General features: G+C 44.1%; 4 protein-coding genes and 1 non-coding gene across 13 annotated transcripts; 4 read left to right on the top strand and 1 right to left on the bottom strand.

Annotated features, from left to right (window-relative positions):
* Positions 1-46,338: 46,338 nt before the first annotated feature.
* Positions 46,339-57,473, top strand: HEY2 (hes related family bHLH transcription factor with YRPW motif 2). The gene is made up of 5 exons (XM_075446842.1): positions 46,339-46,501; positions 47,305-47,383; positions 47,492-47,575; positions 50,283-50,364; positions 55,305-57,473. Exons 1-5 carry the CDS (start codon positions 46,419-46,421, stop codon positions 55,985-55,987), a joined length of 1,011 nt encoding a protein of 336 aa, XP_075302957.1. The 5' UTR covers positions 46,339-46,418; the 3' UTR covers positions 55,988-57,473.
* Positions 57,474-70,242: 12,769 nt separating this feature from the next.
* On the bottom strand, positions 70,243-70,314 carry TRNAE-CUC (transfer RNA glutamic acid (anticodon CUC)). The gene has a single exon. It is a non-coding gene; the product is annotated as a tRNA-Glu (tRNA).
* Positions 70,315-70,581: 267 nt separating this feature from the next.
* NCOA7 (nuclear receptor coactivator 7) lies at positions 70,582-169,718 on the top strand. 8 transcript variants are annotated; one of them, XM_075414112.1, is made up of 17 exons: positions 70,582-70,688; positions 71,843-72,028; positions 95,124-95,257; positions 116,897-117,150; positions 139,316-139,395; positions 140,273-140,380; positions 141,788-141,889; positions 142,923-143,048; positions 145,396-145,580; positions 147,041-148,074; positions 149,535-149,703; positions 158,809-158,956; positions 164,387-164,512; positions 164,979-165,131; positions 165,688-165,783; positions 166,458-166,531; positions 167,445-169,718. In XM_075414112.1, exons 3-17 carry the CDS (start codon positions 95,208-95,210, stop codon positions 167,578-167,580), a joined length of 2,841 nt encoding a protein of 946 aa, XP_075270227.1. In that variant the 5' UTR covers positions 70,582-70,688; positions 71,843-72,028; positions 95,124-95,207; the 3' UTR covers positions 167,581-169,718. The 8 variants fall into 8 exon arrangements, with proteins under 8 accessions (XP_075270227.1, XP_075270228.1, XP_075270221.1 ...); XM_075414113.1 differs by having other exon boundaries at positions 147,008-147,660; XM_075414106.1 differs by having other exon boundaries at positions 147,008-148,074.
* A 1,702-nt stretch (positions 169,719-171,420) lies between these two features.
* HINT3 (histidine triad nucleotide binding protein 3) lies at positions 171,421-176,895 on the top strand. Its single transcript, XM_075414105.1, has 5 exons — positions 171,421-171,599; positions 171,972-172,089; positions 173,449-173,518; positions 174,368-174,494; positions 176,422-176,895. The coding sequence occupies exons 1-5, from the start codon at positions 171,462-171,464 to the stop codon at positions 176,467-176,469; spliced, it is 501 nt and encodes a 166-aa protein (XP_075270220.1). The 5' UTR covers positions 171,421-171,461; the 3' UTR covers positions 176,470-176,895.
* A 9,703-nt stretch (positions 176,896-186,598) lies between these two features.
* Positions 186,599-214,900, top strand: TRMT11 (tRNA methyltransferase 11). 2 transcript variants are annotated; one of them, XM_075414103.1, is made up of 13 exons: positions 186,599-186,711; positions 189,991-190,056; positions 190,753-190,826; positions 193,137-193,218; positions 193,313-193,405; positions 194,464-194,598; positions 196,245-196,401; positions 200,485-200,565; positions 201,245-201,409; positions 202,803-202,875; positions 203,597-203,728; positions 206,822-206,942; positions 214,316-214,900. In XM_075414103.1, exons 1-13 carry the CDS (start codon positions 186,637-186,639, stop codon positions 214,445-214,447), a joined length of 1,386 nt encoding a protein of 461 aa, XP_075270218.1. In that variant the 5' UTR covers positions 186,599-186,636; the 3' UTR covers positions 214,448-214,900. The 2 variants fall into 2 exon arrangements, with proteins under 2 accessions (XP_075270218.1, XP_075270219.1); XM_075414104.1 differs by lacking the exon at positions 214,316-214,900 and having other exon boundaries at positions 203,597-203,748; positions 206,822-206,937.
* Positions 214,901-287,106: the final 72,206 nt, after the last annotated feature.

Here is a 287,106-nt window from a genome sequence, read left to right as displayed (position 1 = left end):
ACTATTGCTTGCATGTCTTTCTGCACATACAGCCATGATCCCTCATGGATTTTTTTAAAATCTGTTGATAATGTTGTTTACGCTCCTGTGGTGAAGGGACTGAGTATTTTGCGCCTAGTTCAGGAAAGGAACTGCACTGGGTAAGGGCTGCTTTCCTTGCCAAACATCAGTTTGAACGTGCAGGTCTGTAGCTGTTCCATTGGAGTCCTGAGTTGCCTGCGTAGATTGCTTCCTCTTCCTGATACCTCAGTGAAACCTGTTGCTGTTGCTGCCACTATTCCTTTCCTCACAAGTAAATGTACAAAAAGTACTAACTGCAAACATTAATGAATGTACCTTTATGTTCAAGGGAAAAGCAAGAACAATGTGGGCTGACCAGACCAGCCGGCTGCTCGCAGTCAGCTGCTGCCAAACGAGGTGCAAGAGGGGAAAAACGAAGTGCCCGCCAAATGCGTCACTCTGGGTGCCAACTCAAAGGGCATGTGGTTTCCCACAGACTTGTGTTTCAAAGCTGGTGTCCAGAGAGGAGTAAAGTTTCCTCTTTGGAAAACTCTGTCTCCAGTGGATTCTCAGGTGTCTACTAGGGTTGCACTCCCTCAACAGCGTTTATCTCAGCTGGGGTGATACAATAGGCTTATGTGATTTCATGAAGCTGGCAAGAATATCATTAATAACTTGGTGATCTCTATCAACTCTAGCTGAAATTAGACAGCCAGTTTGAAAGATATCGAGAGATGTGAATGTGAACATACCATACCACACTGAGTGGTGTTTTGGGAGCCTTATTTCCTAGAAAACCCATCTACTACGTAAAACAAAGCCACAAGAACTGTCATTGACAGTAGTGTCAGCCGTCCCCTTACCTGCCATGGTGCTGAGGGCACCCAAGGCTTTCCTGTCCCCAGCCAGCCTCCCCTGAGGTACCCTACTCTGCCCACAGCTCAGGACCCCAATTCAACTCAACCAGAGGTAGTCAGCTGCTTCCCCAGTGTCACTGTAGCAGTGCTGGTCTTCAGCCCTTTCTCCAGGATGGACTGGACCTATGCCATAGATAGCTTGTCTCCTGGATGTACACCATAGCTTGCCTCTAGTCCTGTCTCTGGCCCTGGATGGACTTTGGACTCATGCTGTAGCCTTGCTCCACCTCCTTTTTCTTCTGGCGGCAGCTCCTGGATGGTCCCTGGCCCTGGTTTTTTTTTTTCCCATGTCAGGGGCTGTTGATAGATGCTGTTACAACCCCCAGATATTCCCACAGTGATCAGACCCTGTGAGACAGCATCCAGGTGAGAGTATGACCTGTGCTGGGATCCCCCTCTGCTCTCTGCTCATCTGCCTTTGGAAGCAGACTCATTGCACCCTGATGTTACCTACCAAACAACTAAGCACATGGTGGAGCTGTGAAAGTTGCTGGAAGACTTGCACTAAAATAAGCACTATAAACCCCATCCAGTTGTACAGGAGTCTCCTTTCAGGTCAAATAAACCATCAAGATCATAAAATCACTGTAAGTGTTTTCATAACAGATAAGGAAACCTGATTGTCTCTGGCCAGCAGAAAGGACTCCATCCATTCTTGTCAAAGCAGGCTTCTAAGAGCCAGATGGCACCCTGACACATCAAATATGGGGGATTTAGCCAGTTAGTGCTAGGTCTGTAAATATCACCTCTTAGAAGTGTAAAACCATATTAAGTACATTTACACAACATTTCAGTAGATAATTTGGGGCTCACAGATGGGGACTAGTGTCTTAGGGGAGAAGGAAGAGGGCAAAAATGAGCAATGATATCTCTGCTTGTCAAAGATGTATCACCTCATGTTCAAAAGATACAAATACTTGAGATGACCTTAGCCAATAAGCTGATATTCTTTGGGGCATCTTTCCCAGTGAGGAACCACTGAAAAAATGTATTTTTGTGGTGGGTGGGAGCCTTTAACAGTAGGAATTGTTTTTTTTAAAAAAGGCTAAACAGTTCACATGCAAAGTCACAACTCTGCATTTATACAAGTCCTATCAAACTAATTCATGAACAATGGCTTTTTAGCAGAAAATCTTTAAGTAGTAAGTACAGAATTGTGGCATGTGTTAGTAAAGAAAATATACTATTAAATAACTCCCACAAGGCTTAAGGCCATGTAATAATCAATGGAAGCTGAAAAAGCTTCTCTGAAATGTGAAGGCAACTCTGAAATGAAAAGGCGTAACAAATGTGTTCCTCCTGCTGCAAACAAGATGACAAACACTGGAGTAGTCCCAAGAGTTTGTTTAGCTGTCTATGCAATGTTTTAGCTTGGCTATCTGGAGCCATGGAGAAAAGGAAGAGGATCTGAAGTCTACAGCTGGTAGCAAAGAAAATGAGAGGTTAAAAGCACAGAACCAGTCTCCAAGGAGCTGAGGATGGAGAGTGAAAGGTGCTAAAGGGTGGCATGAGGAAGTGTCAAGTGCCAGTGAGGGCGTGTTCATTATCTCAGCCCTGTTAGGTGAAAACATGCAAATGGACAAGTTGGAGCTCTGGCAGGGGTGTGCCTGGAACAGAGCAGATAAATAAGTAAGGCTGTTACCACCTCAATAAACCAGCAGAAGGGATTTCACAAGGACAGTGTGGTAGTGTTTGGGTGATCAGAAGTCAAAATGCATTGGGATACTGCAGTGACTCATGCTCCAACATTAAAGCTGAGAAGCATCAGACTCTATTTTGTTGAGTCAAAATGAGTTAGTGTTTGATTTTCTCAGTCACTGTGCAAATATTTGGCTGAATGTCCTCTGTAGTGTTATTAGCACATTTCATAGTCTGTTGTTTGATGCTTTATAGGCACATCCTTCAACATCCCATAGGTTTTGTCCTCCATGTCAAAATCCTCCATAAAACCTGTCAAAGTTACCTGTGGGCCAAGCCTAGAGGACAAGGGCTTCCAATGACAGCTTCATTGTTGGGGACAATGGAGCTGCCAAGACCCAAGAGTCCAAGCCTTGTGCCAGGCTGGCAGGGGCTCTGCAGCAGCCAGCCTTCAGCTGCAGCACGAGCTTGTCAAAGGCAGCAGGAAGACACAGATATCAGCATTCACAGCCTTTGAAAAGAAAATGTATAAACACAGCGTACCATTAATTCTCCATCCACTTCGAGCTCAGAATTAAAAACACACGAGGAAATTTCTCTCAAAAAAGGGAGTTGGAGAAAGATGCAGAAATCTTCTGTTCTTGTTTTATTTACAAGTTGATGAGCTATTCAAATGTGGCATGATGAGCACAGTAAAACAAGCCAGCAAATGACTGTCAGGTTATTTTCATAAAATCACAGCCAGATCCTGCCTTTTTTTAAAAAGAATTGCTGCTGTCATTATCTATAGATGCTGAAATGAATCTACTCATTTGTGTTTTAACCGCAGTGCAAACCTAGGAAGAAACGTTCAAAAAGTCTCATGTTCCTGACTCAACATAATGCAGAAAATAATGAAAGGTAATTAACTTTTACCATAAAGGAAACAGGCATGCAGGTTGCACTTACAAACTTCTGTATCCAACCAGGTAGATACTTTGTAGTATATAGCTTTACGGACCTAGTGCTCCATTCATATTTTTGTTCTTTCAGAGATCTCAAGCTTTATAAGTCCAGATATCTCCTTCATGCAACAGGACTGTAATGGAGTCCCACTGCTCCAGCAAACAGACAGCTGAAACCAGTGCCTAAAGTGTGAGCACACTGCTCTGCTCTTTTCTAGTGTAGCACTGAATCATTAGCTTAAAGCGCCTGCGTTTTATGGTGCAAAAACATGATCACCATTGCTCATCCCAAATCAGCTCCTTACTGTGAAATTTTTCTCTCTTTTTCCAGCCAGAGCAAACCAGTAACGGCTTAAGCCAGGCTCTCTGTCCTGAAGAGGGCTGGAGTGCAGTGTGTCATTTCAAACCACCGCGTCAGGAAGATAAATTAATGTGTGAAACCTTCATCTTCAGTGCTTCTTTAGTTACGTTTATTATCCGCGTGGTTGACTGTTCTTTGTGTAACGTATAAGCACCATACCTTCCAGTACTGCTTTAAGCACCCCGTAGCCTTGAGGCTGGGACAACTGCAGTTCCCAGTTCAGGCTTGAGACACAGCACTGAGGAAGGAGGGAGCATGATGATTGCTTTCAAAAGTACGTACTCAAACAAGCACCCAGAGTAGTTGAAAATGAATGCTTCAGCTTCTGCGCTTTCACAGGCTTGAAGACCTCTGATCAGGAAAGCACTTATGGATGCGTTTAATTAGAAACACATGCTAAAAATACAGACTTCAATTATACTAACTTCAATGCAACTTAATTGAAAATGTGCTTAAATAGTTCCTGTTTGAGGCCTAAAAGAACAAGAACACAATTCTTCAAAATATAGGATGTTTCTTTGTGTGGAATCTTAAAGGACTTTATATGCTGCATATGCTGGCATTATTTAGCCCTGAAAAGCGGTTGCTTCTAAGGTGGAACATTTTGTGTGCTATGAGAACAAACAGTGACACTGCAACAGCTACAGACAATGAATATATCATGCCCAAATAAAACCATTGTAGGAAAACAGACAACCAGAACATAATTTCTCAGCTTGAAATTTAGAGGAGACATTAACTGTTACAAAAAGCCTTACTGGAGCTCTGACAATGAGCATGGAGGTCTGGAGCCCTTTGCTTCATGCCAGGACACTGATTCAGTCCTTACTCCCAGGAAAGAATGACCTCTTCCTTAACAAACTACCGGGACAACGTTATTTCTTCTACAGCTCTTCTTTAGTTTTCCTGCAAAGTGTCCTGTCCCAAAGCCATGCTGAGCTTGCAGAAGTATTGCTGCCTGGCTGTCGTGGCTGTAGGGAAAAGGCTGCCCAGCAGTTCAGAAAACATCAGACAAAGTTTCGTCACTGTTTTCTGCTGCTGTTGTTGCCTCCCACTTAAGACACTTAATCCTTTGCTTTTATTTCTGAAAACCACTCTGTGCCATCACTTCTTTAACAGTGCTTAAAAATTGATAGTGCGATGTGTTTCACAGCTATGCGCTCTGCCTTACACGCAGCATCTGAGCCGCCCGCTTTCAGCAGCACCCACGGCAGCTGCACGGCCCGGGAGGGCTTCGTGGGGACGCGAGGGGCTCTGGCAGGGCTCAGGGCCTCCACGGCCCTTCCCGCACACACAGGCTGACATGCTCTGGCTGTCGTAGCATGGTAAAGCCTCCAGACGTAGCTCTATTAGCCAGAGAAGCATTTTTGACAGTGTGTCTCTTTTCCACATGGCTAGGACATAACAATGTCAACTGCCTTTGTACAGTTTTACTTCATTTACAGTAGATCCTGTACCAGGATTTCTTTAAATTCACTTTGTTAGCTACTACCATATTACAGTCAAAAAAATCATGTGTCTTAGATCTTTGGCTCAAAACAACCTGCTTACATGGTCATGGCAGAACTTTGTTCTGGAACATGTACTCCAAATAGTGCTAGTCTAGAAATACAAAAAAAAATTAAAATCTGCTAACCCTATTTAAAGTCAAATAAAATCTCATTTCTTCTCAGTTTTGTCTCAGTTGTTTTTCTTTTTCTGTTGCTTGATGCCCTCTTTGAGGAGTGATATAAAAGGCTTTTTAAAAGGACATTTGCAGCAGATTAGTCTATGATGTGAATTAATCCCAGTCTGTGTTCTTAAAACACTCGACATGTCAGAATTTACAAGGCAGCTATGCAGTAATCATTCAAAGCAGATTACTGCATGGCTGAAATTATATTTCTACAATGTACAGAAATCAATGGACATGAAGGGCAACAAAGAAGCATACTCCGTTTACAGTAGTAGTAAGAGGAGGATGGGAAAAGAGTTGGACCACCATGTAGAAGGAATGACACCACTTCATCACACAGGCAAGGGCAAAATGTTAAGTCTTTGCGTCAGCCTTCAATATGAAGATTGTGTGCAATCACACAATCAACACAACCTACATCAGAACTCAGCCATCAGGCTCAAAGGAATATTTAGAGAAGTTAGTTGTTGAGTTGTGCTGTTTCCCAAATCAGCTTCCTGATTAATTTTTTCTTGGGCTGTTTAAAGAACTAGCTGAAACCACCCTGGAGGCTCACAGGACTCAGGCGGGCAAATGCAGGACAGATATTCATGCCACCCAGTGTGGATCATCTGAAAGTCAGGCATCATTAATAACCCACATTGCACAGTCATTGGAGACAAGCGTCTTCTCCAGAAGGCAATTTTCTCATCCTAAAATGGTTCCTAAAATGACTCTCTTGAGGCACCCATCTTTCTCCCATAATTACAGAGGGAACCTTGATAGCTATTTTAAATTGGACATCTAATGTTCCAACATCTCCTGTCATGTAAGCTGAATTGCACTTTGATCTTCAGAAAAAGGAGTCACTGTGGGATTGTAGGGCAGTCATGTTATCGTTAATGTAGGAAAAATACCAGAATGAAGAATCAAATAAACTCTTTGTGAGTCACTGCAAGGTAATGAGGAAAGGAAGCATAGTCAACACAGGTTTGTGAAAGTCTCTGTATTTCAAATCTTCAAGGAGAGCACCTTTGCCTACTGGGTACAGACTGCTGTGGGGCGGGTTTTCTCAGTCATCCTGGTATTTCATATTACATCTGTATTTTATACATATATAGATACACACACACAGAGTATACTCCGCACGTGCTCTAAACAAGAAGCAATCTGTAAATGGCTGGCAAGGGCAGCTGGATGTGCAGGGAGCCCTTTTCGTACCTGGGAACTCCCTGGTGCCTGCTCGGGCATCTCCTCTGTCAGCGCAGTGCCACACGCCAGAGGTGAGGGGCAGGGAACCAGCTGGAGGGAGGACAGTGCCTGTGCTGTTGGGGGAACGGTCCTCTCAAACAGCCACACGGACGAGTCAGCCAGCTCCATTTCACTCCCACCGTCGGCTTTGGCTGCAGGAATGTAACTCGCTGTTTGGCCGCCGTGAGGAACAGCCCAGGCACAGCAGTGGATGAGGCGAGGCCTCTGAGAGCTGCAGTGGGATGGGAGATGGAGATGGCAGAAGGGGAGAGAAAAGAGTGATCCTTCTGCCAGGAAGGGTATGAAAGTGGTGTCAGAGGAAAAACGTTTCTTATACAGCAAGCATATTAACTCTTATCCAGGCCTTCCCTGAGGAACAGCTTACAAGGAATGCCCACAGTCGTTCTCTTCTTCTTAGTCCTTTGATGTGGTACCTCTTGAAGTCATCTCTGAGCAACTGTTCCTCTGGTCCTGACCCACCATCACATCTTCCAGCTGGTTGGGTGTGTGGTGTGCAGACCACCATGTACGTCTGCGGGGGGAAGCACCCACCAGGGCAGGCCCCACAGTGGGTACCAGGCAGCAAGGTCACACAGGGCTCTCCACACTCCGGGGCCATGCAGAATTGCAGGCACTCAGGGAATTTTGCAGGTGGGAATGCAGATTCCTCAGGAATTTAGGTTCTTTTGGCCTCCAGAAGCCTCTGCATGAGAGTCCTATGCAGCTACCTTACAGCATATGTCTTTACTTAGCTATCCCACGCACAATAAAAAACAGATAATAGTGCAAGTGTTTCAAAGGCATGTATAAAATTACCTATAAAGAGATGTGGTTGAAATAAAATATGTATGGACAAATGCTTATGTTTTAACATACCATCACATCGCTACTGATCCTACTTAGAATAATGTATTACCAAAGTAAATTTAAATATAGAGTCAGATCCTTGGCTGGTTGAGGTCAAAAGGTTGTCTGATCCCTGATGTCTTTTCAGGACACTTACTGTAACTGACATTTTCTCAGGCTGCCTGACTTTTCTTTCTGTTCCTTTGCGTCCCTGTGCCACCACCCTCACTGTGAGGAGCGAGGAGCATCTCTCTGCTGTGCAGCAGAGCACAACACTCAAAACCCAGTGCAAGGGTCCACCAGCATGGTGTGCTCTAGAAACAGTAAGGTAACCCATGCCATCCTCTCTGAATAGATGTGGAAGCAGTAATTTATAGAACTACATTATTACTGGAATTGTGAAAATAATTATTTTCATATACATCTTACTGATACTGAATGAGCATATGGGCACTGGTGCTGGACCCATCGACTTCCATGGGTTGGGGTCTCTGCACTTGGGGTCTCTGCAAGCAGGGTCTCTGTAACTAAAATGCTTCAGACCTGCCACTGGCTCAGCCAATCCAGCTTGGGTGTTTCCATACCCACAGGGTGGATGTTCCCTGAGCCTCTGGATTTAGTAGTAGTGATGAGTAAAGAAAGTAGAAGAGTGTGCTGGCTAACTTACATGCAGCACTAGCACAAACAACCCTAGTTAAATAAGGTGAAATCTCCTAGACTCAGCTGTTCCGCAGGCTCCCAGTGCGGCAGCCATCAAGCACCAGAAGGCAATTCAGAAAAAAGCGTGTTCTGAAAATCTTTTTGTGCTGTGCCTGCACAGCACCTTGCATTGCAGGGTGCCGGTCCATGCTCAGAGGCACTAGTGCAGTGATAATAGAGGATCAGTTATCTTAGATAGGGGGGCAACGCTGCCATTTTCTGAAGCAAATGGTGTCATCCTCACTGACTCTGCATGCCTTCCACAGAGGCAAAATACAGCTGATCGGATGCTTTTTAGGTTTTGCGGGGGTTTCCAGCTCCACTCTCCCATACTTCTTTTTCTCTTCTTCTAGCTGTCTCAGTAATAACCATGAAAGCAAAACCAAAGTAGTAACAGGAATGACACAAATGGCAACATGCAGAACTCTTATTTGTTCTTTAACAAGCAGTTCAGCTATATTGGGCTGAACATAGGACTTGCCCACAGACAAAGTGTGATGGACCATGTTACCAGGTCTTACAGTGTACCATCTGCAGAGAACAGCACCGGCTTTTTTTTGCCTTCATAGCTCTCAGGTGGGGTAGAATGCATGAACACCTCTCTAACTGTAGGTTAGGGTTTTCCTTAATGATCCTGAGGATGAAATAGAAATGACTAGTTTTACAGAAATACCTAAACACAAATATATGCAGAAGTACTATGCTACGTAGGGTCTTTGGTGTTCTCACCAAGGAGACATATAATGACTACATACGCTGTCATGGCTGTGTTAAAATTGCACTGATGACAGATTAAATCTGTGTCTGGCTTTGTTTTTATTTCCAGCACTAACTTTTGAGTTAAGTTACCCTTCTGTTCCTTTTGCGTGTGCTTTCCAGTTTCTTGTATTTTCAGTCACAGGCTTATATTTCAGCCAGTCATGCTGCTGTGCAGTTTGCAATGTGCAAGAAGAAAACATCCCAGAAGCAGAAGTGACCTGCTTCCAGGATGCTGTGCATTTTAATTTCATTTTTTATATTTTCTGTAAACCAAATAATTTTCCCACAAGGTGAAACAGATGTAATATATTTTCAGCACTTGCCTTTGTGAAGTGAGTTCACTCTCATAAATTCAGCACAGTGTCAGGTCAAACATCCCCTGGAGAAACCAGGACATAGATTACAGTTAAAGCCATGAACAGCACACGCCAACCTATGGCTATACCTGCAGCATTTATTTTGAATGTATGACACCTTGAACTTCAAAGAATAGTTCATTACAATAGCTACAGGATCGAACAGGGAAGAGGGCAGTGAAATACAACATTCACTTCTGCAGTTCTTAGGTACAGAGCCAGCAGTGTTTTCCCACATGATTATAGAAACAAGGAAGCTTTTATAAACTTAGTGGTGATGGAGAAGCATAGTTACATCTCATTATACACTAAAGAATGGGAAGGATAACTTTTTCTATTAGCTGTGAGTTTTTACTACCAGGAACCGAGCTTTTCCTCTTCTTTTCTTTCCAGAAAGTGGTCAAGTTAAAAAATAAATATATAAACAAACACAGATGTGTGTATAATTTTGTATATATTTTTATGTATTTTTGGAGTTCTACTTTAGCATCTTGCCATCATTGGGGAAGTACTCTGTGCTTGTACATTCCAGACAAGTCCTCCCAATAGCCTCTCCTGTACTTTGATGAAGAAATCCAGTGCTTATAGAGATAATGCATGTTTGCATCCCAAGAGTTGTGCTTCCTGCCCACTCCGATGAAAGCTGCAGGTTCTCCAAAATGACTAGATCTTCCCCGTTCACTACTTTCTCCCATTCTTGAAAGTACTGCAGAAACTCATGGGTTTAAACAGAGATCAATAATAGTTTCCCAGCTCTGACAGGGAGGCAGCAGTGCAACTGGATTGCTGACAGAGGACTTTGAAATAAAATGCTGTAAAGATAGCCAAAAAGTGGCAAGTCAGACCAACAGAATGTGATCAGCACCAGAGATACAGGACTTTGCGCCAGTCAGACAAAAGGGCCATTAGAAGTGTATTTAAGCCTCTAGGGTTGATTTAACAGAGACAAAGTTTACTGTGGCGCAGCAAGCACTCTCGCTCCATGGAGGCGGGAGCAAGCAGTCGGTAGGTCCTGTCCGAGCTGCTGGGGGGAAGGAAGGGAGAGAAAAAAAACAGAATCAGTGTATTTATCTTCTGAAATGCTGTCACTTTCCACCTCTGGTCCTCAGCTAGTTTGTGAAGTTTCACCCCAAAAGAAGACAATGATTTAGAAGGGGAAAAGGCTGCCCTGCGGCTGGTGTCGCCAGTCCCTGAGACAAGTCCTGAGAAGCTGTCCTGGGAATGCACCACACTGAACAGCCTGTGAAGGAAAAAGGCTGTCTGAGCGTTGCCCAGCTGCACCGCCACCAGTCTGCGGCTGGCCACCCTCCGGGTCCCATGTGTCTTCTAGACGTTAGCATCTGTGGGATTGTCTTGTGATAAATGCCGAGATTGGTTCAAGACTAATACAGAAATCAGGGGAAATTCAGTGTTCCTTCGCTAGGAGTATTCCCCACATTACTGCTGACATTCAAGTACACCGAGACTGTAGAAACAAAGCTTTTAGAAGAGGATGGGGAATGCAATCATGAACTTCAGAAAAAAAAAAAAAAAAAAGAAACACTGAAATACAGTGGATAAGGTAAATAGAGTACCTGTGTCACATCTTTCTAATGCCCTTGGTAGCCTTAGTAGGTGTCTCTCTCTAACTGTCTTTTCCCTAGTGATGAAGACTGTCCCACAGCTCCACCACCTCTCACAGACCACATTAATGCAGAGCAGTAGCCCAAGTTTCTCTTGCCAGGTCTGTCTCTAGTCCTTGGGGGCCCAACTCGCTTAGACTACCGTGGGAGCATCACTCTCTTAGTGGTGTGGCAGGGTCCCTGAGGGGCAGAAGAGGCAAGGAAGATACTGCTGTCCTGTGTGCCACCTCCCACTGCAAGGGACGCCGTATCATCACCCACACTAGCGTTCAGTCCATTGCAACAGAGACCCCAGAAAGGGGACCTCTGCAGCAACCTTGAGCAGACAGTCTTGAAGCATGGAAATGAAGTCTTTGCTACAAGATAACACTTCTGTTAAACTCCCAAAGCACAAGTGCAACTACCATAAACCACCCCTTGAGTATCTCTTTTTCAGGTGAAGCTCTGCATCACAGCACTTTACCATTTTCGTCAATAGAGGAAGTAGACAGCTTTTTCCTCCCTAAAGCTTCTGGCCATGGGGCTGCAGGTACTTTACTGACAGTAACGTTATAGCAATCCCTAACACTGCAATCCAAGGACAGATGCTGAAGTCTCGATCAAACCTGAAATTATTATCTTACATTGTGCATCTTGGCAATCCTTTCATTCCTGGCTTGGTTGTAAGCCATACCTTTATAGTGATCACAAGGATCACAAAGCCAGGACCAAAACCTGTGGAGGGAACCCAGCATTCACAAAAGCAGTCAGGTTTGCTCAGCCCTTCGCAGTGCAGCTAATGGAACACGACCCAAGTTCTCCACCACTGCAGCAGTGCCATTTAAAACATTTGGTAGCTATATTGTCAGCCTTTAGAAAGAAGTACCACTTTAACTTCCAGCAACTCCTTCTGCTTCCAGAGAAAAGCAGAACTTCATCCTTGCCTTTATCCAGTAGAAATGTGTAGCAGCCTGCATGCAGCCCTACTAAGATGGAGCACTGGAAAAGAAGAATGGGAGAAAGAATGAGCCACATGTTCCAGCTGTATAGCCATGCTTAAGGCATCGCTAGAAGACACTTGGGTGTCTCTCACCATGAGTGGTATGTAATAATCTATGATGTCGAACCAATGAGTGGATTCTGAATCCAGGCAGCCATGGATCACTGCCAGCCTGCAGACCATCAGGAACCCTTGTCATGCAGTTCTTAATTCAAAACATCATACTGGTGAGATAGTTCCATAGGCCCGGTCCAGATGACAAGTAGCCCATACTTGGTTTGTAACATATGAAAAATGTTAGCTTCCTCAGTATTCATAGCTTTCGCATTCTTTATTTCTTCATCCCAGAATTTTGAAGACAGAAACTCTGCGGGGCTATCCTCATTAAATGAAGCCACCAGCAGGTCTCCCTGGGCAGCCAGAAGAGTGGAGTTCAGAAGATATTCCATCCTTAATTGCGCCTGAGTGTTTGGCACACACTTATTTGTGAGACAGAGAAACACATCTGCATGTCTTGAAAAAAAAACGTATTTCAACACCTTGCAGCTCATGTACAAATGCAACTATAACCTTATGCTTTTATACTGCTTCTTATCTATTGTATCTTTTTTAGATTCCTAAGCATTGAATATACAATGCTTTGGCCACAATTCGTTGTCTTTATTGCAGCCAAGTACTGTTTGAAATACGAGAGATCTGAAGGCCATCCAAACTTCTTCTGACATTGTTTTTTCCAAGCACGGCCCAAATTTTGCCATGACTCAAGTGAAGTTTAAGGCATAGTGGTGCCGAACAAAAAGAAAGCATCATCCAACAGTTTGCATAATGTAACTATACATGAGATAGATAGAGATGAAATTAGATACTGCAGGCATCGGTGAGGAAGATGCATCCATAGCCAAAGTTTCAAGCAACTGACAAAGATCATCAGGATTTTGCAACAGAGAATAGCCATGTGTTTTTCAGTGATGTCAAAGATGAAAGAGATTATTATAATTTTCAGCTGTTACTAGTGCAAGCCATTTCACAAACTCATTTCAGCCAAGAAAAGAATCCAAGTATGTGCCAAACAATCCCATACAAAGCTTCCCATGTAGCCTGTACATTTATACGTCTATCAGAAGCACAACATCAGATTATCAGACAGAGAATAATTGCACTTGCTGCAGGATATCAGACTCTGCAAATATGCTGTGTGTTCGGCCCAGCCAACCAAAGTAAGGCTTTATTCTGAAGATTATTCCATCATAGACAGTAAGCAAATCTGATGACCTGTAGTCTGGAGATGGGAATGGGAGGGGTCAACTCAAACCAAACGAAAAGTTTGTGTTAAACTTCAAAGAGTAAAAAAAGAAAATAAAAGAGTTCTTCAACTATAGGAGGGGAGAATACTGAAGTTACAACATGTCAAGTCAACTCTTTGCACACTAATATTGCCAATTCTTTTTAAAATCTGTTGTTAATGTTTTCTTCATCTTCATTAAATATGTCCTTGTTTTCTCCCATAAAGTCTCAGTAGCATTGTTATATATTGGTGGCTGTTGTGAAGTTGTCTTTGTCTTGATATTCCCAAGATGACTCCATCTCTGTAGCAAGCCTCTCTCACTCTACATTATCCACTGTTAATAGCAATCCAAACAACTCCTAGACTTAAAATATTTCTGAAAAATTGGAAGAGCATCCATGGCTCCATTCTGCAGTGGGAAGAACTGCAGCACAGAGAGATAAAATCATCTGGCCTTGGCAGGAAGCCACTTACAGAATACTTGCTTTTTGTTTATTTTTTTTTTCTCCTGCTTTTATATCCCAGATACTTCTTAGATATTGTTTTCTTTCTCTCTCTTGCTCATATTCTGTTTGATTTTTTTTAATCTTTGCCTTGTATATTGAGGTTTCTGTATTCTTAATTTTTTCTCCCTATTGGCTATTTCATAGGAGAAAACCTCCCCTTTGTTGCATAAAGTCCCTAGTGAAACAACCAGCAGGACTAGGACTAAGCATACCTTGCTCTAATTTTGTCCCATATTTCTCCGTCCTTTGGATCCGCTTATCCCTAGTTCTACCCATTTTGCGCTAAACTTCTAACCCTCCCCCCCATTCCCTGCCGCCGCCTTCCTATTTTCTTTCTGCCTCTCTCTCCTCTTTTCCCACCAGCTGGACATAAAGGGACCAGGATTTGAAATACCAAACAATAGCTTTTCAGATCTTGGTATGTTTCCTAAGGACTTCACAGGACTCAAGTCTATGGGAGGGGGAGTAGCCTTTAAAAAAATAAGTAGATGTTCCTAATCATTGCCAGGAGATGCACTAAGGGGAGCCTAAAAGGACTCAGTCACAAAAAGGGAGTGCTATTTTCCTTGCCATGAGCCCAGTAGTGCACTAGCCAGCACTCTGAGTCACTGGGGGGAGCTTTGCTGGGAGAAGTCATGCAGGATGTTCAGTCCAAGAAATCAATCTCAGAACAGCCATTGCCCTGTTTTGGAGAACATCAAGTATCAACAAAGAGTTTCAAGAAGGTTGTTCAACGTAACCTTCTCATTACCAGGAAGAACCGTCAGCTACGCCTAGGCAGAACAGTCCTCCTTAACAGTTTCTCCCTGGTATCCCTTATTACTCTGATGTTAGCATGGTCACTGTGACCCAGGGTCATCTGCTGCGTACAGATTGGTGGCGTATGTTCAGAATGTCCCTACATTCCTTTAAATAGTTCAAGAAATATTTCCCTGATCTCACTGCATTTCGGAGATACCATATGATAACTTCAGCCAGTCCCTGTCCACATACTCCTTTCCCAGCTCCCCGCAGTTGTTCTTATTCATAATATTAGCATTATTTATCAATCTTCACAAAAATTACCAACAAAGGTCAGTAAAACTGAAACACCTCAAGGTGTCCCTCTGTGTCCTGCAGCCTGTCACATAGTCAGAAGCTCGGAGGAAAAAACCTTGCTCTCAGAATGATCCCTTCAATAAAGATATAGAAGAAGAAGAAAGAGACGATTATAGAAAATGTTGGGAGGCCTTTTAGAAAACTGGTATATAAAGTAAGAAATAAATGATTGACATGCTCTTGTCTTAGATGTCTGTGATAAATTTCAAATCAAGCATTAATTGTGTAGTATTTGTATTGGAGTAGATGTCCCACAGACATTTGAGACAGGTCCTTTGTTGCAAGAAAATCAGAAAATAAGAACTAGCTTCCCAAAGACCACTTTGGTTTGTATTTGTGTATCTTGCATGGAAAATGGAATAAATTGGTAGAGACACCATTTGTCACTTTGTCATTTTGAGTGTGATGTGCAAAGTCACAGAAGGGTGACATGGACCAGCTTGTCATCTATTGCTTTACGTACCTACCCTTCATCACTTGCACTGCTGAGACATCAAGTTAGCCAATGTATGTGATGCAATGAGAAACAGCACTGTAACCCAGGGCATCTCTTCATATGCCTCTAATCGTGGTATGCTTTTCTGTTTCTGAAATGCACGAGAGGGTTTTCATCTTGTCATATGCAACGCACACAAATGAAGAGCGGGGAGACTACAAGCTTGGTCACATAAAAGGAAAAATACGGAAAAAAATCCCAATATCGAACATGAAGTTGGTGAGTTCATTGTTTATCTGACTCTGTTTTCTGGGTCTGGAGATAATATTTTCTAAAGTCTGTCACAAGACCTGTCACAGCTTTGGGCAAAACAGGTGTTTTCTCCATGCTTCTGATGCTCCTCCCTTAAAACAAACTTCACAAACCTAAACTACCACAAGGTGAACTGATAATGCTCACAGGTGAAAGCCTAGAGAGCAGCAGGGTATGAGTATGCTGTGGGACCAGTTCCTCAGTCCAGGTCCATGCCTGAGTCATGTCAAAACTCCTCACTCCGACAGTGGGGGAAGTCAGAACTAGACCCAGACATACAGCCTCGCTCCCTCCCTCCCTCCCTCCCTCCCTCCCTCATACACGAGGTCCCAAGGGAAGGAAAGCTAGATCCATTTGCTGGAGACAGCTCCAGCATTTTTCAGCAGATCCCAGGTCTGATGAACTAACAGACCAGGACGGTGAGGGGAGGGAAAGGACACTGTACTCAAGCTTCACTCTCTTCAACAGTAACGTAAAAGAAACCACAAAACCAGCCCTACGATCACATGCAAATAAAGACTCTGTGATCTCTTGGAATTTAGGCTCACTGGGAGCAATGCTTTACAAGCAGTCAATACAGATCTTCCCAGGTGAGTCTTACACTATAATGCAGCTTTCTCAGGATCTTTATAGGACAACCAGACGTACCAGACAGTCTGGCCCTGGATAGGAAAGAGGAAGACATTTGAAAACCTTCTGGTTAGGAAGCATTGTGTCCTTTTGAAATATCTCAAAGACAGCCTTGTGCAGGCATTACAATTAGCGAGGGAAAGAGAGGATTGTGAAAAAAAAGAAATGAAGGAAATGGAAGGAGAACATGAAGAGCATTTTAAGTGGTTGGAGGCAAATGCCCCACTACGGGGAGTGGGCAAAAAGGAAGCTAAAAATAGGCAGCATGAGACAGGGCTCTCCAAAAGGAGTGGGAAGGACACTGTGTTCTGGAAACTGGTGCAACCAACCACAGACAAACGTGCCAAGACTCTTGTACATTCTGTTGGCAGTTGCTCAAGGCTGGCACGTAACCCGTACCAGGAAAGGTATCACCAAGTAGGAAGTGCCCTTCGCTGGTGCATGCATTGCCAGTACAAACTCCTGAGGGGACAGAGGCAAATGGCTCATCAGTCAGTGGCAGAAAATGATAAAATGAAGATCTTCCTGGACTCTCCCTTATCACCAGAGGTACTGATAGAAGTGAAGTTTTATGTACTTATCTAACTCCATCAAGAGAAAAAAAATTTCTACCTATTCACAGTCAGATTATAGCCATTTGTTCTTGTGCTTACATTGGCATTTAGTTTCTTTCTAAATTAGCTTTAGTTAGCTTATCTTCTCCCCCCATGTGTTTGTAGAGAGTAATCATATTCCCCCCACTAAGCTAACATGCCGACCTCTGCTATTTTCTCATTGTAACTCATATCTTTGATTCCGTGATCATTCTCCTTTTCCACTCCTGCATCTACTCTGGTCCAAACTAGTTTCTCTTGAAATGAGGTAAACAGAGCCAAAATGAAATTTCAAATATAAGCTCACAAGCACCTTGCAAAATAGTACCTCTCTGCCTCCTTCTAAGATGCCAGACCTGACAAAACATCTGAGGATAAATAAGTCTTTTTCACTCCCAAATTACACTTGTATTTCTAAGTCCCTATTGCCTCTTACAGAGACCAAGTTTACACCACGTGTTCTGATCACCTCCTAAATGCAATGATTTGCTATTTCTATCGTTCAATTCTATACCTTTTCTGCTGCAGTCATCTTCAAGTTAATCTTCAGATCTTCTGATCTTCATCTGTATTGGCGGGCTTCTCTTTTTATTTATCATTGGCGGTTTCCATCAGCTTATTCCTGTTTTCTATGCCAAGCCCATGAAACAAACATATTAAGTGGCACCAGCGCCAAGTGTCTCAAGGCACCTCCTTGCAACCTGACAGGTTTCTTTTCTGCACAGCATATTGTCCCTTCTCTTTCATGTGCAACTTGGGTATCTCATATTAATCTCTGTCTTCTCCAATATGACAGTTTCTCAGGCAGCACAGTATCAAATACTCCATTAGAGACCAGGAATATTGGACTTACTATATTTCCTTTAGCTAGAAAATAACTTTTTTTTCTCAAAGAGTAATTTTATGTCAATATGGAACGCTCTATGCAATCAAGGCAATTTTTTGCCCTGTTTTCTATTTACTTGTGTTTCCTTAATTGTTCTGTATGTCAGCAGTAAGCTGTGCTAAAAATCTTTGCTGTTAGAACTACACCTCTCTGACTGGTCTCACAGGTGAATGTTGTCCAGTGCCTTGACTTGAGTACATGGAGAGAGCATGGAGACCACATGTTCCTCACCATCTCTTCCAAGTCAAGAAGTAGGAGATACATTCAAAGAAAACACAAGGAAGTTGTTCTTCAGTCAAGCTGCAGGTAAATTCTGGAATTTCTTGTCCTGAGATGTTGTGGATGATTGAAGTTAAAAACAATGAGGGGGCGCATGAATGAGACAATGAAAGAGGAAGCAAGTGAAGGTTAATAACTACCACCCTTCCCTTGCTTACTCTGGGTATGAAAGTCCATGGGACACAAACTGCTGGAGGCTTGGAGAGTAGTGCTGAGTTGGGAAGCATGGTGAGATGGATTTTCAGTCTAATCCACTGAATTAACTCTTACATATTTATGTAATATACCATAACTTATTTGAGCAGCTTATCAGAGTCTTACTTCCACGACACTCCTTCTAACATACCTACTCCCATTCATTTTTCACCTCATGGCAAACATCATCATCATTGAAAGCTGAGACAAAGTATTTGTTTAGCTTTTACACAATACTTAGATTATCTTCAAACCCTGTAATATCTTTATGGCACAGCAGATGCACTTCTTTTTCTTTTTTTCTTTACATTTCTTGCTTTACCTGCTGTTATTTACTGTAATTTCTTTTTTTAAGTTAAGAGTTTGACTTCTGGAAATTCTTACTTTGTCCCTACATTTCCTAAGATCCAGGAAATGGTTTATTTCTTGATAAGTCCTTTTTCGATTCCTTGTAGCCTGCAAGTTTCATTCGTAAGTTCCTATTTGACACAACAAATCATTAGGCCACAACTGGACCCCTTTCTACAAGTACTTCCTTGCCAAAATAGATGTTACACCTTTGAGGTAGATTCTACACCTTTGATTTGAGGAATTCTAGCCCTCTGCTGCCTCTCATTTCTTTGTGATATTTCAGTAATGAAAGTAAGGACAACAGGAGAGCATGGAAAGTAGATTTTGTCATCTGAAGCCCCTTCCAAGTGTCTAAGGTACTTACCTTCAACAATTGCAGCCATCTAGTGGGCAAATACCAGAAAATGTCACTAGTCAGTAAAAATGTGGTCTCCTGTTGCTTGCAATTGTTCACTTTCTGAGTGGACTGATATTTCATGGCTAAACTACACAATATGAAAGAAAACCATGTGCCTAAATATCTTCATCATAAGCTTGTATTACAGTGTAGTTGCCCTGGCCACCCCCTAAGACCTCAGGAATGAGCACACCTTGCTACCACAGAACATTATGCCACAAGGAGTCACTTGGGCATATAGATTTATTCCCTTGCATCTTCAACGCCACAAAAAAAGGTATGCGTTTACTAACCGTGCCATGCACTGAGATTGATAGTAAATTCATAACCAGAATGGTTTCTACAGTTGGTCACACAACTGACTCACTTGGATGCCTGGCAAATGAATGTGGAGTCAGATTTGCACCCATCAAGGCCTTACCCTACATCTGTGATTCCCAACCCGTGCTACACCTACCTTGTTGATGCACCAAATACTCTATCGAGGGGAATGTCAGCAGCTGCTGATTATCCCTGGTGTAAATGTTTGTCATTGCAGTAGGTGGCTCTACATAGACAATTACTACTTTTGCATGTTAATTAACTTAGACAGCTAAGTAATGGCAATCCAATAGCAACTGCCTTTTGGGGTATGGGAGGTATGGAAGGAAAATGTATCAGCTGGTATGCGTTTGGTGGAAAAGAAGGTGCAAAGCTGCAGGAAAAGGAAGAAAGGAATGTAGATATATCTTGACCTGTAAAGAGCCACCTATGGAGCAAAGTTGTTGCTTTTGCTGCTGTCAGTGGCAATTACCTCTTTTAGCATCAGTTGTGATTGTATCCATGCACTCTCTGACCACAAACTGCTTTGCTAAAGTCTTTTTTATGCAGATATATCAGTCACATTTTGAACATCATATAAAACAAGGTACTTCCTGAAGACCAACCTTCAATATTTTTTTAAATGACCACATTATCATGGAGTACACAACACCCGAAATGCTCTTGTGTCAAAAAAACATGCACTTGGCAACATCATTATGATGACGTCCTTCTTTCCTTACCAAAAGTCATCTTTAAAAATGCTGCGACTTGAGTACAAGGCATGACTGTTCCATTTTGTCAGCTAGGAACTCACCACAATTTCCATGCTGTATCTCTGATAAATGCTTCTAAATACACTGAAGGAATGACTTATTGGAAGCCTAGTCATTTCAGTTCTGTTTTAAATAATACCACAAAACTTAGTTGAACTCTAGAGTTATTTCCAAGTTGAAAGATATATGCCCATGAAAGCATTTGCCAAACAGTGAACCCTGAGAACGTAACTGATACACTAAGTAGGTACAGTGCAAAAGTCTAGCTTTTCCACACCCTGCACCCATGCTATGGGTGCTTTCAGGTGTCTTATCATTGCTAGCATTTGCCTACATCATTTCTGTCTATTTGGAATAAAAAATTTATATAGCAGTTTTCTAGGGAGATTCAGTCCTTTGTGCTTCCTTAAGATCACTGTTGTGAAGCTGGGTATGAAGGAATAGACACGGTAGGAGAGGATCAGATCAATGTAGGTAAGAAAGTCAGAAACATTCAGCAACTGAAGTTCCCCTCTCTACGCCTACAGCATTTTCCCTCCCTTTTCTCTTCATTCAGCTCCCATTTTCGCTTGTCTGAGTGTCTGAACTAATGCACAGAATTTTGTCCGTTTCCTGCTCCTCCATCTCCCAGGAAAGCGTCACTGCCAGACACTCACAGCTGCCTCTGCTTTTTCTGGAGCAGCAGGTATTTGTCTCCAGACCATGAAGCATCACTGCTCACAAGGATATCTCCAGTGTTTCATATTTTACGGGCAGGGCAGTTTCTGTCAAAAAAGCAGAAGGCGCTCTGTGTCCCTAAGTCCCAGGGCAAAGCTGCGAGCATGCAGCAGCACACAACAGCGCCCAGGGAGGGGGGAGGTACGTGCCAGAGGAGATGTCATGCTCCACGCAGACCTCCACTGCGTTCAGCACAGCCTCTGCAGCTCCTGGAGCCAGATGCTTTTTGGACCCTAGTGTAACTATCTGGCTGATTCAGCGTCGCAGCTAAGTAAACCGTTTCCAGCCAAAAACATACCAAATCCACCCCTTTTTCCCATTGATAGATTATTTTTGAGCTCTGAATTTCATCAGTTTGTTGTAATTGTCAGAACTTCACCATAGCTCTTTATCGAAGTGTATGCTACTCGTGTTTTACCAAACTGACATGATATCATTTCTATCGCTGGATCAACTCCCTGAAAGCTTTCATCAATAGACAGTGGAACTGAAACAGTCCTTTATAGTCGGATCCCTAAGCAAAGGCAGACTTACACACACATACATAAAACAGCAGCCAACGTTTGCTTGTGTGCATGGCCTGGCAGCAGTTTTTAGTACTGAAACCCAATGGTACACAAGAGGTAGGAAAGCAGATGTGCCGTGACGTTCCCAGCACCAGCAGAACATCCTCAGCTACATATTCTAGCGATCAGTCCGCCTCAGGGGAGCTGACATTAAACAATGCTGGATTTATTTCACATTCCAGAATAGCAGCAATAATCCTAAATTACACAGGTCTACACTGGACTTTAGCGCCTGACAGTCGTTTGTTAGCTGCAGTCTTGCTCCGCATGTACTCAGTCCCTGCAATACTTTAGCATGTTGCCTTCTGGCAGGATTAGTGTACCGGACATCCCCTGAGAAAGCCGTAGGAAATACATACTGGTCTTGTGGTTAATTTAGCAAAGCTCTCGATGTCATTATTATTTAGTGGAAATGTAGTCAAACACTTACTGGGCAGCCAAAATTTAAATAAATTCCCATGTTCTTAAGTGGTCATTTTGATTGTTTGACATAAAACGCACATCTCTGTTTAAGACACAAGGCATACACAGATGAACTTACACACCACTGCGGGTTTAAACATGCTGAAATTATTTGCAACTCTGCTTTAAAGCTGCTGGCTTCCAAAACCAATTGTGATAAGTAAAGTGAGATCTGGAACAAATTAATATATTTCCCAATAACCTGTGGGTTTCTTCGGGACTGCTCATAGTACTTACTGGGCAGACAGAGATTCCCATAAAAACAACAAAATGTGAAAGAAGGAAAAAACTATATGAATATTGATAAGGTGCAAAGTCAAGCACTTAAAATTTAGGAAGTGTAAAAATGTTCCTTGTGTGATGTTAATTTGAGACCCTCATATACATTTCTGCTGATACAAACCTGATACTCAACTTTTTTCCACAGGATTCTTCCGCGGCCGGAACAGACTGGGAAGCCAGGAGGCAGAAGCAAAATGCTGGTTTCCAAGTAGGACACAGCTGGCTGTCAGCAAATGCCACACCAATGCCAGCTTCTCTGCTGCAGAATCAGAGAGGAGCCCGGAGGAGTTATCAGAGGCACAACTGACCAAGGTGCACGTGTTTGTGCAGAGATACTGACTGTGCAGAAAACAAGTTAACCCCTCCATCTCCTACCTTTCCCAGTGGGCCCTTAAGAGCAGATGTAACCCAGCTGGGCTGCCCAGGAGGGGCTGCCTGATCCTGCTGCCTCCTTCCCTGCCCTGCAGCCCCACAGATGGGTTCCTCACCCAAGCTGGGGGACAGATAGACCCCGTGTCCGCGGTCAGCAGGCTCTTGGAGAGAGATGGCAATCAGGAACGGGCAGCCGGAGCTGTTCCAGGAGCGCATTCATGTTCTCAGCCATCATCTCCCCTACCGCAGGGATCTGTGGTGAAGGGCCAGGTTGTGCCCTCGGCTGCAGACCTGTAGTGGGAGAGGAGCTGCCCCGGCCAGGCACCTCCTGGGAGCAGATGTGCATCCATGGGAAACAAGTACCCCCAAGGCACGGCACAGACAACACCTTGCAGAGATCCTCAAACCACTTCTAAATGGCCTACTGCAGGGAGAGGGGATCAATCCTGCATTAATGCAACTCTATGCCCAGCCTAATGAGCTCTGTTTCTTAATCTGTAAGGCCGCCTTATCATTCCTTTCCCTCTCTGTGTTATTCACTGTGTGGCTGTTATATATTGGCCCTTTTTATTACAGCAATTTAAAATGGAGAGAAAAGACTTTACAGTTTGCACCCATTTCGTCCTCCACAACAAAAACAAAGACCAACTCTGCCATTCAGCTTGTCCGGTTTTGTACTTGGGCACTACAATGGTCCATGTTAACAGCTGTAATATTTTTTATAGGAGGTAACTGGAAGTTCAGAGACACTGAGTGACCTCTCCATGCAAAGAAACAAAAGCCTTTATTTCCAGCTTCCTCTTCTAACAGCAAAGCTGCTCTCCCACCCTCCCTACAGTTTATTGAAAACTGTTCCTTCTCTTTAAAATGTTTGCACCAAAATACTACAATCGTGTCTCAGATTCCCGCAAAGCTCAGAGCAGCGATACATCAGACCCCCAAATCTGTCCACATTAGCTTCACCTCAGTGCTGCTGCCATAGCCAAGGTGTGGATCAATGCACTTCAGACTGCTGTGCCGCCCGTACATACAGCCCAGCCACTTGTAAAGGAGGCAGCCATGAGCCGTGGGGGACAAACCAGCATACGGACTTGGGTAGGTGCAGGGACTGAGCTTTAAAATTGCAGCCTAAGGAGCAAAGGGTAAAAACACAACCAAAACTTCAAAAAGTATCCCAGACCTAAAATCTCAGAGTATTTCTTTCAAGGCTAGGCAAAGTTTCTCACTCAAATAATACAGTTACCTATGACTCAAATTTTCCTTAGCCTCCACACTCCTAAGTACTCATCTGACTTCAGTATTTTTTCATGTAAAGCCAGCTCAACGCTTCTCAGCAGTGTAGGCAAAATGCAGTTTTGGAAACGTTAGCAGAAGGGGTCCAGGATAGGGAGGACAAAAAAAGAGGGGTTTTGGTATACGCTGAAGAACAGAACAGCCTTTCTTGGGCTACGAAAAGTGTGGTTCAAGCAATTTGAGTCTGCTCAAACCCTGATTCCAGGAAAGCATTTTTTTGAATCTTTCAGTTGCTAAAGAGGAGAGAGAAGAGATTTCTGCCTCTTGGGTGGGAATGCTTAAAAAGGCACACACAGAGTAGTTCCCCAACCGGAAGATGCTCTTCATCCAAGAGGGATGGCAGGACACAGGTTTTCACTGCTCCCTGGATTGAATTTCTTGGCCTTTGGCTAAGAGTGGCAGCAAAGCAGCTGTGCCACTCTCTGTCCCAGCGCAGGGGTGGTGCTGCCAGTGCCCGGGCTCCCCAAGAGTGACACAGGGGACACCAGTCACTCCAGCTTCTCATGGGGCGGGTGCTGGGAGGCTCTGCCTCATGAGGGAATAGCTTACCATGACCAAATCTGCAAGACCGGCGATGCCATAGAGTGCTCCTGAGCACTGCATTTTAGTCAGATTTTTGGGTTGGGGTATTTTTGGTCTTTTGCAACCTAAGGAACCTGTTGTGCCCTCCCTCTCGGTGCACCAACATGCTGGTTTTGAGCACCAGCCTGTGTATGGTGCTAGATTTTTCCTCCACAAATGGATTTGCCCGCTCTCACCTTTACATGATCCTCAGAGGGACGTGTAAGTGGCACTCGGTACTCAGCTGGGGCAGCCTGCTGAGCCCAAATCAAACTCCTGACTTGTTATGGGAATGCTTCGTAAAAGGGTCATTCATGGCAGTCTGTTTGCAGAGGAGGAGAGATGTACTGGCTGATCTCCTTTTCACAGCCCTTTACTTGTTACCACTTACAGCAAAGTGTTCAACGACAGCCCCAGGTAAGCTCAGTGACTTCACTAAGGACTGGTGATGTCCATGACATCTGCTGAGCACCTACCTGGAGCCCAAGCCCTATTTTCTGAAAGCCATTCATGGATAACTGTAAATGCATGGCGTCACAGCTTAGAGGGACTCACGGTATGAAGGTGTATGTGGCCCCAAAGACAGGAACAACAGCAATGGGAATGTTTCACGATGCGTGGTCTGAATGTATGTTACACTCCTTTCCCTCTCCATCGGAGGCTTTTGAATCTGCCTCTTTGGGGACATAGTGATCAATATGGTGATATGTTCACGTGCATTGGCAAGCCTGGGGAGATGGAGGGAGGCTCAGATATGAACCTGTGCATCTACTTTCACCCACTGAGTCTTTGTACATAGGGACTGCCTATTTCAGAGTGCTGGTTACTGGCAATCTGTCTGTTGCCTTTTCTCCTTGCTTCATTCTGTGTAATGTTCAGATTAAAAATGTCTTAAGAGCTCTGGGCTGGTTTAGCCACCTCTTTCAGTGAATCTGCAAACTATATTGTTTTAGCATGTCTCAACTTTTTGTTACAACTTAGGATGAAAGTAGTTGATTCACTTAATGAAAACTGCAAACTCAACTAACTTTTGCTTGTTGTGGATGTGACTTGCCTCAGTGCCCCGTTACTTCTGTACTGCAAACCATCATGTGGGAAAGCAGGAAGAAATTTACACTCAAAGGTTGACTGTTAGTCCCTTTCTTGACAACCTGAGGGAGAATGTGATGTCCCCTGGCTGGCAGAAAAAGCAAAGTTAATCTGTTTCCTTTGTCAAACGTGTTAGTACTCCTGCTGCTGCCCAAGGAAACTCGGGTTTCCAGGATCACCAGAAATTGCTCCGTGAATCATCACAGATCTACAGATCCACAGCTGCTCCTGAATAAAGGTGCCTTTCATGTACTGTGTACATGGGGAACTTCTCCTCGAGAAGCTTATGCAAGACTCCAAGTCCTTTGCTTATGTCACAGAGTTTTCATGAGGTTAAAGATTAAGTTTTGCATAGCACTAATAGAAGCAAATATTTATCATTCTGAGCTGAACTAACACGTAACTGTGCCTACCACAGTCCAACAAGGATTTTAAGCTGCTGCCTGCTTAAAGCAAGTCATAGGCTTAAGCAGCATGCTGAATAAAAGCCAAAGGGAAGAGACAGTTAAAGAAAAGGTTAGGCAGTCATAAATGTTTGCACGTAGTTTTCAAACAAACTTTAAAGTCACTTTCCCTTTAATTCTGATGCCTTACCTTTCCTTAATTGGTATTGCTTTCCCAGTAGCATCTCAGTGCAGCTCTCCTCTTTGCAATAGAAAAGAAAGAAAACTTAAACAAAATTACAGTTTCCCATTTAACTTAGTACCAATTTTTAATGGGTGGAGTCAGGCACAAAAACAGAATTTCTCAGACAGACTCTGAGATCTTTATTTGCATCTTCCAAAACCCTTGAGCTGTTCTGCAAATATTTTATCTTATATTAATTAAATGAGAATCAATCATTTCAGTGTAATTTCAAATGACACATGGAGCACACGGGGGTCTTGTAAACATAGCAAAACATTACAACATCTGTTATTATTAATGGTCTTTACTTTCTGCCAAGTTTAGCCATGGTCCTGTCGAGTGAGGAAATCCTTCCTCACTGGTACAGGAATCAGATGATCAGAGCTGGGCTCACCAGGGAAGAGGAGCCACTAGGATTCTGACACATTTCAGGACAGTGTAAAGGACCCGTTCATACTCTTCTGACTGAGGAGTGAAGGAGCTGCCACCTGTGCATATGACGGGAAGGACAGAGTGCCATATGAATCTTCTCACTAATGTGTTGTGATCTCCTGGGTAACCTTAATTTTGGTGGATTAATGGGCTGCAATGAAGGTTCATTATTCATTTTCAATGGCTTGTAAAGAGACGCACCGTGTCCTGCATCACCTAGGTTCTGTTTGTCCAACTTGCTGCAATTACTTATATTTAGCCCAGAGATAGCAGTGTTCGAGTATCCCCTCAGTGAGGATCTTTCAGGCAAGAAAAATATTTTTTCTGCGTTGAATATCAAAGAATTATAAACATCAAGTAGAGAATAATAGCAGTAGTGCAAAATGCTGTGGGCGAGGTGAGATTGGCAAGCTATTTACATGTCAACATACAGAAAGCTGGGCTGTAGCATGCCATGCTAACATCTGGAGGAATGAACTGCAAGGTTTGAGCCTCATGTTTCTGAAGGTTCAAAAAAGGTTTTCTGTGACATTGATAAAAATTAGGAGGAAAAAAAAATCTTCTCACTGAAATCTCCAGGAAAAAGTACATTCAACTCAAAAAAATGATTTCTCACAATCTAAATCAGTTCAGACTTATCCCAAAGGGAGCTGCTCTTCCTTTCCGCCTGTTTCCACCCCATTTGTTTTATGCCATCTCTCTCTAACACAGCTGAGGAACTGATCAAACACATTCTATACATACCACCCAGCCCACAGTCTCAGCATCCCAGCTGTACTCCTAACCTCACAAATTCACAGTGAAACCATCTCCAGGGTTTCAAAAGCATAGCAGCTTTCATGAAGGGGGGCAATGGGGAGCTCTCTTAATTAGCCCAGCTTCTTTGTGCATTTCTAGACACGTCTCCCTCTTTGTTCACCTTCAGGAGTTTAATGCCAGGGTAGAAAGAGAACATTGCTCCTTCATAAAGTAGCATCACATTCTTCTGGGCCTTCTTTTTTTTCCTAGCAAAGTTTTTGGTCCTCAGAAAAGCAGCTGGGGCCAAGCATCTGAATGGAAAGAGGTGAATTTTAACCAGTCTACAAATTTACTGAGCACTAACAGTGGAAAATTTGGAAGCCCAGCCAGTTAGGTGAGCATTTCATTCCCAGGAAGTCCTTCACATGTTGTCCCTGCAGCTCTGGCAGGGGAAATTCAAACATGAAACCATCATTAATGTAACTCCATCCTTTCTGGAAGTACAGTAACATGAATTTCAGTCTTGATGGCTTAATTCTTTTAATTTTTCCTCTTGAGACATAACTTACTGACCTGACAGTCATTTTCTAGGAGAGGCTGAATGCAGGGAAGGCAGCAGGACTGTGAATTTTCTCAACAGTTCTTTAAAGCACAGATTTATACAGAGAAAAGAGTTGAGGATAAAGTCATGGAAAGGCGGGTTCCAACCTTGTTGTGTTCCTGATTTCACTATCAAAGTTTGCAACAAGGAAATGACATGATCCCCTAGCACATTCAGCCTGGGCTGAGAGGTCCTGAGACAACAAATCACTCAAGGATGTGCCTAATTTACACACAGTCGGTTTTTCTAAGGAGATCCCATGCGAATCAAGTTAGGGAATAATTTAATATGTCATTACAGTTCCTCTATGGCTACTAATAATAAAGTTTGAAAACTGAGATTCTCCATCAAAATTTGCATGGTTTCCAAAATTTGAAGAGGCATCAGTCAATTTAAGTTTGTAGCTTCTGAGAATTAGTTTGTCTTATAGGCTGCAATATTTCTATTACTGGAGAACTGAAACAAAAAGGTTACATTCTGGGCATTGTCCAGTTTTTAATATTATGCATTATCATGATGGCTTAAAAGCAAGCAGAAAACATGAAAGAAATACAGAATTTTAAAAAGCTCCAAAAGAGGATCTCCTCCTGAAAGCAAGGCAGCTACAAACACCAATCTATCTCTAGATGTTTCCTCATCACTATGAAGATGTTGTCTTCCCTACTAAGTAATCTATATTTAAAGAATTTCAGACTAAGCCACTGCAATATAAAGGAACATACACTAATTCTGGTCTCTACCTCAGCTCTGCCTCCCTTTGAAACTTCCCTGGACTGGTACTGGCAGAGTATTCTGTTCCACCTCACCAATGTCTTCACCAATTTCCCCTCCGAAACCCGTACAGATCTCTCTTGATGATTTAAAACACACCGTTCCTGCAAGAACAGAAGCAATGATCAAATTAAAGGCTGCTTACCTTCTCAGTACATGCATATGTGTACGTTTTACATCTTACTGCATGTGTATTCCTCTGCTTTTCATTGTATTCTATCACCTTCCTCAGAAACAGCAAAGTTTAAGGGGGTGGGTATTACCTAGAAATACCTCAGCATTGCTTTACAAACCTATGGTAATAAACTACACTAATGTCTGAAACAACTGTAAAACTCTCTCTGTGGGACATTTTGTGTTTTATTTTTCCCATGTGAAATAAGGTCTTATTTTTACTTAAAAGATCTGAACAAGACTTACATGCTTTAAATTCGGCACACTACGCACAATCCTACTAGTTTATAAGGTACCGTTCCAAAAGTGATGTTTTGACCATTTTGGAGTTTTAATAGCAGTGAACCCGTATAACGACCACAAATCCACACCGTTACTGCACAGAGTGAAGCAGGTATAACATATGCACACTCATGGAGCCCAAGGGGTAAGGGGTCTCCTCATCCTCAAGCTATTAATTTTTGCAAATCAGCATCTTAATCTACATTTTAATTTAGTTGTAGGTAATATTTAGCTATTAGGCTGTGTGCTGCAGGGAAGGGGCTGAGAAAATATCTACAGAAATATATCCACAGTCAAGTTCAGACAACGAATCACATCTGTTCCCTCTGGATTCTGCTGTTCATGGTAACTTAACGTAGTCCCAAGCTTCATCTCTCAACCATTCTGTTGAACAAAGGTCATAAACTTTACATTCAGTATGGAAAAAAGAGGCTCATTTGACTATTTTAGCCAGCTATTCATCCTTGTTTCTTTTCAATGTAATATCTAACATGTTGATGCTATTTAACAAAAATTGAATTCATTAACACATTAGTCAATATACAAATATTGTTTGATGATTAACTTCTTGTTCTTTTTCCCAGGCACAAAGTGATCAAACTAAGTCTCAGGTGTTTTTTCTTGTTGTTTTACTTTCTCAGCTGCTTTTTTAACTATCATTTTCTGTAGATAATTGGGTAAAAGGAGATGCCTCTGTAATTATTGTCTTTTTGGATGGTGTCTTTTATGTACTCTTTCTAGAGCATTTCTTCTGTTTCAACAGACTGTGGCCATCCCCCACTACTGAAGAGTTATACTCGAAGAAAACAATGGAAAACACAGTTCTACAACTGCCATGCATGGACTTCACTTTATTTGTCCGGACAAGGTTTGGGCTGCAAGATCCCGGAGGATAATTTTACCACTTTTTGGATATAGCCTCACTGTGCTGCCTAAGCACAGCAGACTGCGGGGCACAGCTCAGCTACATCTGTGCTAGCAGACAATGGCTCTGCTCCTGCTTCTGATGTAGTCACTGAGAGTTTTACCATGAACTCATATTACTGTAATTCAGATGTGCTACTGAAATAAATGTGATGTATATTTTCCATGATATGATTACTGGATTCAGTTCTGGTCAATTAAAGCAGCCTGCCCAGAGCTATCAACAGGGTAATGATTAATGTCAATAAGCAACCCTTCCTGGCATCTGTTGGCTGCCTGTATTAACAACAAAAAAGGCAGTCTCATCAATTTGCTGCCTTTGGCCACATTTAGACAAGAACCCACAACTGCATGCAGCTGAAGCCGTGCATTGTGCCCAACGAGAAGCTGGCAGAGGGAACATGTGTTACTACGAGTGTGTTGGACCTGCCATGGATGCGACCCTGGCTCGAGGCGAAGAGTTTGGCTGCGGCGCTGTGCACATCACCTGAGCAAAACCATCCGGCAGCACTCTGCCAGCACCCCACGAGACAGCCGAACTAGACCCAAGCCTCGCAGCACAGAAAGGCACAAAACATGACAGACATAAAATTATGTGTGTGTGTGTGTGTGTGTGTGAGCGCTTGAATTGGCACGAGTATATAAAAAAGCCCAAGGTCCAGGGCTTCAATGTGCAGTGGGCAGCCCGAGTGCCAGCCCTGAGGAGGAAGGCACGAGAGCAGCCCTGGTCTGGGACCTTGCCATGGAGGGAGAGCTTCGGAGCACAGGAGCCCCTGGTGAACTTCACGTAGGTCCCTGGCTTCCCCCACTCTCCAACCAGCTCCTGGCACACCCACAAGACCCTCATTGTTTCAGCAAGTGTGAGACCTCTTCTTTTTATCTGTCCTTGCTGGGCCTTCCTAGTCAAGCGAGAGGTTGCATCTCCAAAATCAAGATGCTCTCTCACACTCCAGCTCCTCTCTTAGCTCCTTCTCCCCCAGTTTTGATGCCACCCTAGAGATTGTGCTAAACAGATCCCTGCACCCCAGGAATGAAGATGGGCATCTCTCATTCTCCATTGTTTTGAAGCAGGAAACGGCTGCAGAAAAGCCTCTTCTCTGTGCGCCTGGGCTGATGACATGGGACTGGTGGGATCCCTTCTGGTCAGAACGTAACCCTCACTGGAACAATCAGCAATTTGGACATCTGAAAATTATTTTATTAAACAGCAGTTGTTAATCAGTAGGAGGTCTTTTTCCACAGCCATTCTTTAGAGCCCAAACATTTCCACGTTTCCTGTAATACTTGTGCTTAGTCACACATTGACAAATACAAGGAAAAAACTGAGATCTGTATGACAGAGTTTTGGAACCACCAAAGTATTCTTTTTGAATTTTGTAGTCATGCAACAGCAGGAGTCCAGGAGGAGAGTGTTGAAAACAAAAACTTGTATTTATTCACTGGAGTTTTTATTGCATTTTTCTCTCAGAAAAGGATACCTATCATATCCCGCTAAAAATTCATTGTCAAATAAACAGGCCACAGACCCTGTTAAAGCTTAAAAGTTGCCAGGTCCACTTCTTGCTACCCAGCCTGTAAGTTTGACAGAGAGAGAAGGGATGGTTCTTTGCAGTTTAGCCAGAATTTAACACACTCAGGTATGGGCACCAAAGGCTCTGTCAGAGGACATCTTCTGCAGAGCATCCTGCCATCTTGCAATGTGCACACGCATATGAGCAAAAGGGCTCCAGTTGGGTCTTGTCTTCCCTGCTGTAATACATCACGAGAAAAGAGATCCCTAGCCTAAAATGCCCAAAAATCTAAACACTTGAGAAGTATGAAGTACTGTAATTAAGAGTTATTAGTATTACTCTCTAAACACTTAGAGAAGAACGATTGTGCTGGTTGGGCATGAGGCCATGTGTCACTAATCCATAAAAGTTTCTCCTCCACATCAGGCTGTCAGGAGGCTGCTCTTGTTCAGAGTACTGTCAGTGCAAAGAGCAGGTCCCCTCATTCACTTTTTTTATGCTTACCCTGAAAGGCCATGACTTCAGCAGAAGCAAAGGCAAATATCCCCTCCCACATCCTCAATTCTGAGGCATGGAAGGAACAAGCACTGCATCCCTAAGTAGATTTTGAAAGAAACATAAGCTTGGCTGTTCTTCGAAGGCCTGGCTTAGCACAGAGCTGGGACTGAGCATTGGCAGCTGAGGACAGCCATAGCCTGCTGAGGGTAGCAGCCCTGTGGTCTGCTCTGTTGGTGGCACAGGCCTGAGAAACTGGGTTTGCTGCTTGACCTTGCATGACCAGCTCCTGCTGGTGGGATCCTCCCTCCTTCTTTAACCAGGATGCACCCATGAGCAGGAGCAGCAGGCTGGGCTGTCCCTCAGCTCTCTGCCTCAGATTTGCCCTTTCCTTTTCCCCCTTTGCTTTCCAGGGCAAATCCAGTCTCTCCATCCCTTACCACTGGCTGTGATGATGAGAACCTCGAGCATGGGATGCTTCAGGGTTTACCTCCAGGGGAGAGCTTCAGGCTGTGTCCCACAGCAGCCTTCCATCAGTATCACAGATCCAGAAAGGCCTGGGGCTTAGACATACCCACAGTGTGTCCTGCTAGCTTGCTAAGCAACATGTAAACATCATTTACGTCTACTACACATGCCACTACACATCCCAGAGTGACACTGCTGTTCAGAGATGCTTCACTCTGCCCACGAGAAACTTGCATGTCCTTGGGAGCCCAGCTCAAAGGCATGGGTTTCGCCAGCCAATGCTAAGGGTCCAAACTTCAGTGTCCCGTTGTGCCCACCCCATGTCCATTTGAATAATACAAACAATATTTTTCACCAGATGATAAAACATCTCTGCAGCTTGGAGGAGTACTGTGAATATAAAGCACATTAAAGTCCATGAAGTGCATAATTCTTTGTGTCTTTGGGATCATTTTGCTATGATGGAGTTATAGGCGCTACATGGAAATGAACACCCCTGCTCATCACCTTCACAGCATACTCTGAGGTGGCCTTTGTAAATGAAATGAAAAATAAGACTCTCCAACAAATATGGACTGAGAATTGAGACTTTATAAAATCACAAATATTCCCTCACAATAAAGACAGTATTTGTGCTAGAGACTGTGTTTCAAATTAATTTTGGCCAGGTGAGCATGGTGCTGCACACGATGGAGTAAAGCCATGGGAACAAGTCTCCTGGAGAAGCAAACCACAGTAGCTGGGTGTGCATGATGGGTGCAGCTGGGCACCACCAAGCCTTCGCGGTGACCTCAGCAGGATGAGTAAGTACACCCAGCATTTCCTATGCAACACAGAACAATTTTTTTCACTTTGCAGCTCTCTCCTGAGACTCCCAAGACAGCAATTCTTTTTTCCAGACTTTCCAACTGCCATAGAGCTTCCTCACAAATCCCTGTAACTCCTGCCTTATCAATACAAGAAAGGAAGGAAACATAAAATGTTCAGAGTGACAGGTTCCACTGTTTTTCTTCTTAACTAAAAATGTGGGAAATCTGTGGTCGTAGGAGAAAGAGGTGAAAACACGTCAGCGCAGCAAGGTGACGTATCTTTGAAAGCCTCCTGCCTCTCCCTCCCTTTCAACCGGCGCAACCAGCCATGAACACGGAGGCAACAGAAGCGGCTATCACAGATCCCCCGGTTTGCCCCATTACGTTTTCTAGCAGCTCCTCTTGGCGCAGACCTCTTTGATCAGCAGTACAGGGAAGATCAGGTCTGAGCTGCTACAATGGCTCGTTGCACGACTAGGCGCTTGTGGCTCCCAGCTGTCCGTGCGATGTGTCATGTCCACGGGGCTACTGTGTCTGCGTAAGAGCAGCCACACTGAGCTCCCATGATGCACAAAACTCACGTACTGAATTTTCCCTCCTTGCCTCCAGCCATCGCGGTTCTGCTTATTGCCAAGTCAATTAATATCTACCACACTAGGAGTAAAGGGCCCTTGGGAAAAAGGAAACCAGGGAGTAGGCTGGTTGTTCCCGATCTCGGCTTGCCCTGTGCCAGTACAGCATATTTTCTAGAGTGTTTTTTACAATTCAGTTTAAATGACTCAGCTGAGGGGTTTTGTATAACTTCTGACCACAGCCTAACAGTTCTCACAGGAGGTAATATTTCCTAGTGTTTGGCATGAGCTTTCCTCCTTTTCATCTTAGCACTTGTGCTCCTTCAGCAATCCTTACCCACTTCTTTCCTTTCTTCATGCTTACAGCCTACAACTTTGTAAGTGGTTACTGGATCCCTCAGCTTCCACCAAGCCCTTCACCATGCAGCATAATATATCACATTCATTACTGTTATGCAAGTACCTAGACAGACAGGCTTTATCTAGCTGTGTTAACCTTTCCCATAAACCAGTCCTTAAAGTCCAATAGCAGTTTGGGTTCTTTTATGTGCATTCCCTCCAGTTTGTCAACATCAATCTGCAGTGCTCTGATCTTTGAATAACTGCATTGTCGCAGTGCTGGTGAGGTACGACCACGGTGAGCAATCAACTACTCATTTGTTGCCTTTTTCTAATTGCACTTCATTTTACCTCTGTTTTTTCCCAGTTCCTTTATACTCTTTGTATTATACATTTTGTGCTAGGCAGCAGCAGACACAACCGGATTCCTTAGTCTGTCAGTAGCAAAGGTAATCGCCATAAATATTTAAAACATAATAAACTCTGATATACAAAAGAATTAAAACCCTTTCAAAAGCATCCTTTCTCTAAACCTGTCTCCTTGTAAACTGAATTTAAGTGGCAGCAAAGCAGCCAAATCAAAACTTTGTCTTTCATTTCTGCTGACATGAAATACTTCCCCTCTCTGCTCTATGTTCTTCCTCCTCACAGAGTGAGTAGATGTTTGATTAGGTACAGATTTAAACACAAAAAAGATTTTCCAAGTCTCAGTTCCAAGTTCCAAGCAACTGCCCATTTGCTGGGTGTAACTCACTGCAGGGTCGCCCAACTGGGGAGCAGAACAGAGGAGGCTCTTTACAAAGGAAAAGAAAAAATATTGCAAGTGTTTCACCTCACAAGGAATTCTTGAAAAAATGTGCTTCCCTCCAGAGACCTGGAGTTGTTTGTCTCATTCGAGGGCTGAGTATTTTCCTCTCGATAGCAGGCTGGCAAAGAGGTGGAAGTCTCATGCTGCAGAGCGAGTGAAGAGCTGTCCTCAGCTGACACCAGATTTGCATGGGAGCTCCCGAGGGCTCCACTTGTGTCACCTACTGGTGCTGTCTGCTGCACACCGGACCCTTGCACTTGATCTCAGGTACAGCAAGCAGGATGTACTCACCTTGTCTGCTCTCCAACAGCACTGGCAGCAAAATAACTTTGCAACCAGGGCAAAAAGTCTCAGCTGCATGCCCAGGTCTGCCCCCCAAAACGGCCTTTCTAAAGGGGAATACAGTTTTTGAAGCTGGTGGTCTTCCAGTGACTGTGCCACGCTATCCCTGAGAAGCTCACCTGGAGAGAATAAGAGCTAGTATTGGTCCCCCGTGCCTCAGATAGATAATCAAGATTAAATGTGATTTTTTTTAACACTAAAACCAAGTCTAGAACAAGAAGCTAACTAACTAGCTCTGACCAGATGACACCAAGTGGTCATAGCAAAATTTACATTTATTATTACTGGAACACTTTGCAAAACTTTCACCCTTTGAACTGAAGTTTTGCAGCTTTGCCATTTGAACAATTTAATTTTTTATGTGGGAGCCACTAAGTCTGCGTATTTTGAGTCTAGGAAGAACGCTCAAACTGTTAAAAAATACAGGGGAATACTCAACACAAATTGCTACCATACTCAAAAGCTGACTAACTGTATATTAACAAGACACAGATTTTTAAGCACTAGTTATTAATTCAGCTAACTAATGGTTACTGAAGTGACTAATAACTAGGCTATGCAGTGGTGCTAATACGGAAGTCAATGTAAAAGTTCCTATTACTAAAACACCAGAGGTTTTTGGATAAGGCATCGCACGGACCAAGCAAACCTACTGAAGCATAAAATAGCAGCAGATCAGTTAAACCGCTATTTCAGAGCAAGCGTTTATCAGTCCCTGTGCTCTTAGGTTCATAGTATCTCACACAGAGATATTTGAACACGTCTTCACTGGACAAGATAATGATGTAGGAAGAGAGACGCCAGTGGCGCATTTCCTCATCCATCGAAATTTTGTGTGTGATGTAGAGTTATATGAGCAAATATCAAAATGTATTTTTAAAAGTTAGTCATCTGCTGGAATGTGTTCTGTTAGGATGTTTTCTTTTCTTCCTTAGATGATTCTGTGAAGCACTTCCCTAGTCACTTTGCCAGCAACCATGAAAGCCCAGCAAAACATCAGACTCCCCGCTAACCCAAGACTGCAAAAGTGGCTACACTGAAAATTAACTCAACAGGTTCTTCCGTTGTTTTTAAAGGGCTTAAATTCTCGCCCGCTGAAGAGTCTGAACCCGTGCAGGCACATGTGAAAAAGGGGAGGGGTGGTGATGTGAAAGCAAATGCTTTCGGTGCCCAAGGGGAAGGGGAAGGTGAGAAGCAGGTGTGTGGACAAAGGTGTGTGGACAAAGGTGTGTGGACATGTGGTCTCTGTACTACCTCTGTCCCCAGCGATGAAACTCTGCTCTCTGTCTACACAGAGTAACCAACCTCTCCAAATGCTTCCCGTTTTGACTTTGGTCCCTGTACAAGGCACATCCTGAATCAAAAAACTGTGACTTGAGGAGCAGGTGGGAACGGCATGAAACACACAACAGAAGGCAACCCGCGCTGTCCACTTTCTTCCTGAGCTTTCAGTGGGCTACATGTCCTGCTTCTGTCACTGCGTGACAGTGCCTGCCTGTACCGTGGGGATTGACTCCCCCGGTACCTGTGCTGGCCTGCCCCACAGCCACACAGCCGTTTGACCAACTGAGCTATGTGGGACGCTTTATAGACTTGCTACATTAGACATACTCTGTGCCACTCGGTTTGCTGGAACGCACTCCCGTTTCTCATGGTCCACCTTGCGCCTTGGGCTGTGTTTCCTGAGCTCTGCAGGTTGCTTTCCGTCATGCCCGTGTCCTCACTACTGTTGGCAGATCTCTAAATTTTAAATAATCTTACATGCTGTCTTTAGCATCTCTCCTGTTGCCCACTTACTTCCCATTTAAGATCAATACAGAAGAAATCAATGGCCCAAACACCGGTTCCCTCCGGCACTTCTCTCCAGACTGTAAAGCATCGCTGGTGCCTTCTCTGCATCTGGTCTGTTAGCTGTCTTCCTCTCTTTATAGCAGTGGTTTTATTTGAGATAAATTAGCAGAAATTTAAGATTCCTGGAGAAACTGTACTAGTCCTGAAAATGTAAATATTTATTACTTCTGTGCCATTTTATGTTTTGCTGCACAGTACAAACGAAATACCAGTTCGATAATAACACAAGTGACAGACTTCAGATGGACTACTCAGGCACGCCGTGGACTCATAGAGCACGAGGGCTCTGGCCTTGCTGAACCCACGGCAAAAGCCTCCCTCCAGGCGAAACAGTGCCCTGAGCCCTGCAGGGTGCCTGGCTTTGGAAGCAGAGCACATGAGTGACGCGTACCCGTTGCGTGGGTACTAACCTCCTTCAGACAGGCGGGTACTTGGCAACTGCCTCCAGCACGCGACTTGCTCTGCGCGATGACCCCGTCTCCTTAACCGGTACGGGCACAGCGGTTTTCCTTTGTTCTCCTTACTGTCAGACTCCTCTCTCTCAGAGCGGGAAGGGTTGCCCAGCACAGACTCGGCCCCTTCGGAGGAAACATCCTCAGTCCCTTCACCCTTGCCCTCCCCAGCCCCATGCGCCCGCAGGGTCTCCCCTCCCCGCCGGCAGCTGCGGAAGGGCAGCAGCAGGGAGGTTTCTGGAGCTCGTCCCTCTCGCCTCCCTCCTCCCTGACAGAGCCAGCGGGCTGCAGCTCTGGCTTGGAATTCCCCTATCAGGGAAGAAAAATCCCCCCCTGATTGCAGGAACCCAAATGGCCCACAGAGGTCCAAGTGCCGCTGCTCTGACATGTCACATCACACAAGAAGTCATGGGCGTCAAAGTACCTCGGTGCGGGGTTCCCAGCCAGCAGGTAGTCTGGCGAACATTGTGGCCGCTTAGGGACATAGACACACCTAGCAGCCCTGGGGGGACCCGGGTTTTACAGCACCTATGCTTAGGCCCAGAAAGAATACAAAGATAATACAGGAGATACATTAGCAGTGCCACTGTAAGATAACCTGGAAAACAGTGGAGCCAGTCCGCTCTGGGGAGCATCTGCTGGGCCTGGAAAATCAGTATGGCGAGTATGAGAGGACGACATAGACGACTGTCACAGCCCTCACGTTTGGGAGGCCTGTGCAACCACCAGTAACCCTGAGCATGTCTGGAAAATCCACCAAAACGCTTCGGAGACTCTTCACGTGCATGGAAATGGGGAAGCCAAGTAAGTCTGGACTAGTGGAAGACGGCAGAGAGAACACGGTAAGAGAAAAGGCAGGGTTGACAGAGGGTTGGGGAAGGGCCAAGATGGTGAAGGCAGGGTATTTCAGGCAGAGTAGCAGTGAGTGAGGCAGAGGGAGTGACAGGAGCAATGTGGCCAGAGCTATTAACCAGAAGGATGAACTGAACAGCTTTTCTAGCAGTCCAGAAGCAGAGAGAAGAGATATGTTTGGGAAGCCAGGCAGAAGCCTGAACAACGTTTAGTCTATCTAGCAGAAAAGTCAGATTATTCTCTGTTTCTGTAGGAAGACCTGATAGCTACACTTGAGGACAACCTTCGTGTCTAAGCAAACAAGAGGGCAGAGAAGGCACCAGGATTATAAACCGTTCTCACCAACACTGGAAGAACTGATGCCCTCAGCCATGTCCAAGGAAGCGGAGACAACGAGCATTTTAGAAAGGAAGAGGAGAAGTTCTGCGCTGGCTGTGTAAAGGCCAAAGGTAGGACAAAAGCGTAGGAAGAGGGAGAGCCTATCAAAAAAAGGAAGAACATAGAAGCCACCTCTGTGGCTGGGGAGAAGTTGCTGCTAGAAATCAAGCACTGTGAGCTGCAGTCCCTAAGACACCCTCAGCCTGTTCCCAGAGATGGATTTGGGAAAAGAAGGGGAAAAAGGTGGAGACCTGAGCACACCTCACAAAGAGCAACAGAAAATAAAGGGACAGCCAGAAGCAGGGAGAGAAGCTAAGGAGCAGGGCTTGCAGAGGGCCAGGGAGGGCAGCTTTCCAAGCAGGAGTGATGTCCTGAAAGAAGAGAAAGTTTCAGAAACTTGAGATTTGGCTCGAAAAGGAAGCTAGTATCTTCAGTTACAAAAGCATTCTGTGGTCAAAAACAACGCCGCGGTGACTAATGTGGAGACTGGAGAGAAGAAACAAGAAATAACAGTGTCTGTTCAATCCTTAACACCAGGAGAAAAGCACCCAGGGACCTCACGGTGTTTCGGCAGGGCAAGCATTCGTTTGCTGCGGCCCCAGAAGGGTCGCAGTCCCGAGGGAGTGGTGCCGGCCACCTCGGGCCCTCCGATGGAGCCCAAAATGGGAACAGCACGCGTCTGAAAATGAAACCTCCGCTCCTTGCAAAGGTAAGCACCAACACCCGCGCGGAACTGGCAAGCATCGAAAGTGAAGCGCTCTCTCACAGTAATTGTAAATGTTCTTTGGTTAACATCTGCCAAAAAAAATTAAACACAAGAAAACAACTTACCAAGCAAAAGAAAGCATTTAGCATTTTGGAAAGCCTTCAGTCTGCACAGATTTTTTCATCTCTTGCACCACAAACAACAGCAAACACTTTGTAAGTCACTGACAATTAGTCTGACACATCCTCAGAGCTTTCCTCTCGAAGAGAAAGTCTTATCTCTTTTTCCTGTGACATATTTATTTTCAACCATGTATAAACAAACAAGATACACACAATAAAATTAATCAGAAGCATATTAAATTAAAATACTACCAAAGTAATTTTATTTTGAAGGAGAGAAAAATGTGTATCACCATGAATCAAAAATACCTTGACAGTGTCCTTTTCTTTTAGAAGTGAGAAGAAAATTGGAAGTAGGCCCAGCTCCTACAGAGAGCTCTTCAATTTCTTTATTGAAACAAAAGTCATATTCAGTCAACACAGGTTTTCCTGATTAAGCTCAGCAGGATCAAATGCTATATTAACTGAAGAATCACAAAAATACTCGTTTAAGCACAGACAGGCGTAAGACAAAAGGCTGAGCTCAACTAAGAGAGAGGCAGTTTCTCCTCCCCAGAAAATGGGTACAAATTTTACCAGCTGAGTATTCATTTTGACCCTACGTGTTTTATCACAGAGATTTGGAAGATGTTTTCATCAATAATTTTCTTTTTCCAGAGATCATAGCTTCTTCTGCTGACAAGCAGATGTTTAGTGTGTCTTTCTCTTTAGTTAGCTTTGTGAGATCCGTAGTTCCACAGTCGCTTCCAGGTGCCAACAATGACTCCTGTTACTGAGGAAGTTCATTAAAACACCACGGATCTAGCCAGAATACATGGGGTTGCTTATTTTTAATGACATGCATCATCTATACACAGGAGTATTTTTAGACCAGTGGGTGATGTGCTTTATTATTAACAGCTAGGTTTGAAGCCTGAAGATGATACATTATTGTCTCTCATAGAGAAAACTCGGCTAACGCCACTGCTGTTTCTTTAGCACTCCCTGCAAATTGGTTCCTTTCTAACGCTCTGGAAAGCATCTTGTTTTTTATTTTAAAAGAACAACCAACAAGAAAAGTCAAATTATGACAATTCTCCAGTTTTTGGCAACCAAAAAGCACAAAAGAAGCCCCATTTGGAGTGAAAATATTCAAGAAAGAAAGGAAAATGCTGGGGAGAGCTGACTAGGAAGGAATCAAAAAAGAAAGCATTCCTTTAGTCCAAAGCCCACCAAGTTTTGATTAAAAAAAAAAAAATCAAGATGGTCCCCGTTTTTGACACAGGATGTGTTTATCTAGCCTTGCCGTAGTTACGAGCAACATGAGCTAGTCAAACCATGCTTCACCACTGTGCAAATTTATTTAAACAGAAATGAGTTTCAACAAGAAAGCAGTGCTTATGTGCCCATTTTTACGAGTAAGTACTCTATTTCCATTATAATAGGATAATTTTATTCTTGCTACGGCTCTATGGATTTTGATAGAGCTATCTCTAAAATAGATTAAAGTTCATAATTAGTGTTGTGCAGAAAACCGTGAGACTAGGTTCTGTATATTTTTGGGAGGTAACTAAGTGGCCTGATTTCCATTGATAAAGAAAGTGCCCTAGTTCCCATTAGCACCATTGAAGCCGTTCATTAAGATGACTAAAGTTAGAGAGTTCTTAAATCTTGGCCCGTAGTCTTTGAAGAAAACACAGAGCCAAAGCCAAGGAGATGTTCAGGGAAAGTTTAAAATATACAATGAGGCCCTAATTCTGCACTGCTGCATGTCTCCTGTGGTCATGTACAGCTGGGTACAGTCCTCAAACCACTACCAGGCAAGAATTTTGCACATGTGCAGAAAATCAAGACCTGGCTTTTGCAGAACACATACGCTGAGTATCAGGCAAAACGCTGCAGTTATCAAGAGCCTTCCACACAATGACGTAAAAATCTTAGCAGGCAATTACTATTTCCATTTTACTGATAGAGAACTAAAACAGAGAGAGACAAAGCAAGCTAGGCTACATGGAAATGCCCAGGAAAATAATAGAGTTAATTTTTAAAGCGGATTAGTTAAACCACAAACAATTCCATGTAGACACCCATTCAAAACTAAAGCTGCTTTTATTCTATTCAGTGTTATTTTATTCTGAAAGGGAATTAATTTAAATCAAACTGCAGCCACTTCTGTTGTGAGGAAGAGCATGCAAATTGAGGTTCAATGCAGTTCACAGGCATTTTTAATTTACAGCTTTTGTTAATTTAGTTAATCGTCCTGAGTGCCTGAGCTCACATAGGAAGTGTGCCAAGGTGCAAAGAGTTAAGGATGAGGCTCTTCAACTGCGGGGTTTGTCCCCTGCAGCAGACAGTCTTCCTCGGAGAGCTGCTCAACCTTCCTCATTATCACCAGACTGGACAGCCTTGAGTCCTTGACTCAGTGGGAGCCAGCGGAGGTATTCCTGTCTTTCCCTGTCACCTATGAAGCAGTGACAGCTCTCAGGGAGAGCATTTCATGCATTTAATGGGAGGACCGGACAAACAGGCAGCACCTATTCACCAGGGGCCAGGAGGAAGCACTCGACCCAGGAGGGTGCATTCATTGACCTCTGTAGGCACCAAAAGCAGAGAAGCAGTGTGACACATCACAGGGGACATAGAGTCATGTTTTCATGGTCAGCTTAAAAACCTGATAGTCCACTACTTCACCAGATCAGATTTGTGGAGGTGTAACTCAATGATAAACATTTAAAGATGTCACTGAGAAAGACCTATAAATACCTACCACATCTTCCTTCCACCCTACTTCTTTTTTTAAATCATCTTCAGCTTGAAATTGCAGTTACTTATAGCAAGTCTCTGCACAGTTTTTATATTTCCCAAAACTGCAGCAAGCTGAAGGATCTACTGAAGTGATCACCTCCACCTCAGGGCAGCGCGATTCTATCGCTGTCTACGTGGTTACTGCAGTACCACAGCCACCACCTATGGACCAGCCCCTACTCTGACCCACTGGCAAGAGTCCTATAGCCCAGCTGACAGTCACATGCTCCTCCACCACGCAAAAATACGTGGAACACCACGCATCCACTGCCACCCGTGTGCAGCCCCTGTCCAGGTGAAGCCACGTGTTTTAAGGTCTCTCCACCTTTTTTGAGCGTTATTTCCTTCGCAACGCATCATTTCCTCAGTTCTCTCCTTGCTCTTCAGTCTGTCCATCCCGCCTTGGAATGAATTTAGCCATTGATCATCTCGACATTTTAGTTACAATCACATCACAGAAAAAATCAAGATTTTCTCCCCTTTTTCAGCTTTTCCTGGCAGTTAATGAAGAGTCCATCAAGAAAAAAACACAGCACCGTCATCTGCAGCCCGTGAATGCGGACTGTCTTTCTCTACTGGTCTTAGAGCTCCCTAAGAGGAGAAAGTAACTTAAAAGTAGCAGAACAGTTGTCCCCGAGAGGCTGCTTACTGGGCGAAGGAAACGGGATGCGAACGCTTGTTTAAGAAGCAGAGGGTAAAGCATAAAAACCAGCTCCACGACTAAAATTTTGAGCCCCTTCTGTGTCCAGTGAAGAAACTCGGGACGATCTTGAGTCTCCTTGAGGAGAGCTGCCGGGTACGACTGCAGCTCCTTCAGGAGGCCACACTCGTTTTTAAACTGTTCTTGAAAACTCCGAACTATTTAATGCTAAACGTCTCACAGCTACGTAAAAGGGGCGACCCTGAAATCTGTGAGAAACGGGGGATTTTTTTTTTTGGGGGGGGGGGGGGGGGCGGACAAGCGTCGCTTCTCTGCGGGAGCCGGCCCTGCAGCTGCGGAGGGACTCGAAAAGCCCCCGCCGTCCAGCCACCCGCGGGGGGCACCGGGGGCTCCGACCCCCGCCAGCCCCGGCGCCGCCCGCCCGGGCTCGACCCCGTCTGACCAGCTCCCTCCGCCGCCTCCGGGCCCCGCAGCCACACCGAGCTTTTATTCACGTTTCTCAAAAGGGAAAGAAACCCACCCAAAGCCGAGGGAGGGAAGAGGGCAGGGAGGGGGGAGCGGCCTGCCCGCCCCCCCTCATCCTCCCCGGGACAGGGTGTCTGCGGGCCGGGGAGCCTCCGCGGAGCCGCGGGCCGGGGGGCTCCGGGGAGCGAGGGGCCCCGCCCGGCTCCCTCCGCGCCGGCGGTGGGCGAGGGCTGCCCAGGCCCCCCCCTCGGGCTCCCGGGCGGGCGGCACGGAGCGGCGGCGGGGGGCGACGGGTCCGGCTCCTGCCCCTCGGAGGGAGCGGAGAAAGGTGCGTTTCTCTCGCCTTCGGCTGCGCGCCTCTCCGCGCCGCGGGGACGCGGTGCTGGGCCGTGGGACCCCCAGGGAACCCCCCCGACCGCCGCAGAGCACCTGCCCTGGCCGGCGGGCCCGGGACCCGGCGGGGGTGCTGGCAGGGGGGTGGGGGGGCCTTGCCTCCTCAGCAGCGTCCCGGGAAAGCCCGCGATTCCTCCCCCGAGAAGCAGGTAGACCTGGGAAAATAAATAAGTAAATAAATAAATAGCATTTAATCTGGGCAGGAGGAGCCCGGTAATTGCCTGCTAACGCCGGGAGCTTCCCGGAGGAGGGACTTCAGCCAGGCTGCCGGGAGGATTTAGTAGCCGGATCCGCGACCAACAGCGCTGACACAAGCTCTGCCCGGGGAGGTAAACACAGGGCAGCTCGGGTTTCTGTCGTAGGGCTGTGCCCCGGAGGGGGGGAGAAAAAAAAATATACCGTAAGGCGGCAGGAACTATTTCCAGAGTGAGCAGAAATTACAAGTCCAGCGGCACCGACGCGTGGCATGAAAGATTTTTCTGTGCGAAACCCCGAGACAGCTCGGAAACGCACCGGTGTCTCCGGGCGACTGAAATATTTTCGCGGGGATTCAAAAACCCGCCCCGGGGCCTGCTGCCCCGTCCCGGCAGCGTTTGCAGGCGCAGCTGGAGCAGCTGCAGCCCAGGCGGGGTGACGCGGGCTTCACCTCGCACCTCCCCAACATCATCATCCTCCCCTCCCCCCCGAAAGGTGATTTCTGCGGCGGGGCATCTTTTCCCGGCCGCTCCCGGCCCTCGCAGGTCCTCCCCCCCCCGTGTCCTTACAGCACAGACAATGAAGGGAAGTTCTTGTGTTTTATAACATTATTATTTTTTTCAGCTAGAAAACTGCTGAGTCTATTTCTAAAGAAATTGAAGCCGGGCGCCGCAGGCTGCTCCTGCGATTCCATTTCTCCCGCAAGGTCCCGATCCTTTGTGGGGTTTTGTTCTGGGTGGGTTTTTTTGTTGTTGTTGTTGTTGTTATTGCTGTTTTTAACGCCAGATCCCATCAAAGGGGCCGTTGTGGGGGACACACCCCAAGCCCCCGGGACCCGCCTCTGCCTTGCCCGCGGGCGCTCGCTCCCGTGGTCCCCGGGCAGCAGCGGGGCTCCCAGCGACTCCGGCAGCCCGGGATGAAAAGGACGTCCCGGCCGGGCAACGAGGCGTGAAATCCCGCTGCTGCTCCTCTGTGGACCGACTGGCAACGTCCACACGAAAGGGCGAACACCCGGCGTGCCACCAAACCGAACTGCACAGATTTAGGGGGGGGGGGGGGGGGGAGAAAGAAAAAAAGCGCTGGCGCGGGTTTCTCTTTCTCGCACGCACACCCGCAAACGAACCAAAGCCACCTGTACCTTCTGCGGGTTGTAACCCAGCGCAAGCCCGAGGCGTTGCTAAATGTAAGGCAGCCGGGGCAAACTGCCACCCGCCCCCCTCCCCCCCGGACAGCACGGTGAGGGGCGGGGGGCCCAGGCCGCTCCGACGGGGAGGCTGCTGGCCACGCCAGCGTTTTGCGGCCATCCCGGCGACTGCCTCCCGCTTTCCTCCCCGGGGTTGGTCATCGGAGGCGAAAGATTAAGCTTCTGCCGAGAATATACCGGCCCGAATGCATTTTGTCAGGAATTCGGAGTTAGAAAACACAGAACAAGCAACGGGACGGGGGGGGGGGGGGGGGAATTGGGGGGGAATCCCGAACGAAAGCGAAATGAAACCCCCCTGTTGCGGATCCCGAGCCGCTCCGCTCCCTCCCGGTCCCTTCCAGCCGGGATTACCGTCGTGCTCGGCTCCCTCCCGGCCCCGCGGATGCCCGCTACCCCTCGGCGCGCCCGCGGGACCGGATTCACGCGTTTCCCGGGATTTATACATCTTTTAGCGGGATTCACACAAGCCCCGAACCTGCGCTCCTGTGCCCCGCAATGCACCCCGCGGCACCCCAGCAGCGGCGGCCCGGCACCGACGGGGGCTTGGCGGGACGAGGCGGGGGGGCTGATCCGGCTGCGGGCCAGGGGCAGCAAAGCCCCCCCCCCCCCCCCAACGCCGGGCGGGATAGCGGGGCCGCCCCCTGTGCCCCCCTCCGGCGGTGCGGAAGGGCTCGGAGCCGGATCCCGCTCCTTCCCCCCCCCCGGAGGGCGAGCCCCGGGACTGCCCCGGCACCCCCCCCCACGCCGGGTCCATCCGCCCCGCTCCGCTCCCCGCTGGCCGGGGGCGGCCGGGCCCCCCGCGGAGCTGCCCCAGGCCGCGGGGCGGTGGGCGGCCCCCGGGGGGGCGGGCCGGGCCGGGCCGGGGGCGGGCCGTCGGGCTTCAGGCCGTGCCGCGGCGTGGGAACGCGCCGCACAGAGGGTTCGCTCTGCGGGCCGTGCGGAGCCGAGCCGGGCCGGGCCGGGCCGGGCCGAAGCCCCCCCCCCCCCCCCGGATTTATTTATCTCTGCCCCCCACCCCCGCCGTGAGCTGCGCCGCGTCCTGCGCCCACCATGAAGCGACCTTGCGAGGAAACTACCTCAGACAGCGACATGGACGAGACCATCGACGTGGGGAGTGAGAACAACTACTCGGGGTGAGCGGGGCGGCGGGGGCCGGGGTGCGCCCCGCGATGGGGCAGAGCCGGGGGGGAGCCCGGCCGCCCCGTCGGGGGGGGAGGGGGCGACGCGGCCCCCCCAGTGCCAAGCGGGGTGCGGTTTTGTCCCCCTCCAGAACAACTGGCAGCTTGCTGATCCCCCCTCCCCCCAAAAAACAGTTTTCCCCGCGGTCTGTCTGCCCGAGCCCCCGGAGCGGTGCGGGGCACGGAAGGAGCTTTCGAGCCGCCAGGCTGCGGTTCATTAACGCCGCTTCGTTTGCCGTTTTCAATCGGGTCTGCTCCAAACCGGCTCCCGAGCGGGCCCGGACAGCCCAAGGGAACCGGGCAGCGAGCCGCGGTGCGGGCCGGTCCCTCCGGCAGAGCCGGCGGGGGCGAGAGGCCGGAGGAGGGGGGGGGGCGGCCCAGGGCTTCGGGGTCCGCGGATTTACCGCTGCCGTCAGCGTCGGGGGGGGGGGGTGTTCACCTGGCTTTGGACTCGGCTCCTCAGCCCGTGTTGGGTGGGGAGGGCGTTATGGGCGATAGAAACGGAATCAGCTGGCCGAGCTGGGCGGTGAGGTGTCTGCAGAAAGGGACTTTATTTCCCTGTCGATGCAAAACGGGCGCTGGAGCGATCGAAAATGCAGCCTCTATCTCTCCAAGGCCACCGCGCAGCGCGGAGCGCGTCTGCTGAGCGCGGGGAGTGGGCTGAGAGGGGCTGTGCCAGCTCCGGACGGTGACCCGAGGTGTCCGCAAAGAGCGGTGCCAAGCTGCGCAACCCCTGACCTTCTTCTGTTGTTTCACAGGCAGAGTAATAGTTCTGTCATTCGATCCAATTCCCCAACAACGACATCTCAGATTATGGCCCGAAAGAAAAGAAGAGGGGTACGTTGCCTTTCATTCTCTTTCCCATGTGACGGTTTGTGCGTGTGCTGTGATTTCGCCCTTCAACAGTTTTTGTAAACTTAACGTGTTTTGGTTTTTTGGGAATAGATTATAGAGAAGAGGCGCCGTGATCGTATAAATAACAGTTTATCAGAGCTGAGGCGGCTTGTGCCAACTGCTTTTGAAAAACAAGTAAGCCCTTTTTTTTTTTTTTAATTCTGTATCTCGTCTGGCAATGTTAGTTCTCTTGTAAAGCTCATTAAAATAATATTGTGTGTGTCCTGATCTGGCACAAAGCAGGCATTTCAATAAAATGCTTTCTTGTGGCGAAACTATTAGAAACATAATTCATTATAAGGCTGAAAAACATTTCCATTCTTTGGCTTGTTTTTCCCTTAAGGGTAACTGTGTTCATGTTGCCTCTGTTCTTTCGATGAATTGCAGTAGTGGTTTTGTTAAAAATGTGCTTTACTCCATATTTAAAAAAAAAATCCCCAAACCCAACACAACTCCCCCAAACCTGTGTATCAGTTAGCCTTCTGTCTAAATCTTTAAATGTAACCTTCTTCGCCCCTACTTTAAGAAACCTATTTTTTTTGATCTGTGATTTCAGCTGCAAACTAATCAATCCAGTTTCCTGAAAAGGGATCAGTCAGTCTGGATTATTCGTGTTTTAAAGTGACTCTTTAGAACCAGGGCGTTAGGAGGGGTAATAGGCCTGTGTCGTGTCAGCTAGTGAAGTCAGCGACGTTTCAAAGACCTTAGGTGAGAAAGTACTCAATGGGAAGGATCCAGCTAACCTTGGTGAACTTTGATTCATCTCCTTGGTCACGAAATTACAGACCAAAAGCTCAGAATATAACCTGTGCTGAAAGAAGGGCATTCTGTTTATGATGTTCAAATTAGATTACTTACTTTCCTTTCCATGTCTTGATTTTTATTTTTGGGGCTTTGATTCAATATTTAGCCTTGCTCCTGTTTTACTGGAGGTATCTGAAGATCTATGGGTATGTGCAATTGACACTACGTTTCAATAAAAAGGAACCAAATGAAAATAAAGAACCCGACTTCCTTGTGACGGTAAAATAAAATTAAAAAAAAAAAAAAAACAGAAAGTAAAGTTTGGGAGCAGGATCGCAAGGTGCTGAATGTCAGCGGTAACTCCGTGGCAAGCACCACACCATCTTAGGCCTGTTACATCCCTGGCCTGAACAAAAGCTAAAAAGGGATTTTAAATATTGTAATCATGGTGAGGGCATCACTTGTGTCACCTGCAATACGCTTTTAATAACTAGTAGTTGTAACTGTGCCCTTCCGTAGGTTCTGGCAAAACGAAGTGACGGAGGTATTTTCAGCTAGATAAACAGGGGCAGGAGACAACAGTTGTTTGTCCCATTTTATTGTTTACTTCTTGAAAACCACAAACATTATAAGACAAGTCCTGCAGAGCCTTTGGAAATTACCCAGCGCCATGCAGTTTTTAGCTATTAGTCACTCTCACTGAGACGGCTTGTGCTGTGTCTATGGAAAAGATGAAGCCTGAGAAAAGTACAGGATGGAGTCCTGTGTAAAACGGGGAATTCTGACCAAAAACTCACACACGCACCAACCTTTGTACGGGGGAAGCGCTGAAAGAAATAAGCGGATTGAAAAGGTGCGTTGGTGTGAAAACGAGCACGCGCGCGCGCTGTATTTTGTTCGGAAAGCCCCACCGTTCTTCTGGAATACGCCAAGGACAGAGTCATCCGTCCCTTTCCAGCTCCTTGACAGTCAGCTCACTGAGGTTTCCAAGTCAGAGGTTCAGTTTCGCTTCCGCCTCCCTCCCTCCCTCCCTGCCCAAATCCCAGCTCCGCTCTCCGGAGTCCCTCACCACGGTCGGCGCTGGCGGGATGAAGCCGGGCTGCGCAGCGGGGTGCAAGCCTCACTGAACTTGCACCGTGCCAGTCGAAGGCGAAGCCGGCTGAGGCGGCAGTGAGGCAGCCCGGGTGATAAGCGGGAGGAAAACGTGGCTTGCAGGATGCAATCCACCGGTGGCTGAAGGTTGTGCAGCCCTGGTTTTAGCTGATTCCAAGGGGTCATCTCCTGCACTGGAATAACGTTTGCCTGGTAAACTCAGTCGTCTGGGCGTGCTCCAGTTTTTCCAGGGAATGCTACCATGCAAAATAGTTTTATTTCTAGATTAACATTCTCATGCTACCTTTTGAGTTATGTTTTATGTTTTCCCAGGGCCTGTTGCAGCTCTGTGAGCCGCCCTCAGTAACGGGAAAGATTTTTACTGGCAGAGAAGCTGAACTCTTTTTCACAGTGTTTAGCTTCAAGTCCCTGCAAACTAGGCCTCTCGCTGACTTAAAATACAGCGGACTGGGCGGCTGTTTTTTCAGTCGAGAACGAGAATAGAATATTCAGCAGCCAAATGACATGTCGAAAATTAACAGGCGGTTAAAAAAAGAGGGATACTTCTGGGTGTGTGTCCACAGGGACACCTACTGGTAAAAGCAGAAGAAAAAATGTTGCAGCGGGGTCTTCATCGAGCACTGTGCAGACCTGTCCTGCCAGCTCTCCGTCTGTGTCTGCTGTTAAAAAGAAAGTCCCCGGAAAGTTATGTATTTCTCTCATTTCATGAAGATGTCACTTCTACACTAGCTTCAAGGCCAGAGCTGCACTGAGCCTGAATAAAGCAAAATTCTGCTGCAGCTGCTGCTGCTTGTATCGCTAGAGAGGAGACGGCACTAGTCCTCAGACAGAGTCTGGGGGGCAGATGCTCACAAAAGATTTAAGCCGAGAATGTCCTAATGATAGGGGAAATTGAAACCATAAGGCTGAGCTCAGTGGAAAGTATATCAAATTAAAGTTTCTGGTACTTGCGAGCCTTTATTTATACGAGCCTCTTATCTCAAAGGGATCTGCCAAATTAGAAAAAGCGGAAATACTGCAAATGACAGTGGATCATCTGAAGATGCTGCAGGCGACGGGAGGTAAAGGTAAGGAGCCAACGGTTTCTTTTCTAATATTTGGGGAGATCTCAGCAAAGAAAGTGCTTTGAGGAGCTGTGATAGGCGTTTCCAGATTAAAGGAGTGGAAATCAATGCTAATGGCAGGATTGAACTCGTGGGAAAGAACTACTGGGACAAAAGAAGCACTTGACCCTGGGCTTGTGTTTGCTTTCATAACACTGTGGGAGTAAAGGCTTCATTCACAGGCAGCCCAGTCAGAGATTTGTTTGGGGTTTCCAAAGAGCACTGAGATCTGCACAGGGAGACAAAACAAATACACAAACACCAAACATAAACAGGAGGTTTGTGGCAACAATTGTGTAGCACAAAACCGATGCTGAACCTCGTTACCCAGCAGCTATACCGAAGGAAGTGGATGGAGAGGAACTTTCATTATTGTTTGTGCATTTTCTTTGTTCTGGGAAGACTTTTAAATGCCCGCTTAGACTGTCTCATTCACCAGAACAAAACCAGGTCTTGCTCTGTGCAGCTCCAGGTATCGGGTGAAGCGGACAGGCGGACGGCTAGCAGCGCTCTCCGCACTCCTATTTGCGAGCAATGTTCGTGGTGCTCATGCTCACGTGCGGTATCCGTGTGTCAGAGGCCCGGGTAGCTCCCTGTCGGGGGGTGCTGGCGTGAGGCGGGGGCTGCGCTGGCTGACCCGCTGGGTCGGCCGGCTGCTGGGAGCCGAGAGTACCTCGCTTCTGCAAGCTGACAGTCCCCAGGCTGGAGGCCAAATGATTTCAGCCACCCACGAGGTGTTCTGTGTAGTCACGATTTTGGAACTTGTTTGGAGTGACAAACTTGGTGGCCTCCTGCAAGCACGGTCCCACGTCCCGTGCCGTCGGCTGCCGTTACGGTTCACATTGTGGCAACGGACACCAGCCGTGTAGGTGGAGGCTAGGAGAGGCGCGGCTGCTGCTCTCCCTCTTCCTGCTTTGACTAAACTCAAAAAGTTTCTAGCCCATGACTGAATTACTGCTCCACTCCGTACCTTGCAGCGATTACAGAATTCAGCAGATGATCAGTGCATGCGTAACAACAGGTGGTTATAGGAAAAGCGTGCCGGAGGCTGGTGTTCTGTTATTTGTGAAAACTAACACCGAGCTGACATACGTATTTCCTAGGTGTTAAGAGGCTTTTGATAGGAGTCCATCTAAGCTTAAAATTTGTGGGTAGCTTGTTCTATAGGAGGTGAAATGGATTTTATTGCCCTTCATGTAACAGACACACCTCTTGATCCCTCGGAAAATGTGCAATATTAAATCTAAAAAAAAAAGTTAACTTTTATATCTAAAAACATCCTTTAGAAAGCACTGTTTAGTTGGTACAGCTATGCTTTTGAAACTTACGAAACAGCAGAATTGATCATGCTTGTGCAATCTGAATTCAGATCCCCTGCGTGCGCGTGACGGTGCCGTCTTTAATTGCGTGGTTGCGTGCTGGCTTCCCACAGGCTCTGTTGCACTTGGTGCGCGGGGCGATCGGCGCCCGGCTGCTGAGGGAAGCCGTGGTGGTTTCGCTCCATCCTCCCTGTGCAACGTGCAGCCCAGCTATCCCAAGCTGACCCCTGCTTCACGCCGCACGTCGTTTCTCTGAAAAGCTGCAGCAGCTCCCACCCCTCTGAAGTCCGCACCAAGGGCCAGAAGGTGCACCCTCCATCCCCTGCCTCCCCACCCAATACGTATGTGGGGGATTATTTTATGGCTGGGCCAGGTCGGGTGGCCCAGCTAGCGGGGCAGGGGACGAAGTGCCTGGGATGGGAGCTGCTGAGCAAAAAGAGGTGTTGGCAGAGCCCCGGCCTCCGGCTGCAGCCGGACAAGCTGGATTTTGTTAGCAGTGCCAGGTCCTGCGGTCCCTTCCTGGGGCCACTGCCGTGCCTGTCCCTGCCCTGGCTGGCACCGGTGTGCCCGTGGCTGCCGGAGGGCCGTGCGGCGAGGGATGAAGCGCCAGGGCGTGGGGCGAGGCAACCGTAGCCGCCTTCACGCCATGCGCAGCCCCGTTCGCTGCTCGCAGTCCATAGCTGGTGGCAGATGTAACACCCAACTACTTCACAAATGCTGCAACTTCATCGTCTCCTTCTGAGCCAGAGATAGGAGTAATCTCACTGCACGGATTAAGAAACTTGAAGAAAAAGAGATTTGCGAGTTAGCACTGGGCAAAGTTTAAGCCTGCATTTCCTACTTGCTTAGTGTTTTACTTTGCAACCTAACTAACAGCTTTAAGTATAATTTCTTAGGGTGTTTTTAAGGCAGATGTTTGTTTTATTTGCAAGTGTCATTACTCCCACTTTGTAACTCGTCTTCCGAGCCAGAAACTTTTTTGGATCAGCAAAAAAATGAATTCCATCATTTTTCCTATGGACAAAAGCTATTACCGCAGCAGGGAGAAGTGAGTCCTGATGCCCTTACGCTCCCCTGCGTTGAGGGCTGGGGAGAGCTTGTCCTCTTCCTCCTCACACAGAAGTGGCGGACACCCACGACGGGGAATGCCCAGGGCTAGGAAAGCTGGGGTGGAGTTGGCTGCTGCTCAGCGTGCTGAGCCCGCGGTGGTCACGGCGGAAGAAAACCCGACGTGGCTCCCGTCCCTCCTCTGCTCTTCAGAGCTGCCCGGGCAGGCGGGCTGCCCCCTCTGAGGTCCTCTTCGGACTCCGTGTTTCTGCCGCCCTGACACAGGGGCGGGCAATGGTCTCCTGTTTGTGTTGAGCTATTATTTTCGCCTGGGGCTGGGGCTTTTTACTGACCGTGCAAGCAAGCACAGGGGACGAGTAACTTGTCAACAGCGAGTCGCTTGCTGGGACCTCGGTGTGGTTTTATTGCGGCTTCACTGGAAATTTAGGCTGGGTGACTGACACCTGGGTCAGCAACATGGGTGAATATAGCTCAGGTGACTTAGCCAGTGTCCTGTGTGCAGAGCAGGTGGGTTACCGAAATAGCTGAAGGAAAACCCGGACTTCCCATTCGCCACAAAATGCCAGCGTGTATGCATGTGGGTGGTGGTGGAGGTTGTTCTTGGGTTTTGGAAAGAAACGAGAAACAACATTTTTTAAGTCTCTCTCGGAAGGGGGGAAGCCAGCAAAGGGGAAACCTGGAAAAGATAACCATCAAAATCCAAACATAATGGAGCCTGGGAGTTCCAGCTCTCATCTCCCCTCTGTTTTCGTGTCTCGGCCACCATAGGAGACTGAGAGGGAGCCAGGATCGCCAGGGCTTTGGGACGGCTCGTCACAGAGCCAGAAGCTCAGACTCAGGGGAAGCTGGTGACAACCGCATCCCCCACGTCTCTGCCGGCCCGGAGGGAGGGAGACCAGGAAGCCCCGGCTGGAGCCGCACGCTCTCAGGACTCCCAGGCTGTCTGACTCGCGGCCAGAGCCGGGCTTTGGCTGGGCGTCAGCCCCTCTGAAGCCGCCGGAGGTCCTGGAGCCTCCAGCTCCGAGGCAGTCGCCACACTGGGCTGGCTGGCACCCGAGCAGGTATGCTGCTCGCTCGTCGCCGATGGTCTGCCCAGCATTTGTTCCTCAGGAGTTCTCTCAGGCTGCGGCGTTTCCACAAGTCGCTTGGTCGTAGGGGACCTGGCAGGAAAAAAGCTGCTAGGAACCAGTGCTTGCTGAGATGAGTCCCCGATCCCTCGCGCACACCAGTCTGCTGGCTGAGCTGGTGTGTCTCTCGGGCTTTGTACAGCCTCGGACGAGCAAGGCAGCCTGCGTCAAAATTGCCGTCGTGATTTGGCGAGAAAGGATATGTAGCAGGCAGAGGATTTGGGGCAGCATCTGTAAATGTGCCCAAGTTAATTCCACAGTGTGGGCATGCAGGGGCAGAAAGGCTCTTTTCTTGCTTGGAAGTTGATAAAAGTGAAAACGACTGTCTGAAGGTGCTAGCATGTTTCAGAAAGATGAAAATTATTTCATGCCAGAGGGCGTGAGGCCTAATGCAAGTGCTGCTGCCACGTTCCTCCATAATAAGGGCATTTGATCTTTACTAACACACATCACAGTCACACATACCTGAAAATTTTCACTGAAAGCAAGAGGAAAAAACCACCATGCAAGCTTGGGAGTGGATAGGACATTATTCCCCCAAGGAGACTAGTTTTAAACTGAAATAGGAAAATTCCAAAAATTTGAATAGGTTTTTGTAGTTGACAGGCTGCAACTTAAGCAGTAGATTTGATGCTAGAGCCTTTTAGAAAGGGAATATCTTTTCATGTGCATTTAATAAGGATTTTTTTTTTTTTTCAAATGCTTTTTTGTCCCAAGCCTGTGGACAAGTTGCTGTTTGTTGAAATACTTCATGGACCATATGACTGTCAGTCTTCCATCTCCAAATTAGCAATGGCATTGCATAAAACGTTTTCTCAGTAAAGCTTTTTATTGTGTGTGTGCAGAGTCATGACAAGATGTTTCTGGTTTGTAGCTAAGTAACACCATATGTCATATTGTCTTAATGACTGTGAAGTAGATGGGACCCCGGCAGCAGTTACGACGGCTGTCTCACAGTGTCACAGCGGTTGGAGAGCGTTGCTAGGAGTGCCAGTGTCGGGGAGGGAAGGCAGGGCAGTCCACGCGAGCTCTCTGATCTCCGGCCCGTTGCTGTCTGTGGGTACGCGTCTGGCTCACGCGCGCGCGCAGGGTCAGTGCTGCGCCGCAGCAGCGTGCCGAGGAATTCCGGGAGAGGCATCGCATGTCTTTTTAAGTATCACCAGTACTTACGGGCTTAATTCTTTTCATTTGTATATAGTCTGCGAAAACAACCGCGGCCTATTGCGTTACAGGGATGGTCACGCAGATCGTTTACAGAGCAGAGAACAGACTTTTCGCGTTTCAAACCTTAACCCGTGGACGGGAGATCTGGCGGCGGCGCGAGGACCGGATTGACCGTGTCGCCTAACGTCCCTCGGCGCTCAACGCACCTTTTGCCCTCCCCTTGCAGGTTATTTTGACGCTCATTCCCTGGCCATGGATTTCATGAGCATCGGCTTCCGGGAGTGCCTGACAGAGGTGGCGAGGTACCTGACTTCGGTGGAAGGTCTCGACACATCTGACCCCCTGCGCGTGAGACTGGTGTCCCACCTGAGCACCTGCGCCTCTCAGAGGGAAGCCGCCGCCATGACCTCCTCCATGGCCCACCACCACCACCACCACCCTTTGCACCCTCACCACTGGGCAGCCGCCTTCCACCACCTCCCGGCCGCTTTGCTGCAGCCGGGCGGCCTGCACGCCTCCGACGCCGCCCCGTGCAGACTCTCCTCGGACGTGCCGCCCCACGGGTCCGCCCTGCTCACGGCCACCTTCGCCCACGCCGACGCCGCCCTCAGAGTCCCCTCCGCCGGCAGCGTCGCTCCCTGCGTCCCCCCTCTCTCTACCTCTCTCTTGTCCCTCTCCGCTACCGTCCACGCCGCCGCCGCCGCGGCCACGGCTGCTGCCCAGAGCTTCCCCCTCTCCTTCACCGGCGCCTTCCCCATGCTCCCCCCCAGCGCGGCCGCCGCCGTGGCCGCGGCGACGGCCATCACCCCTCCGCTGGCCGTGTCGGCCACGGCCAGCCCTCAGCAGGCCGGCGGCGGGGGCAGCACCAAGCCGTACCGACCCTGGGGGACGGAGGTCGGAGCCTTTTAAGCCCCCCGGCTCCCCTCCCGGTCCGGCTCCCTGCTGTCCCTCGGCACAGGAGTGCGTGCCCACCCACCGCCCCCCATGCCCACCCACGCCCACGCCGGCGGGACTCGGCGTGTCCTTCCCGCTCGGCCAGCCGAGGGGCCGCCTGCTCCCGAAGGGCCCGGGAGGTGCTGGCAGCCCGCCGGGGAACGGCACGGCTACCTGCATTGCGGGTGTCGGAGAGGGCGCGGGATGACGCCTTCCTCTTCTTCGTCTGGGTTTGTTCCGCTGGAGGCACCTTGCAGGAGCAGCAGTGGCTTTCAGAAACACCGTGACCGTATCGGCATGTAGAGGTTTCCTGGGAAATACATAGACACTAGAACTAATGATTCTCCGGCTATGCATCCTTGTTTGGCAGAGAGGTGAGGGATCGCACCTACCGGGTCTCCGCAGGCCAGAAAAAGAGTATGAGTTTCATAAGTGCCTGACATTGAAAAAAAAATAGTAAAAAAATTATATACATGTGTGTTCTGCTAAAACAAGTAACATTGCACAGGTATGGAACTGGCGTGGGAGAGGGGGGAAATCCTGCATTCGACTTCAGGACTTGGATACCTTTCCAGGGACGAGCGTGCTCTCGAAGGGGAGAGGGTTTTTTAGCCAAAAGATTGCCGAGGAAGAATGTTCAGTTTGACAGGCCTAGTTCTCGCTTCCTGAGTTCGCTTTCTTTGTACAGACTTGCCAAATTGTGACATCTAGCATAGCATTGGTAAAAGCAATTATCTTATCAGTGCTGGGATTAATGAACATTTCAGCACCGCCTGTGAGCCTTGAGGCACCCTTTTTTATGGCTTAAATATGGTGCTAGCGCGTTTCTGCACAAACAGTGAGTTTGTCATGCACCCAGAAGTAACCGGCTATTTAAAGCATGCACACTTGGATACAGTTGATTCATGCCAATACAAGAGACTCAGTGTTGCAAGAGTTCGAATTAACTTATTTCGCTGTGTTTGGACATTTACTTTTAGCCTATTCTGTGCAAGATCCCTCTTCCCTATCAGCTACAGGGAGAACGATCACTCTGGGTATGAATGAAGTTACGGTAGGGACAATTTTTAAATTGGCTATTAACACGCCAACATTGTAATGTGGGTTTGATTCCAAACCAAAATGAATGTATTAAAGGGTATGTCAGTAAATTATTTTGTCAATACCCAGACAACTAGTGCTGCATAAAATGGTTTGCTTTCATTTTTTTATTACAGTGACTTAAAATAACCTAAGTATTTTAATACATCCAGTCAAGAACTAGAGATTTTATGTAAAAAAAAATTAAAAGATAAAACACAGCATGTATTATTATGCACTTGATTTCTCTGCTGTGTGGAGAAAGCAATAAGCATTGAGAATGTTAAACATTATGCAAAATATACTTTAAAATATTTGTTTTAAAAATACTGTAGTCAGTCTTTTATGCATTACTTTGTTAACCTTTTTTCTATGCAAAAGTCTTTACATATCACTAATTAAACGAAGTCCTTTTTGACTGCGTTTTGTGGATCATTTGTTGCAGTTTTTCTTTGCTCTTGAGGAATACTTGTGGACTCAAAGTTAGTTTCTGCCACTGGTAACAAGCCTGGTGGCTGCGCTGTCGTCTTCTGCTCCCTTTGCTCAGCCAGGGAGCCCATCTCATACAGCGTGCTCTGAAACAGGCAGAAAAAAGCAATCAGTAAAGCAGCACTGGTTTTCAGGCTTGTAAACTGGTTCTGCATTGACGGTACACTTAGTGATGCAAACCCATCTGTCCATCCTGGAGGGCCCCAAAAATCATTGGGATGTCTAGGTTCAGCTTTCCTTCAGATCCTCGTTAAGGGCCTGTGTTTAGAAGGGGAAAATTTTAGCCCAATGACATCATTAAATACCTGAATTGAGAGAGGGTGGGTTTTCCCTCCAGTTCTGGCCGAATTTGCCAGTTCTCACCAAGGCAAGGGTTTGTTGTTGTTTCATCTGAGATCTGCAAAGCCCATCTGTAGAAGGCATGTAAAGCTCTGACCGTACAGATGAGCACCAAGTCTTCGATGTCCGAAAGACCCTAGAAGATTATGATGCCCAAATGACAGCTGACAAGACTGAGGCACAGAAACGGGGTGACCACCCTTCAGCTGGACAGAGGCTTCATCCAGCGCCGAAATGCAGCCTCAGCTCAGCAGCTCGCTCCCCATCATCCCTTTCTCCCAAATGTCAAACCCGTAACCCATCCTCGCCGGCATCCACTGGTCTCCAGGCCCCGCGCGAGGAGGAATTCTCATTCGCCTGAACAGCGTGCTGTCCCGTGGAGAAAACGAACAGAGGAAGGGGACGAAGGCTCCCTACCCCTGCACTGCAAATCATCCTTGATCTTCTTTCAAGTTTTCTTGTTTGTGAAGGAACCAGGCTTTTTTTTTTTCAGGACACAAATGCTGTAGTGCTGTACTGGCATGCTTAGCAGCACCGGGTTCAGGTACAATTCACTCTCCATGTGAGCAGTTTCATCAATAAAGATTACATTAGTGAACTGGCAAGCAGATAAAAAGTGGGCTTTATTTATGTGAAAAAGAGCAGGTTGCAACCCTACTCGACTTTAAGCTGTGAACTGTTAACCTGCCCTCTAAGAGCCGGGTAGGAGGTCTCCCATGGATCCTATGGTGTTAAAAACGGGCGGCCGCTGACTTGGTTCTTCCTAAGGGCTTCAGTCTAATTGATGTGCCCCAAAACATTACAGTTTGTTGCCCCAAATGTGACGTTTTGCCTCATTCTACAGAAAAGGGAGTTTGAAAAAATATTGCTAAGAGACTGATGAGATGAAAGCGTAGTTCTTTTAGCATCCTGAAACAATGCACCGTGGGTGGATTTGTGCGGCTTGTGTGTTTGGGCTTACCCATTTTCACTCTCACACATTTGTGGACACCAAGTTGCTGATGTCTTCTCTCTTTTCTTGTTTCGTTTTGTTGTCTTTTCTTTTGTTCTTTTAATCTGAATCACTCGAAGGGAGCAGCACATGAGTCACGAGCTCAGCCTCCATGCCCGCTTACTCCTGAGCTGCAGTTGGGAATGTTGCCTCTGTGATAGCAGATGAAGATTTCCCAAGTGAGAAATTGATGGAGAAGCAGCATATTTCGCGCATGCTGTTGGGAAGACACCAGAGGGTGACAGCTTCTGAGGGCTTTGGCTGTAGCTGTGCTAACAGGTGGGAGCTGAAGGAGTCCACGCAGTTTTTAAAATAGAGCAAGGGAAAACTGTTTCCTTTGCATAACTGAGATGCAAAAAGTAGGACTCATGGCTGTGCACGCAGCCTTACTTTGGCCCTTTTCTGAAGGATGATGATGGACCTGGAGGAAGAAGAAAGTTTTTAATTCATATGGTTTAGGACTAGATCATAGCACATAGCACAAGAAAGCAAACCAGGCTGCTTACTCAACAGTAAGCAGTTGGCTTTGACTAACTTTTTCGAGGGGTGGGTTTGCAACCTTAAATTCCAGTAATCAAGAGGATCAAAGGAGGTTATGCAATTTCCTAGAATGTTTTTCTGAAGAGGAAAAAGCTAAAAACCAATTCTGTCACTCAGCATTAGCAGGCTCGAAACCTTAGCCCTCAGCAGTGCAAATAAAAAGCACCGAGGCTGCCGTAGCTGTGGGACGAGCTGTGCCACACAGCCCTGACATGAGATTGTCACCCTAGAGAGGGGACGGGCTGTGGAGAGGTGGTGCTGCCTGTCCTCCCTTTGCTGTGACTGCAGTGGAGGAAATCCGGCGTTAGGTACTGCCCCAGAAGAAGACCCATCTACTGTGGCCGAGGGACGGTTGCATATATCCGAAGCGGAATAATCGTATCCTGGCTGTGACTACATCTGCGTGAACAACTGCCAGGAGGTGCCAGTTCATGCTGTGGCCTCCTTAGTGTAAGCCTCCACAATGTTTGTTTTCAGCTACTCTGAAAGATGATACTTCAATCGGGATGTCATAAGATACGTAAAGGGCATTTACTGAGGCCTGGGACATGGATATTGGCAAACTTTTAAAGCTCTTGTAAATGAGAAATTTCTTCTTCAGAAGAGAAAAATGTCACAAGCGTCTTTTTATCTGAAGATACTACATCAGAAAATACTGCTGAAGTGTGAAGTGGATTGCTACCAGTCTCATTAGTCATCTGCTTCTATAGGCACAGATAGCCTGAGATCACACAAACGAGAACTGGAGTGATTTAGTACTCACAGGTAGTTTTGTCCAGCTTCGAGAACAGATGAAGAAATTGGCATAGCTTTGCTGGCAAGCTTCATGTGCCCAGCCTCATTTGTGTGAGGCTACTGCTTGAACTTGAGTGTAATTTTACTCAACGCTTAAATTTTCACTTGTGCTCTATTCCTCTGCTTCACCATTTCACACAGCAACACATCTGACCATGACCAGAAATGATAAGGAGTGGAGCACCAGGCAGGTGCTCGAAATGCTGGGATCTCAAGGCTAAACCCAAGCTTTCCTGATTTACAAATGAAACAAAATTTTGACAGATAATTATCTGAAAAGAAGTGTTTTGTTTTGTTTTGTTTTGTTTATTTGTTTGTTTTTTTCTGGTAATTGCTACTTGGAATTTGTAAAGTTGCATTCAGTTCCCTCAGTATTTGCCCTGTCCTAAGCTGGGCTCCAACTATCACTCTGGAAGGTGCAGGTCTCCCTTGTGTCCTGTGTCACCTCTGCCAGCCCTGTGCAGAGGCCTGGGAAACCCAAAGTTGCCTAAGTGGCACTAAACACGTATGGCCAGGCAACTGAATTTCTCCTTCTCTATCATCTCACATCATCTGTAGAGAGATAGGATTTGAAGCTTAATAATAGTTTCGTATATCAAAGAATCAGCCTCCTTCTTACCTGAAGAAACAACAGAACGGTATCAAAGCCATGTGATGGTAATGTGTCGTTATCGTCTATCCATCTTGTAAAACTAAGGCCAGTCAACGCCTGCAATGGGCTCAGCACCACTAACTTCAGAATTTCTCTTCATGCTCTGGCTGCAGCAGCGGCAATGATTGTAAGATGATGTCAATATAATTTCTTTTTAAAGGGATATTTTTCTGCATTCATGGTGGCAGTGCAAATCTGGGACACATGAATTGGTGCTGCACCCTAGAAATTAAAAAATCAGAAGCAAAAGCAAATGAATATGGGAAATAAAAGGAAATGTGTCTAGCTGAATTACTTTCACGGTCTGGAGAGGCAGACTCCTTTTTTTAACAGCTACAGCTGCCGGTATTGAGTTAAAGAAAAGCTAAATGTTTGAGACGATGTTTATCTGAACAGTGCTATTGCTTCTTCCACAGGAAAGTTCTTCTGAGGTGATGACTTAATTTTGCTTTCCACACAGTCCCTATTCCGCATTTTTCTCTTCTACAAAGGAAAGTCTTCAGGATGAAAAACGTACCTTGATGCAATGCTGAAATTGTGATTGCAGTCACCTAACAGCTGGGAAATCGCTTACTCTGCCCACATCTTCACGTATGTTACATTGCAAGACCACCTTCTGTGGAATCAAGACACTGCTCCAGAAAATGGTATATTACTGGAAGACGTAAAGAAAAGTGCTTTACCTGTAAAGAATACCCATAGATAGTATTCTGTATTACTGTGTGGTAGGTGAAAAAATCTAACAAAAGATTACAAGGCAATCCGTAAACCTAAGGAGACAAAATTACGATTACTTAAAGGCCGACACCTTTTTTTCCCCCCTAGTTTTGATTTAACTTTGAATCACGGGGCTTTTCTTCATATATCAGAGAGCCAAGACACTTTATTTTTCTTTAGGAGAAGGACTCTCCCTCGGGGAGTTTAAAACAAAGTGCTGTGCATTTAAGGTACACTTGCAGCTAGATGAGCGTGATGAGATCTGTGGTGTGTGGATAGCTGACATAGTTTTTCATGGCTCTTCCCAGCACAACACTTGGGTTTAGTATACACGCCTTCAAGTAAAATAACATTGTTTCTCCCCCCACCCCCTCTCCCTCTGTTTCTTTCTAAATGTATTTTGGTGGAGGAGAGGGGAGTTTGTTTTGTTTGGGTTTTCTCAAGTTTGTTTTTCTGAAGAGGCACCAGGGTGGTAAGGGGGAGCGGTGGTGGGGCACGCCAGCTCCTCGGGCATGAGGAGCATCTCCTCTCGCCTGGGTAGGCAAAGCTGCCTCCTCGCCTTTTCCCTCCCCTGCCCTCTTTTTGGGCAGCCATCCCACCCGGCAGCCCCCTCCTTGCTTTCCCAACAGAAAAGAAAGGCAAACGGGTTGCAGCCACAGCAGAAGACTGTGGTTTCAGCAGGCTGTCTCGGTCTCTCTCGATGTGCTTTTTTCATTTCGTCGATCAGAAAGGCTGAAGTGTGTGTTTTTTGATAGTTACCTCAGGTCTTCAGTCGTGGTCTGCCACCACATCACCGGTGTCTGCTTCCTTCCCTCCCCCTGTTACCGCAGAATCCGATACCTGCCCAGCTACCACTTTGTCCCTTCAATTTATTATTGCAGTTAGTGGATTAAAATGCTACAAACAAGAATCGCAAGACAAAACAAAACAAATAAAAACTTTTCTCGATACTGCTGAAAGCTGACCTTCATGTGCCACCCTGTCCTCCTGCAAGGCCTGCTAAACCCACAAGAAAGATTCCCATTAGTAAATCACTGTTGGATCATTAAACCTTTTTAAGGCAGTGTGTGCCCTACCAAGAGAATGAGGATTACGACACAGCAGTGGCTGCTGCCCACTGACAATCATGGGAACAGACCTCAGTAATAAATCCATGAATTATCTGGCTCACTTTGACCGGTTCTCACGCCAGAGCAGCTCCTTTGATGTGACCGTCAAAACCCAAGGATGCCCAATAGCAATAGCCACGAACAAAACAATGAAGAGGTAATAATTCAATATAAATATGTAAAACCTGCTTGCCCGATGCCCAGCTTTTGCAGTGGGGTATTTCTGTGCCTGTGGTTGAAGCTGGAGACAAAAAAAGAGAAATAGAGATCTTTTTTTTCCCTGTGTATTACCCTTTAAGGGAAGAAATGCTGGGCATGTCAGAGGGATATTTTTTAGCTACCATTGATGTGCATGACGTTTTTTGGCTAAGCGAGGGCTCCTTGTTGCTTCTCAAAATCAGTCTGATAGTTCAGAAACAACATGCGCTTGAGGACTGATCCTGCAGAGGGACTAAGAACGTTAGGCATACCCAGAGGAACTATTCCGCTGCAGTGGGACTATTCACATAAACAGAGTTATTCATGCTTTTAAGCCCCGGCAGGACCAAAACTTCAGAGGATGCGTTCTGATTTGTCTGATTTGTAAAAATATTAAGTGTCGAGCCCCTGATTGCTTAAACATGTCAGAAATACAACTGTTCATTACTCTGCTTCTTGGCTGCTCACCTGTAAAGTGGGAATAGTGTTCTTTAGTTTCTTGCCCTTGATCTTGTCTATTTAGACCTCAGACTCCAGGGACAAGATTGTCTCCAAACTCATGGTCATCTTGTGAGCACCCCTAACTAGAGTCTCCGGTCCCTACCATAGCCTCCGTTCACAGAAGATAGTAGCAGTCCTGGAGCCCAGATGCTAGGGAGGGAGGCAAATTTCTGATGACATAAGGGATGACATAGAAGAAAAATCCCCTTCAAACTGTATGAACAGAGGAGAAGAAGAATTTACTAAATCACTTTTAACCATTCGGGTTTTTACTCTTAAAGCAGGATCAACAAACTGTAATAGACGGTAGGCACAAAAAATTTAAAGACACCTGGTTTTCAGAAGCGCTGGAGTACCTGTGAGTACCCCAGCCTGACGGGAATGAGTAAGCAGAGGACACTACTGCTGGGCGTTGCTGCGCTGAGCTCCGACGGGGGAATCGCTGCCGTGCTTGGGGTGTGGTGGCTGTCGCCTGCCTGCGGGCAGCCAGCTGCCCGCTCCTGCTGCCCACAGCATGCTCACCTTGCGCTGCCCGCAACGGAGCGCAGCCTTCACGAAAGCAGGCAGGCGGAGGGTAACGGGAGCCTCTTCTGACCTTCAGAAGAAGCGTGGCAGCACGGCGTATGGCAGTGAGCTGTTGCATGCTGCCCGCATCCACAGCCAGCGCCGCCAGCATCTCCCGTCACCACTTTCTCGCCAAACACAAACCTGGATGGGTGGTAGTGGGGAGCCCGAAGGTGGGCCCTGCAGAACGGGGTTTGGCACGTACCCGAGGGCTCCCTGTGAGCCTCACAGCAGACAGGGGAGTCACGGGGGCAGGAGCCTCGCTCGTCGCCCCATGTGCTTCACACTCATCTGCAGCCTGTTTGCTTAAGGGGAGATGAGTGCGGAATGGTTGGAGGGATGGAAGCCACCTAGCAGGCTACAGCACGATTGACCCAAGGCCATAGTCCAAACAAATCTGAAGCCGAGACTTTCTACTCAGCCTGGGGCAGAAAACGAACAAACTGAAGCTTATATACTGCAAAACTTCATCCTGATAGGATTAGACAGGCAGTCTCTCATCTGAACAGACATGAAGATCATTCCGGTTTCTTTCATTTATTTTGCCAGATCTCTTGTGCAGAACTGCGGCTTACACGATACCAGTTGTGCCATTTATGGAATACAGAGTTGCCATTTATGTCAAAAAAATCCCTTGCAGAGGACGCGGGGCCCGTTGGAGTGCATAGCCGCTCGGCGGCAGAGCTGCAGAAGGCACCCTGCCGCGGCCACGCTCCATCAGCCGCCTTGGCCTCGCCTGGGTCACCGCTCTTCCCTGTCACACGCAGCGGGCAGCACCACCAGCCAGAGCATGTGTTGTAACACCAATTTATTCCTTGTTATTATTTTCCTACTTTTGCGGGAAGCTGGCACCTCCCAGCTCTGTTTTCCTGCCAGCAAGACAAAGATTAGGCACGGCATAATAACATTGTCAACATAGTTTACTAAAATGTGATTAATCAGAAGAGCACAAGGGAAACAAAGCATGGAAAAGCAGAAGGTAATGATTGACTGTAGCCACAAGGCAGTAATAAAAGGGGTCAAGAAAGCAGATTTTCAGCATGTAAGTGAAAAAGTTCAGGCATTTAAAAGGATCAGATCTTTCATAATTTCATGATCAGAGCACTGCTTAATAGGACACGGCAATTGCTCCTGAAAAAGGACTTTTTGGAAAATGGTCCTTGGATAGTATTATCTAGACCTTTGTGTGGTAATTAAATCTGCACTGCACTTTTGTTACCATCACCTTAAATAAAACACCTCAGTATGGATAAAATAGTTTCTCTTAAAACACATTTCAAAGTAAATTTTCCATCTGTAGTTCTGAAGTAACAGGCCTAGCAGATTTGAAATAAGGTTGTTATGTTTTTTTTAGTTTACCTTACTGTCCAGGAGGTGTTCCTTAACAAATCTGTACCTAGGAAAGAGATTTACCATTATGTTTTAAGACTGCAGTATTTTACAGAAAGAATCTTGGGAGAGATAATGGGGGAGAGGGGAGGGGGAAGTCTGGAGAATGGATTGTGTGCCTGAAAGCATCTTTTTTTTTTTTTCCATCTCCAGCAGTTTAATAAACACTTCGCCTAGTTTGTGTGGTGTAACTGCCATGGTGACAGCAGTGCTAATCTTGCAGCTCAGACTGCTTGCATGGTCACCAGCCTTGTGAATCAGTGCAGAAGTGAACGAAACCAGAACCTTCTCGTCTCCCCGGCCAGCGGATCACAATGGCCTGCAATCCTGACCAGGGATGCAGAAATTCTGGTTCCCTCCTTTGCCTTGGCACAGACTTGCTGCATGATCTTCAGTTCAAAATCTACATGTGAAAAGCAGATGCTGCTGGCTGTGAGGATGAACACATCCAGGGCCACGTGGTTCTTTGTCACTCTGGTAATGGCATATATCATTGATGCATAAATGCCACAGATAGACTGAGGTCATACTCCTGATAATCCTTTGTAACTTCTCTTTTTTAAAAGCTACATTAAAGCTGTTTCAAAGACAGCTTGTAAAGCTTCCATGTACAGCCTTAGACTCAAGGAAACATTTTGCATATGATTTGGTGTAATAACAGCTTCATCTGTACATGAAGTTGGCTTTATCAGCAAATACAAAGCCTTCCTTACTCTATAGCTCGTTGGAATCAAAGGAGCACGATGTTAACCTCTGGAATCAAATCTGAAACCCTCTGAGCAGGGACGATGCTGGGAGGCACGAGTGGGTGGTAGCAGACGTGGGACCGGGGTGCCACCTCGTGGCATGTTCAAACTATATTTTTATCAATAAGTAGAGGCTCGTTGCCCTGTAGAGCACAGCGTGAAGTTGTACTTGTCTATGTCCACAATAAAACAAAAGATAAGGGGCTAAGCAGCAACCAGAATGTCCTGGGAACAGAATAAATCCAATGACTGCATGACTGTGTGTCCTTCAGATAGAAGTGAAATATGAGGGCAAATAGAAAACATGCCTTTAGAAAAAAACTGGGAGCTTTCGTTTTCTAAAGAGTCTATAGGTTGTAAAAGTTGTGCAAAATTCTGTGTTTGCTCACAGGTAAGGTATTTCATACAGGATTGGAAAAAAAATAAGAAGTGGAATTAATGTAGGGCTGTAACGTAAAGGAGATAGCCAGAAAGAAAAGTTAACACCAGAGATTAAAGATCAAGTTTACATGTGAAAGCTCCTGTTCCCAAATTTCCCAATAAAGCATAAAAAGTAAGAGTTAACAGTCTTAATCAGAAACTCAGCTGCTGGTTTAAACTGAGCTATAGTCAAGGCGTTGTTTTCCTTACTTTCCTTCTTTCTACTGCAGTGCACTCCCATCAGCCTTTGCTGGGAGATGGAAGGCGGTCGGTCAAGCTTCTGAGGAAGTACAGAAATGAAAGTAAAAATACTTGTGATCCAGTACCTCAGAATATATCACAGTTAGAAGCAGATTCAACTACACTTGGAGAATGTGATGCTTCAAAAAAAAACCCCAAAAACAACAAACCCAAACCATATTGATCTTGTATTTGTTTAAAATACCTCTGTTCCAGCCTGTGCAGGAACGTGCCAGGTGGCTTTTGTAATGTGCCTTTGATTGTACTGCCAGTCCTCTGCAAAACAGACCACCTTTTCTGGGGCTTCAGCATGCCAGTGTCAGGAGTTACTTATTATTTAAAACAAAAATATTGACAAAGAATCTAGGAAAGACGCTTCTTCCACCTATTGAAAACAAGTACCCTGGTCCTTCCCACCATCACATTCATCTAAGGCCCAGGAAACAGGGAGCCAGGAACTGCCGTAACTGTTCAATCCATGCTGAAGGTGAGCACTGATCCTGGAGTCTTTTCATGCTAGACCAGGACACCTTTAATCACAGTGGGACCTGAAGCAGTAGGACACCAGCAAGAGGACTGGTTCCCCCTCCGTGCCAGGTGGATATTTGTTCTCTGTGCGAGGGCAAGTTTCAGGCCTGGCATCAGACTGAGAAGGGCTTGGGAAGGCTGTTAGGTAGCCTCTTCAGAGACTGTGCTTCCATTCCTAGCAAAATACTGGAAACTGTACTCCTTCTTTGTGTACAAGAGCTATTCTGGGGATTTTCTCTAGATTTCTAAAATCTTACATATGATTATCCTTTCTCAGATGACTCTAAAACTGGACTCATGATGCTAAGAGCGTGCAAATACACTACTACAAAATGAGTTAAAACCAAAGGAAATGCTTTTTTTGTTTCTATTCTGTCAAACCACACCTATACCTTTTCTGGGAAAGTAGCCAACACCTGAAATTCACTTCAGCTGCTTCTAAAATGATCCATCATTTTCTGAGATAGAAAACAGCAACTTCTTCCACCAACTTGGTAATGCATTTCACTGAGAGCGAAGAGACAGGGGGGAATCTGAGAGCCCTGCACAGCTAGCTCAGTGCAACTCATATAAACTGGTAATTATAGGGGAAAGTCCAAGACAAAATAACAAAATCAGGATTTCCAGGACCTTAGGAGACCCACTGAGCTGTTGCCCTGGCCCAGTCGGAAACCCTTGATGAGATGCTTGCCCAGTCCATTCTTAACGACCTCCAACCACAGGAGTGCAATAATTCCTTAGCTCCCAGTGCTTGGCTATTATTGAGCAGCTTTTCTTAATATCTAAAGGGTAATTACAGCCCTTTTGAGTGTTTGCTTTCAGCTTTAAAGCAAAGGTGATCCCATACTTTTTCACCCCCTTGAGGCTTCCTTGTCATAAAAAATGCAGTGAAGGACCTTGGGATTTCTCACAAGACGCTCCTAGCTGCATTGGAGGGCAGCCCAGACCGCAGTACGCCTCTGGCACACCCTGGGAAAGGCAGCCAAAGCCATTATTTCCAGTGGTGCTTTCACATCAGTGCGGAGTACTCCAGCATAAAGCATGGCCTGAGAGCATTAAGGAGCTACATGGGCGACGCGAGGGCCATGGCTCTCTCCTGGCAGCAGGAAGGATCGCTGCTAAAGCATAATCTGCCAGCTATGCTAGAGTCTGTTTTGCAGTCTGTCTAAAGGTAACTATTATATTCATTTATTGTGAATATTTCTTGTTCTACCTGCATTTTGAGTCTTCCTGGGATGGAGTTAACTTTCCCCATAGCAGCCCTCATTGTGCTATGCTTCGTATTTGTAGCTAGAATGGTGCTGATAACATGCCAATGTTGTGGCCACTGCTGGGCTGTGTTCCTACAGCATGAAGGCTGTCTCTTCAACACTCCCCCCTCCCAAGGCCAGTAGGGTGGGGAGGGGCAAGAGTTTGGGAGGGGACACAGCCAGGACAGCTGATCCAAACTGACTAAAGGGGATATTCCCTACCATATGACGGTCGTGCTCAGCAATAAAAGCTAGGAGAAGGGAGCAGAGATGCATGATGAAGTTAATTACTAAGGCATTTGTCTTCCAAAGCAACTACTACATGGGGCCCTGATTCCAAGGAAGTGGCTGGACATCACTTGCTGATGCAAAGAAAAGAACAAATCTTTTTTTTGCTTTGCTTCCGTGCACAGCCTTTGCTTTCTTGCATTAAACTGCCTTCATCTCAACCCACAAATTTTTCATCTTATTTTCTCCCCCTGCCCTGCTGAGGAGGGGGAGTGAGAGCACGGCTGGGTAGGCAACTGGTGGTCAGTCCACCACAGGCAAGGCATCGCTCCAACATCAAAGAAGAGGTTCTCCCACTGCCGACCCTCTCGCCCCACAAATCACAGGCAGAGGGGAGAGGTGGGGGACTATGGGGACAAGAAGAGCAGCTCTTGCTGGAGCCCTGGCTGTGAGGTTGGGCGCGCAGCTGATGTGCTCTGCTATGGGACAGACCTGCTTGCTGCCAGGGAGCTCTGGGCGGAGGAGGAGGAGGGGAGGCACCCCGCTGCCACAGGACTGGAAGAGGCTTTACCCTGTTCTCATCGCCTCTCTCCTCCTCACCTCACCTTCCAAGTCACCTGCACCATTGCTAGGAGCTGAGAAAGTGTGCTGAGGGCTTCCTTGCAGGAGGGAGCGAGACAGATGCTAATGACAGGGAGGTATTAAAACTCCTTTTGTCCTCTCTGTTTCTTTCCTTCCGGCTCCCAAAGAATATCTAGGCTCTCTCTTGTCCCCCTGACCAGATACCAAACAACCCTGCGTGACGAGGGCTGTGCAAACACTGCAAAGAGACAGTCTGCTCCACAGGTGAGGAGACACCACGGGGAACTGCAGCTCTTCTCCTGCTAGGAGACAGGTGCAGGGGACAAACCCTCCCCACCTTCTCTGGGGGACACGACGCTGGTTTGGAGAGGCACACACAGCAGGGACAGTGAAGGGGGTCCCTGCTGCCATGGGCCAAGGATGCATGATGGCAACAAGTGACCCTTTATCTGTTGGGGGAAAGGTATGGGAACACCCTTAGCTGTCAGAGCAGACAAAAAAAAGGAAAATACGGTATTTCTAAGTGCTGGCCAACAGCCCTGCCTGTGTCCCTCTCGGCAGCCCTCTGCTGACTCCTAGAAACCCTGTGGGCGGGCACGGGGTGTCCATAGGCAGTTTTGTGAAGGGAAAACTTCCAGACAGATGCTACACCTGGGCAGGCTCCCCGTGCCTGCACGGGCCAGTGGGACTTCGCACGCTGCCTTCGTGCGCGACTCCTCCAGACTGCCAAGCGCCTCTTAAACTCGCTGCTGCGCAGCGACGCCGACGCCTCGGACTCGCACAGCAGCCGGCCGGGTGCTCCCTGAGTTGTAAAAGCACAAGGAGAGGCTCGGAGAGAAACCGAACAGGCGAGAGATAAGACCAAAAGGCTTTTTCCCTGACCGGGAATCGAACCCGGGCCGCGGCGGTGAGAGCGCCGAATCCTAACCACTAGACCACCAGGGAACCTGCAATACGTTTTCAACTCCTTCCTCAAGAGCAGAAGCCCATACCCACACCACCCGCTTTTTACCGTCGTCTCGGTTTCTTGTCTTTGTGCCCCCCCCACCCCGGGCAGTACCAAGTCCCGGAGACAGCTGTGTGTAGGGAGGGACGTTCCATTCCAACCCACGGAAGAGGGGGGAGGCGGCGGGGGATGAGAGGAGAGGGGGCGCCTCAGGCGAGGCGGTTGAGGGGCTTTCGCCGTGGGCGGGAGGCGGGATGGCGGCGGGAGGCCGGGCGGGACAGAGCCGCGGGCGCGGCGGTGCAGCAGCGGGAGGAGGTGCGCCCCGCACAGCGCGACAGGCAGGAGCTGCGCGGCCGGGGACGGCGGGCGCTCGGTAGGAGGAAGGCGCCGGGGCGCGGGGAGGGCTGCGGACCGGGCCGGGCCCACTTCCTCCGCCGGGGCCCTCCGCGATTTTTCCTCACGTCGTGTTGGCTGTTCCCGCTGTTCCTCACCTGACGGTCTCCCTGCGGGGTGCCGCTGTAGCGGCTCCAGGCGAGGCCTGGCCCGCCGAGCGCCTGCGCTGCCCGGCCCTGGTGGCTCTGCGGGCGGGCTGTGGAAGCGGGGAGAGTGCTTGGGGCTGCGGGGGGGAGCCGATCCGAGGGCCTCCCTCAGCTGGGAGCCCGTGGCTTCCACGTAGGGAAACCAGGCTGGCGGTTTGGTTGTCGTATGCTGCCGGGGCCTCCTGACACGGCAGATGAGAATCTGTGGCTTCGCTTTTTTCGGGTGAGGTGTCTGCGAGAGGAGTAGAAACTCTGCCATCGATGCAGACGATGTCTGCATGAGCGCTTTTTCCTCTGGCCTGCTGCCTTCATGAGCAAAGCAGATCTGCAAGCAGTACTAGCAAAATTAATTTTCCCTATTTAAGCAGTGTCCATAATAGAAGATAGTTTGCGCTACACAAGCAAATTTCTCGTTCTCAACCCCTCTGCCTCTGAAATGCATTACATAAGAAACCCTTTCTGTGTTTAGATAAGCTTCAGACGTAATGCTTGTGAATTTTGCAGATATGCCTTAGCTTATCTGTAAAAGCTTCAGAGAGTCTGAAAGCAAACGTAAAGAGCCCTGGCTTCCTCAGGGATGTACTCATGGCCGATGGCAGGGCGGGCGAATGTGTTTTGCCCGTGTCTTAGGAAACGCTTAGATGTAGAAACAAATTGTTCTTGCTCTGTTATGCTTGACAATTAGTAAGTTTTTTTCAAGATGTGTAATATACTAAATTTCTATTGACCAGTGAAAGGGTCATTGATTACAGCTATGAGAGTAGTGAAAACTAATGTATGTAGTAGAGAAGTTTTACTGAAATAGGAGATCTTTTCCTGGGTGTGAACCCAGGCTGTGAGGGGTGGGGGCTGACCACTAGACCACCAGGGAAGTGGCATTGAGACTCTCATGCTGTGTAGTTATTTTTAGAAGTAGCTTTCTTTTCTGTACAAGTCATGTGCACTGACAAAAGATTATGCCTCTTCTCTGGCTTCCTATAACCGACAGAGAAATGCATCAGTGAAACTGTCAGCGATTCAGCCTCCTGCCAGCGCAGAAGCAGCCTGTACCTGCATCCCTACGATGCTAGCTGGAGAAGAATGATCTTCCCGAAAGCGCCAGGGAAGGAATGTCAGAGGGCTGGTGTTTCTTTCCACTTAACACGACAGAACGGCGCTGTGTCAGTAAAACCAAGTGAGTAACATTCGCTGTTAGAGGTACCGTACCCCAGCTTTCAGAGTTTGGTATGCAAAGCTGAATTTTGGAACCTGAAAAATCAGAGTGGTTACTTTAAATGCAAGCTGTAAAGCAGCATGCAATTAACTTGTCTGTTCCATATGAGTATGTTACATATTATTGTTACTTTAATTTGCTATGGTAATTGATGTGTGACAGTAGGCTTTCTATGCAAAAATGAGTAACATCAAAGTAATGTGCTAATTTACTGGAAGTATATTGTTGGGTATGTTTCCACTACATAATGGTAAGTACAAATTGTCTTTAGTGCCTGGGGTACGTGCTTCAGCAGTAGTGAACACCCTTGATTTGCGCAGAACCTGTAAATGATATTTATAACTGTGCGTCATGTGTGCATTTATCACTCATCTTTCCTCAGCTGTGTATTTGATCTGGAAAGTCTTGGCATCAGCTTTTCTTCTTCAAGTTAGCCTAATTTAAAATGTACATCATCCCACTTTCAGGGAGGTGGGAGAGGAGAGGGAAGGAAAAGATGATGCACAGTCTTCTGCTATTTTATGTTTAATTTCCATGTGTAGTCAGAATGGTTACCTAGCTGTTAGATTATAATGATTTTCTGGGGGAAAAAATACTATTGTAGTTTATATTTCTTATATCTATGTTCACCATAAAAGTGTTTTTATGGGGAGAATCTAAGGAAAATCTCAGAAGGGCTGTCTAAATGTAACTGCAGTTCTGATACTCCTCGCTCCAAAATCATCTTCCAAGCTGTACAGTGACTTGCTCTTTCTTCTTGTAGTTTGACTTAAACAGGGCTAGGGGGCAGTCTGTTTTGCAGTGTCATGTCTTAATACTGAGCGAAATAGTCAGTTACCTTTCACAGAAAATATTTTAAAGATCCTGAAGAAAAACAGGAGTAACTCACCAGCAATATTTTTATAAATATTTTTACAAGTTTTTGTATTGTTTTCCTTAACCTTCCGTTCTTCCCCTGACACTGTATTTGATTTGGGAAGACGTGTCAGCTTTTTTCCCCCTTAGCCTGTGTTACAATGCACGTGATTCCGGGGTTCGGGATAAAGTACGGCAGTGGGGTGCTTCATCCAGTGTCCACTGAGCTTAACAAAATACCTTAATTGAAACAAATACAACTTTTTTCATCATCTCCTCATGCATCTGAGCAAATCCCTTTTTTTTTTTGGTCTTTTTTTCTGCAGAGCGCTTTGGAAGCAGCTTCTGGTTTCCTCTACTAGACAGAAGAAATGGGTGCACAGGGTCAGTTATTAGGGGAGAACGTTTTATAAAAGCTTCAAGCCATGGTCTCTTTCTCTTTCATTTTTACTGAAAATTTCTACAAGTTTCACACCTCTGTCAGATCGAGTTATATCTAGACAATCAATTCAAAGTTACAGGGTTAGTTTGGGACACTCAGAGAATTCATCATTGCATAAACCGAAGAAACCAGGCTAAAAATAGCAATGTATTGTTACAGAAGTCAGCCCCCAGTGCATGGTAGGATCAAGCAGAGCCTCAATTATACATACAAGTCTGCCTGTATGAAACCTATTTTGTGACTACTTCATGGTGAATAATTGTAACAGTATTTGGGAAAACCAGGATGACTGCTAATGGAAAAAGGAAAAATTGGTGTCACCTTTATTTTTGTACCTTTTCAAAATTGGATGGTTATGGTATTCAGGCTCATCAGTATAATTCTTTATGGCAGGTTCTCTTTCTTAAATAAATAAGCCATAAGCTAACAACTACAGATGTTAAAAAAAACATTAATTACATGAACCACACATGAGCAATACAATATTTTTTGTGATATTAGCATAAGCTGATCTGAGTGCAGGCCATAAACATTGTCAGCACCTCTGACAATTTTTTTCCTGTAACGCGTGCAGCTCTATTAATATACACTGTAGTCTATATTCTGGGAGATCAAACCCGATTCAAACATTGTACTTAAGAATCCCATGTCTATTCTGTCTTCCATGTGTTATTATGCATATGAGTTTGTGTGAGAAATCTTTTTCTAGGGTAAAAATGCACAATCTGGAAGTGATTAAAAAAGCAAACTTGCATCTTGTCTCCGTCAAAATAGTGCAGTCGGTGACAAAACAAATTTGCCCAATCCTGAAATGGATGAGAGACATGAATTTAAGATTTTCTCAGATATTCTAAGTGTTGATATGACAAAGACAATGAATGAAATGATGTTAGATCATTTGTGTTCATATCAATTGCCGTGGAACGTATTGCCACGGGAAAGAGCAAACCATTCAGACTGCTGTCTATCCTCTATGCCACAGAGAGACCAAAACAAAATGTTATTTCAAAGGTGATGTGTGTGTGTGTGTATATCTCATGTTAATCGCTTTAACTGATAGTCGGGCATTACCTCTTACTTCCAGACTCAGCAGAATAGAAGAGTGGTATATTAGGTCCCACTCACGCAGTTTCTTCCAACAACGTGAACTCTGTGGGTTGAGCTCCAGGCAGTAACTCACCATGCCGTAACCAGAACTTGTACGATGCGTCTGTTCCAGCCCTGGCCTGCTTGTTCTGCTGCTCTGACAGGAGCTGGAGTAATTTATTCCCCACACCCGTAGGCTAGAACATGTATTTGAAACGCTTGGGGCAATGTAAATATTGTGTGGTTTCTTTGTCTGCTGGATGGAATCTATGCATTGTCCTCATAGAGCTTTCTACACCACACAGCGGAGGCGTTTGGAATGGTGGTGGACAGGGAACTGGTACGTTAGGACAGAGACAACTTTTGCTGCAGCTAGATGCGGTGTTGGTCACTGTCACTGCTGCGCAAGCTCAGCTGAGAGGGAAGCAGGGTTTGCACCGCTCTGATGGATGGGGCTGCGTATCTTCTGTTGCAGTTCGGCAAATCCAGAAGAAGTCAGGTGAGTGGAACTGTTTTAAGTTTGCAGTTTTCTTCCTCTTTTTCCCCAATCTTGTTACCTCAGCAGTGCCGGAGGAGTAACCGAGAGCAGGGCCCCGTTCTGCTGTGCTGTGCTGGAGAACCCTTGTGCCAGTCAGGTCTTTGAGTTTTTAACCAATGTAGCTTTGGGTTTGCCCGTCTTTTGCCTGGGTAATAACGTAGATGTGAGATGTAGTAACTGCAGTGTGCCATCAGAATGTATCCTCTAAGCAGGAGACTATGTACAAAGAAAATCTGTGTCTTGTGAAATAAACTGTTTTGGAAAAAAATTATATCAGATGCAAACTTCCATTTTAGCTGGAAGTACGGCAGCAAGTTCAGTGGAGGAGTGGAGGCAGTTACTGTCCCGTGGGGTGCTGGCTCTGGGCGGTAGAAAGCACGTGCTACCCGTAGGGCAGTGGCGGTGGTGGGAGGGGGCTGTGTGCCCGCACTGGAGTTGCATTCGGTCCTGAAGTCCACAGGTGTGATTTTGAAACGGGTCTTTAAGCAGCTGTTAGGTTAAAAAAATAGGCTGTTGACAGATTTGTCTCTTAGTTAAAATTAAAACTCATTGGATTTGTAACATTGTAACTACTAAGAAAAATGATTCTTCTCTGGAGACAGGGCACACAGCTTGCTAGTTTATTTTTGCACATTCTTTTAGCATCTGTATGCGTACGTATATGCTTTGTGTTTTTATTTATGCGGGTAGCTGCCTGTCTTCAGGCTTTTGAGCTGCAGAATGGGGGATTTAATGGTGTTAACAAGGTCGTGGGCCTTTTTCTAAGCTTCCCAGTCCTTCTATGCTTTTCCAGTGCTTTCAGACTGGAGAAGGTTTGGGCTGGTTGCGGACCGCAGGAGGGAGTGGGAAGCCAGATGTTGCTGAGGCTGGCCACAGCCGCATGCCTGGAAGGGTCACCTGGCATTGTCCCCAGTACGGGACTGGAGGTGCTGGTAACTGCGGCGGGTTTTGGTGCGTCGGGGCTGGTGGAGAAGCCGGCGCGCTGGCGGCGTGGGAGCGGCGGGCAGAGGCTGCTGGCTCTGCAGTTCCCGGGGGCCGAGCGGCGGTGGTTCGCCTCCGTTCCAGAACCGGCTTCGGGTCAGCGCTGGCCTTGACAGAACCCCTCTCCCGGGGCAGCGCCCGGTGAAGGCACAGCCCGTGCTCGGCGTGGTTTCGGCCCCGCAGGCAGGCAGGCCGACCGGGCGGCACCGTGCCGGGCGGGCGCAGAGGCCCCTGGAATGGCTCGGGAGACGCGCGCCCCCCCCTCCGTTACGGGCCCGCTCCCGGAGCGCTGCGCCCGCCGACCCCCGGCCCGGGGCGGCCGCTACCCACCGGGGGGGCCGGGGCGGGGCGGGAGGCGGGATCGCCGGGGCAGGGCGGAGCCGCGGGCCGGGCCGTGCCGTGCGGTGCCCGGGGGATCGGCGGGGCCGGCGCTGCTGCGGCTGAGCGGGGAGCGCTGCGGCCGGCGCTCCCGCAGCGACCTGCTGCCGCCGCCGGGCAGCGGGGCCCGGGCGCGGGGCCGCCATGCTGCCCGCCCGCCCGCTCTGCAGGTGCGCGCCGCGGGGAGGGGGAGCGGGGCGCGTTGTGTTCTTGTTTACGCTGTGTGTGGGGCGGGCGCGTCTGGTCGGCCACAGCCTTGTCCGCGGCGGGGCCGCGGGGTTGGAGGAGGAAGAGGAGGAGGAGGAGGTGTTCGCCTGCTGGCTGGCCCCGCGGGGCGGGAGGGGAGGAGGGGCGGCCCCCGGCCGCGGTGGGCTCCCCCGGGGCGGCGGCGGCGGCGGCTCCGCTCGGCCCGCCCCCGCCTTCGCCGCCGCCCGTGCTGGCTGCCGCGGCTTCGAGCCTCGGTTGTTCCTTGCCTCCCTCCCTCCCTGCGCGGATCCCGGGTGGTTTGCTGGAATGTTCCGGGCGCGCTCTCCGGGTAAATGTGTGGCCTCGGGCTGTCGCCGTTGAGAGGTGCCGACTCGCGTCCGTCTCGGTGTGCGCAGCGGCCTGCCCTCGCTGCGGCTCGTCACCCGGTGCTGCGGGGCTGGCCTGTGGCGGGTGGTGCGGCGTGGTGTGCTTGCCGGTGCGGAGCCAGGTGGTGAACGCTTAGGCGCAGTAACGGGCTCTTACTGTGCCTTGGCTTCGCACGCCGCAGTTGTTGTTCTGCCATGAAGTACCTTTCTTGTATTAATGCACAGCGATGGGCTTTTAAGGTGGGTGGGTGCCCGGTAATCGATTATGGTTTGCCTCAAATCCTGTGACCCAGACCAAGGGCCTGTGTTTGGACAGCGCTTAAAATGTGTATTGATTAACTCTCCCAGCGTGTTGTATCAGCAAGTGTTTATGTAGTGTGAATGTCACGTTTTGCTGGTGTTGTTCTTTTGGGTGTGTATGTATACACACACAGACTTCAGAAAATTAATGGAAAATGACAAGAAAAGTATGTGTGTGTATATACTTTCTGAATGTAGACTATTTTATCAGGAGTATATGTCTTGAAGTCACGGTTAGTCCTAGTGCATTTTAGGCTGCATTCTCTTTCATCATTTTACCTGGAAAATGTCTGTGAATATACACAAAATATATTAAGGATCTAAACATGCAAGTAGTACTGATCTTGTGAAGATTGTAGTGAAGCTGGTGGGACTGCTTGTAGACAAAATGCTGTCTGATGGCTTTCCCTTCTGTTTTTTTTTCTTTTTTTTTTTAAACAAAGGATCAAAATCTTGTGCTTGGAGGGAAATTCTGTCCTCCAGTTAAATTCACTACCTTTTTTTCTTGTTTTGTGTCACGTTATGAAAGAGAAACACTTGTAGAAAACCTGATTTGTCTAAGTCAGTTGTGAGGCACAGTCTCTGAGTCGCTCCTCACCTTTGCCCAGTGTCCTGTTGTCCTGTTCTCACTGCACCAGCAGCCACACTCGCGTTTGAATTCATCACATTTATTGCCAAAATGATTAGTGACTCCCTTTGGAGCTGAGGTGACTTAGGGTTGGATTGGAACAGTCCTTATTTGTTTCATAGGAATAGAGCTTCGTTGCTTTATGTATCCATGATTTTGAAAGAGAAGGGTAATATTGGCTGGGGATTGGCTCTAGTAAATGTTTGGCTAGCTTATGGTCCTGACTTCAGTGGAGAGCATGCAAATCCCTTACAGTGTCAGGGAATAAGTCCCCCTATTCAAATAGAGGTGAATTCGTTGGAGAGTGATTTTTGTTTGGAGAATAACATTTCTTCAAATAAGTTAGTGACAGAATTGTGAGAATCCTATAGATGGGCACTGCAGCCAGAGTGGCTCCCTGCAGTCACCCATCTGGGTGAGTGTTTCAAAGGTGGGGAATTAGTGTGAGCCTCTGGAGCATGATCTGACACAAGAAATTGCTGCCTCAGGCAGCTGGAGATTGTTCACAAACATTGTGATGGAAATGAGGGACGAAGGGACTCGGTTTGCCTTTGCTTTCCAGTAGGCATTGAAGGAAAGCTGGATCATACCCAATGTCGAGAAAAATGTTAGAACTCCCTGTCTGGCCCCTGGCTTGTGCCTTCTGTGTCTCGGCAGGTGCCCGATGCAGCAGCAGGCAGTCGTGGTCCTCGGCGCTGCTGGCGGGGTGCGTCTAGTGTCATCACCCAGGAAGCAGCAGACTGACAAATCTCTTCCCCCTCATGATCAATAAGCCAAGCAAGTCTAAGGCTTTCATGGGCGCAGCTCTTGTTTTAGTGATGTGTCCACTTGCTGCTGTAGCTATTGATGGGTGGGATGGCCACCTGCCACAGAGTTGGTAGTTTCTTGCTCCCTGCTCCCAGGATCTGCGCCCTCGAGGAGGAACATGCATGCTGCTGTGGGTTTGTCATGAGGGTTAAAATCTTTTTCCCAAAAAGAGGAAACATAATGCTACAGTTGAGGAGTAAAGTCGGCATGAAGAGTGCTCACTTAGGTGGCCTCCTTTGTCCGGGAAGAAAAGCAGGGCGCAAACAAGTACCTTGAAAAGAAGTTATCTGATTTTATTTAGTTATATATTTGTAAAATCTGGCTGGTTTATGTGTTCCCATGTCATTTGTCCATAGCTTGATTCGTGAAACTGAAGCAGTGACAAAATTCACTGCAAGCTACAGGGATTATATTCCCTCTGCAAACGTACTGTTTCAGATTGACACAATTAAACACCTACGCGGGAGTACCTACACATACAAACGCATACACTGTGTGAGCGGCTGCTGGAAAGTGTCTGTTACGAGCTGTTTGTTCAGTTTTGGGGTGGGCAGCGTGGTGCAGCGGGGCAGGAGGCTGTGGTTGTGCATCTGTAGACTTAATAACTTGTCATGGAACTGCAGCTTATCCTTTAGGAACGCTTCTGTCTTAGGTTTGGAGCTCTCAGTGTGGAGAGTACTCATCATAATCTTAATAAACCTTTCTGGTTGTTATTTATCTTGTTTTTAAGATGTGAGCTGTGCTTTCAGTTGCATGCCTCAAATTCCATGTGCTGTGTGGTCCTACGGCCTTGATGGCCAGATGAAGCTGTTCCCTGCTCTCAGTTATTCTGTCCCCTGTAGTACTCATGCATTGTAATTAAGCATCAGGCCTCCTGTTTGATAAGCTACATGTAGAGCCCACTGAGGTGCCATTTTTTTTTCTTCTGTTGCCTTTGTTATGGCTAATTATGTTTTACAGGTTTTTTTTTCAACATCCTTTCTGAAATGTAGACTCTGTGACTACACGTCATATTTAAGTAATGGTAAGATCAGCCTGGTTTACAGGAACAGAAAACATCCGAGCTGAGCAGGGAAGTTATAGCTGTTTATACAGGCAAGATTTGCGTTTACCTTTTGGTTACAGTGTCAAATTAGGATTGTTTATGTTTCATTCTCTATCCACTTAGCAGGATTTAAAAGCCTTTTATTAATAGCTACCAATTTCTAGAAAAGAATTTTTCTTGCAGTGGTCTCGCCCACTAGTGACTCATTTTGGGACCTTCCCATGGTGTTTCCATAGATATCTGATAATTCCCCAGGATCTAAGACTGCCCGGGCAGACAAAGAGCTGTCCCAGTGCACCATTTAGAGGAAGTTCACAGTGAGAGCGCCTGCTTCCTTGAACTCGACCGTATCTTAAGAAAAGGTAATTTTGTTTCCTGACTCATTTTTCGAAAAAATTTAAGCTTTTCTGACAGTGCGCTTTGTATCTGCTGCTAGTCCTGTCTGATTTTTCAGCTTTCTGTCCCACATGCCATCTGTCTTTTTCTGCTTTGTTTTCTTTTTAAATACTCTAAGCTAATGCAGCCGATAGAAAAGAAGTATGAATATTTATGAACCATTGCTGCCACCTTCATTCTGAGGGAAGAGGTGTGGATGGCTGCCTGCCAGGTCAGGTGGTGCTGTGATTGCAGAAACTATTTGGGACCTGCCTAGATTGTTACTTGGACGGGATGCTGCAAGGAGTAACTCGGTATCGCCGGTGGCTCGGCAGTGCTTGCGCGGTGTGCCAGTAGTCACTGTGCACAAAGAACGTAGTAGGTAGCACTAGGCTGTTGCTGCAGTTAGCTGTCTCGAGGTCAGGTAATGCCCCAGTGTGGTGACAAGGGCTTTATTTTACCATCAGCTTAAGCAGTGACGTTTCTGTGATGCTTTTTAAGTAGCTGTACTAATACCAAAGAGCTGGGCCCTTCTGGTAAAGCTGGGTATAATACGGTGTGCGGGTTTTGGTAGCTGTACAAAGCTTGGCAAAGGTTTGTAGGCCAGAGAGGTGCTTCAGTTTTTCCTTAATGCTTCCTTACAAGGGTTCAGCTAATTCAGATAAGCATTGAAGAGTATAGTAATTTTAGACATTAAGATGATTTGCGTGGTATTTAGAATATATGTATATAAAAATTATTTCCTTGTGATATATAAGCAACATTTGACTTTTCATACTCCCTTTTTTTTTCATCCTATTTGCTAATCAAGTCTTTTGCAGTGAAGCTGCTGGAGATTTAGGACTAAAGGTATCAGCTGTGATAACCTATGGCATAAAATCCAGGCTGTTCCTGCAGCTCTAAAAGCTCCTGAACTGCAGGTGTTGTCCAGTAGATACGTGGTGTGAGTGGTGACATCCTGGTGACAGCGGGTGAAGAACCAAGGGGATAAAACTTCAACTCGTACTTTGTTACAGAATGGTGTGCTGAAACGTGTCCAGCAATGTGGTGAAAGATTGACTTTGCCTGCTGCACGCCAGTCACTTGCGCAGATATGGGCCAAATGATTGGCAGCTATGGAACAGTTGATGAACGTGAAAGCCTCCTTGCCACCCAGATGTGCTGGGTCAAGTAGGAAGCAATCTGAGTAATCATCGCAGTAGTCAGGAGATGAATTGAGAACCCCAAAGGAATGACAGGGGTGGCTTTCTGCCAGTGTGGCAAGTTGTTCCCCAGCCCTTGTGTTTAGGTATCAGCTGAAGAAATTTTGTTTGATCTACACGTTATTTGGTTTGGTTGTGAGTTTGTTTGGTGTTTGGGTTTTTTTTGTGTGTGTTTTTTTTTTTTTAGTGTATGATGCTGAGCTGTGTTGGTTAGAGGGTGAGTAGATGGTGGGATGTGGCTGGCGTCATCACATCGCTCTAGAGAGGCTAGGCAGGAGCTTGCAGTGACATGTACATTTGTGTCTTGCTACGGTCGTGCTTACAGTATGAAAAGTAAAATCTCCTGTGTTGGGCTAGTGTTGATGTGGTTGCTCACTGGGGCACTTTGGTTTCCTTATATACAGGAATTCTGGATTCCTTAAAATTGAGCCCTGCTGCTAACCGATCGCTCAGTGGATGCATTTTTAAGTGGGTTATTTGTTTTGAAAATTGGATTTCCCTTTGTAATGCAGAATTTCTGTTAGTACAAGTAAAATATTGGTTGTCATGAAAAGAGATCAAGGAGCTGGAAATCAGTTTTCTTCTGCTCTGTTGACACTGTGCATTTGATGCTATTGTGTGATCTTAAGTTTCAGTGTTTTGTCAACTAATTGTGTCCTGCCCTGGTAGTTTGCTGTCCCAGGCTGAGCCTGGCAGGTAGCAGGCAGGTTTTACGGGAAGGGGACTAGAGACTGATCTTGAGGCCAAAATGGTAAAGCAAGTAAAGAAATCCGGAACCTTCTGCAGGCAGGGTGGGAAGTGGCAAGTGAGACAAACCCATGGAAAGAACCAGACCTTATTTAATGGCGTGTGTTGGCGAGTCCTCCTAGGCCTCACGGATGGCGAGCTGCGGGAAAATCGCTGCACCCAGCAGAGTGGTTCCTAGCCCTTCTGCTCAGCTCTCAGCGCTCTTCAGGTCAAGTTTGTGAGAGGAGCAAGGAAGGTGCGTTCCCTTCTGTGTTCTTCTCCTGGGAAGGAAATGCAGACCCAGACCTGACAGAGCAGAATGGGGCCCCGCTGCGCTGGGAGTGAGCTGCACTTGGAGAGAGGCCTGGGCAGTCTGTGCAAATGGCAGTGGGATGCTGAGGAGGTTTGCAGACGGAGAGCTGGTGGAGCTGAAGGTGAAGCCACCTGTAGCACCAAACCTGATTTTAAGGTGTTTCTGAGGAAGCGTGTATTTCTTTGCACTTGGTAACTGTAGTGTGTTCATTTTGTCACGTGGACCAGTGTAGGATTTGGGATGCAAGGGCTTGAAGTTAGAAAACTGATTTCTTGGGCAAAACTATTGTCATCCCCCAGCAGATGGTAACAAACCTGTAAAAGCCTCTCTTCTGGCTGTGGATGTTCTGCTTTTTTCTTTTTAATATCTAGAAACTTTGTAAACAATCAAACTTCCATGGATGTCACTGGAATCAGGACTTCACCTTCAGCACTGAGTACAGTTTTCAACTCTTGACTGCTTTGTAGTCAGGATTGTGTTGCATTTAAAATATAAGTTTTCCTTGGTACTGTGTTTTGTTTTCTTCTTCATCCTGCATACTGTTTGTTGTGAATTCTGTGATGAAAGAGCTGTGGATGATTATTTTCTCACTGAAAGACTCTAGGATGACAGCATACCATGTTATAAATCGGAATTTACTTTATCTGGCCTTAAAAATTATCTTTCTTCCTGCTTCTTTTCACTTTTGTGGGTTGTTTGTTGTGTTTTGTTTTGTTTTGTTTTTTTACTTCACCGAGTCTAGCAAGCAGATAGCTCAGAAAAGCAATTTTGACCTGTGGAACCTGGTGCCAGGTATTTCCTATTCATTAGGTTAGCCCAGCTGTATGTTCGAGATCGGAAGTGTGCATTTTAGTCCTAGGTCTTGTAGTAGTTATTGATAAGAACATGAATCTAGCTCTGGGGTAATACACTTCCCGCATGTAATGCGTCACTCCTTTTTAACTACAAATCACTAATGCACCCAGATGAGGTAGGTGTCAGCTGCTTTTCCTATTTTTTTTAAAGGTATAGGTCTTACCCAGTTTGGACAGATTTTCAGAGCAACTGTGAAAAGGTCTGAATTGCTTTCTGGCGAATTTTAAGTTTTAACACCAAAACTGGAAGCACTACAGCCCCTCAAAAAAAGAGGCTTTAACATGGACCGAAAAAAAACCCAACCAGCCCAACCCTCATTAACTGTTTTGGCTGACTTCAAGGGCAAGCAAGTACTTTGTAGCTGTAACAAGTGAAGACCAGGTTGTGTTTGAAACGTGCTGGGCAATCTGAAGCACTCACCGTTACCGGCTGCGTCAGGCATAACTTGTGGTGAATGGCACGTTAGCAGCTTTCATCTTTGGGCCCCAGTTCTGCCAAGGTGTGCTTAGGTATCACAAGCGTAACTTGTGTGAGTGAGTCGTCCCTCAGAATGCACTTGGTACGTGAGTAGACAACTTGGTGACGTGGCGGTACCTGGTGATGTGGCTGAGATGGCTTCCATGAAAATCCAGCGCTGGAGGAATTGAAGCTATTTGTAAAATCAGGCCAATTTTTGTGAAGTTTGTTTGTTTGTTTGTTTCCCCCAGCAAAAAGAAATGTCTAGCTTCAGAAATGCTGAGTTACTGTGATACTTTCAGTGTAAGATGTTTGAATTTTAGTTTCAAAATCGGCCTGTGTTGTTCAACAAGAGCATCTTGGTTCAATAATAATGTTTAAACACTTGAGTAATCAGAAAGTAAATATATACTGCTGTTGTTTTATCAGAAAATTTCTACACCTCTGATTTTTATGCAACAGTACTCAAGCATAATTCAAGTGTATTTTTAACTTTTTGTTGGGTTCTTTTTGGTTGACTAAGCTCTGAACCATCTCACTGACTGAACACATCCAGAGTAAAGCAAATAAAGTCCAAATTAGATATGCTGAAAAAAGGATAACATATAGCTGTTTTGTATGAACCATTCTGTTGTTCTGTCTTTTCTGGAATCGTAGAAGTAGGTTGCTAACTTTATTTACCTGAATATTTTTGAGCAGACACTTAGCTGTGTACAAATGGTTAGAACACAGATAAGTAGAGAAAACTTACTTTTCTTTTTCTGGAGAGAAGCAAGCAGCTATTCAGAGAGGCTGTCTAGGTAGGTAAATGTAACTGTGTTGTGTTAGATAGCAAGGGGAATTCAGTCCGAGAGGGGAGTTTTTGCTTTGTGAATAGTGCAAGGTGACTCTCGGTATAAGGCCAGAAACTGTGTGTGGTGCTGTACAGGAATCCGGAGATAGAGGAAGGGAAAATCGTAGGAGAATAAAGGTTTTAAGGATGTTTCCGAAGAGCAAGACAACTAAATCATTTTCAGTTACACAATACCTAAAGGAATTTTGCAAGGAGGAAGGAAATAATTAGAAACATTGCTGCTTTAAAACGGGCTTCAGAATATGCAGTGGATAGAGGATAGGATTTACCATCATCGATCATTGCAATTTTAATGCACCTAACCCTGCCCACATCTGAGCACCTGTGAAGCTGTGTGTGCTGTGTGTGTAATACAATGTCTCACTCAACAGACTGTAAGGCAATAAATGTTTCAAGCTAAGGAATTGAAAAATAAACAGTGAAGGATTCCAGTGTTAGTTTTGTACATTACAAGTGCCCAGGACTTTCTGTTACAATTAAACTGTTCAATGTGTTACTTAACTGTGTCATATTGCATACGCTGTACGGTAAGGTTGCCATGGAGACCTGGCATTTTGCTTCTGTTAACTGTGTTTCGGATAGGAAAACATTTGCATTGCGTTATTGCGAGACTCCTTTCTCCCCCCAGTCTTCAGCTCCTTTGCTTCTCATTTGGGAGGTAGGTGACAGAGAAAAAGCCATGGCCTGGGATTTGTGTGGGTCAGGGTCAGTTGAAAAGAGGGATGTTGAGCTGGAATTTAAAAATTAAAATTTTCTCTTTAAGTAGCTCTTGTGTCTTGAGTTTTTGAAATGAGGAGGTATTTAAATGTTAATCTTTCATGGGGTAGTGTCAGTGGGCTGTTAATTGGAGGGTCTGTTTCAAAAAACTTGAAGATGATGGGTGCCATGTAAAGAAAAGTTTCCAACAATTTCCACAGCATGATTGTGAATGTTGTTGGAAGTGCACTGGACCTAAAAAAAAGTGACCAATTCTGATACTTCCTGTTAGATTGATGAGATTATTCATATTTTAACTCTTTCTCATTTCTTGGCCTTACTCTGTAAAGCATTAAGAACGTGTTAACCAAGTCTTATTGAGTACAATGCGAATATTTACAAACATAAAGCCACCTTTATGCTTAAGTATTTTTGGACCTGAACTAATTGTAAATAGAAGGTGATTTATGATATCTGTGATTTGCGGTACAGGTATTTGTGCCAAGCATCAAGCAGGATCTTTGTGGTTTAAGTGATTCTTCAGACACCTGTCTCTTTCTGCTCTACCTCTGCTTTATTTGCCGTTGGTACAAATGCCGTTGTCGGCTTGGTGAGGAGAGAGCTGAGAAGCGAGAGAGCGAGTTTGCCATGAAGCTGAGAACACGCATTTGTCTTCCGTAGTCTGTTTCACGTCTCATGCATGCCGGCTGTGGGTCTCGGCAGCACTCCTCCCTCAAAGCGTGGGCTTGCCGAGGCCCACCAGATGACGTGGCTGCTTGAGGAGCTGGGTCAGTGATTATCTGCGCAGGCTTTCTGCTGCTGGTCCACCCTGGGTGGCAGAAGAGCGGGTCTGCTTGCAGTACGGCGAGGGCTGCTGGCCGTGGGTGTGAGCTGGTGTGGCGGGCCGTACGCTGAACGACAGGCACGGAGCTGCGTCTGCTGACTCTGCCACAGGTAACTCATGTGGTAATTTTGGGTGGGGGAGTGGTGGCAAACAGCTGAAGTAGGTGAAAGGGAGGAAGGTGAAGGGCAGTAACATCTCAAACTGGCAGCTGCTTGCTGCAGGGATGTATTTTAACAGCCTGAGGGAGGCAAGCGGAAGCCCGGTTTCCCTGGCTTGGTGCTTCGGCTGGCCACGGTGCCCTGGATCACCCAAGGGTGTTTGCTGTGCATCTGTCTGCGGTGGTGCTGCTCTTCACCAGCACGCATCCCGTTCAAGCCCTGTGTAAGCTGATTCATGGAAGCAGCTCTGATGGGTGGCCAGGCCTGGGATATGTGGCACTGTGGATCCAGTGACCCTTAACAGCACTCTGTGTGTGGGACATAGGACGGTTCTCTGAGTTGCTCACCTGGCATGGAGGCGGCACCAGGCAGTCAGCCCATTCTGTTCTGTCCGTGACTTGCTCTTGTAACACACTGCTGTGTAGGAGTGGTGAGGATGGAGTGACTTTCTCTTCTCTGCTTCTGTCCCCTTGCTTGGTTCAGAGAGGGGAATGTAAGGAGGACTTGGTCATGCCCCTTAAAAACCTGATAGAGAACCTGTAACTGATTGGCTTTGGGAGTGATGCGGTTATCTGCATGCATATGTTTTGACTTTGTCAAAACAGATGCGGAGGCTTTCTTTGAAATGTTTCTAAACAGATCGTGAAGCTAGCAGTTGTTGCGACCAAGGAACATGCTAATGTCAACTGCCAAATCAGCAAGGTAGTCCTAAAGGGGATTGTCTAAATGCTAGTTGATGTGTTTAATGTTCATCAATTTTTAGTTTTTAGAAAACTGCCAAGTACTTGGCGTTTTAGTTCAATGCTGCTAAGCACATATGTAAAGCTCTTTGTGCGTGTGCCTGTGTGCTCCAGGAGGTAAGAGAACAGTGGCATCTGTCTTGTCCTCTCTGGATACGGTGAGGTGCATCTGCCTCTTGTTCGGTGGGAGTGGAACTACGATGCCGTACATCAGTTTGTGATCTGACTAGAAATGCAACATAAATGGTGATAGAAATGCCTTAGTATGTGGCATAAGCACAGACTTGACTTCGTTCAGCAGGTGTCCCAGGAAAGAAAGGCATGAAGGGTAAGCCGTTTGCCTTGCAGTTACAAGATCTGTGGTTTTGTAGTAACTTTACAGAATGACCACAAGGTCCTGCTGGGTCTCAATCTCTCATCTATAGAATGAAAGCAATGCTGTTGACGAGGAATGTTTGAAAAGCTTAGCTTGTTAAGCAAAAGTAGCTAAAATGTACTGTAATCTCAATTAACTGGAACCAGCACCCTGCAAATTCTTGGGTGTTTCTGTTGTTTACATGGATGAGGTTTTCTTTATTTCAGTGGCTACAGAATTCATTCTGTTTATCCAAATACTAATTTTTTCTGCTGCCTTGCATCTTTTGTTACAGTATTCGGTAGGAAGAGACCAGTGTTTTTGTCAACAGTCCATAAAGATGCCGGATTTGGCATTTAGACTCTGCATACTGCGTATACCTGTACAATGGGAGCTTGAAAGGCTGCAGGGTTCAGGAGGCTTGGGCTTGATGCTTATTTGTACTATGGTGAGTTAAAACAGGGACTACAAGAAAATGAAGGTGTTACTCCTTTTAAAACTTCTCCAGCAATGTTCTCGGCTTGAAAATCCTCCCCAGTGGCCCGATTTCAAACACCACTACACTTCTACATTTGGTATGGCATCGCACTCTACCTGTTAATAGTTTATGCTGTGTTTTGTAGCTGGTTTCTGTCTAGCAACTGCAGCTGAGTAAAACACAGTAAAATACATTGTTCTGTATGGAAAATGCATCTGGTGATGTTTGGCTGCCAGTGAAGGAAGATTAAATCTGGATTTTTTTATCTCATGACAACCGTCATTGGTGATGTGGAATTTCTGTTAGCTCTCTTGCTTCTGCTTACTCTGTGTGAAACATGACAGCCAAAGTTAGTGGGTAAAAGTCTCCTCCCAAGCAAGAAATAATTTGGCACGGGAGTCCACTGGAGCTGAATCAAATTTTGTTATTGTTGTTCTGTTTCTGAATCAGAAATGTTTCTGTAACATTGTTTATTTTATTTGAACTTGCTTTGTGTGGACAGGCTGCTGCAGATCCAGTTGAGTTGAAGGTGATCTAGGCTTAGCCTGTTCCTGTTGCATTAGTGGAGAATGAAAATGCTTGGACTGTTAGCTTACTAAACCTCTGTAGTGGGGATAATAACCTCCTACACATTGCAGCCAGTTCCTCAAGAGCAAGGGTGTTTGTTTCCTTTGCCTGTTTTATCTCCAGATCTTGTCTTCACTGTCCTTAAAGGGTCCACAGGGTGCAGTAGCTATATGGAATCTCTCTCTCCATTTGAAGATAGAGAATTTTTGGTACTATTCTGTGTTTAATCTGAACAAGAAGTCCAGAAATCACTTCTCCACACTAATTTATTTTCAGTCTCTTAATTTTGGCATTTTAATAATCTGGGAATTTTAAGAGTGTTACAAGAAACATGACAGGCATAATACTTTAAAGGTCAGTAGAGTTGTGTGCATAACTAAGGGTTCTTCACCTAAGCAAGGGTTGAGTCGTCAGCCTCAACGTCAGTGCGGTGGAGAAGCTCTCCTAGGTTAGTTAGCACCCGTCAGTTGTGTATAATAGACTGGAACTTCTTTATAGAGCTTATTAATGTTTTAGAAATAACATTACACTTTACGTGGTAATTATAATGTAACTATATAGTTGTATTAATAATTCCATATTTATCTTAAGATAGCTTTAGAATAAACTATTTGTTGTCCATTCTACTAAATCTCACTTAACGTGATTAGTCTGTGCTGTGTTTTATTGGCTTATGCTGGTGCTTTCCTGAAAGCTTCCAGTCTCACTTTTAGCTAGGTCATTCTGCCTGAAGAAAAGATAAAGGAAGTTGTGGCTTATTCTTCTCTTTGCTGCCTCTGCATTTCTGTTACCTTTTGTCTTGAGATGCTGTAGTGTTTCTTCTGAAACTTTTATCTTTACTGTTACACCGAGTGAAACACAGTAGCAGAATACGAAAGCAATAAAGCTCAACCTGGTTAGTCCAGTCAGTGAGGCATTAATGAAATACTGCAAAGTTTAGCATTTCTCATGAGGTGCCAGTGTGCTCTCATGTTCCTGTTTCTGAAAGTGGGAAGTCTGTTGAAGTGAATGCTAGAGTTGATACTAGTGCTTTGGCTTGTGAAGCTTAATTATACCCATTTGTATGACCCAGTAGCAAATTATAGTGCGTCTTCTCTTCCATGTTAACCTCTTTCTGTTGCCTTGTGCTTGAAGGTGTTGTGTGTGACCCTGTGCTACACCCTTGTTGGTGTGTGTTTGTATCTGTTTGCATCTGCACAGTGCCCTGGAAACTGCTTTGGGCTCGCCAGAGGCGCAGGTAGCAACCCCAAGGGTTCAGTTTCAGAACTAGTACACTGAAAATACTTCCCCTCTCTGTGATTTCTTCTACAGTTTCTTATTCTGCCAGCTTGATAGACATGTTTAATATTGGTCTTGAAGTACCACATCCCTATCTATCTTTTTTGTTGGTCTTAATACTGACTTTTTTGTGTAACCTTGTCATCTCTCATGATGCCCTTTTCTAGGGGTCAGAATTGGCAGATGTACCTAGAAGACTTGTTAGTTGTGAGAAGACACTCTGCTGCAGAGTTGCAGATCTAAGCAGCGTTGTTAGTAATGCTTCCTGTCCAAAAATGACCCGTGGCGGTGTTTGAATGTTTATATTGCAGCAGATGATGGTAAGGAAGCGTGCCGTGGCATGAGTAGATGCGTGCGGTGTTTGCCTGTAGTCTCAGGGGCAGAGGTAAAATAGAGAAGCAAAAATAAAGAAACTGATGTTGTGTGGGACGCAGCACTAGAGAGCAGGTGCAAGCTGCGTGGTGTGTCTGGGCAGCATCCTGCTCCCACAGCACAGCGGGGTCTCTCTGTCGCGTCCTTGGTGTGACCGTGTCCACTTGGCTGTCTTGCTGGGACTCTTCTGCCTTACTCTGCTCCATCTTCCTAATGGTGGAATGGCTGTGCTTGGGCCTCTCACCTCCCCTGCTTGCTTTTCACAGTATGATTGCTGCCACTATTGCTCGCCTTGTGGGACCTCAGTTAAGGTGCAGGATACTGCCCTTGACTTGGTTTCCCTAAATGCAGTTCATTGCTGTTTTACGTATTTCCTGAAGGAGCTGAGAGCGCCCTTTAAACCTGGATCCTCAGAGGAGTTAGGCTTTTTTATTTCCTTTTGCGGATCTGCGCTTTAATTTCCGTGCATATGCCTGCAGAGCCAAAGAAAGGCGAGACTGTGCTATGGGTTTCCAAAGTTTGTCAGTTTAAATTTTGCGCAGAAAATAATAAGTGGCTCCTTGTCAAACTAGTCTCCTTCCTTGTTCTCATTGCTGCTGTTTATTTGGGCTGATTGGATTAAAGCTGGTGGGAGGATACTTGTACATGTTGCTTTTCCACTCTCATTTGAGTGTGTGGAGGTACTTCTTGCAGTTCAGTTCCCCATTTGCAAAGTAGGGATTTACAGCATTTTCCAGTCTCGTTGGTTGAGAGTTATTGACTCTACAGGATTGTGAAAATATATAGAGAGAATTGCACCATCTTTTAACTTGGTTTTTTTTTAATCTCTATGTCTTCCCAGCACTTGCAGTGGGCACAGATGACCAGATACAAGCTATCAAGTCCATTGAATGTTCTAAAAATAATCAGACACTTCATTGGCTTCTTCATTGCTAGTGCTGTTGGATGTGCTGTTGTTCATGTGCATGGTTTTGGAAAGTAATGCTCACAACTGGAGGATTGATCGTTGATGCTGTAGAGCCAGCAAACAGGATTTCTGGGTGCTTACCCTTGAGCACAGCAGGCAGGTCCTTTGTTGCCTCATGAAAATGCAGAGTATTTAAACTGCAAGTAGCAAGGTGTATTATTATTCATTCCTGAGAAGGGAGGGAGGAAAGAGGAAAAATAATTTTAAAAAATTATAAATGTTTATCAAAGTCTTTTGGACAGTTTAGGATGCTGTATTCACATATGTACTGTACCTTCCCCTTTGTTTATCCTCACACTTAAAGCATCTTCCTCTTCTGTTGCTTTGAATGTACGGTGCTGGGGGGCTGCTGTCCTGCAGTGCCAGGTGGCAGAGCGGGCAGTGGGAGCTGGAAGCAGAATTTGTGGACGTCTTGGGAGGGTGGTGGCAGTTGCAGTGGTGTGGGTACCCACAGCCAGGAGTGCAATCTGTGGTTCCTTGCGGGTGGTTCCTTGCTGGAGCATTCCCACCTGCATTACAAACTCCCAGTGGCATCCCCCATAGCTCCCTGGTAGCAAGCCTAAACAGACAAAGCAAGTATCCAAAAACATGCTAATATAAATAAGAAAATCCAGAGCAATAGGACTAACAGCAAAAAGTACAGTGCATTTTTAAGTGTTTTGTTCTTCATATAATTATCAGGTGAGGTGTTACCTGACAGTGGCTGAATTTGGAGAATGGAAAATTGTTAACAGGATCGTTACTTAAATGCATTGTTTGTCCTTCAGGAATATCTTTCCTCCTGAAATTATCTAATAAAAGAATTAGCTTTGTTGTAGACATGTAATATAAGCTTTTCACTGTCTATGTTGGTTTCAGTGTACAAAGGGTTAAATTGAGCCTGAAATTTCTATAAAATCAACTTTGTCATCATTTGAGCTTGGACTGTAGTCATGAGATGTCTGTCTCCTAGCGTATAAATAACTCCCAAATATGTACATTTTTAATAGTCTGCCCAATTCAGTCTTTGTCTCTACCAGAAAGGAGCTACTAGGAAACCAAGATTAATTTTAATCATGCATCCTTAATAACATTTTAAGCAGTTAATATTAATAAAGAATACCTGGGATTTCTTTCTTGGGATATAGGAAAGGACAGTGGGGGGTGGTATAGAGTAGGTTTGCTTTTTTTGATGTAACTTTAAAACGTAGGTGACAAGCTACAAAGTAAGCGTGGCTTTTGTACTGTTACTGCTTGAAGAACTAAAAATTGAAAAGGACATTTCAGAAACAGTAGCTTTCAGTAGCAATTACTGCAGGTCACACTGTGATCCTCCTAGCTTTCAGGCTTCCCCTCCCCCCCCCCCCCCCCCCCCTTAAAGCCAACTGCTGCTGTTGTTGGGAATTTTTCATGTACTCAACTCAGAGGTTATGAAGTATTCACTCCGAATCATTTTGCTTTTCCTAGTACTGCTGGAAAAAAACATATTCAAAATACAATCTTCAGCCTTAAATATGCCTTCCTAGAACACCACCGTTGTTTTAAGTCAAAAGAGTGGAACCTGATGTTAAATTATTTCATTGTAAAAATTCTCACAATAAAAAATGTGACTGGATACGAGATCCCTGTGTATTCTTATTTCCAAAAGAAAATAAACCATTTTCACCTGAATGCCTTTATGTTACTTCTGATCTATGGATACCATTCCAATCTTCTGAGCTCCCATATGTTCCGAGTATAATTTTCTTTTGTGTTTTTTTTTTTTTTATTTGGTTGGCTTGGCTTTTAGGTTTTTTTGAGGGTTGTCTTATGAAATTCTTGATTTATGCCCCCCCCCCCCCCCCCCCCCCCATGCGAAAGGACTTGAAGTTGCATTTAGCTGATGTGGCTCCATACCTGCGTTTTCTTTGCTAGCTTTGTTTGGTGTTAATGACAGCAAGCAGCAAACCTGACCCGTGGCGAGCTGTGCAGTGCCGTGCTGGTTTGGTGCCGGCATCTCTGCAGCACCTGTGGTTCAGTTGAGGCGTAAGCCCTGCTGCCCCTCTCGTCATGCCCCTCTTTGCCGGAGCAGGGGTGGCTCACCAGCCAGGGCAAGGCCGGGCTTTGGGCAGGCAGGGCCTTCTCCTCCTGGCCCCGGGGCAGTGGAGCAGGGCTGGTGTTCCCCTGCGTGGGTCAGTAGATCGTGGGAGAGGAAAAGGAGGAGTGGAAGGAGCGTGCTGCTGACTCTTGCATTGTGTGAGGGCCTGCGGACAGCTCTCACTTCCTGCGTTTGTCCCAGCTCATCACGTTTCAGTGAGGTCCGAGGGGCTCTCCCCACTTCCCTCTTTTCGTTACCGTGGGTCCCACTGTCCTTGTGGTTGTGGGTTTAATATTACCGTGGTGTCCCGTGGTTATCTGATAGTTCTCAATGCCAACGAGAGGCTCAACTGTGGCCGGTCAGTGCCCTTGCACGCCGCAGAGTGTAGTGAAGGCGAGGCAGGTACAGGGGAAAGAGTGGTTCCTCTTTCTCCGAGCTCTTTGTAGTTTGCTATAGAGGTTGTAGTTGTATGCTTTGAAAGACTTACTGTAACTCTAAATGCAGTGCCAACAAAGCCACCGTTTTTGATCCTCTGAAGATCTAAGGACCTGCCCCAGCAGGGAAGATAAGGATGCATCGAAATTCTCAGGAAGTATGTGGTATCTTCATACAGACTGGACATCTGGACAATTTGTTTTGATGCTGTTCTTACACTACTGTCATATAGGTTTCTGTGTCTGGCTGAAGACTGTGAGTGCATTAACTTGCAGAGATAAAATAGTATTCTCTTTGTAAAGCCAAAGATGTCAAAGGCAAATTTGCCGTTTAAAGAATGACCATTACTGTAAGACTCTACCTGATGCATGAAGATCAGAGAGGCTAGATTCTTTTTGATGCACTAGATGTATTCAAAATTAATGAGTAAGAACAAGTGCATTTTGAAGCAATGGACTTTAATTGCTGTGAACTAATGCTCCATAAATATGGAGAGTAAATTATGGCAAGTATTTCTGATGGAATCTAGCATGGTATGTTCTTGGGCTTTTCAAGTAGATTAGTCTATTTTTGCTACATTATCTCTTTTGTTGACATCTGGCAGTTTGTAGCTTGTGATCTTCTAATGCAGGGGAAAATAATGGGAACTGATTAGGTCCCAGAGGAATTTTTCTTTTGCTACGAATCATAATTTATGTGGCTTATATTTCTTTGTTATATAGTGCATTAGACTGAAATGTTTAGTACTAACTTCTGGTTTGAACTTTAATCTGGAATACTGATAAAGAACTCTTAAGAGGTTAACTTATTTTGTGCAAGTGCACAAACCATCAGGGTGGGTTGAATGTGTGTTGGAGAGGGGAAAAGGATAAAACATCTTGGCAGGAATCTTGGACAGCAATTGATGTGGCGTATCATTAATTGCAGTAATTACCAAGCAGTTGTGAAGTTCGCAACTCCTGGTTTCCAACTGCCTCAGTACATTCTGCAAAGAGGTGGTGATTTTCCATGTCAAAAGCCAGCGTTACTGGTCTCCTGTGGTGGTTTTTATTTGGTTGGTTGGGGTTTGTTTAAACTTCTCAGAAAACCTTCCCTAGTCCTGTCTATCTCAAGGTGACTGCACTTCATCTGGAGAGTAGGAAGTCCATCATGTTTCTCCCTATGTACTTGTTTGAACTTGTGTATTGTGCACAGCAGTCAAACCTGTGTAAAGAACGTAGGTGGCTCTTTTATTCTTTACATTGTTCTAAAACTTCCTTATTTCTCACTGTCTTACAGAATTTTTATAAAGTGAGCGTTATGTGTCTTTCTGGTCATACTGCTTGTACTGGATATTTCCAAAGCTGCTGTTGATCTTCCTGTCTATAAAACACATGAAACCAGGAAGATGTTTTGGTATAAACTATTTAACAACTTGCAAAATATTTTAATCCTTCCAGGGTTTGAAAACTTGCTGTTGCTCTTTGGTTTACTAGTTTGCAGTATCTCCTTCCTTTGCTGGAGAAGGAGCCTTGAGTGCGTTTATTGTTTTTTGTCTCGTTGTGTACTAAATAGATATCACATGGCAAGCATTGACTGGTTAATGTTTTACTTTGATTTGTTCACTGAGTCAATTGCGTTTCCACAACCCTGTTGTTTTTTGTAGGTGTTGTTGACATGTTGATTTATGAACTTCCTGTTTTTAAATGTTATATACAGGGGAGTCTGCCTGGATATGAGGTTCTGAGGGGCGAAAAAGAGCATCACACTTGGCTGCTCACCTTGCCCACTTGACTGTACATAATGGAGACCAAGGAAGAGAAGAAGGAACGAAGACAAGGCTATTTTGCTCGGTAAGGTTACAGGGTTTATTACAATGTTGATTAAAATATGAAATTCCTCATTTTGCCTTTTTTACAAGGCTTTATGATTTTTCAAGCATGTGTGAAAATGAAACCCATGCTGCATTATGTATCCCAAAAGTGCTTTCCTTGCTGTGTCCGTAATGTTGGAGTCATAGTTTTTTCCTTTTGGGTAATGGAGATAGACTTGAGTTATAATTGGTATTTGTAACACAAAACTGTTCCTGGGTACTCAATTGCAAATTGCGCTGCATTTGAGCTTCCAGCATCCAGTTTCTGAAGAGTGTTTACAAAAACAAGCACATCTGAAACATAAATGTGTCTAAATGTAAAGTTTATCTGATTTCAAATAAAGCACAGACTAAATAGTATTATCTCATAAGGTAAGATCAGCTAAGAAAAGGTAGTTATATGCTGACAGATTAAGCGGCCTAGACTGTATCGTCTTTGTAAATACAAGCAATATTTTTTCAGTTAATCACTTTTATAATTTGGAATTCATTGTTGCTAACTTTTAAGAAAAAAGTGACGTTGATTTCCTAAGAGCTTGTCTTTGTTAATTTAGCCAGTCTGTAATCATCTCCGAGTTCTGATGTACAAGAAGAACCAAAGCTTGCTTACTCTTGGCGGGTAGGAGGGGAAGGAAATCAGTATAAAAACAATCTTTGACTCAAAGATACTTTCTGCACCATTAAAGAGGAAAAGCGTATACTCTCTCTGCTCTTCTAAGTAGCTGTTATTGAAACTGCACCAACACACTAGCCTTAGTGCATTGCAGACAGCTAGAGACATTCCTGTCACACCACTTAGAAGCAGTAGCATGGGGAGAAGTTGCAGCACTTCTTTATTGCTGTTCAGGTGGTATGTAGTGGTGGCTAAAGCCCTGAGGAAGTTTTGTGGTGAAGGACATCTGTTAATGCCAGGTAACTTGCTTTCCATCTGGAGAGATGCAGTTATGCTGATGTTGACAGAAAGAAATGTTGCTGTTTTGGATTTTGAGATGGGTAAATAAACAGTGGCACCTATAGCAGAGGAAGTATCAAGTAGGATAAAGCAGAAGTAGCTAAAGAGATTTTACTAAGAAACAAGTAATTTCTTGTTAAGGAAGACTCAGGCTTTGAGAGAGGTGTTGGAGTAAGATGCTTTAGTATTGAAGAGAATGTTTTGAGTCCTTTCTAAATGCTGTCTGCTGAACAAAATGGAATGCCACAAGAGGCTTCTGGCAAAGTCCTTGACATGTTATTTAATCTGTTTTACAGCTTTCCTGGGTCATCTGTGGCTATTCTCTTTTATAAATTTTAGGGGGCAATGTGTCTTGTATGGGGACCGGACGTTAGGCAAGGGTCAAAAAGACCTGAAATCAGCTCTTAGTTCTGGCACTTACCTGCTGTGTAACTTTGGGGAGGCCATCTGTCTCTTTTCCTCCTGGCTTGCAGCTTTTTCCTTATGTAGGTTGCAGGCCCTTAAATGAAGTTCCCGCTCTAAGCAAACCTGTGTATGATTTCTACAAGAATGTTCTTGTGGGCCCACAAGTCATGTTTTAATAGAAGCTAAAGCAGGTCAGATGGTGGTGTGCCCAGTTTACCTTCACGTACGTTGTCTGTGTGCCCAGTCAGGGACAGAAGCAGAACTGAATTTACATGTCCTTGATTTTAATGTAGCATGTTAAGTCTCGCATGCTTCCTCTAGTGAACAGGTGTTCAGCATCTTGCAGATGAGTGGTTTGAATGCTTTACGTGATGACCCATGTAAATGTCATACGAGTACCTGAAAATAATAGGCAGCTTATACTGCCTTTAGTACAAAAGCAATTTAACAATGTCCCTACCTGGTTGTTTTTAAACTTTTTAAAATTTAGCTTTTGACTCGATATAGACAGAAGTTCCCAGCTTAGGTGCCCAATATTGGGACACTGAGATAATTTAATCAGGTGCATGCTTTGATATTGCTGTCAGTTTTGGTGGTTTTGTGGACACCTGTTCTGTCCTTAAATTTAAGCACCCCAGCTGAATAAGTTTTGGCCCTCATCTTTGTGTGCTGCTTCAAACATCCTCCTTTTCCTGCCAGCTTGGACTCTATTTGTTAAGCCAAGGGCAACCTCAGCTGATTCCCCAAAACATGCACCCTTCTACTTCCACTGCTGGATTTCTTCCCCCCTTAGCTCTTACTACTGTTACATTTTGTGAGCCTGACACGATAATAGTATTTACAGAATCTGAATTTCTGTATAGTAAACATTCTTAGGAGTCAAGGACACTCCCCCCTCCTTATCTGAATCTTGGGGTTTTTTTTGCTGATGATCAGATATTCATGGGAGAAGGCTCTGCTACTTGCCAAGGACGAGAATGGTAGCCAGGTTAAACTTTTTGCCAGCAGGAGGGGAAAATGTACTCCATGCCAGGAAGGTGGGGAAAAGGGGTCTGCTCCACCCAGGGCTGAGAAGAAGGATCCTGCTTATATCCTGGTTAGAAAGGCGAAAACGTATGTTTTCATTCAAAGCTGATGAAGTGAAAGGTTTTATAGCTACCTTGTGGACTATATTAATGAAAATACACAAATTCTGATAGAAAGCACACAAATTTTGATAGAAAACTTTACTCTTTAATGTGAGGGGAAAGGTTATTGTGATATTAACAAGGACAAAGGCATTAACTGAGAACTGTGAGATGATAGCTCTTTCTCCTAAGCTCCTGCTAACAGAAACCCAGGTTCTCTGTTGGCAGAGCGAGGGAGCATGTGGGTATGAGCAGCAGCCGTGCTGCCCTGCCAGCTCTCCAAAGTGTCTGACTTCCCATCAGACGGTGGCTTTTGGCCTGCAGGCTGATGTAATCTTGGCGCCTACTGGTCAGCTTTTGGTAGGGGTGGCACTCAGTGTCTGGCCGGTTATGCTAGCAATCATTGGAAAGGTTAGCTTGAGACCCCCACAATATTTGAAGTGGTTGGCATGGTGGTAGTTACGTGCTGACAAACCAGCTCCTGAACTGCTAGAGAGGAAGCAAGATTAACATGAAATAACTGTCTGCACCTCTGTCCCTCAAATTTAGTGTTGTAAATAAGCTGGTTTAAGCATTTATCCTTTAAAATACTTAAAATTTCTGTGTAGAAGAGAACCACCCAGACATTTTATCTTTCCACTACCCACCGTGGTCCGAGTGCCTCAGTTTCCCTGGGTCTCTTCCCCTTCCTATGGCAAGTGAAATTGAAATAAAACCCTCACTGTCTGTTTTTGCTTCTTATCAAATGCTCCTTTGCTCACTGTGTTTTGTGGTAAAGGGCTTATTTTTTGCCTTGGTTGGCAAGAAATGAAACAAGTAACTTTTCAAACGAAATAGAAATCTCTACAGAACTTGCTGAAGACCAGTTTAGATTCCTTGTGCAGCTAAGATGTTACAGCTCGTGGGAGTTTAACAGGCAAGAAGTAAGAGTATGAGAGTAACATGCAAGCATAAATTTCTCTTATGCAATAGATCCTTATTTAAGACTGCTACTCCTACTATTCTGTGTAGTTAAATTTTCTGGCCTGATTCTTCAAACCTTGTTATGAGGCTCTTGTGTTGACTTTTGTGTCATTAGCTCCCAAATGGACCAATATTACTCCAGCTCTTGCAAAGAACTCTGTCTCCTCTTGCTGTGAAGTCAGCCCTGGTATCCAGCAAGTCCAAAAATAAATGTTACAGTGTAATGTAGATGTACAATGGCACATCTGTGTGTGTTGGGTTGCGGAGTCTACTCTGACATTTGGTGCTTTTTATTGTGATTATGTGCCCTTGAACCCTGGTACAGCTTGCTGCTTCCCTCTGCCTGCCCTTCCTTTATCTTCCCTCTCTCCTTACAAAATGGAGAACCTCTCTGTATCCCCATCCCATTTCGTAGGGTCAAGTTCAGAGGTATTTCACCTCATGAAATGAATAGCTATTAAAATGTTATCTTAGTTTAAGAAGAAATTACCAAAATGAGTGGCATGTGTCACGTGGAAAGAATTGCCTTGGATGTAAATTGAGTAGTCTGGAACATTGAATGTACAGCTTGAAACTGGAATTGCTTTGCATGTGCGATTGTGTGATACGTGATATATTTGGACAAGAAGTCCTAGGAGATGAGAAATTGTAATGGAAGAGTTTGAGCAGTTTTCTGAAAGAATGACAAAAGAGGCTTCTTCAGTTTCAAGTTTTCTGTGTCTCTTAACCTTCCTCACTGAGTTACTCAGCATTTTCCGTGCTTTATATGATCTAGCTATGTCAAGTACCTCTCTACTACTTTGTTAGCAGAGAACAACAAAGTAGTACTTTATTTGAAAAAAATGTTACTTTTCAACAAGTCAACTGAGACACTTATGTTAATTGTATTAATAGTTATGTCTCCAACTTGTGGTGAATATGAAGAATGCTGTATAGAGATGAACTGTAAATCTAATACTTGCATGTAATGATTTTTTAATAGTTTCCAGGGAAATTACAAATTTTGGTTCTCAGTTTCTTTTTTGTCACCACTGAGAGTCAGATTTCTGAAGTCAAAGATGAAGTGCTTGTATTAGGGAAAATACTCTCACTGGAATTTAGGTGCTTTTGTGTTTATTGAATTTACATTGGTGTTGTTACCATCATTCTTTTGAAAAAACTACATAAATGTCTGGGACATGCTCCATCTGAGTAGGCAGAGACTCCCTTTAGCTCTAATACTCTTGTCAGAAGCTGAAGCCAGCTGTGCAACGTGATGTCCACCTCATGTTGCCTTATGATGTGAATATTTAAGGGAAATAAAGGAATTCATAGCCTGATTTAATTTAATTAAGATTCTTGGCTTAGATACCTAAACTTATATTCATACAGGTTGAGATTTGTATGTTAAAACCAAGATTTTTATATATGAGTGTTCAGTACACTTATCATTTACTTGTTACCATGCTATGATTTATGGCTTTTTTTTCTTCTCCTAATTATTTTTTAATACCTAAAAATAAGTGAAACAAACCATACAACAAATGGCATACAGCATTCCAATCACATTAGTTGTTTACATTGTAACCTTAGCTTGCCGTTTAAAGATTCACAACCCATGACAGTAGGAATCATTAATACGTAGCTGCTGAGCTGTTAACAGCTACAGTCTGGAAAGCTTGGCTGGAGAATGAGTCACATATACTTGTCATGTTTTTGTGGTCTTTCCCTGGCCCTTACCCTTGGCTGCTGCCGGAGGCAGGATGTTGGCTTGCACGGACCCTTGGTCTGACACACTGTGGTCGCTCCTTTGGGCAGTCTTTTGCATGTTACAAACTTACAGATTTAGAAGTGTCTCATTTGGAATTTTTCTGGCTTTGCTCTGTTTTGTTCCCATATTCAGTATTTGTGCAGTTCATGTTTTTCATTCCCATGGCTAATGGACATAGGAAGATGATGAAATGAGAAAAATCCAGCGAGCACAGAGGGAGTCTGTGGAAAGGGACAATGTCAGTGGTGGCTAGGGAGGAGGGAAATCCGAATAAGGAATAGATGCACAAACATACTTTCTTGAGGCCATCTCCTATACGTGAGACTTGTTATAGTTTTTTTTTCTGTTAGGTGCTTTTCTTGTTGGCCAGACTCATTATATCCACACAACAGGCTTCAGATTTTGGGTGCTCCTCAGATCACTGTTTCTCCAGCAGTCGGCTGCTTGCAATTGTTCTTGCTCTGCTGAGCTGAAATGTTGATGTTTATTTGGGTTTCCTGTAGCACCCATAATTTATTTTCTGCTTTCAGAAGGAAAAGGTTCCACAAGTTGTTTTTAAAACAAACCATCGCGGAGGTTTATCTTGGGTGTGAAGAACAGTCAAGCCAAGATCCTGGAGATCTTAAATTTTTTAAAATGGCTCTAGGAAATAATACATCATTTCAGCTCATCTGTATAATGGAAGTTTCTTAGCTCTGCTTCCAGACATATAAACATTACCTCATAATCCTGTTATTGTAACAAAAAACAGTATTACGTTTTGTTCGTATTGTTTCAACCAACAACATGTATGCCTGAGGCATTTTATTTGCTAATAAAAGACCAAAGATACCACTGCTTCAGATTTGTGGGGTGCAGTGGGTATTACTTGCTCTGTTATTTAGGGGTGTATATGCAGGGTAGTTGATTTGCTACATTGGGCTGAGAAGCCATAGAATATTTTCTGAAATGTGCAGTATCATGATTTGCGTTCCAGTTACTTCAAATTGAGGGGTTTCAATGTTTTTAGCAGACTTTCTGCCTGCTGCTGTGTAGGTTAGTATTTCGGCTGTCCTTTGTAACCATCGTAGTTTTCAGACATTAAAGAGCGTCTAAAATTTCACAGGCAGCAGCACCAGGAACTTTAGAATAGAGTTTTGGGAAGTTGGTCAGGTCCTTCAGGTACTGGAGAGACACTTGCTGTTCATTGCTCAGAAACTTGCTGTTGTATACATGTAAAAAAATAGGCAAGTTTTCTTTTTATCATAGGTGTAAACCTGGAGAATGAGAGTTGGGGGGAAAACTGAACCCGCTTTTTATGAAGAATGTTGCAGTGCCAGGGGCAAAGTATGTGGAGCAGCTGCTTATCTTGGGAACTGGTTCCTCATCTTGCATTGCTGTTGCTTTCTGGACTCTGGAGTTTTTATATTACCAGTCTTGTCGTTCTGTGGTGCAGGATGAGAGTCAGCAGAAGAGCATGAATCACCATCCCCTAGCTGGCATGTGAATCACTGAAATATTCCCAACGTGAGTGCTTCCTCTGGGAAGCGTAAACAAGACAGTGGTTTGTGCAGTCTCGGTTCTTTCCAGGGCTTTTGTCCTCAAGAGTAGTGGAGTCATTTATGGTTGAAGAAGAATTTTGTTACTGGATAACAGTAGTGAAAGTATCTAATGGGGCCCTGAGGCTTTCTTCAGGGTTTTTCAGAATTTTCCAGTACCAGAAATTCTATTTATGGAGATACAAAGCTTGCATAAGACAGGAAGCGTGGTTAATCTCCTCACCCATTCACTTCCCTCTGCATGTGAAGTGAGACTGGGTAACAGTGTGGGCTCTGTATAAGGCTTTTTTTAGGAAAGAGAAAAAAGGGAGGGTTTCGTTAAGTTCTTGGTTTCTTTGAGGGCTATATCACAGAATATACAGAGAAAAGAGTTGCTGTTTATTTAGTCTTCAGACATGCTGTCTCATGCTAGCAGTTTCAGAATTTTCACTAATCACCTTGTGAGATATGTATAAGCCTGGCTTGTTAGGCAGCAGTCAGACAATGACCTTGTATTTGCTTTTCCCAGAGGGACCTTTGGGTGTCTCTTACCAGCCTTTAAAAAGAAACTGCAAAAAAACCCACCTTATTTAGCCTCCTTTTTAAAACATAAATAGTTACACGATAGGCGTTTTGATGTAGGAGTCTGTGCAGTTTTGATAAGAGTTGCTATTAACATAGTTGTAGTGTATTTTGTCTTCCTCTGCCTCCCTTCCCCACGGCGGGCAGCTGCGTATGCCGGGCACGAGGGGCGTGCTGGAGGCTCCTGGTGGGTCCTGCCATCTGCCTCGTCACCCTTGGTGGGATTTAGAGATGTTTTATCTTAAAGGCTAGAAAATCTGGGGGCTTCGAAAGATGGCTTTCTGGATAGGTGAGATACAGACTTTTTACTGTTGTCTGAAGGAAACTGATATAACTACCTTTTTAAATTACACTGTGTTTCTGTAGTGTCTGCAGGTACGGTCTTATTCAGCCTCCCAGATGTGTCTTCTCTTCTGCTCTTAGGACCTACTGCATAAAATACTGCTTAATCGCAGTGAACAGTTCTAAAATTAAGCCCATCTTAAACACCGGTCGAAATTTAGCAGTAACACTTGGCTGATGTGTGGTTCCACAGTCAGTTTAAAGCGATGCTGAGTAAGGTGCTACCGAAAGAGGTGGTCCCACTCAGCTTTCTGGTTTTGGCGCTTCTTACGAATAGCCAAGCTCCCATCAAGGAGCTGCTGTGGACCCTTCCAGAAGCAGCCACAACTTTGTGTAAGTGACATGGAGGCACAGATGCCTGGGTACTGACTTCTTGGCGGTGCTGTTGCTCATCTCTTGCTCCTGCTCTGTGAAATCCCAGCTGTCCTACCACCTTGTGGCAGCAGCCCTGGGGACGTGTCCTGTGCCTTGTACCACGTTGGGGTAGGGAGTGGGGTGTACAGTATTTTGAGGAGGAGAAGAGTCAACATCGTGAGATATGTTAGGGTTTGCTGGACTGAAGAAAACCCAGATTGATAAGAAGCTTCCCCTTCAGGGAAGATTTCTGGTGTTTCTGGCCCACAGGTGAAATTGCCTGCCGTGTATCTCCTGCTGTGACTCCAGGTTTTTGCCCATTTGTATCTGGCGTGTGCCGTGCCACATCGGATTGCTGGTTTGGCTGCAAGGGTGGTCTGCTGCTGGTAGCAGTACTGTGCGTTTAAAGGCAAAGATATGAATGATGCCTCCAGGAATGTGCTCTTGGAGAGGCATTTTTTCCCCTCTGTCTGAGGGATTGAGAGCCTTATATAGCTGACTAAGGGAATTCTGTTGGTGAGAGAAGAAATGCTGAGGATCCTGCTTGGAGACGCTGGATGACTGTGTGTTTGCTCTGTGTTTGCACTTCCTGCAGTTTGTGCTGCGTGCCTGTGGGCACTGGGCTCCCACTCCTGCCTCCCCCAGGAGATGAAACTTTTTCCCCTCTTCCCTGGGGCTTTGGCTGGGGGGAGATGCTGTGCAGATATTCCTGATGGCATTAGGTTCCCCGTGGTGCCAGGCTGGTAAACTGTTATGCCCTCAGCATTAATCCAGCTTCCAGACTGGTTTTAGAAGGGATTCCTCCCTAACTTGCCTTTCTCCTGCCAGTCTGATTGGGGGGGGTGGGGTGGGGGTTGTAAGTGTAGGTTTGTGGTGGATTTTTCTGTCCTACTCCGTAGTCTGGGCAGGGAGTGTTTCCTAGGATCATCTGAAATTTAAGCATGTGTGTTAGCTATGCCCTGAGTCTCTCACGCTATTCCATTGAGGTCTGTCGGATTCGTCCTGTTGATTTGTGTGGGAGAAAATCCCAAGGAGAGTAGCAGAACTGGTGAGGAGTTTGGAGGGTGGAAGGAGAGAATTGTGCTTATGCTGGGAAACCTTTGTAATGTAAATGAGCCATAAATCAGTTCTCTGAGTGGCTTAATGCACTGAGTATTTTCCTGTCAGACAGCAGTCTCTGGCACAGAGAACTTGTCTTGTATAGCGCTTAATATACTGATAATAACTCCAGGTTTTTACCACTATTTTACTGGAGTGGCTGTTTTTATTTCAGTAGGCGCAAACCTAGCATCTAGCCAATCACATGTAAACTTAGCGTTAATTACATTTTATGTTTTTGACATAACAGTGCATTTTTGTCAGCTGCTGGATTTTTGCTTTCAGTAATGCTTCTATAAATACATGGCTTCAAGGTGCTAATCACATGTTTCAGTCAGACAATCTTTAAAAATCAGATCTTGTTAAGCAGAAGATTTACCTGAATGTTCAATATCTGTGTTAAAAAGATGATGCTTCTCTTTCCACCTGGGCCACAGCAGGTGCTGCATGTAGCAGTTCTGCTCGCCTGAGGCTGAGAAGGGCTTTTTGTTATTGTAGAAGTGTTTTGTGTTACAAATGTTGCCAAACACCCGCCCTCTCCCCTCCATTTTTTTTTTTGGCAATCGCACAGTGTGTCTTGCAACTACAGCATATGACTCTGGTCCCGTGGACTGATCCATTTGAGCAATTTTATGCATATGAAGCATCGCGCCATTAGGTTTAACGGAACGGTGATGGTTGCTTGTAGGCACGGAGCTGCAGCAAGGGTGGTGGGAGCGGGGCGCAGACCCAGGGCTGCGAAGGGGAGAGGAGAGGAGCCCAGCAGCTCCCCAGCCACCGGCCGCAGCAGGGCTAGGACCCAGCATGCCAGGACGCCTTCCTTCCCAGCCCTGAAAGGAACAAGCAAGGGGACACAGAGGCGGGTGGCAGGCTTGTCGGGCTGGGGCCAGCCCGGTTTGCTAGGAGGCCCTTGTCCTTGGATGTGGCAGGGGACTGAGCATAGCTGGCCGGCTTCTCCCCACTGCTCTGCTTCTGCAAGGGCGAGGCGGCTCTTTCTTACCCCCTGGCCGGGCGCTTAGCCCCGGCCATGCCGCAGCCTGGCTGCACATGAGTGCTGTCAGCAGAAGGGCTGCCTCACGCCATCGAATTCGATCGCTGTAACTTTCTGGTTTCCTCAGTTTATTATTCTAGTTTGGCATCTGCTTGAAGCACGGTGGGAGTTTCTGGACTCACGGTGTCTGGAGAACGTGGAGATGGAGCAGAACTTCTTGTGTCCTCCTGTTGCCTCTTCTTCAGTTGTGCTGATGGAGGGCAAGATTTATTTTTTGCCATTGTTTTTGCCCTGTGGTAATTGCTTCTTCCCCTTCCAATCATAAATGTTTTGATCGCATGTTTAAAGTTTCAGGTGAAGAGTAAGTTAAAAAATCCAAACTATTTTTCAGTCAAAAATAAAAGCATAAATAATTTAATATTTAATATAAAAAAAAAGAAATTTGAAGATGCAGTAATTCACACACACTTTGCCTCTTACAAGTGTAAATATAATGGGGAACCTGTTACACTAGTATAATGGTGTAGCTACTAAAAAATACCACACCATGCCAAAGACTCATTTTAACGTAGGGTTTGAGAAGTTTGAGTATGTATGAAACTGTATGAGTTTCAACAAGGCCAAGAGCCGGGTCCTGCACTTGGGTCACAACAACCCCATACAACACTACAGGCTTGGGGAGGAGTGGCTGGCAAGCTGCCTGGCAGAAAAGGACCTGGGGGTGCTGGTCGACAGCTGGCTGAACATGAGCCAGCAGTGTGCCCAGGTGGCCAAGAAGGCCAGCGGCATCCTGGCTTGTGTCAGGAATAGTGTGGCCAGCAGGAATAAGGAAGTGATCATGCCGCTGTACTTGGCACTGGTGAGGCTGCACCTCGAGTACTGTGTTCAGTTATCACAGAATCACAGAATGTTAGGGATTGGAAGGGACCTCTGTGGGTCATCTAGTCCAACCCTCCTGCCGAAGCAGGGTCACCTACAGCAGGCTGCAGAGGACCTTGTCCAGGCGGATCTTGAATATCTCCAGAGAAGGAGACTCCACAACCTCCCTGGGCAACCTGTTCCAGTGCCCCGTTTTGGGCCCCTCACTACAAGAAGGACATTGAGGTGCTGGAGCGTGTCCAGAGAAGAGCAACGAGGCTGGTGAGGGGTCTAGAGTACAAGTCTTATGAGGAGTAGCTGAGGGAACTGGGGCTGGTCTGGAGAAGAGGAGGCTGAGGGGGGACCTTATTGCACTCTACAATGACCTGAAAGGCTGTTGTAGTGAGGTGAGTGTCTGTCTTTTCTCCTAAGTAACTAGCGATAGGACGAGAGGCAGTGGCCTCAAGTTGTGTCAGGGGAGGTTTAGATTGGATATTGGGAAAAATTTCTTTACTGAAAGAGTGGTCAGGCATTGGAACAGGCTGCCCAGGGAAAGTGGTTGAGTCACCATCCCTGGAGGTGTTCAAAAAACGTGTAGATGGGGCACTTTGGGACATGGTTTACCGGGCATGGTGGTGTTGGGTTGATGGTTGGACTTGATGATCTTAGAGGTCTTTTCCAACCTTAATGATTCTATGATACTGAGTTGCATTGGTACATGCATGCCGTGGGACTGTCCCATGTAGACAAGCCCTACCCTGTCATGTCATCTTTATACTTACAGTTAATGACATGTTTTTTTAACCGTAGTATTAAAAAGGTGGTACCATATTATTTTGTACCGAAGCATTGATGCAAATACCTCCTCTAGATGGAGGGGGATCATCATTCTCACTTATGAGATATCCATTGTAGGAGACAATATTGCTCATTATTCCAAACGATAAAGCTGCAGATTCCTCATTTTCCCACCCACTATCAGCATTGCTGGGTGTTTCTTTGAACTTTAATCCGTGTGACAGGATCTTCAGAACACTTGGGCATTTTCTATTCTGTGCTGAGTGAGCATCAGTTAATGGGAACTCTGTTCAGGAAGCCAATTAAACTGCTCAAAGTGCAAAATAAGTTACAAGTAGTTAGGGGACAATGAATGCAAACATAGGACTGAGACACGTGGTGGGTTGGTTGGGATGTTCTTAACAATTGCTCTGAAATACTTTAAATAGAACCGTTCTCCACTTGTGTCACGACACTTCTTGCTGTGGATTTGTTCCTGGGTAGAGGAATTTGCAACCTGTTTGCAAGTGCGTGCACAGCATCTCTTATATTATGAGCTTCAGATGTGATTAACAGAATCCCTGAGAAATGCATGGTGGCGTTTGGGTAACTGTATCATCATGAAAGTTAGCATTTAAAACCATGATTTTCACTTCCTTTCCAGTGATTATTTCCCCCCCCCCCCCCATCCTGGTCTTCTCTATTAATAATAAGAAAAGAAGTTGTATGTTTTCCTCTGTGTTTTTTCTTTTTTAAACTAGTTTTGTTGACACCTGTATTAAATCTGTAGTTTCATGCCATACAGAATGGTGCAGTGATGCAGAGAGACTTGACATGTAATTGTTAATTTTCAAAGTAACTTTTTAATTAAAAGTAAGATCTAATGCAGTTAGGTGCTTTAAATCTCAGTCCCCTCTAAGGTCATTAAATAGTGGTTATTTGAATAAAGAAATAATTGAATTTTTTACTTTACTTTGATCACTGACTTCTTGACCATGGTTACTTTCGGATCCCTCCACACCTTGCTGGTCAGCAAAGTCAGTCAGGTGACTTCTCTTACTGAGTTGAGTCAACTTATTCAATATTAAAATCCTCTTTATGGAGAATTTCTTCTCTTCCTGCTGCTGTTGAAGAAGCAGAGTCACCGCTTCCTTGCTTTTTGCAGCAGGGGAAGCTGCCTGTCTCCCAGCCCTTGCAGCGCAAACCTTCATGAAAATTTCCCACCATCAAAGCACCTTTTCTGGATAAGTGAGAAGAAGCTGCCACAGCCGCTTCAGAGCTCCTGTCCAGAGCTGTTGGGCTGTCCATGTCTGATGTGCATGGCGTGGCCTGTGTCTGGTTTGGCTTTCTGGTTTCCTCTTCTTGCTGATCTCAGCCTAATGTTACAGAGAAGAAGCAAGGCTGCAGCTTGACAAGCCCTCTGGTCTGGGCAGAGTGCCTTTGAACTGGCACTGCTTTTTGGAGGAGTCTTGTCTTCTCCTTTGTGTTGATGCAAATGTTAGCACAGCCAAGTGGGATCTAATGGGGGGGTGATCTGACTTTGAAAAATTAGTTGATATATTGGCACTTTCGCTATGTTGTCTTTAATGTAGATAATTTCCCAGATCTGGTCCCTGTGGAGCTGCAACAAACACTTGTGTGCAAGAATGGGGACAACTCCTGGGGACAGGATCAATGGTGAGCAGAGAGACAGGCGCCTTCCTTTGCTGACAAAAGTGGCTTCAAACACTTTTGAGCTACAAACTTTGAGCAGAGTCTCTTTTTCCTTGAACAGTACCGTGCTCCTTCTGAATCCTCGGGGTTTGCTGTGCTTTTAGCCCCGTTACAGCTGCATTCACCATGCTTCAGCTCTGACAGGGGCCCGTCAGCCATGCTTAAGGAGCAGGTGGGAAACGTGAGCATGGAGGGATTCTTTGTGAGTATGCCCACAGATATACAGGCAGTTCTAGCAGTTTGTGGTGTAGGTACCTGCTGAGGGGGGAAAGAAAAAAAAGAGGCTTTATCTCTGTGACTGTGTTCTCCATAGCCCTTTGTAGGCTCTGCCATAATGAATTTTCCTAATTGCTTTTTGTATGTGTTTACATCTTTGGCAAACACAGCATGCCTAAGTTATTTATTTTGAGCTGCTTTTCACCTTATCTGAAAGTATTCCTTGAAAGAATTTAATGTGGTGCCCATGGTACTCCTCATGTAAGAAATGCTAAGATACCATTCCCGGAGATCTTTTTCGTGGAGATGGATTGAGCTACGTTATCGCTGAATGGAGTGCGTCACATTTCCCATGGACTTTGCTTTAATTGACCACTGACTTTCATCTGCTGTTTTATTGCTTCATTGTGAATGTTTATTGCCGTTAGAGTCACTGAGTGCTACATTTCCTTCTGACTTGTTTTCAGTCAGTTTAATCAATACTAAAACTGTCTCTGTATTATCGGGAAGGTTTGGCACTCACCTGATCTGAGAAAGTGGGCGTGCAGTGATGGCTGCGTGGAGCGGTACGCATCCCCCACGGGTCTTCGTGTACCTTGTCATCGTCTTTCTCCTTTTGGGTTGTTCTCAGCTCTTGCACTTTGTTTCCCTACGTTAATCAATTACTGGTTTAAAAGGTCCTTCCTCTTTGTTTCATGGGAGCTGAGCTTCTTGAACAGTGTTCAACTGAGGCAGGGAGGGAGGGAGTTCATCAAAGTTTTGGGAAGAACTTGAGATGTGTTTCGGCCAGCCTCACCACCACGTGCTGATGGTCCCCATCAAATAATCTTAACAGTTTTAATACAGTGTGACTCTCCTGTGCAGAGTCGGTGCAGCATCCCTGTAGCATCCCCCGTGGCCGTGTAACTGCAGTCCCCTTTCTCTCAGGGTTTGGGCCTGCTGCCGCGGAGGGGAGCGGTGGCTGGGGGAGCTGGCGCCGAGCGTGGGAGAGCAGCCGGAGCCCAGCGCCGGCTGTAGGTGACGGGGCAAGGCCATTCCTCCCGGGCCAGGGCTTTGGCAGGGGGAGGCTTGCTGGTGACCCACTTTCGGAAGAATGCGTTGCATGTGTAGGGGCAGTTTGGGATGATTAACGAGCACCACAGCAGGAGAAAGTGTCTGGCATCGTTAGCAGAGGAGAAGAGGAGGAGCAGGGTGGGAGCGTGGTCAGAGTCCTGTTGGTATTTGTGACAAGATAGCTCTGTGGTGCGCCCTTAATTGAACATGCCTGTTAAATGAACTTCAGGCAGAGTTAAATGAATCATCCAAAGGAAGGAATTTCTTCATTTTGCCGTCTGCCTAAAGCTGTTCTTTAATAGCCTGCAGTAAGTGAGGTTACAAGAGAAGGAATTAAATAGATGTCTAAATCAAACACAACAGCTTTCCAAAATGCTTTTCCTATGGAAAAGATTTTATTAAATTGTTGTCATGGTGATGGAGTGCTGACCACATCGTAACCTCTTTTGCTAAGTGAACAGAAAGGATGAGAATATTTTCTGCCTTTGAAAACAGAAAGTTTATTAAGCTGTGTGGGAACACTGTATTCTTAAATTTAAGAAAATAAGAACTTTCTGACGGCTCAAAATTCTCTCGAGTTTTACCCTGGGAAGTGGTGAGTCCCTCCCCTTCCCCCCTGCCCCTCCAATAAACATAAGAGAGCTGAAGTGGGATATTTAAAATTCCCTGATATCAGTCAGAAGACTGGGGCAAAAATTAACATATTTTCATTTAGTCTAAGAACTTTTTTCTATCAGAAGGTACAGTGTCTTTAAAATTGCAGAACAGCTTTACTACAAATCCTTCCCTTCATGTTACAGATGATGAAACAGAGGTAGAGTGACTTGGTTTTGGGCAGTATCAGGAAGAAAATGGGCATAGCCTGATTGTTAGTAGAGCACTTTTTGGAACATGCCAACTGTCTGAGTATTGCTGACAACTGACCATGAGTGAAACCTGGTGCTGGTATTTGTTGTAAATAAGTAACGGGAATTCAAATAAAAGTGGATATTTCCGGCTTTGACCTGTGCTACTGCTGGTATCAGAGCTTGCTGTAGTTGCTGTTTGCCATTTGGAATGACCAGAGTATGGACACTTTTCAGTGTCTGCATCCACCACACTGCAATCGCGCTGTTGTCCTTGATAACTGTTTCAGAGTTACTTTTTTCATAGTTTTTTTTTTTTTTTCCCTGTGCAGTTAATTGTTGAACTCCCTCAAAAAAAATGTGTTCCATCCCTTGTTTCGGCCTTAATAGTCTGAGTAGTAAGCATATAGCCTCGTGGCTTGCTCATTTCCAAAACGGAATGCATACCAACCTGAAGGGCTGGTGTTTCATGGAACATGCTTTCCTGCGGGGTGGATGCTGTTTAGTTTTAGGAAGATTTCTCACTGGGGATGAACGGTTTTGTATTCATTTCTGTTATGAAGTGAAAGCAGCTGCACTGTGAAAGTCAGGAGCGAAGCACTATGGTCTGGCAAGCAGTCTGACTTCTTTTGGCTCTGCAAACAGTAATGATTTATTTGGTCTGAAATTGCTTGTTCATCAGGTTACATCAGATGGGATGAGAGCACAGCCATGCCCGGATCTGGCCGAGTCGTGCTGGCACCGAGCTGGGTGACAGAGAGATGGATGGTCTGTGCGGTCTGGAATAGAATGGATGACTAGGATCAGGCCAGTGGGTGCTTAGCGGGGTTTTTTACTGTAAGGTTTCTGTACATAGGGGTTTTTTTTTCATGTCATGAATTTGATTTATTTAGCTGTTCCGGATGGCATGTAGGCTACAAAGGAATTAGTACATACTATATTGAGTACAGCGATTTAAGTTAAGATGAAAATGGCTAATTCTAAATGAAATAATTGGGATGTGTATCATTTTGTATATAGAGTAAATTAACAGAAATCTTGATGTGAACAAAACAGATTAAGATGCTTGAAGTGTTTTGAAGTTCTTTTTTACAAGTTCTGTTGATCTTATTGCATATATGCATAAAGGGACTGAAAATAAAGCGTTTATAGAACATGATGTGTTTGTGCTGTGCAGGATGTTAAGCTGATTGCATGCCAGATGTCAAGGCACATTTTAGAGGATGCACATTGTGGAAAATTTCCCAAAAGGAAAACTGTGTCAGCTTCAAGATAAGATGAAGATTTCTTCTCCCTTCCCCCTTCTTTTTTTTCATTTTTTTTGAGGGCCACTTTTTAGAAACAAAAGCACCTAACAGCTAGAGTTGTCCGTGCTGTATGATTTTTATTAATCTAATACATCATAAAAATCATGCCTTACTATCCTAGGAGTTTTCAGAACATCCCACGATATAGACCTAGTGCTCTTTGTCTGTGATTAATTATTATATATCAAAGGAGGTCCTATTCAATTGTTTGTTAGACATCTCTGTTGAGTAAGTGCTAACCAAAACCTAATGGAATTTCTAGGAAAAAAAAAAAATCAGATTTCTGTTTCTTCTTGTCTCAGTGTCAGAGTTGCATCGCTTTGCTGGTTGCTTTTAGTATTCTAGTGGTAGCTGTGCAGATAACATCACCCCTCTTTTCTCTGATCAGTTTTCTTTTTACACTAACCACCTGCCTTATTAATGTAATGGGAAATTCAGGCTGTTCTGAAAACGCAGATTTATTTGCCTTTTGTAGGCAGTCAAATAGACTTGGATCTGGAAGATGAAGTAGGCCATTTCTTGAAATCTTTCCTGGCTTTTTTCCTGTAAGTCATTGCCCAAGCTATTAAGCAGTCAGTGGCAAATTAATTTAAGTGAGCGCTACTGACCTTGTATTTTTACCTGCCTACCCTGAAATTCTGTCAATTTCAGATCATTAGTCTTGGTTAAATCATATGAGAATGGTCGTTGTGTTGCAGAAAGTTTCTGCTCCCTGTTCCCTCTGTAAGCTGGATGCCTGAAAGATCTCTGCAGCCAGCTCACAGCACCTGTTAAGAACCAGCTCCTCTGATTCTCATGGGACTTGGTGGAAAAGCCCCCATGCCATCCGTTGTGCACAGTAACAGACTGAAAACTTTTACTGGAAAACTCTGTATTAGGACACAGTTAGAAAGTGGCTTATCAGTTGTTGCTCAGAAAACATTTTGAGGATCTGTAAAAGGATACCTCTGTATAAAATGAGAAGAAATGTTTTGCCTGTCAGAACTAATGAGCTTGAAAAACATTATCTGATGTCTAAATGAAGTTACACATCTGTAAGACGGTTTCCTCAGAAACTGGAGTGTTTTTTGCAGATAAGCTGTTTGTTTCTCCTGCCCTCCCTTTTTCTCTCTCCCTCTTCCTTCCCCCAGCAACTTTCCTAGTGAAAACACAACATATCCATTGACTCTGATACTGAAAAACAAACTACTTCTTCTGCAGTAACACCTTATCCATTCGCTGGAAAAGATGCGTGTTGTTTTCTCTGAAAATCCTTTTGCTCTCAAATCCGTTATGACAAGACTGAATGCTGGTTTTATTCAGAGAAATCCCCTTTAAAATCTAACAAAACCACTCAAAATCTTCCAAAGTAGTTGAAAAAGGAAATAATTTGACAAATGGTGTTCTTAAATCCATCCTCCATGGTGGCTCTTGCCATGAAGGGTGGGAAATACCCGAGAGCTGGGAGAAGAGCTGATTAAACCTTCAGCCTCCAACTTTTCCGGGAGGTGATGGGTTCGAAATTTGACTGGGAGAAGGGCTGGCAGCTTGTGTGGGCACCCAGTCTGCCTTGCTGGGATGTGCAGGCTGGTGTGAGAGAAAGGCGGGTGGAGGCTGAAGGGGGTGCCTCAAGGGGATGGGGTTCTTTTGAAGATACAGTAGAAGCTGTGACTGCTCTTCACAGCCCCATCTCTGCTGCGCTGTACCAGTGCGTGTTAATAATGAATTGCCTTGGGTGTATACAGGACTTTATTTGCTGTATTGAGAGGGTGTACATAATGATGTCAAAAAGCATAGCAGATTTGAGACTGCTGTTAAGGTTTTAAATACAGCTGAAGGCTTGTTTTGGTTGATTGGGATATTATAGTTGAGGTTTTTCAAGAGTGAGTGGAGGGTTTCTTGTGATTTTGGCCAGGCTTGAGAGACCTCTAAAAGCAGCGTCTTCTGAGCAGAGATCATAACCCCAGGCAGAGCTGTGGTAGCTCTGAGTCCTGTGATGAACATCATGGATACTCGGTCCGCATCCGGCACTTTTTCTAGTGCCAAGGTTGCCGCTTTGAGAGTTGGGTGGTCATTGCCTTGAAACGGAGCAGTGGGCAGAGTAGGAGGCTTGCCACTCTCAAAATCTCATGCCTGACATGAGGACAGAACAGAAATTGTGGAGTACACAGATTCTTGGTCACTTTTACCTGAAAAGTGCCTGTGGTGTGGCCCATCCACAGTGGCAGCTGTGTGCCAGGGATGCTTTCGGTTGTGTGATGAGCTCTTGGTGGGCTGTGGTACGTGGGAATCTGGCAAGATTAAATGCCCATCGGGAGAAGCATTAGTCAGTTATGTTGCAGTTAGTTCAGGCAGTCGTTTCTGCTTTCCTCTTTCCTGTCACTAATGGAGCAGTTCTGTTTTAGCTCTTTATTCTTAAAGTTGCCTAGGGCAACTTTGAAAACTAGTTCAAATGAGTGTGTTTTAAGGAAAGTACTGGTGGAAGTTGTTCGTATCGTCACGAGGACTGTTGACCTCTCAAGAGATTTTTCTCTTTATTCTTTTTTTTTCTATTCCAAAAAAGGGTTCTATGTTTCCATTACAGCTTTTTCGGGGAGGGGGTTGTTTTGAGATACTACCTATATGCTACAGAAAGCTTACTTAACAGAGTTTGTGATCAAAACAAACAGACCAGGAATCTGAAGACAGAGGACTCTGATGCAATGTGAGTAGAAATGGGGCTGCCAGTGGGTTCTTGCCAAGTTCTCGTCTACCGAAGCAGATGACTGGGGTACCCCATGATACACACACGTGCAGGAAGGCTGTTGAGTCACAAGAGTAAAGCGTCAGGGTTGTGTCTGATTTGCAAGTCCAGAATCAAGTACAGCTGTGAGGTAAGGATATGCCATTTCAGCAGAGGGTTGCTTTGCAAAGCTTTCTGCTGGAGCTAAATATAGACATTGCGTATGCAATGTAACTGTAATGTTTTGCAGTTGCTACAGCAGCCTTTTGATCAGGACTGTGGCTTTTTAGTCAAAAATAGGCTTCCTTTGCTTACTCAAATTTTCATTAGTCTAAACAAAATGCTTCGTTTGTTGTATAGAAGTATTCACTTTTATCTTTTATAAATTCTGGTAGGTTGTTTTCATATGTAGTCAGGACCTGATCTGTAAAGTTTCATACATTAAATCTCTTGGTGTGCAGGGCGTGAACTACTACGAGTTGTCTTACAAAGCAATGTGTTTGAATGAATGGGGAACCACAGCAGAAGTAGGACCCGTCCTCACTGAGCTGGCTGCAGAATGTGGATCTCCTGCTACCATACTTTGGGCAGCATTTAAGAAATACGTATGCATACGTGTGTGACAGGCACACCTTTTGCAAGACAATCTTTTGACATGTTTCACTGGGAAGTGTTGGTCACGTGCTCTGAAAAACTGCCCTTCTCCAGGGCCTCAAGCTGGATATTGTAAACTTGGGAGCTGGTTTTAATGTTTTACCTGGGGGTGGAAAAGAAAAAAAAAAAGGTGTGTAGCCTGAAATGTCTTACCATAAAGGTCAAATGCCCTGTGTATTTATTTTTTTGTTGTAGCCTGAAAAATATGTTGATAGAGTATAAATATAAAAGGTGGAAGGAAGAATCTCTGAAATTCCTGCATTATATTAAGAACTTAATACATTAAATTTTCCCTTATGTAAACTACTGCTGTGAGATCATGTATCCTTTTCCCATTTCTGGTGACTCATTGGTTGTCTGTATTTTCTATGCATAATTCTTCCTGTGCAATTAATAAAGTTTTTAGCATCAACAAGATTAATATACTACTCCCTCCCTTAATTACCTTGTAACTAAGGAGTTAATGTACTAGACAGAAGGATCATTAGACAGATGAGGTTTTTGGTTTGTGTGGTACATGTCGGTGATTCTTAACTGAAGACTATTTTAGTGATGCTGACCCTCAGCCCATAGAGTCAGCCCGTGCTCTCACTAGGCAAAGTCAGTGCTGAAGATGGTGATTTAGCAGAAAATTCCCTGTCAGGATTCCTGAAGCATCTTTCTCACTTGAGCTGTGCTTTCAGCAGTCTTCTGAAAAGAAGCTCTTGTTGCTATAGTGATAAGTTGGAAGATTTATAGGCAGCTCGTTAAGATTTCTCTCGGAAGAGCTGTAGCAGCTGGAAAATGTTCCTGCACAAGCAGTTTGCAGCCACATTGGTCGTGTTGCGGAAGGAGCTACTGGGTGACACCTGGTGTGGGCTGCACAAGAACAGATGTGGAGTAGCGTGGGCAACCGCTGGGAGATAACCTTGGACAAAATGGAAATAAATAACAAGTTTATATCAAAACAAGTAGATTTATAAAGCAAGAGCAGTTGACTGTGAAGTTACGTTAGCTGTTGCATTATAATACATTATGATCTGAGGTTTTATTTTATCCCAAGCTTCATCTTGAAAATGTGATTCATTATTTTGTTTCTATGTTTAGATGTGTGGTGGTTTAAAAACAAAACAACTTTTTGATGTTTTGTGTTTCTTTTTCCCCATTCCTCTTCCCCAGTAAACAACAGTATAAACCTTACTACCTTTTCTGTTATTCTTCAGAAGATATCCTTGAGATAGTGAGATGGTGATTGAAGAGTATTCCTTAGGATAATCTTAGCTACTAAGTCACTGATGAAAGTGTGTGGGTTTTACTTAGTTGTAAGAAATTCTGATATTAAATTAATTTTTAAAAAATCAAGTGAGCAAGTGAGTTAATTTGTCTGTAGAGACTGGCTACATCTTAATGTTGTGGGTTTTTTCTTTATGCATAGTTTGAAAAAGAAAAGGCAAGCCAAACAAAACGCCGAGACTGTCTCTGCCAATTCCCCTGGATCTCCTGTTTCCAAAACACCTTCTGAGAAAGATGATGAAAGTAAAGTTATTTTGGAACAAATCAGTTCCTCTGAAGACAACTGTAAATTTGCTGGGGAAAAGGAAACTGTTCCAGACAAAGAAAAGAAGAAGAAAAAATACAATCAACTGAAAGACGTCAGACGCACAGAGCTTAAGCGATACTATAGTACTGGTGAGTTACGTTAATGCTATAGTATTTTAAAATATTTTTGTTTTGATAGCTTGTTAATGTATTTTTCTCGTATTCTGTAGGCCTTCCTTAAAAGGGTAATTAACTTTGGATATCTTTCCCGTAAAAACAAACGAAACTACGCAGTTCTGCGTATCATCTGCTTCTAACTTTAACCTTGCAGTTCTTAAAACATACATATTACTTGTTTCTCAGTGCTAAGACTCAGTGTTGTTGTAGGCAACATTCAAGTTTATTAGTACATTTTAATTTGTTAAAAGATTTTTCTTCAGTGGTCTGTGGCATTAAGGTTCAGTTTTTTGGTGGGGTTATTTGTTTCATAAGTTGATTTATACTGTTGAAGACTTCAGTCTTAATTCATATGCATTTTGTCTGCTGAAGTGTGAACAAGTAAGTAAATTAACTACATATTTTTAAACAAGTTGTCAAAGGGCTTGTGTGCTGGAAAGCTTGTTTCCCTCCCACCCCCCAACTGTATCAGTACCTCAGTGAATCATAAATATCTTTTTTAGATTTATTCTTGCAAGTAATTCAGAAAAAAAACCAGTTTGTGCATAAATATGAGGTGAGTATATACACATCTGTGTGCAGCTCTAGAATGTAATTTGTTAGATACTCTTCAGTAATTTTAGATATGATTTATGAAATACTTCTTCCCAATTTTCTCTTGGTATTTCGTAGGAATGGTGTTTTAGATGAAGAAGAACTGTGGTTGCATCTTGGAAGGAATCCTTTTTTAGAGAGAAGGCAGGCAACAGAAAATTGTAGTTACCCTGGAGGCAGACTTCTTTCCCGCTCGCACAGTGTGTGTGAATAGCTGGCTGCTAAGGAGGAGTCCTCATTAGGAAGGAAATGAATCCGCAGTAAAAATGTTGCTATGTGTTGACTGGCACATGCAGACTAATCCACACCTGGAGCTTGTCTTTCATGAGGCATACCATGAAGAAGATAAATCATGGAGTAATGTTTCCTGGCAGGCTCAAGAGTTCACTGTGATTTATTGATCAGTCCATAATTTTTGGCAAGTTTAAATCTCATGACATCGGTAATCTGGGAACTAAAAGAAAACTTGCTTCTCTTTGTCTGACGTTCTGAACACAGTGTTCTTGAAGTAAGATCTGTACAAGGAAAGAATTGGAGAATAGTTAATGAATGAACCTGTGAACTCTTTCTGGTTTGATAGTATGCTAATTTAAAAAAACCAAACACCTCAAAATTTCAACTCCTGTTGCATTCCTGGTGAAGTGCTTATGCTAAAAGCACAGATTTATTGTTGGTTATATATACCTACAGGAATTGGGGGTGGCGCAGGCTTTAGGTAGCTGAATTTTGTTTCTCTGATGTTTCATTAGTTTTGTGAAAAATGCTGCAACAGTTGCACTTGCAGTGGAGAGGTGGGGAGAAGGGGGGTGATGACACCCCTGCCTCTCACTGAAGGGCGCTGCAGGGCTGGGTGAGGGAGAGCGTGAAGCTCTCCAGGCTGTGTGGCTTGTTGTCCAGCAGTCAGTACAAACTCAGGTTTTACTAGTGTTTGTTTCATAAGTGTTACGGTGTTTCTTGTGGACTGGCATCGTTGCGGGGGTGACTTGAAATGCTACTGGCCATCATGTGGGTGTGCAGAGCGTCTGGGTTCTGCAGAAACAGAGAATCTCTGTTGAGAAATAAAAAAATTTAATGCTGCTGTTGAGCTGAGCACAGACCCAATTGACAAAATCCATAGAGAGAGAAACGCTTTTATTGTTTAAACGCCTGCTTTCATTTGTTCCTAAATAATGAATTTCACCCAGCCGGAACATCAAAATTGTGGAAGTGAAAGTTTGAAGAGAGATGGAAAATAGCTGATTGTGAAATAAGTGCAACAGCTCCACGTTCCCTATGCAATTCTCAAAATGAAGTCATTTCAGTGGAATAGTTAGTTGCCATAGCTTTAGTCTGAATGTCTCACACCTGCCTTCGTCCACTGCAGCTATCCCTGGCAGTGGTTGCCTGCTTAGCTGTTGGTTACTGCTACTCTCCGGAAAGCTGCCACCTTCACACTCATCCCGAGCAGTTTCTGAGAGCTCTCCCTGTGCCCACAGTGCCCTGCACAAACTGGGCTTGTTTGAATAGTCAGCCTGCACCCGTGTGTGGCAGAGGATAAAACCACCCGTCTTGCTGAGCTGAGTTCTGCCAGAAGGTGTGCGTGCAGCCGTTCTCTGCTGGAAAATGTGTTAGCTGCAGGGGCAGGAAGGTACTGCCAAATCTGTAAAGACTTTGTGTTTTTAGTTGTTGATATGCTTTCCTATGAAACTGGCTGAGAGGGATTATCCATGCATATACATCTTTATTATTTAACATTATAGATGCATATACCTCAATTCTTTTTGTTCCACATGATTATTTTTCCCTCTGAGTTGTCCCTTTATTGATGTTTCTGAGGTCCTCTGTTTTTCTGATTGTGTTTACACAAGGGCGTGGGCGTTTTGTTTGGTGGTTGTTTTTTTCCAGTTACCCAGCTTTGACTTAATGTCTGGAACTTTAAGAAAATCTGATACGGGAATTAATTCCTTTTCTAAATGCTTTCTGCACTTTGCCAAAATGCTTAGTTTTCCTAGTGAAAAGAGAAATGCATTAGGTGTAGCAACATTCTAGCAGATTCTCATCTGTGTGCCAATATGGTGATGCATACATACTTTATTTTGCAGCTTAATGGAGGTCCTGTCATAAGCTGCTTTGAGCCTAGAAGGGTTGTGTCTGTCAGTCAGAATGAAGACCTCTGTCCTCTGAATAATCTCCCTTTCATATTTCACAGGACTGTAAATCCTTCTTTATTGTTCTAAAAGAAATGGGGAAGGAGCATCACATCTCACTATAATTTGTTCCTTGCACACCACATCCCTGCATTAGAAGTTTGTGAATGTGTTTGCCTGTATGAATTTGTAAATGCTGACAGTGACAGCCTTACTCCTTCGCTTTGAATGTCATGCCTTTTAATGGATTTATGTAAGGGCTGATACTCTGGCAGAAGGATTTTGTTGACTTGGTAAACCCCTCTTCTCCAGTGGAAAGACTGTAATGCAGTTTCCAAAGGCTGTGGAGAACTGGAGGTGGTGGTGCTCCCTGCCACACTTTGCAGAAAAGAGGGTGAGTAAATGACTTTTCTTATTTGAAGAAGATGGAAGCTCAGCGATGGAGGAAGAGGCTCCTCACCTGGTATCCAGGTGCCATGTTGTGTTAATGGCTGCAGCTGGCGGGTGTCATCGCCGAGCCAAGGAGGAAGAGGAGTTGCAACTTGGGCATCCTCTGTGAAAGGGATCCTCCAGCATTCCTTTCCCCAGCCGAAATTGTTCTGTACAGCGGATCTGCTGCCACTGTGTTGGCACCGTTAGAAATAACCTGATGGTATGAGCTATTGATCATTTCTTTTGAGATACTGCTAAACGGCTGAACAGGTCCCACTGCCAGAAGGTTTCTTCAGTGTCACCTTGTATTTTCCTTTTCTTAGCACTTGTATTGTTCTTCAGTGGCTCTGTAATTCTGGAGTAATTTGTACTGTTCAGTCTCCAAATCTTGCTTTGCTTTGACATTGCTTTGCAGATACAGCCCTTGTTTTCTTGCCTTAAAACAACAGAGGTGCCGATACTGGTTGTTCTTTGCTGAGGACCAATGGAAACAACACTCTCTTCTCCTTATTTTTGCCTCATCTCTTGGCTTATGTGGTAATCGGCTTCTTAACTTTGTCTTAGCCTTTCCGCTATTGTTGCTGCTGTAATCTGCTTTCAGACTTCCAAGGATGTGCCTGTCTGGCACAGTGCAGTGGCTGTGTAGGCACCCTGGCTGCTACACCCAGTGCCCAGGGTGCTCTCGCCTTCTTCGTGGGATAACCTAGCTGACCCACTTCTGCAACTTGGCTGCTTGGTTCAGACAGGCTTTCTGTGGGAAAGATGTTGGAAGATGTTGACTTGCTAAGCTTCGATATTATTTTTTTCTCTTGTTTTTTTCCTCTCTCTTTGTTCTGCTTTTTCCCCCCATGTGTCACGGGCTCGAAAACACTTTCACAAATACGAGGCGAGTTGCAGGAACCCAGCAGTGGAACTGTAGCAGCCTAGAAGCGCCAATTGATTGGCTCTAGGGCAGGATGCACATCTCTGGAATAGACGTGTTAGGTGGACTCCTGTGCGACTAGGAGACCAGGATTTCTGTCAGGAATTGCTAAACTGGATGGAGATGATAGTTTGTGTTTTGCCACTGAAGACACTGAAACAGGAAAAAATGTGACCTTCTGAAAGCAGGCAGTGTAACACTGGTGTGAAGTCGGGTTGAGCGCCAACACTCAATTTCATCCATGTATTGTGTCTTTCTGCCAGATGTGCAGAATATTCCTAGATTGCACCAGTTTTGCTTGAAAACATAAGTGGTCGGCATATGTGAGGAATTGGTCTCAATTAAAGAATGCATCATACGGAGAAGTTTTTGGTTTAGGTGACTTGTCCCACATCACACAGTTACTTTTATCTTATCCGCCAAATAAAATCCAGCTGACTAGCTTATTGTTCTGCACTCTAATCATAAAGCCATCCTTTCTTGTTCGCTGTATGGGGTTCAGTTTCTGCGGCAAGCAAGTGGGAGGTGAGACTAACAAAACCCCCTCTTATTGTAGCTCTGATTTCTATCCAAAACAAGCAGGAGTCCTAAACACCATGAGAGGGAAAACGGCATGTGCCCCTGTAATGAGGTAGTGTATTGTATGTTGAACAGGAGGTGCCGGAGTATCTCCCCAGAGTCCAGAGGCAGAAAATGGATGCCTTTTTGGCTTGTCCTCCCTGCCATCACTCGGGCCAGGGGCGATACAGGAGCAGCACAGCGTGCATAGAGTTACCAAGCCTCTGAATGATCTGGGTGGCTGGCCAAGAACTAATGTTGGTAAATAAAACAGAGAGGGCATAGCAGTGTTCTTCACTCATAATGTGGTGAAATTTGCCCTGACTGGCGCAGAACCAGCAGAGGCAGCTCCCATGATGCCAGCAGTGCTTGCTCTGTTTCAAAGTTGAAAGTTGCTTGCAATGCAGTGAAAATCTATAGAGAATTTAAATTTAATAAAAAGGTGGGGCCCTTACTGAACCCACTTTGCACAGTAGTTTCTAATAGGTCATTTGCTACATAGGCATAATCTGAAGTGGACTTTTCAGTATATGTTGAGTTGAAAATTTAAACTTCCTTCTGCTAATGAGTCCTGGTTTTGTCTTTTTACTACCTGGTGTGGTTATTCAACAGCAGCATGCAATTGAAGACTTAGTTATAAGTACTACTCATAAAAGGTAGAGTGCATTTAAAAAACCCAAGAAAATCCATAGAAGTGCTTGCTGGTAATTCGCTAACTGCAATCAGCGCTAATCTCTAGGGGCTTGATTTGGTCAGCTGTACTCATGTAGCAAAGTACTTTGTATTGTAAGTAATCCAAGTGGTTTACAAACTGGGCTACCAAGCGTTGTGTTAAGTTGCGTAATACAACAGTAAGAGGAACAGGATCTGAATTTTCCCAAGTTCTGAGACCCTGCTTTAGCCTTTGGGCTTCCGATTGGCTTCAGACAGCAAAAATGAGAGTAGATACAAGGAAGGGTGAAAAGCAAAATAATTTGTTTCTTCACGAATCAAGATCTCAAACAAAAACTAAAGCAGCATAGCAAGAAGTTTATTTGGTTGTAATTGCCTGAGTAGAATAACAAAGGGTTTGGAATAACTTACATATGAGTGTAAACTGGATGTAGTGGGTAGTGGCTGGCTGGGAAACCTCAGGCAGTTGGTGTATTTGCATCAGTTGCTGAAACCACGTGGAAAGAATGAGGTGGACAAGTGACTGAGAGGCAGTCGGTTTCAGATCACTTGTTTTGGAATAAGAACAAATGATCTTGAATCCCAGTGGATCAGTGTTAAAGCCACCAGGTTGTATTCAAGCTGGGCTGTTAATTGGTGTTTACTAGAAACTGTTGCACGTAGAAGGGATGCCTTGTCCACAGGCAGGAGAATTTGATGTGAGCAGTAAGTACCAGAAATGGTGCTGCTGGGACTGAACTTCTGAAAATTTGGATGGAAACGTCTTCATGCTCCTTGAGCTCCCCAAGCATGGAGTCCTCTTCTAATTCTCATCTTGATGGATAAGCTCCTGTTTGTTGTAAAACTAAGTAAAAGACACAAATAAGCGAAACTTGATGCAACCCATAGGTATTGCTTATCAACACACAACGAGTTGCCTCAAAACCTACAGTTCAGACAGAAGAATGAGCTGTTTTCAAGTCTGCTGTTAGATGGAAGTGAAGGTGTATGGATATATAAAACCAAATTTTAATCTTAGCTATTGACAGTCAATAAACTAATCTGTGTTTGAAGTGGGAAGCGAGGAAATTGAAATGGGAAAATGAAGGACAGGACATGAAAACTCTGTCCAGTAACATAAAAATAAAGAGGTTTCTTAACTGTTAAAGCCAAAAGAGACACCAACAAAAATTTTGGCTTCTTATGTGAAGCTAGCGGTTGAATTTTCAGTGATTTTCTGCTGTGCCTCTGGGCAGCAGGGAGAAGGAAATGACACAGAGGGAGAACTGATATATCCTCTGGTGTGATTTTCTCCACTCAAACAGTTAGAAATTAGGGTAAACATTAGCTTAATAAATGCAGTTTCTTGATTTAATTGGCAGAGGCTGCTTTTCTTGTAGGAGTCCTAGGAGTTTGTTGATGAAACTTCTTTGTCACTGATGTGGCTTTTCTTCAGTAAGCCTTTAAAAAGGGTTGATACAAGATTTTTATATTCCTCCGTTTAATTTTCAAATAGTCAATCAAGGCCAGTTGCATTTGTAAGAATGATGTTGTTGCTGATGTTATGTACTAGTGTTTTGTGAGGCCCTTGAGTTTATATTCCAGAACATCATGAGTTTTAAGTTTAGACGGTATCTCTCTCCAGTGGGATGACTGAACAAGCGTGTTTAGGCCTGAAGGGATCAGTTCCTCGCCGTGTGTGTTCTAATGCTTTTATGGGTGGGGGGAAAAAGCGCCCATCACATTTGTACAAAGTTGTAAGGATTGTAAGCAGTGCAAGTTACTAGTGCTGAGTTACGTGAATTGGTTGGTTATTTGAGCACAGGCAAATGACATGTTTTAAAGGTAGGTTGCAGAACAAAGGTTTCCAGGATGAGGGTCCCGTTAACTCTAAAAATTTAACTGGGATACTTGATGTGCATATTTACCTGAGCATAAACTCGCGAAACATCACTTTGAAGAAAAAAAAAAAAAACAGTGCAGGTTCTTGGAAGTTTTCTGTAAGGGAGTAATGGGAGTTATGGTGTGACTGCTGCTGCACCGCTACCTCCCAGCCTGGTGTCCGTGGTTCCAGGGCGAAGTCGTGTCTGCTGGGGGGCCTTGTAGGAATGGCCGTGCTGTGTCAGACCAGGGCAAAGCTAGTGCAGCATTTGTTCTCCCACCAAGGCCACACCTGGATGTCTGGGGAAGATTAAGAACACAGTGAATTTTGTAAAATTATCCACACTAATGTTTTCCTGTCCTCTGATGATTTTCAGCTGTTGGGGATCTTCTGAGCTGCTTGCAGTTCGTGCATTTAGAGAGTGTTCTTCCACGTGCTTACCTTGTCTTTCCCTGGCCCTGTGCAGATTTCTAAGATGTCTTTTGGTAAAGAGTGCACAGTTTGCTACCGTTTGCATGAAGATCAGTCTTGCTTCTGCTGGCTTTGTTTGGTGGCCACTATTCCTTGTAGAAGAAAATGAACAGTCAATCCCTACTCGCCATCTCCAAGCCTGCTATGTTTTTTTGTACTCTTCTCTCTGTAAAATACCCCTTTTCCATCATTTCCTTTCCAGGCCAAAGAACTTCGTCACTCCTTACATGTAAGCTGTTTCATGACTTTGCTTCTCCTTGTTATCCTTCTCTGAGCCTCCAGGACCCAGGGTGCTGGGACAGGGAATGTTTTTGCTCTTAACCCAGATTCTCTGACTTGATTTACTGCGAACTCTGTTTAGCACAGCTCAGGGAAGATGCAAAGTTTGGGGGGCTGGGGAGACTCCTTCAGTTATAACTGTTCTTGAGGGGAAAAAAAACCCAGGGCTTTATCCTAAATTACTTGTGTAAGTAATTGAAATACCGTAGCGAAGAGTTTTGGCAAACTGAGCAAGCCAGGAGATGGAGAGACACAAGTGGAGATTAGAAATCAGGGATACCTTTTTAACAGTGACAGTAATTACTGAGGCAGAAAATGAAGAAGGGTTACAGTGGAATTTCTGTCACTGAGGAAGAAATACCAGAATTTTATATCTTCTATGTTCGGCTATAGCAGTTATTCAAAGTAAGATTTAAGATAGTGACGTCTTGTGATCTATTCCACAAAGGTCAGACTAGGGAGTGACAGTAGGTTGTTGTTAGATCAGCTAAAACTGATCTCGCTGCCGAAAGAACCAGATGCATTTCCAAGGGCTGTCTGTTTTCCCAGGGCCTGAATTTTCAGGAAGAGTGAGCACTTAGGTTCTTAATTATATTTAAATGCAGATGCACTCAGCACCTCTGAGAAGTGGCTCCCGGGGGGAGGGAGGGAGAGAGGGAGGAAAACTGTGGAGCGTTTGGTCGCATAGCACACGGCGAGGCCATGGCAGGTGTGGGTGTGTGGGAGGGAAAAGGGGAGCGTGTCGGGAGAATGAGGAGAGCTGTCGTATTGCTGCCAGGGATAATGAAGAGAAACATGTCTGCGTGGTCAGCGAGTCCTTTGCTTCCAGGATCCGCTGGCTCGTCGTGCCTGGGGCGGTCTGAGCGTTCCCAGGTAGCGGCAGCTGCCTGCTGGGTCTTGCTCTTGCCAAGCATGGGTGCCCTGCGACGCTGCTCCGAGTGCCCCCAGGGATGTGCAGCTCGGCTCCTTGGAGGTGGTGGTGGTAGTGTGCCTTGTCCTGGGGGAAAGGGTTGGGCTCTCTTATGTGTTTTTCTCTCCAGTGTTTCCCGGGAGGGCTGTTCACCAGACAGACTGGATCCTTTGCCTCTTTCACCACCGCGGTTTCCAGGACCTGCGCCCAAGGCGCCTGCGGAGCAGTCCTCCGCAGCACTCAGCTGTATCACTGCCGTGGTCCATCTACCCCTGTAGCTCTCTGGGGAACTCTGCCCACAGGGAGAAGGCAGAGTGTTCTCTTTGTAGTTTCACACGAGGTTTACATTTTTTAAGATTTTTATCTCTTTTAAAAAAAAAAAGAGATAAAATGGCAGGAATATGCATAAGCCAGGTACATAAGGAGCACGAGATAGTGCGTTTGAAATGATATTCCACATCTTTTGTTCTCCAAGGACAGGTGTGAGGGAGTCGTTCTCAGGGACTCTGCATAACGCAAGCCTGGTATTCTCAAGGCAGGCTTTTAATTTCTCTTCTTCAACAAGTTGCCGTATTGTGCTTGAAGTATACTGTGGGAAGTTAACCTAAATGCTCTGAAAAGTAGAACTCCTTTCACCTGCATTTAAGTAATAATACAAAATTAAGCCACATCTTTTTTATTTTGTGACTCTCTTGCTCCCAGCTTTCCACACTGATGTTTCCTCATGTCTCGTCAGTCTGTCATGATGTCTGTGATGCGACTCGTCAAGTCGTACTTGGGATCAGTAGTGTGTATAAACTGACTTGCTCTTTTCTGTGGCTCCCGAGGATCAGCATGATGAAGTGCTGGCAGTCAGCAACACATCAGATGCTGATGTCATCTCCATACATGAAAATAGGGCACGCGTCCTGTATCTTTAGAGTCTTTCTGATTTTCGTCTATATTTTAGTCCTATAACCGTGTAATCACCAACCAGTAGAGAAGGCGGTACAGCATGTCATTTGAAGAGACGTTGTCCCGGTCTGCTAACATGGCATAGCCTTCCCAGGCAAGCTGCTCTGTGTCAGAGCAGCAAAATGAATTAAGGAAAATGGTGTGTGTTAACAGTTTTCTAAAACGTGTGTGTCTTCTTTTGTGATGCCCAAGTATTCCTTCCCTCAGCCCTGCTCTGTTGACAGGCTGATTTTCCTCACTCTGTATTGTCTTTGAGTCCGTCATATAGTGAGTAGTCAGAAATTTTATGGTGGTACTTCTGTGATAGATGTATTTAGGTACTGACACTTACCTGAACAGAATTTACAGGTAATACTGTCTGTCAGACCACAGAAACGCCAGTAGGCAGCTTCTCATCCATCCATGTCCAAAATGCTCCTGAGCCTACTTAGACCCAAAGTGAGTAAAAATTCACTGAACCTTTTTTTCTGCATCCCCTCATCTCTTGAAATAATCACTGACCCTTTTTACCTCCACCTTTTGTATAAGAAACCTGGAACTAGCTCTGACAGTCAACATATCCCTTCCAGTGTAAGGTTTCATAAACAGTTTAAGCCAATCATCTAAGGTGTCCACGCTCCAGGTAAAGGAGGATGTGCTGCCCATCCTCCTCTTCCTGAGCCCAGCTGGGTGATCCCAGTCCCAGCCTTCAGCCATTGCCAGCCCAGGCTGCCAGGAGCTGCTCTCCCTCGGCAGACACCTGGAGACCTCAGCTAGTGCAGGGCTGGAGGCAGGAATGCCTTTAGGAAGACGGTCTGTGGAGTTGCCCCTTTTGGCAACAGCTTCATCGCAGGTTGGTTTAAGCTGCTCATGGAGCTGTGCCCAAATCCCGTCTGCTCCAGGGGGACTAATGCTGGGTCTTTTTTCAGGGGTAGCTGTACAGAGTCAGATGCATTAAGGGTTTGTCACTGTCAAGGTAGACTCGTTGAAGAAATTAGTTAATGTGTGAAAGAGTTGTCTTCTAAGCATTGCTTAGTATGAAATGTGTATCTGGTGTTTTTTCTAAAAAAACCCCCAACCAACCAAACAATGTGCAGATCAAATTATATGTTGAGGATTTTTAGTGTTTCCTAATGGAAGTCTTGCTTTTTCTCATTCCCACCATTTTGTTTCTTAACTTAACCTGAATGAACTCCATCCAGCAGAGGCCTGAGAAAGACAGTGTGAAAGCATTCCTTCCTGTACCTGGATTTTCTTCAGTAACTGAAAACAGGATGTAGAATTTGCGTAAGAATAGAGTTCCTGACCACGCAGTTAGATAGCAAGTGTCTGAACAGCTTATCCGGGCAAGTGACGGAAAAAAAGAACAACCTTCTCTGTCTGATCTAAGGATTTGTGTGGCTTTCTTCTTGCAGTTCCCAGTAATGCAGCATATTTCTGTATCATGTTTGAAGATTGACGTACTTCAGCTATGCTGTGCGGTTTGATCCAGTTTATGAGTTACAGCACAAGCACCTGCATGGAGTATACATCTGCAGGTGACAAACTTAGCCAGAAAAGCTCTTTCACACGCAGTGAATAATGGGGGGAAATGCTATCCAAGGGAGCACTTACCAGATACTTTATTGCTGTCTTTATCAAACAGGAAAGGTAGAGGCTTTTTTCTCCCTGATTTTAAAGAAAACCAGGGAAAGTAATTTGTTCTATTTTTTTCATGTAATTCACCTGGCTATTTTTGGGGTGTAGACTTTTAAGTCAATGGTCACTGTTGCAATGTGGTAAGACAGCTAAGACCCCCACTGGCTGGTAAATCTGGCAAAGCACAGAATATATTTTATCCTGCAGCTCCACCTGGCTTTATCAGTGCACCCACGAGAGTCTTTCCTCCTATGCAAATACACAAGGAGAACAGGATATTTTAGAAGCAGACTGTCAAACACAAGGATCTTGGGGTAGATTGAATGGTCTTGAACTAGAAACTGGAAGAAGTGACAACAGATGTTATGAACAGCTTCTGATCTTGAGTCTGTGCATTTCTTTTATGTGCATAAAGCCAAACTCGGGATGGGGAGGAGGTTTCTGGATGCTGAGGCTGTGAATACTCTTATGCAAGTTGGTATTTCTGTGGAAGGTTGACTTAACATTGTGTATTTGTATAATTCTAACCATGCTGGTTGGTAACTAGACCATACTGTTGCTCAACAGTCTGGAGGACACAATAATGCAGTTCTGGGGTTCTTGTTGTGTGCATACCCACAGGTTGGTAGCAGCCCATGCTGAAGTTTCTATTGCTGCATCTTACCTTTGGCTGTTACTCTTCTTGGGCTGAAGATAGCATGTGTACCTGCACACTGTGTAGTTACTTCCCTGGTGGCTGTGGATCTCATGGATGGTAGCTATTTAATCTGCTGTTAGGTAGCAGATATCCATTGCTTGCAGGCCAGATGGCTGATAAATGTGGTTCATAAGCTTTTGCTCTGAAGGAGGATAAAGCATTTAGCTGAAGATGCGGTATTTGGCTGCTGACAACAACTAATCTAAGGTGGTGTTGATGTGAAGTAGGGTTTTGGTCTGTCTTGTGAATAGCTCAGGTGAACAAAGTGCTCCCAAGTCCATCTTAGATAGGCTGTTGGAGGTTGGTGTGAAATAGCAGTGGAGAGAGACAGTTATTAATGGTAAACGTAGAGTAGATAAGGAAGAGCCCACAGTTTTGGTGAAGTAGTCACAATAAGCTCCTGTCACAGAAATGGTGATCCCTTCCAGTTGTTACAGACATGTCAGCATTTCACTGCAGCTATCCAGAACCACAATAAACACATGGCTACAAGTATTTCCACAATAAGTATAGTTAGATCATGTACGCAGAGTGCAGGAGAGCACTCGCAGTTCTTTTCTCATCTGAGATTTTCTGTGGATTTCCTTTAGAATGTCACACTTAAAGCTTTGTGTAACAAGATGTCCTTTTGTTTTGCTGCTGCTTTGACTATGTGCAGGAGTGTGCAGGACACCTGGCTGTGGAATGGAAGGCTAAAATTATCACATCTTTGTATCCAGACAGCATCAGCGGGCACTAAAGACAACCTTCAGAAAAAGAAATGCGATGACATGTATCAGACATAGGACTGGTAATAAAGAGAGAAAACAATTAATTGTCCTGTTCTAAATGGAAGAACAGAGTTAGGACCCAACTGCTTCAGCTGTGTTTTTCAGACACTCCTACCCTTCCTCATTCCCATCCCCTCATTCTCCCCCTGCCCTGCCCCTCCTCCCCTCTGTCATCCTCAGTGCTGACACCAAGGTTGGCTAAATGCTGCCTTGCCCCGGGGAGGATTAGGCAGGTTGGGATGGGGTGAGAGTTATCAGATTAGCGTAGGATGAGCAGACACTAAAGCTAGGAAAGTATTTACTGTTCTAAACCATAATCCAAAAAATTAAACTTCCGAGAAACGAGGAACTGAAAACTTGTTTTTGTACAATAATATAGATAGATCCAAATTGTATACTGTTGCATTTTGAAATAGTGTTGCTCAGGTTAGAACCTCACATACGAATGTGATTCATGGTGAAGAGCACTCTATAAAATGTATGCAAAGGTAATAGGAGCAAGATTAACTCTGCTGTTAGGACATATAACTTGTAATTCCATGATGCTTATATTACTGATTTATTCATGGTGCTAGAGGAGCTGCTTGTATCTTGGGTCTTGTTCTCTGCTATAGTAACAGTCGTATAATTCCTTAGAAATAGTAGTTGTTGGATAATTCCTTATGGAGACTAAACTGGTCAAGCTCTATTTTAAAACTGACGAGGGCTTCCTTCCCTCTGAGATCTGTTATTCCTTCTTACTGCTCTCTTGTCAACCAACCTATTTGTTGCTAAAACTTAGTGATTTTATGCCATCTGAATCTTTCTGGTTGTCCATCACGATCTTTAAGAGTAATAAATAGGTTTCATACGTCTGAAATTGTTGTCTTTTTAAAATTTCTTTCTTAAAGTGGCTCAGGCTAGCTGTAGATTACGTTCGTATGTCTGGTGACTATAGTTTTCTTAGGCAATAGTTTCACAGTGCAGCTGAGTGCTATGAAGAGCTTGATGTTCCACAGTGTGCATTAACACCTTGCTGCTGCTGAACGGGAAGGACTTGTGCTTTCTACTACTGCTTGGAACTACATTTTTTTCCCTCCCTCTGAACTGGCACTGGCATGTATCTGACCTCAAGGTAAGATGACTCAATTCACTAGACCAACAAATTACTGAGATAATTGATTATTTTAATCAGTTGAGTAGTCTCTCTGTGGGATCAGATGAGAGGCAGAGTCCAAGGCAGAAAGAGATATGAGGAGAGAGCAGCTCCTCTCCTCTTAGGAGGTATTAATTTGGCTTATGAAGCCATACCCCTGTGTCTGCCCTGAAGAAGAATTGGGTGTCACTGTCACTGCTGAATAATGTGAGATTGAAGGAATCCAGTGCACAAAAGCCATACACTTCTTTGTGGTCTAGCTTTATAAGTCTCTTGAAACTTCAGTCCTGGATATCTTTTGTGTAATTGTACTGCATTACATGCAAACTTTTTTTCTGTCTTAAGTAAACTACGCTTAAAAGTAAACTATGTTTAAAAGCAAGCTACTGAACTGATTTTCTAGGCCACTGAACCTTCACTAAAGTCAATTTGGTAGCTGTGTGGGCTTTGTTCCTATTGCACCCACTAAACCCAAATCAAAAGATTCTTGATACATGATTCTTTCATTTTCTTTCAACTATTTGCATATGGGGGAGTTTGGTTCATCCTGTAAATGCTTTCCTCTACATAAGCAGTATTGACTCTGCTCTTGAGCTCAAGTAGCTTCTGCTTCGACTGTGGTGGGAAAGGGTCACTTCACGTTTTAGTGCAACATGTTCAGGTCGTAAAAAAGTGTTGATCATGTAACATGTCACATTGCTTTGTGCCTCTGCAAAGGAGATAAAGCTGGATTTTGGGGAGGAAGGAGTAAATAAAGAGGGAGTTTCAGTTCCTTGAAAGTATTTGCAGTTTTTCATGTAGAAGCTGAAGTATATGAATATTGTATGAATATCAGTAGCCAAATTCTTATTTAAATGTGCCTTAAAATACCTTATCTGTTTATAGCAGGAGGAGTTACTACCTTTTTTATATCAAGTCTTTGAACTGCTTGCAGTTTTTGTTGAGGCCCTGTATTTTCTGGTGGTCTCTTTATTCCTTTGAAAGAGATGCTTGGAAAATAACTGGTGAAGAATCACAATCGATTTTTACCGAGAACAGAGAAAAGTTGTTCAAGGCATAGATATTTCAGAATCATGTGCTTGGATTTGTACTGATGGAGGAATTGCTATTTTCCTATGGCAGAAGTTTCACTGATGACGGAGCCGCAAGTGTGGTCGTGATGGGTGACAGCTGCCTTTTTGTTTCAAGTGACTTCAGCAGTAGAGAAGGAGGAAGCTAAATGATAATATGATTCAGTAGAAGAAAAATATGCAGAAGTAAAGGTTGGGGGCTTTGCAGGAGGCAGTGGGAAAAGTGGGAAGCAGCACAGAAAAACAGACACCTGAGATGGTGGGATGTTGCGGGTTTTTTTTGTTCGGTTTTGGGTTTTTTTTTCTTCTTCGCTTTTTAACATTGTAGCAATCCACTACCCAAATCTGAGCAGGGAATGTTTCTGTCTAACTTACTGCCTTTTCCTCAGGCGAATAGGTCTGATCAGATGGGCCAAAAGACCTTTTTATGGATGTGCACCCCAGCTGCTGCAGCTGCAGCTGGCTAAAGGAGCGAGTGGGGCTGGCATAATATCTCTTCCTAGAAGGCTGCTGTGGCCTCTGGGACGTGCTGGAATGTCAGAGTGGGCTGAGGGTGTCCCAGAACAGGGATCCGGTCCCTGTGGTGGTCAGGTTCATCTGCGCTTGACAAGAGCTGAAAGAAAGACTTTTTGTTTAAAAGTAACAATTTTGATGTGAATGTTGTTCAGCTTCACTTTTGAGAGCCATGAGAAGAGCAAGAAAGGTGCTTGTGGAGACACAGATCATCCTGTACACAACTCTGCACATCACAGCACTGCTGAAGGTTGTTAAAATGCCAGTCTAGAAAGTAGAAATGGAAAAAATTGTTCAGATAAACTGATTTGTCTTCCTTCTTCCTCCTCTACCAGCTCAAGCAGGACTTTCATATTCTTGAGGTCTCTGTGTCTCACTAGAAGGACTTAAGTGGTACTTATTGTACTCATCCCTGTCAAGAGTTGTTAGCAGGGCTCATTCAGTGATAAGGTAACTACTCCAGGAAGCCTTGCTTGCTTAATTTCTTATCAGTACTCTGGTTAAGTTACTCTAGATAAGTGTTCTACCCTGAATTTATTGTGTTTCAGATTCTTGTAAACTACCTTCAGGTTTTCACTCCTTGGTCCTGGTGATTGGCTAGACTGAGGTAATAAAGTGTTATTTCTTCTAACAAATCTGTCAGAGAGATGTAGGACTGGAATGTCCTAAAACAGCAGCGACATTCTCAGCAATGTGGAAAAATATGACTAGTATCGTAGGTTTTTAAGGAAACCCTCATTATGTCATTCCATAAATTAATGGTTTTTTTCACATCTTAAAATCTGTATTTGGTTTTCCTCTGTCCATCTCAAAAAGCATGTAGTAGGAGAAGAAAAACTAATGAGGAGGACAGCCTGTGCGATCAGAGAAGTAGGAAAGAGTCTAAACTATGTAAGTATGGCAGCCTGAAAAAGTGAAATGACTAAGAGAGGATGTTGGAAATCCATGACGTCGTGAATGGTATGGAGAAGGTGAATAAGGACTGTCTGTTCACTCTTAAAATAACATGAATGAGGATGCTCAGTGAAATTAATCAAGTATAAAGTACAAGAAAGGAAGCACTGATTTATGTAGCACATCATGGTACTGTGGGGTTCATTGGCATGGGACTGGTACAGAGGTCTTGAAAGGACTGGGCAGTTTAGTGCATGCTGCAAAAAATTTCTCTATTTGCATGCCGCCTAAGTGTTTGGTAAGTCAGAGATTAATGAGTAAAATGGACTTTTGGTCCAAGTATGCCATTGCCTCTATTCTCTCAGGCAACTGAGTTTACTTGGTGTGGGAACAGGTCAGTCCTTTGGACTTTTGTTTACTTCAGCATTCCTGCTGTTACCAGACCTCAACCTAGCTGATGGCTCGGGAGCTGCCAGGCAGGTGCAGCACTGAGAAATCTTGCTCTGATTTCAGCTGGCAGCAGGTTAGTCCATAACGTTGGTGGTGATGGTATCATCTTGCAGTGGCACGTTGTACGTCGGTGTGAGCAGCCAGGGATTCTGTGCATGCTTCTTGACCTGTTCTATCTACTTATACAGCTGTTTACATAGTTGCAGAGGTGTAATTCTACTATCATGCGTCAAGGACTTTTCGATGATAAACCGATTGACCTCTTTGTCGTACTCCTTCAGTAGTTACTTTCCAAATTATTCCTAGGTGACTCTTTTTTTTTTTTAAGGTTTCCCATAGCATGGCAAAATGAAACATGAACAGTCTGCTAGGAAACAGAGTTAGGTATAAATATATAAATAAGGGCAGAAAAATTTCCATTCCAGACCTATCCATTTTCAATAGGCCTGTATTTTCTTGTCAGTTCTCACTTGGTGGTGTTCTTCTCATTGCTCATTAATTTTACTATTTTTACATAATTCTTATTTTCATAGAATCATGGAATGGTTTGGGTCGGAAGGGACCCTAAAGACCATCTAGTTGCAACCCCCCTGCTATGGGCAGGGACACCTGCCACTAGAACACGCTGTTCAAAGCTCCATCCAGGCTGGCCTTGAACACTGCCAGTGAGGGGGCAGCCACAGCCTCTCTGGGCAACTTGTTCCTGTGCCTCACCACCCTCAGTGTAAAAAATTTCTTTCTTGTATCCAGTCTAAATCTACCCTCTTTCAGTTTAAAGCCATTACCTATTGTCCCATCACTACATGCCCTGTTAAAAAGTCCCTCTCCAGCTTTCTTGTAGGCTCCCTTCAGGTACTGGAAGGCTGCAGTAAGGTCTTCCCAGCGCCTGCTCCAGGCTGAACGACCCCAGTTCTCTCAGCCTTTCCTCCTAGAAGAGGTGCTCCAGCCCTCTGATCATTTCTGTGGCCTTCCTCTGGACCCGCTCCAACAGGTCCATGTCTTTCCTATGTGCTGAGGGCTCCAGAGCTGGGTGCAAGACTCCAGGTGGGGAGGTATTTTACATTTTCCGTGAAATCACAGGTTCAGTCCACCCACTCTGCCTTTTTCCTAAAAATGCGGTGTGATCAAATTTGCGTTAACACCTAGTCAGTTCTCATGGTTGTACAATCCCATCCTCAGTGTACGTGCAGTGCAGGAAAACTTGGCTGGCAGAACCATGAGTCACTATAGCATTAAGCAAATGTCCAAGTTCAAAAAGTATGCAGTGGCATTAATTTTAAAACCTGTGGAAACGTGCAGCTCTTCTGTCTGCTTCTGTCTGAAAGAAATGTGGTTACAGAGGACTCTTATCACACCTGTGTATGCTGTGGGTGCCTCTGGGACTACTAGAGCTGCCTTCAGATCATGTCAGAAAACGTTTGGCTTCCTGAAGGAGAAATGAAAGAGGATAAGGGAACTGCAGAAACAGTATATTATGGTGGTTTGCTTGCTTTGCCAAGCTTTCCACCCCCTCCACTGTAACCTTTCATGTAGGGCATAGCTTGTGACCTTGGCCTCGCTAAGTAAAGTGGGATTAGCAGTACCTGTAAGATTTAATAGATTCATTAGAATTTTTTCATCTTGGGGTCTGAATTTTTTAATTTAGGATTTTATATCTTTCTATGCACAATTAAAATCATAGACTAGTTAAGACTTTCCACTATTCAAAGTTATATGATGTGGTTTGGAATTGTCAAAGCCTGCCGAGCACTTATGCTCAGTGTAAGTATGGTGTCCAGAACCCCTTGTTGGTGGGATTTTAAACAAAGGGAGGGAAGAGGAAAGTATCTGAACAAAAGTGTCAGATTTTTGGTTTCAGAAGGCAGGTAGGTTCACAGTCTGTGATTACTTCTTTTAGCCTGTAGTTAAACAGGCTATACAACATATATTCTTGCACACAGATGTGAAAGAAAAGCAAGCCATCTAATTGTTGAGATTATTTATGATTTATTAACCTTTATTGGCAAAAGGAGGACTGTATTATGCTTAGTCTAAGCTTAATACTAGCTTGTCTTTTGATCTTGTAGTCTTTCACTCGTCTGTACAGTTTTGGGTTTTCAGCTGTGCGTGAGCAAGAGCATCTAGCTCACTCTTCTGTATTGCACCACGGTTATGTTGGGGACCCTACTAAACAAACAGACCCACAGTCCTGTCAGCTGAGAACTAGAGTGTATTACACATCTCTCTGCAACATTGGTATTTCAGGTTGTCACTTTCACTGGATAGTATTTTTTTTAATCTCCAAACTTGGCAGCCAGTTCATTTAGGAGGACCTGAAAAATACAGTGTATTTCACAGGGGAAGAGAGGTGTGAAAGGGAGGAACACACCACCCTAGGTAGGAAGCTGTAGAGGAGATAATTGTCTGTATTGCTAGAGTATTTTGTTGTGGTCTTGTGCCACAGTGCCATAGAGGTTGCTGTCATGGTCAGCTCTCAGTCACCATCCCAGCTCCAAAGACAAAGCTTTGGAGCAAAAATGCTTAGCTAATGCCAAACATCATAAGCTCTGCAGAGAAACTGCTCGTGTTGCATGTTGTTATTCCTCCCATCCACACACAGGCTTAAACTTTTTCACGTTCAGCAGGTACAAAATCTTGCCCCATACCCCATCTCTCTGGGTTACTTTGTTTCTATTTTTATCTCTTACACACACACACACACACACCCCCCCCCCCGAGGTCTTACTGATGCACATCGAGTTAATGTGAAGTAATTATTTTTTACTGTTTCCTACTTTGTGTGCTGTTTCGGAGTTAGGCAAGAGTTAATATGTCTGAAAACTTGTCTACTTTTCCCAGCTAGACCAAATGATTTGCTAAAAGATGAAGTCTACCTATAAACCTTTGTTGTCTCTCTCCAGGGATAGGTTGCAGGCAGCTGAGGTTGTTTGCCTGCATGGGTGTGATAGATGGTTCTGGTTATCCTGGGGTAGCTGAAGTGGTGTCTCCACAGAATGGTGTGAACTCACTCATTGTTAGCTGGGGGAGTTTCTTCAGGCAGGATTGTGTCCCTGTCGGCAGTTGTACCTAAAGTTGTACCCCAGTTCAAGAAAGATGAAGAGCTACTGGAGAGAGTCCAGCGGAGGGCTACAAGGATGGCGAGGGGACTGGAACATCTCCCCTATGAGGAGAGGCTGAGGGAGCTGGGCTTGTTCAGCCTGAAGAAGAGAAGGCTGCGAGGGGACCTAATAAATGCTTATAAATATCTGAAGGGTGGGTGTCAGGAGGATGGGGCCAAGCTCTTTTCAGTAGTGCCCAGTGACAGGACAAGGGGCAATGGGCACAAACTGAAGCATAGGAAGTTCCGTCTGAACATGAGGAAGAACTTCTTCCCTCTGAGGGTGACGGAGCACTGGAACAGGCTGCCCAGGGAAGTTGTGGAGTCTCCTTCTCTGGAGATATTCAAGACCTGCCTGGACAAGGTCCTGTGCAGCCTGCTGTAGGTGACCCTGCTTCGGCAGGGGGGTTGGACTAGATGACCCACAGAGGTCCCTTCCAGCCCCGAACATTCTGTGATTCTGTAAAGAATGGGTTAAGGAAACATCTACTATTTGCCACTGCTTTATCTGTCGTGTTGGCATTGTGTTCCTGATGGTGTAATCCTGTGCCCTGCTAGTGTTGCCGTTACCCGTTTTTCCATCCTTCACCACAGACCGCTTTGACTTTGATCAAGGGAAGATGGCGTGACGATTGTGGAAATACAAATGGTCAGAAAAAGGTGGCAAGAATGCTAATTCTAAAAGCTTTATATGTGGGCCTCCAGTCTCGGAGATTAAACGTCTGAGATCAGCGAGTGATGCTCTGTTCCGAAACGCTGTCGGAGAAGAGCCAGCGTCGCCCTGGACGTGTGTGCTCGGGGCCCCTGCGGGTCTGTGTTGGCGGACGGAGGCGGCCTCTGACGGTGTCGCCCCCGGCAGGCGCTGAGGCAGCCGCCGGCCGGCGTTTCTCTTGCTGTGGAAATGGGCCGGCGGGAGGGTCAGGTGCAGCCGCTCCTGGGCCCCTCCTTCCTGCTTGTGTACATTACGGTGGGGCCGGCGAGTCCTCGCCCTTCCTTTTACTACCTGCCTCCTGCTCTCGGCGAACAGCAAAGGCTGTGGCCAAGCCTGAATGCGAGCCAGAAGCCCTGCGCTGCCGTTCCCCAGCCTTTCCTCCCTGAGCTCCTTCCGCAGCTGCCGGCGTGGACCGCAGGATCGGTCCCCCCAGGAGGACAGCGTCTCCCCGCTCCTGGCCCTGGCTGCTGGTTTTGCTGGCCCCAGCCCTGCCGTGGCTTCTCACCTCTCCCCGTCTCGGCCGGCGGCAGCGGGACCTTCCCAAGGGGCCGGGGGCGAGTGGGCTGGGCGAGCGGGGCAGCCATGCGTGGCCTCTCATCGCCCCGGCCCCGCTCTTGGAGCTGGGGCTGCGCGCCGCCCTCGCTCCCTCCAGGTATGCGGGTCCTGGCTCTGGGTGCGGAGGGCGAGCCCCACGGGGGCAGGGATGGGGCTGGCTGGGCCGCTGGCATCCTCCCCACTCGGTCCTCGGCTTCGCTCACCCTCTGCCGTGGTGAGAGCTGGGGATGGCTGCCCTGCTCACGCCTGCCTTTCAGCTCCCGCAGGGATTTCTGCGAGCGCGAGGAGTTTTTCTGCGTACTGCAGCTGATGGAAAATGCCTTCCGAACAAGCTTTATGCTTTCTGATCCTTGGCTGCATACCGTGTGCATGCGTGTTTTGCAGGACTCTTGGCATACTTTTACTTTCGGTGTTTAAAATAGCGTTTAAATACGACTTACTGGTGGTGGTGCTTAACCAGTGTTTGTGGTCGTACCGATGCAGTATCAGTGCGTACATTCATCTGCTGGTTTCTACCTCGGCCTTGATAGCAGCTCAGCACACAAAGTACTTGTGTCCAACTGCTGAACTGTGTAGGAATCGCAGAGAAAAACATGGGAGCTGTTATGTATTGATACGATATCATGTATGCATTACTCTTGTAGAGTTCCTGGAATTCTTACTAAACCTGCTGTACTTGATGAAGTTTTGCTTGCCTTGCAATGCAATTTTAAGGCCTAATAGTTATTTTTGATGTGTCCTTTTCCTGTTCACAGCTGCAATTTGCACGTCCTGTAGACCTCTTTCAAAACACGTTGATAGGCAAACATCTTGAAAGGCAATTACTTCAATAATTTTTTTTCTCTTTAGATGACAATCAAAACAAAACCAATGAGAAGAAAGAGAAAAAAATGGTTTCTCAGAAACCCCATGGTACCATAGAATATACTGTAAGTATTGGTGTGTGCCTTGTTCATGTCTCCTTTTTGGAAGTGGAGTTGTTGAGGTTGAGAAGGAGTCAGTGGCACAAAACTGAAAGCACGAAGTGAATACTGGCTGCAGTTTGGACCTATCTCAGCAGGGGTTGCTCCAAATATCAATGTGTAGGGAGAGCTAGGCTCACGTCCTGAACCACTGTTCAACCCAGGTCCTCTGCCTCTTCTCGCAGCTGCCAGTTCTATTTTTACTTCTGCACCATAGCTCTTCAGTAGAGCAATAGATTTTGTTATGCTGAAAGACACTTCCATTCCACGGTGCTGCTTAGGTCGTCAAGTGGTTGGGCCGTGCCAGGTCCTGAGATGACGCGAGACCTCTTTCTCTAAGCCGGAGCAGGGCAGCAGTGTGCTGCCGCCGCAGCTCAAAGGACCAGCTCTGCCCAGAAAGTCCCGGTCTGAGCCAGCTGGGGCCCTGAGCGGGGGCTGCACCCCGTGCTCCATCACGCAGAGCGGCTGTGGAGGGCGAGTGTCCCAGCTGGGAACAGCACAAATGCCGGACGTGCTGCGGCTGATGAAGGTGTAATGAGCTTTCCAGTGCGTGTCCTTTCCCCACTTGCCAGACTGCTTCTAAATAAGGTGGTGCTGCTTTAAAGGTTTGTGAGAAAAGGAGAGGGAAGTCTGTAACACCTCTCCGTTTTATGTACTGTATAGTATGAGAGAAGATTTTTTTTTTTCTTTTTATTGATACTGGCTTATCACGTAAGCTATTAAACAGAGGGTGTGTTGAGAACATCAGATCTCTTCACTGCAAATAGTCTGTTAGATGGTTTTAGTTCAGCTGGTGTGCTGAATGTGTTCACTGTGGTATCTTAAGCTTCAACTCTTTCTTCAGGCTGGAAATCAGGACACCATAAACAGCATAGCATTAAAGTTTAACATCACCCCAAACAAGCTGGTGGAGCTCAATAAGCTTTTCACGCAGACGATTGTGCCAGGCCAGGTAAATCTTTTATGTTTGTTGTGGGTTTTTTTTATACCTGAAACCTGATAATTTGCTGTGTATGTAAAAGCTTTGTACTACTTCACATATCTTTTAGGTACTTGGATACAAGCATAATGGACAGTAATTTAAATCCCTCAAAGGGGAACTCTCTAGATCGTTACTTGGAGTTGCAGGGGAGCTCTGTAATTGCTGTATCTGACTTTTGTTATTTATTTGCTGTCACTAAAGCTTAAAGATGACTCTGAAGCTCAAGAGGGTAATGTAGCTGTTGCAAGAGTTGGATTCTTGGGAAGCCTAGATAAATGCTATATATAATGCATTAAAGAATTACAGAGTTAGATACAGTAATTGAAATTGTTGTTTGCCATTATGTTGGGGATGAGTCAGTCTCCTGTAAGATGGGAGATAGGCTGTTTTTGGGAAAGTCAGGTAATGGAAATGCGAACGTGAAGGCTAACCACTGGTTCATGAAGAGCAGATCTCTACTTTTGCTTCACAGACATGAAGAGATTGAAGTGTCCTGGTTTGCAGATGGGGAAACTGAGGCACAAAGAGATGGCATGACTTGCCTAAGAATACCCAGCAGACAAAAGCTGGCATAAGGAAAATGGTTTTATTTTTCTGAACATTTTCAGTTTAAAACTAAACTATGATCAGTTTTTCAAGTTTGGAAGTACCTTTCTTTGCTCTGACACTTGCAACAAATGACTCTGTGTTTTCATTTGGGGTGGAGGTCCAAAGCTGTACTGCAGTTTTAGTACTGCTATACTAAAAATCTGAGATGTTCACTGTGAGGGAATGTGGAAATTCAAACAAAGCGTTGTATTTTTATATACGCTTGTATTAGTGCAGGGTTTTGTTTTTTTTTTTCTTTTAAATGTTGTACATGATGCTAAAATTCTGGTTCAGAGAAAGAATATTTTCTTATATTTGGAGATGCAAGTATGTTTCTGGAAACAGACAACCTATACTGAAGTGTTATAAACTTCTAGCACTAAAAATGCCCTATCTTCAGCAATGGCCTTCTCTTTGGATCAGAGTTTGCTGTTACAAGTTAATTACTATTAATAGTCATTTTACAGTTACTTGTTCTGTAAGCTGTGATAGTTGCAAGACAACCTGGGATTGTAAATTGGGGAAAAAAAAGGAGGTTCTCATTCTGTGGAAAATGTTTTATTTTCTTGCTGGTGCTGCAAAACAAGATGTAGAGTTAGATCCTGTAGTTAATTAGATCTGCATGTGCCCTGCCATCACTACCTATGAAGGACTAAGTAGTTGTTAAGGAGTGCATTGCAATCACGAGTGATCAATATTGGGTTGTCTGTCTAGTAGAACATAGTATTTATAGCGAATAACTTTTTAAAGCTTGTGTCTTACTGTTTGGACATATGTGTTTGTATTTAGATTCTCTTTGTGCCAGAAACAAGTGCTGCAAGGCTGTCTTCTTTCAGTCCTGGTGCCCCTGTTTCTCCTTCATCATCAGATGCTGAATATGATAAGCTCCCTGTAAGTCAAACATTGATTCACTGGTCTTAAACTCACAAAATAATTTCTGATTCTGAAGCTGAGATTCAATGTTGTATAACTAGCAGTTTTTTGAGATTACAGTTCAGACCTTGTGTGTAATGTACTGAGTAAAGTTAATTTTAATTTGCTGTACTACAAAATTTACCGTATCTTTACAATGTTCCAAATTAAGGGAATTCTGTCTAAGCGTAGAAACCCCATACAAGTTCAGTTGGGCCCAGGGTGTGTCAAAGCAATTCAAAATGGTATAGTTTTTAAAGAGTAGAAGGTTAAATATGAAGAATTATTTAGTGTTTCACCCTGGAGATTTCTACACTGCTCTGCATTCCAGAGCCTTGATCCTTCATTGGGATCCTTGAGAACAGAGGCTGTTAGTTTAGTCTGAGCAGTCAGTTTCTTTCTGTTAAGCTTATAACGGTGGTACCCATATATTGACTTGTCTTATATAGACTAGACTGCTGGATTTAATCTTTGTGAAAGGCCTTGGCATAGCTGATCTTTCATTTTCATTAAAAGGGTGATAAGCCGTGGCGATTCTAGATGGTAGTTTTAGGGAGTTTAGCTGTCCACCTGCTGATGTTAAAGTTAGACATTTCAAATCCATTACTAATGAAAAGGGAAACGGAGAGAAGGCTGGAGTGAATAGCTGTGTTTAACCTTGTCTTATGCCTCTGTGCCACCTGTGTGGGCAATCACACCAGTGCACTCTGTGCACAAATCTTCAGCGTAGATGAGGTGGCAGGACTGGCCCTCTCTTAATGAGAGTACCTTGTTGAAATTCGGTGAGCTGACTTGCCTTGGCATTTTTTAATTCCTTGTCTGTTTTTGTGATGTTACAAGGTTTTTCTTCCATACAGCATACTGCAGGAAGGGTATTACACATACATGACCATCACTTTTCTTCCTTAAACAAAAGGAAAATAGTTGGCTGAATGTGGCCTTTTAATGTCCAAAATCTAAAAGTACAGGATTCTGGTCCTGTTGCCCAGCACTGAACTTTTTCTTTTTTAAGGATGCTGATTTGGCAAGAAAGGCCTTCAAACCAGTTGAGAGAGTCCTGTCCTCTGCTTCAGAAGAGGATGAGCCTGTGGTTGTCAAATTTTTAAAAATGAATTGTCGTTACTTCACAGATGGTAAGGTAGGTGGGACCTGGCTTTTGGGCATTGTTTGACATTCTTTAAAAGCAAAATCTGCTTGGATAAGTGAGAAACAAATACAGGGGGAGTCAAACATGCTCCACATTTGTAAAGAATGTAAATATTCTGGTGGCTTTATCACTGCTGTGTTTATTGGTACCATGGTAATATGCTGTATCATTCTGTTCTTTCAATTGTTTAATCTGTTATGATAATTGATTTATGAAAGAATAGCTCTTCTACCCATCTTCATTCCCTTACCATGTCTTACCAGAATTACCTGTTTAAGAGCGTATAGCTAAATACAAAGAGAAAACTGCACTTTAGAGTTGCGACGTGTCAGGATTAGTTGTCCAGTTCCATCAAATTGTGCAACAGCCTTATAAAACGAGTGCATACCTATCTGTTTCATTTATGACTTCAAGCTAAATTGTAACTGTTTCCAAAACAGTGTTTCCAGACATGTTTCTTCTGCATTTGCTAATGAATGTCGTGCAAACCCTAATAAAAAGATAAATATGCCATGATACAACATTTTATTTCTTTTTCTGGTAAGTGTTCTTGTAACATACATGTTCCCACTGGGACAGCAACCCTAAATTTTACAGCAGCTGTTTCAGAAGCGAAGGCACAAAGCTGGGGCAGTATTTTAACCCCCTTCTCAAGGTTGCAAGACACTGTCTTCTTGAACGGTCTGCTTTGATGTACCTGCTCTTGTTGACTCTGGTTTCAGTTAGATGTCTGCATGTTTGGGTTTTCAAGTTCTCTGGAATTTGTAACACTGAAGATGCTAACCATTATAGTTTAAGCATATTTTTCCCTTAGTCCTGACTTTTCTAAGATGGATGTGTTTACAGCTACAGTTTTTGGCTTCTTTTCGCATCGAGTGGATATAGACTGTATTTAGCCACTCTGCAATTTTTCAGTCTGCTATTCTGTAGAAAGTAATAGAGGACTACTTGATGTCTCGCATGTAAATTAGAGCAAGACTGTTGCTTTGTTATGTGATGCTTGCTGGGTGCAGGGGTTGCAGATTGCCAATTTTGTGGCTGCAGGACTGAAAAAGTAATTTGCAGTCAGAACAGTCAAAAGTGGGATGGCTTCTTTGCTAGTGTAGCTAAATTCCCATGTTGCCTTGCTTCCTGCAGTGGCTGGGTAGGAAGTACAGCCTACTGATGTATTGCTCTTCTGGCTAACTAGAGTTATATCCCTGTGGGAGAAGCCTCTGCACTTGATTTTGATTCTTTCATCCAAACACAAACCAGGCAAGTCTACGCAAGTCCTACAGGAGAAGCAAATGGGAAATACATGCAGACTGCTTTACAAAGGGACAGGCACACATGTACTCACTTGTCAGTGACAAGCCATCAGCTTGGCATCTTCCTGATTTAAAAAAAAAAACAAACAAAACAAAAAAGAACCAAAAACCAAACCAAGTTTGTGCTCCTTTACCTGCCTATTTGTTAGCCTGCCTTGGCTTGCCTTGCAGATGGCCTTGGATAATTAATAGTATCTACAGTGTAGGTCGTTCCTGTTGATCTGTGGCTCCTGTTTGTCGAATGTCATGATTTACTCACAGTTTCTGAGTTGGTCTGGTGAATTTTGTAGCTTGTCTGGAAGAGAGGGTGCAGGAGCAAGACATTCTAAATCTCCTTTTTAAACCTTGAAAAATTGTCAGTTTCCATGGGTTGGATGCTGAATAATGGCTAATGCAGCCTCTTATCAACTCCATGACTGGAGCACGTTTTGAAGAATTAAATGTCTCCTACAGTGGTGCAAAATATGCTTGAATCAGTGATAGAAGCTGCTTCTAGATCAGGGAGAAGCTGTTTCATGTCAGGTCCCTATATATAGAAGCTTGTTGTGTCTGACTCTGGGAGAGTAGATCGAGGGGAACTGTAATGTAGCTTAGCATAGTAACCTTGACATTTCCATGAGTTAGACTGCCTTCAGGGGTGCTGGCTGCATATAAATTCAGGTATTATATGAAGGCGGCAATGAAATGGTACTTTTGTGTTTTTTTTGTGAGTCCACTAAACTGTATTGCCTGAGGTTAATTAACAATCTGCAGTTTTAGCTTGTAGCAGCCAGCGCTGAAAGTTGAATAGTTCAGATGTCCTTCCTTATCAGCCAGGGACTTAGGTGTCATGAAGCAATCTTTTGCTTTACTCTCCGTGCAATGTCTGACTTGATGCAACTGGAAACCAAAATGTTTTGTTAGCAAACATTGCATGACAGGGTACAAGGAGGCAAGAGAGAGTTCTTTATTTCTTAGGATAGTAGCCTAAAATCCAATACCAAATAAGTGAATTACATGTGATGTGCTAACTCTTCCTTGTCCTATTTTAGGGCGTAGTTGGAGGAGTCATGATAGTAACTCCGAACAATATCATGTTTGACCCACATAAGTCTGATCCTCTGGTAATTGAGAATGGCTGTGAAGAATATGGTCTCATCTGCCCCATGGAGGAGGTTGTCTCAATAGCTCTCTACAACGACATCTCTCACATGAAGATTAAAGACGCATTGCCATCGTAAGAAGTGTTCTTCCCTGAGCATATGTTTACAGATCTTCAGTAAGGATCATGGAAAAGGAGTGAGGGGGCAATGGAGGGGAAGATTTTTAATGCAGCAGAATAAAACAAATCAGGGAAGGAAAGTGCCAGCAAGGGAATGGTTCACTTGTATTGTTCTTCCATGTTCTTTTTAGAACACTTCAGTGGCAGTGAAGAGAAATGGGACATGAATATGAGAACCAAAGTGCAAAGGAGACCAGTAAAAACCAGTAATTAAAAGCATTAGTAGCATGCCATGGTTGGACTCTTGCACTGACCCGTCTCTGGGGTTATTTCAGTGGAAGTGAAGAGGGTTAAATTTGGACCATTTGTTGTCTTACCAGGACTGTTCCAAGAGGGGTATTTAAAACTTTTGAAGATAACAGCACCTTAACTGCCGTCTTCAGTACTTACAGAAATACCAGTCTGTGGAATACTTCCACTTCAGAACCAGAAATGCATTGATAGTTTGCGTTTATAATGCATAATAGACTTTCTGGAGTGGACTACTTTCATTTGGGCTTAGTCTAGGCACTGCTTATGTGTTTGTTCTAAGCAAGGTTTTGCCCTTACAGGCAATACCTGTTTGATCAGTGAAATTCATCTACTTCCCTCCATTTGCTCATTTCAACAAAAACTTTCCAGATGCTTGTGTTATGCTCATTACTGGAGTGTCTAGTGACTTCTTAGTAACTTCTGAGTGATGAGAATCTTGTTTTCTCATTCACCTCAGACTTCTTAGCAGTAATGAAGAGCTCAGGTTGTGTGCTCTTAAGGTTTTAAGAATTTTCTGTTTTGAAATGTTTTGTGATTGTCCTGCTTTAAAAAGAAATCTTTGGGGAAGTCTGCATTCAAACAATATGTCTGAGTAATGGGGGAAAATAAAAGGAAAAAACCCAACTCTGCCTGTTACTGGTTTGCAGTAAACATGTTCAAACAGAATAGAGCTTATCGCTGTATTTGCTGTCTTCTCAGAAATACATTTGTACTGAATAGGGAAGCACAGATGGTTGCAGAGGTCGACTCATTGTCAGGTGTGGGAAGTAACAATATTTATGTGGTGTGAATGAAATTCCAGCAACTAAAGACATGTCCTGTGGTTTTTTGGTTACTAAACTTCTGATGACTTGCACATTGTTATTACGTGTGTACCATTTCTTCACCCATGTGGCATATTCTGCCAAGTGGTTTACTCATTTTATTTCGGTATAACCCTTTTCGTATTTTTCTCCATTTTCTTTAAAGTTACTTATTTCCACTGATGTATGTTTGTTTTGGAGAGAGTAATTTTTCGTTGAGTTTCAGAGCTTAAGTTAAGTTGGTATATTATTTTTTTCTTTTCCATTTTTTTTCTGTTTCCATTTTGCTTTTAACATCCTATGTACATCCATCATTTTCCCTGACAGTGACATACCAAAGGATCTTTGTCCTCTGTACAGGCCAGGAGAATGGGAAGACCTATCCTCTGAGAAAGATATCAATCCTTTCAGCAAATTCAAATCCCTTAGCAAGGAAAAGAGGCAGCAGAATGGGGATCCATCTATTGCTCTGGGTGCCAAACAGATTAAGCCTTCAGATAAGGAAAAGTCTGCTGATTTTGAAGTTCTTCAGTCATCTCAGAGTACAGGCTCAATCAAGTCAAAGTCACTGGAGTTTCCCAACAACATCACTGCCACTGAACATTTTGAAAAGTTTGCTGTGGATCCATGTGCCAAGGAGCCTTCTGGGGAAAAAAACGCTTCAGACATCAAAACCAAAGAAAAATCCCTTTTGGGAGAAGGAGAGGATGACTTCATTGAGCTGGAAAAGACATCATCTCATATGGATAGAGGGTTGGACAGGAAAATCTCAGTAATGGAAGGCTTGCTGGCTGACCCCAGGGAGTTGGGGAGAACTAAGCAGCAGGTAACCAAACCCACTACAGAAGTCCAGGAGCACTTGACAGTTGATTCCTTGGAAAAAAAGGACAGTTGTGAACCTAAAGCTGACTTAGACTTAGAGCTGTGTGAAAAGCAAGATGTTATTCCAGAAGTAAACAAATGTGTCAGTTCCCCGACAGGTAAGGTGGAGACTGCATTGGACACTAAGAAAGAGCTAGAGAAAGATAAACTTATTGAATTTTACCTCAATAAAGATGGGAATGGGTCTCAGTCATCTGAAGACTTACCCAAGGCTGAAATCCAGAAAGGTGAAAACAATAAAGCAGTTGGCATAGACCTTACACTTAGCTGTTCAAAGTCCCAAGCTAATGAAGTCCATACAGTTAAAAGTATGGAGCTTGATTCCTGCTGTGTTGAAAGGAAAGCACCTTCATTAGAGATCAGCTCAGCAGCAGCAGAGGAAAAGGATCTGAAAGAGTCTGTGGACTCTTCATTAGTACCAGCTATAGACAAGACCTGTCAAGAAACACAGTTAGACAATCAATCAGAAATCAGACTGTGGCTGCTGCAGAAAATTCAAGTGCCAATTGAAGGTAGGTCTCTGGTTATCCTTGTTTCCTCTGAGACTTGGACAGCATTATGACGGTAACCTTTGAATGGATAGCCTTCTGCTCTAAATTTCCTCTTTCTGTAATACCCGGTCTTTTTTTTTTTACTCTTGTATATTGTATTTTTATATTATCTGCTATTTAGAAGTAAAAAGTATCTTCAAATTCCCTAAGCATCTAGTTTGATGAGTAGCTTGTGTGCTCTTTCCATGTTCAGTGATCACTGTTTATATAATCTTCACCTCTGTCTACTGGCTTGAAGAACGACAGTGAAATGCCATCCAGTTGCAGTACTGACAGGGACACTTCATGGCCTAGGAATTGTCACTCCATGTTGGTAACTTTTGTTGCTTCAGTGAAGTCTGTCAGTGTATTTCTGATAGTATCCAAAGTAGTAGTGCATTGCCGTAAAGGGGGATACCAAAGTGTTGTTGACACTATTTGCATCTGTCTAGTGTCCTTTGTGCTATGGAAACCCTTAAAGAAGTGATAAATAGGAATATATGTAGAGTCTTACTGACTGACCATTTTGCCCTGATTGGTCGTTGGGTTGTCATAAATAAAATTCAGGCTGTTACTGGAAAGCATAGAAGAAAATGAAATCTCAGTTTAGATAGCGTGTACACATAGTTCTGTTTCTGCTACAGCCCGGTGCCTCTAAGCACTAGTCCGTCCTGGAGCACTGATGCTCCTCTCTTGGTACTTCAATGAACCAATGGACATACCCTTGATTCATATCAGGTAGTGGGGGATGATTAGAGTGGAAGTCTTTATTTTAAAAGCACTTGTTCTTAGAATTATTTTTCCTTTCTTTATATCTCGCTAGTCGTATTTGGTGATTGTTCTCACTGTGGGGGGGAGGGGGGAACGATGGCTGTATGCGTACTCCTAAAATGAGTGAGGCAACTTCAGTGTGATTGAGGCTATAGTTTAATAAGTGTTTTTTTTGTTGCACTAGCAATTTAAAGAGCTTAAACTGGTCTTACGCTTGACCCTGTCTTGCGCACACAAAAGGTGTTTGTATGGCTGTCTGGCCATCAGAGTTGAGGAACAGATCAGGCTCTGTGTGTGTAGCGTTCCCCTTCGACAGGATGGGTTTCCTGGACCCAGTCAAACGCTGTTGACTTTACTTGCCTGCTTTATGTTGCAGTTCACACCCAGCCCAAGCATCTTACCGATTTGCTTTGCAGAGCTATTCTGTACAGAGCTGTACAGCTGCGGGGGAGGCAGGCTGTGAAGACATGGGAATAAATGGCTGCAGCTTAGGATAAACAAGGATTTATTAAACCAGTTTTGCTATAGAATGACATGTCAGGTTTAATTCTGTGTATGGTGCCTCTGTGTATTCCTTTGCACAAGATTATTAATCTTTGTGACAATGTTTTCATCAGCTGTAGTATTTGTACTTTCCTGTAAGCAGCCCATTTCTTTTGTCTCTCATTCAGATATGCTTCCTTCAAAAGAGGAGAAGAGCAAGACTCCTCCAATGTTTCTGTGCATTAAAGTAGGCAAGCCCATGAGAAAGTCCTTTGTGTCTCAGAGCACCACCATGTCTCAACAGTACAGTAAAAAGATAAAGCAACCAGAGTACTGGTTTGCTGTTCCTCGGGAAAGGTAAGCTGCAGTGCATAGCAGGAAAACATGTTTGTCTCTCATTTTTTTCAGATATGTAGTGCTTTGTAGGGTTGAATCTGGCTTTCCCTACATGGTCCAAGGTGCGAAATGCAGCAAGGATGCTGAGATGATGAGAAGGGTGCCCTCATTTCATTGCATGCCAAAGAGATAAAGCAGTATTTGTTGCTGGTCTAATATGGCTCCTGGTGGGAGGGAAGAAGGGATCAGATGCCACGTGGAAGATGAGAAGAGGGATATACGTGCAGCTAACATATGATAAAAGCACTGGGGGATGATCTGGGTTTCGGCTGCAGTCTGGGAAGTGAGGGAAAGGGGAAAAGGGGAGCAGTGGCAAGGGAAGCAAGGAATCCACTAAGATACCAGTTCTAAAAAACAGGTATTTCATGTGAGCACAGGGCATGATGTGAAAAGGAAGACACTCCTAACTGAATGTGTGTGGCTGTTTGTGCCTGCAGGCACATAAAGAAACATTTCCTTCGCAATAAACTTCATTTAAATGTTTTACGTGCCTGTAGGTGTGTATGTATGCATAAATAGTACTGTAGCACAAAAAAAAAAAAAAGTGAAGGCCTGTGATTTTCCACATAAATTGCCCAAGAATTGTCACTGGCTGTGAGGAATCAAATCCCTGGTCCTTCTCTTGCTGGAAGGCAGCTAGAGCAACTCTCTGGTCTGTTGATGAACCAAAACAGGGAAATCGGTGATCACATTTCTCGTGAATTACATTCCAGGAAGGGAGAATCTGAACTGGTGATCAATCTCAGAGGTGTCTCCTTAAGATGCAGTCAATTTTTTTTTTTAATAATTATTCAGAATATTTAAATTTTGTTTCAAATTTGTAGCATGTGTGTTGAATTCAGTGTTTATTTCTTATATTTTAGAAATGGAGTGTTTTGAGTGGATCAGTAGTGTGGGAGCTGCTGACCCAGGGGAGGAGGGGGAGAGGTTTAATCCAGCTGGAATGTGGCCATTGGGAGTGTATCTGAAGATAGCTTTTGGTTTGCTTGCTATCTGCTGAACCTGGTCCTTGGCTCTTCGGGGATTGCAAAAGAATGGGTTCAGAAAATTCTAGGTTGAAGTGTGAGTAAATACTTCAAGGAGTTGGAGTGATGCTGTAATATAACACAAGGTCAGTTACTGCTTTGGGGGTAGTGTATCTAGTGTCGAGTAAAGCTGGTGAGCTGAACTGAGGTCATCTCTGTTGCTCTGTGCAACAGGTAAATCTGTTAAGCTTCTTACCACAAACTTGCAAAACAGCTTCTCTACTTGTCTTTTTATGAACAGAAATTTTCTGAATAGTGAGGGGACCTAACCCATGTATAAGCTCAAGTATTGACAACTAATTTATACTTTGTTTTTTACAGTGAGGAAAAAGTAATTTCTGCAGTGAGGTGTTGCAGCAGGACTTGGCCACGCTGGCTGACAGGCCAGATCTTTGCTGTCACAACTGCTGTTAAGATCTTTATCAAAATTAGTGGTGAATGTAGTAGAAGACTGTGTCATTTTGGTGGTGTTCATGTATGCCTGTTTTAACAACACAGAGGTGCCTAAAAGATCATGTAGAACTTGGGGCAAAAATTAAATGTCAGAACCACTCCTTTGTATTAATGCAAGACATGTCTTTGCCTAACAAGTCAGTGTCTTCTCCAAACTCTCAGATGCCTTGCCAAAGCAAAATGCATCGCTTCCTACCCTCTGGTGATACTCCGGCACCAGTGTTGCGCAGTGGGTGATTGTCAGTGTCGCGTCTTGAGAGTGCCATGGTCAGTAGGTCAATTGGGATAGCTTTGCAATGTATTTTTGATACAATGTATCAAAATAATTTGTGAAGTTTAAAAACGTTTGGAATGCAATTTATATTTGCGTATGAAAATTTCAAGAATACCACTCTCGTCTCATTGGCTATAAAGCAGCATAAATAAAACATTTTCCGTCCAGTGCAGTCACAGCAGCTTGTGCAGCATGTTAATGTTTTGTAGTAATTGAAAACACCAAACCAAGCCTGGATTAAGATTCTGATGAAATTGGTGTGCATGCCTATAATCACTGTGTGAGTGAAATCTTCCTCTGATGTGCATTTAGTGACATTTTCCCATGGCTTCTTAGTGTTTGCTGTTAAAATAGCTTCTATCATCAGTTGCGAAAATGGCTTCATTTTCAGCCTGGGCCCTGTAGCCTGCTGCTCCCAGCAGAGCTGCTCTTCTGTCTCCAGGCTGCTACTGCTTTCCTGGCCTTGGCAGGCTGCGGGAGAGCTGCGCTGGCAGGGAGGCGTACCTGCTTTTTAAAATGGTTAAATTTCCGCCCCCCCCCCCCCCCCCCTTTTTTTTAATGGAAGCCCCTGGAAACATTATTAAGACAGAGAGAAGACTGTTAGGCTGATATTCTTTATAAAGGCTGTCAATAAATCTCAAGTCTCGTCTGCCTTTTTGTGGCTGTTGTAGGTCTTCTCTCTCCCTACGTGTCTTCCCGGGTGTCGAGAGTATCCCGGCGTGCGTCACCCCATGACCCGCACGGTGCAGCCGAGTTAATCAGTGACTCTAGGGCTGCTTTGCGGCGCTTGCCTTAGCACGTAACAGGGGAGATGGGCATCTCGAGTTGCCTTATATACAGATTACTCAGCCTCGGGCAGCTTCGTGTCAGGTTCAGCTGAGCAGAGAGGCACCCGTGCTTTTGGACACTAACAGAGAGGTTGATTCTTTTGCTGAGAAGTCTTGCAATGGGTATAGCTTACAGTATTAGAGGGTAAGTCTGTGCGTGTTCTTACTACGTGAATTTATGTTTAAATGTATGTAGATTTTACACCCTAGTGAATAGTAGTAGGTCAGTAATTATGTCACAGATTTCCTCAAGGTCTTCCAGAGGAGAATGCTTTGCACCAAGATAGATACAGTAATGCAGAACTTCTTTGTTTATAAACATGTGTCCTAACAAATAATTTCCTCATTTTAGCATTGATGAGTTCCTCAGTCAAGAAGTAAATCTCATTGATTATCTATCATATAAATTTGGCAGACTGGTTTGGTTTATGAATGTATAATTTGCAATGATGTTGATGTAAAAGGCATGGCACTGAGATCATGCTGCTGAGAGAGCATCTGCTTTTTTGGAAGTTTCTTTTTTGAGACCAGGCAGACTTTCAAGGAGGAAAAGTTAACAGGGGTTGAGCTTTGCTTCTCTTTTTCAGTCTTAGCTTCCTGCCCCATTGTGGGGATTTTTTTGGTGTGTTAGTTTTTTTTTATTTTTATTGGTTTTTTGTTGTTGTTGTTGACTGGTTGGTTTCAGGAGTTGGGTGAGTTTTGGTTTGGTTTTTGTTACTGTTTCTGTGGGGTTTCCTTTTGTAGAGCAAGATGTTACTTGGCTGTGACTCCTGTTAGCATCTAGTGCATAACATCCTGCAGTTAATATGGCTGAAGCTGAGATCTGGAAGCACTTGCAGCACAATTAGCTGGAGTCAGTACCCACGTGATGCTTCCATGAACTTACGCAGGGCTTTGTGTGAAGGGACGATGATTAAGATAGTCCTGATGCTGGAGAATCACTCTTCCATGCTCCTGTTAATGGGATGGAATAGGTAGCATGAAGCTTAGATTTAGATTCCTTTTGAATTAGCCCTCTACAAATAGAGTACTCCTAGACTCCTGTTACATGAGATATCAAACTATACAGATAAAACCTATGAAAACCTGTTTGTATCTATAGCTTAGTGTCTTATAATGAGGGCTCATATAAGTTTATATAAGCTCATATAAGCATATAAGGGCTTGCGATACCTTAGCTCTCATAAGGTTCATGAAGGATCATCATCATCTGGTAGGCATGTTTATAACAAAGTCATAGGACTACTCTGAATTAATTCCTGTTTCTAGGCCAGGATCTGTGGTTGGACTTAGAGCCTTTGAACATGTATCACAGGATGCACAAACCCTCCCCTACCACCCAAACACACCAATTTGGAAGTAGCCCCATCCCACATGTGACTGACCTGAAGACATATGTTTACAGAAAACTGTTTTGCCTCTGCCTTCAAAGAAGTCAGATATTGTTGCCGTATTGACAGAAATGGTGCTGGTGATCATGTTGTCTGGGACCTCCTAAATTAAAGTATATCTTCTAGAAGAAAAATCATGTACGGTTCCCCCTCAGGAAACAACTGTAACTTGACAAGTTGTCTGGTGTGTTTTATTGGTAATTGCCCTTGCTCTTTTTCAGTGCACTATACACCTACTTTAATTTTGCCAGCTTCTGGTCTCTGGCTGTGGTTGTATCTCTGTTACCAGGATTCAGTTCCTCTTAATGTAGGCTATCACAGGGTATTGCTCCTGTAAGCTAAATAACTCTGCCTCTTGCCCTACAGCAGTTAGTTTTGCGTCTCTCAACTGCAGCGCTTGAAGGTGACTTGGGAATGGTGCACCAGAGATGGGCAGAGTATTCCAGCAGTGGTCACCAAAGTATCAAACACCAAATTGAAACACAGTCTCGTTCCTTCTGCTGAATGTTACTTGCTTGGTGTGTTCCAGGATCGCACCAAGTGTTGTCAGCAGGGTGCTGGCGTGGAGCTCTTGCTCCAAAATTCAGAGCCGTTACCCCAGGTCTCTAGGGTCGTGCTGCCAAGGGTGAAGTACCATCCTGCAATCGCAGCCTCTGCTTTCTGTTCCTCAGTGTCTGCACCTCTGTTGGGATGCATTCCCACACACAGCTGGCTGTGCCCAGTTTACTAAGCAATGCAGTGGCATAATACTCCACCAAGCTTTTGTCTTCCACTCATTTTTTCACTTTTCTGTCACAGTCTTTAAGTCATGTTTTGTAGTCCCCAAAAGTACTTTCCTACTGAGTTTATATCCTTCACTATAGACTTCTCTTTTTGCGTTTTTGTGCCCTCTCTGTGTCTGTTACTGTGAACATATTTGTAAGCGAATTCACTTTCCTTTTAATCTGGCTACAGCTGCGGGTGGTTCCATCTTTAATCAGTGTTCTATCTTTGATTTTTGATTTGTGTCTCCTAGGTTGTTTTGGTTTTTTATATTAAAAAAAAATTTTTATCAACTTTTCCTTTTTGAATATTTTCTTTCTGGAGTGATTAACTTCAGGTTTCTGAAGTTGTTCCCTTCCAAGTATTTTATGTTTTATTGATTTTTCTCTGTTAGCACATAACACACTCATAAGCGTGTGATCACCAAAACAGCTATCAAGTTCTAGGATAGATTTTCTCACAGCTGTCTAGTTGGTTGTAAGAGAGTTCCTCAAGCAGTGGTTTTTCAGTTTAAAAATTGTTTCTATTTTTTTCGGTTTGGTAGCTTGGAAATACCACCACAGCATAATGTTACAATTTTATTAACAGACAAGGGATGCTCTGCATCCCCTTTCAGAATGAACCCAGTATGTCTCATTTTATGCTGCTGCTTCTTAAATCTGGAGCATCTGGATTTATTTAGCATCAGTCCACGGTAGAGGAAAACTTAGTTATGGACTACTTAGATAAACCACGCAGAGGAAAACTTAGTTATGGACTACTTAAATAAACTGAGCATACACAGGTCCGTGGGGCCTGACAGGAAATATTCTGAGTGTACTGAGGAGGTTGTTTGATGTTATTGTAAGGCTGCTTTCGATCATCCTTTGAAAGGTTATGATCATTGGGAGAGGTCCTTAGTAATTGGAAAGACAACTGCTGCAACCATCTTCAGAAAAATCGAGGAGGATCTGTGGGAGTACAGGGCAGTCAGCTTTACCTCAGTCCCTGGGAAGATTATGAAGCAAGCACAGACACCGTTTCCAGGCACGTAGGGGGCAAGAAGTGATCTGGAACAGCAATCGTAGGTTACCAAGGGCAAATTGTTTTTCTACCAACCAGATAACTTTTCTGTTTGAGATGGCTAGCTTTGTGAGCAAGGAGAGAGTGAGGGATCATTGTTTTACCATGACCTTAGTAAGGCTTTCAACACAATCTCCCATAGTATCTTTATAGCCGAATTGGAGAGATGTGACCTAGGCAGGTGGACTACCAGGTGGGTGAAAAACTGACTGGACCATTGGTCTCAAAGGGTTGATAGCTAGTCTGAGTGGCAGCTGGCTGCAAATGATATTCCTTGGGGACTGATGTCTGCTGTAGGTGACTCTGCTTCGGCAGGAGGGTTGGACTAGATGACCCACAGAGGTCCCTTCCAACCCCTACCATTCTGTGATTCTGTGATACAGTTTTAATGCCTTCAACAGCAGCATGGACATTGGGACAGAACACACCTGTGTTGTTTTGGGGGATGAGGCCAAATCGCTGGAGGGCAGGGCTGCTGTTCTGAGGGACCTCAGCATGGAGGAATGGGCTGACAGAAACGTCAGGAAGTTCAGAAAACACAAATGCAAAGTTGTGCACCTGAGGTGCAGCAGCCCCTGCCATGGTACGGTCTGGGGAGTAGCTCTGCAGAAAAGGAGCTGGGGAAGTTGAGAGCAAACTCAACATGTCAGCAGTATGTCTTTGCAGTAATGAAGGCTTCACTTCTTGCTGGCCTGAGTAAGGAAGAGCATAGCTAACAGCTTGGGTGGTGGTTATTCCCCTGTTGCTCTTGGACACGTGGTTAAAAAAAAGGGGGGGAGGGGGGGGAGAGAGAGAAAAAAAAAAGTAGGATGGCACCAGACCCTACTCAGATCACATGCTGCATACATTGGGCGAAATTGTGGTTAGATAGAAGAGAAAAAACCCGGGCATGGAACAGGTTGGATGGAGAGACTGTGGAATCTCTGTTGGAGATTTTCACAAGTGCAAATGGACAAGACTGTGCAACCTCGTCTGACTTGGAAGTTAGCTCTGCTATAAGCAGCGGTTGGACTAGATGGTCTCCAGAGGTGCCTTACAACCTAAATATGTTCTGTGATTCTGAGATGAGAGTATGCTGCTCTCTTCCACCCACCTGCGTGAACGTGCTTTCAAGCTGATCTTAGCCAGACAGCAGCAAACACTAGTTTTATTGTTCTTTCGTAGGGGTTTGGTTAGCTTTCCAGACTAGGACTACTGCTCATAAAATACATAGTGCTCAAATTAAATGTCTCTTTCAGTTAAAACTCACATTAGTTACCAAAGAGATGATCATACTGCTCTTTTTGAAGCCACTGTGAGCAAGGAAGAGGAATAGGGCGTGCTGAGTGGCACCTATTGATGTGCAAAAACTTCTGCAGTTAGAAGAAAAGATCTTGACTAGAACGAGATGATACGGCTTGTAGAAGTGCCTTCCATAGTTTGCTGGTTTTAGGTCTGTGCAAACTTGTAAGCAATCATGTGGCTTCTCACAAAGAAGGGGGAGCCCTGGCTTTTTCTAGGCAGTTATTGGCAAGAAGTATCCCAAAGACTGATTGTTTGCATGGTACTGCCTTGATCTCTTTTGTGTATGTGTTGCTGCAGAGGAGCGAACAGCAGTTAAATTTTCACTTTGATATCAACATTAGCTACCTTACTTGTTCTTGGTGAAGGCAGGCTGCTGATGCCTCAGGCACTAGTGTTGGCTGTTCACAAGTTTAAGACAATTGCATTAAAACTGTATTTGGTTGTATATATTAAAAAAGTTTCACAGGTACAGTACTTACTTGATAGCAAAATTGTAAACTCTGCTAGTCCATCTGTTAGCCATGCACCACAGACGCGTTTGTGAATGTTCAAAGGAGAAGAGAAAAAACTGATAGCAATGCTAATTTGTTCCTTTTTCATGATTAAGAGGACATTTCTGTAATGAAGCAAAGTCAATCCTTTATACTTGCTGAGGGTGGTAGAAATTGGATCCAAATTTCTTACGTCCAAAGTGAGTCAAACCCCTGCAAATATCTCACTTTGTGAATTAGTGTAGATGTCACGAGTGGGCAACAATGTCAAGGCTGTCAGTTTAGGCGGTCAGAACCAACATCTTCTCTGGAGATATTCAAGACCCGCCTGGACGGGGTCCTGTGCGGCCTGCTGTAGGTGACCCTGCTTCGGCAGGGGGGTTGGACTAGATGACCCACAGAGGTCCCTTCCAACCCCTACTATTCTGTGATTCTGTGATTCTGTAACATCAGACTCCAGCCCTCACCGGTAGGAGTGTAGAATAAAAAAAATGTAGACTCAGCTGGAAAAATCTCTGGAATTACACTAGTGGACCCCCAACAAAATCCAACAGTGCTGAAATTGTGTTTTAATGTTGTGTATGCGTATATGTAAATCCAAGTAACTTAAAATATAGGAGGAAAATGTCTGAATATCTCTGAGATTTTTCTTGTTTTGTATTGATCAAGGAATTGCTGGACAAAACTTTCTCGTGAATAATAGGAGAAAGATCCAGTGTCATAAGTACTTACTATCTTTCTATCTGCCCTCTTCAGTTAGAGTTTTTTGTTGACAATTCAGCTTCTTGTACAGTGGGTCCACTATTGTATTCCTGTTTGAAATTGCATGTGTTCATTTTAATTTTAATATACTACATAAATTCCTTCTTTAGAAACTGTTTCACTGTTTGTTACAGATGTTGTCAGAGAACATCTCTTTAAAGACAGTGATTGAGAGCTGACTACATTTACGGAAGTGCATACACTGCTGGTTCTAGATCATTAGCAAAGCTATCAGCGACTGCCTGTTTTTATTATGCTAACAGAATGAAATTGTTTCATGGTTAGTCTTTAGAACTTTTAGAGGGCAGCTAGAAGTGTGGTGTAGACTTTACTGGTGATTTCTTATGGCTTGTTTTATGCAGGAGATCAAACTAAGTAAAGTGAGGGGGGTTTTATGGACTTAACTTTTGTGAGTATGACTTAATAACCAATCAGTTTGACTCCTTAGTATGAATTGTGCAGGACTGGATAAGCTGTGACGCTTTGGCTGTATGTATAGCAAAGGGGGGAGACAAATGTATTGTGGGGAGTGAAAGCGGAGAAGCCGTGAAGTGCTTCAGGCTGCCAGGTGGAGGGGAGGTATTGCCTTGTGTGGTATGTGAGGGTGGACATACACGAGTATCCTGCTTGTGTGGTTGTCCCTCCTGTGTCATTGGGCAAAATGTCTGTCCTACGTGACAGTGCTGTGTTCATGGGCCACTAAACAACAGTTGTATCCTCTGCTTCTGCTTACAGGGTGGATCACTTGTATACATTTTTTGTTCAGTGGTCACCAGAAATATATGGGAAAGATGCCAAAGAGCAAGGTTTTGTTGTGGTAGAAAAGGAGGAGCTTGACATGATAGACAACTTCTTCAGCGAGCCCACTACTAAAAGCTGGGAGGTGAGTGCTTTCTGCCTTTACATTGAAGCTTGAGCATATCAAGTGTGCATTTTCTGTTAATTGCTCTTTTGATGATTTTTATGGTGTTTCTTTATAACGCTTGCTGCTTCATATAGAAGTCTTCTGAAGGCTTGTTTAACATCTTTATCAATGATCTGGTTGAGGGGATTGAGTGCTTGCTCAGTCAGGTTGCAGATGACACCAAGCTGAGCGGGAGTGTCGATCTGCTCGAGGGTAGGAAGGCTCTGCAGAGGGATCTGGACAGGCTGCATCGATGGGCCGAGGCCAACTGTATGAGGTTGAACAGGGCCAAGTGCTGGGTCCTGCACTTCGGTCACAACAGCCCCATGCAACGCTGCAGGCTTGAGGAGGAGTGGCTGGAAAACTGCCTGGCGGAAAAGGACCTTGGGGTGTTGGTCAACAGCCGGCTGAACAGGAGCCAGCAGTGTGCCCAGGTGGCCAAGAAGGCCAACAGCATCCTGACTTGTGTCAGGAATCGTGTGGCCAGCAGGAGCAGAGAGGTGATCGTGCCCCTGTACTCGGCACTGGTGAGGGCGCACCTCGAGTACTGTGTTCAGTTTTGGGCCCCTCACTACAAGAAGGACACTGAGGTGCTGGAGTGTGTCCAGAGAAGGGCAACAAGGCTGGTGAAGGGTCTAGAGAACAAGTCTTATGAGGAGCAGCTGAGGGAACTGGGGCTGTTTAGTCTGGAGAAGAGGAGGCTGAGGGGGGACCTTATTGCTCTCTACAACTACCTGAACGGAGGCTGTAGTGAGGCAGGTGTTGGTCTCTTCTCCCAAGTAACTAGTGATAGGACGAGAGGCAATGGCCTCAAGTTGCATCAGGGCAGTTTTAGATTAGATATTAGGAAAAAATTCTTTACTGAGAGAGTGGTCAGGCATTGGAACAGGCTGCCCAGGAAAGTGATGGAGTCACCATCCCTGGAGGTGTTTAAAAAACGTGTAGATGTGGCACTTCAGGACATGGTTTAGTAGGCATGGTGGTGTTGGGCAGATGGTTGGACTTGATCTTAGAGGTTTTTTCGAACCTCTGATTCTGTGATTCTTGCATCTGTCTCACAAATGTACTCGTATTCCTTCAGTCCTCCTTGCTTCTCTCCCTGGAAAGAGCAGACAAACAACTGGCAGCTCTCTGGTGTACAACCAGCAGAAGTTGTGTAAATGTTTTGGTTATGTGATGTTAGCCTTTTGCAAAACTATACAGGTGTATGTTTTCAGTATTTCTAAATTAGTATTGTATTTATATGCTACAAATAAAATCTCCAAAAATGTGTATGTACCTGTAAACACCACCACAGACTCCTGTGTGCTGGTTGAAATGGATTGGTATGTGGTGATGTGCCAGACCCTTCTTCTCAGATGCTCGCAGCAATACTGTTTGAATATTGGTAGTAAAATGCATAAGTTTTCTCCTCGGACTTTGGCTTTTTCATGTGGGGGCTTTTGCAATCTGTTTTAACTACTTGGCATGCCTGTGATTGTTATCTGTCTGTTGTGCATACAAAGCCTAGTTTCTAAGGGAAATAAGCTTGCACACATTTTTTAATGATATTTCTGAACGCTGAAGCACTTGCTGTGCTAACAATGTGGGATAAATTAAAAAACAGACAAATCCCTAAGTGGGAAATATCTTGATGGTGATCTAGAAAGTGATCTGATTATTTGTCTTAAATATGAACTTGTTTTTAAAATTCTACTGCCCTCTTTTTTTTTTTTTTTTTTTTTTAAAGCATTTCTGTCTTCAAAGAATGTTGTCCTGTTCAAAGCGGAGCTCAGGAGTGGGGCTTGTCATTTCAAATGTAGCAACATCACCTCTAACCCCAAATAGCTTTTATTTTTAAAGTTCTGTAGTTTCTTAATGGTGGTGCTTTGTGAACTGCAAGGTGGGGAAAAAAAAGTCTTCATTCCTTGTTTTGCTCAAATCTGAGTGCAGTCATATGTTGCACTAGATTTCACTGTTCAGTTGTCATTTGCATGCCATTTTCGTAAAACCAAAATGAAGGAGGAGGGCCAGTGATCTGAAGAACAGAGGTGGAAGAGATCTGGCCACACTGGGAGCCTATGTCCCAGTGTTTTATTTGAATACATATTGGGAGAACAATTAGCTGGAAACGGCTTCTAAAGGTGTGTGTCTTTTATTCATAATATATTCAGGCTTTACAAATTTCAAGTAGGTCTGCCAGGAAATCTCTATTGAAAGTCCAAATTTGGGCATGATTACTTCAAAAGTTTCACTCTCCCTTGTGGGGAAACAGAAAGTGTGATTGTAGAGAAGCATATAAGCAAGTTTATCACAGCGTGCCACGGGCAGTAGCTGTCTGTTGTGCATGTGGGCGAGAGCTCTTGCCTCTAGAGCAGGGAAGTGTAGTGGATACTGCAAAATAAGATCGTAAATGATGAAAGGGAAACAAATGCCTTTGAATATTCGAATTATTTACTGTGCCAGACCTGACCAGGAGGAACCTTTTGTGGAGGTATGTTGAACTGTGTCCCTGATTGAACAGTGTGGATCTGATACAGCACTTCTGTCCTAGCGAAAAATGTGCTCTGGACTCAGATGAATTTTATCAGGGTATTTCCACCCCAGGTAGCTTGCTTTCTCGGTCCCATAAAATGTTTAAAAGATTTTGTAGATCCAGTTTCTGTAGTGGTTGATTCTTTTTTGTCTTGTTTCTGCTTTCGTGTGGTCTGTAAATACCTGATCTTGCAGATCCCTCTGTTTGCAGTTGTTGACTCTGAACTTCATTTAAACGTGCGCTTCAGTTACAGACTGAGTAGGTATCTGCGCAGTGAAGAGGGAGGCTTGTCTGCCTTTGGAGTCGATTTGCAACTTACAGCTGTGTTAATAGGTTTTCTGTAGTTGCCTGTGTCTGAGTTTGGTTGCATTTTGCTACAGATACCTGCTGCTGGTTGATTTACTGTGTTCCTGGGGGAAGGACTGTTATTAGAAAATAGTCTTCAAAAGAGGAGTTGAGTACTTTTGATTTAAAATGAAAGAGGTGTTTGTTTAAAAAAAAAAAAGTAAAATAAAGTAATGGCCTGGGTAATGAGGGGGGAAGGAAAAGCATTCAGGAGGTGGAAAGGTTGAAAAAGAACAAGAATAAAAGCAGAAAGACCATTTTTCTTTACCAATTTGTTGTTTTTTTAAAAACTTATCTAAATTTTGCAGTGCAAACCTTCCCTGAAATTGGCCATATGAAAAATTTTCCAGCACAGGATTCCCTCCAGTCTCGGAAGAGCCAGTACTAGATCCCACGGAGCCTGGGCTGGAGGGGCAGGATGCGGCTGTGCAGCTCTTCCAGTGTCGCCAGCAGGAATGCACCCGTACTGCCTGGGTACCGGCGGCACGCCGCAACGTCAGCTCTGTGGGCTGGATTTTGCCCTGTGCTCCTGCCCTCCTTCCCTAACGCTGCAGTGTGTGCCGGAGCACCGGTGGCTGGGCGCCCTGCCCGGGGCTCAGCTCCCTGCCCGGGGCGGCTGCAGTGAACGCAGCCGTGCTGCTCGCATCCCACCAGAGAGGCTCGGTGTGGCTGACGGTGTTAGGGCTTTGTCCTGCCCACAGTGAACTCCTCACCAGCTGTGCTCTTCATGAAAAGCTCCTTCTGTGCTTTGTGGTGTGGTTAGATCTGTACCTGGAGTCAGTCCACTGGGTTTGCTTTCTCGCCTGTGGGGCAGGTGTGTGTAGGACCTCCAGGCGCCTCTTGGCAATGGTCTCAACTGTTGACAGCTTCTGCAAGTCCAAGCAGTGATCGTGGAGGCGCGGAGGAGTCCGTGTGTAACGTGGAAGTTGTTTGGAAGCTGCATTTGCAGGGAGGTTTGCGGCAGCAGCGCAGCATTGCTGTGCAGCCACATCTTGAGGTTCCTGCTCCAAGTTAAGACCTCTGGTGATATGCTCACGGAAGGAAGGCAGTTTAAGGTTTCCTGGTTGTTTTGTAGCTAGGCCTCCTTGCTTCCCCTTTTCTTTCTCATCAGCCCTATCTCTGAGCTCTTGCTGTTTCTTCCTGTTTGCCGTGGTGGCACCGAGCCCCAGCTGAAGCCCTGCTACCAGGCACAATGTGCTTCAGCTCGCCCCCCACTGCTGCATGGAGCTGGGGCCCCAGTCACTCGCTGAGTGCCCTGAGCCACGTCGAAGGGTTAGCAGCTTTCCAGCTGTGCCAGATGATGCCCTTTGCCAGCCAGGAGGCCAAGCAGCCCAGCAGCAGCTCGTCGGGACCCAGGACACCCGAGCTGTGGCTGCCGAGGGGTTGAGGGGGTGTCCTCCCCTCCACAGTGAGCTCCGGGCACCATGGGTGCTGCCAGCCCAGGAGCTCCTGCCTCGTGCCATGTTCGGGCTCCCATCTGCTGCCCGTGCTGCGTGGGGTTCAGAGACTGTCTCCTTCTGCGCTGCTGGGTCCTTTTATAGACAAGCATTAAGTGCATGGACTTGCATTCTTTTTTTTTTTTCCAGTTTTATGGGAAAAGGTAGTGCAGCTTACCAGTAGTTGCTGGAGAGGAGGCTCTGCTTCATTTTATAAGTATTTAAATTAAAACCTGATGCTAGAAATATTTATATGGAATCACATTTTAAAATATTACAGTGTGCTCTCTTTATAAAAAGTCTTAAGCAAAGGTATAAATAGAAGTTTCTAAAAAGCTGTTTGTTAATTTTCAACTAAGAATGTGGTTTATAAAGACCTTGACTCTCAGAATCAGTATTTTCAAGAATTTACGTAAACTGGATGCTCAAAATCTTACTCAGTACATTTCCTACAAGACAGAACTTTGAAATACCTGTTCAAGTTGATTTACATTTTTACTTCTTTGCTATATTCATTCTGTTTCAGTTTGTATCCACAAAACCATGTCTGAGTCACTAAAGAAAAGCAGGGAAAAGCTGCTGCTTTAACAAAAAGGAGAAGTGAAATTTTAAACTTTTTCATATTCTCATGCAATAGCACTTGTGAAAATAATTAATGTACTGAACTAGTTGCACAAAAGAAAGCAAAGATGCTTCTGCATCGTCCTCATTTAGACTCCCACAAGACATCTAGTCCAGATGCATGTCGTGTGCCTCGGAAGAAGTAGGTGCACTTCAGCCTTCTGACTTGGGACCAGCTATGTCTGAGACCGACCAGATGATGTCACCTGGTTACCTCAATGTTTATTAATCCCAAAGGACTCTACAGCTGTGGGAGGTCACTGGGGCGCAGAGAAATTCTGGCTGTGCTGCCTCAAAGACACCTTACGAGTTAAGAATTTCCCCATTTGGTTAAGGCTGCCCGTGCTTGGTATAACCATCCCGTAAGTGGTTTTGCTCCACGTGCACAGTGTGACAGCTGAGGAGTATGTTGGTTTAAATTAATTTGTTTCAACAGAGGATTGACAGTGTAAGAGCTGTGCTTTAGTTTGGACGCTTGTTCTCTTGCCTCAGATCATTACTGTGGAAGAAGCAAAACGACGAAAGAGTGTTTGCAGTTACTATGAAGAAGATGATGATGATACTTTGCCTGTCTTAAAGCATCACAGTGCTCTCCTGGAGAACATGCACATAGAGCAGGTATGGCTAGAAAAACCTCAGGTTTCCTTGTTAGCTGTGGTGGTGACTCTGCTGGGTGTGGGACATTTTGCCTGCTGGAGGCAACACCCATGCTGTTTAGGAGTTTGGAGAGTATTTAGCACGTTGGAGTGTCCTTGTGCAGGGTCCTGTTTGCTGCAGCACTGGCTCACCTGAAAAGCTTATTTTCATGTTTTGCAACTCTGGAGTTTGAGTTGTGGTACTGAGGACTGGCAACTCTTTCAGTGCCGGTTTTGAAATCCCTTTCACAGGTGATGTGAGTGCAGGCAGTTGGGCTCAGAATACAAGGCCACATGCATGTGGCAGAGATGTTAAGCTGCTGGCATCGTCTGCTCCTTTGGCAGCCATTTTTGGGCTCAGAAGCCCCTGCAGAAAGGGAATAGTCTGTGGCACCACCTGTGAGCCAGCCTGTTGAATATGTAACCATTTCCCCCTGTCCATTGCCCAGCTTGCCCGGCGCTTGCCCGCACGAGTGCAGGGATATCCGTGGCGGCTCACGTACAGTACACTGGAGCATGGCACTAGCCTGAAGACTCTGTACCGTAAATCGGCATCTCTTGACAGTCCGGTTCTCCTTGTCATCAAGGATATGGACAACCAGGTGAGGGGTGCGTGTTCTGCGGGGGTTGGACTGAAAGGGCAACGTCATAGAAAGTGGTTATTATGGAAGTGCTAGTCGTACCGTGAAGTGACATCATGCCAAAATAAGACATTGGTGTGTTTTTTCATATTTTCTACTGCTTAAACTAAACTTAGAGGCAGGAAAGTGCATCAGCGCTAATAAAAATACACACACACACACACACACAGCCTCGTAATTGCAATGAGTGCTCCTTGTAATAGTGCCCATGGCAGTATCTTCCTTAGGTATCTCAGTTAACGAGCTGTCACAGCCTCTGTGGAGGTCTGGTACTTCAGTAGCTCCTGGAGTTGGCATTCCTGTTGCCATTGTTGTCATCTGGCTTTTAACTTGCAGGATACGAAAGATTTGCAGGCGTACTTGCTTATCTGATGTACTTTACTAGTTGGTTCTTCTAATGTGAAACACCAGCTCAGTTGTTCTTTTGAAAGTATTTTGAAATATTTGGTTTTTGTGGGTTTTTTTTTTTTAATTTTGCACTGTCCTCAAAAGTAGTTTAATCATTTTATGCCGACAGATATTTGGAGCGTATGCTACACATCCCTTCAGGTTTAGTGACCATTACTATGGCACTGGTGAAACATTCCTCTACACATTCAGTCCAAATTTCAAGGTAAGTGGCTTGTTCGCTTTCTCAGATAAGATGTTTGGGCTCCACCTCTGAAACATTTACGAGATTTTTATGAAGACAGCATGTTTGAGTTTAGAAGATGTGCCGGCTGTTGATGAATGCAGTTAATCACTCATTGCTTCAATGCAATGCTTTAAGCAAAAGTGGCTGTAGTTACCTGAGGTGCTGAGAGGACAGGCTGCAAGGGTGAGGAAAGGGTTGTAAGTGGGTTGAAGGGGGAAGCAGGGAGGACTAAGGAATGGACCATCAAAGACTTACTGTGGAAGGCAGTGATACCAAGAATAGGGTATAATTTCACACGTGCTTAGGATCACAGTGACAACAAACCAGGCATAAGCGTGCTGCTGAAATATCCCTTAAGGATCAGAGCTTATGCATTTTTCAACATTGAACACATTGTTCCTTTTTAACAGAATGCCTGTTAATTTAGAGATGTAAGGAGCATTTTTTAAAACAGATTAGGGTGCCTTGTTCCTAGTTTTAAATATGTATTGTTTCTTTACTTTCTACCTTTTACCCCTTCCTCCTCCCCCTTGAAGAAAAAAATAAAACACGACCACACCAAAAAATACCTCCTAAGAGTTGGTCCCCAGTAGTTTTAGCGTACAAGAATCCTCACGGTCCAGATATATTTGGGTTTTTTTTCCCCTCATCAGGTATTCAAATGGAGTGGGGAGAACACCTACTTCATCAATGGAGACACCACCTCTCTGGAGCTCGGCGGTGGAGGGTGAGTGAATGTTTGGTTTTCAAATCATGTAGCTGACTTTTTTTTTTTTTTTTTTTTTTTTTTCCCAAATGAGAATAGGGACAGGGGTAGTTGCAAGAAAAACTAATCAGTAAAATGGGTGAACTTACTTTTAGTAAACTGTTTAGGGCAGATACCTCAGCAGTCTGATTTCTTTCGTAGACCCAGAGCAATTTCCATTGCTTAAAGAGAGTGGCTGACGTTAGGCAAGTAGGGTTTGTTGGTTTGGGGTTTTTTTTAGCTGGAAAAACCCCAGATGTCTTGGGTAGATACATGGCTCATTGCTGAAGAGCTTTGCCACTGGAAGATAGTCTCTAATGGCAGTTTTGCCATCAGCTTCTGAGGTTTCTCACATGTTTCCGATTAAAGTGTCATTGTTCTGTTGATACACAGAGCAAGGATACAGACAGTGCTTGATCAGATCCTAAGTTTCAAAGATCAGTGGGTGTGAAATCAAGGGCTAAGGCTGTATGACTAACGAACGCTGACTGCAGGCTGCGCCACGGGACATCTGGGCATGGTTTGCATCGGGAGTCTATAAACACCCCTCCTCCTCCTCCTCAACCAGGAGGGGCCATGTCCACGTCCAAACAGCTGGGGTAGGGCCCCCGACGTCTGCGTGCCGGTGTCGGCCACAGCTGGTGGTGCGAACAGCCAAACGGCACGGGGGGCCACGGGCTCTGCCCCACTCGCTGGCGCAGACAAAAGTGAGGGGGCTGCTCCGTGAGCTTCTGGGCGGGTGGTGTGCCAGGACTGAGCGCTTCACACTCGGTCTGAGAGGTCCTCAGAGCTACCTAGATTCCTCGGTGTCGCTCCTCTGGTTGTTTCTACAGCTTCCAGTATTTTTACTGTAATATGTATATAATCTGACATTTATTGTGTACTTCCTTTTTAGTGGCCGGTTTGGCCTGTGGTTAGATGCAGATTTGTATCATGGGCGAAGCAACTCCTGTAGCACCTTCAATAATGACATCTTATCTAAAAAAGAAGATTTCATAATACAAGATGTAGAAGTATGGACATTTGAATGAAATACTGACTGCCTTAAGGACTGGATCCACTAGGCACTTAAACGCTAACTAGAAGGTGCAGGCTGCCTCACAACGTTACACGCTTTTTCCTCAAGTTTGTACCAGAGCATGACTACGCAAAAAAAACCCTCCAAACCACCAACCCGAGAAAAAACAGAGCTGGTTTTGAGAGGCAGTAAGAGACAGAAGAGTAAGAGATCAGTGTGAATTGTTTTTTACTTCCTCCTTCAACACTCTTCCATCGAAGATATGAGGCTTATGAAAACATTCATGGTGTGTAAGTTGAAGACTTTTTCTGTAACTGTGAAAAAGATCCTGTGGGAAAACTATAACTATCTAGTACATTCCATGTGTATTTATGTTCAATGTACAAATGCTAACCAAAAATAAAAGGTTACTTTACCAAAACCTACAGCATACTGTTTGCCATGGAAAAGAATCAGAAATAGGTGTACACAGCACTTAAGGGAACATGTTTTTAAAATCTTTTTATTTATTGTTATTGTATAGCAGATTTTTTTTTTGTAAATGTATTAGCTATGAGTTTTTTCTTTTACTGTTTCAAATCTCAATTTGATACATAATTACTGTTCAGGTAGGCTTCTTATGCATTGGCATTTATTCTGAATCAATTTATTTGATTTCTGAAGTTAATTTTTATATTTTTGTTTTGTAAGTGAGGTTTGGTTTTCATTTTGCCCTAATTAGAGGGTTTGTTTTCTGGCAGAAACACTTGAGTGCATAATTCTGTTTTGGTTTTTTTTTTTTTCTGAGATGAGGGAGAAGGTGGATAATGCTTCCTATTAACTCTGCTGCCACATTCCTCTTACTCTATTATTATTTTGGCAGTGTATGGAGACATTGGGCAGAATGCCACCTGGTATAGACTGTGTCAGCTCTGTTGCAGTCAACAGAATTGGGACAGCATGCTCCAAGCATCTGCCCGAGTATTATTTGACTGTTTACAAAGGACATTTCTAAGAGAGGATTGTTTTTCTGTATCACCACCAAATGATTCAAAATAAGCCACCCACTGTGCTTTTATGAGCACTTCTCTACAAATTGAAGAATAACTGCTTTGTTAAGGAGAAAATACAATTGAGATATAGAGAGGAATGCTATTTCCGTAACAGGCCAGGTCATGTTAGTGTAATGCTTGTTTTCTTAGTAATTATTATATATATTTCCTTCCCGAAAAAGACTTGAAGCAACAGGCTGGCTTAGGATTTAACAGGCAACTAAATATTCTTCGTTGTTTTTCATGAAATAATCAGATACTTCCCCCCCCGCCCCCAACACTGAAAAGACTCCGTGTTACAAAATGAGAAGTTCGGTATATGGAGTGTGACAGAGGACTGGCAGTCTTCACTGTTTGCTAAAGAATTCTGCTTTCCCATTATGCCATGGTTTTGTTTACACAGTCCAGACCCGACCAACATTAGGACGCTGTCCTGCCCTTAGAGCCGAATGTGTCGTGGTCCTGAAAAAGGCAGGTTACAGAAATGGTAGCATGCTTCCATGCATTAAACAGTACAGTCTAATTTTGGAATACTATTAGCTGAGTAACACAACTGACTTCGCTGCTCTTTCCTTTTTGAATAGATTAAAAAAAAAAAAGGAGAAAAAAAAGCAGCCAAGTGGTTTTCTTTCAAAAGCATTACTAAATCTTAATCCTGCACAGAAATTTCACAGTCTAAAAGCCAATGCTATATACAGTAAGCCTGTAGCACGCTGCACGTGAGCTTTTCACGCTTCCCTTCTATGTGGTCTGCTACAGCCATAAATAAAGTTCTTATTAGTAGTGCTGTAAAATATTTTGAAAGTTATTAACGGCGTTAATGCTTTGGAGATACCAGGAATATCTGATACTGTTTTGCTCTTTTAAATGGTGGCAGACCACTTAATAGTTTAAAAAAAAACCCAACCAACCAAGTTCAACATTTTACATGCATTTCACCATTGCTACCTACAACTTACTCCATTATATTATCCTTGTCAGAGCATATCTAAACGCTGTGGTCTATATTCAAAACAGTGTTGTTCAATCAGAATTGTGACCATTGAAACTATGAATATTGAATATATGTAATGCAGTGCTATCACAATATTTTCAATAAAGGAATTTATGCATTCAGAAACTTGTTACAGATGTTTTCTCTTCTACTCACAAATTATAGTACATTTTGAAGGTGAAAGGATGCAGCTTAAGTTACAGGTTATGCTGACAAATACCTACGCCTCCCCTCAAAAAGAGAATTCCAGCAATATCATATTTTAGAAATGTGGTTAAGGAGATTGGAGCTTTGGGCGGGGGGAGGAGGGTTGTGTGGTATGGCATGTCCTAAAAATAGAGCTGTGTTTTGAACTCAGACTGTGACAAAGGGCTAAGAAATACCAGTAAACAGTTGACCTAGTAGTTCTCATTGCTTCTCTCAGCTGTAGTGCCTGACATGTATTCCGTCATCTTTTTTGACCAGCCTGTTCCCAGAAGTCAAAAGTCCACGTACATCATTTCTGTACGCTCCCTTTTTATGTTGCTAAAGCGTTCATGTATTTTTCTTTCTGTCCAAGCAAGGCGAAGGCATACGATGTCTTAAAAGTACTTGGTTCTTGACTTTATTATGGCATACAGAGGTGCCATTGAGAAAAAACAAACTACAATTCTCATGAAAGGGAACGAGTATGCTATCTGTGAACCTTGCTTTGAGTGAAATGGCGGTAAGAATTTTCTTCATGTAAACCAAGAGGAAAATTATGGTCACGAGTAATTTTTCTCTCAGAGGGAGAACAAAAGTTTGTTCTTGCCACGTGAAGCGTACGTACTTCAGTGGTACTCGGATGAAGATTTTTGCATCAGGACAGTGCTGGGATGCTCCTTCACGCTAAGGCCTGTACGTACCCCGGTAAGCGCGGGTGTCCAGTCCGGTGCTGGTTTCAGGGCAGTTTTTGCACCAGAAGTTTCACACAAAGCTGGCTTTAGAGCAAAGTAAACCCAGTTACTCTCGGAATAATCCTCGTGTGTGAACTTTAAAGCTTTCACTTGCCTGTTTGTAGCAGAGAGAAGGAGCAGGGGCGCCCGCTGCAGAGGGACTGCCTGGCGCTCCGCGGGACGGCAGCCGCTGGCAAGGTGGCTCCTTCAGGTGGAGCAGCCACCCGCCCCCTCTTCGTGCCAGCACGGCTTCCTCGCCCTGACAGAAAGGCACTTTTGAAAAACCTTATTCTAAACCTTGTGGCTCGTTGCCTTCACAGGCGATGGCGTATCGCCTGCGGGACGCGCGCCTCGTGCTGTCCGGGCTGCACGAAGAACAAAAGCACCGAAATTCCGTGGCAGTGCGATCGAGCAGGGCGAGGCGTTTCGAACACGAATTACGAAGAAACCGTTGTTGGGAACTGGAGGTTCGCCACCCCTCAGGGATACCCTCCGTGAGCTGTGGAAGCAGCTGACGGGCGGGGGGCGGCGCGGCGGCGGCCCCGTCCCTGGGCACGACGCGGCCGGGCGGGACGGGGCTCCGAGGGACCCGGTCGGGCGGAAGGCGTCCCCGCTGGCGGCCGCGGCCTGGGCGAGGCGGGCTCTGAGGGCCCCTCAGAGGGACCCCCACCTCCTTTTGCGCCCCGTCCGCTCCCTTACCGGCCAGCAGAGCTGGGTGCGCCGCGGGGCTACCTGGGCCGCCTCAGCGACCGCGGGGGCGCCGTCCCGCAACGGGAGGGGCGGGGCGCTCCGGCGGCCCGCGCGCGCCCCCTGGCGGCGCGGCGGGCGTGGCGCGGGAGGCGGGCGCGCGCGGCCCGGCGCGCCGCCATTGGTGCTCGCGCCGGGCGCCGGCCGAGGGCGCGCGCGGGCGGGTCGGCCGGCGGCTGGAGGCGGAGGGCGAGGGGCCGGGGCCATGGCGGGAGAGGAGGCTGCGGCCGCCGCCGCCGCCGAGGGGGGAGAGGCCGGGCACGGCGGCGGCTACGACAGCAAGTGCGTGTTCTGCAGGATCGTGCGCCGGGAGGAGCCGGGCACGGCGCTGCTGCCCTGCCAGGTGGGTGAGGGCCGCCCGGGCGCCGGCGGCCGCGGCTTCCCCCGCTGTCCCGCCCCGCCGGCGCGGGGGCTCATCCCGCGGTACCGGGCCCTGGAGAGAGGGGCCGCGGGGGCCGGGCCGGGCGCGGCGGGTGAGGCCCCGGGGCCGGGTGTTCCTCAGGCGGGGCGGGGCGGGGCGGGGCTGGCGCGGTCCGAGGGCGGCGGGCTCCCCCGCGGGGGTCGGAGGGAAACGTCGACGCCAAAAACCGTCGGGTTTTTCCTAGTTCCTTCAACCGTGACGTCGGGTGTGACGTTGACGCGGGGAGGGCGCGCTCTGCTACCTGCCCTTCACCGGTCTCCGCGTCCTGACCCATCTCCCGCCTCCTGTTTTCAGTACGAAGACCTCGTCTGCTTCAGGGACATCCGGCCCGGCGCCCCCCACCACTACCTGGTGGTGCCGGCGGAGCACCTGGGGAACTGCAAAACGCTGCGGGCCGAGCACGCGCCCCTAGGTGAGGCTGCGAGGAGGAGGACGAGGAGCAGAGCTCTGGAAGAGGGTTCTGCGCCGTCTCGGGTAGCGCTGGCAGGCGCACGGTGCCCCGGTGCGGGGTGTGAGCGCTGAAACGGGTGCTGTCAGCGTGGGTGGGCGCCTGCCCTTCCCCGGAGCTGCCGCGGGTGGGACGGTGTGGGGTTCTTCTGTGCGGTTCTACAAGAACATTGCGCCGGTGCGTGAGACCTCGTGTGCCTGCAGGGAGCCTTGGTGCCTCTGCACTTTGCTGGAAGTTCGGCTTTATTTTTAAAAACAGTTACGTGCCGCATCGTCGTGTTTTCTTGGATATGTATGCGACTTCAAATTGTATGAAAAATTATAGAACAATTTTATAACGTGCATATTTTATAATAAGTGCTACATTATTTTTCAGGAAACAGGAGTAAGAGGAGAAAGAGCAAAATGGTGTTCCAATAAGCATCAATAATCTTTGAAAAGATAAAATTCGACTGTGTTGAAGCTATGATGTATTGTTGATAGGCTTTTTTTTCCCCTTAAGAAAACGTTGTCGTGGAAGTAGTTGTGTCACCAGAAATGCCTGGCCAAGTGTGATAAGTAACTGAAAAACTACAGACGTACAGGCATGAGGAGGTTCCACCTCATGCAAAGTTACAGGTGATGCAAGGAAAGAGTTATAGTAGCGTGTTGCAAGTCTTGCATCACTGTATTTTGCTTTTAAACGTAGGGTGGTTTTCTCCAGAAACAGCTTCTGTATGTGTTTGGCTTCAAGGCAATCGCTTGGACTTTTGCCTTGAGTTTTTGTGTTAGGGTTGCTTCTCAGTCTTACGGTAATGAAACTTTGTGCTGGTAATAAGTAGGACTGAGAATTCTGTTACTTTATTTTAATTTAATTTAAATTTATGCACCATCTCTGAAACTTGCTAACTTATGTCAGGCTGCACAGGACCTAGAGATCGAAGTCCTGTAGCTATGTAGAGATACAACACTGGAATAAGCATAAATGTTATCATTCTGACCAGTCAGTATTTGTTGACTTTTTTATAAGGGTGTGGTGATACCATGGCTTTGGCCAAAGTTGTTAAGAGTAATACCACATTTAAAACATCATTAGTGTGGAAATCAGTAACAGCGGAGATTTTCATGTCAATCGTTGCACAACGCTGTCTTGACAATCTTTGATTATGAGTAGTTACAGTATTTATGTTTTGAAAACCCCATGTTTGTGATCTGTCTGATCAGTTTGTTGCAGTTAATACTCAAAGATTTTCTTTCTGAGGAATACCTTTTTTAAATTACTGGATGATATATGATATGTAAAACGTTACTTAAACATTAATTGAGATCTATTTATGTTTAATAGTGAAGAGAATGATGGAAGTTGGAAAAGCTGTACTCCAGAGAAATAATTTTAATGACTTGAATGATGTAAGGTATGTAATAGAAGCCTCCTGTGTTTATTGAGTATGTTTTTTACTTCTCAGAATGGTATTTTAGAAATAGTGGCAACAACTGCAAGTATGATTTACTGAAGAAATCAGGTCTGCATTCACTTACCGCATGACTTCGCAAGTAGAATGTGCTGGCATTGAATAGAAACTCTTTTTTTTCTGATGAGTTGCCAGCACAGGTTGCATTCCAGCTATGAGATTCTGTCTTGACCACATCTTGGGATAGAGAGGGCACTTCATACAACTTACCTAAAAGGCTACTCTTTAAATATGTGCTGAAAATATGCTCTAAATCCTAGATTCCAGAAGAGAGGTAACCTTTGTCCTGTTCAAGCAGGGCACTGCACTGTGATTCAGTCGTATCTGCATTCATTTGATTTCAGTGCTGCACCCTTTAGTTTAAGCCAGTACCTTTGATAGCCAAAGTAAATTACAAGGTGATGTAAATAGTGTGGAGTGTAGGGAACTGGGCCTTCATGATTCAAATAGGTAGAAACTACATTCATCTAGTGACAGTTGGCTTTCTGGCTGAAAACTAGATATGATATATTTAAGATACATTTTGTAAAGATACATTTTGTAAAGATGGAAGATTTAAAAAAGAAAATGTATCTTAGATACAGAGATGCGAAGTAGGAGGTTAATGGGCATTTGAAAAGGTTTCCTGGGAGCATAATGAAAAGAAAGGGGCATATTTTTGTTCCTGCCTTTACGTACAAGGAAAATGTGGTGAGTTCTTAATTCAGTTGATTGTGTTAAAGAACTTGCAGTGTTTCACTTCTTCCTGAATTAACATCACCAGTATTTTTCACTTGTTTTCCTTTTCTGAAGAATGGGTTTTCACTGGCCTCCGTTCTGTTCAATATCCCACTTGCATCTTCACGTCCTGGCCCCAGCCAGTCAGCTAGGATTCTTATCCAGACTCATTTACAGAATCAATTCCTACTGGTTTATCACGGTAAGTGTAATTTAGCACATAGGCCTTCCGGTAGGTTTTCGGTTGCAAGCTGAAAATATGACATCTTTCTAGCATTTTAGCTATGTCCAAAAATTCTTTGAGCGATGCTTTTTGTCATGGCTATAATTATTAATTATTTATATTTTGCATTAAATGTTTGAGAAAATACAATGTTAAAATGTAACTTTAATGTTTATGCTTGTTAAGGGAAATGGAGTGACAATCGCATTCACACTAGTTCTAGATCTAGTGTGTAGCTTAGGGTAAAGTGATGTGCTTCTGAGGACACTTTACAAGTATTTGTTCTTTAATGTGAAAGGATATATTCAAATGTGGTGGGATCTGTATTGTACACACCCTGGCTCATCTGATTTGGGTGAAAAACATGGCCACCTAATGATCGCTCGCATCATTTCACGTGGCTTTTCTCATCCTGTCATCTTTAGACTGAAACAAGCGTCTGCTTTACAAAAACATAGCTTGTACTGATTTGTGTCAGTAGAGGCGAGCAATGAGACTGAACTGGCACTGACTAAATCCCTGTTTGGAAATACCTCTCTGGAGGACTAAAGCTTACTCTCACTGCTTTGGTGTAGCAGAGAACCTGTCCACAGCATCCTGGTGTGATTGCACAGCCCCAAAACAGAGAGGCTGAAAAAGGTCTCTCTCATCCAAAGAATATAGATAGCCTTTTACTTACAGAAGAAAAACTCGGCTTCTTCGTAGCGGTGCCTCACTGGAGATCTCACCTGGCTCGAAAAAAGCAGATGTGTCTCTGCTGTATTGTAGAGTGTCACACAGATATTTGGCCCTCAAATAAGTACAGCTGTGTAGTTTTACTGCTTGCTGTCTTGGATTAGCTCAGGGAGATCTGTACAAAGTTTGGTTATCCAATATGCACGCACTTCAAAAGATATTTTGCCATGTTGTCAAGTTGGAAAATGTTCTTGAGTTGGTTTTGGTTTATTTGTTTGTTTGTTTGTTTTTAATTATAATGGCTTGAATGTGATACTTGTTTAAGAATGCAAAACGGGATTCAGATGACTTCATTTTCAGCTGCTCCATGCTTTATCTAGCTTTACTTGCTTAACTCCTGTGAAGTTGTTCTTGCCCTAAGTAGCTGACTGTATTTTTACTGTGTGTTATTTAAAACATGCCAAACTTAAGCTTTTCACCTTTTGACACGGTTCCTTTGGAGATCATAATAAAACCTCAAGCACGAGTTCAAAATGAAAGATTAATTCAGTGTGACTGGCAAAAACAGGCTGACAGTAAACGGACTCGTTTCGGAAGTGCCCGTGTTAGTCTCCGTGTGCCCAGTCTGGCCTGCTAGAACGCTGCTGGCAGACTTCCATCTGCCCAGAGCCTTGCTGAGGGCTCCGTGGGCTGGTGCTGTTACACGTACAAAATGCGGCTGTCCCAGGTATGCGCTAAACAGCCACGCGATGAGAAAAGGTATGTGTGAGTACAGTGACATAGCCAAAGCGTGGATGTCTATCTCGTGACGTGAATGCACTCTATCCCTCAGCAACATCTGTGGCTGGTGTGCAGCTGGCTGGGTGCTGAAAGGCCGCAACACGCCGTTGAGAGCATCTCCCAAAGAATTCCAGGTCTCACAGCTTGGCTGTTCTGAGCACTGCCATCTTCTGAGGTCTTTAAAACCACGCTGCTTTATCTGCTGTTTGCTCAAACATCCTCTGGCTGTCATAGGCTCTGTTTCCTTTTCTGATCACCTGAAGGGAGTTTGATGGAAACTGTGAAAAAGAGTCTGCTGTTCAAAGCAATCATTGTATTCTGCTTCTGTCGTGTGCTTTGTCTGTAAAAATGAAAAGTAAATGCTCTGTCAGTGTCACTCTTTTTAAAATGGAATTTTCAGTAACCTGAAGGCCCATGGTGTAGTTAATGCATTGCTTTCTCTCTCTCATAGGCTGAACAACTGATTGAGCGACTGCAAACTGAAAACGCTGCCAGTTGAAAGCACTCTTAGCCTTGTGTCGCTAGCTGGTTTGTTCTCTGCTTTGAACTCTGATTTAAGGTTGCACAGTTTGATATTGCCAATAGTATACAAGGATAAAAAAAAATCTTTAGTTCCTTATGAGGAAATACACAGAATGTGTAGCTGCCAACCTAATGCTCCCATTTAGATACCTGAGGCTGTAATTTTAATTTTCATTTTTTATTTGTATATATATACATAATACATGCATATGTGCAGAGAACTTTTCCTAGTAAAAGGCAAGGTGTAGCAGCAGAATGTACTGCAACTAAGGCAACAAGTTACTACTAACAGCATGTTTGTGGTAGCAAAGGGAATATTTGTTGCAGAATCAAGCTTTTATTTTGAAGATGCATTGTTCTGAGATCACAAGTAACATTTAAAACATGTAAGTTTCCATCTGTATTTGTATGATGTGTTAATTACGCCTAGTTATTAGTGGGTACATTGCTGAAAGTGCACTACTGACTTTCTGGTGCTAAACCACTTTAATATATCACCTGTCTTATTTGCATGACAGTGACATAGTAAATGTTAATACAATGGGTGCCTGAGATGTGATAATGCTGTATAACACAGAATACAGTTTAAATGTATGTGTAAGTGGTTGTATGTTGGATGTAAAGATTGTTTCCCTCTTACATGCACAATATTTTAAATTAGTTATTGTATGTTTACAAAAAATGTGAAGAGTTCAGAGGAATTGATTTCATATACTGCTGTTTTGCATGATGGTAGAAAAAAAATCCAAATTTTTAGCTGGTTCTGATATTGTTCTCACTGGAAGTCCCCTGGAGCTTACTAAGGCCTTGGCTAAATGTGATTTCTAAATGAAGTCACAAGAGAAACAGGTCCTCAGAGCAGTGACTGTGTGGCAGGCCTGCATAATAGCAATCTGATTTGAATTTGGGATAGCAGGGACTCAGCCCAAAGCTGGAACATGTTGGGTTGCTGAAGAAAGCTGCTGAACATTTGCCTTTGCTGTACGACTCTAATCAGTACTGCTAGCGCTCTGTTTTTCAGTGCCGGATTAAGGCAGACTGTTTGGGAAGTGAGAGCTCCAGAAAGCACGGAGGGGATTTTCTTCGTTCACAGAGACCCTTGGGTGCCTCACTAACCGAGTGTCCTTGGCTGATGCGTTAAGGCGCAGCTGAGGCGATGACGGTCCGTCGCACCTCCAAGCTTCCCCCAACGTCATCTCCTCAGTGTCTCCCACTGATCCAGCACCTGCTGCCTTAGCAATGTGTTGTAATATCCTCACAGCAGACTGTACGTAATACTTCAGAAAGTTCACAGTCTTCTGAAGAACAATGTTTTCTACCCAGAAAAGTTTACAACTCTCTTTTCTGTAAGACCTTGCTCGTAATGTCTTGTTATTCATATTAGTGGCCGCTCACGTGTCATTTGCAGTCCTTTGGGGTTTTAATTTGTAACATAAGGTAGGAAGAGTGTGAATTAAAGCCACTGAACTTTGACTACTTCTGTGCAATAGATTAGGAGATTTGAGCTGGCTGCTAGCTTTGTGAAATATCTGAACATTAAGATCTTTCAAGAGTTATTACTGTGTCTGTGTTCTGATTTGTAATTAATTTATGTAACTGTACTTAACTGTGACATGTAATGTTTAAAGTACCAACATGAACTGTTGTCAAAAAGGATTAATAAGCAGAATAAATGCTAATCTTGGAATGATTTTCCAGTGCAGTGGAGTAGTTGACTGGGGTTGACCCTGGATACCCCTTTGCTTGCTCTTCAGCCCTGAACCTGGCGGCATGGGGGAGAGCAAATGTGAGAAAACTCGGGGGTCGAGATAAAGATGGTTTAATAAATGAAGAAAAGAGGAAGGAAAATAAACAAGGCATGCAATGCAAAGGTAAACACTCATAACCTCCCACAAGCAGGCCAGTAGCAATGACCCTGCCCCCTCCCAAAAAACCCCACACCCAACCCTAAGCTTTTATTGCTGAGCATGGCATCATATGGCATGGAATATCCCTGCCTGTCAGTTTGTGTCAGGTGCGTGGGTTGTGCCCCTCCCAGCTTTTTGCCCCACTGGATGGCCAGAGAGGGAAAAGGAGAAGGCCTTGACATTTATGCAAGCCCTGCCATTGCCAGAGCACTGGTGTGTTCCAGAATCACAGAATGCTTTGGGTTGGAAGGGACCTTTAAAGGTCATCTAGTCCAGCGCCCTGCAGTGAGCAGGGACATCTTCCACTAGACCAGGTTGCTCAGAGCCCCATCCTGCCTGGCCTTGAATGTTTTCAGGGATGGAACAACCTGTTGTTGCCTTCTCTAGGCAATCTGTTACAGTGCCTCACCAGCCTCATTGTAAAAAATGTCTTCCTTATATCCAGTCTAAATCTACCCTCTTTTAGTTTAAAACCTTGTTCTGTAGCAACAAGCCCTGCTAAGATGTTTGCCCCCATCTTTCTTATAAGGCCCCTTTAAGTACTGAAAGATTGCAATAAGGTCTCCCTTGAGCCTTTTCTTCTCCGGGCTGAACAGCCCCAACTCTCTCAGCCTTTCCTCACAGAAGAGGTGTTCCAGCCCTCGGATCATCTTTGTGGCCTCCTCTGGACCCGTTCCAGCAGGTCCATGTCTTTCCTGTGCTGAGGGCTCCAGAGCTGGACACAGTGCTCCAGAGCTGGACGCAGTTCTCCAGGTGAGGTCTCACCAGAGCAGAGGAGCAGAATCACCTCCCTTGCACTGCTGGCCACGCTTCTCTTGATGCAGCCCAGGATGTGGTTGGTCTTCTGGGCTGTGAGAGCACATTGGTGGCTCATGTCCAGCTTTTCATCCACCAGTACCCCCAAGTCCCTCTCAGCAGGGCTGCTCTCAATTCCTTCACCCTCCAGCCTGTACTGATAGCGGAGGTTGCCCTGACCCAGGTGCAGGACCTTGCGCTTGGCCTTGTTGAACCTCATGAGGTTCACACAGGCCGACTTCCCGAGCTTGTCCAGGTCCCTCTGGATGGCATCCCGTCCCTCAGCCGTGTCAACTGCACCACTCAGCTTGGTCACAAACCCAAAACGTGGCACCTTATGGGCTGCTGGGAAGAAAATTATCTCCATCCCAGCCAGACTCAGTACGTTGTCAAATGTACCCAGAAGCACAAAGGTCAACTTTCACATCTTACTTTTAAGAAGGGTCCCACTAATTACAGTAAGACTGCAAAGGTAAAAATCAGGACATAATCTAGCTTCCAAACTTTTGCTGATGAACAAGATGATGAATTGAACTTGTCTCTGACAGCAGCAGACAGGCCTCAAACCAGCTCGAACAACAAAGCATTGAACAGAGCCACATTAATTACTGAGATGAATGCTCAGTATCTCATTAGTATTTTTCAGCATAGAACCATGTTCCACTTTTCGCTAGCGTTCTTGGACTGAGCAGATCATTTTTTTAATTAGGCAAAGAAATATTTTCTGAAAAGCCTATCCTAACGCTTTGAATATGCTTCAGAATTGCTGGCTAGCCCTTGGAAGAGGCGGCGGGCAGAGCCCATTAACTATGTCACCTTCTTCTACAGCAGTGTTATAGCATCATTTTAAAACTTCCAAAATCATCTGCAGAGCTTTCCAGTGAGCAAAGGTCAATAAAATACTCTTGGGAGAGTGAATTTAGCAGCTCTTTCTCTCCAAGAGCCTGGAGAAGCAAAGGAAAGTTGCTTAGCCACTGCCCCTGGCTCTGTTGTTCTCTGATCCGGTATTAGCAGTCCTGAGAAAAGCTGCTTTTTTGACTGCATGTTTAGGATTGACAAAGCTTTGTTTGTACTCTTTTGCCTGGTTGTTTTATGTAAACCACCAACCTAATGCGAACCCAGAGAATAATGCTTTTATGCTGAGGTACTAATTGCCCCCTTCTGAAAGGATGAAACAGATACACCTACAATGCTGTTAAACGAGGACTAAAAGTTTGTGTTTTGACTAAGGACAGCATTTTCAATGTGATTAATCGGTAATGGCTCCTCAAGCTATTCTGAAGTCGTTTTAAGTTTGAGTTGTAAATAAAAGCATAAAAATGGGAGCAAACCAGTAAAAATCGTATTTGAAATCTGGAAAACTTGGAAACAATAAAATGCTGCATAAAAACTCGCTTGCTGTCATTTCAAACTGATGTGCAACATTTATTGCGGTGCTGAAAGTGCATTCAGTGTTTGACAAGACAAGACAAGACAAGACACAGATAATCCCTATGCGATGTACAGTCCAAAGCAGATGCAGAATTCACAGGCTTCAAGGGGAAGAAGGAAGACCACTGAAGGAGCTTCCTACAAAGAAGTAAAGTTTAGGAGAGAGCCGAAGGGCTGGAAGTTACTTAGTAGGGCAAGAACACCTTTTAGAAGGTCAGAGTTTACTTACCGCTCTCAATAATCTGTAATACTAAAAAACCTCACATGCTACAATTTTTGTGAAAATAATTTAATAAATTCTGCTCCATTTACTCTGCTGGGGGCCTGTTGCAAAAAAGTTGCCTGTTGGAAAGTTTAAATTCCTGTTTCATCTGTAGATGCTAATCTAAACTCCACATTGCAGGTGAGGAAGCAGAGTTTTGTGAAACTTGTAATCTAGTAGCTAAACTGAATCATGTCCGTTAGATATGATGCACTTCTGACTATACAGGCTTCAGGAGTAGTTTTTCATTCTGGAGAGTACCAGTGGACAACCTGACCAATTGTACTATCTATCTTTTACACTTCTTTTGAAATACTGGCTATTGCTGGAAGGAGAAGATTGGATTTGTCCACCCGTGTGCTGACCCAGTGTAGCATTTTTTTGTGTGTTTGAAATCAAAATGCACATCCAGCCTTTATCTAATGGGAGCTGAAATCCACTGAGGTATGCTCGTGTCATTTTGGCAAGAAATGCTTTTCCAAAAAAACAAAGCATTTTAAACGTGTTAAGATCACAAATTATGTGTCTTGTTTTCAGCTGCAAGATATAGATTTGTTTAGGAAGAAGGAGGAGTGGGTTTGAAAACTAAGGGAACACACACCTGCAGTGCCTGCTGCAGCTCATACTCCCCAGTTTCCCACATGGAAAAATCACATGGCGATTAAAACCCACCCTTTGTTTCCCCCTTCATGCTCTACCTGCATCTGGCTCCCCTGTCCCCCAGATATACTTCTTTCAGCACACTCATTTCTTCCCATTTTTCTATTTTCATTGTCTTTTCACTAGGAACAGGAGGCAGAGGGATAATGAAATCCGTATTTTCATTTGCTCAGTCAAAAGGCTTACTTTGATGCAAATCCCCATTGGATGAAAAGGTCAAAAAGACATTATTTTAGGCTTTTTGCAGAAGATGTTCGTTTATATAAATAGGATAAAATAATCTACCACTTATATCAAGTTCATAATTTCCGTTGGCTTTCAATATCCCTTTGAGGCAAGAGAATATTCTTATTTTAAAGACCCACCAAGTTAACACCACATAAATGCTTTTATTTGCACTGGTAAAAAATAGAATTTTTCATTCCTAACTATACAGTTGTCTTGGTGGGGACTGTTGTAAATACACCTCCTGATTATTTTTAATAGCATTATTACAACTATTGTATTTAACTAATCCTTTCTTTTTTTAAACACAGAAAAAGTTCCCCAAGATGAAGCATGAAGGAAATGTTATCGGTCATCTTTCAGTCCCATTTTTAACCAGTAGGTCATTTTTTCTCCCAGTTTGGAGAACTCAAAACTGTGCTCCGAAAGCACAGCTCTGCCTCAGCTAAGTGAGGCAGGGGACTGCACTGCTATACTTTTATTTATGCATCTGGCACTACTACTGTTGTAAACAACATTGCTACATTTTGGTGAAAGAAGAAAAAGAGCCTATTTTTTTTCCCACTCACAAATGCACAGTGCCCCAATATACAGTTTCAGTTATCTTCCACTTCTTTCTGCTGTGGCACCCTACTTTCTGTGAAGGAATAGTGGCTGAATTCACCAAGCAGACTGCAGAGCTTTGTGATCTTCTAGGGTATGACACAGCATTAGAAGAACAGAACAGATAAAAACGGTGTGAGATACAAGGAGGAGAAAGAACAAGAGACACAGAAGGTTTGGAGAAGATAGATACAGTAATAACAGTAGACTTAAATACCAGCACTAGTGCAGCACACCAAAATGCATCTAATTTAGGAACCGTCAAATAGCCTTGCTGTGATATTTCTGTAAATTTGGGAATTTTCATATACCTCATGAAAGCAAACATAACTTCCATTTATTCAGTTTCACCATGCGAAAATAAACTTTTGCTACACATCAGGCTCCTTTTTTTGAAGAAGTCTATGAATTCCCATAAAAGTTTTCAATTCCACGTTTTACAAATCAAAATCCCACGCACAGTGAGTATTTCACAACCTGCAAGAATCAGTGCTGTATGGTAGCAAGTTAGTAATTTATACTTCCAGTAACCTAAAGCAGGAAGCCAGCGGAGCTATTTCAAGAGCTGTGGTACACTTGGTAGTGGATGATAATAATGAAGAGACAGTACAATGGCAGCACGATGGATGAGTTGATTATTTGTGATTTCTGTCCAAATCTCTACCATTTTTACGAAAGTAAATCTGCATCCTTCTCACCCGATTTCTCTCCTGCTCATGCCCCAGTACATAGCCGAGTTGAAATTCCGTAATGAAAACCTCTTTCAAGAAAGTATCCAGCTATGTTTTTCCAAACAGAACCATGCAGCAGAATTCATCAGACGACAAAGCCTTATTCTAGTAAAGTGATGATCACGTCATCATCTTTTCCTTGCCAAAGCATTTCACCTTCAAAATGAACCAGACCATGTTTTCTGGCTCTTAACAAGATTCCCACTACTTTATTGGAAATGGTCACGTACGTTTCAAACAGCCGCCCGAATGTCACACTCACGTGTCCATCTTCCCCCACCTCTCCAGTGCTTCTGATGATCAGGCACAGCTCTTCTACTTCCTTTCCCACGTGTGAGTGAGCATCTTTCCCTCTCTGCTCCGTCTGAGATCCTTCAGGGGGTCTCCCGTAGGTGGGATCTCCTCTGTGCGTATGCAGCGGTTGAGATGCAAGCCTGGCGTCGGTGCTGAACGGGTTCTTCCTCTGATATTCGATGTGATCCTCTGCCCAGGTCTGCCAGCTCTTCCTCAAGTCACCCACCGCACTGGCAGCTTTAGCACTCTGCCCTTTATCTTCCTCCATTTCTCGAGAATGTTTTACGGCCCTCAGGCAGGAAACAAATCAATGACTGGTTGTAACTGGGGTTCTTGGGTGCACTGTCAGCTTTGAAAGAAAAACAACAACAAATCAGCCTGATCGTTTTTGGAAGAGTTTTGCCCGAGTGAGGGGCAAGGCCGCTGAAAAAGCTGTTAAATATCTGAAGATTTTAAGTCCAACCATAACTCTACCGCAACGAGGAAAGTAGAAGTGACTCGGTGGAAGCTGGGAAGTCGCTCTGTAACACGGGGCAGTAAGTCATGCCCACAGGGTTGCGCGCTGTACCGCCGGTCCCGCAGTTGCCGTACGTACCCCGCGGCCTCCGTGCCACACAACCGCAACGCGGTCCTCACTCTTCACGCCACTACGCCTTTTAAAGAGCTTTATCCTCACCCCCGGCAGCCCCGCAGAGTTCCCGAAGGGTCTCGGGGCAGCGCTGGCCGACGTGCCCAGCGCAGGCGTCCGGACACCCCATTCCGAGAGCCAGCCACCGACCCACGCACCGCCCTGGGCACCCCTTCGCCCGCCCGCACGCCGATTAAAGGTGGACAAACCCACGCTGTGCCGGCGAGGTGCCCGCGCACTGCGGTAGCTGCTGTGCACAGAAAACATTATCTGGAGCCGAAATGCTGACGCGTGCCAGAAGCAGCGGGATTTCCTCATCGGGCACTGAAAAGCGAAGTAGAAATCCAGTTCGCGAGCGCGGCACCGTCCGCAACGCGCTGTTTAGCGAAGAAGGCAAAGCCAGAACAGATGGTTCTCCCTTAAAAGGCTGTGCTGCACAGCCATGTCTGCCTGCTAACAGCTACAGGCAGGCTGCAGGCAAGCTCCCTTCCCGGCCAGAGGTGAAACGGCGCAGCTCCGCTGGGGACACAGGCTGCCCGTCACCGGTGAAATTACATGTACTTGGTGCAACATGCAATTATTTTGCTGAATTAGGGACAGACTTTTATACACCTAAAGAGATCCGACTGTGTAATAACCACGTCTTTGCTGGATCGCATCCTCCACCTGTTGAAATACACAATCTTGAGTTTCCACATAGCAGATTAGTAGAGCCGATACTTTTCTTACTGGGATTTGGACACAAAACAGAGGATTAGTGCTGGCTTTTCTACGGGGAAAAGGACAGAAATGCAAATTCTGGACAATTTAATAGCTCAATTATAGATTAGGCATTTCTATATTTTAAAAGCACTGTTGTTTCGGTAAGGTTTCATGGCTGTTTGCCCAGATGCTGCTGCAGGTGAACCCCGTGGGTGGTGACAGAGCTCCCTGAAAGCCTCAGCAGAACGTGCACGTCACAGCCACAAAAACTCGTGCTGCGTTTGGGTCCAGAAGAGTGCATGGGGTGAGCAGAAGGTGGCAACACAACGGCCGAGGAAGAGAACTGAGAAAGATAAACAGCAGCACACATTAAATAATGGCTTTTCATTCACAGCCTTTCACTTTTAAACTGAAACTCATGATCGTCACATGATCCCGTTGTTATGTTTTTTTTTGTGAGAGGAGGGTGGTTAATTCCAGCTTCCTGGATACATTTCAATTTGAGTAATTACATTTGGTGTACTTAAAATTCCCCTGAAGACTAAGAAGGATAACTGTTCTTCCTTTCCCTCCCTAAAACAGTTACGTAATGTTGTCGACGTAAAATGACTCCCCAAATCCACGCTAACAAACTGCTTGATTCACCTCAGAATAGGCAGTATAGAAATGCATGTCAAATTTACAAACACAGCATCTGAAAAGCACTTTGTTTTCATGTCAGGATCAAATACTCTTCTAAGTCTTACTCACTAATATACACACACTTTCAAACTATGCTGAGCAGCACATAGAGGCTGCCAGTGATTTTGCACGGATCAAGTCAAAAGCAGGAAAAAACAGGGCTTTAGTTGAATTCTTCTGTAGATAACACTATCGCTGGAAAACGGAGGTATTCACCTTCTGAGAACAGACAGCAATGCTCTGCAGATAAAGCAGTGCACATAAAGTAAGAGGAAGCCAGTCTAAAGAGATTAAGCTTAAACAGTAACACCGATAACCCCTTGTAAGGAGTTTCTAAAATGGAAGCTATACAGCTAAGAAATATAACGTGAGACAGACTGGAAAAACAAAAGCAGTCTTCCACTGAATCTCCTTCAGCAATCCCAAGGGATTGTCAGGGTTTGCCAGCAGCTGGGCAGCGTGCCTCTTGCTGGCTCTCAGCACCCGGCTGCTAGGGCAGATGAGCCTGGTCCACACCTCCCTCCTTCCCTTCTCTTCTGTTGAAGCTCTCGTCCAGACGCCAGCTCACGTTCGGATCGTTTTCTGGCCCACCGTCGGGGCTGAAGCCCCACAGCGAACCGCAGGAAGGGAACCGCAGAAACCGCCGGACGAGACTGCGGAGCTGGATGAGGAGCGCGGCCCGCGCCAGCGCTGAGGGGTCACCAGCCCGCTCTGTGCCGCCCGGACGGACGGACGGACAGACGGCCATCCCGCAGCCAGCACGGAACAGGCGGGAGGCGAGCGCGGCGCCCAGCTGGCCTGGCCCCGGCGGGAGGCTCACCGGGACCCGCCGAGGCCGGGCCTCCCGCTCGACGGCACCGGGCGATCGATCGGCGAACGGAACGAGGACACAACCCCGCCACGCGAAGAACCCTGCGGGCGGGTACTGCTGTACCGCCCCACGGCGCCTGGTGTGCAGCACAGGCTACATTAAAAAAAGGATTAGAAGAAGGGGAAATAAACACTAATTAATTAATTGACTTTGCCGCGCCCCGCGGGCAGCGCCGGTACCCACTGCTGTGGGGGGAGGAGGGGGGGTCCTCCTGCCCCACGCCCCGTTACCGGCGGCCGCGGCTGGGCCGGCAGCGCCGCCTCCCGCCGAGCCCCTCCCGCCGCTCCCGCTCCCGCCGCGGCGCTGGGCCCGCCCGGCGGCGCATGCGGCCCGGGGAGGCGGGGATGGCCGGACATGGCGCTGGCGGGCCCCGCGCTCCGGCGGTACCTGCTGCTGCTGGCGCAGGAGCACCTCGAGTTCCGCCTGCCGGTGAGCGCACCCCGGGGCTGGGGCCGCGGCCGGGGCCGGCCCGCCGAGGCTGGGGCCGGGCGAGGCGCTGCCCCTCGGGAGGCGGCCTGGCCCCGGCGGGGCCTCCCCTGCTGCCCGCCCCGCGCGGCTGCCGGCGGCGCCCGGTGCCCGTCCGGACGCGGCGAGCGGCCCCCTGAGGCGGGGCGGCCGCCGCTGCCTCAGCCTCGCCGCGGGCGGGGGCTCCCTCCGCCCCCGGGTGCCGCGGTGCCGCCGGGGCAGCGCTTCCCTGGGGCCGGGATGGGCAGCCAGCGGGCGCCCGGGGCTCCGACGGGCGAGGTCCTCTGTGCCCCCGCCGTGCCCTCTCTCTGTACCCCGGGAGTCCGTGGGGCTGCCTGAGGCGGGACGGTGCGGGTGTCTTCGCCCCGGGGAGCAGGACGGGGCCGCTCTGCAGCCCGAGGGCCTGCACGCATGCCGGGGTCGAGCCGAGGTCTCGGAGGCCTTGGCCGGCACCGTCGCCCCGAGCGTCCCTGCTCCGCGCCGCGCCGGTGGCCCCGAGGACGGCTCCCCTTCGGCTTCCAGTGCTGCGTGTTGGTGCCGGTGGGGTCGGAAGGGTTCGTGCCGCGCTGGGCGGTGGGGGATCGGAGAGAGCGGGCCCGCTTCGGCGGCGGGGTCAGGTGTGGGAGCCAGCGGGTCCGGCCTCCGCGGCTGCGGGCTGCTTGGCGGTGACGCGTTTACGCCACTCGGCTGCGAAATCTTGGGGTGCACAGTTTGTTCCCTGGCGCTGAATTGGTTTGATCTTATCGAGGGGTATTCACAGAAATCATTAAAAAAAAAAAATTGTAACTTACCTGAAGCTCCCTAGTATTTTTTATGAGTCCCTGGTGTTTTTTAAGGGTCCTTGGTGAATGCCTAGCTTAGCGTGCACTCAGTTTCCGTGTTTATAAGAAAACCCTCTGGTTTGTAAATTTAACTGGTGTTTATTTTTTTTTTTCCCCCGTGATGACTTACAGAGTTACTACACACTGTAACAAATTTTGATAGCCTAAGTGCTCTCCTGGGCACCCTCTGAAGAGCTAGTAATATGGTATCCACGGTAATATGTTATTGTTTAAAATAGTGCTGAAATGCAGTTATTTTGTTAGAACCGCTAGGTCATCGTTACACGTTTTAAAATATTTCACGTGTGTTGCGTCATTTATTTTCCTTGTTTTCATTAAGGCTTTCTTTTGTGCATTGCTTTTTCCGATCTGCTTTGTGGGACTGAAACACGAATTTATTTATTTACGATCAACCCAATTCTTCTTTAGGCAAGGTCATCAGATTAAGTAAAAGACTATATATTTGTAACATAGAAAGTTTTTCTTTTTCCACCAAGGCTGTAGTTGCCCTTGGTTGATACAGCTGCTGAAGGAAGCAGTTCCATTTGTCCTTTCTTGTCCTCTGGTGACTGCTCAGCCATGTGTTTGGCTTTGTGATGAGCTGCGTTTGGGACCTGATTTGTTTGAAAACTGAAGGAAACAAGCAAGGACAGATTTTTCAGGCAGGTCAGCTGCCTGAGCTCCATCTCTGCCACACCTGCGTGTGGGATAGGAGAGGGCTGCTTTTCTTCTGATGGTGGTGCTGGAGCACAGCAGCTGAAGGTGTTTGTTGAAGTCCACGTTTGTTGTAAAGTGTCTGTAGAAAGCGGTTCCGTGTTTCTTAGTCAATAAGAAGTCGTGCTCCGTGGCCAGGGATCTCTCTTTGGTTAGGTCAGATACTGAGGGCTAACGTCAGGCATCCTGTTTTCCGGCACAGGGTGTCTCTGATGGACAGATAGACGCGTGTCAAATGTTTTCTTATCAATATCTTGAGGCATCTTCTTCTGTTCCAGTGCCTCACTGTCTTCCTGCTTGGAAGGATCTTCCCAACCTCTCATCCAGAGGACTGCTGTGATCTGAACCCAGTGCTCTCATCTGCTCCGTAGTAAACATCAGAAAAACAGATAATTACTTTCCTTTCTCACAGCAACCTTTAGCAGGTGTAGAGGTCATGGTCGTGTTTCTTTCCAAGCCTTTCCTTACAGGCCATGTTTCCTCTGCTTCTCATTCTTGTCACCTTCCCATGGATGGTATTACTGGTAGTGTGTGTGGAGATGTCACTGATTCATGTGTAAAATCTCAGGCACTTTTGTCATCCCAGGACCATACAATTAAATAGTTATGCATAAACTTTTATTCTCCTGGAGCAAACCCTCTGTTTTTTCCAGTGTTTCTTATGTCCTTTCTATGCAAAGAGAAAATGGAAATGAATGGGGTAATGTCCCACTGAAGCCACGTGCTAGTGTTACGCAGGGGTTTTCTTTTCCGTTGTTTTTTGGGATACTTCATGGTAGTCTTTTGATTTATCCACTGGGTTCAAATCTAAGCCAGTATAAAATTTGCTTCCATGTTCTTTTGCCAGTAACGTTCAGAGGCTGAGGCGTGTAATTTCTAGCAAAGGGGCTGTGTGAGTAGCATCCTCAATGTTTACCTCTCATTTCAGACCAGAAGCCTTTTTAGTGGTTGTTTTTTTAATTATTACTGGCCACCTTGTTTCTTGGAGATTTGCTGTTTTCTGTATTCAGTTTACAGCCTCTGAGTTAGTTTACTCTGGAAAGGACACCTACTGAGGGAAACTGTTGAGATACCTGTAAAGCAGAGAGATAACAGAAGAGGGATTGCTGCTCAGTGCTGGGCCCGGCCCTGGGTCAGGGTGTTACTGGCGAGGCATTGCTTTTATGTGGATTAGTCAGAAGAATATTTTAAGGATAGGTAGAATAATATTGTAAGAGGAATATTGTTGTGAGAGCGTAGGATTGAACAGTAATGTTTTCAGTGAAAGAAGAATAGAAAAATGCTGAACAGTAAGATTTGATTACTGAAGATTGCCTAACTTCATCTGGTATACTGTACAACATTTCATAGACCATTCATAGTGTGTTGTTTTGCAACTGAAGTCTGAGAAAGCTGTTCTTCATGCAAGCTGAATTTAATTGTGAACCTCTGCCCTATCCACACAATTACTCTGAATGTTTCATTGTAGGTTCCCACAGTAAGTCAGTAGTAACCACGATTCTTTCTTCTGTTGCCATCCGTAAGATTTTGTTCATAATCCCTATGATGGTCACAGTCTGCGATGGAATTTATGGTGTGCTACTTTATGTCTGAAATTGTCACTTTACAAAAATCTATTTTGCTTTTTTTTTTTTTTTTTTTTTTTTTCCAAAAAACCACTGCCATTAGTTAATGCTCCCAAAGCCTGATCTTTATATTTTCGTTTTAGGAAATAACATCTTTGCTCTCGCTTTATGGTGGACAATTCAGTGGTGAGCAGGAAATCCGTGTAAATGTAAGTAAGGATATTTTACTTGAGTGCATGCATGGTATACAAGTATATTCTTTATAGTATTTTTATTAATTGTGGGTAGCTGAATAAATTTTAAAGTTTCTTAGGAAAATAAGGAATCTTCCAAAACCGAGCAATTCTCAGTTCAGTAAGGACTCAGAACGGAGTGGAAGATGCACAGAAAGCACCTCGGGATGTCTGCATGTAACAGGGTGACAGGCAGCAGTGCCATCTGCTGGGAGGCTCTCCTTCCTTTTCGGAATCACCCAACCCTGAAAACACTAATCAGGAGCTTGGGTTTCGTGTTTGCACCTAAATCAATGAGACAGCATGTCTGGAGGAGGTCTTGGTGCTTAGTCAGAGAACGTTACTGGGTATTGGTTACTACTTGTGTGTAACAAGGTGTTTTGAGTCTTTAGAGGATGAATAAGCTGGAGAAGCGTAAATAAATATTTCACCAAGTCGGAAGATATGGTGGGAAAATGAAATACCTAGTAAAGTTTCTCAGACATTCAAGCCGAGTATACAGTTTTACCTCAAATTATATGTTTGATCCTCATGTTCTCTCTACAGTTAGCTTTTTTTTTTTAATCTTCAGCATGCATGTTCTGTTTTTATAGAACAGAATTGTGTAGTTGTGTGATTCGTGTGACATCCTCCACATAGGTATTTGCATCACTTGTCTTCTCTTTATTTCAGTCTCCATTTTGGATTCTCAGTATTCCTTCAGAAGAGATGGCAAGGGGACTAATGAAACGGACAGTATGTGCAAAGTAAGAGGTGAAAAATGTTGTAAATGATAGGTGGTGGAAAATTGTTCTGCTATATTGTGGCAAATACTAATTTTGTATGGAGTCTTAAAATAAGCAGTCTCTGATTACCTCTAGAATGGAGGAGGCATTACTGGAGCCTGTAGGACTGATTATGTAGTGTGCCCATCCTCTTTACTTAGTGTGCAATCAGCGGAGGGTCTTGAAATGGTGTTGTTCACTGCAGAGCCAGTACTTGTCGTGTAGGGTCACTGATGTTTTAGTCGCCTTGAATAACGTTTGGTTATTGGCTTGTTTTAAAATGTGTATGGAATTAAAAGATAGAAACAGTGATACACAGAAACTGAAAATGAAGTTTGGAAATGAAAGGTAGTGATTCCTTGTGTCACCCTCCTAGTGCTGGTATGTGAGCCCTCAGCCCAGACTGCTGCGGCAGAGGTGCTGCTAGAAAATTCAAGAGCACAGGAATATGCCAGAGTGTGATTGTTCCAGTGGCTTTTCATCCTTTTTAGAGGTGTCTGCATAACATGCTTGAGGGGTACCTTGGAGGTATGGTTTGGGGTGAGAAGCAGTATAGCTGTGGTATGGTGCTCTGACCAGACTGGATTTGGGGTGTCTATGCTGTCCTGTTCAGGGTTTAGTTTGGTTGCCTCTGCAGAGCGTTGCAGGGTCCCTGTTGAGTGCTGCTTGTGTCAGGTACTTAGTTTTACCTACAATGGCTTGGGTTGTACACTCTTGCCAAAAGAAACCCTACGTGTACAAAATTGTCATTATGATAGTATGTTTTCAATGGGGATAAACTGTACTGCCCTTCAAAAAGCAGCTGTAGGTGACTAAGGAGGTCAAACGTGACAAGACAGCTCACAGATGTTCCATAAGCCATGCTTTCGCAGGTAATGTATGCTTATTTTATGTAGAAAGCATAACTGGCTCACTGCTTTTTCCTGGTCCACTGCTGGTTGTGGGGAGATATGTTAGTTTTAGAGTAAGATTGCTGGAGCATCTCCATTGCAGTGCTAATGAATATGAAAAGCTCCAAAGCGTACATTTATCTAAATAAAATCTCCCCAGCGTTTTGTGGTGTATTTTCAGTACATATGTAAGTGCAAAAGTAAGAATTGGGCTGAAGGTGTTTTAAGAGCTTCTCCAAGAGTTGAATAAAATTCAGAGATTAATAGGTTCTCCATAGTACAGCCTAGGCTGTCAGCATTTCTGTTGCTCCATCTAGAAATACAGTTCAAACTCTCACAGTAGATAGAAACAGATGCTTTAGGAAAAAATTAGACACCGTAAAAAATGGACTTTTTTTCAGGGTAAATGCAGGTTAGAAATGTATCTTTAAATAATTTATTCAGAAAGGAACACTTTAACAAAACAGCTTACCATTGGGCCTTGGTATCTGCTATGGTGACTTGGTAAAATGTAGTCTTATTTTTGCTTGAGTGAGCTAAATTTTTGAACATTTTGAAGATTCTCTTTCAGGAGTCATTTTTTAAAAGGTACAATGTGGCACTGCTAATCCTTAAAGTCTGTGTTTGTGGTGTATTGCAAATGCACATGAGAGTGTCTAAGAATATATGCAGTGACACTACAATTCCTGTACTAAAAAGATTTTTGTCTTTGATATGAAAAGTCCACTTGGTTGGGACATTTGAATGCTGGGGAAACGGTCCATGATGTGGTGTTGTGTCTTCATTACAGTAGCATTGGTTATCTCATCTTCCAAGGCAGTGCTTTTCTTAAAGCCAGTAGTCTGGAAACAAAATGTAAGACAGCATCGTGTTTAAACATCTGAAAATATCAGACATTATAACCATATCTTAAAATGGGATAGAACCTCTGATGATGTCGTTATACATAGGATGTTACAGTTTCAAGATTTGTTTTACTCCAGGATAGCGTAACACTTGGAAAATCTGTTCTTGACCTTTTTCAGCCCTTCCTTACCCCGTCAAATCAAGAGGTACAAATTAATTTTGTCTCGTGCTAGTATCACTGCCTGCCAGAAGAAGGTCTGGTGGTATCCAAGGGTACTAAGACTGAAATTTACCTCTTGGTATATGTTGCCAAACAAAAAATCTTCATTGAAATAACAGTTTAGGATTAAAAATAGGTGTATTCTGTTCTGTTCTGTATTTTGTTCTGTTCAGAACAAAACTTAAGCATTGTGCTAAGAGTTAAACAATGCATTTCAACACTCCGTAAAACAAAACCCAAATACATTGGCCAAGAAGATTAAAAGGAGTAAGTATTTGCAAGGCATGGGTTCTTTCCCCCTATATGACAGCATTCTAAAAAACTTTGTCATTTTAGGTCTGTATTTGAACTGTGGGGTCATGGAAGATCTGCGGGGGAACTCTATGCATCTTTGCAGGACTATCCAGTGGACAAGATGGTATGCATATAAGGAATCTGGATAATATGGTTCCTTAGTCACACTGAATAGCACTGCAGCTGTACTAATGAAAGTGTCTTTGCCTTTTTTTCAGCTTCCATATCTACAGTCAGATTCTACTTACAAAGTGCATATTCATACATTTAATAAAACACTGACCCAAGCACAGAAAATAAAAAGGATAGATGTAAGTAGATGTTTAAGAAAACTTTGACATTTAATTTATTCTGTTCACGTTGTTCTTATTCCATGCTATCAGTATTGTCTAGAGCGTATTGAAGTTTGGGTTTCCTGAAGATCTTAAAGCAGTTCACAGCTTATGCCTTATCAGCTCTGAATGAGATGTTCATGTCTGAATTAACGTTCTCCTCAAAATTCATGACTTTTTTTTTTTTTTTTTTTTTTTCCTAAACAGGCCGTGTAAGGCATATACAAAGACAAACAAAATCACTGCTGATTTCAGCCCAGCCTGCTGGGGAAACTGAAGCGTATTGTCCAAAGCTATAAGATTCAAATGGCTAGAGTTAGGTGCTACATTTTTAGAAAATCTGTTGCTTGATCTCCGTGTTAAGCATTTATTGTTGCAGAATGTGGAACAAGCTGGTCCAGTGACCTCAGCAGGAAGCTGTGGATTTTGTGCTGATTTCCTCTTCTGTCCTTGTGCTCTTGTCCACACTTGCGCTCTCCTCTGAACTGTTTCAGTATTTTAGTTAGGAATTTTTTCTATATTACTGTCAATTTTTGCTCTTCCACATTCTGTTTTTAGCAGCTATTTATCCCGTTTACTCCATTTACAGAGACTGAAGTGATCTGTATTAATAGTAGCTACCCTTTCCTGTTTATTCAGTTTTTGTGAACGTGAAATAATGCTGAGTGTGTAAATTGGTGTAGCTGCACATCACTGAAATTTTAAATCCTGTTGTTCATCATCAGTGTTATTTTTATAACTTGAAAATTGCATAATTAATGTGCACAGTTCATTTCCTCTGAAGTTGGATTATGTTCAGTTAATAAAAATCATTATATTTCCTGATTTCTAATCCTTAAGCATTTGAGCTATCTTTATTCACAATAAAGAGATTTCAAAAATCCAGAGAAAATTGAGAATGTGGTTTTGGTACTAATCTGTCATTTCTCACAAGTGGAATTGTGTTTTTTGGTTTGTTTTTTTGTTTGTTTTTGTGGGGTGCATAGTTGAAAAATTTGACCCTGTTATTTTTGACTCTGTTTTTCTTTATTGTATAGGCCCTTGAATTTCTGCCATTCAAAGGAAAAGTAAATTTAAAGAATCCAGACCACATATTCTGGATTTTGGAAGATTATGGGATGGATCCTAATAATGTTCCAGAAGAGCCCTTTCATCTGTATTTTGGTAGATGGGTGCGTGAGTATGCTTGATTCTGTTCTTATGAGCTTACGTTTTCAGGAAAGAGTTCTTCAATGTAAATGTTAAAAATTGTGTTGAGTTTTAATGGAAGCAGACAATAGAATTGTGGCTGAATCTGTCACTGCATAGTACACTGATGCAAGTTTTGAAAGCCCTTGTTGTGACTAGCAAAAAGCAAGTTGACTGAGAATTTAGAGGTGGAAAAAATTGAAGTTGTATCTGGGAGCGCAGCTTATCTTGCCCTCCACAGAAGGAGCTCAACACAGCAACGAGACTGCACAGCTGTGGTGGTGTATTGTATTATTGTGGGCCCAGATGGAGCCAGAAGCACCAGCAGCCTGTTTCAAACAGGAGGAGAGATTTACAGGGACTGTAGCTGGCTTGCGGCCCCGCTGAGCTGCATCAGCCCTGCTGGAGCATTCTGTAAGTGCTTCAGCCAGTCCTGACAGGCACCTCTGCAGAAAGGTGCAGGCTGGTCCCTGCGGCTCTGGACGTCCATGGGGACACTGACAGGGCAGTGCTGGACAGTCGGAACAACATTCAAAAGCTGTCTGGAGCTTCTCATCTGAAGTCTTTACTGCAGACTTTCTTGGCTGTTGGGTGTGTACACTCTAAACCTCATCTGTTATTAGGATATCCTGAGGAAATCTGATCTGGTCTTTTATTTCTTGTGAGGAAAACGTGGCTTCCCAAAGCACATCTTCAGAATGACACCAGCCACTGATGGGAATACATGCGTGCGATGTCCTGGGTCAAGGGCAGCTGGAAGGAGGGAGGACTACTGCTGAGGTGGTACAGCTGCTGTTAGGGGCTGTGCAGAGAGGAGTTAGAGATCCAAGTGATCTGTTAGCACCTATGGATATTCTCAATGCCTGAGATTAATGTGAAACCACCCTGGGTTGTGGCAATACTGCAGAACGTTGCAGCTGTTGTCCCATCTGTGCTGGATTCCTGAAGTGTTTAAAAATGAGTAAACCAACCTGAAAAAAATAGGCAAGTGTATTTTGTTTATCTTGTAAGACTGATGTTGACCGGAGCTGGGGGATAGTGTTGGAAGAGCTTTTGGATGTGTTTTCTTCCAGACTGCTTTGGTCCTCTTCAACATATTTTGGAAGTCTGATGTAAAAATGTTAGCATTTGGTCTTTGTTTGTTTTTCCAGTAAATTCTGATCTGTCAGCGCTATCCTAAATTTAGATTTTGAGTGTGACAGAAAAGCTGGGGAACATGGAAATTCTGTGTGACCTTAAGCATATGTGTGTGTACGTGCATGCATGTTTTAACATGCCTTTCTATTCCTCGTCATTTTGAAATTCTTTAACTCTGAATTGCCAGGAATTGTTTATCTGATACCTAGAATAATAGCAAAGTTGCTCTAACTTATTTCTTCAGAAGATTTTTCCCTTGAAATTGTTTGTATATTTTTGACCTCTGTCTCAAAGAATTTATCTAAGTGTTGAACCAAGATATCTGTTGCTTGGAAAGAAGTCTGTCATATTTTCAGACAGCAGAAAGCAAAGTAATGTGTCATGAAATGAAGAGTTACCAGTTTGTTGGATGGTGTCACTTAAGCTAGTCTGTTAGACTGTCTGCTTATATCTTGTATCTAAGACCTGACAGTGATTTTAAATGTTTCAACAGATTGCAGATGGCCAGAGAGAACTTATCGAGTCCTACAGTGTGAAAAAGAGACACTTTATTGGCAATACTAGCATGGATGCCTGCCTGTCTTTCATTATGGCAAACCATGGGAGAGTAAAACCCAATGATGTTGTATATGATCCGTTTGTTGGAACAGGTATGTGGGGATTTTTTTTGCTACTGGCAGGAAAAAATGGGTGATTGTGTTACTGCTCGCACTACGCTTTTGCCTGGCGCAGCGTCTTCTGGTGCTCGACTGAGATTTGAGATGATACCAAAAGAAAAATGGTGATTATAAAGTGAATGTTAACTTGAGAGGGATTTGGGAGGAAGCAGACTAACTTCAGGAGATGTCAACAGTTTATTTTACACTTCTGACAAATCTGTCTTCACTGTGTTATTTTATGTAAAATGGCTCAAACACCAGTTCGTGCATGTCATGGACTGCTGAAGATCCAAAGTGACTAAGAACTGAAATATGGCTAGAGCCCTCCCTGCAGCCACTTGCAGAATGTTACAAGCAGCAGCATTTTTGTAGGTGGCTATTTAGAGGAGCGCTGAGGGCAATTCTGGGCATGCAACACAACATAGTGATAGTTAGGTCGCAGCATTGAATAGTGATCACCTCTTGTCTTCAGGATAACACTGTTCGCACCATGCACTCGCCCCCAGCTGAACTTTTCTCAGTTGAGCCAGGAGGGGGAGCTTTTATTCCACAAATTACTCTGTGTGGCATAGAAGTACTTTTTAAATAAGGGAAACTCAACTGTTTTGTGGGTGAAATAGAAGATCTACTGTGTCAGGTTGTGCCGTTTAATCATACAAGAGTATATTGTGTTAAGCTGCCTATAGTAGTTTCTTCAAAAGCATAACAAAGGCTGTGTTTCCGACCTGGATTTTGCTAAACTTTGATCAAGAAGACCACGTATAAGACGCATACACTTAAAAAATACTTAGATTAATGGGACGATGAAGAGAATTCACTGCAGAAATCACTGCAGAGATGTTAGGGAAGGAGAAGACAACACTGCAGGGTCACTAGTAGGACAAATTCTTACTAGCATGTGGCTTCTCTATACTGTAGAAAATGGACCAGGCATGTAATATTTTCGGAAACACAAGGTTTCAGTGAACAGTATGTTTTTGTCTTAAATTTTTGTTCATATACAACCTGATTTTTTGCATGCATGATAATGTCTTACGAAATTTCCTCCTCCTGTGCTTGTGTTCCTTGCAGATGGGTAACAGTCTCTGAAAGGTTGAAGAAATTCCTCTACTTCATCTCTAAGCAGTTTGTTTCATTTCAGTGTCTATGGTTTTGTGTCTTCTTACAAAAATCTGCTAAACCTAAATCACAGAAAATTCTCTGAGAGCTTTAATTCTCTTGGGAGTGAAAACTGAATTAAAAAAAAGGAAGGGTAACGTTAGAGGAAGAAAAATCACATGAAAGTTGTGGAGCTATAGAAATTGAAGATAAATGTTAAGTTGTGTTTCAGTTCAAAAGTGTAACGTATACAAAATTCTCCCCAAATTGCCTAATGATTTGAGTTTCCGTTTTTGTCGTTTTATTGCACTAGAGAGCTGCAATATACACGCTTGAGATTAAAGGTACATAGGGTCACTGGAGATACCAGCTGGCACACTGTTTGTCAGTAAAATTTATTTATGACTAAACAACTAAACAGTGGCTTTTGCACCTACTTTTGGTGAGTAAACCCCAGGAAATTCAGTGGTCTCTTGAGGTACTTTAGAGGACTTTCACAACTGTCAGTGCAACAGTACCCTACTACTGGATTTTTGAGAGATAGCTCAGAGCTGAGAGTGATGCAGTGGGTTTGAGCTGATGGGTTTGGAAAGAACATATGTTCAGGATTTGAGGAGTACTTTGAAGAAACTGCAGTTCAGGTTCTTTGTTGGTGCAACTTTAATACCTGGCTTGGTTTCTTCCTGCTTTCTACGCTGAAAAGGTAAACAGTACCAAATTAGAACAGCATTGAAAAGTGATGCTTTCTTGTTGGAAACAGGCTGTTTTTGCTGGATCAGATAAATCACAAGTCTTCAGTTTAGCATAAAAATGGACAGCTGGAATTTGTCCTTGAAATGAAAAGTGCTTTTCACCAGGCTGGTTTAGGAGGCTCGATTCCCCTTTTTTGTAAAGCAGGATTGGAATGGACAGGGTTGTTTTTGAGCTGTAAAACATAACTTCTGTGAGCTGTTTAAATATTCTTTCCTCAGTTTTGGGAAGATGGAAGCCTGGAGGATTCTGGAAGAATAAATCAAAAAGTCTTTTACCCGAATACTTTGTACTTCCTCCTAGAGAATCTGTTCTGGTTGTCTCAGTAAGCTTGTTATTTGTACCTTTGGAAGATGTTTGTCCCTGCTTTCCCTTTGCCAATTCATGATACTGCATAATTGCAAATGACAGGAATTTTTTCTTTGTCATCCTGAAGGATAGTGGTATGACCAGATCCTCGTCTGTGCTGAAGAGATGGGGAAATAGTGTACAATAGAAAGGCATGAAGTCCTATGCCATCATCATTCTGCTAATAGTCATCAGGGGCCTCAATGATTCTCTGATTAACCCTTTGTGTACATCGGTTTGGTATAGTAGGTCAGAGGACTGGCCATAGTAGAGAATTTTGGTATTCATGCACCTGCTGTGTGAACATAATTGAACTAGTACCAGCTGAAATTTATTAAAAGCTGTAAGTTCATGTTTTCCTAACTCTTTTTTCCCCTATGATTAAAAACATTCTTAGATGGGCAAAGTACTTTCTTCTTACTTTTTTTATAGGACTGGGTGGTATGCCATACTTGGGGGCAGGGCTAGCTAAATTTGTCTTGACCCTCTGGAGGTACTGCCCATCTGTTCTGAGGGATTGCAGCCAAGAAGGGAAATGGGTGACTCCTCTGGGGTGAGTAACCTTGCTTTTCCCTGATCCATTTCACAACAAAAAACAGAGGAATTTTTTTTTTTCCTTTCTGCCTCACCTTCAGTTTTGGTAGAGTTTACTAGCGTACGATGTAGGAGTTTTCTAGTGCCCTGAGATGGGATCTTTAGCCTGTGGATGCAGCATGAGTTAGGGATTTCTTGGTGCCAAGTGGGTGGCGTGGGGCAATGCAGCCACCCGAGATGCTCCTTCCATGCTGCCGGTGAGTGGGAGAACCACTGCCACCCATGCAGCCAGCGTGCGCGTGGTTACCTGCACTGGCCAACTCGTCGTCCTGCAGCATTCATCCCCTTTATTTCAGCAGGACTGTCTGTATCCATAAGCAGTTGACATCAGTATCGTGGGGTTCACAGCCTTGTTCACAGTCGCTGTTCTGTTTTAAACCATTCTGTTAGCTACGTGCCTCCTTATTAACAACTCGACAACACAGCTCTTTGGTAATCTGCTGCTTTTCTTCATTTGGAAGCTGTTAAAGAGATAATATCATTTGCTCTCTTGTGTGGGCTGTTCAACCATTGCCCAGTTTCAAGGGGAAATCACACATGCTTTTTTGGTAGGGTTTTGTTTTGTTTTTAATTAGAAAAGCAGATCACAAATTTGTTTTATTGCAGGATGAGTACGCTAATAAATGTACTGATAAAATAGGTGGCATACAGGAAAAAGAAGCATCTATATATAGCTTTCATACTGCAAAACAATTACAGAGACTTTTTTGATATTGCTGTTTACATTGGAGGTATTTACATTTACAGGGTTCTTGACCATTGCTTCTTATTCAGGGAATGGCCACATCTTACAAGTTTGATTTCAGACACAGATAAGGAGACTGACTTTGAGAACAGATGCAGTAGAATTGCCATTTGTTTGGTGATGACTTTTCAAATTGTTTGCCAACAATTTGAAATTCTGCTGCTTGCAAAGTAAAATTAAAAGTTTTGATTCATGTAATGATTAAAGGATCTTATTGCCTTGAAATAGAAAACCGTAAACAAACTCCTAAGAACGGTCTCCAGAGATAAAAGGTGACATAGGGTATAGCAAGATAAGGAAGATCAGGTATAGCAAACAAGGGACTTGGTGTTATTATCTCTGATTATAGTTGTGTAGTGATTCAATCTTGTTGGTAGTTTTAATTTTTTTTTCTTTCTTTCTTCTTTCTTTTCTTGGGTCTAGCTTTGGGTCTAGTGTGCTACTGGTGTACAACTCTGGAAGTTCCTGAGCACAATGTCCTAACACGGATAACATTTATGACAGCACTTTATACTTTTCCCCTTTTCTCCCCTTTATAGGTGGCCTTCTTATCTCCTCAGCACACTTTGGAGCATATGTGTGTGGTACTGATATAGATTACAACACAATCCATGGATTAGGTATGTTACATTTTTCTAAGCCACTGAAATCTTACTCTCTGGAATTTAAGAATGCTTATGGTAGCGGATGATACTTAGTGGATTTTAAAGCAACATTAATCTTCACAGGATTTATTTGGTCATGCTTATTTTCATTGACCAATTTACATGTGTCCTAGCTAAGCTGTTCTCTTAATTTATAAGCAGAAGATATTTGATAAAAGGAATAATGAAAACCAAGACAAAGTTCCAAATAATAATTACAACAGCTATGTGTTTTCTTAGCCTGTGATGTAGGAAGCTTCTTGCAAGCTAACCCAGGAAATCTAATCCTGTTCTTATTTCTCTGAAAAACTGCAGTGCAAATTATATCTGACTTACTGGACAGGATTATGACTGATGGATAGTGAGAATATCTTACAAACCAACATCTCTAGAGATGTGTTCTGTGGCACCCTGTGCAGATGGTGTAGCAGAACTTTTCTGATGTATTTTCTTTATTCCTTGCTACTTGTGAAGTTTATCGCAAATACTTGTGACAGTGATTAGAATAAGGCAGGAGATAAACTCTTGTTTTGTGTGTGACATCTAATTATTTTCCTTTAAAATAAATGATAGACTATATGAAGGCTTTCCCTATAAAATAGTTTATTGTTGAGTATGTTTTTTTTTTCCCATTCCATGCTCCCCCTGCCTCCAGGCAAGACAAGCAGAAAGAACCAGAAATGGAGAGGGCCAGATGAAAATATCAGAGCTAATCTCCGACAGTATGGTTTAGAGAAATACTACCTTGATGCACTAGTTTCTGATTCTTCAAGACCAATATGGCGAAAAGGGATGCTGTTTGATGCAATCATTACAGATCGTAAGTTTGTTAGTGCTTTTTATTGCCTAAGAACAATGACTAAAAGATTTTTTCTTATGTCTGTGCCCATGTACATGGATTTAATGTCTTGATAAGTACTCAGATCTGCAGTTTCCATATTATGAAACAAGACCATTGAGAGCAGCACTGTGGAAACTGGATCTGTATTAATTTAAAGGATGGTTGTAAATGTGTAACAAAGCTGGAAATAATACTTCCTTCCATGGAGACAATATTACATTCACCAGTAGAAATCAATATGTCTGCAGATCGTCCTTTGAAAATGTCTCATTCAGTAAAGGTGTAACTTTATTGATACATGGAGACTTCTTATCAGAATGGTCCATGCTGGTGTTAGGACTTGATTTGCAACACACTGGAGTCTACCATGCAGCTCTGATGGTCTTCTGGAAACTTACATTAAGTGGTTATTGGAGTGCTTCCAAAAAGAAATTTTAATGCATTTCTGATACACTTAACCACTAGCAGTTTGAAAGGTTACTCCACTCTTTCAGAAACTGGTGTACTTAGCACCATCTGTCATGCATGGGAGGGAGTAGAAGCTAAGTGAATAAATAAAAGACCTTGATACAGAAATTTCTGATCTCTAGTGCTGGCTCTTACGATGGCGCGTTCATATTGATTAGGAATAGGGAGTGTGACTTTTCTTTGTGGGTTGCCTGCGAATTTTTATCTGACCTGTTTGGCAGTAAGACAATGTAGAATATTAATATGACTTAGAACTGAGTTTGCAAATTGTGTCACAACTTCTGCATTTACCAAATGGTGATATTGGTGCTTCCATGATGCTGAAACAAGTCTCACAAAAACAAATGTGTTGAACATGAAATTAGTGTTATGCTATTAGAAATGCACAAAAATGTATGAGAAAAAGCTGTCTCTGGCTCTTCTTACCTGTCTGTGAGAATTACCATTTGTGTAATGTGTTGGCAAGAAATTCCAATATATACAATTTCATTTTGAAGAACGTTAGCAAAGTGCTACAAGGGAGATGTTTGTGTCTGTAAAACAAAAGACAATAGGATTATTTGGATTATTTGTCACAGGTTAAAAATGTAAGGAATATTTTTTTAATGAATGAAACAGAAAAGCATTGTCCTTTGTCGTGTAGCAAACGCCTAGGCTGCTAGAAGCCTCTTACAGCTGAAGGGCTTTCTTTTAAGCAGTTTTAAAGTAACCTTTTGGAGCAAGAAACTTTTAATACATCTTGAAGAAATTACTTCTACTGATTTTTACTTTGTAAAAGCTGTTCTTTTTCTTAACTTTGTATAAGCCACAGTTTGTGCACTGTTGTGTATGTATAATATAATTGTATGTTGTTTGGACAAAGGGTGAGGTTCTCGTCTCTGCATTATGCATTTGCTTTGTACAGCACCATATGGGATCAGAGAAGCTACTCGCAGAATGGGTTCACAAAAGGAGATGGTTAAGTCCGCTGAAAGAAGGTAGTTAAGCTGTCTTGTCTGTTGTAGAATGTATATGACTTGATGGAAACCCAGTCACAGTTTTAGAATCTTTATTATTTCTTGGCTGGCTATCAGCAGTTTAAAAAATGATAGTAATAATATTAAAGAAGAAAAGCCCTTTTTGTCCTGTTTGCAAAACTAGTATGTCATTTCCTGAAATCCTCTTGGTTTTGTTCTCCTTGCTTATCATTTACATGTGTTCAGATTTCAAATCCTATTTCTCGTCTCTGTGAGCTACCGTTACATCATGTTTCCTATTCTCAGAAAGTTCTCTTCAGTCCCTGCAAGCTGCAAAATCAGTCTAAAATGGAATACCACTATTTTGCCTGAACCTTCTCTCTTAGATTTCCTCTCCTCCTTTCTCTTTAGAGATAACACATGGCTTCTCCACTGCCTGGCCTTCCTTACCTTCGAGCTTTTACTCTAAATTGCTGTGCAAAATAGGTATTCCCAACATGCTTGTGATTCTTTGACTTCCACAAGTAGTAGAGAAGATAGTCTAAAGAACCAGTAGGGGAATCTGAGAAGTCATATATTCCTCGCAGGAGAAGTTGTACTCCTAGATTGTCCTACATAGTTTTGCAAATCTCACATAGTGCTATTTTGTGGTTTGGGGTGTTTTTGTTTACTGTTTTTTTAAAATTAAAAATGAAGGCTTTACCGGTCCTTTTATGTTTACACTTGTAATTTTTTTGTTTAGCACAGAAAATCACATCTTCGTTTCATCCAATTATCATCTGAGTGACATCTTTTTTGACCTATTGAAGTTTGCAGCAGAATATCTGGTGATGGGAGGAAGATTAGTTTACTGGCTGCCGATATACAGGCCTGAGTATGTATTCTTGATTTCTGGTATGTAGTATGTCAGAATGGATGCTATATTCTCACCGTGCTTTCTTTTGGGGCATAGTACAGCTGGAAATCCCATAGTACTAGCACTTTAGAGTAATGCTCTGGCTTCTTATTTTAAAACTTCATATGAGGGAAAGCAGATTCTGAAATAAGGTTTTTGGATGGAGATAATGTCTGTATATTACCAAAAAGAAAAAAGCCTTCACATATCCTTGCAAATGCGTGTCCAGTGAGTTGAGGCTTACGCTTAGAAAATTAGACTTTCAGGGTGCAGATAGATTTCTAAGATAGTAGTAGCAAGGCTCTTATTAATATTTGTTTCTGCTAGAGTAGTTGACAGAGGTGCATGACAAGGTCCTGTAAGAGAACATTCTTGGCTCTTTGGAGTTTGGCACTACTCATTTAGCTTTCTTCTGAGACATGAAAAGCCAAGTGACCGAGAGATGGCAGTGAGAGGCAGAAAGCGTTAAGGGAGCAGCCCTGTTAAGGACAAGAGAGGCCAGCAGAGACTGCTGGATGCTGTCTGCTCAATAGTGCAGCCTGAGATTAGAACTGGGTTTAAAAGGAGAGACATCTGTTTGCATGTACTTCAGCATCTCTTAGATAAGATTTTGAGGGAGGTTGTTTTGGTTGTGGGGTTTTTTGTTTTTTTTGTTCAAAACTGTTTCATAGTAAAGTGGGGAGTTGATGTACAGTAGCTGTTTCTAAGTATCTTCCAGATGTAGATCTATCCTGAAGGTAGCTTCGGCAATGTTGTATGTTTCTATGTACAGTCAAACTATACTGGTGTATAAAGTGGATATTGTCCCTGGTTTCACCACGGAAATGGCTTGTGACAGTCCTATATGTAATTATCACATGCTGGTTTGAAAATTTGGAAATCAAAAGGAGCCATTTCTGTAACATGCTTCCATAACAGAAGAGTGCACTTAGTAGCTTGCATTGTTTTAGTGACAGAATTGGTATCTTAGGCTTTTTTTTCTTGTAAGACTATTCACAAACAAAACATTGAATGACATTAACTGTATTATACCTAACTGTTCAAAATGCCTGTCTATACATGCTTAACCTTGACAGACCTTGAGTGGTTGCGAATTCTTAGATTTGCATGTCAATACATTCTGTTTGGAATTACTGAGTTTATTTTGTTTATCAAGATACCGGAGTTTTTTGTCTGCTCATTGGACATTGGTAAGAGCAGGCTTCCTCCGTACAGCAATGTTAGATTACTACGAACTGCACATTCTGGTTCTGCTTTAGTTGCTGTTTTGGGAAGGTCAGCTCTCTCACGCGCTACTCGTGTTGCCTCTTAAAAAGTAAATTCGTACATACGACTATGAACTGACTTTGTTGAGGGTTGAAGTACTGAATTCACTATATTAGCACAGAATATTAGTGTAGTCACTTTATTTTCGGCTGTAATGATGAACACAGGAACAAGCATTAAAGCAAGTATGTGGGGGGAAGATAAGATACTGTCTATTAATATGTTGTGCTATGAAATATCCCTTGGCAACACCTGCCATCAGGTTCATGTGTTATTCGAGATTCTTCTGTATTATCTTAAATTAAAACCAAAACTGGATTAAAATGGATGTCTGTTAAACCTGCTGCTACTATATTTCTTATTTGATGATGTTCTGAGTTTTGCCTGAAAGAATGTAGAAATGTATGCATTAATGCTAACAGACAAGGCTTTTTAACGAAGTGATAATGATCTCTCCCTCTGCAAGATAGCATCTCACTCCAAAGTTTACTCTTTCAATCTGACATTGAAATCATTGTGGAGTCTGAATTCTTTTAATTCCTTTGCAGTCAGCTTTTCGTATGGTTATGAAGGGACACTTTTAAGATGTTGTGGCAGAGTGCCTACCTTTGTAAGAAGAGGCAGTTTGGTGGTACTAGATGCATCAAAAGTCTTGTGTAATAGAAAAAAATGAGAATTAATTTGATTCTCCTTTGTAAAAAGCATGTTCTGACTTCAGCTAGCAGAATTGGTGACTTGATTTCACGCACAAGAAGTGATTGAAAGGGTGTTTTGCGATCTGGAAGTTTTGGAACAATGCAAAGAGGCAGTACTGTTTGGGTTTTTTCCTATTTGCAAGTCTGTGTTTGATATTGTCTTACTTGTTTAACATCTCACTATTGTCTTGAAGAAATGTCAAGGTTTCCATCAGCACCTAGAGGGATCCTGTTTTGAGTTGTGTTGGATTTAACTTCTCTTTCTCTCAGAACAATACATTTACTTTGTGAAGTGCATTCAGAAAATGCACTTCTTTCCAGGAAAAATACAAAGCTCCTCCTGTGCATTTTTTAAGTTCATGTGATAGGTGTGAAAGTTGTTTAGTTCTGCTTTTTAATGTCTAACTTCTGTTGACCCCCAAGCACTGGGGAATCATGAGAGTGAGCATTTTATATGGAATCATAGTCACTCACAAGACCATATACCATTTTCTATATTATGTTGTAGTAACTGTTACTGGAAAGCTTAATGAAAAAACTAAATAGCTGATCTATACTTCAGTATATAGGAGGGATGTCTGATCTCATATTTATTGTATTAGCTAGGTCAGTACTTCTTGCTTCTCTGGTCCCATGCAAAGCTCTTAAATCTTTAAATTCCGCTTTCAGCGTTCAGAGAAATAGAAGTATCAAAAGCCATCTCTTATTCCTGCAATTTTATGTATGTTGACTGTGGAGTATTTTTTTAAAATCACAGCTCCTGGTTGGATAAGTTATTACTCCTGGTTGGCTGAGGTATTTTCTACTTGAAATGACACAGGCAGGCCTGTGTGCATATATTAATAGCATGTAAATACGTGTAGAAAATGTGTGGGAGGGATCTCTTTACTGTGAGGTTTTAATTTATTCTACACGTATTATGTCATGAGATGACTGGAATAAATGATATAAAAACTCTGGAGCACCAATACCTGAATTTCTTTAATCAGATTAAAATGCATAGCAACTTTCTAGCATAAGCCATTTTGTGAAGAGTCAGTATGAATTTTGTTCCAGATGCCAGTGTTCCAGTTCATGAGCTTACAGCTCTATGAATGTTTATTTCTTCCAGATATACAGAAGACATCATTCCCTGCCACCCGTGCCTGAAACTTATTAGCAACTGTGAGCAGATGCTTTCCAGCCACACATCAAGGCGCCTGATAACCATGGAAAAAATGAAAGAATTCAAGGTAAGCTTGAATAAGTAAAATAGTAGCTAATGCATTAATGAAATATTTGTGCTATTCAGCATTTGATCCTTGTTTCTGTCACACTCGAGTTTTTTATGATGAGAGTTAGAGCTTTTGTAAAATGGCCACACATTTCTTTAAAATAAATTGGATAGTGATTTAAGGGACTGTTCTGGTTTTTGTCTTTTCCTATTTCTCCTCAGTTTTTGACAAACTTTTCATCTCGAGCAAGCCGCTTAATAGTGTGAAAAAGATCTTTGGACTTATGGTTACTGTGAAAGTTGCATGTGCTTTTCTTGGAAAACTGAACTCTGTGAATCCTATCTGCAGAGATGTCTAGATAACTAAATTCCCATTGATTCTAAAGTGTAATTTGCTGCCCGAGTAAATACTGAATGCCTTTGTGGGTCTGACCATATAGGTAAACCATGTTCAGTTCTGTTACTTCATTTTTAGAGTGATACTTTTTTAACTGTTGGAAATAATATGTAGCTGTGACATAAGTAGAGTGAAGCACATTGTGGGGTGTTTTTTTTTTGTTTTGGGAAACGCTGAGTGCTTCTCTTGAGACACTGAGACCAGGGAATAATGCATTCACATCTCCTTTCCATTCTTGCTCCTTCTCTCACCTAATACTGTTAAAAGAGATGCTAAACAAAGATGAAGCAAATTCTTAATGAAAATGCATGCAAACGGCGAGCAAGTGTTTTTAGCACATTCCTTGTCAGTTGGAAAAGCTGTTTGAAATGACAGGAGATAGAGCCAAACTGCTGTGTCTGCATGGTGCTTGCACTAATAACGCAGCAGGGTTTCAGTATTGCATTCATAATGCTAATGAAGACTGAGATTCTCAAGCAACACAACACCTGAATTTTTTTGAAGCACTGTATGTGGAGTTCAGAGCCAGAGCTGCCAGCTTCACCAGTAGTGAACCAAGACAGTAAATTCTGAAAGTTTTTGACATGTGTGTCTCAGGGTGTTCGTGGAGGTGTTCTGCAGGAGTTTTGTTATTGCCAGTGCTGTAGGATAACATGTTCTAATTTAAAAAAAATATATCCACCCCTCTGCGAGAGACTTTCATCATTCATTACTCTTACTGTGTGCATCACCTGTTCTCCAGTACATGCTTTGACAGGTTCACATCTGGAAACGCTTAGCTCTGAGCACCCGAGTCTAGCTGACAGGCTTACTGCTTAAATAAAACTGTGCAGGTGCTTATACTCAGGACTCTAGATATCTTTTAGATGATTTAAAGATACCAGAACCCATGTACTGTTTCTGATGATGCAAAACTTGTCCAAATAATAAAATACAGATTGACTCCTTAGGTAGTGGCTGTTTGGTTTAGGGTCTTGTTGTCTGGAACAAGAATCTAACAAAGATTTCCCCACCCCAGTGTCCGTTACCTGGGACATGTTTTTTCCTGTCTTAATATCTTGAACAACCTTTGAACTGCATACTTCTGACTCACCAGATGCAGTCATAAAATTCAATAGTTGGAGCTTTAGCCGTTGTTGTTCTTCCCAAATAAAAGTGTGAATTTTTATGAATATACAAACATTTATGTTTCCAGATAGTTCCTGTCTGCTTTACTGAACTGGTTTGTAACAGGCAGATTTCACAGCAAATTCGATTTCACTCTTAACACTCGCAGCTCTTAACTGGTGATGAATTCAATCAGTTACTGAATTGAAATAGGTGGTGTCGTTTGATTGTGCTTGTAATATAAAGGAAACCAAAGTGAATGTAAAAAGTGAATATGTCTAGTTGAAGTATAGATCTATCATAATTAATCATAAGCGTGAAGATCATAAATTCTGGATTAAAAACATCACAAAAGTTGGTACATAACTTAGTCTTGTGAGCAGCCAGTCTGTTCTATTTAGGTTTACGATGAAATCGTGCCAAGTGGAGAAGATTTCTAACTAAACACAGCATTGATATGAATAGACTTTTTCAGCATGTGCACAATATGAGCAGAAGAGTTGTTTGTTTTTTAATAATTAAGGCTTTTTTTGGACAGCCACGGTGATCATGAGTTCCTCTCCAATCTGAAATTGTAGTGATAATAATAAGAGTGAATGAAGGCAGTTGTTGTAGAGGGCAGCTAGCAGTAGCCAGCTAGCGACTTCTAGTCTTCTAAAGCTCTGAAGGAGAAGAATTAGAGAACAGGAGCGTGGAACAGGAGAGGAACAAACCAGAGGTGATATGAGGTGAGAGTTTACTAGCCTGATGCATTACTTTTTTCTGTGGACATCAGTGTCCATTCTTCTGATATTAAACGGATATGGATCTCCCCAGTATCTCTCTAAACCTGAAATAAAACTTTCTAATTGTTAGAGTGGGCAGAACTGTGTATGAGTCTGCCCTCACTGAGCTGTGAAGGGAAGTTTTGTTTAAGCATTGAAAACACAAGTACAGCTCTCCAAAGACTGTAGGCATTCATATGGAAGAACTGAAATACAGTGGTAGTGGAAGAATGAGAAGCTGTTGGCCGAGTAGATTCGTGTTGACTGTGATCTAATAGGAGCCCAGTCTTCTGCTTCAAGTCAGAGGAGTTTTGAACCAATTCTTCCAGCCCGAATCAAGTGGACATGTACCTTCCATTGTGGGAAAAGCCCTAAAAAATAGAGCTATGTAAGACTGAAAGGTCTCAGTCTGTGCCATCTATATCTGAATCATCATCGTTATTTTTTTATTTAAATGTCAAATAACTGGAAAGTGATTAATCAGTAGGAAAACGGGAGTATAAAAACTTCCAGCATTATTACCACAAGAGTTCTTGGGAATCTATACCTGATGATCAACCAACTATTTTCAGAAGGGGTGGACTTACTAACAGTGTTTAACTGTAGGGTTGTTTGTATTCCCTTTCTTTACAACAGTATGTCTCACATTCTGTTTTCTGAGGCTTGTTGATTTCCCCATGATGAATTATTTCGGCTGTTGACGAACTACTTGTTTTCATTCATCTGCTGGCTGTCTTACAGAAATATATGATATCTGTTTCACTGGTAAATGCTACCTAATTCTGAAGTTTCTAAGCAGGACTTCTTAAAAAAATATTGGAGTAGAGATCTGTAATTGCCAAGGGCTAAGAGAGACACCTAGAAATTAAGTAGCAAAATGAAACAGAAAACTTCACTGGAGGACAAACTGTGGGCGTATGACTGCCCATGAAAGGACTCTGGAGCGTCGGACACACAAATCCACTGCGCTGGATGGGTCCAGCATTTCAACATCACATGGTCACTCCAGAGTCGTTACTGGTGTAGAATTTTTCCTACTGAATTTAGCAGTGCCTGTTCCTCAATATGACCCTGTTGCCCCTAGCTTGGAAATTGCTCGGTGTTGTTTATAGCTGTGTAACGTTAGTACAAGTGGTTTCTATAGCTACTGTCCGGCTCCAGATGTAGAGTGGTAGGAAGCTGTGATAAGGCTAGGAATATTTTTTTTAAACAGAAACCGAATGTGGGTAATTACCTTGAGGCTGAACTGAGGCATGCTAGATTGATAAAAACCTTTAGAATTTGACTTAATATTTGCCAAGATTTAAAGGAAAAGAAATCTTTCTTGTTACCGTTAAGCTTCCTGCTCTTTCTTCTACTTTTTTTCATTATTTATTGGAGCTCTGTAACACTTTTTTTAGTCTTGTCTTTAGAACAAGTAAGTGTTGAACTGAAAACTCAAATTAGCTGAAAACAATTTAGTAGCTTGCACTTTGACAAGAGTTTTGTTGGTTTTCAGTTGTCACGGAAGTCATCATAAAACATTTCAGAGCAAAAGTTTTATGTGATAACTGTTGTTTGTAATTATTCTTCTGTTTTGAGAACTTAATTATTCAAAGTGAGAACCAAGGATGATGATAAAGAATGACCAGGAATTAATGAACATCTGCAGTTGTGTCTTTTACAAATAAAGGAAGAAGTCTTTGTCTTCTTGGTAGTGCTGGCAGACAGGGGAAAGAGTTGACTTAGTGCCAAGTAGGCTGATAGTTGCTGAGCAGTCTTGGAAATGATTTCTTGGGCAGTCTTGCTGTTTTGTGTTGAATAAGCAATTACAAACTTTATGCCTTGAAAACTATGTACAGTTGTTTCAAAGGAAATCAGGAAAAAGCTTCTCACCTCTTGATGCAGCAGTGTATCACAAGCAGTACTCCTTACTCTTCCAGTGTGTCATGTTAAGAGGAGGAAAGAGACTGTCTCCCTTAAAACACTGTTGTTCAACACCATTCCCTGAATTTACACTTTTTTTTTTTTTTTTTAAAAAAAAAAAAGGCAAGACAAAGGAAAAAACATCCATGTTAACTGCACTGGACAGTTAATGCACTTGAGGGAGAGTTGACACTCCCCCTGACACCCTCCATAAGAGATCTTCTCTTACTGCAGAACATTCTTGCCAAATATTTAGAGTGCATATTCAACCAATTTATGCTACTCAAGATAGAGCTTAACTAAGGGTGTCTGACTGGCTTCTTTACTGAAATGAGCTGGTGTCTGATGCTCTGGCAAATTCTAGTGCAAAAAAGCCACAACAAATTGTTTCATGAAGATGATTTTTGACAAGTTCTTATTTCTGTAGAGTTAAGTGCAGCCTATCTCTTGTGTTCATATTGTACCCATTCAGCTCCCTGTGTAGGTACAAAATACCCTAAGTGAGAATTTGTTCAGAAGTCATTAGTCTGAAATCCAAGAATTCCTTTTACTTTGATCAGTTCCCATGTTGTTGCCCGTAAAAGTGTTTGACTAGTAAAGGTCAGCAGTGAGTGGTATCTCCAGGTTGTTCAGGGTTTCTTATTTTCTTTGCCCTTTTTTGAGAAGCAATTCCCAATTTGTTCTTTTTCTGTAAAGCAGTTACCATCAGTATTGGGCAGTCATGTCTGTACAGGGGAGAGGTAGACAATGGAAGCACCTAAGCTGGAGTTACTGTGATGTGGGCCAGAAGCTTCCTGTGTAAGCTCTCCCAAGAAGTCCATGCCTGACTGCAGATCTCCTCTCATCTAGCTGGCAATGATTTGCATAGCTTTTGCTCAAGGCTGGATTTACAAGATAGATTCTGCTGTGGAGTGATGCAGCAAGCCTGTTTCTGTTTGATGAATGCAGATGCTCCTCCTACAGCTGTGTTAACTTCAATTTTGTTCTCTTCCATACTATATCCTCTCTTTGCCCTAACCAGCTTGGGGGTAGAGGGTGGTTATTCCTTTCTTCCTTCCTCCCTTCATCCTCAATCAGCATTTTGTTACTTAAGGAATCAATATGAATGGTGTACAGATGTGTGACCTCTTAGAGTTTTTATGGATTAACTTTTATGTTAAAATACTGTTGACCCATATATCATTATCTTTCAGGGTCAGATATCCATATCTCAAAACAAGCAGATTATGTAGAATTATCGTTAAAACACATCCCAAAGGTATAAAAATAGATTACAAGTTTAGGTCAAAGGAGGATTACTGACCTGCAAATTCAGGGGAGGAATAAGTGTTTTTTTCCTCAGAGTGATCCTGTATAGGATACCTGGAGAAGTGGGTAAAGGCTGGCTGTGAGGAGCATGTCTTAAATCTTCCTTGTTTCCTGTCTGCCAGCAGTAATTTTTCCATGAATGTGTTAAAAGCCTGTTGATTATCAGCCCGAGAATGGTCTTAGAGACAGCAGCCTCTCACAGGTGACCAAAAGACAAGAGCACTGCATCTGCAGTGGGTTTACTGAGATCATTTTCCTCTGCTATTTTCCAGCATTGCAGTATTTAAATAGAACTAATTTGCTGCTACTGGTGTACATGCTTTATGTATTAGATATCCACTTAACATGTAGCAAGTTAATTTAAGCCTGTGGCATGCTACTGGTAGGTGCTAGGGTAGCAGGTGAGAACAACTTCATCAGAATATCTCATTGTGCCCAGGAGAGGGCACTTGTACGTGCACACCAGCATCTCTCTGTGTACAAACCGCTGTTGTGTCACTCCTTTAGAAGGTGTATTTGGATATCCAAAGCAAGAAGAGGTGCTGATCTTGCTAGGTGAAATCCTGGACAGGCTACAATATAGCTGAAGGGGGAGACTGTCCACTACGATTTGGTTCATCCTTGCATTGTAAAACTTTCGTAATGTGTGAAAATACTGACTTAAATCTGCTTCGTTGTTCCTACCACTTATGCTAAAGCATTCAACAGTAAACTCATGTTCAAATATGAACAAATAACCCTGAACTGAAACCTAAGTAATGAACCATTCTGCATGTTGCTGCATTGCTGAAAAAAATTACAGTAATGAGGATGCATTGAGAAGAAACATTTAGTGGAATAGAGGTTTAGTTCTGTCGTATGCTTGTTTTAATTTTGTGTTTGCACAGTTCAGTTGTTCTGTGTGAAGCCGTTTGTCTTGGTTCCCTGTTGCTATTGAGTGTAATAAACTGACATCAACCGTAAGTGTTAAACGGTTTTTAAAAGTTGCCATCAGTTTTCTTTAGCGCTTAGATTAAAGTTTGATATATTGTTAACGTAGAATATTGATAACATTAGTTGACAAGTATCTTAGTTGTATAAAGCCACAATACACAAAGGACTAAACCTTTGTATATATACTGGGCCAGTTTTCTAAACTGTGTTCCTGGCTGATGTCAAGTAGGTATAATGTGTAGGGATTTACTGTGTCAGCTTTAACTTTCAGAAGGGCGTGAATACTGCACAAGAAAAAATCCTCTGATAGCACTTCAGTATCTGTAGGAACTCATTTTAGCTATTTGTGTTCCTGTTGTGTTTGTTTCTGCCTTCCACAAACCTCTGAGGGGTGGAATTGTCCAGATGGGATTTTTTCCGGGAACTAATCTTTGTATTTTTGTGTATAACAGCCTGTGTGGTACAGTACCTGTGCTCACATTCTTTCATTCAAGGGCTGGATTCTGGTGATTTTAGCTGAGATATTTCCAGTGATGCAGCACTGTTAAAACTTCAAATGTCTGGTACTGGCAACTTGCATCATGTTGCTGTACAGAGTACAATAATGAAAATTTGAATGAGTACATTAAGAAAGAAAACCACCACCCAACAGGAAACCCTTGTCTGCTTACAGCTGCTATTTGATCAATGTCATGAGAATCTGTTGCATGTGGATTTTCCTTTCTGTTAAATGTTAAGACTTTGCAGTAGGATGTATATGTTCTTGTTAATCCTAATGGAAACCTTAGCAGTCTATTTTTGGAATTCTTTAATCATTCTAATGACTTAAACATTTGCCATTGAATTGTAACAAACAAACAAACAAACAAACTTTACTCTTGCTTGCAATTGTCTGAAAAAGTCTGGAGAAAAACCAATGGCAATACGTGGTGAATGTACTACCATAAAACTTAATGCTTGCATTTTGATACCATGCAGGATCAAGATCAGAATTCTCACTTGTTGGATGGCCAATATATGCCATACAGGGGACACAACTCATTCCGTGAGAAGTATTTCAGTGGTGTGACAAAGAGGATTGCCAAGGAAGAAAAAGACAATCAGAAGTAAAGTATAATATAAACAGATTAAAAAATGAGGAAAGAATGAAGATCGTGTTTCTTTGTAAGGACATCTGGATATGAACATTAATTTGGATGCTTCAGAAAAATAAATACTGCTTTTAATTTTAAAACAAGATGAAACCCACAACACAGGTTGAGAGCAGTTCTTTTTAATTAGCTTTGTTTATAGCAGATTTTATTGTACAAGTTTTCTGAGTCTTATTTAATTTATATTTGTACTTTTAAGTACTAATGATGATTGACTAAAACCATTATTATTGTTCTTTCACCATAAATGTTTACAAAAAAGTAGTAGTATTATTTGGCTTCTTAAACTGTGAACATCTGGCTGTTTTAGAAACACGTGGTGGTGATCAAGGACTGCTTATTAAGAAGATCGTTTTCATTCGTTTTGTTTTTTTGTAAATGGTATACAATAAACCAGAAAAGATTGTTGTGAGGTTTTTTTAATTGTTGCATGCAGTAACTGCTCGATGAATTCCAATGGCTCTGGCTGATGCCAGCAGTGTTTAAAACAAACAAAAAACACAAAGAAACAAATGCACACACGCGCACACCCCCAACCCCCCAAAAGCCTCGGTGACCTGACAAACTCTGGAGAGCCTGTTAAACCCTGTGAAGCCTGTCCACATCTGAAGCTCATCTGTACCTTGGAGTTGCTTTTGCATTCCTAAACCTTGACTCTTGGTCAAGCCAACTGTCTGCAATTTTTGGTTCAGAAACTGATAGTTAAAGCAGCAACAACAACAGCATAAATCAGTAATGGTTCCCTAATGGTATTAAGCCTAATCAGATCTTTGAAATTGAAGCTGTATTTGTTAAAGGGTGAACTTTGCTGAATCCACACCATGTCCATCATGAAAATACCTCATTTGTAAACCACTAAGCCCATTAATTCAGGATGTTAATGGCTCTTCTCATTTTGGTGGTCAGATATTCTTCAGCAGGGCGTTGGTGAATGTATCTACTTGCTCCAGCCAGAGAAAGCCTTGCTTCTCAGCTTGCTGCAACTTACTGACTGTGGTCATGTTACAGTCTTTGTGGATTATAATCTTGAAGTGCCTCTCCAAAAAACCAATGGTGCCTAGGAAGGCACGACTCATGGTGTATAACTGACGGAGTTCGCTCACTGAATTTGCTCTTCTGTGTGCTGTGGTCCTCAGCTGCAGCAGGGAGAGCTCACATACTCAATGACAACTTTGTCTGACCTTCTGGATCTAATCTGTGGTGTGTTAGGAAGTTCTGTAACAGTGATTTATTTTCTGTGTTTCCATTATAAATCACCTTTGTTTGGAGATTTTTAGTGTCAGCCATATAATAGTTGTTCTGGGCTAAACTTGGGGCAAGATCAAAGCTCAGAAAATTTTTCAAAAGCAGAATTTGAATTGATCACTTTCAAATATTACATCAAAAAATTACTGCTTCTGAAAACCTGTCTTCATGCAACTTCTGACTTCAATTTTAGCATTACAATTTGGCATTCAGCTTTTATTACTCTACAAATTAAAATTACTTTCTGTTCTTCATAGGCAAGGAATTTTTCTAGATGGATTTACTATGTATTTATAACTTCATTTTCATAGAAGTTGCCCTGCATAGACATGATCTAAATGGTTATACAAGATGTAAGGTAGTGGCAAATTTGGCTCTGTCTATTCAAAGAGAATGATTTAGTTTATTTCTCCTCTGCCTGGTCCAACTTTTGGTCCATTCAGCAGCGGCCGTAAGGCCGCTGTGTAGCAGTTCATACATAACAGCTCAATCATTACTGGAGAGTAACGTTTCGAACAAAAACTGTGAGTGTGTTTGGGGTACTGCATCAACATCCGCTAATCAAAAGTAGTTCAGAATTGAAATCAGATGTTCAGGCTCTGCTGACCCCCAACTTTAAAGCTATCATTCGGAAGTATTTCTCATCTCAACATCTCTGCTCGCTTAATGTGCATGCTCCAGCCTGCTGTACGTGCAGACCTGGACAGCGGAGGCGTTCACAGCCGCGGAGTGGTGACCCAGTCCTTGCGCTCGCTCTAGCAAAGGATGGACGGGTGGGTGAGTTACTGTCTCGGCAGGATTTGGCCATCGGTGGCTGCAGTTTCTGGCGCTTTCCTTTGACCTGGTTCCATTCAGTCTCTTTCCGTGAGGTTCCAGTTTCCCGTCCCTGGCAGGGAGCATCGGTTCACGAGCCCATGCTGAACTCATGCCGTTCTCATTCTCTCCTTTGGGATGGAGTGTGCCATTTTCCAGTTTTGAAAAACAAACGTTATTCTTGGAGCCCTTTGTTGTGCTGCAGCAAATTGGGTGGAGGGAGGAGCTGAAAACGGCGGCGAGGTCGTATGGGCAGAGGCTGTCTCTTGCTGTAGGGAGCGGTCTCTCGAGGCAGCGAAGGAGAAGAGCCCCCTCTTTCCACAGAATCCCTTTACCTGGTGGGGATGCTCCCAGCTGCCAAGCATCCCACGTATCTGTGGGAAGAGGAAGTGGAAATAGATTTTCTCTGCATTAATTGTGTGCCCTACCTGCTTATCTCTCTCTAATACTTTTTTTAATTAATGGCCAATTTGAAGAAGTTTGACATAAGGTTAAGGTTTGATGAGGTCTTACATATAACGGGGAGCTACAAATTTTGCTGAAGTAGGCAGAGCTGTTGAAGAAAAAGACCTAGTAAATCTCTTTCAGGGAAAAGGTGGTAATATGAGTTCAGCTCTCATTAAACATCAGAGAACCCAAATGGAAACAAGACCTGGAGACAAAACTCTTAACCATGTTTTTTGTTGCTGCTGCTACAACTAGTGTTGGTTCTGCTGCTTCTTGATCTCCTTAAAATGAAAAGACCCAAATAAAAGCATACGAAGAACTTTTTTAGAAGGAACATAAAGGTCTTGGCTGAACTTTCCACTGCTACTCAAGCTATGAGACCAACTCACAAAAACTCCGACTCGGGAATTTCTCCTCATCACTCTGATGAGAGGAGTCAAGCAGATGTGTCAGCTTGCCGAACATCTCAAGGAGAGTGCAGTCCTCCCTTTAAAGCAGCCTAAGAAACCGGTGTCTGTCATTGGGACAACATCTAACTCTGATACTCTTCTGGTAGAGTGGGCTTTTTGCTTCCACAACACCCGTGCTGGGTTTTTGTGCTGGTACCATGCACTGCAGCAACGTCCACTCACTGGATATGGGCACTTCAACAGCAGCTCTTGAAAGTTTGATTTTGGTGGATCCTTCCTTCTTCTCTACCTGTTAAACGGGGCAGGAAGACTCTGGTGGAAGTCCTTCATTTTTTGGCATCTCTTCTCCTATTTCCATTCGACTAGTATTGCAGTTCAGAGTTGTGACTTACAAGAGGATCACTGGTATCCATAGCAGTTGGCAGAAGGCAGTCCAATTTATGGGAGCTCTCAGCAAGGCTCACCTGTCCAAAACTACTGAAAAACGCTGCTAAGAAGATAAAGTATGGGCTTTCTCTCAGGCTGTTTTGATATTGCCGATAACTGTAGAGATGTTACAGGGAGGAAATACCTTAATAATTCTGAATCTCCTCTTTCCTTCTACCACTGCTTTTTAAGATCTCTTTGTTAATGTTTTTTTCCACCATCCCCAGGACAACTCTACAGCTTCAGGGCCACCAGCCAGAGAAGGGTGTCACAGAGAAGGTGACCCTGTGACTTCACACTGTCCTCTGGCCACAGGTTTTCCAGAGTCAAAAACGTCCCTTGGGAGAGAAGAAGACCGGAGCAGATGATACGCGGTGGTTATGGGTTTCCCTGTCGGACAGCAGGCAGCTCTGGGGTTAGCTGGCAGGAGGCTGATGGAGTCTCCAAAAGGCAAAGGTTGTCCTCTGCTGGCTCAGCTCCCGTCACCACCATGTTTCTCTTTTCTGACTCTCTAAGAAAAATTTAATCTGTTCTTTGCTGTTTAGCTTGGTCGGCTGTCGAAACTGAGGTCTAGAGTTGAACAAGGCTATCCTTTCAGTCTGGAAACTTCCTTGCTGCTCCTAAAAAAAACAGAGCTGTGGGTACCCAGGAGAATGAAGAGGCCGCTATCCCTCTCTGCCTTTCTCTTCTGTTTGCTATTTGGAAAAAATATTTGTTTTAACCGTATTCTCTTCTGTCATTGGTTTTGGTGATCACATCCTTTAGAACAGTGAAATATAACTCACCTGCCTCCATGCTACCTTTTTAAATATATTTCTCTGATGTTCTTTTATTGGCTTATTGGACTGTAAAAATCTCTGTTTATATATGTATCCTCACAACTGTTTTCATTATAGTTTTCTGTCATTGCTGCTGTTATTTTGGACAGTGCCTCTAATCAGTTACAGCTTTCCTGAGCCTATGGACAGGGAGGACACCTCTCAAAAGAGACATCAGCTCGCTTTCAGCTAGAAGGCTTCATCAAACCCAAGGTCCTGGAGAATCACAGAATCACAGAATCACAGAAGAGTAGGGGTTGGAAGGGACCTCTGTGGGTCATCTAGTCCAACCCTCCTGCCGAAGCAGGGTCACCTACAGCAGGCTGCAGAGGACCTTGTCCAGGCGGGTCTTGAATATCTCCAGAGAAGGAGACTCCACAACCTCCCTGGGCAGCCTGTTCCAGTGTTCCGTCACCCTCAGAGGGAAGAAGTTCTTCCTCATGTTCAGACGGAACTTCCTGTGCTTCAGTTTGTGCCCATTGCCCCTTGTCCTGTCACTGGGCACCACTGAAAAGAGCTTGGCCCCATCCTCCTGACACCCACCCTTCAGATATTTATAAGCATTTGTTAGGTCCCCTCGCAGCCTTCTCTTCAGGACAGTCTGTCTGGCTGCACTAAGGGTATTGGACCTGAAGCCAGGTTTGCCAAGTAAGTTCTTTTTAAATTCTTGTAGGTTGCTTAAAATGACATGGGCAGCTGAAAGATTAAAACCATTGATAGGAGGGAGATCTTACTGTCTTCACTGCCACTGTTGTGATCTTAGGTATCTCTGCACTCAGTGAGGTGCCCAGGAGATAAATTAAGGATCGCTGGCAACCCACAGCAGACCTTGGCATAGGAGGCTTCAACCCAGCATGTCAGGTTTGACAAAAATTTGTTTTGAGTAAAACTGGGTAGGAACAGTATATTTTGCTTTATTTAAAATTCTACAATTTTTTTTTTTAATTGAATTTTTGGGTGCTGGAAAGAGACTGTTTTGTACAAAGATACAGTGATTGCCAATGATCATCTGAGATCCTAATCCAAAATTTGTTGTTTTACATAAAAATGCTTAAAATTTACAAAATTATACTACTTTCTAAAGACGTCAAATGGTGTAGTAGTATCACTGTTTTAATTGTCTCCAAAACTTAATTTTATTTGAAATTTTTTTTTAATGAAAATGCCACATGCTGTATAATGTTCTCATTTAAAAATTGTTCTTCATAGATTCATTCTAATCATTCATTCGCTAATAAAGTCCAAAATAACAGGTCGTGTTACTGTATGTGATGGGGTAAGTAATTAATTAAATTCGTTACTAAACAATCTCATCTCCATGAGGAGATACCATGGAAAAAATAGTCATGTAGCAATTAATCATAATACTTCCTTCTATAACAGTCTGTCCCAAAAGATGGGATGTCTCCGAGTGGTGACTAAGGATGGATGTTTACAGCCAGGACTGGACAGCCCACAGTGTCTTTGCTTTATCCTGAGACTGATACGAGAGACTTCCACTAAACATCGGAAAATATGCTCATGATTGCATTTTGGAGGCAAGACTAACCCTTGATCTATCTTGTTTTTCTACTGAATGCAGCACTAGGAGAAATGCAAGTGGGCAATTTCCATACAGGATAAATTTAGCTATGAAAGTTCTTAATAAGTAATATTGTGGTTTTTGGCTAGAAATGAAACATAGCTTTTGTTTATGTGGACAAAATCCTGTGAGTCATTTGATCCAACATGGCTAAGGGAAAATTGTGCCTGACAAATTTGGTGGCCTTCTATGACGGCCTTGGTGGGTAAAGGAAGAGCAACTGATGTTATCTACTTGGACCTGAGCAAAGCATTTGACACTGTTCCACACAACATCCTTGTCTCTAAATTGGAGAGACATGGATTCGAAGGATGGACCACTCGGTGGATAAGGAATTGGCTGGATGGTTGCACTCAAAGAGCTGCTGTGGTCAACAGTCGAAGTGGAGACCAGTGAGGAGTGGCATTCCTCAGGGGTCGGTATTGGGATCTGCGCTGTTTAACATCTTTGTCGGTGACATGGACAGTGGGATTGAGTGCACCCTCAGCAAGTTTGCCGACGACACCAAGCTGTGTGGTGCATTCAACATGCTGGAGGGCAGGGATGCCATCCAGAGGGACCTTGATAGGCTTGAGCAGTGTGCTTGTGCAAACCTCATGAAGTTCAACAAGGCCAAGTGCAAGGTCCTGCACATGGGTTGGGGCAATCCCAAGTACAAATACACGCTGGGAAGAGAATGGATGGAGAGCAGCCCTGAGGAGAAGCACTTGGGGGTGCTGGTTGATGAGAAGCTCAACATGACCTGGCAATGTGTGCTTGCAGCCCAGAAGGCCAACTGTGTCCTGGGCTGCATGAAGAGAAGCGTGGCCAGCAGGGTGAGGGAGGTGATTCTGCCTCTGCTCCACTCTGGTGAGACACTATCTGGAGTCCTGCGTCCAGCTCTGGAGCCCTCAGCACAGGATAGACGTGGACCTGTTTGAATAGGTCAAGAGGAGGGCCACAAAAATGATCAGAGGGCTGGAACACCTCTCCTGTGAGGAAAGGCTGAGAGAGCTGGGGCTGTTCCACCTGGAGAAGAGAAGGCTGCAGGGAGAGCTTATCGCAGCATTCCAGTACCTGAAGGATGGCTACAAGAATGCTGGGAGAGGGACTTTTTAGCAGGGCATGTAGTGATAGGGGTAATGGCTTTAAAGTGAAAGAGGGTAGATTTAGATTAGGTATAAGAAAGAAATTCTTTACTGTGAGGGTGGTAAGGCTGCCCGGAGAAGCCGCAGCTGCCCCCTCCCTGGAAGTGTGCAAGGCCAGGGTGGATGGGGCTTTGAGCAACCTGGTCTAGTGGAAGGTGTCCCTGCCCATGGCAGGGGGGTTGGAACTAGATGATCTCTAAGGTCCCTTCCAACCCAAACTGTTCTATGATTCTGTGATTCAATGATCTATTCAAATGGAAGGATAGGTCATTGCACACAGTCTTCTCCACTGAGCTGTGGTACTGTTCTTTGTGTGAATGTATGCAATGGGTGGAATGATGCTTCTCTTGCCACAGTTCATACCTTTATAAGTTGATCTGCTCTACAGGTTTATTTTGAGGCTGTTTGCATAAAGCTGTGAGATCCTGAGATGAGAAGTGCTAGGCAGGTGCAACATGTTTATTGCAATAACAATTGTGGCAGAGACCAGGATAACCAGGATCATGAGCAGCACCAGAGAGTGTCCTGGTGGATGACAAGCTGACCATGAGCCAGCAGTGTGCCCTTGTTGCCAAGAAGGCCAATGGGGTCCTGAGATACATCAAGAGGAGTGTGGCCAGCAGGTCGAGGGAGGTTCTCCTCCCCCTCTACTCTGCCCTAGTGAGGCCCTATCTGGAGTACTGTGTCAAGTTCTGGGCTCCCCAGTTCAAGTAAGATGAGGAGCTACTGGAGAGAGTCCAGCGGAGGGCTGCAAAGATGATGAGGGGACTGGAACATCTCTCCTACGAGGAGAGGCTGAGGGAGCTGGGTGTGTTTAACCTGAAGAAGAGAAGGCTGAGAGGGGACCTAATAAATGCTTATAAATATCTGAAGGGTGGGTGTCAGGAGGATGGGGCCAGATGCTTTTCAGTGGTGCCCAGCGACAGGACAAGGGTCAACGGGCACAAACTGAAGCACAGGAAGTTCTATCTGAACATGAGGAAGAACTTCTTCCCTCTGAGGGTGACGGAGCACTGGAACAGGCTACCCAGGGAGGTTGTGGAGTCTCCCCCTCTGAAGATATTCAAGACCCGCCTGGACAAGGTCCTGTGCAGCCTGCTGTAGGTGACCCTGCTACGGCAGGGGGGTTGGACTAGATGATCCACAAAGGTCCCTTCCAACCTCTACCATTCTGTGATTCTGTGACACACGCTCCTGTCTTGGAAAGAACCTTTTGTCTCGCTGATAAACAAACCCCTCATAGTTTAGGAAAGTTTTGGGAAGTTTCTACTCTCTCTTCGAAATGTGTTTGTGGCGGGGAGTGCTGGTATGCCTTTGCTTCAACCTCACTCCTTTACCCAATGCTCCCTGGAAAAAGGTGATGAAATTACATGAGAAAAGGGGCTGGTTCAATTCATCAGTAAATATTTGTCAAAGGTGGCGTTTGCAAAATGTGGTGTTTTAGTCTCCATGGCTCTCAACAGGAGCTGTCGCAGATGTGCGTGTGCACCTGTGGGTGCTTCTTCGACAGCAGTTGGTGGAGAGCAGCCTCAGAAGCGCGATGCCTCTGCTCTAGGCCGGTAACGACGCAGCGGCTGGTGCAGGCAGCCGGGAACACGCTGTGCGTACTGGGCGAACACGCGCCAGGGCCCGCTTACCGCCTGCTGCCCGCCCGTTCTGGTGCTCCCCACAGCGACCTGACCAGCTGCAGGCTGAACTCGACAAACTGCTGCTGTTTGCTGTGGGGAATGACCTGCCAAGAAAGCGCGCAGGGCCCGTGCCGCTGGGGCCAGGGAAGCGGGACCGCCCCTCCTGCCCCCAGCCCCATTGCCTCCTTACGCACCAAAGAAAACTGCTACCTCAGTCAGAAATTAATTTTGTAATAATCATAGAATAGTGTTTGTAGCCTTGTGCAAAGACGTCAGAGAAGACAAAGATATGGACTGTTTCTTAATTAAATATAGATTTTCTTTTGGGTTTTGTTTTTACTCTAAAAGCAAACCAAAACATGTTTGTGCCATGAACTGTTATACCCGACCCCCCTTTCTCTTTTCTTTTAATTGTATTTTTATATGCTTGGCAGAATAAATGATGAAAATCTTTCCAGCTGTGACTTTGCCAGAATCCCTTTCTGAAGCTCCTACTAATTTGGATTAAAACTGGATGGATGAAAGCCTCAAACAGCAAATCCTGGCAGTCGATTTGCAGAGGCCCCACAGCATGTACTTCTCCAACTGTTCTTATCTTCTGAGGCAAAAAAAAAAAAAAAAAAAAGAAAAAAATAAGCAAACATAATTTAGTAATGACAGAGTAGTTAGCACTCCCCATGCCTTTTCCCTCCGTGGGCTGGGCAGCGGGGGTCTGCGTGCAGGGCATGGAGCAGGCAGCCGGCGGCTCCCACCAGCCCCAGTCGCCTGCTGGGACTGCCCGCCGCGGGACGGACCTCTGGCTTCGGCAGGCAGAGGTTCTGACTGCCGGCTGGTGGGGTTTCCAAGCGCCGCCTCATGCCAGCCACTCGACGTGTTGGCAGCCGGCGAGCATTTCAGCGAGAGTTGCCGCGCGGGGAAGTAACTGCCCAGAGCGGCAGAGGTGGGCACGCAGCCCTGCCGTCTTGGGGGTGCGAAGCCTCTGAGCATCCCAAGCCCCAGCTGCTGGGCGCTCACCTCGCTTGCTTTATTCTAGCAGCGTCGGGGCCGTGCTTTCGTACTGTCCGGGCTGCCTGGAGCCAGCAGCTGCAAGCTTTCTTACCGCCACCAACAATTAAATTAATTTCTTTAAGTTGGACAGTTTGATCTCTGGCAAGTGGCCCGTGTTCCTTCCCCTGCTCCCTCTCACCGGGAGAGTCTTCTGGAAGCTTGAGAGCTTGCTGAGAGCTTGCTCGGTGTGTTCCTCTCTTCACGGCCACGCTGTGACAGAGGAACGGCAGTGCCCCGAAGGCAGGCCGTGCCCTGGGCACTGGCAGCTTCTCCCGGGGCCATGCCAGAGGGTGCCCGCTCCGGGGCTGAGGCTGCAGCTCACCGGGGCACCCGAAAGCTACCTGTGAGCGCGTCAGCTCAGGTGCCAGCACTTGCTGGCAGGGATGGCTGGAGCTCCTTGCTGCGGGTGCGCCGAGCGACTCGCCGACAGTCCAGGAGCACCTCCTGCCTGGAGAAGGAATGCTGCCAGCTGTATTTGTGGCGTATTCTGTTAATCATTGAGAACAGCAGCAACAGGAGCTTTACCAGAGGGAACGCTTGCAATGACTGGTGGATCTGAGGGTTGTGAAGGAGGCAGCCGCTGCTGGAGTGTCGTGGGAGATGGCGTAGGCAGCAGCATCTCCTGCCTCCAGGCTGTGCCTGCTGGCACTGAAAGTCAGGCAGCCCTCCTGATCTCCTGCGGGAGACCTACCCCTTCCACTCACTTCCACCGGGATGAGGGCTTTGTTTTCAATGGGCATGCTCCTTGTCACCATTAGCTGCTGGTTTTCTCCATGGGATGTTCAGCAGGCGCGAGCAGATGCTGGACAGGTTTCCCCCGACTTGCCTCCGGGCTGCTCGGAAGAAACAGAGGAATCGCACAGTAACTGAGCTCTTCTTTCCGCCTCACGATGCCTCAAGCGAGGGGTGAACGGAGTCTCCAGGAAGAGGAAAGTGCAATGTCTCAGCTGAAGTCCAGCTCGTCTTTCAGTCAGAAGAGGCGGCGCTGGGGCATATTTTCAGCCATCGTCTTGCGTATTTCCATACCAGATGTGCACAGTTTGTCGACAAGAAGTGCTTCTTCCCTGACTGCCACCTTTGCAAATGCATTTTGAGTTCTGTAACAGCAAGTGGATTTTTTTCCACTCATCCTGTTATGAGCAGGAAGAGGTATTCAAGATAATGTATTCTTCTTACAAGTTCTCTATAAGGCTATTGCCTTCACATTGTGCCCTTGAAAACAATTGCCACAATCCACCTGCTTGTGGTATCAGTGCAAAAACAAGGCATGAATTTGGACATGCTTCATGTTAAAGATATGTTGTTTAATCATCTTCTAATTATCAACAATCATCAGATCTTGAATCCCGCTTTTGAAATAATAAAAAAATATTTTAATGGGTTGCTTTGCTTTTCCATCAACTCATAACTCTTAGGCTTGCATGTCAGAATCTAAAAGACGATAACATAAGCCACAATGAGCATTCATTTTTGTGTGAGCAATTCCTGTTGTATTCGTTGGTAATAATACATGCCATTTGGAGAAGAGAATTTAGGTAAAAACAATAGAGGAAGTTCTTTGTGAACAGTAAGGGCTATGTGATCCTTACAGTGAGAATGGATTGAAATTAACTCCATGAAAAAGCTAAAACTTTTAACAAAGTGACCTAGTAAATGATTAATTTTATACAATTTTAGTTTAATATGATAGAAGTTTTAAATTCATTCAACTCTACAAGGACAACAAAGGATGGAGGATTTTTTAATCCTTCCTCTGACTTTTCATCTCACTAAGAATGATTTGTACTTTAGAAATATATACCTGATTAACAAGAACTGCACATTTAATTCACTGCGAATGAACGGAATGAAATAGTTCATTGTTTCCCATGATACTTCATTCTGTCTTGTTTTATGGAAATCAGGCATATTTTGGGAATGACACTTCCAAAAATTGGGTTGTTTAAGCGGTACAATACTCTGATTTTTCAGAATTTCAAATAGATGGCTTTCAGGCATTGCTACTAGTTTGAGAAAGCCTGCTTTCCAGATACCCATTTTGACTGGTATTGTTTTAATCTCCTTTAATTTTCTATTAACTGGGTCTCATACCAAGATTGGTACCACTGATCAAGTTGGCAAGCCAGTACTTTGTCTTCTACCAGAATGGCACAACTTCAGCTTTGTTCTGGTCATCTTCAGTTTCTGCAACACGCTGGAAATCAATGTTTAGACTGAACTTCGACGCACCTAATCTTTCACGTCAACATCGATATCTAAAGCAGTCACGTTAGCCTCCTTCTAGGCAATGGAGAGGAAGAAGACCAAAGCACTTGTCAGTCTGCTCTTCTAGAGCTCCTGAGTGTGCACAAATCAGACTTGCTTGTTTAAGAATTACTCTAGTTTGTAATGTTTATTTTTTTAACTGAAATCCTTTGTTTACAGTGAGGCTGGTTAATTCACCTTCATTTCATACATCCATGTCAGCTGCTGCTTCTGTAATGCTGGATAAGAATATTTAGGAAATAGTTCTGCGTCTTCATTTTCATCTACTTAGTCCATCAAAAAATGAACCAATTTGTTTTTGATATAGAGCAAAAAACAAGAATTCAACAAACATGCAGGAGAGCAAACACCCAAACATCAAAACCTCTCCTTTCTTAGTGGTTTTTGGCAGTCGCAGAATGTATTTCCCTTTGTCCTTTTGGACGCCTGATCAGTTTTCTGGCTTATGATTTCTGTGACTTGCTGCCTACTTCTCCTTCTTTCGTGAGTTATCTAAATATTTCTACAGCTAATTTTACTTCCCCTTTGACTAGATTGTTAATTCATATGTACGATGCTTTGGGGAGCTGACGGGTGGGATATGAATCCTGCTTGGGAGTACCGGATTACATTTCATGGAAGGATCTGCAGATGAGTTATTGCTCGGCAGCAAGTCCTCAGCTGGCGGTTCCACAGTCAGGGAAGCTAACGTGGCAGTGTCACACTGCTGAAAGGAGAGGGGGTTTGTGCCTTTTCCCTGTTCCCTGCTCCTGGCTTTTCTCACGGTGTGATCAGCGGTTGCCCACTCCTGCATTGACTGGTTCTTACCGGAGCCCTTTTTGTGCCAGTTCAACTTACTCAGCCAGCAGAAAACTGTTTTTGCTGAAAAAGGTTACTTCAGGGCAGTGAATTTTCTTCCACCGGAGGTGAGCTGTTGGATCAGCTTGCTGTGGCCATGAAACCGTGGTCTCTGTCACATTGCTTCCTGACCCCAGGCTGACTGCAGCTCCTTGCCGAATCGCCCAAGAACCTCCTGGCAGAAGGAGAGCAGCTAATGCTCTTTTTGTGTCACAGTGGACTTTGTGAAACGTAAAACTGTGTACGGTTGCAGAAGAAAAATCATTATCTGGCTTTCTAAACACGGATTGACCACGTCTTTGAGGAAAGGAAAGATAAACTGAAGTGAGAAGGATTGCCTTTGGGGGTTATTTACTGGCTTGCAACTTACGCTTTACTGTATTTTTCTTTTAAACAAAGAGCTGTGTTGTGGCTGCTGAAAGCTTTCTTTTCTTGTTGCAATTCAGGGACAGGGTGTGCCAAAGTTAACCCAGAGGAACCATGAGGATCAGTAGCGGAGCCACAACTGGGCTTTTGGCCCATGAGATTTAGCACCTCGGAGGGGCATGAAGAGATTTGCAGCCCAGGAGCACTTGCAGCTTCTCTTCAGGTTCTGGAGGCTTTTCAGATGTGGAAAAGAACAGCCACAGTGTGTGTCACAGCAGCAAAGACTTCCCTTTTTGTGGGTGTGATTGTGGATCTTTAGGTGTTCAGTGCTCTCTTTTTGAATACTTCCTAATTGTTACTGCCGTTCTCCTTTCAAAAATTCTCTCTCCAAGCTGATTTGGCTCATTATAGTTTCCAGCCCTGTGGAACTGGCCATTTTGGAGCATAATGTCTTTCTGATTTGGTCTTTGTCCTGTTTGGATCTGCAAATCAGTGGCTACTGGTTTTTACTGCGAAACCAGTTCTTTCCTCTCAGTCTGTCAGCTGAGGGGTGGCCTGGGGTTCCTTTAATTTGGATGCTGGAACTTTTTGACCCGGGTGTTTCAGGGAGCATGCCTGGCTAGTTGGTGTGAGGATGTGCTGCGGTTTGGCAAGACAGTCCTTGTCTGTGTTGGTAAGGTCTGAGTAGCAGAACGTAAATCAGACTTGATGTGTGAAATCATTGAGTAGTTAATCCCGCCCTGAATAGTACAGGGGAGCAGCAGTGTTGTGTGGCAGGTGAAGTCAGTTACCCAGCAAACAACAGCACGCAGAGGAGTTTTGGGAGGTGTTTGGAATGAGATGCTGTGTGTGTACGCATGGGGGTATTTGTATCCTACATGCTGAGATGATGGAGCGGTACAAGAGTGACCAAGCAGCAGTTGTGACTGCAATGGGTGCCCCAGATTTTATATCCTGCCTGAAGCCTGAAGGGGTTTTCTGTATGTGAAATGCAAGTAGGCGTTCATCTCTGGGGCTGAGGACATCTTCCCACATGAAACATCTGTCTTCCAGAATTCAGGGTGAAGATTCCTTTTATCTAGTGCTGTGGCCATTCTTTCTACAAATATATGGGAACCTAGGACTCCTTTGCCTGCAAAGCTTCCAGCCACAGAGCTGGCATAATTATTTTACGCATTTATGTAAACCATATGATCGTAACACTGGAGTGTCTTGCATTCTTGAATGCATTTGTCCTTACGTGATCCTTCTGAAATAGATATTATTCCCATTTTACAAACGTGATTTGCTCAAGGCCACACGACACCCATGGTGGAGCAGGAAAATGAAGAATTTCTAAGTCTCAGGCTAGCTCTCAAATGACTCTGCCATCTTTTCTTCTAGGGTTGACCCCATTCAGTTCACAATGCAGTGTATCCACTGGGATTTTTTTCTGTGCTGGGAGATTGCAGAAGCAAATCATTCTGGATCTGTAAATCTAAATCTGGATCTAGCTGTGAAGCTAGTCATTTTGTAAGGTTCTGTTGCAGTGTTTAATATTTTAATGCTTGTGGTCACCATGTGCATTCATTTTCTTTGTAACTGGAAAGAATCAATAATCCATAGGAATGTACTGAAAATACATGAAAGAAAGACTGGTTTTTGAATTAGTGGGGAAATTCATGGTGAACTATAAAATAATTGTCCACAATATATTGCATGTTCTCTTGAACAAAATACAGGTTATGTAAACTGCTTGGTACCATGAACAACAATGCAAGCAGATTTGCCAATGATTGTTAATTTTTCTGGACAGTTAGTATTTTCAAGTAAAACTTCAAAGGTTGTAACCTGCACAATTGGTTTCATTCACTCTGACTTGTCATTTGTAAGGAAGGTACTCTTTTATTTTATACTGAACTACAGCAAACAGATCAAGACCTAGGAAACTAAGAGAATTAATCCTTTATTGTAGTAGTAATCTTCAAAGCTTGTCTGAAAGTTCTTTTCCACATAAGACCCAACTGTGTTAGGTTTTTCAAAGAAAGAAATGAATGTTTGTGATTGTGTATGTCAAGAAAGACTAATTTGTCTATGGAGCGTTGCTAGTCTGTGAGCACTGATGGTGCTGGGACTAAAATGTACTCACAGAATTTCATTAAAACTGATAAGTAATTGGTGCTTGTCACTCCACATCTAAAATAAGTGCCTGCTTTATTTAACTCAATGTTGTGCTGAGATACTCACTATGAGAGACGCAAGAATAACAATTTTTAAGAAAGCTTTATCTTATTAATGGAAGACCTTCACAGGAGTCATATGAGAATGGAGATGTCATTTAAAACTTACTGTTCTTCCATGTCACCTTCAGGCACGTTTTGCCAGATCTGAAATCTAGAGCGGTGTTGACACTATTCTCTCACTCCAGAGAGAATAGACCATTCAGATCCTCCTCCATCACTCAGCAGAGCTGTGACAAGGTGAAGAGAAAATCATCACAACATTTCAGAGAGTCTGTCTTAGCCTTCTTCACAGGATGCAACACATCAATGCAAAGAGAGAGGACAGGGTGGTGACATACCTCCAGCACATGCCTAGAAGATTATTTTCAAAATTTTCTGATTGTCTTCTAGAAATGAATTCCCACTCTATGATGATGGATATTTTCAGTCTTAAAGGTAAGAGGCTAGTCTATCAGATTACTGGCTACCAGATATGGACAACTGATCATGTTGGCTGTTCCAGCAGCCGATGCTTTTATGTCTGTGCTTAACTATACCTTTCTAGCTTCACTGCTACAGATGGATACTGGACTGGTATTCTTCGATGAAATAAGAATAATAGACGCTAGAGATGGAAAAATACCTAATGGTCCATTCCCTTATAGCTGCCAAACAGACTTTATTAAAAAAAGTCCAGGCAAATATCTTCCGTGGCAATCTTTTACCATGAAATATTACATCCTCTTTATAGTCTGGGCAGAGAGCAGGAAATCTAACCACTTTTTGGCTTAAGGTTTTGCTAGTCTGTAAGCTTGGTACCAAAGACTGTATTTTGGTACCAGGTCCCTTTTGCTTTGTAGATTTGGAGTGTCTGGAAAGTTGGATAGGGCAGTTTTTAAAGTGTGCAACTAATCTGTTGTGTTAATACCTAAGTTCTGAAAAAGAGGGTAAAGAATATCTGTAGTATCACAAACATTAAGCAGCCAGTCCCACAGGTTGCTTTATTTATAACTCAAAGCACAAGTGCTATAACTTTGCAGTAGTCCCTGCCATACCTGTAGCATGACTTTGTAGCTACAGTGGCTGCATGTACTTCAATTTGACTCACAGTCAGAAATACGGCTGTTCGGAGTGGGACAGAAGGGGTGTCTTTCTCCAAAATGCTCCCTGTCTGCTGCCTGTCCTGTCAGATACATGGCTGTACTGTTGCTTCTGAGTCTCCTCAAAACTGATCTCAATATGTGATTTTATAAACCAGGGTTTTCAGCATTCAAAAGCATATGAGTGTGTGTAGGTTGGGTTTTTTTTTTTGAAAATCTGGACTCTGTAGAAGTAACTAAAATGCCTCATTTAGCTTATTGAACCTGTAATGGAAAAATAAAGACCTGCAGACGCTATAACGGTTTAATTGGTATTCAGTTGCTTGTACTTCTTCAGGCTTTTAAAGAAAAATATCAAAGAATGAACTATAAAACCAGATGTATATCTCCAGAGACTTAAATTGTCCAGTTTCCAGCGACATGCTTTAATTCTCCTCCCACTTTTAATTTTACATTGGCGCAAGTCCTTTGGATAAGAAAGGGCAACTGACCCCTCCAAAATTATTGTTCTTGCACTGAGCTGGAAATGACGGGATCTCACGAAATCTATAATCCTAATAATTATAATTGTATACATATATGTTTTAATTCTGAAAGCTCTAATTAATGTCTTGGAGGTGATCCAGAGGAAGGCTTCAGTGTATGCAGTTCTGCACATGTTTATGTGCTTAGCCAGCTTTAGAAATTATTATAGGTAAGGAATTACTGATGACCAAGCTTTTCCACTCCTTTCCCCATTCCTCCCCCTTTCCCTTCCCCACATCGTTACTTAGATTTCAGTTAGTTCAGGTGCTCCTGTTACACAAACTTCTGCCTGAAAGAAACCGAAAACAACCCAGCCCAAAAAAAACCCAGCAAAGTCTGGGTTTCTGTTCTGAAGGTCCCAAATCTTTGGTTCAGCTGGTCCTTGTGAGAAAGGGGGTCCTGTTGCAGCTGGCGTTGAGGTGACACACCAGCAGCTTGGAAGGGGTGATGGGTCCCCTCTTAGCACCTGCCTAGAGGGGTGGTTAGAGGGGAATGGCATCTGTGACCGGGTGTCACAGGCCAAGGGACACTCGTTCTCCCCTCCTCCCCACCATGGTGGGAAGCCAGAATCGATGTGCTGATTTGCTTTATTTTCTGCTGTCGATACCTTTTCTGTTGAAGCAGGACATTGTCCCCTGGGGTGCAGGTCTTGGAAGGGCTAAATGTGCCACGTGCTTGGCTCCAAATGTAGCCAACTGGCCTTCACGCCAGTAGAATCACCCACCCATCTGCAGGTGGTAGAGCAGCCAATCTCATAGGATGGCCACTGATGACCCGCGTTCTCCTGGTGATTGCAGTTCTTCTGGGAACGTATTGTGGTAATTCAGTCAGGCAAATGGTTGGGACCTCTGCTTGTAATGTGCAGCAGAGCAATAAGGTGGGGTAGGGATTTAAACTGAGAGGAAATAGGCTCTGTTTGTGTGAACTGGAGGAGAATTTGAAATCCCAGGGTCTCATCTTGTTCTGGTTACTTTGTGGGTTCACCTTCCTCTTTTCTACTCATTGCTTGTGACAGAATGAAGTTTACTGAGACTTTTCATTTTCCTGACTCCTGTCCCAGAAGCAGAAACTCAGGATGAGGTAGGATCTACGCCAGCTTCGGCTTCTTTTCTGTTCTCTGTTGGTTGTCATCTGAGTATTAACTACATCGATATGCATACAATAACATATATATTGGAGAAACAGATAGAAAGTATGGCTTCTGCAAAAAATGATCACTGTATTTATTGTGGAAACCATGATCTTGCCTGTTATCATTGGTTTAAAATATGACTAATTGTTTGGACAGACCAGCAGTTTAGATGGATGGTTGGCTAAAATGTGTAAGTTGTTTAAGAGTGAAGTAGTTTATTTCGATGATAAAATATACTCAAATATTATTACAGTTGTGTCTTTGCCTGAAAATTGAGGGGAAGGGGGTGTTTTTTTGTCCTTTTTTTGGCTGAATTCTTGGTTTTCTTGGCCAAGGAAATTGTTCTGTGTCAATCTGATTTGCAAAGAAATTGTTCAGTGGAGACCCGTAACTGTTTGTTAGAGCTGTTAGAGTAATGCTGAGATTGGGGACCTTTTGTTAGAGACAGAGGACAGAAATTGCTTTTGCTAAAAGGTCTGAGGAATAGAGTGAACCTAAACTTATGATTAAATCTACTTTCAAGAGAAGAAATTGGAAAACTGAAAAATAAAGGATCACTTATATACTTCCAGCTCCATTTCTGTTGCAGCTAAGATTTTGGGAGAGGTTGTTCTGTCTGTTTTAAGGTTATACTTTTCCCCTTCTTAAGCTAGCTTTGAAAGTCATATGGCAGAGAGCAGGGGGATTTGTAACATCTTTCAATGTTTTGAATAAGGGCGGTATTTCTCAACCTTTCTTAATCGAAGAACGATGTAGCCTTAGAAAAGTATATGAACCTTTCTGTATCCCACCATTTGTTGGATAAAAGGGTCAGTAATTCGTAAGAAACTTTTTAGCAATTGAGCTAATTGAGTGATTGCACTTTGCAAAATCCTGTCTTAATCTTGTAATCAAACAATTTGATTAGAAGTGTTGATAATAAAAATGTCTTTATGCCTGCCAGTAGGTCCTGCCAACCCATAAAACCTGGTGGCTGGGTGACTGGTTCCCACTGTTTTCTCCAGCAGGCAGTGATGCTTCCCAGCAAACCCCCTTGGAAACTGCGGGTATGTTTGAAGCAAGGTGTAGTCATTTTAACAGCCACCTCCTGATGCTGTAGAAATCCCAGTGTTCTGTGGACCTCAAGCTGAGTAGCAGAGATGAGAGAGAGCGGAGCTGTGGCCCCTCACAAGCAGTTTTCCTTCTTTTTTCTCTTTTATAAAATCTCTGCGTTTGAGTGGGGTGCATTAGAGTTGCTTCTTTATCAGGAATTGGGAAGCAAATCCAGTGTTTCCCAAAGGAATCACAGAATCATCACTAAGGTTGGAAAGGACGTCTAAGATCATGAAGTCCAACCTTCAGGAAGGAAAGAGAGCTGTTCTAGAGCAGGAGAACAGTTTCTTTGCCTATATTTTGTCTTCTGGGGCGATGGGCCTGAGCCTGGGGAAGAGCACAGAGAATTCTTCTGTGGTTACACCTTGAAGGAGTGACCAAGTGTTTGGAGGCACGTAGCACGCTGTTGTGCTTAGGCCATGGCTAGCCTAATGGGGCTGGCTGCAGGATGTGCACAAGCTGATACAAATCAGCAGAAATGGAAGCAATGCAGATTAACTTGTCCTACAAGCCAAACATTTTCAGGCTGATTATAGTAGAAATCCAAGGCATTTTTTTCAGCTAATTACAGCACTACCATTGGCATAGTGTCTAGTATAAACTCTGGGAAATAAGAGTTTATGGAACTGTATTCAGAGGTGACGTGACAATTATACCGTGTTCCACAGAGAAAGGTTTTATCCAGCCTTCAGCTGCCTCAGATGAGATGAGTTACTTTCTGTGACTCTTCCAGTTGTAGAATGAAGTATAGGTTGTTGTCTCTAATGTGCCATAGACCTAGAAGTAAAACTGGGGCTTTCAATGTGTATTTCTACCTACGTCCCGCACATGAGGAGATCCAAGTCCTGTGAGGGAAGTTTGCTGCTGGCTAAGTGACTGAATGGGGTTAAAAAGGAGGCATTACAGTAACCTACTATTTGGAGTCTGGCACTCTGAGTATACTCATCATTTCTTAATCTGTCCCTGGGTCTGGTTATAATTTGTATCTTGAGCAATCACACTGCGTTCTGTATTTGCATTTGTGTTTTCTTTTTCTGTTGCTAAACCTGTTTTCATCTCACACGTTTTTTATTCTTCTGCAGCCTGTAGCCAGTGATAGATGAGAAGGTTCAAATGCAGAAGGTCAATTAGATCACCCAGTGTCCGTCTCTGCCAGCACAGGATTATTGCTTTCGTGATCTGTTTGCTATTGTTTTGTCCAGCTGATTGCTAAATAGGCCCTGTTTACTTGACAGAGTTTTGCCACCAATAATACCCCACATAACCTTAATTATAACAAGTGAGTAGTCTGGGGTATTGTTGAGAGGTGGGAGATGGTCTCGTATGGTCAGAAAAATGATCTGGTTTTTGACTCTCCTTACTCAGATCAGACTGGGTATGTTTTCTGAAGCACATTTCATTAACTGGTCAAATCAAATATCTGCTTGAACAGCACTGTGAGTCCTGCTTATCTCAATCCTTTCAGTCTAGAATATTCTATTAGCAGAAAAGAAGATGGCTACTGGCATGCATCGTCATTAACACAAAGGCTCTGTCCTTTCTTGAGAGCGTTTGCTTGTATGTTTATAGTCATTCTGGGCAAAGAGGTTTGCAGTTTGCCTTTCTGTGGTTTCAAATTGCAGTGGTTTATCTAGCAGGGAAGCCTGTCTTAAGGAGCTAGATAAGACACTGAAAACTACTTGCCTACAGAAGGAAATAGAGTTTCACTGACAGCCACAGAGACAGAAATCCACTGAATCTGAGACTGGGAGTGATGCTGCGTTGCAACCTTCATTATGAAAATGACTCATTGCACATTTATGTTAAATTTCAAAAAATCCACCATACAAGTCTAAAGCATATATATTTCATGCCAGTTTAAAAATGATTTTCTAAGGTTAGACTTTCAAGATTATTCTAAATTTGACAATGAGAAGTATACTTTCAGTTATTTTAAAGCAGGTTTCTTCAGTGCCTTAAAGTCTGCATACCAGCCATATCAGTGGGGAGGTTGCCTGCAAGCAATATACAGCTGTCCATATTACAAAGTTACATAAACAGATTCTGCTCATGCAGAAGCATTTTACTGTTAGCTGGATAAAATCACATAAATATTCTTTGGGATAGTTGTTTTTTGGATGTAGTTCTCAGCTGATTTCACATAGATATTACTCTTGTACACTTAATAAGGGACCATAAGAAGAAGGTAAATTTCTGGCAGAGTTCAACAGATATAGCATCCAATGTAAAAGAAATACACAGCTGTGCTTCTTTTCCTCAGGGAGAGCAGAGCCTTCTTTCACAAGGTGGCAAGCACAAGGGAAGATAACAAGAGTCTGTCCATCAGTTTTCCCTGCCTAATAGACAGGTGAGAAAATGCTGACAAAGAGCTGGCTGTGAAACTCTTCCACATTGAGCTTTTACAAAGTTCGTCTGCATCTTCACATTACTGTGAGTAACATAGGCAGCTATGGGACTGTGAGTATCAGATGAGTAGATTTCTGAGAGCACCTAGATCCTGATTTCTAGTCACAGTTTAAAGCAGTGCTGTCCACCTAAACCTCTGTCTGTTGTCACGCCTACCGCAGCTTTGGTCTTGGTGTGGCCGATCTTTTCAGAGCTGCACTTACCTCGTCCAAGTCCTTGCAGGAATTCTCAAATGGAGCATGTCTTCCCGCATCACAGCTGTAGGTTGGCCTTCATACTTCTTCTCAAACTGGGTCTCGCCTTTGCAAGCAGACATAAATTAGGCATTTCAGGACATACTGGACAGAAGTTACCCAGCAGACAGAAGGCTGACCTGGGAAGTGGGTGATTTTTGCAAACTCACACTTTCTGATTTGGAACAAGAATTTGAATGCCATACGCTGACACCTGCTGTCGGCATTCAGCTTACCGCTTCACCTGGTGTTTTAAGGTGAGCTTTTCTCCAGTTTCTCCTGTTGAAGCTGTTTCTCTTTGCATAGACTTTGAGGAGGGGAGAGGGTGCAGGTGAATCTGATTTGATGTGGGTGCTCACATCTGATGTGCAGGAGTCAGGACCAAATCCTTGCCGCACATAAGCAACGTGGAGGTTTGAAGCAGGTTCCCATCCTTTGTGCAGAGCGATCCAGCTACCAAGATACTGACTGCAATGCGAGGCGAAGGAGAGAGCCAAGTGTCTTTTTACGGCAAAGGGTTAACTGGGCTTGAACACCTACCTTCAGGAGGACATTCAAGACTGAGCAGTGAGAGAGATTTTTGCTGTTTCTGACTGTGGTTCTGTGCTGTTCTTCTGCGGTTTCTCCAGGCCAGTGTAAATAGCTTCATGCTCAGTGTGCTGGTTTCTAGGAATACTATTCTAAGGCACCTAATTCTCCTTGGGAATTGTATCTTGACTGTCTAATTCCTGGCTGAGGAGTCTGCTAGGCAACAGGAAATCTGCAAATTAAAACATTGCAACATCTAAGTCCCTGGCTTTACCCCAGCTTTGCTGGAGGACCAGTTTTCATCTGTTTGCCTACGAAAAATATACTCAGATGTATATCCTTTCCCTTGCATCATTTAAATGATTCCTCATGTTTCCCACTGGCTATTATTTTTATTACCCATATGCAGTCACTTTGCTGCTCATTTTGTTCATTGTAATGCAGCCAGTAGCACTCTTGTTTCTTGATCTCCCAAAATGTGTGGTTTAAGGTCCCACATTAGCAAAAGTTGGTTAAAGTTAAGTGAGCTTAGCCCTGCAGCTTCTCCTATTTTGTGGTAGGAGTTGGAACAGCTCATTTACCCATTGCAGTGATGGACTGTCCATCCTGATTCACTGGGCTGTATGGCTTCTCCTCTTCCCCAGCTGTAGTCTTTTGTCCTTCCTTATAAAGACGTTGGAAGGGACTGTGCTCTGAGTCGCCTGCTGACGGCAATCAGCACAACACTAGTCATCTTCAATTCTTCTCCCATTTACTGACCTCTCCAGGGTTCTCTCTTTATGAGTCCAAGAATTATTTTCTCTTCTTTCTCCCACAGCACAAGCCCACAGCTCACTAGCAGCAACACTAGCCTGGTGTCCAGACGGAGCTTCGCTGCTAGCAGTGTCCTCTTTGACAAGACACAGTAATGTGTGGTCCCATGGCCAAAACACTCAGGAGTATGTAGGTAGAAGTGTCAGGTATTCCAGTGCATGGCCGGGTACTCAGGAAGCCCATAAATTATTTTTGGAAATCAAGGGTAAGTCTAGTCAACATTTTTCTCTACTGAAGAACAAGTCTGAATGTTCAAGCAAATCAGTGGGCATTGATCCTTGGAAGATCCTGAAGATCGTGGAGACTCCCAAATTTAATTGCCAGGTACACTGCGTCTACTGCCCTCCAGGCCTTTTCTGGGAGAGAGGTTTTTCTTTTCTTGCCCAGAAGGAGGGGAAGGTGTCTTGGCTGTGAGTGACGCTCAAAGGCAACCTTTGGAAAAAGGCACAAACCAACAAAAATAGATTGTAGTATTTATTCCTAGGGATATTTTTTAGTGTGGCCAGAAGTGTGTGTGCCCTCTCCTACGATTTGATTTCTCTGTCCTTCTGTAATAGTATGATGCTCAGCACTAAACAAGCTTTTCTTTCTGATGACGTGCCTGCAGAAATATGAGAGAGGATCACGGATATTCTCTCTAAGATTTGTGGGATTGACACCATAACACATATTGCTCTGTGGACCTTTCATCAGCCTTCTACACCTGCATTTTAAAAACCAACTAAAATCTTACCAGAAAATCAATGTTGATACTCAGGATTTCCTGGTAATAGACTGTTCAAACACTGAATGGGGGACAGAACATCTCTGCCTGACGGTGCTCAGTCTTCTGCTGCACAGAAACTTGGTATTCAAAAACTGTCTGGCTCACTGCTTACATCTGATGGTAAAGTAAGGAAGACCCCAAAGGACTGAGAAGGGATTTAGGCACTTCCAGCTCTACCTGCTTACCCAGTCTGTGGAACACCCAGCTGGAAACCCCTCCTTTGCCAGGGGGAACCAGGGCTGTTTAACCCACCTTCTAGGAGAAAAACATTAGAAAGCTTTGTGGTGGGGGACCTTAGTCTCCCCACTGAAGCTGTCATCTTCAGGTTCAAGGATTTAATTATCACGTTCAGAGGAAGCACGAGAAGAGGAGAGGCTGTCTCATCAGGCTGCTACACCTCTCCAGACACCGTGGAGATCTGGATCCCACTCTCCCACTCCACCAAATCTTTCAGACAGAGACAGGAACCCAATTCTCACCCTTCCAGGTGACTGTCACAGATACTTCTTTAGTTCACATGAAGCAGAAGAGCTTGTATGCAAGGGAATGCCCTGCAGAATGGAGGGAAAACCCTGTTTCGGAGAGGCAGGATGTGGGGAGGGGAGGAGAAATTGAATGGAGGGGCTCAGCATCTTGCAAGAGGAAGGTGAATCATACCTATTTATGCTAAAAATGTGTACGCAACCAGTGCAGGGCTCAGTATTGCAGTGTTTCAGTTCTGCCTGCAAAGCTGCACCTCTGCTGTGTGTAGCTGGGAGACAAATATGGATTTGGAAGGACTTGTCCTGAGCCATACGAATAAAAACTTGTTTACAGCGCACAAGGCAGATTTACTGAGCGTTGTCACTATTAATAGTTTGAACCTATGTAATAACTTACTCCTTTCTAGCTGACAGTTCCCTGGCCCAAGCTGAGAGTCCTGGACTGTCATCAAGGACATATTAACAGCGTTGCTTCAGATTATTTCTGATTACAGCTCTTTCTTTGTTCCTTCCCAGTTTCTTTTTTCCCAGGTCTGCTCATTCCTAGTCTGCTTCTTCCCCCTCTCTTCGGGCTGCTCAGCTGCCAAATTTCCAGTCTGTTTGTGTGCTGCCCCATCATTACTTCACCTAGGACCAGCCACGACATCTCGGAGAAAGGCGAGTGTTGGGTCCTCACTTGGGTGGCATCGCAAGCACCCCCAAGAGAAAGGGGAGCCCCTAGCTCTCCAGGCCAAGAGATGAGAGTCTGGCCCTTCAGGCTCTCGGCTATCGTAAGTTAGCATTGAAATAACCAGGGGAGCTTTGTAATATACTTTAGCTGAGCATCTGCTTCAGAAAATGTGTCAGATTTAAGGGTATGAAAATTCCTTCATTACTGGAATTCCCCAGACTTTAGCAGTCAGCAGATTTCATATGCTGATAATATTTGTTACAACAGGCAACCTACAGGGTGATTAAAAGAAGGCTGGAGGTAGAATTAACCCAAATTCCTGTCTTTTGCCAGTTAAAAATAGTGCCGCACTATTGACATTTTCACCTTACATATTTTAAGAATCACTACACTAGAGCCAAAAGGGATGGGAGCAGTCTTACATTGCCCTATAAATTCAGCTGCGTAAACTAGAAGGTCTAGCTGCATAATTAGATTTAATCTAACCTGTTATTCCGAGTGGTATGTAAAATGCATTAGGAGAAATGGATTTATTTAAGATGCCATCTAAAACATCTGATTTTAATAATTGGACAAGTGCTGAGCCAAAGGCCTAGCTTTTCTGTTTATCAGCAACTTTTGCTGCTTCATATGCAAATTTGATAATATAATGAGTGTTGGGGCCTAGTTTGTCCTTGAGCGTATGTGCAGAGCTGGCTGACCCCAAGGACAGGCACAGGATACACATCTCCAAAGGCGTAAGGGAGCCTCTTCATTTGCTCTGCATTAATCTCAGTCTTTAATGACTTGAGGGAGAACACTTGAATGCTTAAATGAACATTATTCTTGAACGTGAAGTTTTAATAGTGTACATTTTAAGTTTGTCATCAACCTGTATAAATTTATAGCAGATGAGAGTCTGTGCACAGTGCGCTATCTGCTTTGAAGCAAAAGTTGTTCCACAGCTGAGGAAGCCCTGCTCCGTGCACTAGAACTCAAAGAAATCGACTCCCCAGCCTAGAACTTGCTGGGAGAAACCAATGATGAGCAGGACGAGTAAAAGCATTTCTACTACAGCTGTCTATATACGCTTTAGGAGCAGCAGCTGCAGCTGCCATGGTAATTTTGCTTTTAGCTTTCTGTCAGTATAATGAGAAAAGAAACAGCATTGATTTCTTTCAGGCTGGATGTTAGTTGCGTGTCAAAATTGAAATCTTTGTAGGTGGAAGTGATATATTTACTGGACGCATTTGAAAGCCTTAGAATTCAAAACAATACCAAAATGGTTTAAATATGTGTTTAGTCAAATATGCTTTCAAGGGCGTGAAATGTGTAATAGAGCCACTTCTGTTTTGATTTTAACACAGCTAGCATTTGCTTTCTGTCTGAAAATGCACTCTGTTGTAGTTGGGTAACTTTCTCATAGGGTGGGATGGAAAGGAGCCATGGAAGTGTAAAAAGCCCCTTGCAATCTCCTCTGAAACGACTGATGAAGAGAGCCCAAACCCAGATGATTTTAGGTGCTTCTGCCATCGGCGGTGGCAGGAGTGACACCTGCGGGGCCGGCCGAGCCTGGGAGCCCAGAACACGTCCCTGGAAGCGCCGGTCTCCGAGTCACTGCAGCAGCTGAGCTTGGGCTAAATTGGAAACAGAAATACCGACTGTCATGTCACCCGGATGCTCTGCCTCCAGCCAAATGGTAGATGGACAAAAAATGCTACCAGATGTTCTTATGTTATTAATATTGTTATTATTGTTATTATAAATAATATTCCTTATTGGCTGGCTTTCGCTCCTGGCACATCTGGAGCGCACATGCTTGGGAGGAGAGCGCCGGCAGCCTGTCGCTCCCCGTTTCCCTGCACACCTGCAGCAGCGGCCGGGGGGACCCTGCTCCCTGCACCGGAGGGCCGGGGCGAGGGGGGCTGCCCTGCCCTGCTCCCCTGCCCTCCTGCTGCCGCTGGTACGAGCCCCCATGCTGCCGGTGTCCTGGCGATGCTGGCCAAGGCCAGGCCTTCGTTCACTTTCTTCTTTCCATCAGGGAGAGACCCTTTTGCTCACAGCCCTGTTTTGAGAGCTTTGTGTCTGGCCCTGGGTTTGTGCGATGGGAGCAAGCCCGGCTGATGTTCCTCTCCATGGACATTTTGCTGTCGGAGATGCCAGCGTGACATGCCTGTGGTCTGAAGCACCTCTGGCCAAGAAAGCCGAAAGCTAAGTGCCACTTCGGTGGAAGTTTGCTGACTAATCTCCCTATCTAATGTTAGACCAGAAACTCTCCAGAAATGCTTCTATGTAATTGCTCCTGCTACATTTCACCAAAAAATGGACAGGTTTTAGAGGTGAAAATGGAGGCTATGGCATAACTCCAGAGTGGGTCTCACCATAAACTTCAGCAAACTGTGTCTTAAGGATGCGCCAGCTGCCAGGCACTGTTTGACGTAAGCACCAGACCATTGCTGGAGTGGAAATTATCCCATTATACCCACTTAGGCTGACTGTCTAGGAATACAGGAACAAGAGAAAAAAAAATACTGGGGGAGGTGATGACAGTGGTTCATTAAAAAGCAGTAAAATGCTAGGATACTATTAAGCATGGCATACCGGTATTTGTATATCTCTAAGCTGCGGGAACACAACTCCAGTATAAATAGATAGAGCTTTATAAATGGACTTTTGTGGTCACACTAACTGTGTAATAAGACTGTATTTTTAATTATTACATTGTGGTGACATACAGTATGGGTAAAACACTTCCCATGGACACGGGAGGATGCTGTGCCTGCCACTAGAAGTTTACCACGGACAAAAAATGAAGTGCAGCCCCCTGAAGGTCAGGTTTGCCTGGGATGGCTGTACGCACAGCCCGTCTCCCACCACGTGGCTCCATGCCCAGCACTGCTGCCTGGGCAGCTGAGGGCCTGGCAGGGCTTGCGAGTCCCAGCCAGGGGACCACAGACCCACCCGTGGCCTTGTATTCCTGCCAGCTGTGGCTGGAGAGGCTCTTCCCAACGGCAAACCTGAGCGAGGGGCACAGCCAGCTGAGTTCAGGTGAATTCTCAGCTGTGCTGCGCATGGGAGCTAGCTGCAATCACGACAAAGCCAGCCATCGCATCTGACTTCATTTGCTGTGGGTCTGTATTGGAGCAATTCCTTTGCCAGTGGCTTCAGTAACAATCACCTTTTTTTAATCTGCGCTTTGAGCGAGGCTCATCCTGTGCGATGAGATTCCCATGCAATCATGTTTTCTGGAGGATGTCTCCTTTTCTGGCTGAAAGGTTTGTCCAGGCAGAACTGAAGAGTTTTTACACGCTGGCCAGGGGTTTTTCAGTCTGTGACTATGTGAGGGTGTTTGGGCTTCTGGATATGCAGAAGCCGCAGGGAAAGGGCTTGGGTCATGCACAGCCCCTCCGTGCACACTGGGCACGTCCCAGGCAGGTCATGCAGGCACTGCCGGCCCGAAGCTGTCCCGGGCACAGCAGGGGCCCTCATGGGTCTACGGCTGCAGACTAAGTCCTTCATTCCTGTGGGACTAACTTGGTATTTCTTTTTTGTTTGCTTTCTCCTTTTTCTTTTGCACCTCTGGGGAACAGAATCAACCAAGTATACGCTGGTGGAAGTGACTTTTTCAGACGTCTCGCATTCCCCCAACATGCTGCTGGAAAATAAAACTGGTGCTAGTCTGAAGCCATAAAAAAACAGCAGGAAATCTTTTCTCTATTAAATCAATGAGGTATGGCCATTGATTGAATAAGTCAAAGACTTCATGCCTGCCACCTGAGAGACATCCACTCATCCTATGGAAAAGACAGAAGCAATTAGGCTAAATCATGGGCAAATGAAGAGATAAGAGTGTTTTTTCTCTCTTCCTTTCCCTGCTATTTAGGACTTAGTAGTTTTCTTCTCCAAGTGGAAAATAAGGATCATTACTGTATTCAGCCTTGTTTTTTGTTATATGCGTATAAATCTTGCTAATTAGCTGTAGAAATCATAAAAGCTCAGCATCATGTTTTAATCATAAGCTCCTCGGGCCACTGATGTTCATGTTGTTCCCTGGATCCTCGTTTCCATGTACAAATTACTGAACCCATAGCACTTTGGCAGCTCATCTCTCATGCCAATGATATTTCCAACAGAATTATTATTTCAGTAACTAAGCCACTAGCCTACACCTGCAAAAAATAAAAATAAGAGCACACAGCAGTGGAAGGTCCCCCCTCCTTGTACGGGTGGAGTATTAAAGCTTCTTCAAAGTAATTAAACACAGGTTTCAAGTATAAAGCCTGGCTGACAGATCAGTAAAACCATTTGCTCTTTCCCAAGCAGCTAAAGAAAAGTTCCCCAGTCAGCAGCCGAGGAGGATAGGAAACCTTGAGCACTGCACTGAGACACCAGTGCTAACACGCTGGGAATTGCTGGGGCAGTACAACAGGTCCAAGGCATCATGGACACAGCTGTGAAATCAAACCTCAGCTGAATTCTTATCCAAATCACCATAAACGAGGTCAGCATCTGCTAAGACACTGGATAATAATAGCTTGCTTAATTATACATTTTGCCTGTAATTTAGTCCAGACCAGCTTTCCTAGTGGCAGTGGAGGAGGGTATTTTCCAGTTCTTTTATGTTCCTGTGATTAGTGGATAATGTCCTCAGTGTATGTGCATGCATCTAATTTTCACTTTCAACTTTAATGCAATTTAACATTGTCAAAATAAATATTATTCCTCACTTCTCCAAATTTTTTTTCAGCACTTGTAAAGTAAATATTTTGCTTAAGAATGTGGAAAGCCTGTGCCTGCTTACTGACGCTCTCTCTGAGGGGGAGAAGGAGCCCGTCCCTCTATCGCAGCAGCCCAGGATCGCCTGGCAGCTGATGGTGCTTCTTTCAGGGAGGATGAGGCCTTCCTAGCCCCTGGCACAGGAGCAGTGTGGTCAGCTGGGGATACCTGCTTTGGCCAATTCTGCAAAGTTTGTGGTAGCTACAGCCCAAATAATAAAGGAGGAATGGGATAAGAACTTCGTCTTTTTTTTGTTCCTTTACATGAATTTCCATACTAACCTTGTCTTTGAACAACTGTTAGATACCAGTCATGTTCATTTACTGACAGCAAGATGTAATGTCAGTCAAATTTTCTGAGGAGCTCAGAGCTCCCATGCTGGGCACAGATATGAGAACTGCAAAAAATAGGTCTGAGACAAGCTTGACTGTTTGGATTCCCTCAGTGATGTGGCCGAGGTGTCACAGGCCTCTGGTGCTTATTCCTGATACACCTAAAACAGGTTGCTGGCAGTGATCACGATTGAAAATAATATTTTTGTTTGCAGCTGCAGGAGAAAAACATATAGGACCTGTTCTGCCCCAACAGTGCATCTCCAGCTGCTCTGGGACAGGCTTAGATGAGTAAAGGGAAGTTCTCCATCACTGTTCCCTTGGTCAAACAAAAGCACCCCTCAAGATAGATAAGTTACATTTGTTAAAAAATTGGATTAAAAAGTCACTGATCATGAGTTTCTGGTTAAGTCTTATTTTCTGAGCTATTTTCAAGCAAAAGTGAAAACTGAAGACTGGCAAACTTACAAGATCAATAGGGTTTACTTAAATGACTCACCAATTACCATGTCTGTGGCTTTTAGTAACATTGTATTCTTGCCAATCACACTGGTTTAAACTTTCCCTCATATATAAATTACACACCCAGATTCATGTCTGCTTTTTCCTTTCCTTTCCTTTCCTTTCCTTTCCTTTCCTTTCCTTTCCTTTCCTTTCCTTTCCTTTCCTTTCCTTTCCTTTCCTTTCCTTTCCTTTCCTTTCCTTTCCTTTCCTTTCCTTTCCTTTCCTTTCCTTTCCTTTCCTTTCCTTTCCTTTCCTTTCCTTTCCTTTCCTTTCCTTTCCTTTCCTTTCCTTTCCTTTCCTTTCCTTTCCTTTCCTTTCCTTTCCTTTCCTTTCCTTTCCTTTCCTTTTCCTTTCTTCTTCCCTTCCCTCCTCTTTTCCCCTTTCCCCTTTTCCCCTTCCCCATTTCCCTTTTCCTTCACCTTCCCTCTGACTGCTGCACCCGATTTCTCCAGGGAAGTCTGTCCAGCAGGTGAAAAGCGTGGCTCGGGGGCAGATGCTCCGCGGTGTCAGTGGCACGAGGACCAAAGCAGAGATTGAGGAGAGATTGCCAGGCTCCCTATGAGATGCGTAACCAACACTTCTCATTTCGACCGCAAAGGTCTGCAGGGGGTAGAGGGGCTTAATAAACGCACTTTTTAGACGATCAAGTTAGAGCTGTGGTCAGCACTGCTCTTCTCTCTCCGAGTCTGGCGGCAGATCATGGCCGATGCTGTTTCGGGAGCAGCCCTCATCGCTGCCATCCGTGCCTTGTGGGGCCTTGCTGGGCCCAGGGGTGCGAGCCGCGGTGGGGCCGGCTGAAGCCGCGCTGTCTCGCCGTGCGCTGGCCGCGAGCGCAGCGTGCTGGCGCGGGGGCTCGCCGCACGGCAGCTCGTTGAGCAAGGGGAACCTCATCTTGTGCCCAAGCCCTCGTTCAGCCTGAAACAGGACAGATTTGTTGACCTTAAAGGCATGCTGCAAACCACATTATTCCTCGCAGGCATTTGCAGAGGTTGTGAGCCTGGGGAACATGTGGTTAAAAGGGAACTAGGCCATGTATTTACATCGTCTCGTTTTATTCTTTTCCTTTCCCAGTGCAGCACGTTATTTTAATTGCTACAAAAATGCCTACAGCAATTGGACAGGCACTCTTCTATGTGTAAGAAATCTAAAGAAATGAAAAGACTTTAAGGGGCTTAAACATCATCTTATGTTTAGCTAAGATGAAGCTTACCAACAATCTGGACTAAGATGAGTTTATACAGAGGCACGTAAAGCTCCAGGGTGGTCTTAGCGGGTCTGCTGAATCCGCCCTTCATCTGCAGCGCTCCAGCCGTGTTCCTTGCTGTGAGTTTGCACAGGTGTCTGCACAATTTGGCTTCCAGCGTACTCATTTCTTGCGATGAGACACCAGGCTGAAAAAAAAATCACATTGCACCAGCTTAGCCTGAGATCATTTTGTTGGGCTGGCAGTCAGGGGAAAACCTCTGGTGAACTGTGCAGGTCTGAGATGGAGAGAGGGGAGACCATCAGGCGCTGGACCCCTCATGACCGTTTTTAGAGATGTGCTTTCCAGGGCTGACCTGCCCTGAGCATGACATAAGGGAGCCCACACAGTGAGTCAGTGCTGGAACCGAGTTCCTGGCGCTCGGTCCTCCGCTCACTCTGCTAAACCACACCGAGATTAAACCAACAGAGGCAAAGAGGGAGCCTGGATATGAGGGAATTTAGCAGGGAACCTGCCTTGACTCATTAATGGAAACTTTTGAAAACAGGCAGCAGCAGTAATTTTATTATATTTTTTCCCCATGCTGAAACAATTTGTGTGTAGTAGAGTCATTCCCTGGAAAAACATTTCGTTAATTTATCTTCTTTAATTATCACTCATCTTTAGCAGCATCTGGTTCTGATATTTTATTAGAAAGTTTGCATGTTTGATCGAGGCCTGGGTGGTATTTAATTTTTTCTTGTTTCCATTTTCTACTGTGATGGTACTTCCCGTGGTGGGAAGAGATTGGCTTTGCTTTATTTCACAAGGCATAATAAATCATACGGCCATTCTACTTTAACATCATTATTACCATGTAAGCATGCTCAGAGACATATCCTGAAGATGACTTGGTGTATTTACTTGAGGTTAGAATGCCAAGCATTACAAACAGCAGACTGGGTTCCTGTTGTGAAGATGTGCATACCGCTTATGGGAAGATCTACTTTCTAGCCAAGATCTCAGCATCTGACTGGTAATACTGAATAGCTTATGATGTTCAAAACAAAGCCAGATTTTTGAGAAGACTCCTTAAAATTGAGTCCCAGTAATATTTCTCAAGTTCTGTGTCCAAAGTATGAAGATACTTGGCATCCAACTCTCTGCTGAGATTTTCAGCTGTAATTTCTGTGAGCAGTTGTGGACAGAAGAGAAAAGAGTGCTGCTCTTACAGGCCAGTTCTTCCCTTGATAGTATTGGTTTTCAAGACCAGCTCCTTGCTAAGGGAAAAGGTGTTGCTTGGATTATCTAAGGTTGACAATCCTTTTGTTTTTGCTGCTGATTCTTTCACCAGCTAAACGTTGTTTTCTTTATGATCGCATATGACATTCTCTAAAGTAACCCACGAGTGCTGGTCAAGAAATCATCTACTAGGTGAACACTAACCCACCTGTAACAAGAGGATATCTGATTTTCTGAACAGGAGAAAAATGTCTTTGAGAGAAGCGCAGATATGAGCTATCACCATTTTACATGGGAAAGAATAAAAGTGAGATCATGAAGCCAGCTATTAAAGGAGACCTTCAGACAGAAATAAAGAAATGCCGATGTCAGTTGAAGATTTTCAGTACCTACAGTATTGTACTTTCCTTCCAGTGGCATCTGCTTACTCAACATGCTGTACTGGATTTTGTGGCGTATACTTAGTTTGTGGTCTGCCTGTTTTCCCTATCATGCAATGTTTTCTTCTGTTTAGACAGAATTATGGCCAGTGTGGTCCGGGTAAATTAAATATGACCTACCAGTCACTTGTCCTCATATACATAAGCCAATGTGTGTTCATTCTTGTCCAGCAAGGGCTGTGTCCTTTCTTACTGGTGCACATCTATAATCCCCACAGAAGTCTCAATGAAATTTCATCTAAATAAGCAGTTTGGTTTTGGAAGAGAACTGCTAGTCCTGAAATGCAGCATGGAAAAGCAATACTGTGAGGATATACTCAAATGATCCTAAGGAGGACATGCGTTAACACTTCTTGTTACTGCGCTGGAGCTGGAAGGCAGGCACTGAGCAGGCCTGATGCCTACCCTGTTGCAAATATTATGCAAAATCCTTACTATGATAATAGATTAAACATGATTTCAGGCCACTTAAACTAGCCTAGCTTACTTATTTGCAGTAAAGCAACGGGTGCTAGGTCCTAGCAAGAGGCACCACCTTCCTCAGCACCAATAGGCCATGCCTTCTCCTAATAGGGTAAGCTTGCCCTGTGTGTCTGATCATGCACGCTCAGTCCCACTCAGGCTGACTGCAGGACTAGGAATGCTTCTGTCTCTCTGGTGTCACGGCTCCGATGCGCTGCAAAGCCCACAAGAGGAGAAGACGACAGTTTGGCTTAGACATCAGGCTCTATCTGATACTCTTCTTGGCAGGAGAGACATGGGGGAGCCAACTGCCAGCGTTGAACCAGGGTGATCCAAGACCATCTAGGCTGTGGAGCTCACAGGGCGGCCTCTACATCGATATTGCCACCCGAGTTTGCTACTGGCAACTGGGTCTTGGCCTCACCTTGGGCATCGAGTCTTGCCCAGCTGTGGGGAGATTTCAAGAGCTTGACTCTATTCTTGAGTTACCAGGGGCTGAGGTACAGGGAGGAAAGGTTTCATCAAAACATCAAGCCATATTTGGATGCCTGTGAACTTTTCTTCAATAGTGTGATAAAAGATGCCCACAAAATGTCAAAACCATTTTCTCAAAACTGTTTCCTTTTCCAAAAACCATTTATAAAATGAGCAATTCTTCCCCATCCTCCAAGTTATCCAAAGCTCTGCCCCTTTGGCAACTGAGGCAGGTCTCATTTCTGGAGACACTACAGCGAGTGCCTGAGTCTCGGTCTGGTGCCCCTGAACAGCTCCCCAAGATCTCCCTGGCTCTGAAAAGACAGTCCTGCTGATGCAGCCAGAGTTCATTTGGGCTTCTCGGTTGTCAGACTTTTGGCTCTGTTTTCCCCAACCAGTTCAGTAGGCCCTGCAGGAAGCTGAACCAGACTCCTGTGAGCCCATGACTTTCCCATTGTCCTGTGGTAACTGCGGGGCTAGGCGAGTTCAAGCCATTTTTCTTCCTTTCTGATTGTATTCCTTACAGTCTGCTATTAAACTTAACCAAAATATTTGCAATAAACAGTTATTAGGCCAACGCACACTGTTAAAATTATTGCCGAGTAGCTCTGTGTCCATCACACCACACACTACTCAGCCAAACATGCAATAGGCTGCTCTTTGTCAGTCACATATACAGATGTCCCTAGGACATCAGCTTCAGAGTCGCACAGCGTGATGAACGTAGAGCGATGCCTGCCCCGCCACCTGTGCTCTTCTGATCAGACTAAGCAATCTACAGGTTCAGGGATGTTTCCGAAAAGTTTTCGTTAGGAAGACTTGAACTGGGGCCATGTGGCAATGTAAGGGTTTGGTCTTGGACGGTCTTAATCTTGTCTCAGTGATTTCGGAACAGCGGTGGAGAGATCACCCAGTTCTAAGGCGAAGTACAAATAGGCAGCAGCTCTGCTTAACCAAGGATGTAACATCAAGGTAGTGGAAGCTTGTTATCATTTGTTCAATGGACTGTGTTAAATGCATGACATCAGTGTCATTGCAGTGGCTAAAGAGCATAAGCTTTTTGTCCAGGTGACAAGAAAGACATCTCCAGAGTTTTTGCTGGATTTTAACAGGTAACCCCAAAAGAAAATAAGCATAGACACTAATGTGCTCTTACATCTCTAGTTGAGTCCCCTCCTGGCTCCCCTCTGGGAGGGAAGTAAGTTTTGGGAAGAGGTAGTTTGGTGGGGGGTGTGGAGGGAGAAAGGTGGTATGGAGAGGAGAGACTAGCAATCACACGCATACTGAAAACAGCCTGGGCTCCCAATCAAAGGGGACAGAAACCGCTCCAAGACACTCCTCCTGTCCCATGTACCCCACCTTAGGGAACAACAAGAGACTTCATCTTCCTGGGGTACCAAACAAATCATCTTTTGCTCTGACAAAGCCACTGAAATAGAAGGAAACAAAAGCCTCCCTCAGAAAGGTGGAAAATGGTCACATAATTAGCAAGCTGGATCTCTTTTTTCTGTGCTGTGTTTTTCAGCAGTCATGGATGTAAACTTGGCCTTGTGGTTGAAATGGCAACAGCTGTAAACTTCAAAGAATAAATTCCTCCACGCTCTTTTAATAAGCGTCTACTCTCGTCAGCAGACAAGCTGCATGGTTCAGCTGAGTTTCTAATTCTCCAGTACTTTCATGCACGAAGTACAAGCTATGGTTTCCCAGTCCTGTTTTAGGACACAGCACTCACCCATTAGAGGGAAATTTTTCCATATTGCTCACTGACAGGATATGGAAGGAGTGAATATTTTGCTGGAAAGACCTGGGGCTATTCCCTAACAAATTGAGTGTGCTATCTGTGGCTTGGCATCAACATCAGCACTGATTTGTCTCACTGTTGCCCAGAATCACCATCAGATATCTGATTGCCCCAGTAGGCGTGTAGGCAGGTTAGTGCACTCCTTCCAGGTATTTTTCCTCTTGCTTTCTATTGTTTCAGTCCCAAGGACATCCTAGAACTGACTCTCAGTAAAGCACACGGTCCCCTCTTGCTCTGTCTTCATTTTCAGCCATTTTTGTTGTGTCTGAAATCAAGTGGAGAAAGGAATAAGTACACCATGATATTTAGACCAGAGGTCCCTGGCTCATTTATGGCTTATTTAGTAAGCACCTGTATTTACTGTTGAGCATTTTTTTTCGTTTCCTTTCCCTTTAATATTTTCCTTTCATAAGCCTTAGTAGTTGGGTGCTGCTGAATATTGATTGTATGGCATTTGGGTCTTGGATCGTAACTTCACAAAATTTAGGAAAAGCCTCCTATGCCTTCAGCTCTCAGAAACAATCACAAGCAAAAATAACCTTTGCATTAAATCTGAATGGTGTGGGGACATCTTGACCTTGCTGAGGCTGACTTCAGGATCATAACTCATGATTCGTGGCTGGTCAGTGCCATAGCTTGTGACTCTAGGAATGTTCCCAGATACACTGAAGAGCCATCAGGATCCAGCTGCCAACTCATTGACATACTGAGATATTTTGCCTGTTCTTCTGTCAATAACAGTAGATTTCTCTTTCCAAGGGGCCGTTTTCCAGTTCCTCTATATCCTCTTTTGACTCTTCTGGACAAAATAAGGGCACCCAGCATTAGCACTGGAGATCTGATCCTAACACTTAGTACTTCTGGTTGTAACTGCCCATAAAACTTTAGCTTGTTGCTTCGGTAGAACAACTTTGCAGGTAACATGTAGGTTGCCTTGGGGAACCTGGCAATTTGTAAGGCAGGCAGTGTGCTTTGAATTAATTTCTTTCCCTGACTCTCTGTGTATATCCATGGCTTGAGCTTTATTAGAAATTTTTAAGAACAGATTGAGCATATCATTCTCAGCTGTATTTAGCCTGCCTCACATTAAAAGGACGGAGTAAGTGACTTCTTGAGATCCCTTCCAGCCTTGTTTCTAGGATGTTTATGACTCTGAATTTACTAGAATGAACGCACTATGCAAAAATGTTACCCTGGATTTTACGTATGCTGCCTGTGAGGCTGTTTGTTCAAGCTGGACCCCTCCTCAGGCAGTATGTCTCTGGCTGTTTTCAGTCTGTGTATCTGGCCTTGAGTTCTCCAACTCAAGTTGCTTCTTTTATGCCTGCTGTACATTTGTCTTCCAGTTGCGTTGTCTCCTTTTGGATGTCCTCTTATGCATTTCCATTTGAGGAATCAGCTTATTTTCTTGGTTCTGTTTTAGGAGCTGCAAGATCTTCTGTAGGTCAGTTAGATTGTGCTAAACATGAAAAAGGGAAAGCTTTAAGGCAGGGTTCCTTCACTACTCCGAACAAAACCTATTCTGGGGACCCAGCTCTGCTATTTTAGGCACTAATGATGGGCGGGTTGCTCAAAAACCCTGTTTTTATTACTGCGGATCATTGGGAGCTGGTACTAATGCAGTAAGGCTTAACAATGCCATGAACAATTACCATCTTTATTGACCTGAGTTTCCACATGGGATCAAGTAAAAGTCTGGAGTGTTGGTTTGGACCTACTCTGTGGATCAAGATAAATAACTAAGAGATAGCTTTTTGTTTTTGTTTTTGTTTTCCTCCCCCCTCCCCAGTTGTGTCAAAGTCCTGGACAGATCCACAGAAGGAGTGTTTAAAAGGCCTTTTCCAGAGTAGCTGTTCCTAAGCAGAAATAGCTCCTGCCTAGGTCAGCCAGTTGATGTACTTCAGGCAACACACTGGGACACTGCAGCATCAGTGATAAGTCTCATTTGCTGAAATGTTAGAATTATCTCCAAGATATATAAAATAAACATTTCATTTTGTCTGCAATTTAATCTAGTCAGCTGATGGAATGGATCACAGAACTCTAGTTTTGAATGCCTTTATTTTGTGGGGAGCTGTTGTTTTGTAGGGATGTTTCTACTTATGTCAAATAAATGTTATTGCTATTTGGTATGGAAGCCAGATACCACTGTCTGCATAAGAAAATGCTACTTTTTTGGTCCACTGGGATGCCAAGTAGACGTGTTAATATATGGCTACATGAAAATATTCACTAAAGTCTCTTCTGGTATCAATAATGGACAAAAAGAATATAGATATATTTACTGGAATATCTGTAGATAACTAGAACACTTATACCTGCAAAAAAAGGTCTTATTGCATTCTTGATTAATAAGAAATATTAATAATAAGCAATATTATTTCCCCAGATCCTCAGGGGAAAAAAGACCCAAAACAACAAAAAACGAACTTTGTAAAGGCAATGAATGATCAACCTTCAGTCTCTTTCTTTTTTGAACAATGAATGAGATGTTGATGAATGCTTTCTCCCGGTGTGCTTCAGCCGTAAGTGTTGTCTGCAGAATATGGGGTAAGTTAGCTCCGGGCAGATACTCTCCGTCCAGATCAGGGGAGCATTAGGGGTGCTTTGCAGTCACCTCTTGGGCCACAAGCTGAGGTTTCTTCCACTGCATGGGACTGAGGGGAGCAGTCGGTAGCTGGGTCTGCTCCCAGCACAGCACTGTATGTAGCTGGCATGAATACCTAGGCAGAGGAGCTAGGAAGTACTCCCAGGTCCTGCTGGACAGACATGGGCAAAATGCCTGGTGCTTGTAAAGTGTTTTGGAGCAGGGAGAGATGATAGATAGCAAATCTTGCATGCTTAATACTTACAAATTACCTTTCCAAAGACACACTTCCTTTCTTGCAGCCAGCTGTTCTGCCTCAGCACTCTTAGCTGGTAGTCTTCCAGAGCTGCAATGTGAGTTTAAATAAATTTATTGAAAAATCTTCCTGCTTGCTGCAGTTTTTTTATCTCTCTTTCCTGAAGCTCTGTCAACTGAGTCTGCTGTGCTATTTAAGAAAGAGTTAGTTGAACCAAGGTTATTTTCAGCAATTCTTGTTCTGTTTCATAAAAAAATTTGATGAGAAAAAGACCGGCCAGTCAAGTATCTTCACCAACCTTTTCTGTCCATTATTTGCTGTCAAAACAAAATGTTTTTGAGACTTTTCTTTTGTGTTACATGGGTTTAGGCAAGGGCTCAATCTAATACTTGGCAAAGGCAATAGAGTCCTTTCATCTACAGGCTTTCATGGGCATTGGATCAGCCCCTGACTGCCTGTGTTGTGTCTGTATTTTTTGCCATGGAAGTTGAAAGCTTGGGGGCCTAGACTGGAGCCCTCACACAGGAGAAATAAACAGGGAAAATACAATGGATAAAAAAGGGAAATCTACTTGAATGGCACTTTCGTTCTTTTTCTGTTTGCCAAAGTCTGGAGGTCTGTAGGGAGAGCGAGAGATTTTGAATGTTTTCTGCTGACCCCAGCAATGTAGGCACTCAGCATGTAGGTATTCTCACTGCTCCCACTTCTCCTGGCGACCATCGCTGCCCCTGTGTACTAGGATCATGGACCATGTATGGATGACTAGGATGGCAGAGAGGGAGGACAGTCCTCCATCTGACATGTAGGTTAATGTGCTCAGATCCCAGTGTTGTCAGTCTGCTTGTCTGATCATTCACACAGGTCTTTACATCTTTATGTGCCTCAGCTTCTCATCAATAAAATGTAAACAATAACATCTTGAGAAGAAAACATGGTGCACTACAGCAAATGTCCATCCAGCCCACTGTCTTCTCACTCTTCCCACCCTGTAGCAGATTCTTAAAGTAGCAGTTCTTGGTCACAACCTTGGTGATTTATGTGGAAGTCTTTAAAAAGCGATTGAAGATTTTTTTTCCATCCCATCCCTTTAGCAGTCAGAGACATTGTTTCCTCCTCAGCCATCATAATTCACAACCTGGCATATTAACTTAAATCTTGTCGTTCTCACTTCACCTTCGTGCCCTGGTCTGTGACCTGCGACAGGTGCATGCTCTGATTCGTGGTCCCTGCTGCCTGGAGACTGATGGCCCATGGGAACAGCAACCTCTTCAGCCACCGCCACTAAATTTGGCAAGGGCTGTGAATCACAGCGCTAAAACCAGGGGAAGTGAGTGAATCTGTCTGTCGTCTAGCTGTGATTACACATCACGTCTGTGCACAGGCTTCACACACAACCTCCCCCTCTAGGTTATTCATATAATGGAATCATCCCTGTGTGTTTTGGAAATGTTTAACCTTTCCTTTAAACCGGTCTGATCATTTTATTCTTATTTTAAAGACAATGGCTATGAAGTATCACAGGGGAATTTATTACCAAAAATGCCCTCTCCAACAGTGTAATGCATTTATTTCAAAGTCTAATGGTCTTCCTTTCCTTTCTCACTATGTAATCTTTATTAGGGTCTTCCGTGATTAATTTTGGAACAGGAACACGAAAGGGGCAGCTCTCCAAGAATGGCATTGTCTGCATTTGCTCTCAGATGGACCTATTTATTTATTTATTTGTTAAAAGATATTTCATTCAGAGAATCCCCGCTGAGCTTTTTATTGCAGAAAATTAGGGTTCATAAATCGTCTCCCAGAAAACTATAAATCCAGTACTATTGAAACATTCCATGGGCAGAGCTGGGCTCTTTGATGAAATCACTCCTTTTTCTTGTATAATTTATGAGCTTTTTTTCAGCATGGGGGGATTTATGCTTTTAAATTGCTCACCAGGGTTTTATTGAATATAATTTGCTAGCAAATTTATATGAGCCAAATATATTGCATTTTATCCACAATTATGAGCAATAAAATTGATGGGGCTTTACTTTTCATTTTCTTCTGGCAAGCAGAGGAAACATGAGTTTATCCTGAACTTGGAGTGAGGTTTCTCAGGGATACACATGTACAATTAAAAAAGAAAAGAGTGTAGTCAGCAAGGCAGAGGTGCCATTTTGGAAACTTTGTTTGGTGTCTGGGAGGAGGAAAGCTAGATTTCTCTTGCTGCAAAGGGACTGTAAAACACTGAGGAGCTGAGTTAAAGCCACTGAAGCCTATGACACACATCGACTTCTGCAGGGTATGAATCACACCATTGGGAGAGAAGGTGTAGATACGCTGTCTACAAGCTGCTTGTCTTTCAAGGTCCCCTTTGGTGCCATTTTCCTGCGATATTCTGATTTTCATTTGGTTCATGCTGGTATATTCAAAGGCACAAACAAAAAACCCAATATAACCGTACCTTCTATGATTTATTTTATTTACTATATCTAAATTGTGTTCGTTTCTGTATGCCTGTTTTCCTTGAGGACTTTTCTGACTGACAGAAAATAGGAATAAAACTCCACGTATCATTAATCTCTCTAAGGCATAAGGGGCCATAAAAGTGCTTCATGTCCTGATTCTTAACAGGCCATTATTTCCAAACATTGTTTCCTCAGAATGAGACTTCTAAATCCACAGTTGCCTTCATAACACAAGTCAGATGCAAATCTTGCAGCTTGCTTCTGAGCCAGTGTGCGACATTTGGGGTGCACCAGGCAACTTAGGTGACAGGGTATGTGATGGGAAGAAAAATTAAGGTGCAAAACTGCGCCTGGGCAATATATCCCTCCCAGCAGGGCGTTACCCTGCCTTGAGCTTTGTGCCATGGCCTCACCTGCTTTGGGCCAGCACGGCTGTTTCAGCCCTGCCTGCCTGTTTGTCTGTCTGTTGCTCTCTCTGTTGGCTTCATAGGCTCTGAATCATGTCCTTCCATAGGAACACCAGACCCTTACGACGTGGACTTGTAGTCTGGGACAGAAGATGCTTAAGCTGATTTAGCTGAACTGGGGCAAACTGGTTTGTAGACACACATTAGCGTGCCGTTTGGGAAAAGGCTGAATGTAGCTGCTCTCAAATGGAAATAAGATGGTGGCAGTTTCAAAGGCAGGAGGGCACAAGCCCCTGGCCCAGACCCTGCGGTTGTCCAGGGGACGGGGGACTGACCCGCCTCTGTAACCTCACTCTTCACAGGAGGGAAACCACCTTCTGTCCTGAGGGAAGCATTCAGAGGACACATCCTAAGGACGATCCTTGTAACTTTTCTCCTCCTTTTTTGGCCTTCTCCTTCGAGTTTTACAGCAGGAGGGCTCAACTTGGCACAGAGCAGGTATCTTGAGGTTTTCTTTCACTGAAGGAAATTAAGGCTGCAATTTGAAATGGACAAATCAAAGGAAATTCAAAGTTTAAGACCCACATACTCTTTCAGCTATTTGTCCCACAAGAGCCCAAGCTGTTGGCATGGCCAGTGCATTAACAGTGAATATCCTGTCTGGCTCATGCCCATTTTTTGCCATAGCTGTATTATTATTTAAACATTCTATAGGTTTTGTACTTAATATATACAGAGTGATGATCGCTGGGGCCGTAATAATGAAATATGGCTTTCTTAATGAAATTTCAGTCCCAGCTCATTTCACTGCTGACATTGAGGTGACTGCAAATAAACACTTTCCAGAAGAGTCAGTTAAATGGCTGCATAAGCAATTTATCAAATACTGTACCATTGAAATAAATAAAAAAGAAGTATTCAAGTGTGGTATATTACTGCCTGTGGCTTTGTTCCCAATAACCTCACTCCTTGTCTTTCTAATAGTTAGATTCCCACTGACAGAAAACAAATCTCTCTCCAACTTGGAGAATTTTATCAGATTTATCTGAATGTCAGATCAATGTGTAGGAAACAAATAGAGTCAGCAACATGATTTAAATTAGAAGTCTAACAATTTACAGTCTCCACTGGTTTCTCATAAACCTTATTAACGTTTGGCATTGGGTACCAAGGAACTATAAATAACATTCCAAAAGAACATTTATATCTGCTTAGACTCTCGTTATATGTCTTCAACACAGCTTAAATAATGTCAGTAATACCTTCATCATGAACAGGAAATGAAAAAGTTACCCCATACATGTTTTGTCTTTTAATCAAATATTATTTTCTCCTTAGAACTGCAGAACTGTTTTTTTAATATTTGTTTTATTTATTCGAAACTTATGGCTACAATTTCCACTTGTTTTTCTAGATCTCAGTAGGGTACAAACCCCTCCCATCTGAACAGAGCTGAACAGTTTCTTCACATCTCTCCATGCATTCCTTCCCTCCCACCCCTTCACCTCGGCTGCTGTTGGAGGCCAGGCTCTCTCCTCAGGGATGTGGGCAGGGCCAACACCGTGACGCCATGAGCTGCCTGCGGGCAGTGAGAGCATGAGGAAGGAGGGCACCACCAGGCATTTCTAAAACTGGGTCTGACTGTAGGATAGCAGGAGATGAGATTTATAGACAACCTCCCCAAACTGCCCTCACTCATTTCTCATATTCTTAATCCTCTTTCTTTCTCTCATTTTAGTCTTTTCTCCTATCTATGTGCAACGATGCCATTTTCTTCCTTAGAAGAATGGACCCAGATTTTCTTTTCCATCCAATACATCCAAACAGTCCTGTCCAAAATTCAGTTCTGTTCTGAAATCATCTGTTCCCAATCTGCTGCGTGGTCCTTGCCATTTTGATTGCCTCTCTCAGCTGGAAGACTATTTCCTTGGGAAAAGATGCAGAATTACTCTCTTCTAAAATATTATGCAGCTGCCAGACTGAACCTAGGAAGTCTCGCCTAGGGTGGGATTCATTGGACCAAATGTCACCATCTGCACTGGAAGATCTACTTTTGCTCAGTCAGTGAATTCAGAGTGAACATTTTGTGATGGAACTGGCACCTAATTGTGTTGCTGGTATCTAGTAAATGAACAGAGAAGCAACAGACATTGTGCATCATGCATATAATAAAGGCAAAGAGATTAAGAAATGAAAAAGAATTAGTGGTCTGGAGATGAACAAATAGTAGAAAGAAGCAAAAATCCAACAAATGTTGGCCATGTCAACACTGTAAAAAGGTAATTAGTTCTTACAGATATGCAGGGCACATTCATCTAAACTAACTTTAGAGGCTTACAGAGCCTACATCCTTTATAGTCAAAGAGAAGAAATAGGCATGTTGGGAGAGCAGTTCATCTGCACTAAGATGTCTGCCTTAGGAAGACGTGAACTGTGTTTTAGATGTGTCTCTTTCTCCCCATTGACTACAGAGTGAGTTTAGACAATTAGGCCAGGTGTAGATGTTTATTGGCATCTAATAGTAGGTGAGATCAGCCTTGGTGGCCATAGCAGAAAGGGTGCTACGATACACACCATGCCAGGAGCAATGTGGCAGCCTTCCACTGTGACTCACCATGGGGAGCAAAGAAATGGGATGCATAGCCAGAGCTTCATGCTTGTTGGTGCAGCAAGTCTCCTGGGAGTTGGTGCCACATGGTATACGGTAACTTGCCCACATGATGAGAAAGAAACTGTGATAATCTCCTATGTACAGCAGTTCCCTCCAACAGCTCCTTGTCTGAGATGAAATCAGGGAAGAGCTGCATCCTTGTAATTAACTTTGCTCCTTTTTAAGGCATCCAGACTCCAGGTCATCTCATCTCCTAGAATTTCATCATGGCTGCTTGCTTTTCTTGGACAGCCCTTCTCATAGCACTCCCAGGGCCTACACCTAGAGCCTGGAAACCCTCCACCAGTCAGCTTTCCAGGGGTGCTCTCTCCTTCTTACCCCTCTCATCAGCCCCTGTCAATAGTCGTCTCTCTCCAGTTGTTCGCTACATCTATTCCCACGCTGACTATTGAATCTGTGAAGCAAACTCTCACAGCTGCCTCTCCACCCAGCCACCCACGCTCACCCTCCCAGCCCAATGGGGCAGGTGGGACCCTTTTCTAAAGTATTAAGGAAGTCAGCACACAGTGGTGAAGCTTCACTTGCAATTTTTGTTTTTAGTCTGGCTTCTAACAAGGCACTTAGATTCAGAAGGGTTTTAGGAGCCAAAAAAAAAAAGTGCCAACGGCAGAAAAGGAAAGAATACAAACAAAAATTAACAAGCCACAGAAATGCTCAAAGAAATATTTCAAGGAGGTGGCAATTAGATTTAGCTCCTCAGAATGATGTGACAGTTTCAAAGGCAGAAATATTTGACATTCAGTAGCATAAGAACTGGTGGAAAATTAATTCCAAGAATGTCTAGCCATGAAGCCAAATGTTTCTTCACCTACAGAAGTCAGCTTCAAGAAAAACAAAACCTTTAGCTTGACCTTCAAACATCAATTAGTGGCTGATTTATTGACAGTGTTCCAGAAAATGGACAATGCATATGAAGACATTGGGAAGACTGTCCAATAAATTACATTTTTTTTGAGTTTCAGGGGGTGTAGCCAATTTTCCACTTTGAACAAGCTCTGCCAGGGTGTCCTTTTGTTAGGTCTAAGAATTAAAATCAAACAGAACAACAGCTTTATTGTAACATGTGGTTTAGCAATAGACCTGAGGCTACTACTCAATATTAAATCTCCACAATAAAAAAGAGGAATAATTACACACTTTGTTACGGAAATTACATGATAAGTTCATTAGAAAACTCTGTGAAAATACAGCTAAGCACATGTTATTTCAGTTTTCCACTACCAAGCTGTCTCCTTACTGTGACTATTTGAGGGAAGTTGTTGTGTTCTGCACGGGAGTCAGAAATCATTGCAAGTTGCAAGGTCCCATAGTCCCTTTAATTGGAGGAAGGAGAAACTCTGTCAGAGTTACTTTTTATTTTTGAAAGCTATTTTTTTCTTTTCCTCTCAAGTTCCATCAAAAGATGGTAGCAGCCATCTCTAAAAGTGGCTCCAAAGTTACGGGGCACTCACAAAGCTGAGTTTAGGCTGTCAACATACAAGCGAGCTTTGTGCAATATTTTGAAGTGCCAAAGTTCCATTTCTGAAAGGGGTTTGACAACCTAAGAGCCCAGATCAACTACCCAGGTCCTGCAGCATAGCAGGTTACCACATGTCCGCTAAGCTGCAATACCTCTCCCTGTGTCTGCTTTCAGTCTGTGGCAGCTCTGAACTTACCTCATAATATGAGAGGTTTAAATAAGGTCAAATTACATTGCATTTGTATGTGTGCAGACATTTACTGCTATTCAGCTTATGCACAACCTCTGGTAACTCCTGGCCGGATGAGTCTGAGCAACCTGACCATGTGTTTGATCTCTAAGTACCACTCAAAGTCAACAGGGCTTAGTAACAAAGGTAATTCTGAAAATTTTACTCAGAAACTGGCAATTGCTTGTGAAGCACCCATGCCTGATTGAGTTAAGGAGATCCTACCAATTTTAGGAATATGACAGTAGGCAGTCTGTAAGAGGACAATAATTGCTAAAGGAGCTGCTTGTCATCAAATGATCAATCTAGCATTGGTCCTTATGCCACATTATACAATTGATTCTCCTTGTAGAGAGGTTTACTGCATATATTTGCTGTAATATCTTCTTTGTGGAAAGTGTATAATTTGCATGATGACACAGACGAGGGAGATGACTTTCATTCATCACAGGCCCACGAAAAATCCCAGTCAAGGAGCAGAGCCCAACACAACGACTGGTGAGGAGACCTCAGCCCTGGAGACCTCCCCATATGCCTCCCATTTGGGGCACAGGATGACAATGCTGGAAACACAACAAAACATTCTTTACCTGAGCACCGACAGGCAAAGACCCAGAGAAGGAGGCCTTGGGGAGCAGCTGAGATACTTGAAAGCCACCAGCGTTTCTGTGTGGCTGGTCACCTGTGTGTTGCGTATTGCTTTTATGACACATTTTTCTGAAATGCTCTCATTCTGGACATTTAATGCTTTGCTCTAAGGAAGCTGTGCAGCCCTGTCATAACCCTGCCATTTTCTCCAGACACAGCAGAGCAACAGTGGTTGAAAATGAATGCCTGTGATTTGTGTGAGTAAAGTCATCTGAAGCAATCACCAGCATGTGGCTTTATTCAGAGACAGCTTATGCTGGAAGAATTTCCTTTTGCAGATACAATCGGGGTTGTTCTACCCCTGCTGGCTCTATATGCTTTAGTGGTAGATCACAGATTTTAGCAATTCCCTAGTGCCTTTTCACTTTTTTTGGCTGGATATTGAGCTCCTGGTCTGCCAGCTGTCCAGAAATCCTGTACGAAGGCCACTTGGCATAAGTGGCAACAGCCAACCTGCACATTTGCACAAGGAGTCTTGCAGCTGGGACTTGTTGGACTTGCAGTATACGCTTCAATCAATTGCCATTAGAACTAGGCTGAAATCAGACCATTCTGGATGGCCAGCAAAGGAAGGTCTCCTTATGCTATACAGCACGTGTATATCTTGGTTCCACCTGACTTTAATTCTGTATTGAAATAAGAGAGACTGAGTAGGAACCAATTCAAAGTGAACATCAAAGGTTTGTATAGATTTTAAATAACTGATTCTCAGTCCATGTTGATGAAGCAGATTAATATTAGCACACCACATTTAGAAATGGGGAAACTAATACAGACATTTATGTCCAATAACCTTTTGGTGGTTGTTTGGTGAACACTTCAGGAGAAAAAAAACATTTGATTTTTTACAGCAATGTAAGGAGAAGGTCTACAGTGTCTAGCACTAGCCAGAAACTTGGCAGTCCTGCTCAGAAGCCATTTTTAAAAGTTGCTCTAGCCCAGCGTCCCAAGCCACCCAGGGAGTCAGTGAGAAGAACCAGGTGAGAGCTAAGGAGTTTCTAATCACTGCTTGTGTTTTCCCACTTCTAACTCAAGCTTCTGGACTAAATATAAAGTGAGCTGTCAAGTAAATGCACTCACGCCATATGCTAGAAACATCACAAAGCTTTGTTGGCCATATAAAAATTGCTGCACATGGGAACAATAACTCTTTCTTGAAAACCAAATAACTATTCTGATCTAAATCAATCAGGCCTGAGAAAGACAGAAAGTCCTCCTCTTTCAGGATAAGGTCATTGCACAAGTGTTAGGAATATAATGGAGATTTAAAAAAACACACTTTGTGATAGCTGTCCTTCTCAGAGCTATTGCTTTTAAGTGTGAGCTATAAGAACTCTTATACCAACATTTTAGCCCAGAGGAAATATCCCTGTCAGTGATATAACCTCTTACAGGTCATAGTCCTTAACTGGAAGTCAGTCCTCTTGTCTGATGGAGTGATCACTGCAGAGCACATTGTGAAGTGTCAGTCAAGTTTTGCCTTCCATTTTTTCTCCTCCCTTCCTCACTTTCAATGTATGATAACTTGAGTATTAAATTCAAGACAAATAATTTGTAGAAAGCTGGGCAGTCTCTGCTTTTTCAGGTGTGTAATGTAAAATTGAAAGGTAACCATATGTCTCCGAGCTCTGTTTCTAACTGCAAATTTGTTTGAAGGCATAAGGACAGTTGTGTCTGGGTAGATCTCATTTGCTGTTTCTATTCAAGTGGCGCTTCGGAGTCTTTTGAGCAGGTTATTGTACAAAAAACAACGGAAAGGAAGACAGCACACCAGAAAACCTGCACACCTCATAGGGAAGTGACAGAGGCATACATGGGGCAGGAACTTTCACTTTTATTTTCACACTGCCTTGTGTAATGAGCTTAACTAATTTCTGACCAGGACTCTTAAATGCAATGAAAAATACGAGAAACAACAATAACAAGAAGGAGGGATCTCAGCTTCCTCTGCCTTGCCAGGGCTTTTTCTGGTGGGACAGGGGTGCCCGGGGAAGGGGATGGGCTTTCCCACAGCCCCTATCTCCATTTGGGTTATTCTGGGGCACGTTTTTGAACTGCAGCCGTGTCCCTACTGAGACCCCAAATGACCCCAGCTGGGGCCACAGCTGCTCCATGTGGGACCCGGATCTATGTAGTTTCCTTTAAAACCAACTGGCTCCCCACGAGCTGGAATGAATCAGTTTAATTAGCTATGATTTGTATTCCATGGCTAAGCAGGCACCAGCCCTGACCGAAACCCCTCCTGGGACCGGGGCATCTCTGGGGCCCTGCTCACTCACGTGTCCCTCGCCGAGCTGGGCAGTCTCCCTAGCCAGCCTCAAGGACAACCGGCACACAGCTTCAGAAGTGGCTCGAGCGGAATGGAAAGACAGCAGAAGAACGTGCACATGGGTGGAGCGGCTGCAGTGCTTCCAAGGCAGGCAGGCAAACAATTCAGTGCTTACAATTTTAAATATTACGACTGCAGATGCAGCGATCTATGTGGGAAAGTAAGAAGGAGAGAAAAGAGGGCTTATGGGATGACCTGGAGGAACACAGTGAAGTTAAAGAGGGTGATTTGCAGCCAGGCTCTTCAAGGTCAGCCACCAGTGTGGTTATCATTAAATGTTGCAAACAGAAGCCAAAATAGAATCATGTGAGAGCAACATTCAATTCTGAGAAGTGGTTTGGCATTTTTTGCTTGTTTGTTTGTTTGTTCAGCTAGCATCCCACTGCTTTATCCTTATCACGCTACCCGAAATCTACTTTGCATATATAACAAGTCCTCAACAAAAATCTTGCAGTCTGATCAAAGCCAGAGCAGGGAAAAGGTCAAAGCACAGGTTATAATGCACGAAGCTCCAGGGAGCTCTGTGTCACACGTGCATGTGTGTGTATAAACAAATATCCTCTCTGCGTGATGCACTGACAGTAGATAAAATTCATGGCGTGTGCTCGTCAGGAATCAGCACTGTGCTGACAAAACTGCGTGACAGCTGTGAGATAAGCAGTGCGAAGTGACCAGCTGCAGAGCAGAACCTGCTCAGGCAGGCCTGGATACTCGTCCCCATGCTGAGATCTGGATCTTGGCAGCTATATTTTTCACATATGGAAAAAATACTGGGAAATCTTAAATATTTTTCCTAAATAGTAGCATAAAAAGTGATTGCAATAGCCCCAATGCCTGGCTGTTCGTGACTTTATTCTCCTTGTGTGGCTTCCACTTGGCTCACCATTGAAGTGCTGCTGGAGCCACAGCTGGACATGAGAGAGCACTGTGCTTTCAAATATAAATTCATAAATTCAGAGATTCATAAAGCGTGAGGCCAGCAGAGACTGTTCTGATAATTTGTTCTGACCTTCTTCATCATGTGGGTCATGGAGTACCCTATATATGTGAATATATATATATATTTATGTATACGAGAATCACTGAGTGCTTGACTTTATCTTATCTGATTCAGGAATCGTATTGTCATGCTACTTGTCTTTCCCTCCTTGCTGCTTACAGTCTTTGTTCGGCTTCAGTGGACTTGTCTTTCTCAACCTTTTCTCTATATTCTTGTTAGGTCTCTGTGTGGAGATGTACCTTCAGACCCAAGGTCTTCCGCCGGCCCAGCACCACACAAGGCAGAGCTTGCCAGGGGAATCTGCCTATCCATGTTTCATGGCCGAGGCCAGCTAAGGTTGCTGCCCTGTATGAGCTGCTATGCTGTGCCTGGGTGGTGCCATTGAACAGAGCTGCTTGGGGAAACTCCAGGACTGGGAGTCTGTCTCTAGCTCTGCTTTGCCGTTTCTCTCCTACAAATTCCTCTCCTTCATCTCCCTCTCACAGTTTCCCTGTTCAGCTCCCCATCACCGGCAATATGTCCTCCTTTGCTGCCTTGACTCTACTGCTTGGATGTATTAGTCCTCAGCTACCTGATTACTTTTAATTCCTTCCTTTGTTCTATTGATTTTGCTGTAACTGAATCCATCTGCTGCATCTGACCGATGGGGGGATGGGAAGGCTGTTTTTCAAATGGCTTCTTTCCTCTTTAAAAGGGCGGTGTTTTACAGAACTCAGCATGAGAGTTTTGGTGCTGTCTAGAAATTTCCACAGAACATGTTCTGTATCATTTCATTACTGCTCAGCTATTTGCTGGTTATTATTAACAAATTTGATTATGGTGGGTCAAATTGTATGTGAAATATACAGTGTTCCCTTTCTCTTGTTCCTCCAGACGGCTATTTGTGCCAGTCATGTACTGTGCTCCAAGCCAACGACAGACCCACAACTGCCAAAAACGCAGCTGAAGCAGGAGTCTCCCGTATTTTCATCTTTCCACTTGCTCCCTGGCCAACATTCTCAGCTTCACTTCAAGCTGCCAGCTCCCTCGGCCCCACTACCTGCTTGGCCGTGTCCACAGGTGGTAGGCAAGGATGAAGAGGTGTGCGGTAGAGAGGAGAGACCTCTTCAGTTTGCTGTGTGTGTGGTCCCAATGGCCAGCGGTCTGCCTGTTTTAGCTGGTGGGAACAGTTTTTGGAGGAGTGAACCAGATGCTCAGCAAAACCCATCCTGGGAGCTGTGCTGGAGGGAGCAGAAGAAGAAAAGGCAACAGAGACGTTTCAGAAGGGATGAGTGAAAGAAGTGGGAACACGACTGCAGGAAAAGCAGGCTTCCTGACAGCTGTCAGTTGTGTGCTCCAGCACCGAGCCATTCTCCGCAGCTGGTCAGGACCTAGACGCTGCTCACACTCTTCATTCCTGCAAGCACCCTTGCTCAACTCAAGGAAGTTGGTCACCTGGACATGTTACGTGGTTGTTCTGCCTCCAGATGGCAGACGGTGTTACCAAGACAAGCTTTGCAGAGGTTCTCCAGCTGTGGATGTCAGATGGTGCTTCTCAGACAAATTCAAAGAAAAAGCCAACTTTTTCCTGACTCAGCTTGGCTTCCACAAGCTCAGCTGCTATCATAGAGGTGAAAGACAGCATCACAATGACTCACTCATTATATACTATATATTTCACATAAGGTTTATTAGTATTTTTTTAACGCAGATGCACTTGAGCAAGACTTCCTGCCTGATGGCCAAGCATAATCTTGAGGCCATGTGAAAAAAACATCAAAGCTCTGTTTCCACTGCGATTAACTGCCCTGAATGCTGGATTTGTGCATAACAGAGAGGAATTCACCCCACAGCCTGGGGAGAAGCTTCACTTTTCAAGTAGCAGACTGATCAAACCGCTCAACCCTGCAGGTAGGACCAAAGAGTTGGCCATTGTGCCTAATCCCATCTCTGTATTGGCTTGTTCTTGTGCTCCTGTGATACGGGGTCAGTGATGAAGGTGTGCTAACAGACTTATGCATTCTCCCATCATGCAACAGATCTGCAGCTGTTCTCATCTCATGGCTTATGGTAGCAGACATAGCCGAGGACAGTGTGAAGGTGGGTGAAAGTAGAGAGGGTTCATAGGTGATGGTGGGAGAAAGTTCAAGGACGATGCAGAGGTTAGGGGAGCTACTCCCAGGAAGTTGAGAGAGTGCCTTAATGGTTAAATGAAACCTATCCAATGTTACTTCAGCCTTCTGGCTGACATTTTGATACAACATATATGATGGAAATCAGCATTTTAATTGCTGCAATAACCATCACAGTTCAAAAGTATTGTTCAGAAATTTTCTATTACTGTCTGGAGCGCTAGTTTTTACGGTGCCATATACATGTGCAGTATGGACAAGTTACAGTTGCCGTGGGAACATTAGTAATGAAATTCTTGAGTTCTCAGTGCTTAAAAATCTCCAATGAGTTATAAAGAAGGCTTGTTTGCATTTCATTTCCTTAGTTAAAGGCAGAAAAAATAATTCCCCCAAGCCTTTGTGACAAAATTTGCCAAACTAACACCCCTCCATCTTAAAGCTCTGTTTGACTTTTTTTCCAACAAATGTCTCATGTATCCCTCAGCACTACGATGAGAGAAAAATGTTTTTTGAATAGGTCTAAGGAAATGCAATGCTCTTCCTGCCTCTATAATTTTCACACTGATACCTGTTCAACATGAGTTCTGGAAAGGTGAAATTGTGTTCACGGTACAGAGTGAAAGCCCTGAAACCTGGGATTTATTTCTGGTCTTGGGCAATCTTTGGCATCTCCTCTGAATTCTGTTTTTTGAGTTTGCTGTCTGTAAAAAGAAGATTTTGCTGCTTATTGACCCTTTTGTTTTTTTCCTGGGTCTACTCAATATGAGTCTAGGGTGATACTGAAGTCTGGATGAGTTTGAGGTAGGGATGTAATATATGTATGTAAATATCAGGTCTGTTCTGGGAAGTACAAAGGAGAACTTTTCCCCCTGTAGGTATCACAATTTTCTGTTTTAAAATACTGATTGCCTCCACGTGATCTCCCATGTCCCCACTGGCACTAGCATGAATCACCTGGCATTTATCAGCATCCTCTTGTTGTTCAGTAAGACAGTCCCCAGCACGCACACAACTAAAAGGTTTCATGCTCTTATCTGTGTGCTGAGATTGAGCAGTATCTCATGAGAATTTCTTCAATTCTCATAGCGTTAAGTGGGGGAGGAGTCTACTGTTATCACAGCCCAATGTTGGTTTTGTTTATCTGAGAAATTCTGTCTTTAAGAACAATTTTTGGAAAGTATCTGATACTTTTGATCCCCTCGCCCCAATTAAAATTAGCTCTTAACCTCTTTTTGGCAGGAAAAGAATAAGATCTAGTGCCTGAAGACAACAGGCAACCACATATCACCAGGAAAACAGTTACTTTTTTTTTTTTTTTTTCCCTGATAAGAAAATAGTTGCTGGAGCAGAAGCTGACCCCAGCACAGCCAGAGCAGCTCTTTTGAGTTAATCTGCTTCCCTTTCGGATCTCACACCACAGCACAGATAACAATAACGAATTTAACAACAGGTAATAGCCCATTTAGAAAGGCCCTGTGAGGCTCCCTGTGTATTTGAAGGCAACATGAACAGCATTTGTAGGGTCTCAGGGTAAAGTATGTAGGGTGCCTAATAACCTGTTACTCGCAAAGCTGTAGTTTAGAAGCTAAGTACACGTCTGGTAGGAGTGTATTCATAGCAAAGCCAAGGTATTTGTAGAGCTTAAAACTGCAACACAAAATGCTATTTTGCACTCAGGAAAGATGTAAGGTTATGGTTCTGTTTCAGACACATATCTAGATGTATGTACAAAATGCGAAATCATACTACTGTTTTCCAGTCTTTGAAAACTGCATTCAGGACAGTTGTAAGAGAAAAACTTTGCCAGTACACAGCTGAGCATTGTAGAGATGAATGTGGTGTGTGAAACAGTTACAGAAAGCCTGGAAGCCACAATCCTTCATTTGTCTGTGAGGGGGCATGCAACTCCTTAGAGCAATTTGCTGTTGCTATAGTACAACCCTGTAAGGGTCACGAGTTCATGTGAAGAGGGTGAGGTGGGCACTTGATATTAAGGATATAGGTATATGGATGGGAAGAGGGGGAAAGGATATGGGGGAGCTGTGGTAAGAGATGGAGGGAAAAGGGCATAGTCTGAAGTTAGTTGAGAAGGTGAAAAAGAAATAATGAAAGAGGGGAAAGAAAAGACAAAACAGACCAAGAAGAAAAGAATGTATAAACAACAGAGACCCAGAGAAGTTAGAAAATGGATAAGATGACTTACAATAAGATTGATTAATGTCATCATCATCATCGTCATTAACAGTGACCAAGAATGAATAATAAGACAATGAGCACAAGTGCCTCCACTCTGCTCTGTCTTGCAGAGAGCTCCTTTACTGACCCTGGCATTTTGGAAACCTGGATATGTTGAGGAGGTTGGATGGGAAACTGTGGAGAGCATATATCTCTGCTGACTCAGCTCTACCACATAGTCTGCGCATTAATTCTTAAGTCTTGGAATCTAGAGAAGAAGCAGTTGTTTTGGGAAAACTAAGAGGCAGGGCTTGAGTGTGAATGAAGGATTTGGATGCAGCAGTATAGGAAGAAGGATCTAGTGATGAAATTCTAGTAAGAAGACAACAAATATTTTACCTCTCTTTAACATCTTCTCACTCATTTATCCGATAGCAGTCTACAGACATATAATTGTTGACTACAGAACTATTCCAACGTTGATTTGAGCAAAGGAGGTATCTTCAATGTACCTTGCATTGACATTAGTTCTACTCCAAATTAAAAGAGTACCTAAATTGAACAGCTTGGATCTGATTCTTAATAACATTGACAATGTCTATATTTACATAAATACACATTTTTATATATATCTTATATTTTCATATGTTGAAAATAGAGTAATCTAACAGGGGGAAGGAAAATTATTCTACAGGACGCAGCTAGGATTGATTTCTGAAAATGTCAGTAACTTGCTTTATATACAAATTTGCATTTCAGAAAAATCAACACAGAGCCAGAGGAAGATGAAGGAAGACTAATAATAAAACATTACTGAATTATGCTATGAATAACATTGTTTAAAATAGTTGTTTCATAACTATGAATCAGATGCTCTTCTTCTAATCATTCCCAACACATGTCCTGTACTGGACAGTGTTAACCTTCCAGCTCAGAGACTGTGAATTCTCAGTGTCAAATGTCATCTGAATTCCTAAATCTCTAACTTTTTAGGGTTTCAGTTACTTCAGTCCAAGTTGATTAGCTTAATGAATGGGACTTACATTCTTGATTACAATGGTGAAATTTGGCTCAGTGGAGCAGATCCTTGGCTACTAAGCTTCAGAGGTGAGGTGACAGCTCAGCCAGTCAAGGGTCTGACCTGTAAAGTGCCAATGGCTTAGTCCTCTACAAAATACCATTTGCCCTCATCATCTTGTAAGGGTGGTGGCAGCTATGTTAGCCCAATACCTTGCAGAATCACTTAGAACCTCAGAAAACTTAGTCCTAAACTGACTTAATAATCTATTTTTTTTTTGTCTGGTTTTCTTTGTCTCCTGAAAAATCACAATGATGCTATTAAAGCTGGAGATGGGGCATAAATGGAGCCTTTAACCAATCCCATCCCCTCTCTCAAATTCAGATCAAATGGAATGACATCCAAACCAATCCCAAGTTGTTTTTGTCTTTGCAAAACCAAAACCTGAATGATGAGGTTTTGCAAAATTCAAACCCAAACCACTCCAGTTTGTCCATTATAGACATGAGACTGAACTTGAAACCTTTTATCTAGGCCCTCTATCCCCTCTGGACTTTGATGGTTTGGCTAAAAATGGAACCTGGATTTAAACCATCCCCAGTTTGGGTTGTGCAAATCACAACCTGACTAATGTAGTTCTTCAAAACCAAAACCATAGCATGGCCTTCTTGTTCTATCCCTAATTGAATTAAATGCTTTCTGTCCAGAGCATTATGGAGACTGAAATGTACAGAAGAATACTATCAGTGTAACACAGCCTTTTATTTTATTCATTCCCAAAGGGCCTGATCCTGAAATCACAAAGCCCTCTCGCCTCATCGGACCATCCTTGTGGGCACTTTGTGAGATACTTCTGCTTTGAAGAGGGCAGCTGCTGCTTTCTTTGAAAATAGTGAATTAACTTTCATTGAATTCAAGAGCAATGTACCCTTTCTCACTTGTGTTTTCTGCGTACTTTTTTATCCCATGTATGTGCAGGTTATGAAATTTCTTCTGTTTCAGGAGGGGCTGAAGTTGAGCAGAGCTGGCCATGTCCCTGTCATCAGAAGAAAGCAGGTTTATGTCTTGAACAAGTTTTTTTCAGCCTCTGACCTCATATAAGTCTGCTACCAGAAGAAAAAGGGCTCCCTGTATGGCATCTTTTGGCATTTCTGATAGACTCTACCATCTTGTCGATTTTCCTAAGAGAGAGTCTCCTAGCATAGAAACAGCTGACGCAGCTCCTAGGACAGTCCTAAATACCTTCCTGGGGAGGGGCACAGCAAGCTCTCGAAGGACTTTCTGTGAACTGTTGCCCATCCTGGATTTTTGCTCGTGACAGACGTAAGATTTCTCAGCTTTGTCTCTGCCTTCCCTTGCTGCCACAAGCGAGGGTCCAAGGGCAGTGCTTTTCCACCTCTGGACTATGTGCGGGCTACTTTGAACAGGCCAGTGAATGGCAACTAAGAAAAACAAGCCTAGTGGAAATAGGATTTAAGGCAGTATTATGTACTCTGACTCTCCAGCATAACATGCAGGGAGTCTGCAAATATAGACATGCCTGAAAACCACCACTGGCGTTCACAGAGAGGTCTCCTGGAGCTCTGGGAAGGGAGATGAGTGCTGCCAAGAAACCAGCTCCACCCTGGCATCCCAAGGAGGCAGACCATCCCAGCTTCCCCTGCCGAGGACCTGCTGCTTCCCCAGTAGCTATGCTAACAGAGCGAGAGTCCTTTTTCTAGGTCTCTAGGACTGCTGCAGGCTAAACTTCAGCTAATGCTTCACTTTATTTAGTTGGATCCCATTTTCTGATGTTTTGGTTGTTTCTTACAGGTAAATTTTTACTTCTCTGTTAGTGTTTTGCTATTGCTGCCATTCTCTGCTGATTTTTTCTGTTTTTTTTCATGTTTGGATTACAACAGATCATATAGAAGGAATAATGGCAAAGGAGATATTTTAAGAGCAGCATAGGCAGATTAAAAATGCCCCACTCTTTAAATACCAAAATCTGTGAACTTAAGAGCAATAGTTTTCCTCGTCTGCTTCAAGCACTAAGATTCGTACCCTTTCTGTACGGCTACAAGCTACTCTGAGGAGAAACAGGCACAGAAGTGGAGCAAGCCGGACATTTAACTAGATAGCTGGCACAATTACAGTTATACCACAAGTCAGCTTGGACTAATAAGTTGAATAAAACTCAAAGCCCAGTGTCTTTTTTTGCCCTAGGCAATGACTTTTATCCAGTATGTTCTCTTAAAAAGAAACAGGCTAAAAGCTAAGGACAAAAATGCAATCCTGTGTGCCTAAAGTTAAACAATGAAACCCGTGCCAGCAGTGCCTCCTTACCCTGCCCCGGAGCCCCAGGGGATGGGATGTTGTGGGTTCATCCTCTCTTTTCATCCACAGCACAGGGCAGGAGGAAGAGGGAGAGTTTTGTTTCATGAAAACAAGAAGAAGAGGATCTTCCTCCTTTCTCCTCTTCAAAGTCAGGAAGGAGGAGACAGTTGAGATGGGGGTAGGGGAAAGGAGGGAGGTCACGGGAGAAGGTTGTACCTTCCCTTTGGCATCATGGGCTCCCTTCAGAGAATCCCGCCACTTGGTTGTCAAAAAACAAGTAAAACTTCCTTCCCCTGCCTCGTATCTTCCTGTTGACCCAGACCATCTCCCACCTCGCCTTCATTTGGTACCACCAGGATATATTACTTTTCAGAGATCCCACCTGTTGGACAGTTTACAGGGCTGGGGTGGAGCAGTAAATGTGCATGCCTTATGTCTGGGTCTCTGTAGTACTGCACATCTGGGTAAGATTAAACAAAGCCAGGGGCTGGAAGTGCCAGTATAACAAAACGTACAAGCCATAAGCACTCGATTTAGGACCTGTGCACATGTTTTCAATGCTAATTTGAAGCAAACCTTTTCAGATTCGTGCTTCAATGTCCTTTTGCAATGCTTAGAAATGATGTAACTCCAATGCCTTTCATCCATAAGACCATGCTGTTACTTGGCCTGTCCTGGCCAGGCTCCTAGCACAGAACCGTGTGGTTATCATCACAGACATTTTCCTGTCAGAGCAACCGCCCCCGTATAAGTTTTTGTCAGGCTATCACTAGAAATTTGCTCTGGTGTGAAGCCAGGTCTGGCCCTAGGAGTTTATGGAGGGGGAAGAGCCCAAAAACATTGAGAGCCCTTATATGGGCCTTGATATGGCTCCTTTTGAAGGGCTGGGCACAGGCACGTCTGAGCATTGTGCTGCTCAAGCCCCCGACGGGTCCCTGGGCTCAGATCCTGCTGAGCATGGTGAGGACTGAGACCAAGTGACAGTGGAGCAGCACGCCTGGAGGGCAAAGCTGCTGCAGAGCTGACTCTTTCTCCTGTTCTCTCATGGCATCCAGCTACCCTCTGTGAGCTGAGAGTAAGCTGGGCAAATGTCAAACCACGTAAAAATAGGGGTGTTTCAAAGCTTGCTGCTCTGGAGCAAAGGGAACGTGAAAATATTGGGGGGTTATGTAGTTGCACTAAATCTGTGCAGCTTGATTTAGAACGTACTGGATAATCTTTTTTTCATTCCTGTGCCCTCCACTTTTTAACAAGATCAGGCTAAGCTCCAAAAGAGACCCTCCAGATCAGACCTGCAAGCTCATCTCCATGGTTGCCCCATATCTCTCCTGGTGTCACCTGTATGTATGAGCAGAGAGGAGCTGAAGGAAGCACCCCAGCTGAAGGAAATGGGGAAGAGCATGACGGTCCTGAGGGACACTGATGTGGCAGGTCAGAGAGGAAAAGTTTTAGAGTTTGGGTGTTTTCAATCGGAGAGAGAAAAAGGCTAGAAAGAAGATACTTGTGAGAAAAATCCCCTCCAAAGACAGTTGTGGTGGAAATATTTTTGAGAAGCCCAGTCTTCAGATCTGCTTACTACATCTGATTGAGTTGCACAGTACTCAAAAGTTGTTAAAAGCGTTCCTTCTGAGAAGGGCTATCCTTGTTCCCATCCATCTGCCATGAAAAACAGGTTTCCCACTGTCAGATGCAGAAACTTTGAGGCAGAACTGGCTTGAACTATAAAGTTAATAGCATGTCCATAAATAAGTGAATTATCCTCAGACATTTTGGTGGATCTCTTAAAATATTTACTTTTTAGGGGCAAGTTGGGTAATGGGTTTTACTCAAACCTTAAAGCTTTAGTGGGCAACAAAGAATGCAGAGTGGAAGCTGCTTAACAGATGTTCCACAGCCTGGAGAGATAAAAGGAGATTGTTTTTACAAGTATAAATGATGACATAGTAGCCTGCACTGTGTAAAGTACATATTTTTATTAAGTCATTATGCAGTTGGACAAATAATTTTCCATATTTCCCAGTCATAACCTGCCTCATCCATACTGAAATTTTTGCCAGTTCTAGCTGCTTCTTTTTCACTTTACAATGCTGGCAAACTTTTTTTTTTTAAAAAAACAACCCTCAATTTTATTGCTTTAATCATTTAAAATGACATAATCTTTTGAAACTTTAGATAAATCTAATAAGGCTAATCTCATTAATAGAGTGCCAAAATCTCCTAACACTCCAAAGTGATTAAACAGTTTGGGGAAATTGCTTACTGCAGAAGACATAGCCAAAGGCAACAGAGGATTCCCAGTTCAAGAAGGATGAAGAGCTACTGGAGAGAGTCCAGCGAAGGGCTACAAGGATGGTGAGGGGACTGGAGCATCTCCCCTACGAGGAGAGGTTGAGGGAACTGGGCTTGTTCAGCCTGAAGAAGAGAAGGCTGCGAGGGGACCTTATAAATGCCTACAAATATCTGAAGGGTGGGTGTCAGGAGGATGGGGCCAAGCTCTTTTCAGTGGTGCCCAGTGACAGGACAAGGGGCAATGGGCACAAACTGAAGCACAGGAAGTTCCGTCTGAACATGAGGAGGAACTTCTTCCCTCTGAGGGTGACGGAGCACTGGAACAGGCTGCCCAGGGAGGTTGTGGAGTCTCCTTCTCTGGAGATATTCAAGACCCGCCTGGACAAGGTCCTGTGCAGCCTGCTGTAGGTGACCCTGCTTCGGCGGGGGGGTTGGACTAGATGACCCACAGAGGTCCCTTCCAACCCCTACTATTCTGTGATTCTGTGATTCTGTGATTCAGATCTGGGCTCCTGTAAAAGAACTTGACTTGGTGAGCAGTGCTGCACTAATTTACTATGTGTTGTAGGTCTGGTCCCTAATTTATAAGAGTTGAACAATCAGAATAAATTGGATGAAAGTCTTCAAAGCAGCAGAACAGCAAGAAGGTAAAGGTTTATTTTCCCATAGGATCTAACATCTTTTTAAATTTTCCATACCATGTTCAAAAAATGAAAACTTTGAAATCTTGTCTCTGTTTTCAGACCATAGTAAATCAATAAACCTGAAGAAACAGACAGTGTGCTGCCATCAAAAGCACACGGGAGCTCCCCATTCACTCCTCTCTCAAACCGGGTTCCCCAGAAGTTTGTTTTCATTTTGAGTCTGCAGGTTTAGTTCGGTTGTGTCTGCTTCTCTGTGTGCGGTTAGTCCCTTTATAGCCTTTTACAGAAAAAAAAGAAACCACCCAAAGAAAAAGAATAACAACAAAAAAAAAATCTATTTTTCCTCTCACCCACTCCCCTGGGTCATTTTTTTTTTTAAAGTCTTATATTATTGGGATACCTAAACTTGTCTCTGTTCAAACAGGTTCTGTCCTACTGATGCTTTTGAAAGTTGCAGCTGACCATAGAAAGCAGGAGGATGTCCAGTCTGCCTTCATCCTGCAGAGGAAGGATGACAGGAGCCCAAGAAGGCAGAAAGTGACAAGATTTTGCATTAAGTCACCTTTAACAGTACACATAGGAGACGTGCTTTTATTAAGCACTGGAGTCAGGTGATACAAACCATAGACAGATGAATTGGTCTGGCATAACTGACTCCCCTGTGCTTCTGTCTGCAAAATATAGTTTATTTGCAGAACTGATGCTGAATAGAGCAGTATGATGCTGAAGCAATTCTAAAATTTCTTCGCTGTTCTGGTTGTGATCGGGAGTGAAAGCACAGGTCCTGAGACGCTGTTAAAAATCCCAGCCTTCACGAAGTCCTAGACAACAGGTGGTAAAGCCGACTTCCAAAAGATCTCTAATCTCATGCTGTGAATTTTGTAGCTTTGGATAGGCCTAGCTTTGAGAATTCATCAATACTGAACTGAAATCAGAACTGTCAAAGAGTAGCTTGTTGCTGGTGCTATGAATTAAAGTGATATTATATGCAGCAGAACCTTGTAGCCTACATGACATCTAACAGAAATTGCCAAAATGCTCCTGAAAAGACTTATTGTGATTTTAACATTTTGCCACCACACTGTTTAAGGTAAGGGCATTTGACCCACAGTTTATATTAATTTACGGTAGAAATTAAGATAAGATAATCCAGAAAAGTGCTAGATTGGACCATTTTACGTAAATGTAAACCCCATGTGTTTGAAAATTACAGCTCTAGTTCCTGCATTTGAACCTGTGGGATTATACTCTACAGTTCTGACTACAACTGATTTGTGAGATTTAAAGCACTTCTGTGTTTTCTTTCTGTTTCTTTTTAATCTTAATGAGAAATAAATCCATGTAAATAAATGGAGCATTATGCTTGGCTTTGGTTCAGTTTCACATCCAGACTTTGAACCCCAGCTGAAATGTACCAGGGATCTTAAATGCTTCTTTCTTGAACTGCCTTTGGTTAGAGGACACTGCATTTCACACAGATCAATGCAATCACTACCTCTGAATTTTATGCTTGAACAGCAGATGGAGTTTTAAAAATCCAAAGCTGTGTCAGTAATTGCTTCTTGAGTAAAAAATATCACAATATATTATTTGAGAATATAATTTATAGAATTTCGAGATCCTGCTAAGAATGAATGGCCAAAACACAGGAGAGTAAGGGATCCTTATTCCTTTCTCCCAACCAGTAAAAGAATAAGAGGTAATTTAAAGCTTTCAGAAAGAACCAAACAAAAATAAGGAATTGCAGAAGAAAACTGGATTTCCTCCTATGAAAACTTAAAAATAGGAGGAGAGATTTCATTCAGGAGAAAAAACAATCAATGAAAGTTTCTTATTGAAATGTAAATCCACTTGTATTTTCCACAGATGTTTAAATGGGAGCCAAAGAAACTTTAACAAGCAGTGCAAGAGAAAAATAAAAATATTAGAGACATCCTAAAATAACACCCAGACTTGTATCAGTGTTATATTTCACATGGGAAAAAGTCCGAGCAACAAAAGGAATTGTATTTTCAGTTTGAGAGACCTGTAAATAGCATTGGGAAAAATACATCTACTTTGAAATTGCATCTTAAATGACTCACGGTGAGACAGTTTGCTGGCACGTGATTCACCAGAAGTATCATGTTTTAGATCATTTTTATTTTTCAGTCTTCAGTTTCCCTGGAGTAGGGTGTCATCAGCTCTGTGCAATGCCTTGGCCACAGTGTCATAAACACAGTAATAATCATAGAATCATAGAATCATAGAATGGTTTGGGTTGGAGGGGACCTTATATACCAGCTAGTTCCAACCCCCCTGCCATGGACACCTTCCACTAGACCAGGTTGCTCAGAGCCCCATCCAACCTGGCCTTGAACACTGCCAGGGAGGGGGCAACCACAACTTCTCTGGGCAACCTGTTCCAACCCTCATAGTACAGAATTTTTTGTCTTATATCTAATCTAAATCTACCCTCTTTCAGTGTGAAGCTATTACGCCTTGCCTATCACTGCATGCCCTTGTAAAGAGTCCCTCTCCTGCTTTCCTGTAGGCCCCCCTCAGGCACTGAAAGCCTTCACTAAATCCCATGGAAGCAATAGCTGGTATGTGGTGTAAGGTACTTCATTGTTTTTATTGAGTATTCCTGTGAAATATGTCTTTTAATTCTGTTTCACTTCAGAAACTCCTGTGGAAGATGGATCCACTTCTGCATTAGAAAGTGAGTGAAGAAAGTCACAACATGCAGAACAATTCTCTTCAGTACATGAGCAATACCCAATACTTTTGAGCTAGCAATCTGATCTCATTTTGTATGCCCTCCCGCCAAAAACATTTAGTGAGATGGTGTTTGGTTACTAGCCTGAAGCTTTGTTGGAGAGATGTCTGGCAGCTCCTGAAAAACCACAGGGGATATCAAAACTCCAGCAGCAAGATCCTCCTCCAGGAGGGTAGGATTTAGATAATATTTTATTTAACGTGGTGACTCCATCCCTGCTCCTCTAGCGGGTACATCATTGATCTACAAGGCTTACAGTTACTGAAATACTGATGTGTTGCTTTTCATATTGCTCATTCACTGAACTCTACAGACAGTCTTCCCAGCAGTTAAAATTTCCAGTGTTTTCTACTGTTTCGGTGCCTCAAAAGGTCCAGCCCCAGCTGGAAACATGTAGGCATGGTATTTGCTGCATAGGAATTACGTAGGAAATTCTACATATTGTAAGCATACTACCTACTATATCAAACCTAGGTGGAATTTAGGCTTTGTGGACATAAGCTATTGTTATGAATGGTTCAGTGCCACATCATCTGGGGGTTATTCGGCTGCTCTGTGCAAACAGATCAAGCCATTGCCTCCCAAAGCCAACACCAAGAGGGCAGACAAAGCAGCTGTCCGGGCTTCCCAGTGCTCTCTGCTTATACGTGCCTCAGGTGCTGCTAAAACTGGCCTCCTCTGTATAAGCACCAAAGGGTGAAGTCAATTACCTTGTCTCCTGCTAGAGTGAGGTAACCAGACATCCCAGACTCCCTGCTTGGCCAGAAGACCTGTGATTTTTAATAGCTATTAAAAATATATTTATTTTTTGCTGTTCTTGGCTGATCTTCTCCTTTCATGCTGATTAACAGTGCTCTGATCTTTTACTGCTGCCTTTTAGTAACATAACAGCCTTCCAAGATGGAAGAAGGCCATGCTATTCCTCTAACTAGTGTTTATGTACCCTGTAATAATTTTTCTTTCAAGGTTGCTGCTTTTGCTAGGTTCTTCAACATCCTATATCATACATTTTATTTTAAAAGTAGGGGCACTTCTCTTAATTTTCCATGAGGACTTTTATTTGTGTTTAACTTATGGTTTTGAGTGTTGCTTCTTTGTCTTCAATCCTTGCAGACGTTTAAGTTACCAGCTGTGATTTTATGACATTGTTAATAATTTCTGCTTTTGTTCTAACTGGAATATTCTCTGATACATATTATTTTGATTAATCTGAGGTTCTTTTTTGTTAACAAGGGACAGCATGGCTCAGGGAGTAGGCAATGGGATATGAAAATGTTTGCCACTATCTTGCTACTCCATGACTAGAATGAGGAAGTTAACAAAATGTTTTTGTATGGGAAGACTTTTTCCTTTTTTTCTGCATTTGATTGCTCTAATTTGATCCTCAAGAAGTGATTTCAATAGCTGTTAAGAGTATGACGTTGTTAATGAAAATGAACAGACTGCTACTTCATTCTACAATAAAAACAAGTGTGTGTGGTGATGTTATTAGAGGAAAAATTCTGCATGTGCAATTGATATTTTCCTTTCCTATATTCTGTTTGTTTATAGTGTAACAAAACAATTTACAGCTAAAACAATTGCATGTAGCAAGCAGATAGTTTCAAATGAAATCAAATTTGTTCTTCCAAGTGGCACACTGTGAGACTCCTTCAAGATTTAAGTAGCAGACACATATACATGAATCCTTTTAATGTCCTTCTTTTTTTAATAAAAAACCCTACACAAATGGAAACTTTTAAAAATTAACTATAATCACAGAAATGCTTCAGCTTTTGCAGGTGGGCAGAGGAAATTCTACTTCACTGTATAAATCACTTTAAAATGTCTTGGCTTGTAAAGCTTCTGAACTCTGCTCCGTGCAGTATCAAAGGATTGTGAGTGTTATGGAAAGACAGTGTAGATTATGGGTATTAAATAGGAAGACTACCAGGGGACACACGGCACAAAGATGAAGAAGACCTTGTGGATAACAGGATTTACAGAGTGGAAGATTTTTAGTCTCCCCTTCATGACTTGATGCCTTCATAAAAGAAAAAGACAACAAATATTTCTCTGCCAAAATAAGTTGTTGGCTATTGCTTCAGTCAGTGTTTTATCTCACATGCTCTTGGTTCAGCTTTGGATCAGTGAGTTTCACTCAGGTTAAGATTTGCGGTGGCTCTGATGCTTTTGTTCTTCAAGAGGTAGAGTTATATTAATACCTATATTAATGTAGTATGTAATGATAAGGTCATGGTGCTATGGAATAGGGATGCTGGTGGTAGAAAGAGGCAGAGACTAGTATTTTGTCTCAAGAAATACACTTTTGAAATGATCTTTGTAGTATTTTTGAGTCAACCCAATTGGCAATGACCCTAGCTACATTTGGAGTCATTTGGTGGTACTTCTCTGAAGCTAGCAAGCTACTGCTTCTGCAGGTTTCAGGAAGTTCTATTTTAAGGTCAATGCTGATTCACAATAAAAACGTGTATTCTGTGGTTACTAATAATATGTTTGGTTTATGTTGCAGAATATTTGCAGGGGCTGCAGCCTTACTGTGCTTAACATTGCACATGCACAAAGCGAAAAAGTACTCTAAAAGTCTTACAGATCTAAACAGACAGTACGAAGCATGGGAAAAGCCAAATATCTCTGTTTTATACAGAGGGACTTGAGGCCCAGATCCTCCAAATATGTCTTGCTTTATGCGCCTAAATCCTGCTGAGATCAGTGTGAGCCAAACATCCAAGGGCCTTGAGCTTTTGGGATGCCGGTGGCAGGGCTGGCCCAAGCCGGCACCACTCACCGTGGTGGTGGTGAGCCAGGCAGATCGGGCCAGGATGCAGGGTAGCTTGGCTTGCAGAGTGGCATCCCTGAGCCCACAGGAATGCCTCTCCACAGACTGATTAGGCAGGCACACCACCATTTGTGCTCACCTATGCTCAGTCAGTAACCTCTTCCTCTAGCCTTCTGCTTTTTGGGTTCAGGGTTTATTTTTTCAGTTTTAAAAGTAGTGTTAATGGAATCAGCAGGGTCACCTGTCTACTGACCTACATTGGCAACTTTCTAATGACTTGTACTTGGGCATTTAGGGAGCCTGGAGCTAAGCCAAAGCCATCTGCACATCAGTCTTTATCCACTGTCACTATCCTGTGTCCTTCTTACATTCTTTCAGAAAGTATTGCATATGAAGGTTCTTTGTGTAACTGCAGTTGCATTCTCAGGTTGGCTTTTTTTGTAGAATATACTTCAATACACACAGTCTATAATGGAGGCATGCACACACAATGGCATGTTTCAAACCAGCTGGGTGCTCATGACACAGGGGCAGAGGTCTGTTCCCAATCTGAACAATTAGTCAGCTCCACTGGCATCACTGAAGCTCACAGAAGTACTTTTGAGAGGCTTTCCCATGCCCTGTTCACAAGGGTGTGCCATTACCCAAAGCCCAAATTAACTGTCAAAATTGAGCTAAGTGAGGACTTGAATGACCCCTGAACAAGACAACTTTTTCTGTATAGGAATGAGTTTTATCCATGGTGAATAAATCTCACAGGATCATACCTGTAGATAGTGAAAAGTAACCAAGATGTCAGCAGTCCACTTTAATCACACCAGACAGTTATTAGCAACAGAACATGAGGAAAAAGGGAAGAAGTTATGCTAAGTATCTTCCTTAAAAAAAAAAGGAAAAAGAAAAATTATTTCCATTTGCTTGAGCTGTTCTTTTCCTATCCCGCTGTCTTAATCTCTCAGCTGCCAAGGGCAGAATGATGTGATTCATAGACTTTTAAATGAAATTTTACAGAGCCAAATCATAGGGCTGCTGCTCCTTTGGAAGTCAGTGGCAAAATTCCCACTGGCTTCAATGGAAGTAAGCTTGGTCTATCAATGGATAGGGAAAAATATAACATCAATCTGGGTGATCCAGAAAACGGTGCCTTACATTTGTGGGACTGTGCCCTGGTTCATGTCCTGTGGTACCTTGCTGGTTCTTGCACAGCTGCAGATCTTGTGGTTTCATCTGCCTCTTTTGAGCGACTGCACTTCTGCCCAACTGATTTTACAGTTAACTTCTGATGTTTACCCTAAATTTTTCATCTCAGTGTGTTAGGCTCTTCGAGCACGTCCTGTACCTTGTCAAACCAGGACTATTTCCTTTTAGTGTATTCCGTGTAGAGTAAGATCTGTTAAAACATCTGGTTTGAAGATTTTCTTTGTTTGCTTTAAAGATTATACCAGTGTAACTCTCCTTCTGATCATCCACCTTCAAATCTTCCACGATTTACCTACTCATCAAGGAATATTCATCACCTTTTCCTACCCCAAATGCAACTCTGCATAGAGCACTGGATGTACGGCTGCAGTCTCCAGGGTTGCAGTGCCAGATCCTGGATGGTGCTGAGTGGCTTGGTTTGCTCCAGCAAAGCACTTAAGTACTGCTCAGAAACAAAGCAAGTGAGTAATCCCAGAAGCAGAAGACAGTGTCACTCCCTACATGCTTTATTGCTGAGTGGAATTCAACGGACTTGTCAGCCTCCAGCTGATGAATGGGAATGCCTGCAGAGTAGCTGGCAGTACCAGGGCTGTCAGACATACAGAGACCAGGCCTGTCGAGCAGAGCCTTTACCATGCTGACAGAAGGAGGACATTTTTTCAAGAGGGAGATGCTTTAGTTAGATGTAAGTTCAAAATCTACAGCTGGAGCTAATTATTTTGTCTCATTTTGTATATTACTCAGATGCCTGGCTGATCAGTGAGCCTGCTGGACTACTGTCAGTGATCTATGGGCAGTATAGATGGTTTATCACCTCCTCTGCCACTCAGGAAAGATGTTGAATTGATTAGCACCAGAGACTGAGGCTCTCTAACACAGTGCTTCTCAATCTCTTCCAGACTGCGACCCCAAGTCACAGAAAGAGGGAGTTTCAGGATTCTTCTTCTCTGATCCTAATAAAAGAAGGGTGTTTCTTGCACATGTGTATGTATCCCTGCAGACTCATCACATCCAGTGGACTGATTTTACTATTATTTACTCACTGAATGGATTAAACATCTGCAGCATTGCAAACATCATGTCTTTTGCATCAACTTATAGTGGAGTCCTCCATGGCTTTGTAAGCCAGTGATCTATAGATCTGCCTTGCTGCATGCTTTCGCAACTCCCAGTCTGAAAGTGGACTCTCCAGCTATTTGCTTTCTTCTAGGCTACTCTAAATCTTCTGTTCTCTCTGGAATAGATAGATTATCCTTGCTGATTTGGGGGAAGAGGAGAGAACTAGTTCATACAGAAAAAAACCTCAAAAAATTCTGCATGTTCTGAATGGGTTGTCTGATCATAGAATTCATTTGATTTTTGTGAACAGCTAGCTGCACACACAAATTTTACATGATAAGAGATCCTTGCAGTGTGGGCAGTTACAATTCCTCCAAATTTTTTGATGCTATTGATGATTTAAAGAGAAAACAATCCAGTCAGTTCTGCCAGCTCCTCCACCCGTGTACTTCTGAGTTGGCAGCAGTGTGCTGTTGCAGAGCCCTGCACCAAACATCTGTACAAATTTGTAAATGCATTGCAGAGCAACAGATTTTCTCAGTAATATGCAGAAATGGCAAAAAGAATACTATATCGCCTAGATGAAAAGTTTGTTACAGATCATCCACATGTTCTTTTTTGTCCTACTTTTGTTCATTTTATAAGTGCGATTTAAGCTATTTTGGTCCATTATATAAGCACAATTTAGGCTATTTTGGTCAGAGACCTTGCCGTGCCATATATTCTGATCTGCTGCCTTTTCCCGCAATTTCCATGTTTGAAGCAATTTTCCTTCAGGAAAGCAGGTCGCTTTTCCCATTTGTGAGCCAGAGACCCAGACTGCAGATATCTGGGAGGCAAAGTGGATTCAGGGCAGCTAGTCTGAAGGGGGAGAGTGGGCACAGGAAGAGTCCTGCTCTCCCCTATTCCTGCTCCCAGCCTTTTTGGGACTGAAATGTTTAGAGTAGTGGGGCGCACCATATTATAGTATACAGAGTTCAGCGTTCATTTATGCCTCTCAGTGATAGAGAGTTAAGAGAGGATAGACCCTGGGGACACTTTGTTCTTCCTGACCTCAGCAGCATTGCCAGTGGCATGCTTCCTCCTCCTTTCTGGCTCTTGAGTCCCACGGAGTAGCTTTGGGTAGACGCTCAGTGGTATCTTTGCCACATGGGAGCAAAGAGCAAGGCAGAAAGCTAAAATTTTGATACTTCCCTTTCGTGACCTGCCCCCTGACAAATTTCATTCTAACACCAGTAATACTACATTTGTGATGAGATCATAGAATCATAGAATGGTTTGGTTTGGAAGGGACCTTATAGATCATCTAGTTCCAGTACTAGATGATCTATAAGTTCTGTCCAGTTCTGGGCTTGTGTCCAGTTCTGGGCTCCACAGCTCAAGAAAGATGAGGAGCTACTGGAGAGAGTCCAGCGGAGGGCTACAAGGATGATGAGGGGACTGGAGCATCTGTCCTATGAGGAAAGGCTGAGGGAGCTGGGCTTGTTTAGCCCGAAGAAGAGAAGGTTGAGAGGGGACCTTATAAATGCTTATAAATGTCTTAAGAGTGGGTGTCAAGAGGATGGGGCTAGACTCTTCTCAGAGGTGCCCAGCAACAGAACAAGTGGCAACGGGCACAAACAGAAGCATAGGAAGTTCCGTCTGAACATGAGGAAGAACTTCTTCCCTCTGAGGGTGACGGAGCACTGGAACAGGCTGCCCAGGGAGGTTGTGGAGTCTTCCTCTCTGGAGATATTCAAGACCCGTCTGGACAAGGTCGTGTGCAGCCTGCTGTAGGAGACCCTGCTTCGGCAGGAAGGTTGGACTAGATGACCCACAGATGTCCCTTCCAAACCCTACCATTCTGTGATTCTGTGATTCTGTGATTCAATACCCCCGCCATGGGCAGGGACACCTTCCACTAGACCAGACCAGGTTGCTCAGAGCCCCATCCAGCCTGGCCTTGAACACTTCAAGGGAGGGGACACCCACAATTGCTCTGGGTAAACTGTTCCAGTGTCTCACAGCCCTCACAATAAAGAATTTCTTTCTTATACCTAATCTAAATCTACCCTCTTTCAGCTTAAAGCCATTACCCCTTGTCCCATTGCTACATGTCCTTGTAAAAAGTCCCTCTCCAGCTTTCATGTAAGCCACCTCTAGGTACTGGAAGGCCACTATAACGTCTCCCTGAAGCCTTCTCTTCTCCAGGCTGAACAGCTGAAGAGCCCCAACTCTTTCAGCCTTTCCTCATAGGAGAAGTGTTCCAGTCCTCTGATCATTTTTGTGGCCCTCCTCTGGACCCGCTCCAACAGGTCCGTGTCTTTCCTGTACTGAGGGCTCCAGAGCTGGATGCAGGACTCCAGGTAGGGTCTCACCAGAGTGGAGGGACAGAATCACCTCCCTTGCCCTGCTGGCCATGCTGATTTTGATGCAGCCCAGGATACGGATGGCCTTCTGGGCTGCCAGTGCACGTTGCCGGGTCATATTGAGCTTCTCATCAACCAACACCCCCCATGTCCTTCTCCTCAGGACTGCTCTCCATCCATTCTCTGCCCAGAGTGTGTTTGTGCTTGGGATTTCCCCGACCCATGTACAGGACCTTGCACTTGGCCTTGTTGGACTTCATGAGGTTTACACGGGCCCACCTCTGAAGCCTGTCAGGGTCCCTCTCAATGGCGTCCCTGCCCTCCAGCATGTTGACCGCACCACACAGATTGATGTCATCGACAAACTTGCTGAGGGTGCACTCAATCTCACCATCCCAGAACTGACCCCTGAAGAACACCACTCACCACTGGTCTGCACTTGGACACTGAGCCATTGGCTGCAACTCTTGGAGTGTGACTATAACTCAGTGCCTTGTGATAACTCAAGGCACTTTATGCTAGTTGTAAAACTATATAGAGTTGCTCTAGGTGGTGTTAAAATTCCAGATTTTTGTTGTGTGCTACCTCACACAAGTGGAACAGGACAGATGTTGATCCCTTTTATCCAGGTATACTGTCTCTGAAGTACTTCTCCAAGCACCTGTTCTTCACGCAGTAAATAAATCATAGGTGAGAGGAGAATGACATTATTCTTTGACTAAAATCCAAAATCAGTTTTCAATGAACTGTACATTAAATTTACATTTATCCTACTATGCTGAATAGTGCGAGGTTTTTCTCTGGTCTGCTTAAACATACCAATGGATCTATAGTTGACAGTAGCAAACCACTGTATAAGATCAAATGAAGGGTAAAAATGCAGTTTTGACTGAAAAATTTCACAGTGATTTTCTTTCCCCCTCCTCCCCCCAAGTTTTCAAATGATGCTGTGTAATTCACATTTCCCACTGGACAATAAATAACTCGTTCAGCTGAGGTAAGTCTGATGCAAGAGAAAAGAGAGCTGTGCGAGATGTGAGAAAAGATGCCTCGTGTTTATTCTAAAATGATGCTCCAAGGAGTTCAGCAAACTCAGAAATCCAGATCTCACCAACATCTGGTTTGTATCAGCAGAAACCAAAAGCTTATAGCAGTCTGGCTGGATCATTACACTGTGTCTGTGCATGTGTGTGTCTTAACTTCTCCTGACATTACTCGAGAGATCACCAGACTGGAAGATGCTCATGTTTCTTCAAACACACACACACACATATGCACAAACCAGTATGAGTTGTATTTTTCATCTGCTTAGCCTCCTCATCCCATTCAATGCCAGCCATGTGAGCAGTGCCATCTCTTATGGTCAGTCAGGTCATCTAAGTTAGGTGCCTACTTCTTCCACTAGGAATATAGCAAACCTTTGGGAAATGCCAAGTACTAGTTTCCATTCAACTGCCTTGTCTCCATATGTTTCTTCTGAGGACAGGTACCTACTGGGAGAGGGGACCAGAGGGATGCTCCTTTTGCATACCAGTGGTCACAGTGCTGTCACGGGCAGCGGGATGCCTTGAATGCTGGGTCTTCTCAGCTGGAAAAGGAGCAAAATCCTCTCTTCTTCATCTCGCAGAAGTAACTGAGCTTCCAGACCATACTGTATCCCACACGAGAGTACCTTTTCTTTCTGTTGAAGGTGAACCACAGAAAACAGCAGCAAGACACATATTGGCTGATTA

Source organism: Opisthocomus hoazin, chromosome 2, assembly GCF_030867145.1.
Source record: "Opisthocomus hoazin isolate bOpiHoa1 chromosome 2, bOpiHoa1.hap1, whole genome shotgun sequence".
NCBI lineage: Eukaryota > Metazoa > Chordata > Aves > Opisthocomiformes > Opisthocomidae > Opisthocomus > Opisthocomus hoazin.
Note: the sequence above shows the minus strand (reverse complement) of the source record. Positions and strands in the feature narration are given on the sequence as shown.

Coding starts and splice junctions, on each gene's coding strand:
- HEY2 (XM_075446842.1), top strand. CDS start 46,419: ATGAAGCGACCTTGCGAGGAAACTACCTCAGACAGCGACATGGACGAG. Junction 47,576..50,282: donor CAACTGCTTTTGAAAAACAA/GTAAGCCCTTTT, acceptor CTTATCTCAAAG/GGATCTGCCAAATTAGAAAA. Junction 50,365..55,304: donor GCAGGCGACGGGAGGTAAAG/GTAAGGAGCCAA, acceptor CTCCCCTTGCAG/GTTATTTTGACGCTCATTCC.
- NCOA7 (XM_075414106.1), top strand. CDS start 95,208: ATGGAGACCAAGGAAGAGAAGAAGGAACGAAGACAAGGCTATTTTGCT. Junction 140,381..141,787: donor AGACGATTGTGCCAGGCCAG/GTAAATCTTTTA, acceptor GTTTGTATTTAG/ATTCTCTTTGTGCCAGAAAC. Junction 164,513..164,978: donor AGAACATGCACATAGAGCAG/GTATGGCTAGAA, acceptor TCCATTGCCCAG/CTTGCCCGGCGCTTGCCCGC.
- HINT3 (XM_075414105.1), top strand. CDS start 171,462: ATGGCGGGAGAGGAGGCTGCGGCCGCCGCCGCCGCCGAGGGGGGAGAG. Junction 172,090..173,448: donor GGCCGAGCACGCGCCCCTAG/GTGAGGCTGCGA, acceptor TATGTTTAATAG/TGAAGAGAATGATGGAAGTT. Junction 174,495..176,421: donor ATTCCTACTGGTTTATCACG/GTAAGTGTAATT, acceptor TCTCTCTCATAG/GCTGAACAACTGATTGAGCG.
- TRMT11 (XM_075414103.1), top strand. CDS start 186,637: ATGGCGCTGGCGGGCCCCGCGCTCCGGCGGTACCTGCTGCTGCTGGCG. Junction 201,410..202,802: donor TGATGCAATCATTACAGATC/GTAAGTTTGTTA, acceptor TGCTTTGTACAG/CACCATATGGGATCAGAGAA. Junction 202,876..203,596: donor GTTAAGTCCGCTGAAAGAAG/GTAGTTAAGCTG, acceptor TTTTTTGTTTAG/CACAGAAAATCACATCTTCG.